Source organism: Xiphias gladius, chromosome 3 (genome assembly GCF_016859285.1).
Source record: "Xiphias gladius isolate SHS-SW01 ecotype Sanya breed wild chromosome 3, ASM1685928v1, whole genome shotgun sequence".
Classification (NCBI taxonomy): Eukaryota; Metazoa; Chordata; class Actinopteri; order Istiophoriformes; family Xiphiidae; genus Xiphias; species Xiphias gladius.
In genome coordinates this window covers 22447865-22732720 of record NC_053402.1, presented here as the reverse complement: position 1 = coordinate 22732720, position 284856 = coordinate 22447865, and the positions used below count along the sequence as shown (strand labels likewise).

Here is a 284856-nt window from a genome sequence, read left to right as displayed (position 1 = left end):
TCATAAGAGTCATGGTAAACAAAAAGTGTTAATGTCAATACAACAATGCTTAATGTCAACATGAAATACTCGCTATTAGAATAATCGTTAGAAATAAAAACACGTATCTTTCAGCGCACATTTCGTGTTAACATAGCAGTGTTTTCTTACGTGAATATGAGCCTGAGCATCAATACAAGTGTCAGACTAGACATAATAGTGCACTTTATCTCTGGTTTGTAGTTCCAAAATAAATCGTTACAATATTCCAGTAGCTGAGCTGCATTTGCCAAGAAGTAAGTTTCTTCTGTAACATACAAGTATAAACATCATGCAGCATACGCTAGCTCTCTATGAATTACACCATGGTAGGAGCTGTTCTGGTTAGAGCAAAAACAGTATTATAGTATTAATCTTTTTCATTAATTTTTTTTTCTAATTTCATGGTGACTAAAGTAAATTTATAAAAGAAGACCTCTCAAGTAAACGCAACAGTAAAATGGGTAATGAATTAATCAACTAAGTAAAAACAGAAAAACATTAACATCATGTAGTATAAGGTAGCTAACTGGACTAAATGTTAGTGGGGAAACTCAGTATGACAGGAATTCTTTCTCTCAGTTTTACTTTACTGCATCTACATGCTTTCTTATTTAAGTATCATCATTTTATTTCCTTATCCGTATACTTGCCAAATCTGTTTACTTAAAGATTATTCAAAAAACAAAACATAAACGGAAAGAAAACAAAAAGTCAATTATGGTTTTATTTTGTAGGTTTTTGACCGGATGTTTTATGGTCATCCTACGTCAGAGTACATGACGATGACGACAGCAGTTAACACCTATGAGCTTTACGTGTGTGTAATTTGAGTATAATTATTTTATTTTCTCATCTGTGTACTTGCTACATCTGTTTAATCAGAGTTTAATTAAAAAGAAAGAAATGCAAAAGGACAGAAAAGGAAAGACAGTCAATAATGGTTTTATTTTGTAGGTTGTTGACCGGATGTTGAATGGTGATCCTACGTCAGAGTGCATGACCATGACGACAGCGGTCATCAGCTGTGAGTTTTACGGTTTTTCTTTTTTTTAAGTATAATTATTTTATTTTTTCATTTGTTTACTTGCTATATCTATGTCATTAAAGTTTTTTTTTTAAGGGGAAAGAAAAAAACATTCAATAAAAAGGTTTTATTTTGTAGGTAGTAACTGTTGAACTCCTATGTCAGCTTGCTGTTTATTTAAAGATTATTATTTTATTTTCTCATCTGTATACTTGCTATATCTGTTTATGGTCATTAAAGTTATTTTTTTATTTTTTTAAAGGAAAGAAAAAAAACAAACCCAAATCAACCAATAATGGTTTTATTTTGTAGGTTGTGGGCGGACGTCGGGTCTTGACGCTGCGTCAGAGCACGTGACCATGACGACCGTCAACAGATCAGTGTTTGACAGATGTTCGTGCGGGAGCCGGACCGCTTCATTCAACCCCGTAGGAGAAGCGGACGGGAGCGGTCTGCGTGTGGATCCTTCTCCGCGGCGTTGGGGTGGGGGGAGGGCTACATGTACTGAAACATGTCTGGGGAAAAGGCGACGAGTCCCTGTAACAAATTTCAAGCCAACATTTTTAATAAAAGTAAGTGCCAGAACTGCTTCAAGTCCCGGGAGCTGCATCTCCTCAACGACCATGACAAGGAGCAGGTAACGTTGAACTACACAGGGATCCAGTTGATGTCACTGGAAATTAATTAATGATTTTTAAAGACTTACGTCTTTAAAAGTCTTTTACGTTTTTGTAACTCAAGTATGAAACGTGAAAATGTTGAATTTAAGTTTTAATCTTCGCAACCTGCTATGTTCACTGTGGTCTAACGGTTGTTTTGTTTGTTTGTTTGTTTGTTTATTTTTTAAATTCATCTGCCGATTATTTTTCCGATTCGTCGATTAATGGTTTCGACTATAAAACGACAGTATAGTGAAATAGTGAACAAGTGGCTGGCGTAAATTTTCCCACGGACCAAGATGACCTCTTCTCATGTCTTGTTGTATCTGACCAACAGTCCAACATCCAGAGATATTCAGTTTTACTTTCTTAAGTGGCAAAGAAAAGTTTCAGATCCTCAAATCGGAGAAGCAAGAAACAGCAAATATTTAACTGTACAAAAGAAAAATGTCTAAAACGGTTGTTCAGTTATCAAAATAACTGCCGATTAATTTTCTGTCGATCGACTAACCGATTAATTGACTAATTGTTGCAGCGCTAATTATTAGCATCCTTGGAGGTTAACTTGCCTTTTCTTTGATCAGCACTTGACTCATTTCTTCAGCTGAAATATCTTATCGTATCGGGAGTCATTTTCTTTTCATATTACCAATCAATCTATTCATTCAACAGATTTGTACATGAATGCGGGTTCTTTAAAATTCCTCCTAACTGTCTGTCCAAAAATTTCTTGTCCGATATGAAACAAAGAAAAAGCAGCAGCAACGAGACAAACAACTAGTACCGGTGCACTCACTGATAAATTCACGGACCGTCGGCAGCGTAGACCAGTGATTTATTTCATTTTATTCCCCCACCACACAGAAAGCGTGTATACCCGGGGTTCGCCGCCTCCGAAAACATTGTTCCTGCAGGTCTGTCATGCTGAGGTGATGTAAGGAGACGATCGTTGCGGCTTCCTACATGCCTCACATTGTTCAAATATGTTGCCCCCCCCCCCCCCTGCCTGGTTTCACTGTGCCCTGTAATTTCAGCAGTGTTGCTCAACCTGCGTACACACTACACATGGTATTACTCCGACACAGTCGGCCGTGCTCACAGAGAAAAGCTGTTTTGTTTCTTTGCTATAAGTGTGGCGCATATTTCCATTGTCTTCAACAGGCTGTATAATGTTGCAGGCTGTGTAGATGCCACTTTCGACAGAAAGGCCATTTGACCTGTGACATCTCTCTCTCTGCTGTGTCTGAATTTCCTCCATCCATCTTAGTTTTTTCCAAATGTCAGAGAGAGTAAGTCACGTCTTTTCCTCCCGCTCAAGTCAAAGTTGAGGGCAGGGCATCAAACACAATCCGGTCCATTTGGGAGCGTCACGGGGCGCAAAGTCAGATTTATTTTCTTTGTTTGAGACGTTGGAATTGTGGGACACATTCACAAAGAGAATCTAAAGATAGCGCATCAGAAGATACAGAATTGGTGCATCTGAACTATGACCTGTTGGTCGATCAATAGAAAATTAATAGTTAACTCCTCTGATAATCGATTATTTAAGTGATTTTTTTTTTAAATAGCAAAAATGCCAAACATCTGAGCTCCCGGCTTCTCAGATGTGAGAATTTGCTGCTTTTCTTTGTCATACGTGACGGTAAAGTTGGATATCTTCGGCCGGACAAGACAAGCGATTTGAACACGTCGCCTTGGGCTTAAGGAAATTTTGATTTTGAGAAGTTGTAATTTTTTTTTTTTTCTGACATTTGATGAACCGAACGAAGATAATCAGCAAATTCATAGATTATGAAAATAGTGATTTTAATCACGGCCCTAATCCGGCCCCTCGTTGCCACACCAAATACTTCATTTTGTCCGTGTGAAGAATTTACTTTGGTTTTACGCTCAAAAAGAAACATTTCTTAGTTATTATTTGTTCTGCTCAAAAGTGCATGTGTGGCGTTAAAGCTGTGGGTTGATGGAAATGTTTTCCCACAATGGTGCTTTCATGTGCAATCTGGAAGGGGCTTTCCTAATCCGAATTTAGCGCTTAAATGCAGAGCTTTTAAGAGTTGAATGCCGGAGCTCGGTGGACCACCACAAATAAAACTTAACTCTAGAGTCTAGCTTGCATGATTGAGTTTCTGTGTACAATATAGGTTACAGTGTGTAATGACAAGGAAGGTTGCTATTGGCTGGGCTGCAGCTGACAGTTGTTTTCATTATATGATTAATCTGAAAGTCTGTGAAATGTCATAAAGAAGTGAAAAAATGCCTGACGCACAATTTCCGGACGCCAAAGGTCACGTCTTCGGATATATTGTTTTTACAGTTGCTGGATTTTTGAGGCCGATACTGATCCATATTTTTTATTTCAAGAACCGTGACGAAGATACGTACTAAAGACATTTTACCTTTTGAAAAATCAACTCGTGAGTGATCTCCGGTGGACACCTCATGTGAGGGTGACACTTTCTGCAGTACGTAAAACCTACTTTGGCTTTTCTGTACTTCAGTTTCTTGTCACTTCCTGTGCAACATTAACACCAAAACCGATATATCTGCTATGAGCTGTACCGGCAGACGTATCGGCCTGGACGGTTTGTCCGACGGACAGTCTAAAACCCCCAGATCCCTCATCTAGTGCCGCGGCGATTAGTCAGTTGCCGGAAGATTAACGTCCGGTTATTTTGATCATTGCTTGGTCCTTTCAGTCAAGCAAAAACTACCACATATTTCAGCTTCTCCAGTCGGAGAATTACCTGCTTTTCTCTTTCTTATACCATTATCAACCGAACCTCTTTTGGTTCGGGGCTGTTGGTCGGACGAAACAAGACATCTGAAGACGTCACCTTGGAGCATGGGAAACTGTGACGGACATTCTGCATTCATTTCTGACCTTTTGTAGACAAAGCGATGAATCCATTCAATTAAAAAAAAATAAATCGACAGGTTCATTGATAATGAACTCGACTAATCAGTGTCTCGGTGAGGTGATGACAACCTTTGCTTTAACTGCTAACTATCCAGCCTCCTCTTTCTCCCGCGACCAACAGGCTAAACCAGTCTACGGGGGCTGGCTGTGTTTGGCTCCTGAGGGGACAGACTTTGACAACCCAATGCAGAGGTCAAGGGTGGGTTATAACGAAACCGAAGTGAAATAAACACAAACATTTGCCACTTCTGCATTGTGACTTATTGCTCAAGAAAAATGAAACTGTACTGTATTTGCTTCCCCTCTCTCTCAGAAATGGCAGCGGCGCTTCTTTATTCTGTACGAACACGGCAGCCTGAGCTTCGCCCTGGACGAACTGGTGAGAAGGCGCTCAGAAAAATTACGAACAAACACAAACATTGAATTGTAACAAAAACATGTAAGCAAGCCCTGCTCAGTGTATGTGTCTGCTTTTGTAGCGTGTTGGGATCAAGCAGGCATCTTTAGGCCAGATGTTGTGAGCAGAACCACAGCAGATGATTTGGGCTTAGCCTGTCCTCTAATGCACACATCCCCCCTCTCTCTGTGATCCCCTCAAATCTCATTCCCGCATCTCTTTCATTCCACACTCAGCACCACGGACTGCTTTCTGTTCAACTCTCACTCATCTGCGTCCTGGTAATCAGTCCTAGCAACGCGGTCTCAGTAACTGGCTCTCCAACCCCTACAAGAGTCATTTGGATTACTGTTGTAATAACACTTAAATAAAAAGATGACTCTGATTCTCCTCCAGCCGAGCACTTTGCCACAGGGGACGGTGAACATGAATCTGTGTACAGACATCACGGACGCTGAGCCCAGGACGGGCCAGAGAAATGCGCTCTGCATCGTCACGCCGGAGCAGGAAATATTCATCCGTGGTGACAATAAAGAGATCATTAATGGGTCGGTAAAACACTGCAGAGAAAAATACGGGAGCGTTTTCTATTGAGGTTTGTCACATCCTGCCTGTGTAATGTCTTGGCTCTGCTGTTTCTGTGTTTCTTCACCAGGTGGAGTGAACAGCTTGCAGTGTATCTACGGACCAATATGCAAAATCAGAAGAAAAAACGCAAAGTGGAACCTGTTGCCACCCAGGTAGCAAAAAAAATGTCCGGTCAGTGATTCAGTGCACACTGGAGCACACAATGTGTTTGTCCTGCCGGCTGTGGGGAGAAACAGTGCTGGAACACCATGATTCAGAGCAAGACTACCAGCTCCCGGTCTGATGGCATGAAAGTCGGTGTAGAAATTCACGGCCCCCAAAGGATGAATCACGTGGTTTTTGGTCGCCCTTGATCTTTCATCTTCTGTCAGTATGAGACCAAAACCACGACCGTGAACGTCATGGTGGCAGTAGAGGGAAAGGGAGAGGATCCCCAAAGTCTGTAGGATTCATCTTCTGGAGACTGTGAATGTTTGTTGAAAATTTCATCTCAATCCATCCAGTGGTTGTTGAAATGTTTCCGTCTGGATCGGATCGGTGGACCGACCGGCTGGCCACTTGCCATACCTAGAGCCAGGCCGCTAGCTTGGCTAAAAATATCAAAATGTACTGGGCAGATTGCCATGAAAGTTTCCGAGCACATTTATGTTATTCAGAGGATGAATCCTCTCAAAAAAAAAAAAAAAAGCTCATGGAAGCAATGTACCTGGCAGAATGCCACGAAATCAGCACATTTTGGATGAACAGTTTTGTTTTCATGCCCCCTTTTTCCTTTAGCTCCTCTGTTGGTAAGGTTTACAAAACCTGGCGAAAGGGCTGAAATAATCAGCAACAAATTAATCAACACCAATACTGGTCATTTAGGTAATTCATCAAGCAAAAATGCCTAATGTTTGCTGCTTTTGTCTCGTTGTAATTGGAATGAGGGCTGAAACATTTATTTTCATTATCGATCAGTCTGACATTTGTTTCCTCAATTAATTGATTAAACATTTAATCTACAAAACATCAGAAAATAGTGTAAAATTCCCATCATCATTTCTTAAAGCCTGAGGTGAAGTCATCAAATCAGCAGTTTCAAACCTAAAAAATATTCAATGTACTGTTGAATAAGAAAAAAAAAAAAAATGCAAAGCTAAAACAAGAGAATGTTTATCGTTTTGCTTAAAAAATGACTTAAATGATCAATGGATCACACGAATAGTTGCAGATTTTTATTTCTGTCGTGACGTCATGACAGTCGTTTCAGCTCCTAATTGAATATTTTGGGATTTTTGGATTATTGCTCGAACAAAACGAGATGTGTCACAGATTTCTGTTTTACAAACCAAATGAATAGGTCCATTGTGAAAATAATCCAGATATTAATCACTGATGAAAATAATCACGTGTTGCAGCCCCTTCGTAGTAGGATGTTATCATTACTTATCATGTGTAAGCAGTGTAGAGAAATGCTTGTCGTAATAAGCAGATGTAAGGACATTTTTGAGTGTTTATTAATGTCCAGCATTTGTTAAGAACTCTAACTCGTCCCGTGAGCAGCCACAGGCGGAGGCTGCTGCGTGAACAGATAATGAATGACAACATGATGAAACACAGCTGTTCAAATATACAATATGTCTTCATAGGACACATTCTAATTGTCGACAAATCCAGTACATTAATAAACACTTAAAATATCCCCTTAGCTGCGTCCTACCACATTATAGTCTGATATAAACCATTTCTTAAATGCTGCTTATAAATACTAAACCGGGGGACTTAAGGTAAAGTGTTATCAATGCAACTTTTTCTATCAAGACATATTTTAGATAATTACATCTATGTTATGTTATAGCCTTCATTATCTGGTCCAGTTCTGGATGCTACAGAGGAGCTGTTAAAGTTGCTGACAAATGCATTTACTAAAAACTTCTAATAAATGCTACGTCGGGTCGGGGGTTAAAGTCAAAAAAAGATAACTGAATTATCTTTTTGTTTTTCCAACAAAACATTAGGAACCCAGTCCAGCAAAGATGGCTGCAACTGACCCGGCAGACTCTAGCTGTGGTCGGTGGCAGGAAGACCAGCAGGGCAGGGGACCGGATGTGACCCCCATCTGGACTGTCACAGACACGGATCACCCGGGCCCGGAGCCGACCCCTGCAGGTGCAGCAGAGGCACAACACACACACACACACACACACAAACACACACCCTTCCTCTTGCACCGTCCTAACGTTGTGCAGATGTTCACACACATACAGCTTTTTATTTAAACAGTTCATTTAACCCTTGTTTAGCCAGGCACGTTGACTGAGTACCGACTTGTATCCGTGGGAACGGGCTGGAGGAGTTTTTGTTTGAACAGGAAGTTACACAGACTGACAGACAGAAACACACAAGCACACTGTGATGTGCAGACAATCTTGTGTCTCTAACCTTCAGGCATCATAAAAGCCCAACACGATCCATAAAAGACCTCTTAAACAGGTCCTAATAGGCTCAGGACAGGTATTTGTCCGTACTGGAGCTCTGTGCTGCGACAGAGTGGACACCAGCACCCAGCTGGCGTCAGGCTTATTGCAGGGTCTGGAGACGTCCCGTAACACAGGCCTGGATTAACCCCCGCTGACAGCGCCTGTACGCTGCTTCATTAAAGGGTCCCGCCGAGAGCCAAACAGGGAGGCTGTCTAATGAATGAGCCTCTGTCAGGACTCTTGTCCATAGCTGGGTTTCCTCTTGTCATTGATCTCCCGGACACTCCTTGAATTCTTTAAGGTGTTCTCCAGACAGGGATAGTCATGTTGATCAGTTCCTTGATCAGTTTTTTCCAGATTGTTTCTGCCATTTGCTGCATCTGATGTTTTCTTAGCAGCACTGCGGTAGAGTAAGGTTGCGACTAATGATTATGTTCATTATCGATTACTCTCCCGATTATTTTTTTGATCCATCGATGAATTGTTTAGTCTATGAAACCCTAGAAAAAGTTCACCAGTAGGCCGACAGGCTCTATGACGACAGGTGTGGTTATCCATCCAACCCGCCCACGGCGATAACATGTCAAAGCAAGTTAAAAATTCAAGAAAGTACATCTCAAAGAGTGGAAGCGCAAAGGTAATACATCAGAAAATCCTTAAAATGGACATATAACCCAATAAAGTCACTTTACAAAATCTGCATGCATGTGCATTGTATTATACTTACACAAATGTGTGATGGTTGAGGCTATGAGGGGATTGGAAGAAGCTACACCTTAAATATATTTGGATTTGAATTTACGACAATATAAAAGCTCTGGAGCTCTGCAGAGAAAGGGGGTGTTCATATCCCCTCCTCTTCTCAGAGATCAACCGATGTATCTCTGACAGGACACTGGAGGATTTGCCAGTCAACGGGTTGTTCTGGTCCAGGGTCCGAATAGAGCTTCTGTGTTCAGCCCTCCTTTTTTTTTTAAAGTGTTTTTCTCACATATGCAGCTGAAATCTCCAAAAAATGTCAAATACCATCTCAAAGCAGCGACTTCACAAACAACGTAATGGATATAAACCAAACTGTGTTAGAGAAATCCACATCCATTCTGAAACCTTTTTTTTTTTTTTGCTTTCTATATCCAGGCAACACCTCCGCCTACCTGTGCCCGGTCTCCAGGGACTCTCCGGCCTTGGACGGCGCCGGCAGTTTCGGGAGCCCAGTATTGGACTTGGGAGCCAATGGAAACACCGACCCTGGCATTAACAGCCAGCTGGCTGAATCAAACAACATCCAAACATCAGCGGACTACAAGAACCAGAGCCAGGACAGAAGGTTAGAAAGGAATCAGGGGAGGATTAGCAGTTTCCAGCCTATTTTGGTGATAACACTGTATGTGTAAATAACTCTTCAGTAGATTTTTCTATGTGTATGTGATGTGTATGTTTGCATGTAATCTGTGGGCAACGCTAACAGCCATTTAAAGTGCCTTGGCAAAGGCAAAGGGGGTAAATGTGCAAGCAATTAGCACAAAGGACATCCAGTGCCTCTCAGCTTCCCCCCAGAATAAAGCCGAACAGCCATCGCACACCGCTAAACACCAGATCAAAGGCTCACGCTCTACCCCTCCATTAGAGATCTGACTGCCGCTTTTTTATATTTAGCTTAAAGAAACCCTCCCAGTTTGTTCCCCGGCAGCATGTAAACTGGTCACGTGAAGAGAATACATCTCAGTTCTTCGCTCATTGCCTTTTTGGGAAACAAAAAACACAAAATACTTACCCCCCCCCCCCCAAATAAGGCCAGAAATTCCAAAACGCTGGTGTAATTAGATATCTGCGGCGTTGTTTCTCAGGACCTTAATGCTGACTGTCTGCGTGCCTGTCAGAGAAAGCAGACTTCAGCTTAAAGCTCAGTTTGAGGGCACGGGGGGCTGCCTGCACCCACCAGAGGCAGAGAGGGAACTGAAACATCCTGCCCAAGAAGAATTTACAGAAATGTCTTATGCATGTGGAAGCAAACCTACATTACCATTAAACATCTACATCTGCTAATATTCTGAAAGTTACAAAGCGGCAGCAAAACAGACACTGTTGCTTGTTATCATGTGATGTTTAAAACAGGGTTTTAAAAAAATAAGTCAGAGTCTTATGTAAATTATGTTTTGGTTACTTTAGATGTCGATAGGCTATAGACTGCAGATTTTAAAAACTAGTCTTTTTGCTAAATCTGACACGTTTAGGTCAAATGTGTGTCGTCCCTGATAAAAACTGCATATGATTAGAGTCAAGTTAGGCTAGAACTCGTATCCTTGTCGTGCAGTTATACTGCTACGTCAGTGTCTCCTTTTTAGCAAAGAAGCTAACCAAAATGCTAGCTAGAATGAGTTGTACGCAGACTGACAATACACAAGCTAACTCAGCTACAATGACATAAATCAATTTGAGTACTTAACATGCACCATTAGTGAATGGTAATATAATACAATATTTTATTCATTTATCTATTTATTTTTTTTGTGAATTTTTTTGTGGATGTTCCAGTGTGAACAGTAGAGAGGTGACAGGAAACGAGAGAGAGAGATTTGCAGTATATGGTCATGATCCCTCACAACTGATCATTTTTAATGTCACTTCCATCTTGCTGGGAGTTTCTGTTCAGAGAGGGTTGTTTAATCTATTGCTTTTTCTCAGTTAAGAGATGAATAATATCTTCACAAGCAAAAATCTGAATACTGGAGCCCTGGTATTTTCAGTAGTTTGTAGTAGTAACAAAGTTTGGTTTTGCCCTGGGCCAGAATCAGGAACATCAATACCAATATCGATACTTTTATTTTGAAAAGCAGCAAATGTAATGATGCCATGTACTGTAGCGGAGTGAAATGGTCATGAGTTATCGAGCTGAATGCATCACTAACAGCCGACTTTCAATATATTTTAATTACCACCAAATATTTTATTTATTTTTTTTTTAAAACTGAACCTTGTGCATTTAATGGTAAATAATAAAATTGTTTAGTGTGTGAATTTTCTGATCGCTACAGGACCTGAAAGTGCAGCGCGAAGAATAGTTTTCGTGCGCCCAGAGCGTGATTTAACATGAGATGGATCATTACTTTGTGCTGACTCTACTTGTGTTGGTAAAATTCATACAAAAAACAAGACATAATATCAGTAGTATTTGATGATTGATCTGCCCTAATATCTCTCAAAGCCCAATCAGTGAAATAATGTAAATGCAGTGTTTCTGCCCCCTGTGGAATCAGCTTCCTAACAGTGCATATCACACTCGTGTCCTAGAAGGCGCTGACTGACCCTAAGCCCAACTTTTAACTGGCAACATTGCTATTCATCATCTTATAGATGCGTATACATTATATCAGGTTACTTTGGGGTGTTTGGCCTGAGTAATACCTGCTCTCCTTCTACACAAAATAACCTCTAACGGCAGTGAGAAGGACTTCAGTTTGTATTTAGTCTCTCGGCAGCAACAGCAGCAGTGGTGACACTCAGAGAACGGTCTTGGCTGCGCTGAGTGTCCTCCGTTCTCTTTTCTACTGCACAGGTGCAGTTTTGGAGTCCCTTACCAAGCTGTCATCCTCAGTGTTATCCTGGTGGAAATGATGTCAGAACCCACCTGTTTGTTAGCGGAGTCGGCGAAGCCACACATACGTTTGGCTCAGGTGAATTTTTTGTTTTGTTTTCTTTCACTAATTAGGTGTTCATTTTTTCCAGCCATGGTAGAACGGCAGAGAGGATTCCGGGATTGGAGGCCACCGAGAAAGAGCAGGGAGGGGGGGCGGCCGTTTCAAGGAAGGGCAGGAGTGAGGCTCGCACCAGCAAGCGAGAGGTAACCACACCAAATACATGTCAAACGCTGCAACATAGCCTGGTCTAGTCATCCGTTTTCTGACACTTGAGCTGCTTCATCAGACCTGCTTGTCCCCCACACACACACACACACAAACACACCTTTTTCAAAGTCATATTAAGGGCGGCCTGTTTCTACTTCAAGCTGTGATGGGCCAGCTGTGCGGCAAGGGTTTGAACTTCTCTCTCAAGATCTCCTTTTAATTTTGTTACGCAAGTATTTCAATCACTGCTCAGACAGGATTTTTCACACATATTAATCATATAATCCAGTGGGATTTTGAAAGGTGTGTTTGGCAATAAGAAGAATAAGAGTTTTCTCAACCCATAAACTCCTTCTTCTCCTTTAGTTAATCTAAAAAAAAAAAGTTTGGAAATAAGTGGTTTTCATCGGACAGTGACAATAGGTAATCCTTGAAGAACCAGCGTGTTCTGGGTCTCGTGCAGGGTCTCCTCCCACTTTGACGTGCCCGAAATACCTCCAAAGTTAGTCATCAAGGAGGGATGTTTTGTTTAACTATGTAAAGTAGCTGAACTCACAAAGCAACATGTTTTACAATTTCTGCAAGTTCATGCATGTTTTAGAATTACTTTCATTACTGTGAAAAAGACCAGTTAGTGTCACGTTTCAGTGTTGATGTTATAGCTCATCCAGCTAGCCTGGCTCAGTCCAAAGGTAAATCTACCTGTCAGCACCTATAAAACTCACTGATGAACATGTTCCGTCTCGTTCGTTTAATCTGTACAGAAACCGATGTGTCATAATGACGTGTTGTGGTTTTACGGGGTTTATGCGTCGGTCTATTTCGTGACTGGGAGCAGTAACTTTGTTTAGTCTCCACATGACGACGACAAAACCTCACAACTTGTTTTTACTCTTCGGTTAACGTATGAATTCAAAAAATGAGCTATAACCTGTCAGTGAGCCTTAGAGTTGCTGGGAGGTGGATCTCGTTAGCTGTTTCCCTGATTCCAGGCTTTGTGCTAAGCTAAGCTAACCAGCTGCTGGCTGTGGCTTCATATTCACTGTCCAGAAGTGAAATTGATACCAGTCTTCTCATCTAAACTCTCAGCAAGAAAGCAAAAAGGAATATTTCCCAAAATGTCCGACTACTGCTTTAACATATACTGACTGTCCTGTAATGTCAACACTGAATGGGTGACATAAATTGTCTTTGGTGATTTAAAAGTGGCTTGAACAACACTGTTATTACACAAACCGCGCCTCCTGGATGATTAACTGGAGGCATGGACACGTCTAACTGGGAGGAGACCCATTGCAAGGCCCAGAAGACGCTGGTGCCATGCCTAGAGCCCCGCACCTAGCTTGGTTAAAAACACTGCATGTACGTTGAGCGTCTATATGAAGCCAACGCAAAGCAGATTGTTAGCTCATATTTACTGAATGGACATGAGAGACAGAAATCGTTATTCTCATCTACAGTAACTTTCAGCAAGACAGCAATTAAGCGCATTTCCCAGTGTTTCAAAACAGTCCTTTAATGCTATATTAGGCCAATATTGACAACATTTCACTAAAAAAATCATCCGCTTACGACAAAATGGATATTATCTAGTTTGCACACACAGTATTGTTGATTGTTCAACACAGTTGTGGCTGTCTAAGGGAAGTCCATCCCTTCAATTCAATTCCATTCAGTCCTTGTCTGACATTTTCCTGTTTCCATATTTCACACAAGGGTGCATGAATTTGCATTAGTTTTATTTTTATCTTGGGTTTTATTTATTTTTTTTAAAGTGTTAAGGTGCCACGATTTAAACACTTCTTCAGACGCTTTTCCACCTTTAGGAGAGTATCATTCAGGGGAAAACTCAAAACAGTTTTTATATAGTTCGACAAGAAGATTCTCAGCAGCCTTCCGCCATGTCTTGTGGCCTTCCTCAGTGGATGGGGCTCCCCACAAAGGTCCATGAAATGTGGTTTTCCATGGTTAAGAAAAGGAACTTAACACCTCATCTTCTTCTATAAGTTTTGGCACATATGTGCTCGGATTTAAAGCTTATTAATATCAGCTACCACCAGCTTCAGTCCTTCATCCTCCATGTACACCCAGCACGGGTAAAGCACAGCCCTTTAAAAAAAAAAATTTAATTAACAAGGCAGGGCAAACAGAAGGAAAATAAAGGACTAACCAAACAAAATAAGACAAAAAAGATTAACCGATGTTAATGATAAACTGCCATGTAATAACAAGGAGACAGACACACACTTATTGTAAACCAATAAACAGAAATGTCCCTTGTAAAACGACTTTTATTGTTGTATTAAATTCAATTGTAAATAGTGCGTCCATGTAGGACACCATAGCTTACTGTAGGAACAAGATGAATAAAAAAGGATATCATGTCCTTCAACGTCAACACCAAACCATTCAAAACCCATTTCCTGACTATGGTCATTTGCTACCACATGACAGTAATAATCATAAATATGAAATGCTGATTAATCTCACCATGGGTTTGGCTACCACAGGGCTGGGCTGTGGACTGGATTGGTTTGACCATGACTCACACAACAAGGTGTAATGCAGAGAAAGACGTCACTTTAATGATGCTCGGACCTGATCAAATTCTTCGAAAGGGTAGAGTCCCCGCTGAGACAGTTTGCATCCATCAGCCAGCGTGTAATCACGAGGGATTCTGTTTCATTCCGTTTTTTTGCACCTTGTTAGTCCACATTCAGTCCACGACGAGCGCCAAAAAGCAGGTGACGAAAGTTTGGCATGAAACGCGTGGAGTCAATGCTGCCGTGTGAAGGCCTGTGCTTCTTCCAGCACGTGTGTCAGCAGGAGGGAGAGAGTCGGTGATTCATTCCGAGCTGCATTTTGTTTGTGAACAGAACTGGTTTTGATGCCCTGAAGGCGTTCAGCGCCTGCTGTTGTGTGTTGTAATCTGGGAGACGGCAGTCCTCTTACAGACTTTTTTCCAGGGATTCCTATCAACTTAAACAGGGTGCAGTGTAATGTTGGGAGCCGTGAGTCTCAGGGACTCTTTATGAGAATTTCTGCAGAGTCACGTGACAGTCTGTATTTGCTGAACCGGATCAACTCTGGGTAAGCTCACAAAGTAGCGCCTCCATTTGCAGCTCCTTTTTCCAGTCCACATCTGTTTGTGACTGTGTGTTGTCGGGCCTAGACCCCAGTGATTAAAGAGGTGAGTAAACCTGAACAAGTGTCTGTCCGTGTGTGACAGAACCAGCAAAACACAAACATGAAGCATGAGCGGTCCACAGGGCTAGATTACAAGTTGAACCAGGCTTACTTCGGTAAGTCAGGTTTATTTTTAATAAATTCTGTTTCATAAAGGAGGTTTAAATAAATCTGACATAAGTTACCATGGAAACTGATACCTCCAGCCATCGGGCCTGCCTGGTCCTGAGGGGTGTTTTACAAATGTGGCTCTGAAAAGCAGGTTCTGTTGTCAAAACTGTTTCGTGTCTTATTTTTATCATCTCAGAAATATTTCCAAAATATGATGTATTTTACCTTTCAAAGACACAGAGACCATTTTACAGGCCTTCTTCTCCTCACGCCCCTTCACCTGCCTCAACCAAAAATCTATTAATCAAATCCAGACTGTACTGAACTCAGCCACCAGGCTTTTAACAAGATCCAAGAGAAGTTACCACAACACGCCTGTTTCAGCCTCCTTGCACCAGCTCCCGGTATGTTTTTTACAATTGATTTTAGGATCTTACTGTCGACCTTTAAGGCTCTTTGTGGCCTCTCTCCGTGCTAATTATCTGACCTCTCAGTCGCATACGAGCAAGTACGTAGTCTGGGGTCCTCGGGGCAGAGGTCTTTTGTCTGTTCGCGAGGCGCGGCTGAAAACTAGCGGCGGCCGAGTGTTCTCAGTCAGAGCCCCGAAGCTTTGGAACGAGCTGCCTGAGGAAATCAGTTCAGAGGAATCGGTGACCTCTTTTAAATCTCCTCTCAGACCATACTTTTATTTGAGAGCTCTTCCTGGTCTTACCAGATTTTTATCGACTCGCCTTTTGCTGGCGACTTTTCAATTGGGTTTTATTTGTTTTATTTTCTTATTACTCAATCGGAAATTGTTTTTATGATCTGCTTTTGAAGTTGTCGCTTTGTGTGAAGCACTTTGTATCGTGTGTTTAGAAAAGTGCCGTATAAATAAAGATTTTTCAAATTTCTTTTGATTTTTTTAAAGACAACTCAGAGCGTATGTAAGCACAGACCGAAGACATACTTCACTGATCACATCACTTGTAAATCTAGAACATGGGCATGTAGAGCAGATATGAAACATCTAATAAGAGAGTACTGTAAATATAGCTTGACCGATACTCATATTTGATACTGATATTTGAGAGTTTAAAGAAATAAGATATGTCAGCTGATAGTCTTTGACAGTATTGACAAAGATTGATCATTGATCATGAGTCTATTTGCAATAAATGTCAAATTAATCTAAATTTAGCATTTAGCGGCTAAAGAGGCATTTTTTCCCTCAGGTTCTGGTAGAGACCAAAAACAGAGCTGAAAGCGAGGGAATCCCGGGCTTAGACTGATCTGTCAAGTCTGCTGCCCCCAAGTGGCCAAAAAAAACTATTATTCAGGTTTAAGGGATCTCAAGGATAACACAACATTGTGTTTATAAATAGATCAAACCTGATGTGAATCCACATATCTCAGACCAAGATCAAAATAAATCCAAGTTATCAAGAGTGAGAGTGTGAAGGGTACAAGCAAGGCGTGTGTGTGTGTGTGTGTGTGTGTGTGTGTGTGTGTGTGTGTGTGTGTGTGTGTGTGTGTTTTATGTTTTGTCCAAGACACCCCCAGGGCTCCATAAGTTTTCTTGCTATGGAATAAGTTACCTGGCTGGGATCCTATTTGATTTACTTTAAAGTTATTTGCCATGTTGCATCTTATACATCTTGATGATAAATAGAAAAATAATATTTCTCATGCATGAGTTGATTTATCAAATGCTCTGCAACAAACTGAGCTCAGAGAAGAGTTGGGCAGGACTGAGTACATTTTTTCGACTCTTGCGTCAGAGTCTGTGCTGCTCTGAATCTACAGAAATCGCAGTTTTGTCTTAACATGCATTTTCTTCACTGCAAATGGATGCGATCATTGCTTGTTTTCTTGGGTCACTGTTTCACACTCATGAAATAAACCACGCTTGACTTAATCTGCTCACAGCAGCTGTGTTTATGAGACAGATTAACCCTGACTCAGTTTCAGGCTCATTCGGTTTTCAGAATAAACTTTTCTGAGCCCCCTTCATCAAACACGCACCAGTCGCCAAAGCCGATGTGGAAAAAGCATTGTGAACGTACGATCACAGTAGTGCAACACAGATGGTCATCAGTGTGGCAGCTGTTAATCTTTGATTAAACAGACAGGTTCACTCCAGATGATTTGCCTTTTAAATACACCAGAAGCACTTCTTGTCCCACGTGACGATTTATGTGTCTTTGGGTGCGTTTGGTTTGATGGCCGGGAAAAGGTCAGAAGAGCCTGTCCGGAGCTCATTCGGGCCTCAGAGCTGAGATTCTCAAGAAAGCCCCCCCCCAAACGCCCGCTCCACGCCCACACAAGCTCTGGGAGGCTTCTTCACTAAACAGAGGACAGGCTCTGTCTGCAGCGGTCAGCGTTTGGGAAGAAAAAAAGATCACTTCATACTGCAACCGGAGCACTGTGTTCCTGCATGTGTTGTGTCCTTGGATAGTTTTCAATGTAAATGCCAAAAAAAAAAAAAAAAAAAAGAAAACACAAAGAATGTTGTGTAACGATTAAAGTGGTCATTTTTTCCCATTAAAGTGGTTATATAAGAGGGAAGAATGAATCTTTTGAATAGCAGTGGCTCAAGTAAACAAGAAACCTTGTTTCATTTAATGCTGTGTAATCCAGACTCTGATACGTGCCGTAAAGGCAGCTCTGTTAGCCACCATGAAAACCTGAACACAAGAAGCACGCGGGAATCTCACTCTCAGGTTTTTTCTGACTTGCAGCATCATTTTTGAAATGTAAGACAAAAAGCTGCAGAGTATCAGGGATTAAAATTGCCTCTAAAACCTTTTCATGCATTCCACAGCCAAATCCAGTCATCCATGTGCAGTTCACTGGCGATGTGAGTAAGAGTTTAACGGGCAGTGGAGAAAAGCCTGTTGGGCTCCCTGCGGTGCTCTACAGCAGGCCTAATCCTTACAGCTGACATCCCTGCCAAGGATCCAGACTATCGGTTACTCCGGTTGAAGGAATGCTGGCTGCAAAACTGCCACCGTCCCAATTCAGAAAACACGTCACGTCTTCGCATCCGTGAAAACCTGCGTCTGATAAAAACTCAACTGCCGGCGATGAAAGGAGTTCTTGTGATTTCAGTATTTTCACAGTCGTTTCATTTTTTTTTTTTTTCCGACTTTTTCCCCTCAACAGAAACTTGAGTCATGCGGAGACAAGGCCCAGCTCAGCGCTCCCCCCCCTCAGAGAAGAGCCAAATCTCTGGACCGCAGGGCGTCAGACACTGTCATGACGGTCAGTAATTAGTAGTACTCTTTCAGAAAATAGACAACGAAATGCTAATTATTTGTGTCTGAAAACCAGGCATCGTTGTACACTTATGCTTCAGCTGACAGTGAGAGTTAACCCTCTGACCTACACGGTAGATAAAATGAATGGAAGTCACAATCCCGCCCCCTAGAGGCCAAACAGCTCCTTGCTCCCCGTGTGACCATGAGTACTGACCAAACTGAGTATTGAGAGTTGGTCAGATTCTTCGCCCTAGTTTCCCATTCTTTGATCAGATATATCCTGACTTAAATCCTAGTTTTGTTGATCTTATGACGTAGGTGTAGTAATAATAATAATAATAATAATAATACTTGAAAATTACTCATAATAAATACTTCTTTGCTTCTCTTGTGTCCTTAAACCCAGTATGTAGTAAAGCGATGCAGTGGTAACCCTTCCCTTAGCTTGCTCATTTGATGATGGTGACAATACACAGAAATGATCATAGAACATTGGTATTAAACCAAACAAGGAAACATCTCCTGTTTTATATGTTACATGGGCTATGCATGAACGATAATATGTTATTTTTCCAGCAGACTTAAATGTCAGTTCAAAATCATGTTTATAGACAATTCTTATAAAATTAGGAAAAGTCATGTCAAGTATCGAGGTGACAAAATTATGTTATGTGTGTTTTTTCAGCTGTTAAAGAGGACCTGGGGTCTCCAGTGCCCCAAACACAAGATGAGGGTTAAATTTTAAAAAAAAAGAAAAAAAAAAGGAGAAAAACGTATTTATATTCAGCAAATTTCAGGAATAAAACATTGCGTTTTTGGGTTGGCACTGAAACTTTGTATTTATTTATCGGCGATAGTCGACTGAGATGAAGTTATTTACATCTGTGACGCTTTGCCAAAACGCTAACGAATCCTCTAACTGCAAAGATAAAAAGCCAGTTATATAATTACAATTACAACACATTATTGTACATGTACATTACTCATTACAAAAGAGACATAATAGGACATATAAAGACCATACCGGCAGATTTTACCAATGTAAATCAGTGTCTACCTGTATTTTTTGGCTTGTGACTCTGCTTTTTCACTAATGAATGAATACAATTTGTTCACAAAAAAACATCAGAAAGATTAAATGAAAGTCTGAAAAAATAAAGTTTTTGCAACAGGGATATGTTTTTTCTGCTTTGTTATCCTGTAAATCATCTCATGACCTCCCACGTTTTTCTCCCCCAGGTTGGGGCTATTTCTCCTGTTCTTTTCTTTGAACCGTTGCATTTGTGTTGACAACAAAAATGTTCACTTTTTATCTTCCTTACAGCCAGATTTATTAAACTTCAAGAAAGGCTGGATGGTGAAATTGGATGAAAATGACCAGGTAACCTATTTTTAGAGTCATAAACTAAATGATTGTCGTGCATTGGGTTTTGTTTAACAGCCTCTCACATTCTGTACTTTTCATTTGTCTTTTGCCTCCCTCTAGTGGAAGAAATACTGGTTTGTGCTGTCGACTGACAGTCTGAGATACTACAAGGACTCAGTAACTGAGGAGGTACTTTGATATTAGTTGTTTTTATAGAGTAAAACATGTAGTTTTTGTGTTTGATTCAACACAGGGATATTTTCTGCTTTCTCCTCTCAGGCTTCAGATCTTGAAGGAGAAATCGACCTAACAAAGTGTTATAATGTGTCTGAGTACCAGGTGCAGAGGAACTACGGCTTTCAGATCCACGTAAGACTTCAGATCAACAGTTCCTACAGTAAAGAGTCTGAATTTGATCTCCTGCTTTACCGAGAAGTTAAACGTAATTTTTATGTGTCACAGACCCCGAAAGCTGTCTACACATTGTCAGCCATGACTGCAGGGATACGCAAGAACTGGATCCAGTCTCTGATGAAAAACGTACATCCAGCTAACGCTCCAGATGTGGCCAGGTAAAGTCAAACTCAAATACTCCTGTGGGATAAAATGGCAATGTCTCAATCCAAGACATTAATCTGGGTGGTGCTTCACACCCAATATCCAACCTTACACATCAGTTTGAGTGAGCCTATATTTGATCTTGTTTTCGGTTCAGGACTAATCCCCCCTGTATGATATCAGTGGAAGAATCACTCAGATCCTTTACCTTTGTAAAAGTATGTAAAAGTACTTCATTACAAGTACAAGCCCTATATTCAGAATCTTACTTAAGTAAAAGTACAGAAATATTATGAGACAAATTCAACTTAAGTATCAACAGGAAAAGTAAAAATGTCCTGTGACTGATATATTATTCTATCTGACATTATTAGATTGTTAATACTGATGCATCGATGCTTCAGTAGCATTTTACTGTTGTAGCTGCTCGAGGCGGTGCTGGTTTTAACTTCTGTATATAAAGTTAGTTTAGTCCAGTGGTTCTTAACTGGGGGGTCAGGCCCCTCCAGAGGGTCACAACATAAAGCTGACGGGTCGTGAGATCATTAATGGGGGAGAAAAGGAGAAAAATAATACTAGGTCAAAACCAAGTACGTGTTTACTTCTCTCCTACTCTCTGTGCTCACATCTACAGTATTTTAATTCAGCCCAATTCCCATTAAAGCTGTCACATTTACATGTCTTTTTTAGTTTAGTTTATATGACAATATGAGAGAGGACCCCAGGTGACACATGTGTCTGTAAAATGTCAAGAATAACAAAACAAAGTCTAAGACTTATTTCCATTGTGGTCCAGGGGCCTCTGTGACATCATACTACCACAAATCCATATAACAAATAACGCATGTATCATTAGCAATAAAGTCAACAATAAAAATCACTCCAAATCATATACACATATACAAGAATTACATACAGATTCACCAATTCATCGTTTAGTCTATAAAATGTTGGAAAATAGTAAAAAATGCACATCACAATTTCCCACAGCCGAAGGTGACGTCTCAGAATAATTTGTTTTGTCTACCAACCATCGGTCCAGAACCCAAAGGTATTCAGTTCACAGTGATAGAAAACAGAGAAAATCAGTAAACCCTCACAATTAGAGAGGAGGAAACCGTAAATGTCAGTGTTTTTCCTTGAAATAAGGACTTAAATGATTAATTGCCTATTTTCTTTCCAATCAGTAATTTCATCCTTACTCTACATTGTGATGTTTTCCCATCTTCCTCCATCTAATCATACCTTCATGTTGTGTTAAGTTTACCTGGCCACCACGTTCCCTGCAGCCCACCTGAAGCCCTCCCCAAACCAGATGTGACTCAGGACTCTTCCTCCACTGACGTCACCACAGAGAGAGAGCCTCGCCCCAAACCCAGGAGTGTGATGGACAGACGGCGACAGGGACGCTACAAAACCTTCGACTGGGCTGAGTTTAGACCTAAGACCGAGCCAACACTGGAGACGGATCCTCAAAGGACTAAATCGCCATGCTCACTGGAGTTGGGCGACCTGGAGAGGAGGAGGAGGCGGGAGGAGAGGAGGAGGAGGTATGAGAGCATGCTGGGCTTCCCTCTGAGTTGGGAAGAGACTGGAGACAAGACAGAGGATGGCGGTGTGAGAGCACTGAGTCCAAAATCTCAGCAAAAAGTGGAAGAAGAGATAGAAGAGTGCTGGAGGCAGGTGGAGAACACTGTGTTCAGACTGGAGAGGACGGTCCCACTGTTTACTGAAGCCAGAGACACTGTTGAGATGGAGACGCTGATTGACAGCTACAGGAAGGGGGTGAGTGCTTCGGATCTGGGGTCAACTCGTACCAACGTATGTAGACCTTTATAGAATTCATGGTTTTTAGTCCAGCTAGCAGCATGGGGGGGCAGTGGTCAGTCAGTCCATCACTTCAGCCTAGACTAAAATATCTCAACAGCTATGTGATGGATTGCCCATGATTTTTGTACAGACAATCATGATCCCCAGAGGATGAATCCTGCTGACTTTGACCTGTCATCTAGCACCACCAACAGGTCATTTTAAATTTTAAGTGTTGAAATATTACAACATTTACTTATTGAATTGGCACAAAATCTTGTACAGACGTTCATGGTTCCCAGATGATGCATCCATAAGCCTTTGGTGATATTCTGACTTCTCCTCTAGCAGCACCATGAGGTTGACATTTGTGGTTGTGAGTGAAATATCTTAATCTCTTGTATTGCCATGAAGTTTGGTGCAGGTACGTTTTGGTTTATGGAACAAACACCTGCATAAACTCAGATTTCATTCACATCAGCGTCAGCTCGACTTTGTGTTCAGTGCTAATTGGAAAATGTTATCATGCTTACACGCTAAACTAAGATGGTGAACATGGTAAACACACCTACCAAACGTCAGCATGTTAGCATTGTCATTGTGAGCATGTTAGCATGCTGACGTTAGCATTTTCCTCAAAGCACCACTATGTCTAAGAACAGCCTCACAGAGCTGCTAGCGTGGCTGTAGACTCTGACACTGTGTCCCACAGATCGAAAACAGAGTTAAATGATGAGTCAACATTGGACTTACATTCATCAGCTGGCCAGAGAACTTATTCTACATAAAAGCCGATCTTTCTCAGTGTCTGCTGGATGTGTAAATAGGCAACAACATTTGCACCATCGAAACTTACTAAGGTTATCACTGTACACGTCAGCAGTTTCTCTTTTTTAGGATGTTGTAGAGATCTTCTGCCCCCAAGTGGCCACAAAATTCAATTAATGCATCCTTAAATTGTACCACTTTCATGCCAGAATTATATATTTTCCTCATATAGGATTTAATGTGGTAGCATCTATTGTATTTGTACCGTCAGGGTTGCTGATGATGTTTATTTCCTTTTTTTATCAGACTCTGATACTGTAGCAACAGGTTTAAGATGTGAGGTTATTATGTTTTAGAGTAGTACGCCTGTAATTTAGTATTGCACTTCCACAAGCTGGGGGAACCTGTAAGGGACAGATATTTTTTGATGAAGATGTCCCAAATTAATGCAGCAGAGGCTGAGATACACCAAGTTAAAGTTCCAGATTTGCTTGTTACACAGGCTTTACGTTTTTACAATTTATAGTCTCAAAAGCCAAATTTGAGTCATTTTCTCCGACTTGACACAGCTCCTACTGTACAACTGTTTTCACAGGCTGAGAAGATCTAACGTTAATGAGTAAACGAGTCAACTTCTCATCTTCAAGTGTAAAATTGATGGAGTACCCCTTTAACTGGTTGTCTTTGTGTTGTTGAAGGTTGAGGATCTGAAGGTTCAGCTGGAAGAGTCGGAGCGTCACAGACTGGAGCTAGAAGCTCAGCTGAGTCCAGTAGGTTATCATCAGCGGCAGGTCCCATCGGTCTAGCAAAATACGATTTTGGCCTCGAGTCTGTTGGTTAATATCTTGTTTCTGCACTTAAACATTCGGGTAGCTAATCTTCCTTTTCCCTTTTCTCTGTTTTCTTGTCTAAGCTGGACCCTCCACTAGGTTCTGAAGCAGATTTTTGCCCATCGGACACAAACGAAAAGCTGTCAAACAGCCAAACCCAGAGCCTGAAACATGTATACGAAGGGACAAGAGAGCTCTTACAGCAGCAGAACATGATCGGAGAGGAAACGCAGGAGCAGCTCGGCCTTGAACCACCTTCGTTAACACTTCCGACACCCAACATCTGGTTGCATGATACAGAGGGCAGTTTCCAAGAATTGGGAGATTTCTTTCCTGAGAGTGAGGCCACACCTTTACTTTCACCTGCATCAGACAGCCAACACATACTGTCTCAGGGCGATGGACAGATTATAGGACTAAACTTTGATGGCACAACAACCGACCACCAGAAGCAGCTGGACATAGAAGGCAGTCAGCCATTTCCCAACTCAGAAACAAAAATAAATAACAGTGACTATAGCTCAAATTCATTAATTTTGGAGAAGCCTGCAGAGGTAGATGACAGCCCACTCAACTGTCTCGTAGAGCAGCACATACCTCCAGACCAGGCGGTGGTGAGGAGGCTTTCCCAAGAGGTGAAGCTGCTTGCCAGCCAGAACGAGGCTCTCAACCAACGCAACCAGGAGATGCTAAACCAACTGACAGAGGCAGACCGTGAGATAGAGAGGCTGAAAGCGGAGCTCAGCAGCAGGTACACTGAGCCTCATCACCTTCCAGAAGTGGAACAACAGGGAAAGATGAGCGCAGAAGATCTGGAGGGGGAGCTGAGCTTGAGGAAGCAAGAGCTCCTGGAGGCCCAGACGTTGATCAGGTCTCTGGAGGAAACTCTGAGGGAGACGGAGGCGCTGCTGCAGCCCAACGTCCCGGTGGAGGAAGAAGAAAAAGGACAGGAGAAAAATGAGCAGAAAGCAGAGGGGTATCTGCTGCGGTGTTTCGAGGCTACTGAGGCTAAGCTGACGCAGCTGGAGAGGCAGCTCGATCAATCAGAAATAAACTGCAGGGAACTGCTGGTGCAAAACGCAGAGCTGAAGGAGGCTGAGAAACTTCACCATCAGAGAGCTACAGAGGCGGAGGCTGACATCAGGAGGCTGAAGCAGGAGTTAGAGAAGGAGAGGTTAAATGAAGAAAAGAGATGTGTTTCTGGTGAAGAAAGGATCCAGCAAGTGATAGAGGGGGCGGTCGTGAGGTTGGAAGCTTTGGCGAAATTACTGGAAGTGATTGACAAGTTTGGTTTTGGAAAAGAAAGTGAGCATGAGGAGAAGATGCCTGCAGTGGTGAGTCAGCTGAAGAGGGAGGAAGGGTTCTGGAGTTTGCTCCTCAACGGACTGCGAGCCAGCTCCTCGCAGTCACATGAGGAGAAATCTGTAGAAGTGCTTCTTAGCGAGGTGACGGAACATATGATTTTAGAGAGAGAAATGCTGCTTCTAGGCCATGGTCTACTTTCTGAGTTAGATTCATGCACAGATGAGGGAAGGGAAGGTTTGAAAGATCTGGATATTATTTGGAGTACTGCAAGTGTGACAGCGACAGAAACCAAAAAGATCGATGAAAGCAAGATATTTGATTCTAATAACCAGCCGTGCAACGTTGAACACTTCAGAGCGATCGCACAGATGAAAATTTCTTTGCTAAACTACGTGGCCACCTCTGTCAGCACCTCTGCCCCCGAAAAACTCCAGCTGGTTGCAGACAGACTTAGCGATTCTCACGTTTCAGAACATCCTTGGTTTGGCTTCCTTCACTCTGCAGCCACTGAAGCACTGTACTGCTATCATCTAAGCTGGCTTCAGTCGAAATGTGAGAAGGAGGTTGAAGAAACCAAACAGAAACTGCTCACTTCTTCTCTTAACTGCAGCAACTGTGTCAAACTGATGGAAGAAAACAGGGAGCTAAAGGCAAGATTGTCGAACCTAGAAGAGCAACAAGCATCCTCATGGGGAGATAGGATGAACATGAGTTGTCAGACAGAAGAGACCTTCCCACAGGACACAGATGCAGAGCATCAGATAACAAAAGAAAGTACTGCAGATGAAATTCGGGAAGAAAATGCAAAACAGAAACCTGAAACACCAGAAGAAGAGATGGTTGAGCCCCCGCTCAACTGTATCGAAATCCCACTGGTGGGAATCCAGGAGGTGTCGGATGAAAACTTAGAGGAGAGCGATGAATCCCAGCAGGAAGCAGGTCCAAACCTGGAGCTGGAGCAAGTTTTAGTGCTGAGAAGAAGAGTGAAGGAGCTGGAGGAGCTGCTGGTTGTCACTGTGGAGGAGATGAAAGAAGAGTTTGATAGGAAAATGAGTTCTGTTCAGATGCAACACGAGAAGGAGATGGAAAAGCTGAAGGTAGGAAGTGTTAAATGTTTGACTTTTAACGATAATTTTGTCTCTTGATTTACCTGTCTTCATGCCAGACTAAAGTAAAGGGGAACTCCACCAATTTCACTCATCAGAATCTGTTTACAGGTGTTGGAGTACTACTGCATATGTGAAAAGGTGGTATAAAGCCTTTTATAGCTCCAAAGGGAGGGAAAAGAATAAAATCTGAGGGAGGCACCAGGTTCGGACAAGGAGGAATGCGTGAAAAAAAACACAATACCTCTCGTTCTGCTGCATCATCTTTGATGGGTTTTTTTCCCAACTTTATCGGATTGTTACACAGTACACTTTTAAGAATTATATTTCCTCCAATGAGGGAACAGCCACTGAAGTATTCGACCTCACTACAGACTATTTTTAAAAGAACAGATTCATGTTTGACCTTCTAGGCAGCCGTTTGTCTCCATTCATTTCCGTATGAAGGGAAGATATGTGTATATCCCTTCTTATTATTACCTTACTATCGATCTATCTTATATAGATAGATAGATAGATATATGATGAATGATAAATAATATATAAGTTTGAAATCCACAGACATTTTTCACTATTTTCTGACCATTTTATAGTCCAGATAATTTATCAGTTAATTGGAAAAATAAGCAGCTGATTAATTGATAAATCATAAAAATCATTAGTCGCAGCCTTTGTCTCCTCACATCAGTCTGTATTTACAACAGCATGACTGTGCAGTGTTAATGTAAATCTGACAAAAAACATACCTGCAGACGTGGCCATAACTCTGACGGTTGACAAATTTACCATCGTGTTGCCCACTGATGCTTCGAATGGTTGTGTTGCAGTAATGTAACGTTAATGCGATTTGAAGTAACTGGGGAAAACACTTTAACTTATATTTTAAACTATGTCACATCCACTGTAGCAGACATGGATGAGACTGGCCGACAACATTAGTCCAACATGATACCAGCAAACCAATATTCTAGCAGTCGAAGTCTGGGCAACACTCAATTTACTTACATTTTTTCACCAGTTAAAGTCACAAAATCGCTCTTAAAATATGAGTTTATTTCACAAGGAAGCATTTGCTATAATACATAGAGGTTACAAGCACAGTATTTGAACCATGTGAGCGTCTGTTGCCCCCCCCCAGGTCACATGTGAGCTTGGGTTTTCCTCCATGGAGGAGTCTCATCTCAAGGTCGTGGAGGAGCTGCAGCGTCGCTACCAACAGGAGTTGGAGCGCCTCCTGGTGGAGAGAGACCAACTGCTGGAGGAGGAGAGTGCTGCAACTGCAACTGGTGAGAGGAGACTCTTATCACTCCTTCCTGCAATTTATTTTAACGCTCTATCCTACTACCATCCAGCTCTTCTTTGACTTGTGTAGAAGGAACTATCTGAGTTTCCTGAAGCTTTAACCCAAAAGTTCCTGCTTTGAACCAAATCCCCAAACATTCTGTTAAAAATTATATACAACAAAGAAAGGAGGCAGTTAACAAAATACTGAACATGTGCATGTGTTTATTTTCAAAACTGTTAGTTGCCTCTTACCCAAATGCAGTGTCACGTCCTCTCGTGTTCCTTGTTTCTCAGCGATCGAAGCCATCAAGAACGCCCACCGTCTGGAGCTGGAGAGGGAGGCGCAGAGGAGATGTCAGTCAGAAAACAGCCGCGGAAACACAGTCCTGGAAGACATATACACACAACACAGGTACGTCTAGTAATGACGGGCCCATTATCCAAACAAACGTTGTCTTTTGGCATCTTGTAGTTTTGGCCAACGCGTTCTTAGGGGAACTTAACTCAAAAAGGGCACGTTTCTGTGTGTAATATCTGTGTTTATTTGTGTGTTTGTGAAGTGAGGAGCTGGCCTCCTACCAGCGGGAGCTGGAGGTTCTGTCCCGGCAGTTCTCTCTGAAGTGTCTGGAGAATGGACATCTTGTCCAGGCTCTGGACGCAGAGAGGAAGGCCTTGTGTCAGTGCCAGCAGGAAAACCAGGACCTGAGGACCAGAAACCAGGTAACGTACCCTCTTAAATCCAACTATTGTGTGTTTTTGTACACAGATAATACCCACAAGAGATCCAGGGATTAAAAACAACAAACAGATCGTCTCCTCTCTTCTCTTCAGTCGTATCATTAATATTCTGCTCCATATGTCAAGATATTGTTGGCTCCTTAGAAAATCTAAAAGCCACATATATGTAGAATTTTTATATGATTGCAGATAGGCTCTTTAATGTTCTTCAAAGCTCTAGATCAGGGGTTTTTCAGAGGCTGACACGGCGGGAGCCCTTCACCCTTAATTACCCCCCCTCCCAGCTACAGCAGTTGATTGTGTTGATAAGGAGCCAAATTTACAAAACCACCTCCGAAAACCTCCGACCTGAAAGTACCAAGTACTGTTTTCATCACACCGTCCCAACAGTTTCATCCGTGTTCCCGAGAGCTGTTTGCTTTCAGTGATATTTGTTTGACCCTAAGAGGCCTGAGTGTTGTGTTGTTCTTGACCGATCCAGGAGTTGAGCGGTCACCTGGCAGCAGAGATCACCAGACTGTGTTCGATGGCCAAACAGGACGACCTGCCGCTCAGTCAGGGAATGTGCGTCTACGAGATGGAGGTGAGTCTCCCCAGTGGAGGAGGAGGAGGAGGAGAGAAGGGTGACGGTTAAAATGTAAATGAGAAGGAGCCGTCTGAACATTTTGAACATGAACAGTTTTTTTTCCAGGGAGAAAGAGTCTTTGATGTTTTCTATAACAGCTGAATATCTAATATTGATGAGTTCAGTTTTCTTTGAACAGAGCTCTGATTCTCTGCAGTTGACACTAAAGATTTAGCTCATTACTGAGGAGAAATTACTTCACCTGCACTAAAATTCAGTGTCCACAAATGTACATGTTATTACTTTGACCAAAATTATCAGCAAAACAGTTTTATCTTAATAATTGGTGGGGTTTAACTCTGCTGAGTCGAAACAAGCTCAGGTTCAGCTGAAATTATGAAAAGGAAACTATCACAGTCATCATCATTTAATCTGCGTTGCAGTGCTGGTACTGGTGTCATTATTATCCGGTTACTGTTCTGCAATGTTTCCACCGTTGTTCACATTTCCACATTGTTGTACGATTAGTCGATACGAGCGCACGATTTAACCACAAGAGATGGTGTGTACGTGATAATTGAGATCCTCCAACAGACACTGATCTGATAAATCAATGTTGTATCGCGGCACATTTTCCCCTTTCAATCAGATCTGTCAAATATACACAAATACAGTAATATTACTGGGTGTTATGTTTGTCAGATCATCCGTCACCCGGTTTCTGTCATCAGAAATGAACTGAACAAGAAGTGACACCTTAACTTGCAGTTACACAATTATATAACTCTGACGCTTGATTAAAGCGGTGCCTTCAAAAGAACACCTTAAAAGATTTGAAATGTTAGAAATTAATACAACGATCTGAGCTGTATGAATCTGTACTTAAACTGAACTTAATGAATTTAACATCAGCTGAGCCGGTTCTGAGGCGGCTTTAAGTGAAACCTCAGTTTTCAGGTTAGTTGATTTCTACAGGCGACAGCAGCTGGTTCGGTTTAAACCACAGCCTGTGAGGACACAGCAGTGGGGTTTAAGTGATCCTGTGACTTTGAACCAGACAGCACAGGTTTAAATTTGTCTTAAACCTTAAACCACAGCCAAGCCAATGACAGAGCAACAGCCCCACTTAGTGCAGCCTCACGTCTCACGTCAGGTGTTGACGGGACCACTAGATGTCACCCATGACACAGGCACTGTACACTATCCTCCCTGAAAAACCTGCACCATTCGAGAGCGCCGAAGATGTTTGATTCTGTACTTAAGCTTTTTCCTGAGATACGAAGCTGATTATCTGAAGTTTTCATTCCAGATCACCCTGCGAGTGAAGGAGTCGGAGGTGCAGTGTCTGAAGCAGGAGATCACGTCTCTCAAGGATGAACTTCAGTCAGCACAGAGGGTGAGAGTCACACATACACGGCAGCTGGAACAAATAATGGTTTGATCGTGTGAAATCAAACAGTTGTAAGTGTGAGCAATAAGACACATTTATCATGTAGCTCTCAACTGATCGCATGGACGTAAGGAAGATCAGAAATACAGATTGACCCTACATCTCCCATATAGAAATCGTCACAGTTTGTTCCGTGATAGGTTATTCTGCAAGAACATACTGTATATAAGTATCGTTATTTGAAAAGTCCATCTTATTTGTATGAAATTTTTAAATCTGCAGCAGGAAGTGGTGTAATTTGCATCCAATAAAATGCTCAAATGCTGAATTATACCACTTCAGCTTATTATTATTTTTATTGTTATTATTGTTACTATTATTATTATTACCGGTTTCTGAGGATCTACTCTTTCTGACAGACCTCTGCAGCTCTCTGGCATTTAAAAGCATTTTTAAGCAAAAGAAGTTTGATGAATATTTTTTATTCTGAAGTTTGGGAGTAAAACTGAAGAATTTTACTTTTATCTTTCACTTAAATCCAACGTTTTACTTTTAGCGGTTGGATTAAAAAAGTAAAAGCTCTGTCACGTTTCAGGACAAGAGGAACGCAACAAAGAAGTACAAGGACATGTACACGGAGCTGAGCATCCTGAGAGCCAAGACGGAGAAAGAGATGGACGACTTGAGAGAAAACCTGAGGCTGGCTCATCAGGCTCTGGACCAGACTTCACCGTGAATCCATTACGTTGTCTTCGCTGTAACATAAAGTACTTTACCCTCAAGAAGTGTATTTAAAACAAAATATATATAATGAATCCAGGAACTCTTATCCACAATCTGACTTCACACTCGTTTTGGTTGTGATCTCTCAGTTTCTCAGTTTTGGAGATAAAGAATTTCATGTCAGTCATTTCAGTCTGCAACAAGCAATTAGATTAATTCCTCCTGTGATGAATGTGTCCAACTTATATTTAAATGTTTGTTCATTAATGTTGTCTTTAAATAAATTGACCAAATACCACCATAAAAATACACGGTTGTTTTGTGTGTTGTATGTACAGTATTTTATCTGTGCAGTCGTGTTGTTATACTTTAATCTGATCTGCACAGTTACATGTTTTATCAGATATGTGAGTTGTTTTCCAGCCTCCCACCCCTGCTGTATGTCTCCTTGTTAAACTGTATTTTTAAGCAATTAAATATGTTAAATTAAACACATTTACAAACATTTCTGGCAGGTGACTTTACTGGCAGGTAGATCTGTCACATACGAACTGTAATTTATATTTGTACACTGCAGCTTTATTAATATAAATTGACTTTTTTTTTTTTGTATTAAATGCAATTGGCAGATTAAACCTACACCGTGTCTCTTATTGTGTGTTGTGTTGTCTTTCATCGTGCCACAGGTAGATGCAAGGTTGCCAGGTTGAAATCTGGGGCCTCGTTTTCATTTTCTGAAATGACAGAAAAATTCAGCAGCAGTTTTAACCATGAAGATTTAAAAATAAAATAAAATAAAATAAAAATAAATCACGTTATTTGGATTCTTTGAAAGGGGCAGTAAAACAAATGCTCAGGCTCTCCTGGACAGTACTGAGCTCTCTTCCTGGAGGAAGAAGACCGTCAAGGTCCCCCTGAAAAATCAAGGTATCATCCGAGGTCATATTTCAGAATAAAAGCCCTCATTGATGTGACGCACAGAGGACTGCAGCAGAGTTGGAGTATTGGCGCTGTCAGTGTTATCTAATGTCACATGTTACAGTGCAATGCACAAAGAAACACAGAGTGAAATAAAAACAGAAATGAACAAAGATTAAGATTAGACTAAGAACAGAATAAGAAATAAATGGAAAGATCTTAACATCTATTGTGGAAAGTCTAGTGTGGAGTAGTGCTGCATAAGGCGCTAACAAAAATGACCAACAGTCAACATCACTCTCTAGGTAAACGTAACACTGGCATGGGGTAGATAAAAAAAAATGGAATTACACAAGGTAATGGTCACAATATCTACAGACATTTCATTAATTGAAAAACCACTGGCCACTAAACACTAAAAATCACTGGGTCAAATACTGGCAGCACTGAGTTAACCTTACCCAGCAGCAATGGGTTGTTCTGACCCAGTGATCGTGTTATTTTTTGAATTACTGTTTGATTATTATTATAAATGCATTAGAGTTAGAATCCCGATCCACACTCCTGACCGGAGAGGGAGACGACGAGCTTTTACTTTGAAGGTACACAGTTCTCTTCCGGTGTCATCCATGTTGTTTTAAGTCTGACTTGACTCAGGAGGAAGAAGGTGTCCATGATGACAACTTTAGAATACCAACAGTAGCCGGGGGCGGGGGGGGGCGGGTTGTGATTACCTGCGACATTACTTCAGCGAAAAATGTTTATCGCTCGTCGTCGCGTCGAGCGTCGTCTCCGTTTGGAAAGTAGCTTAGCCGGACCAGAGCTAGCCGGCCAGCTAGCATGAACTCGGGCCGTCGGCGGTGGTTTTGTTTACATCCAGTCCCGATGACGATGGGCCCGGAGAGGTGCGTGAGCTAACCCTGCTACGAGAGCTGTTTGTGGGGGCAAAGTGACATCCTAAAAGCCCGGGGGGTCGACCATCCAAACCGCTGCCGCCTGAGGGGTAAGCAACCAGCAGGTTTAACTTTGAAATACACTTGTTGTAAGTTCCATCTACAGCTCAGCGTGTTCTTGGTTTTTTTTATTTTTTTATTTATTTGTTTTATTACCTTTAACCTTACTCACGGAATGATAACTGAGCGGGCCTACCGGTTTGAAGTACACCTAATCGATTAGTTGATCGGCGGGAAAATTAATCGCAAAGTATTTTGATAATCAGTTTATGTCTAGGTCGGGATTCTTTTTAGTTTGTTAGCAGCTTTTCTTTTTGCTATTTTAAAGTAAATTCAATAATTTTTAAGGCTTTACGCTGTTTTACACATTTAAAAAAAATAATTTGAAACATCGGCTAATCATCAAATGTTTGGCGTTTCTTTTCAAAAAAATGACTTTAATAATTATTCCATTATCAATAAGGTTTTCTGTCGATCGAATTATGGTTTAATCAACTAATCATCGCAGCTCAAGTCTTTTTATTTAAAATTAGGGCTGGGTGATTGTTAGATGTGATCAACTTTTTGTGGAATCATAATGGTTACAGGAACATTTTGTATTTTCATATTATAAAAATCTCTCACAGTAATGATACTTAATTAAAAGAATATAGTTATTTAAAGTTCTAATCCTTAACATATTCATGCATTTAAACCCAATTTTTGGTCTTATATATGGTCTGCATTTTCTTTTCTACAATTACCATTGAATTTTAGGACAACAGTTAATTGTTAAATGAACAGCAAATTAACCAGCAACTATTTTGATAATTGAATAGTAATTTTTTTTTTTTAAGCAAAAAATTCAAACATGCTGTTTCCAGCTTTTCAAATATGAGGATTTGATGCTTTTCTTGGTCATACGTGATACTAAACTGATTAGCTTTGACTTCCGGACTGTCATTTATGCAAAACAAGACATCTGAAGATGGGGTTTAGGGAATTACAGAATTTTTTTTGGTTTTTTTTTTAATTATTATTACTTTCTGACATTTTATAGACGAGTCAATTTTATTTGGTGAATTGAGGAAAAAAATCAGCAAATTGATCAATAACGGATTTGCCCCAGTTTGAAGGGAAAGTCAGAGCTCAGTTAAAAGTAGGGAACAGGGTCATTTAATTTTGAGTGTCTGCCAACTAAATACAATCCAATATTTGTGTTTGTTTATTTTTACCTTCATGTCACAGCCAAACAGTGCACTGATGCTTCAGTAAAATTTCATTATCGTTAGTATGTTCTTGATTAATCAACTAGTTGTTTTGTCTCCCTAAAGTCTTCAGATATGATAAAAAGCCCAAAACTTGGAGACAGAGAATCTTCACATTTGAGAAGCTGAAACCAGGATATTTTGTATTTTTTGCTTAAAAAATAACTATAAAAATAATAAATAATAATAAATCGATTAATCAATTATCAAAATAGCTGCCGATTAATTTTCTATCAGTCGATTGATTGCCTAAACTTTGCGGCTCAAGGTTCCTGTAATATTTTGTATACAGGGCTGCAGTACTTGATATAAATTATAGCCTGACTGATAATGGATTTCTGAGGTAGATACTAAATTTGATATATAGGAAATTTCGGAAATATACAGTAACAATATACAGTATCAACCGATAGGGATTTTAAACATAGAAGATAAACTATCTTTTTTTTTTTGGCTACTGATCAAGATTGGTACTAACCGTGACATTTTACAGTTGACAAATAAACTTTTGATTGATCTCTGATGGACAAACTCTGTAAGGTTAAAACTAGGGCTGCAGGTACTCATTATTATTCATCCATAGCTGTTGGTGTTGGCAAGCTCACTGTGATGTGAAAAATCAGTGGAGCTTTAGAAACGGCATGAAATGTTACATCACGTTAATGTTAATATTTGTGTTTTGCAGTGATGGACGTGTCCTCACAGGATCCATCTCTCATGGCTATGGACCTGTCAAAGAGCTACAACCCCCTGACGCGCAGCCACACTGAAGCCATGGACCTGGCAAAGAAGCCGGAGTGGTACCACCGACGTCCACCGAGCTGCAGCACAGACATCGCCTCCTCGTACCGATCCAGAGCCTCGTCGTCCTACAACCCTCTCTCCGCGCAGCCAGGAGCACCCGTCCACTGCAGAGACATGGAGCAGGGCCCTGAGGCTTTAGGTAACTATATGAATTCAACACTAGCTCCGGGGCTGGATCTGTACCACGACAGAGTTCACAGCAACCTGTGGCATCCGGGTTTCTACGGGCCCAACCAAAGCGGCGGCCCGGTTCCTGAAAGCAGCGGCGGAGAGGAGAGCGACAGCGGCTCCGACGTTATTTTCCTCGTTTCCTCAGCGAAGGAGCCACTCATATGCGGTTCTTCTTTCATCCCAGACAGCGTGAGGCACATCGTGGAGCCTCTGTCCCCGGCTGTGTCCTCGCTGGACGAAGGGAGAGGTTGCTATCACCTACCTCAGCCTCTGAGCTCGCCCAGTCCTGACAGCTCCTACTCAGACGACTCCTCGGACAGCTCAGTGGACATTCCTGTTCATCACACCAGGCCTGTAGTCCTCCTGTCAGACCTCAGTGCTGTTTATGGCAACCCTGCTGAATCTCCCGTCGATATTTCCAGCGAAGACAGCGACGTTATCGAAGTTTCAGTCACTAATGAAAAGAAGAAAAGCCGCACCTTTCCTTACAAGAAAAATGCTCCTTGTAAGAAAAGTCTGGTGAGAGAAACTCCACCTCAGAGCGAGGAGGAAAAAGCTCTGCCTAGAGAAATACGACGTAGTACCAGAATCAGAAAATCTCTGTCTGAAATGCCTCAGTTTACCTGCAGCGTGTCTCGGCACAGTTTGAGGAGACAGGTCAAAAATGATGCAGTGGGTATCTATAACGAAAGTTGTGATTCTGACGACGTGATGGAGTACGCGGTCAGGTTGTCCAGCCCAGAGGCAGACGAGTCGGTCTCGCAGCCAAATGTGTCACGGAGAGTGAGCAGTGATTCAGAGGAGTCTGATGTGGACGTTCGGACAGAGAGTAAATCACCGGAGAGTTGGCAGCCTAGCCGCAAAGCTTCGCACACAACAAGCCTCAAACGAAAGAAGCCACTCGCCATTCATACGACAAAAAAGTTAAGAAGAACCAAACAGAAACAAAAACACAGAATCCCTCAACAACAGCACCAAAAGGCCTCATCCTGCAGAAGTGTATCAGTAAAGAAAAAAACGGTCACAAGACGAAAGAGAAAACGGCGAACTCAGACTGGACCTTCTGCTCTGTTTTCTCCCAGAGAGCCAGAAATCCAGCTTAAATATGCAAAGATTAAAGAGGACAAAAGGGACAAGAAATCTGACGGTTTTTGCCCATTTGTTCACATGGACCAGAGGATGTGCACTGTTGTCAACTATCAAGAAGAGGAGGCGACAGTACGGAGCAGCAGAGGAGGACATCAGCGGACAGCCACCAGATCTCTGTCTGGATTTGTTCCCAACACGTCCTGCTTCCAGCTGGGTCGGCTCAGCCCGGAGAGCAGGTGTCAGGCCACGCTGTCGTGCTGCCTGTGCAGCCAGACAGCCACCGTCATGGGCCTGGGGGACCTTCACGGCCCGTACTATCCCGTCAGCCCGTCTGCCGACTGCCAGAACTGCAAGACTGAGCAGAAAGAGGAAGTGAACTTACATGGACTCGTTAATAGCCATTCAGTAAATTCCTCAGATGGCGGTTGTGATGGTCGTGACCCCTCTGCTGTCAAAAGTTTGCTCGACAGCGACAGCAACTCTCTCCCAAAGGTGCCTCCTCGTCTGGATGAGTGCTGGATCCACGAGGACTGCGGTATCTGGTCCGCCGGTGTCTTCCTAGTCAGAGGAAAGCTGTATGGGTTGGAGGAGGCGGCCCGGCTCGCACTGGAAACGGTGAGTGACACGATCCAGTGTCTTCGTTAAAGTGATTATTTTCATGATTGATTCATCTGCAGGTTTTTTTCGCGATTAATCGCTCTTTGTATAAAATGTCAAGAAATAGTTTCCCGCATCCCAGTGACGTCTTCAAATGTTTGGTTTTCTCCACCTGACTGTCCAAAACTAAAAGATATTCAGTTTACTTACATGTATGACCAGGAAAAGCATGAAATCTTCCTTTAAGTAGCTGGAATCAGCAAATTTCTGCTTCAAGGAAAATATAACTGAAAATATTATTCGATTATCAGAATAATTTTCTGTCAGTCGACTAATTGAATAATCAACTAATTATTCCAGCTCTAGTCTTTTTCTTCAGAGTTAGGGCTAAATTTTCATGTTAAACCAACTTTTTGTGAAGTCGTAATGATTACAGGAAAATATGTGTTTGTGTACAAAATGTCGAAAGTAAAAAATTAGTTTATACAAAGTTCTTATCCTAAAAATTTCGTTTAAATCAAACCCCATTCTCTGTATTACTAATGGTCTGCATTTATTTCTGCAGTAACCATTCGATGTATTCCGGAGCTGCAATGATTCAATTAATTGATTAGTTGATCAACAGAAAATTAATCAACAACAATTTTGAAAATCGAATAATAATTTGAGTCATATTTTTCATTGATTTCATTGATTTGATGAAAAAAAAAAGGACACCTGAAGATGTCAACTTGGGCTTTGGGGAATTATAACATGGATTTTTCACCATTTTCGGTGAAAAATATTTTATAGACAAAATATTTAATCGATGAGTCGAGAAAATGATCTGCAAATTAATCAATAATGAAAGTTTTAGTTGCTGTCCTGCCGTGTTTATATTCAGTAATTACCTGTCTGTATGCAGTAGAAGCAGGTTTATGGAACTGAAAACATCCTCACTGATCAGAGCTGTAAAGTTACTGACCCAACATTTCCTACAGCTGCTGCTTCACATTAATAACGTCTAACTTTTACAGAAACGCATCCGTGGGCGTCACCAAACCAACCAGGGATGAAGCCCTAAGGATCACGACTTTAATCCATTTTTTTATGATAATAATATATCAAATAACAATGTGGAAGCGGTCGCTTGTAGTGATGAACCGCCGGACAATTTATCACCTGAATAAAGACTCTCAGTGATACTGTGACATTAATAAGACATTAATGTTTGCTGTAACCATTCCTCCCGTCTAAAACTGGCCGTGAAAAGACCCCTTCCAGGGCACTTTCAGTGTAAGTGACTGGAGACACAATCTTGTTCTGTGCACAAAAGCACTACGGAGTTCAGCCAAAGGTAGTAAGAGGCTTCAGTGGATTAGGGCCGCAACTAGCAATTATTTTCCTTATGAATTAATCTGCAAGTTATGTTTTTTGGTTAATAGGTAAGTGGATGAAATGTAAAAAAAAATACTGAAAAATATTAAATAAAAATTGTTTAAAAAAATGACATGGACAACTTCCCATTATTTTTCTTCCAATAAACTTACTGATGAATTGTTTCACCTTTGAAATTATTATTATTATTGGTTTTATTTTTAGCTTGAATTTCCCTCTTTGTGTTACAGTCTTTACGTCGCAGCCCAGCAGGAAAACACAGAGGGAATTCCACACTAGAAGGAAAATAACTTTGGCAGATCATCATGATTTGACTCATTTAGTTCGCTGAAGTCTCCTATTCCTTTCAGCTGGAGTTTAGAGTGTATTTTTACACAAAACGAGGGCTAGAAATGTGTAATAAACTGGAAGCTGAGTGTATATCAGGATAAGAAATATTTCCACAGACCAGCCACTGTTAAAAAAAAAAAAAACAAAACTCATAAAGAACCGATGCCATGTTTGTCTCTCTTTCTCACGTGTTTGCTTCTCCTTCTCAGGTATGTTCAACATGCCAACAAACAGGTGCGATCATGGGCTGTTTCCAGAAGGGCTGTCCCAGAAACTACCACTACAGATGTGCCCTTCAGTCAGGTACAGTAGAAGATGAGTGTCAGGATTAATATAGGGATGAAATGGAAACTGTTATTATCTAGTAGACCTGCTCATATCAATTTGCTCTGCTTGGAAATATTTTCAGACGTTTTACTGTTCTCGTGATTTTATTTCTTTTTTTAAAGTCCTGGTTTTGTGTTCCTAAAATCTTTGCCTGCCCGTGTTAGTTCTGGCTGTGAAAATGTTTAAAGTGACGAATTTGGAGCCTGAGTCACTCGTGCTTTTTCTTGTGTGTGTGTGTGTGTGTGTGTGGGAAGGCTGCCATTCACACTCAGTCTGAAATGTCAAATCTATAAGGTTATTTTTTGTGTGTGTGTGTGTGTGTGTGTGTGTGTGTGTGTGTGTGTGTGTGTGTGTGTGTGTGTGTGTGTGTGTGTGTGTGTGTGTGTGAAAATGTGTGTTTTCAGGCTAAATGAAGACTGTCATTCTCACTCAGCATAAAATGTTGAATTTTAAATGTCTTAAAAGCTCACACTCTGTGTTTGTGTGTGTTTGTGGTTTTTTTTTTGTAGGCTGTGTTCTCAATGAAGAGAACTTCTCAATGAGATGTACAGAGCACAAGGTAAACACAAAAATCAGAGTTTTAACCCTGTTGATGAGAGAGAGGATTTTATGAAGGTGTGAGGAGCTGCGTGGCCTCTGGGGGTCACTAGCGTAGCTTCGAGGCTCTTGTACTTTTCCCACATACTCCATCCTGGATACTAACTGTGTGAGGGGTTTAGTATATGAAATGTGGGCGTGCAGATTCAGCGCTGCGTGTGAAAGGCACAACACAGACGAAAATAAGAAGTGCGCAGACAATGGTGCCCTCATCGTCGAGGCCTCGTTCCCGTAGAGACAAGCGGACAAACAAAGTGAGAGGCAGCCGCACGTTTCAACGAACAATGCTGCTTGTGAAAGAAGTGATGATAAATGATGTTTTTAGCATAGAATAAGTGTCGTATGAGAAAGGGACAAAGTGCTCTGTATGGTCGCGAATATGTGCCAATTTCCAGTCCTCTTGGTCTCAGGTTGTTTTTTCATGGCCTGGCTGCACCATGAAAAACTGTTTGAAACTGAGTCAAGACCTGGATCTGACTTCTTCACGTCTGCTTTATAGAAGATTATCATTCCATACAAAATATATAATTTGTGTAAAAACAGCTTCTTAAATTTGCAGTAGCTAAAAAAGCTAAGGAAGTGCATTTCATTCACAAAAGAAAAAGAGTTTGGTGAACTTATCTCATAATTATGCCATAATTAGAAGACCCGGATCTCATAATTATGATAAAAGGTCCGGCCGGTTAGCGATCATCTCTGTTTGAGAAGGCAGAGGTATCATGGCGCCACCTGATTTCACTGTCTATCCTTTATATCTGTATAATGAATATGGACTTGAATATCAATATAATTAAGGGTTTTTATTTATTTATTTAGATTTTTTTTTTTTTTTTTTTTTTTTTTTGGCAACAAAGCAGAGCTACAATTTCAGCCCACCCTTTTTTATTTTTTCGTTTCCTATATTACGTTACATTTTTGAAAATGAGTTCTGCCAAATTAGCTACTAACGGTTCCTGTTTGTTATGTGCACCTGGATGTGCCGACAACTGTCACTAAATTACCTTGATACTGAAGAAATCTTCAAAACCTGATGATTCTCAGGCGAACTCTGAAGCGTCCCGTTAGTCTGTTGAACATTATCTCGTAATTATGAGACACTTTTGTCATAATCGAGAGCCGGATCTCTTGATCGGAGCTAAAAACCGAAACAAACTGCAGAAACTGAGACAGTCAACTACACAACTGAAACAAGAGAGCTAGTTAAATGAAGTGAATGGTAGCTTGTGAAAACTAAAACTAAAAATGACAAACTGTAAATGATAAGCATACATTTTGATGAACTGACATCGTGGTAATTCTTTGAAATACTCCACATAAGTAACATGAGGCAGGAAACAACCGTTAAATCACATACTTAAATCTATTAAGTATGCAAGTTAATTTATTTTAATATGAACATTAATAGTAGACATACAGTCAGACACCTCATAAAACAGATACACATTTATTTTCCTATAAGCCACGGACTGTAAATAATCAAAAAGAAGTTTATTTTTCCAAACAAAGAAAAAAACCTGCAAGAACACACGGCGTTTGTAGCTGCTGCCTTTTCCCCTTACATTGAAGATTATCCAACAGTAGCGTTCAGTATCTGTTTACTTATGTAAAAGTACTAATATCACACTGTAAAAATGCTACAAGTAAAAGTCATGCACTGACTACCACAGTACATTGTTACGGGTATAATCAGGAAGATGCACTTGTATATACCGATGGGTCTTTACATGTTTTGTATGTGAAATCATAATGTGTAAAGTAACTGTTGCTGTCAGACAAATGTAGTGGAGTAAAAAGTGCAGTATTTCCTTCTGAAACATCCTGAAAAGGCATGAAAAGAGAATACCGGAGTAACGTACAAGTACCTCAAATTTGTATGTAAACACGGCTCTCGAGTAAGTGTACGTAGTTACCTTCCACCGCTGATAATGTAGGTTCCGTGGCGTCTTCTGTCGGGGTAAAGCCACCAGCCTAAAAGGACATGAAATGTAGGCATTTTCCATCTGTTACCCCGTTTGCCAGCCGCTCTGAATCCTCTAAAGCCCTTTGTCTCAGCTTCACTGCGCCTGTAGTTACCGCTCTCTGCCTTTGTGGGGCAGTAGAGCACACGGTGATGTTTCAGACAGCTGTGTGTTTCAACGTGACGCAGCTCCGGTGGCTGCCCGGGACAAAAATCCCTGCAGCAGGTTCAACGTCTGGGGGGGGCAGGTTCAACGTCTGGTGGGGGGAAAGACTGAAACCAGAAGAGTGGAGGCTGTTAGAGCAGCAGATCAGTGCCCGCGGGCTTTGAAAATGACATGTTCAACTTTCACATGTGGTTGTAAAGTTCTGGTGTCCACATACTTTTGGCTGTAGAGTACTTTCTCTAATGTAAAGGGTCACTGCCGCTACATTCCCCTGAGTAGTGTTGTGTGTTCGATCTACTTTATGCTGCTATCTGATAAACTTCCTTGTTATTTATTTCTGGCTGATGTGTTTTTGTATCCAACAGAACAAACCGTTCACAAGTGTAACCAGACAGCACAAGAGATGACGCGAAAGACACGTGGGGGTACTGGAGGTGTGTAATATTTGTCATTTAGACAAGCGTAATTGTAATAGCTCATCTGTAGAGCTGCAACAATCGGTTGATTAATCAATCAGGAGAAAATTCATCAGCAGTTATTTTGATAATTGATTATTTGTTTCATTTTTTTTTCAAGCAAAAATCCTATAAATTTGTGGTTTCCAGCTTCTCAGCTATGTGAATTCTGATGCTTTTCTTGGTCTTAAACTGAATATTGTTTTTTTGGCCGGCTGGTTGGACAAAACAACACGTTTGATGGCGATGGTGTTACCTTGTGCTCTAGGACAGTGATTCCCAACCGGAGGTGGTCGTGCCCCAGGTGGTACTCCTGCATTTGGTACATGGAAAGACTGCGGAGTAGCTCAACTGCTTTTTAAAAAAATATATAGATTTGAACTAAAAAAAAATGTGTATATATATATTGACATATTGAGTCGGCTCTAACACCTGAGCACCACACGTTGAGGGCGCATGAAAACTAGGAAGCAAGCGAGCAGAGAAGTTGAAACACTGAACTAAAAGTGATGGATAAATAGTTGAAGCGGTTGAAATGATTTGAAACTGACGGGAACCACTGCTCTAGGATATTTTAATGCGCACTTTTCACTTTTTTTCTGACATTTTATAGACCAAATTCGGAGTTGTCGACTTAATCGACAATAAAAAATAATTGTTAGTTGCAGCTCCACTTGAGTGTAATTAGAGAATAAAATGAATTTATGTCCAGAAAAACATGTGTTCATCTTCACTGTCATTTGTTTTGTTTGTCCCAGAATGATCCACGGATCTCCTCAGGGTGCGACGGGAGCTGCCTGACTTCACCTCTGCTGTTTTATAACACTAATTAATGTGTGTGCTCAAGCAGAAGGCAAACCTTCTGGTAAGATTTCACTCGTCATGACAGACAGATCAAACCAGGGGCCACTTTAGGATTTTCATAAGAAGTGTCTTTGTTTTGTTCTATTTCTGTTCTTTTGTAGGTCTTTAACACAGCCAGTTACACCAATTGGACTGAGCCAAGATGGGGTGCGTGCGTGCGTGCGTGTTTGTTTGTTTGTTTGTTTGTGTGTTTGTTTGTTTGGTGTGCGTGTGTGCGTGCGTGGAACTGTGTATTTATTCCTCTTCTTGAAGATCCACACTTGGACTAGCCACATCACAAATACAGTTTATTATTTGAACCTAATAATTATATTCGAGCTTAAATGAGCTTTATTAATTTGTTGTTTAGAGTATAATATCTTTATATGAGGCCACTTCTTTTCTTTCTACTGTTTTTGTACTACTTTTCTATTGCTGTTAGTGCTTCGGTCATCACAACATAATTTATTTTCATCGAGATGCATGGACAGTTGATGTTTGCTACAATGCACTTTATAGCATAATTTTAAGATGTTTATTTATATCTGTTTGTAGACTTTGTTCTTCCCTTTCTACTACAGTTATTTAAATTTAATATAAAGCTGCACTAAGCAAGATTTATATATATATATATATATAGATATATATAGAAATACTGAATTTCTGTCTAAATCACAAAGTAGGGCTGCAAAAGAGAATATACCATCCACAGTTACTGAGACCACAAACTGTACATTCACCATATTCAAGTGAATTATTATCTGGTGTCGTGTTTAGATGCTTCTCTCCGGACAGGATGTGGAAACTTGAAACTGACAAACAGAACAAAACGTCTCATAAGCAGCAGCGAGAGTTCAGCACAGCAATAGATGCAAGTGTCAGTGTTCTGTGTTTTGTGGGCTGGTAGATTTTTATTTTTTTTTCTCTTATGTCATATTAGAGTGATTTCAGAAAATGTAAAGTTAAAAGGTCAGTTCAACCAAATCACAAAAAAAGTCGTCCAATTCAGATAGTTTTGGCTTTTAGAGCTGAAACAATAAGTCGATTGACCACAAAAAATTATTTTAATTATTATTTGTTGTTTTATTTTGTTTTATTATTATTTTTTTTTCCAAATAAAATGCTCAGTAAAAATACCGATTCCAGCTGCTCAAATGTGAGGATTTGCTCCTTTTCTCCGTTTTTATAACTTTGTAAATTGAATATTTTCTTAGTTTTGGACTGTTGGTCAGACAAAGCAAACAATTTGAATATGTCACTTTGGGCTCCGGAGAAATTTTAATGTATATTTTTCACAATTTACTTATATTTTATAAACAAAACAGTCAGTAAATTGAGAAAATAATATCTTAGTTGCAGCTTTGTTGTCTTTATTTGCAGAGGTTTTGGGATCTCCAACTTCTCTCCAGCTACAACTTAAAAAAAATTTTTTTTGTCAGGTTTCAGGTTCCCATAATTTGGGAGATGTAAACAGAAAGTACAATGTTGGTATGTTTCAGCGACCTTTGCTGTGGGCTACAACTTGAGCCCAATTCTTTTAGCCCCTATTTTGTTTTAAATTTTGGCAAATTAGCACCATCAACAATACGTCGAATTAGCCATTAGCAGTCCCAGTTTGCAATGTACCCATGGGTTTGCAGACAACTGCCACTGGATCACTTTGACAAGGAGGAAAACGTAAAAATGTGATGATTCTCAGGCAAGTTATGCAATTATAAGGAGCATCTTTTTTCCACGATTTCTGAGCGAATTTATGGACATTTATATGCAGTTGATCTCGCAGACAGCAATATCCTCGGGAAGTGTAAGTCAGACTGAATCCAGAAATAGGTGTACCATGTCTGTGTGTTCAGATTTGACTTGAGTTGTCACTCCCAGAGAGAGAGAGAGAGCAATTTTAAAGTAAACTTTATTTTAAAGTACCTCAACTGCCAGAAAATTCTCAGCGAGCCTGTGGATGATTCTCAGCAAATAAAACTAAGAATAATAACTTAACTTGATAAAGTGAAACTGGAGTAAGTTGGAAAGTATGTTTTTGTGATTTGCATGAATTGGCCGTTTAATACATGTTACCTCTCGATGCCGTGTGGAGCTGAAGTTGCCTAGTGTAGCTTTAACTGTCCATCTTTGTATGATCTCTTGTAATTGTTTTCATGAATCATTACTGGACTGACATGACAGATGACACACGGGCACTAATTGTTTAAAAAGAAACATTCTAAGTAAATTGTCAGAGTTTGCTTTCATGCCTGCATTTCTATTATTTGAGGAATACAAAGATAATTGTTATTTAATAAAAGTCAGTAAAACGAAACCGTCTTTCTCTTGAAGTGGAAAAGGAGATTTTAGAAATGCTAACATTGCCAGTGGACCTTTCTCAGTGTTTGCTTTGCAAAGCTCTCAAAAAGCCCCATGAAGGTTGTCTGTGCAGAATTTGTCATCCACAATCGTTACTGCTCCTACACTGGAACAAAATGTTTTTTCGCTGCGAGGAGAATAGTGTGCCTGGGTTTTTGGCAGATTACCAAACATCTGAGGGGATTTATTCTCAAACTTTCAATCTTTCTGTTCCTAAACAAATGGAAATATCTGGCAGGTTTGTAACAATAATAACAATAACAATATTTGTTTCCAGTGCTGTTTCTAGTATATCTTTAAAATAATAATTGAATCAAACAAAATCTGACAACTTGTGCTGTTTTTCTTTTCCTTTCAAGGTTTTAAGACGCAGAACTGACCGAACAGTGCGGTTTGTTTTTGGTGTTAGAGGAGCAGGTTTGTGATCTTACAAACACCCCAAAAACTGTGCTTTTGTAATACATGCATCTGCCTGTCTCTTATTAGCCTTAAATAGGGATATATTGTACATTTTCTTTACCAGGATAACCAGAGCTGTTTGATTATACAAAAATATTTGATGTGAATAATCACCTTTAAGATTCGTAAAGGATTATGTGGAATTTAGGTTTGCCTTAAAAAAAAAAAAAATCTGCGATAAAGTGCATTTAATTAGATCTGTGAAGGTGTCAAATATAACAACTGATTACCTGACAGTAATTAATCAGTGACATCTGTGAGCTCATTGGTTTAACTGACTTTTAATTAAGTCATCTCTTCCTCTGTAGTGGTTTTAATGGCCCCAACTGGAGGGTTAGTTCCAGCAGCTGTTTATCCTGATGAACCAACTCCTAATATTAACAGAATGTTAGTGGATGGAAATGCGCATTTACACACATTTTCTTTTGCCAGTTTTTTTTTTTTTTTTAAATTCAGTGACGATTTCCACTACAACTGGATTCAACCTTAAAATCCAGGCGACTTCTTGGTCTAATGACATGATATTGGAGAGCAGCGCTCTGTCCGTCGAAGGGTCGGAAGGATCCGTTTCGGTGTTTTCATCCGCAGCATCTCGTTCAGGCGAGTACGGCGTCTGACTCGGGCCTCGCTTTTGTTTGCTTTTTCTTCGCCGTCTTTTTGTGTTTTGTGTCGTTAACTGGTATTTCTGTCCCCTATTTAATATTTTATGCCCGTGAGTGTGTCAGTTAATGAGGAGTTTAATTGTGGAGTATTTGAAACATTAAAACTCTTGGAGCTAATGGGAAACGCATCTCATAGGGCACGCCCCCCGACTTCTTAGGGGTCAACGATGAACAATAAAAGCATCATAACATCATAACAGCAAGAAGTCCACGTAGTTTTTGTTGTCTGGCGGCTCTCCGGTTTAGATAGCTCTCTGAGGCCCACGCCCAGGTCCGGCTGGACTGGGCAAAGTCTGGCCTCGCTGATAGAGTTGGCGCTGCAGTGCTGGTGCACCCCTGAGACATCTGTTGCACCTGAGCGGGTGTTTCCAGCAGCTGTACTAATGTTAGCTACAGCAAACGACGCACAAGTCACCGCTTCACGTATAAAGTGAAACTGGACTCTGCCGTGGGGAGACTGGGGTAACCAGTTTCATGTTTATTCGACAACATTACAGGCCGTTTACTGTTGAAGGCTATGGCCCCTTTTTTTGCGAAGGAAAAATGGCTCAGACTTTGTCCAACAAGTTTAGTCTGATCTAATGTATGTTCTCCAGTGAAGCCTGGAAGTCGTGTGGCATTGTTTGCTTAATTTAATACTTTGGATTTTTTTCTGGCCAATTGTCTGAAAGCGACAAGCTAACGTTACATTAAGTTATGGTTATATAAGTAACCTGGCGTTTACTTCACCTGTTCTTCGAATTCCTAATCTACCACTGATTTTGACGTGGTCTGTCTGTTGGAAATCGCTTAAACATTGCATCGGTAGAGAACGAGATTCTCCACCATGTTCACCAGCTGGTCTTCAACTGCGTCTTTCCGCTGTTTGGTGCGGAGCAGGTAGTGGACGGTGGCTTTTTAGGGCTTTTTCCTCTGCGAACGGTGGAAACAGCTGCCTGCTGGAAATGAGGACGATGGGAGCCGTGAGAGCGAACCAAAACAGTAAAGCTGTGGTCGGAACAGCTAAACAGTGAGCTGAACTCACTTCAAAGCTGCGTTCGCATCGATTTCACATCGTCATCGGATGCATTGTTATTATGAAAATGTTTATTATCGCCATCTTAAGTAGAAGAGACACAAGCGAATGTTTATGCTCACGTGTGTTTCCATACCGACACATAGAGAGTGTTTACAACCAAGTGTGATGGCTCATTTTGATCAGAAGGATCAAAGTTATTGATTTGTTGACTGACAGCGAGTGTGCGTGCGACACCTAAACAGCGGGCGGCCTGTCGCTGGGTCTGGTCTGGTTAAAAGCCAAAGTTTTTTTTTTTTAATCAAAGTAACCAAACAGCTGAACATGTGGGAGGTGTGCTGCTGCATCACTAATGCACAACAGTTAATATCTGAGTATTTTCAGTCAACGCAGACTTTCGCACCGAGCCCTGCTTTTGCGTCACAACCCCCCCCCCCCCCCACGTTGATGGAAAGGGTCTTCGTTCCGACACGTCGTCGTGATAAAGTCTATCTCTGGAAGCGTTTCACAGCTCTGCCGCACCATCAGCAGGCTGACGCGCGTACCTGCGGCGTTTCTCACCTCCCTGTGCCACCTTGCTGAACTCAGATTAGACTCGCTGCTCTCACCTGCTGAAATAACCTGGCAGCCGCAGACGGCGTGAGCATATTGATCCTGTTACCATGGCAGAGAGCATCCTTTTTTTTTCTTTTTTTTTTAAATGCAGTGTTTTTGCGCAGGGCAGGTCACTGCAGCTGAACATGATACCAGTCAGATTCTTATATAAAAGATTAAGATAATCATTAAATTAAAAGGAAGATTAGTATCAACATTTCTTTTGAAAGTCTGTCTTTTCAAGGAATCTTGCTGATCAGAAAATTGATGGAGACCGGGATCGGTACAACAGTTAAAACACAAACAAATAAAAGACAGCGTGATCAGTCTATATAATGGCTATTAAAAGGCTGAAGAAAAGAGATGGGTCTAAAGACGGGGTTTCTAAAGACGTCATTGGAGGAGAAGATCTAAGAGTGAGTGGGGAAACTATTCCGCCATTCAGGAATGTGTCTCTCTGGGATTTTGGATTTTAACTGGGAGCGTGGAATGGCGAGCAGTGATCTCTTGGTCAGCAGATCTCCGGGGGTCCGGAGGTGGAACAAACTATGCCGAACACGCTGCTGTCACAGAGCTGCTAGCTTGGCTGCAGACTCTTGATTCTGTCCCGTTTCTATTGACGCTCAAATGACTGTCCGGGTTTATTTTGCAGCCAAAATGGAAACACGCTCCCGCAACTTCATCTCATTACAGTGTTTACGCCTGCAGCTGCACCTGAAGCCTTGCGGCTCTCATTCTCTTTTATTGTCTCTCTCCCCTCCCCTGTCGTCGTCCTCCTCTCGCCGTTGTCCTTATCTTCCTTATGTCCAATTGTTTACCTCCCCCGTCCCTCGCTCGGGCTGCAGGCTTATCTCTGTTCGTAGGACCGGCGGGCTGTTCCGATCACAGCTCCGCTGCTTTTGCAGGTGGGCTCAGCACAATGTGCTGCTGCTGAAACTGACACCAGTCTCTGAGCTATGTCTCCGTGCGTGGCTTACAAAATAAACCGTACACTACAGAAAGAGCAAGTGGTGAGTGGGGAACATTAAGTACATGCTAAATTAACTTTATATGTTGATGGCTAAGAGAATGTGCGTGTTCTGTTCTTCTCCATCTTTCTTTTCCACGGTCTTCAGTCAGTCAACAGGAGCCACGGATTCTCTCGGTAACATGTCCACACAGGACCTCACTTAAAAATGGAGTCTCTCTAACTCTATTCTTGACCAGCTGACTCTCTGTGATTGCGTGTGCGACCCTTGGAGAAGACTTTTTGATGATGAATTAATGTTAAAAGCAGTATTGCGTCATTTTGTGAAACCAGGATACAGGTAACAGGTTTGGAAACTTATTTGAAGTGACTCTATGTAACTAACTAAAAAATAAAAAATAAAAAGAAGCCTTCCTCTTAAATGAAAAGTTGAATTCATAAACAATAAAACACCACAGGGATTTGGAGCTACAGTCTTACTTTGTCTGGTTCTGGTAGCTCATGGTGGCTAATGTTAGCAAACTTTAGGAGTAAGTGACATTACTGCCTCGGTTTTCTGGTTTTCTGGCTCTTTTCTACTTCTGCTACCGCAAAGCCTCATTTTAGGATTTCAGTTTTAGCGTAGCGTTATCGTGTCGTTGAGACTTGTGGCGAAACAGGCTGCTGCTGATGGCAGATGGGAATGTTGTTAGTTTCGCAGGTACTTAGTCATAAACCAAAGAATTGGACAAATGAAATTTTGACCGGCCGGGGCCAGATGAAAAGTTAAGATATCACCAAAGCCGTTACTGTTCATCCTGAGGGGGGAAAATTTCACGGCAATCAGTCCTAGAAGTCGTTGTGATATTTCACTGAAAACCGCAGAAGTCAACCTCATGGTGGCGCTAGAGTCAGGGATCACCAAAATCTGAAGAATTCGTCATCCGGGGACCATAAATGCCTTTACAAAATTTCACGGCAATCCCTCAAATGATTGTTGACATGCCTCAGTCTGGACCCAAAGCGGTGGGCTTGACCGACCAGCTCATTTTGCTGCTAGCGCGGCTAAAACCTAGTCCTTCAAACGATGTACGAAACGAAGCGCTCTTCAGCTCTGACTTCAAGAGTTGTTCTCGCGAACTGACTGTGCTTTACTAAAAAGCAAAATAAAAAAACAAACAAAAAAAACAGAAGACTTTGAACGGGAGTGACCTCAACCTTTCCATCCTCACGTCTTTTATTTCTGACACACCACGTAGTTCTTGGATAAAACTCATCTGGGTACCCAACTCTCCCCTCTGCCTCTTTGCTGCTGGGGAATATGTAAACATGGCGGTGGCAGAGACACTGAGATCAGTGAATGCAGCTCTCAGCTGTAATTGCTATGCTGAACATGGAGGGTTGCTTGACGATCTGCACTTCACTTCAGCTCAGCTGCACTTCGCCGCCCCCCCCCCCGTTTCCTTTTTATCCAGGCAGGCTGAGTTTGTATTGTTGGACTGACATTGTGAAGATTAATTTCCCCTTTCCCTTCCTTATCAGTCTTTTAAAAAAAAAAATGCTTTGTGATGAGCACATCTGCAGTTGGTGTAAAATCTTTGTTCTGCTGCATAAAAAGAAGTTTTGGGCCGATCTGCTCTTGATGTATGGATCATTTTTAATGTAACATTAAATCGGATTCGGTCCCACCTAGGTGGGAGTGTTACGTAATTCAGCTTCCAGCTAGGTTTTGGAGGCAGACGTTGCTCATTACAGCCGAGCCAGAAACACGCCTCAGTGGTTTTTCAGCTTTGTGGGGCATTGTGAGTTTATTGGGGCATAATTATGTGACCGACATACGGCAAAGCTTGATTTTTAATGCATAAAGCGATCTGGGTTTTTCCTCTGGTCTTTTTTGTGTGTGTGTGTGTGTGTGTGCGTGTGTCTTGTGTTTTGGATAAAAGTGTTTACCTCGATAAGAGTCGATCTCTTTACTTTAAATCTGCAGTTTGATCAAATCAAAGGAGAACTTGGCAGCGAGTCTTTCCACCCCAGAGTCGTTTCACAGGACAGAGTCCGGCTCCACTTCCGATTGCCTCCTTTCATTTTTTATGAACTGAGAGAGAGGTTTGTCGGGGACGCCGTACTGGTGGAATAAAGACACGCAACATTACTTCCTGTAGCGTTTCATCTGCCATCTGAGACTCTAAAACGACGCGGTACACACATCGCATTAAATAAAACACTAAGATTTTTCCACCGGTGTCCGTTAACACAGCGCGTGATGCTTCCTTCATTTTTCCAGAATGAGATGTTGCTTTTTTCCTAAGGTCTTATTAGATTGTGAAAGGAGTAGTTTATTTACTCTTAATCGCTTTCTTGCCGAGTCTTAGGCGCCATCTTCCCAGGTGCACGATAATCATCATGATTCTACCATAATTAGGTCTTTGTACAATGTAGGGTCAATAATTCTAACAGCCCTTAAAATCTACGATAGTTTCCATAAGATTAAAGTGGTATGGAGCTGATTTTAAACCAGCCCTGATTATTTATTGTACGCCAGACATGTCAATAATGTGTGAGGGGAAAACTGCCTCTGGATCCGCGCTTAACGTTCCAGTCACCTCTTCTGACATCTCGTGTGACGGCCACTGTCGCCACTCACAACCTCTCAGAAGAGCTCGGTTACTGTATTTCACAAGTTGTTTGGGTCAAATCATTGTTTGGTTCGTTTTGTGGTGCAGAAAATGTTTAACTGTAACCTGAGCACTTACACGCTGGGACGCATGGTGTGTCCTGTAGCCTGCACAACAAACGCTGGCCTGTTGTCCAAACCGTTGACAGTCAACTTGTGTTTGACAGATTATGACATAAAACGACCACAACCCATGCGGCTGTTTTGTTTGTAGTCTTTTTGAATCTCTTTGTACTTGTTTTGTGTCTCTTTGAAGACATTTTGCATCCGTTTGTGGTGGTTCTGCATCGTTTTGAATCTGTTTGCGGTCATTTTGTGTGTCTCCGAGGTTGTTGTGTCTCTCTGTTGTTTAGAATCTCTTTGTGGACGTTTCTTTTGTCTCTTTTGACCATTTTGCATCTCTTTGTAGCTGTTTCAAGTCCGTAATTGTTTTGCATCTCTTTGTGATAAACCACCACAAAGAAAATTCTGCCGCCTGATACGCTTGATGTGGTGGTTTTGCATTACTTTGTGTCTCTTTGAGGTTTTTTTAATGTCTCTCTCCGGGATATTTTGGGTCCTCCGACCCCCTGGGCCTGTGCCTGGTGTCTGGTACGCAGGTTCAGTAATCCATCCATGTACGAATGTACCGTGAACAAACGGCCCAGAACTCTTTTAAACAGCGTTCCCTCTGATCCATATACGACCCAATTTTTGGTTCTCAGTCTGGTTTCTGAATGTACCTTAGTTTCCCTCGAAATTATGATCATTTTGGAGTCTTTAGATAGTTTTTTCCAGCATCTGGCATCGCTGGTGAGATGAGAAGGCCTGTACCTGTAAATAATAAGTTACAGCTAGCAGCTTGTTAGCTAATCATTAGCTTATTAGGAAGACTGGACACATCTTGTCCAGAGGTAACAAAAGAATCCACCTCTCAGCACCGCTAAAGCTAACAAAGTGACATGTTATATCTAGTTTGTTAAACGTACAAAATCTGACGTGTTTCTTAGCGAGCAGCTGCCACACACTGCCCCTCTTAAAACCACAACTCATCAATAAATTAGTTTTGTTTTATTAGTATTATTAGTTACTGCTGGACAGAGCCAAGGTGGCTGTTTACCTATTAGCAGTTTTTCTGCCAAGCTAAGCTAATGCATGCCGACGGGCTGCTAGTTGTAGCTTCATATTTACCTTCCAGAGACTGGATTCTTATATCGTCTCATCTAATTCCTGGCAAGAAAAGCAATTAAGCGTATTCCCAAAATATTAAATATATCCTTTCATTTAAAAAAAAAAAAAAAAAGGCCACTGCTGTTTTGTTTTTTTTTTTTTTTCAACTCTCGGTGTGTTTATTCAACAAATTTTCACCACAGTAATATTCATGCAATACTACTGAAAAACACAAAAGCAGGAGAGAAATTTCTGAAACATTTTAATCCCCAAATCCAAATGTTTTTTTTTTGTTTTTTTTTTTTGGGTGTGTGTTTTCTACATTCGTCCATCCATCTCACGTCAGCTTTCTAATGAATTACACAGCAAAAAACTGGAATATAAGGTTGAGAGGGCAGTAAAGTGTAAGGTAGTGTTCCCAAGTACAGAATTTTAATTGTATTCTCCTCGTGCTGAAAGACAACTCAGTCATCAAAATGAACTTTAAGGATATTTGCAGGATCTTGCCTGTTTTTCAGAAAAAAAGTCCAAATATCTCACTTGTTAGATAATTGTGTTAACTGCTCGATGAAAAGGTACAATTTCCATTTTCCTTATCATCCATGCAAGTAGAAAAATTGGGATTATTCATCGGAGTTTTGTACGCTTTTCTCCTATTTGTCAGGTTACCAAGCAGATGATTGTGCATGGCCACAAAAGGAAATGTCCTTTTCGGTTAATTCATCACCTGAAGTGGTTATAAAAGAGTTCGACTGTTCACACTGATAGCGGTGCCGCAGCAGTATTCAGTACTGGTCCCAGTTTGACGGGAGAACTGGTTAGAAAAGTAAGAAGATACCCGATTAACACGTACTGCTGACCATGAGGTGTTTTCAGCTGCTTGTTATTGTTGATTGCTACTACACAGTGGGTTTAGGCATCACAGGCAACCGTGAGAAGGACATTTTGGGTGGGAAAATCTCCATACATCTACTTTTATGGGACACCACAACAACAACAACAACAACAACAACAACATGACGACACACATTAAAGAAAAATGTAGCTGTGTGAAAGCCACAATGGCATGCTTCTACAGTTTGTTTGGTTTTAAGAAGTCATTCAAATTTTCATTAATTTTTAATTCTCAGAGAGAAAAAAAAAAACGGCTTCAGAGTTCTGGTGGCACTAAAATAAAACAAATCATAAATATATGCATCTGACATAAATAAATAACTCCCCAAAAAAAAAAAAACAACAACACACACTTCACAGAAACGTATCTACCAAACATGAAAATGGTACAATACAATAAACACACAATAGTGCCATCAGTCTTTTATGCACTGAACCTCTACTAGAAAGCCGATCGCAGCCTCCTTCTTCTTCTTCAGATTGTTTTTGCAGCGATCGAGTTTTTCCAAACATTTGAACATATTGCTTACGGATTATGTTGTTTTGTTTTTTTTGTTTTTATTTACTCTCCGTCCAGTTTTTATTTTTTGTTTAACAGTGAGTCGGGTGAGTCCATGTCCTGTCCCGTTTCAGTATCTGCAGTATAGACCACATTCAGGAGGCTACAGCGCGTGATTGTCTCACTGGGAGTTTGTCTTCATCAGAAACGATGGAATCCGCAGTGAAGCTACAGCGTATGTCAGACTGCTGATAGTTTCCTGACGCCACACTTCCTTCCTCACTTTTCTCCTCTCGTTCCATGCTCGGAGAAAATCTTCCTCTTCAGCTCACACCGGCTTCACGTGTGAGCAGGTCGCCCGTAAAGCAGCAGCAGCAGCATCTACACACAGATCTCAATGGGCGTGGCCACCAGGAGGCGTCCTCTTTCGTTGTTTTCCCGGTTGACCCGCTCGTAGCTGCCGGTGGAGGACGGCGAGCTGTTGGTGGACATGGAGGAGTAGTGAGTGTCCATCATGATGTTTCCCTTCGCCGCCACACAGGCGGCTGACAGGCTCTGCTGCTTCAGTCTGTCCACTAACACATCTTCTTCGGACGAGGACGAGCTGATGTCCAGAGGAGGAGCACTGCTCGCCAAACCGCCGCCGCTGCCGGTGCTGTTCCCGTTCTCCATGTCCAACATCCAGCACTGGTTGAAGTAGCTGAAGACTTCTTTGACGGAGCAGCGGCGCTCCTGCTCGATGGAGAGGAGTCTACGAAACATTCGTAGGGCTTCATCAGTGAAGCGGCGCCACTGCGAAGGCACCGTGCCCGTCCGACGCCGCTGCCAGCGAACAAACTCCTCGTAGAAGGCATCATTCGGCATGGCCTTCTCCCAGGGGAAGTTTCCCGTCAGCATGCAGAAGAGCAGCACGCCAAACGCCCACACGTCCGTGCTGTAGTCCACGCAGAAACCCTCGTGCCGCGAGGTGTCGCACAGCTCGGGCGCCGTGTACGGGATCGTGCCGCTCACACGCTTCACCGGGGAGCCGGCGCGCCGCGTCATGCCGAAGTCTGACAGCTTGACCTTTCTGCACTCTTTGTCAAAGATGAGGATGTTCTCAGGCTTGATGTCCCGGTGGACCAGCTTCTTACAGTGCAGGTAATCCAGGGCGATGGCCACCTGGTGGACGCAGCGCTTGGCCACCGTCTCCGGGAGTCCCACCTGAGCAGAGAGCAGAAATGTGAGGGCACACGTACAGGACACCGACACTGAGCGTACCCGGCTGCGATGGGGTGTGGTCCTGTAGCGCCACGTTGCGCACAGGTCGCGGGAAAAGCGTGCATGGCAAGCATGGCAAAAGCCGGCCAATGTGTAATCACGCAGGAACGCGGCATGCATGCATCTGCATCTTGTGTGGAAATGACAATTTATGGATACCCCCCAATATTTGGGGGATTAAGAATGAATCTGGATTGTGTTACAATGAACTCTGATGTATTTGCAACAACGGCTTGCAGTTTATTTTTTTAATGTGTATATGTAGGTATCCGGGTGGTTGGCGACAGACGAGCCATCGTTACTGCCATCAAATGCCATTACGATGAAGGTTTTTAATCCACAAAATTTAAAAATGTGCAACAGTTTAGTTCAGGTTTAGCAGACGCAGACTTCTTCTCTGCACCTGCCCCTACAACTGTTACTTTTTTGGGGGGGGCCACAAGCCTCTGCTCCGTGAAATGGGTTTTACTTTCCTAAATCTCGAGCGGTCTGCCTACACAGGGTCAACGGTGAGTCTCCACTGTCTCTTTTACGAGCTTCGTACAAAGTAACACTTCCTGGTGGAAATTCGACTTTCACGTGATTGTGTTTCAGATGTTTATTAATTGATCAATTGAAAGTTCCAGGAGACGGTCTGAAACTTTAAAAAGATTTTTCCATCCAAATGTAGGATGAATTTTTTTTTTTTTTTTTTAAATGCCAAAAGAAAAGGCAAATTAATGCACATTTCCATCCGCCACCGTTCTACGAAAACAAGAGACCGCAACAAGATGACCTGACTAAAGAGCTGAAATGGTAAAGTTCTGTTTGTTTCACGTATTAATTTGAGCAACGTTACGATCGGCGCAGATCTGACGTCTTCATCTGCCGCCATTGAAAATTCACACTTAAACAGGTGGTTGGAAACGCACCCCGGGGCCCGTTTGGATCGGGTAATATAAACACCCCTGATTTGCAGATCTGAGTCTCAGCCCGTCTCACCTGCGGGGGGATGATGTCGAACAGATCTCCGGCCAGAGCGTACTCCTGGGCGAAGATGTAGTACTCGTCCGTTTCGAAGGCGATGCCGTACATGTTGATGATGAACGGGCAGGGCGACAGGTAAAGGGAGATGCTGTACTCTCTCAGGAAGCTCTTCAGCTTAGTGGTCTTCTTCCGCAGAAACTTCAGGGCCATTTTTGTGCCTGTGAAACAAGGACAGTTACGTAACTTCCAATCTCATTCCTCACTTCTTGTTCTTTTCCACCCTATTAAAGCGTTTGGAGGATTTATTTCACAGCCGCCCTACTGCATGCGAGAAACTTAATTAAAATCATTTCAAATTTCATGAATAATTAAAGTCTCCAATGTCATTGAATTAAATCCTAATGGGTTTTTATTTTTCCAGCAGATTTATTAAGTATTTCAAAATCCTCTGCCAGAGTAGTCGTGTTCCAACGGAGTAACCGGGATGTTGCTGATCTGCTTTCACGTTGGGGATTTCGCAGCAAAGTGATGTTTACAGCCGCAAACATGTCCTCGCAGAGAGACGGCAACAAGATTAGAAAGCCATAGACGAGAAAAGAGCCTCATTAATGTAAAGGACGCACAAAAACACGTTACGTTGTGTGGAGGGAACACGGAAAGGCAATTTGTGAGAGCGTGGGTCAGAAGCCTTGGCTCACCTCGTCTCCCGTCAGCGGCCACTTACTGCCCAGAACGAGAGCGAAGAGAAAACTAGCGGGGCTAATCGCATTCCCCCCAGACGGTAAACCTGGAGAGCCGCCACTTCTGCCTCCCCCTGCACCAAACAGTCGGTGTGTCGGCGGCGGTGAGAGGGGACACTTGTCCGACGCCACCGGATCAGCTCTGCAAAGTGCTGCGCGCATTTTGCAGTGTGCAGCCACTCTAGGAAAGGTCGAGAGGGTTCCCAAAGCCAAGAGGAACTTCCGCCATGTCGGTGGGACATTACAAAATCAAACAGATCAGAAATGTTCTTAGTGGAACATGAGAAGATTATTCTGTCTTACTTCGATCACGCTCTATGTTTTGCTACAGTCTCATAATAGTTTCAGGGATGTTTAATGTTATCATTTTGGATGAATGTTGCCATGGATTCAGTGGGTTAGCCCAAGGGCTACAGCTTGAGTCCCATCCTTTCAGCCTACATTAGTTTACATTTGCAAACTGGCACCGTTTAAAAAGTACGCTGAACTAGCGCATTAGCAGTTTGCCTGTTTGCAGTTTACCAATGGGCGTCCAGACAGCTGTCGCCGGATTACTCTGCTGGTGGAGGGGGGAAAAAAAAACAAAAACCTAAAAACATGGTGATTCTCAGGCAGGTTTTCCGCACTTACAAGAAACATCTTTTTCAGGCCTCCTGGCAACTGGATTTCTTAAAAGTAACTAATGAAACATGTAGTATCACATGCCTCCATGCAGAGGCAGCAACATTAATGTGTAAATGCTCAAAACATGTGCAAACAAGTCTGATGATCACAGTGTAGCCGCCGCCCCCCAACAGCTGGACTGTAGCACAACGATTAAGTAAATAACTACGTTCCTGGCCGTGCAGCTTGCTGTAAACACATCTGATTCGCACACGTCACGTAGCGGCTTGTGTTACTTGTGCTGCGGCAGTTTCGTGTTCACATGGAGAATTATTTGCTTTGTTGTTAGGTCAGATGTTGGCTAATATGCAAAGATAACCACCATCTGCTCAGGGGAACTCAGCTGACTCTAGTAAAGCTGCAACTCAAAAGTGTTTTAGGGCACAAACTAAAAACCTTTTTTTTCCCGTCCAGTTGTTGCATATTTGGCTGTAACTTGTGCTCAGCACTGGAACGCCCATAACACTCTGTTCTTAGGAAACTAGTAGTTATTTACACATTTTTACATGGAAAAAAAAACAAAACACCCTTGTTTATTTAGTCGGCCCATCCAAATTTGGCTCACAAAATGGACAAAAGCATGGTTCATATAATGGTGAATATGGAGCCAAAACATTTCAAATGACGGTTTGAGATTTTAAGCGGCCAGCTGTTTTACAAACATCTGCCCTGGTAAAGTGCCCTTGAGCAAGAAGCCGTCTGGTAGCTGACCCTGACCTCTGACAAACCAAAAAAAAAATGTTCTCTTAAAGCAGAACTGTTCTGCACTTTGAAATCGCTTTACTAGTCTCACTGTGTTTTCATGAAATGCTTCTGTAGCCTCAGTATGTTCTGTAGCCGTAATGTGAAAGAAGAAATGAACAAAATCATAAAAATATTGAACTGGATTTGGTTGACAGATGCTGAAAATTAAAAGACTGTTGAGGATCAGGACCAACCTACTTCTAACTGAGCTCTGAGACTTTCCAAAGAGAGATATTGACATTTGAGTCGTGGGCCCGTTCAACTATTGCCTCATTCTGCCGATTTAAAATGCATCTGCACACAATTATGCCTCGAAGGTTGGAAATGACTTTGCCTTCCGTCCATGCACATCCACCGTTAACGTGACATTTATCCCGAGCAACATTAGCAATTTGAGGGCAGACGATTAAAGCCACGCCCGTTCTCTGATGGTTCTGAAAGGACGGCGGCGGCACGATAGCAGATAGTGAAACCGCAGGCACACGTGGTTTTTCATACATCCTCCAAGTTGCGCATTTCAGTGGCCAGCGAAGGCCAGAATTAATCTCAGTGAAAGAATGCAGGCTCTCTGAATGGGAAGTGCAACTTCAGCTTTGTGCTCCATAAAAGAGACTTAAGAGACTCGGAGCAGATGGTAAACATTTTGGCTTTTAATATGAAGAGGTTGAACACATTTTCTGTTAGTTAGGCAGCGAATTCAGTCAGTCTGGATCCTGATCTGTGCTGAATCAATTCAAGGAGAGGCATCGTACATTACCTCAGATTTGGTTTTTCTGAATTCATTTCTGAAAGTAAACAATTCACATCTGAATAAAAGCACTTCACCTGTGCGCTGATTAAATGTTTGAGCAAAGGGGAAAGAGAAAACAAAAACACCAGTATTTCCGGTTCTCTTTCCAGAAGCTGCTGCTTTGATACCAATGTGAAATTGAAGTGTTTGCAACCTGAACTCTGAACGGTTGTTATGTAAAATGTCTCGGCCTAACCACGACGAATCTCAGAGCAGGGCCACGGAAGCGCAACAACATCCCATTTTCTCCAACTGCAACCCTGCAGATTTGCTCACTTGCTCACTTTGAAATGCAAACTTTCTGCAGCTCCTTCCAGGGAAAGACGGACTCACCAGTTTTAGATCTTGTGGTTTCCTTTTCCCCGTAGGGTCTTGTGGATTAAAGCATCAAACACCAGTGGTAGAAGAAGGATTTAGATCATTTACTAAAACACTATTAAAACACCCAATTCCAAGTAAAAGGTCCTGGATTCAAAATGTAGAACTAGAAAAATATTATTCCAAAATATTCTAAATTCTTTCGTTTTTTTTTTTGTTTTGTTTTTTTAAGCAAGGGGTCCTTGATTTTGATTAACCGAAAAAATAACTGTTGGTTGCAGCACTAGTTATTACCTCTGATTTTGTGGACGACCAGGTCCACTTTCCCGTAGGTGCCCTTGCCCAGTTCACGGACGACCTCATAGTATTTGTTGATGTCCAGTTTTTCCAGGTTCTGTGCAGCGATCAGCTGAAGTTCCTCCAGGATGTCGATGGAGGCGCGGGAGCCGTGGGGCGAGGAGTTCATTCTCGTGGATGGACGGGCCGGGGCCAGGGGCCGAGGGCTGGTCTGGAGACGGGTGTTCCTGTAGAGCGGGAGGAGCAGGAAGGAAAGCAAGGTTCACCGTGTGGAAAAGTATCCACCCACATCCCCATTCCCACACAACCCCCACTGTATACAGAGCGCACACCTATTGTGCTGTACTGACACATACACAAACGGTTACCGCCATCACGGGGAAATGAGAGCGCTTTGAGTCCAGGCCAAATGAACTGTTGTGTAACCTTTGATTTGTGTTCTTTTGTCAAGACCACAGGGCTCCAGTACAAAGACAGAGACTGTACAAAAATGAAGGACAAGGTTTGGGTAGTGTTTGTTTGTACTGTGATTTTCTTTTTTGTGGCTTTTTCACACCAAACAATCCTAACTAGAATCAGAGCGTACAGCCATGCTAGCGGCTCCGTTGCGCTGCCTTGAACTTTTTGACTTGAACGGTATTTATTTCGGTCTTAAGACGTTCGAATAATGTGGGCAGAGTTAAATTAAAATAAACAAATAAATGAACAACTACAAAATAATGAGTTAATTTCACGAACAGATTTCACCAATGACCGAAATCAGAGTATCTGCAGGCCTTAAAAAGCACTGAATTCAGTTCCCTGAAAAAAAAAAAAAGGCTTTTTTTATTAAAAAGGTCTTGAGGATTTCTTTCTTCTGGTCTACTGCCGCAGACAGTAACATTAGTTATAACTTTTGACTGTCAGGAGACAGCTGCTTGGAAACTCACTGACTCATAATGTATTAATTTTAGCAAAAACTTATGTTTTTTTCTCTTTAATCCCTCAATTTTCTGCAGCTTTTCTCGGTCCAGTCATGGACGGATTATGAGGCACTGGGCCCCTGGGTTTAGACAAGTAAAAAAAGGGCCCCTGTCCCTCTTCTCTAAGACCCCCGGACTGAAAGAGTTGTGTGTGTGTGTCTCTGGGATAGTTTGGCCTCTCTTTTAGAAATATTAACAATCACTTCATAGAGAGGCTCTGGCCCAGGGGCCTGATGGGGTCAGGGGGCCCCTGTTCAGTAACTCATAGACTCACATTAATCCATTAATTATATGACTAGGAATTATTGTTATATACAGCTAGGAAGCACTGACAGAAATGGAATATACATCTCAATAAATTCATGTGCTTAATAAACAGTTGTAGGTCTTATTGTTTGTTTTCTTCGAGCAGTATGACTGAATGTCGAGCAGCGTGGTATTAATAAAACGGTGTTTAAAAAAAAAAATAAATCTTAAGTTTAATTCGGTGAAACTGGAGGCGGAAGGCAGCGTAACACGCCTTCCTTTATCACAAAACAGGAGGCCTCACAGTACACACATGGATGCTGGTACGTTGACTCAAAACGTCCTATCAACAGATCAAACAAACAGGAAGGGATTTGTCATGCACACAGTGTGACGGCATTTTAAACTGTTGTCTTACATTTGTTTATTAAACTTATTTTCAACAATATTGTTCCAGTAGTTGTAGTTTATTACACCCACCCATTCAGTTTTTTAGGTAGGCATGGCCATAAAAAAAAAAAGTGAGAGTTTGACCTGATGGGGGCGCTAGACGAAAAGTCAGAGCAACCTAATTTACTGCATTTCATTTCAGTCAAAACCACAAATGTCCATCTCGTGATCATTCGGATTCATCTCCTGGGGACCACGAGTGTGTGAGCACGATTTCATCGCGCTCCATCCGACATTCGTTGAGATTCTTCAGTCTGGACCAAAGCGGCGGACCGACCGACAGACCGCCATCTGCTCACCGAAGACACGTCGTTCTCGAGTCTCCAAGTTTGAACACCAACTCAGGGAAGACAAACGAAGTCCCTTACGGCTGATAACGGCAAGACCATCGGTCGACACGCGATAGAAATCTGATCTGCAACGATGATCGATGCGTCGATGAATTGTTTTTCAAGCAAGACGGGTGAAAAAATTCTCAGCATTCTCCGATTGTAGCTCCTTTTCTTTACCACACGTCAAGTAACCTGAACATCTCTGGGTTCTGGACTGTTGGTCAGACAAAACAAAACATTTTAAGAAAAATCACCCTCGGACTCTGGAGTTGTGAGGAGCATTTTGTTCACCTTTTTTTTTTTTGATGATTCATCGATCTAAAAAAGTAAAATTGATACAATTAGTTGCAGAGCTAGATGACTCTCACCTGCCGCTCCTGTAGGTGTGAGGGTGAATCGCTTGTAATCCCCAAACCGGGGTGTTGTCTCGCCCTCAAAGCAACGCATGCTGACACAGTCCAAAAATGAAAGTGCGAACGAGTGGAATTGGACGTGAGGAAAAAAAGTCTTGCTATTTGTGGAGCTGACCCTCTGCAGCTGATTATTGATCCTCCTGATCAATGATCCTCCTTCCTTCTGACCCGCTGTGTTTCGACTCTGTCGCGCCTGCTGGTTTCCACTCTCAGCAGATCTGTCTCAACCTTCCTCCTCCTCCTCCTGCTACCGAAAGAAGCCAAACAACACTCGTCTGCTGCTGCATCCTCCGTCGCTCGTCACCCGCGGCGGCCGACGTCTCCGGATGACTGGGGGAGACTTCGCATCCCTGATGGCGCAGCAGAACTGCACCATCTCTCATTAACGGGGGTGAGAAAGTGTTGGATGAGGCAGGACGGTGGCCGCGTCTTGTGCAGGGGGTCCATCTGTGCCTCTGCCTCTGAGACACAGCTCCTGTCTGCCACGTGAGTCCGCGCGACGGGGAAAACGTGTACGCAAACCTCTGGGAAAAGTTGCGAAAACAGTGAAACCGTACGATATGCAGTGAGCAATGTACGGTATGTTTCACTGGAAAGAACAGCATTGACAGGAAAACTGCTTTGTTTTATTCATTAATCTTAAATTGTAGTATGACTTTAATTTTTTTTATTTTATCAGTCCGCTACTCTACAGTACAGTATTAAGATACTGTTAATGCTAACTGAACATTTCCCACTGCTGCTTCACATTAAAAGCCTTCAACTGGCAAAGACGCAGTGTTGCTGTTGTTGCGAAGCCGTCACGAGAAATGTAACGTATCTTTTTTCTCATCGATTTCGAAGTTGCGTTGAGTTGTTTTTAGTCAGCGCCTGAGAAACAAAAAGGAACCTGCAAAGAGACGGCAGCACTTTTGGCGGTTTTGCAGCGCAGACTTTATTCCGTAAGCGGACGCAGCAGCGGTGGTGTGACTTCCTCAGAGACTTAGGAACAGAACTGGTCACGTCACATGTAAATCCCCTGGGGAAGTACGATGCAGTCGGCGTCAAAAGGACAATCACGATAAATATCGTAAACAGTGTAATCTAAGGTAGATTTCCCACAGAAAACATCAGAGCAATGGAAAGCGTCAGCATACCGAGGGAACCATATTAAATTAAACATAAAACCAGCAAAACCCAATAGGTGAAGAGTAGGAATATAGAAGGAATGCTCAAAAGTAGATCAGCACTCTCGAGATGTACAGTTTGACAGCAGCAAATTAAAAATACCCACTCGAAAGAGACTCTCTGACAAGGAAACCGTAGGAGAGGAATAAACGTCAAAGAGACCGTCCCTAGCCCCGATTATATAAACGTATTAAGACAAATCCGAGGGTCGCTAAAGTGCGTTTGACGCTGCACATCCGTCGCAGGCAGGTCTACGGCTATTCTCTGCTTGTTGGCCTGTCGTGTGCGGCTGGGCGCGGCTCCCCACAGTTCTGGGCGTGTTCGCCGCCAAGTTCTAACTGTATCACGTTACTGTCATTCCGACCAGAACGTGTCCGACTGCGGCGGCTGCTCGGCACTAAAAAGGCGCCGAGGCCGGCGAAGCTCTGGCGAGGGGGGGGCGGCTCGCATCGCGAAGCTGCCGCGGGACACGCGCCGTGATTGTCGCCGAGGGTCGGCGCTGACCGCGACGATTCATCGAAAGTGCGATACGGGTGCGCTAGTTGCTCTTCTGACAAAGCAGCCGCTCAACAAGTGTTTCTAGCCGCGAGCGACACCAGTCAATCACAACTGTAGGACCAGTCCCTCGCTTACCCCCTCTGTCGGGAATCTGAGCATACTCCACACACACACACACACACACACACACACACACACACAGAAAAAAAGAAAATTTAAAAACGCCACATTTACAAAAGCTTAAGCTCACAGAGAAAACTGGGTTGATCCCAGTGACAGTGGTGCATGAAAATGGCTCTGGACACAAACAGCTTGTGCTGAGCATAAAAGTAGGACAAGCAGATAAAAAAATGAGGAGTCAGCTGAACCCAAAGGAGCCAACTGGCTGTCTATCACCGGTCCACTCAGCATCCCCCTGACAAGGTCAATAAAACACAGCGGATGAGACAGCCAGGGTGTGTTTGGAGCTGCAAACGCAGAGGAAAGAGTACCTGCTGCTCACGGATGAGCGCACACACACACGGTCTCTTCATTTCGCATTCTGGTTCTGTGATTAGATTTTTTTTTTTAAATTAAAATTCAAGCTCTTTCTGTTTTCCGAACAACATCTGCACAGCCCCGGCATCGCGGTTACAGCGTCCAACATTACCGACACAATGAATGAAAACGGGCTTTGTGTGTCCACGTGCGTAAAGAGTCGCCCGTCGGACACCTCTGATTGGATTTCAAAAGGGCGGGGAGAGGGATGCATCTCACCTCTGTGTTCAGCGTTTTCAAATAGCACAGGTCCGGCGGGGGCACTTGGTGGCTTGTTTCTTTGTTCATGTGTCACGTGCACAGCTCAGTGTTTTCAGGTCTTGCCAGTGCTCACGGGATAACACTCTTTTCAAAAAACAAAAAACAATTTTCACACAAATTTTATGTCCCCGTGCATCCAATTTTTTTTTATATAGTGGAAACGGTAACAAGGCCCACAAGCTACATGTAAAAGCTCAGAAAATCCTCTGATGATGACCAGCACCCGTTTTTGCGTGCATTTTCAATCCGGGCATAGCTAAAATTTTAAAAAGTGCAATGGAAACGTAGTGAATTAATTGTAAAGCTTGGGATTTAAACATCACAAAAAACTTGAGATGTGAGTGGACAGATGGGGAGATGTTCATAAAATGAATACATGAAAACAGACAGGTCATATTTCCATCACTGTCGATGTGTTTTTATTTTTTGTTTGTTTTTTAAAATCGTTTTCCCCATCTCATTGCATTCTCTTCCTCTTGTGCAAAAGTTTAATGGCGTCTGACAGGCCAACGTGCAGTTATTCAGATTTTCTTTTGTCAATTTTCCGTGAGTTCGATTAGAATTTCTGCCAACTTGACTAATGAAAAGAAAATCGTTGAAAAAATATTGAATCTGTGTTTTTAACCTTTTTTTTTTTTAATGACTAAAATCAACAGTGACTCATTTTAACTTTGACTTTTTTGAAATGATTCAGCCTAACGACGATCAGCCCATCGTGTGTAGTATCTCGGACGCTCCTAAAACTTTATCTGAGGCACTTTACTCTGCACGTACGCTGATTTAGACTGACTGCTACAGGGGACGCTACGAGTAAAGGATTAAAAACAAAGACACCATGTTGTTGACTGACTGACTGACTGACTGACTGACTGGAGGCTGCGTCATCTCAGTGGGGAACCATGTTTACTGCTGCGTTGTTTTACTCTTCACTTAACCATGAAAACCTTGACACGTACAGATGCAGCATGTACGGTGTTTCCTTCTCTCAACAATGCAACCTCCTGAGCATTAGTATACGCTCATGTGTGCTCTCACGCTGCCGTCATATCAAAGAGCCTGGAGATGAAAGAAGTCACAACCAGCACTAATTGGAAGCATCTTCTGTTTCGCTGCAGCCCCAGCCCTCCTTCTCGGGGTATCGGTGCCACGGCTGCTCCCTGGAGGGCCTCAAGGAGCGCCAAGCCCCGTTTTTTTTTTTTTTTCCTTGCCTCCCAGACGAGGAGGATGTGACCGCCCCACTGCCTTTGTTTTCAGTGAAATGCTCATCTGTAATCAAAGCACAGCTGGAAGACAGCCCAACTGTCTTGCCTCATTGTCGTTCTCCTTCATGTCTGGAGCCTACCCCGCCACGGTTACCTGCCTATTGCGCCACACAGGAGCGGCGACGAAAAAAGGTACGGTCTGACTGCGGGAACACCAGCTGATGGAAAGCAGCGCCAGCGCAGAGGTGACAAGCTCACCGAGCAACAACAGCAGGCTGGCATGCCTGCCACAAATACTGGTTGGTCCAATTTATGGTTTCAACTGCTCCTTGTAGACTGCACGCTTCCCGTGGATTGTCTAAGCACCAGTTGTACTTAAACTCTTGATTTTTCTATTGTAAAAAAGACCCATTTTGTATGTATTTTGATCACTTAAAAAAAAAAAAAAAAAACTCCAGTGGTTGTCAGGCTATAAAAAATAATAAGCCTCTCAGGTAGAGCTGTTCTCTCTATCAGCTCTCGGCTCCTTGTTTCCATACGGAGTACAGCAAGGCTCAATTCTTGGTCCCCTACATATCAGTCTACAGATTGTTAGCTTCCCTTAACCATAATAACTTTGACAGGTTTGCATGTGGGGCGACTAGTGGGCAAAAAGTTAGAACAGCTCAAGTTGAGACGGTCACTATCAGATTGCGGCTCGTTTCAACAAAAATATCTTCCCATATGCGGCACCACAACGCTCAACCCTAGGTCGACTACTTTTCAGATATTATTTTATTACGACTAAAGGGTCATCATCCGCAAGCACAATATTGATTTTTATTTTGATTTGATGACTTCCGGCTCCGGCTGATCCTGAAGATCAGCAGCCTCATTAAGGCATCTCCTTCCTCCAGATGCATCAGTATAAAGCCGAGGTTATTCGACCAGAAGAGAAAGGATAGAAGCTGTCCATAATTAACAACCCCTCAACACAGAGTCAAAATACAAAATTAAAAAACAAAACTCATTCTTCTTTGAGTAATAACTAAAGTCAAATCTGGACACACAAACATGAGACACATCTTTTTAGATCCAGTGTGATTTCCACTTCCCACGGATATCGTTATCTCATGAATATACATCCATGAATACACTTTAAAAAAAAAAAGATGCTCCTTATACCTGCAAAGATGTGCAGGTACAACACGTGTAGTGCAGCTCACATGCAAGTGATGTCATTTACGAGCAGCCCAACATATTCTGATGATAAACCTACATGTAGTGACTCTGCTACAAGCCTGTAAATAAAGAGAGGAGAAAAAAAAAGTACACTACGGGCAAGATATTTATTTGTGACTGACTGGTCTAATCTTCTATTCACAGAAAGTGAACCTAATTAAAAAAAGGTCAGTACAATTCTTTTTCCCCTTCTCTCTCGCTCACACACACACACACACACACGCCTGTGCAAGCTTTTATTTCAATCAGACTTAAAACAACAGACTTCTGCAATGTATCCCCAAAAAAAAGCCAGTGAATCAGCTGCAGCTTGTACAGAATAAGGCTGAACACAGATCAGATCGTTCCTGTCCTCAAGTCCCTGCCGTTACTTCCACTTAGTTGCGGGATAGATTTTAAGATCATAGCCAGGCTTTTATAAATCTATTCATCTCCGATACGCCGCCGACATACGTCCCGGGTTTCTCTGATCTGTAGACTTTCTGCTGCTCATTAGACCAAAAAAAACAAAAACAAAACTCAAGACAAAAGCTGCAGAGACGCTGCCTTTGTCATGTTTTTAGGAAAGTGGAACACATCAGTGGATGACTGAAGAATGACTACCAGATATACATAATGCTAAATTTGACTTTCAATAAATATGAAAACAAAAAAAACCTGACCAAAGTGCTGAGCAATAGTCTCCATGTTGTTTGGCAAACATCAAACTGCACACGCACACACACACACACACACACACACACACACACACACACACACACACACACACACTGCAGGAAAAACAGCCTCTTGCCACCTCATTTGTGCTCAGGCCAACATCGACTTGTAAAAACACCAGCACCCAATTCATCATTTGCAATGTTAAATCAATACGTCATCCCACTGAAAAATACTTAATGAGCGAGAGCTACCACCTTAGGCCGTACTTGGCCCCCAAACAAAAGGTCTTTCACAAAAGGTCCAAAGGGTTCCAGAAAGAGGAGAAGGCAGACGCGTGGTAAACTTTTACCTCGTTAAATTAGAAGTTTAGGATCAATTTGTGCTTTCGAACATAGAAGAAGGGGGAGAGCCAATTTCTGAATTTAACTAGCTGCATTTTGTTTATACCTATTGCAACGTTTGCAGCGTGGAGCATGTTTTTTCTTTTAGCCGTGCTAGCGGCACGGCTCTGTGGGCGGCCCGCTGGTCGGCCCGCCCGCCGGGCCCAGACTGAAGCGTCTCAACAGCTGCTGAATGGATTGCCAGGAAATTTAGTCCAGACATCCGTGGTCCTCAGGGGACGAACGCTAATGACTTTGGTGATCCCCTGACTTTTGCGCTAGCGCCACCATGGAGGTTCACACCTGCGGTTTTGACTGATTTATTTCAAAAACTATTGGATGGGTTGCCGCAGGATTTGGTGCACATGTTCGTGTTCCCCCTCGGGATGAACTGTAATAACTTTTTCAGATCCGGGTGACCGTAAAGCAGAGTCCAGTACCCATTTCTACGACCAAAAACCCAAAGACCAGCACCTGTACCTGAAGGCTCTTAGTCTTGTTTGAGCCGCCTCTGGATCTAAGTTTGCATCGTAACACCATGCTTTCTGACAAATGTTATTAAACATCTTTTTCGAGATGTCCTGCCGACGCACGAACAAGTCAAATTGAGAAGCGAAAACGTACCATCAATAATCAATAATCGTGTCCAGCAATCGGCATCCATTTTTTTTGACTAGGACTACGTGCCGGTTCTCGGCCTTTTCGTGTCAAAAACGTCACGCGTACCGGAACCTTGACTCACAAGTCTGATCAACAAATTTTTCCCTGTTAATATAAACATAACAGGTCCAGAACTAGCGGCCCGAAGAGCCTAGATCTGATAGAACGGGCTACTGCCGTTCATTCATCGTGGGGTGTGACTGAACGTAGCTCACGCCGTCCTGCAACATCTGCGTCCTCTCCTCCACGATGCTGTCTGAAAACAGCAGAGCTGGATGGACCGCATCCGTCTCCCCGGGCCCACAACCCGACGACAGGACGGAGGAAATGAGACCAGAGCCGTGTGATTCATAAACTCTGACTGCGCACGTCTCGGTTATTAAGTGGAGGACGGGCGGCTCGGTATTAAACGAAGACCTGTCGTCTCCTCTGCTCACGTCCCATCAGTCTTAGCTGCAAAGGAGGATCTAATTTGAAGGGAAATTCAAAACACTGTACCGCATGTTTTTCGACAGAAAAGCAATAACCCGGGATATTTACCAGCCGCAGCAGCGGGGCTGGTATTGTTTTCAGCCCGTGAGTCTGTGTGTGTGTGTGTGTGTGTGTGTGTGTAGTGTGTACTGTAGCAGGAAGTACCGCAGAGGGGGGGGTTTTGACTACTTTGGCAGGCGTCTGTCTGTGGATGGATTTTTGCCGCCGATGTGTAGCATCACACCTGCGCAGGACGCAGTCACGAAAACTTTACGGCGGTGCAGTTGTGGCCGAGGTCAAAACGAAGGTCGAGTTCGCAGACGGGTGCGGTCCGACCCACGAGTGCGACGGGCGCCGCGGCTGGTGTGGTGATCCCATCGCTCTAGTCTCTAGTTACTTTTAAAATGGATTTTAAAAAATGAAGTGGTAGCTAGTTGACGTTGCTCCGGTATCAAATTAGAGGCGAGTAAGAGTCGCCGATTCGACAGAACTGGATTCTGAGTTGTGCCAGTCCGGCAGGATGTTTAATTCCCCTGAACTGGAGACCTGCCAGGCCAAAACGAGTTTTGTTTTCGTGCTTCAAAGAAAGAAACAGCCTCGTAAACACAGCGGAACTTGGAGCTTTTTATGCTTGACTGGAAATTTAAGACTCCACTAGAGCCGAACGATTAATGGATCTACAGAAAAATAAATCAGCAAATATTCTGATCATCATTTCATCACTTTTCAAGCAAAAATAGCAAAAAGGGGCCAAACATTTTCCTTAGTTTCTTAAATGTGAGGATGTGTTTTCTTTGTCATTTTCATTTTGAACTGAGTTTCTTTGGGTTTCAGAACAAAACTAGACATTTTTAAATGGGACCCTGGGAACTTGTGATAGGAGCAGTTTTTTCAGTATTTTTTTTTTTTTCTTTTTAAGCTTAATGACTAATTAGAAAAACTATCTGAGTAATCAGAAGAATAGTTGATAAGAAGAATAGACGATACTAAGAAAGTAATACGCCGGGCTGTTTTCATCATAGTATCTTCAATCAACGCTATCAAAATGCAGCCGAACGTCACGCTGGCATTAACATATTTGGCTGCTATAAAATGGTTCCAAGTTTCATTCTGGCCGTGATGAACTGAAATGTCATCCGGTTCCGTCGGTCATCAGTCACCAGTCAGCGTGTGTCAGCCGAGCCGACTGAACTCAGTGAACTCTCGGTCTCAAAACATAATTCTCATCGCAGAGGAGGCGATGGCTCATCGTGATCCATCTGCAGACCAGATCGGCACAGGCTGAACAAAACTCTCTTTATCGGTCCGATCAAATGAAAAGTGGCCCAGTCTGGGAACTCTATTAAATGCTGATTTTTTTTTTTCCTTTTTGTCTTTAGCTGACAGAAAAGCAGGCAGGCTTCCTCTCCTGTACCAGTCTTTGTGGACCATGTAGCCCCGTCCTTTGTTATTGTTACCTATTCAAGTCGGCGAGCCAGCGAGCTAACGCGTGCGGTGAAATGTCAGTCCGACTCCGCCCGCAGAGACACAACAGGACCGGCGCGACCGGCTCCGTCCTCTGGGAAGACTCCATCCTGGCCGGCCTCCGCGAGGACGCGCCTCCCCGCTCGGTCCTCCGGCCGGGGCTCGGCGGTCGGCCCCCACGGCGCTCACGGGGCCGTGGAGCACATCAAAAGCGGCCAGGCTTTGACTGGCCCGGCCTACAGCATCTTCAAACACTGGGGCTTTGTGCCCGCGCGCTTGGCGGCACATCACTGGGCCGCTGCTTTAACGCCAGCCCATTTCTGCCGCTGTGAACCCCACGCTACAGTAGGTAACGTTACCCCCTTTTGTCTGCTTTAATCTCGGTCTCTCTTTCTTCTTCTGGGACTTTCTTTCCCCTGCCTGCTGGGCTGCTGTGTGTACATGTGCATCAGTGTAATGAGAAAAAAACCAGACAGACATCTCACAGCAGCTGTGGGGCTGTGACTAATGATTGTTTGCATTATCCATTAATCTACTGATGAATCGATTAATCTTGTGAAATGTCCAAATAAATAACTAAATTAAAGGGGGAGAAAGACCAAATGGTTCAGTTTACAGTGAATTATTACCATTAAAACCAGCAAATCCTCTCATCTGAGAAGCTGAAACCAGAGATTAACCGACCGATTGTTTCAGCTCTAACGAGCGAAGAGCCCTGATCGGGACGTCGACTGATTGATTAGTCGATCGACAGCAACTATTTTGACAACCGATGAATAATTTCACTTGTTTTTTTCCTCGTCTTCGGACGGCAAAAGTGAGTGAGTATCTCTGGGCTTTGGGCTGTTGCTGAAGCCGTCACCGTGGGCTCTGAGAAATGGTGAGTCGGCATTTTTTTTTTTTTTTTTTTCCCCCACGGGTTTTCAAAAAACAACCTAAAAAGATTAAATCAATGATGGAAATAATCCTGAGCTGCAGCCTTGGTAGAAGAACCAAGAACCATCGAAACTACCCGGGGGTCAAGGTGACGTCTTCAAACATCTTGCGTTATTCGAACAAAAAAGTCCAAAACCTAAAATTATTCACTTTACAGGGAATTATGGCAGTGAACAGACAAACAAAAGTGACTGAAATGGCCGATTATTGAAAGAGCTGCTGATTATTTGTCTGTCAATCAAACAACAGGCTGATCGCTGCGGTTGTTTTTCCCAACAAAAACGGCAAACATTGGTTTCAGTTTCTCCAACATGAGAATTTGCTGCTGTTCTTCGTCAAAAAAATCATACGGTCTTCGGGCGACGTCTCCAACTGTCTCGCGTTGTTCAAACAAAACCTAAAAAGATATTCGGTTTATAGTGACAATGAAAAACGGAAAAATACTTTCATTTACGAAGCCGAATCAGGAGAATTTTTGGCCATTTTTCCGTTATTTTTGCCCGGAAAATGACTCAAGCTAGCTAGCTGACCAAAACCGTTGCCGACCATTTTTCTGTCAGTCGACTAATTGTTACCGTCACGTTTCAAGCACAAATGCTAAATATACCTCTTGTTCGAGCTTCTCAAACGAGAAAAATGGTCCAAAACAGAAACTTATTCAGTTTAAAACAACAAAGAAAAGCCGCAAATGATCTGTGTTGAGAAACTGAAACCAGGGAGAGTTTGTTTGTTTGGTTTTTTTTGGTTTTTTAAACTACTTTTGCTCAAAAAAAAATGACCGACACAAACAACTGATCATAAAAATATTTTACGATTACTTTTCTGTCCGTGGACAAAATCGATGAATCGACTAATCGTTCCTGCTCCGAACGGCCGAGGGCCCACGACGGCGCGGTCTCTGCAGCCCCAATCTGAGACGAAGGGGAAGGGGGTTCCCATTAAAAACAAAAGCATGTATACGGAACGCTGAATATGAGCGTCCTCCACCCGGAGACTCATCGAGAGCTGAGGTCAGTGTCAGTCACAGTGTTTTAAAGCCCGGGAGCCACAAAATAAAAAGGGAAAAACCTGCCACAAAGACACGAAGTGTGGATCGGCTCTGCAGACACAAAGCAGGCTTTATCCCCATTATAACCGCAGCACCTGTGAGGTCAGGCAGCACTGGAGCGTCTGCACGTGAGCATGTGTACACATGCAGCGCGTGGGATCGATACGATTTTAATTAAATGCCAATTAAAAAATAAATAAATAAATAAAAATAAAGGTTCACTGTTCACACGTGTGCTGCTTCACAATAGCTTCACAGCGGCTCCATTGTCCCGCAAAGTCAGTGTTTTGTCACATGCTGCACATGGTGTAACTTTATTTATCGTGTGTGAGATTTTAACATGTGATACACAGCTTGATTTATTAAAAATAAAAACACAAAAACACAGAATTCTGAATGAGGACAAGTCTCAGTGTAAAGCCCCCAATGAGCCGAACACAACAGTGGACTGGTGTGTGATGCTTTGCAAACACAGCAGCACAAGAAAAAAAAAAAAAGGGCAGTGGACACACATCAGCATCTGTAGGTAAAACACATCTGGAGACCAAAAAAAAAAAAAAGCCCGTTTAATCAGCATTTCAGCGGTTTGGTTCGGTTTGGACATGACGAGACACCGGACCTGATCTTACCTTTCAGGATGAGCTGCCCCACGGAATCAATCCATCCAGCCAACACCTGACTCTTCAGCCGGCAGAGGAAGCGTCGCAGATCCTGGAATTTTGTCTTTTCTTCTTCCCTGGTTTTTTATTTTTTTTTCTTTCTTTCTTTCTTTGTTTTTTTTTTTTTTTTTAAATCCTCCACAGCGCAGAGAGAGAACCTGAGCCCGAAGCCCTGCAGAGACCTCGACCGGGTTCCTCCGCCGTCCGTCACAGTCCGCCCGCTGCCGACTCGCTCCGGAGCCGCTCTCTATTGTCTCCGCACTCGGCCGGCGGACCCGCCCACCGTCCCCCGCCGTCCAATCGGAGCGCAGAGCGGCGGTGCGCTCCGCCGCGACGGCGATGCCTTCGGGGACCGTCGGTGTTCCGGGCTTCGCAGCTGGGGGCCAGGACCGGAGAGCACGTCAGGGACGGTAGGTTGGCGTTGGGCGTGAGGTTATAATGATCTCCGTTTGCTACGCACCTTGAGTTGATTATCGGTAATCGTATCGGCTGGGCATCAGGTTTAAGAGCTGAAAACGGCGATGTTTGGGTCGGAGATTGGAGAGTTGGAAAGCGGGAAGGTTCGTTCACTTTCCCCGCAGACAGTGTTGCGTGACTCACGGCCGGGGCCACCCATGACACGCGCAGCTGTCCCGTTCCCGTCACCGGTCAGAATTACTTAGCAACCGCATCAGAAAAGTCCACGTTGGGGGCCGACTACGACTCCCGAGGTGCACTTCGCCGAGAAAAAAAAAAAAAACATCCGATCACAGAGCTGGAAAAAAAAAAAAAAAAAAAGGACAGCAGACAAGATTGAAAACTGGAACCGGTTCGCTTTTAAATTCCGGTTCGAGTGCGAGTTGAGATGACAAATGTCACAAGATTCAACAGATGTTTGACTGCAGATGTTTCTGGAGTCCGTCCACGCATTGGGGGATACGGTGAACGGGTTTTATTTACACCGGCATAACTTTATTTGTACAGCCACGTAGAGACAAGCTGAGAAACCCAGTTTTTTTTAAAAAATGCTGATGTGGGGCCTTCAAGCATGATCTCGTTTATGTCCGTCGCCAACATTTTGTGAAAGAAAATTTTAAAATAGTGAATTCTTAAGACACACAAGACTTTCAACGACAAAAGTTGGTATAAAATCACTTTACATGTAAATCGATGGTATTATAGCTTTATTTCTCTCATTTTTCAGCTTTTTTTGTAAAAATAGTGAAACAATATATATACATATGTATATTTTACAACCGCAAAATGTTCTTTGACAATAATTTGAGGGGCTGTAACTAAAAGTTGTACATTTTTCCGTGTTATTTTCCTCGTGTTTTTGGGTCCTGGCAGCTTTAAATGTTGTTAAATTGAGGAGGAATCGGACTAACGGCAGAGTTTGTGCAGGGAAAAAAAAAAAAACCAGATACAATGCACGTGGAGTAAGAACAGCTGACTCCATTGTACTAGTTGAATATGTTGCGTGTTCACGCTGGACAACGTCCCCTTAAAGAATGCCGGCACGCAGACTAAAATGTTTGCGCGTAGCCTTGACCGACACTATTTTCCCACAAGGCAAAGTGCAACAGAAACACGGCAACCGCTGGTGTGACAGGTACAGCTCGGAGAGTAAAAACGCAAGTCAATAAATCCCTAGAGAAATATTTTCTACTTGCTATCTGTGATGGTTTTTAGATTTCAAATTAGCGGCGTAGCGTTAACGTTGCAGTCCAGTTGACATGCGTTGAAGCACACCTTGAATTATTTCTCTTAGCTCCCCCCGCCACACACACACACACACCAAAGGTCATGGTGGGAATTTCTTTCTAAACTATTTTTGCATTCCTATGGAACGACTGAGAGGCAGGTGAGACGGACAGTGTGCTTCCTCCAAAACCGACGGTCCGACATTTACACCCACTTTACGCCGTGACTGGTCAGCCGTGTGGCGAAGGGTGAGAAAAGAGCCGAGGTTTGAGCTTCTCCGTCTCGGCTCTCTTGTCATTCTTCTGTCACTTTTACGCTGGACAACTGAGTCCCATCCAGGACAGACTGTCTGAAAAATGTGCCAAACGGCAGTGTCATGTGCTCAAGCTTTTCATTTACATTCATTCGTTTGGCCGACGCTTTTATCCGAAGCAACGTACAAGCGAGGGACGACGCTAAGGCTTCAGAGACCTTGGAATAAGGACTAAATCTGTTCAGTAAGACCAAGTGCAAGGAGATCAGGCAAACAGGTGCACCGAAAGGATAAAGTAAGCGCTAGTTAGCCGTGTTGGGGTGTTGGGGTGTTTGGTAGCTCGTTCCACCATCGGGGAACCGCAAGCGAGAACAGTCTGGACCGTGATTGCCTTGTGTGCAGGGATGGCGACGCCAGACGCCGTTCTTCGGAGGCACCCAGTGGCCGAGGAGGAGCCGAAGCCCGCGTGACTGAGTTGAAGTAGTTGGGTGCGGACCCAGAAGTCCATCTGTCGGAAGGCGTCAGTGACTTGAATTTGATTCGGGCGGCCACGGGGGGGGGGCCAGCGGAGGTCAGTGAGCAGCGGAGCGACGCGTGACCTTTTAGGCTGAAATCGACAAACCGGACGTACAACGACGTTCTTCTGATTGAACGCGACCCAACCCGTGTTGCAGGTAAAACCGCCAACTGGTTGTGAGGCTCTGCGAAGAGAAGAGGAGACGCTTTACAGTGGGAATTTATCGCTCATCGCTCCTTTGGAAAGGGCCGAGCTTCGGCCGGCGCCGTCGAAACGGTGGATATGGTTGTTGCTGTGGGGCTACGTTGCAGCTGTGGCTGTTTCCGTAGCCGTGGGTATGTCTGTGACTGGAGCGTGTTTCCCTTTATGTTTGTGCTTTTACTCTTGTGTATGTGTCGTCCACAGGCCACTAGCTTTCAAGGGGCTCAGTGAAATTCTCAGAAAGAGACAGATGCAAGAAATATAGTTAAGTTTCTCTTCAAGTAGAGTATAAGAGTTTTAAGTTTTCCGCTGTAAGTTACAAGCAGTTTTTAGAATAAAATTAGAGCCAAAATGGATCCGTACCCACAAAGGAAGAACACAAAAAAGCGTGTGAACAAAACGAGGAATCAATTTGGGTTAAAGGTCACGGTTTAGCTGCCTGTGCGGCATGAAACCTCTCCACGAGGTTATCAAAGCATCACCGACCTCTGAGACGATCGCCAGCGGAAGAAAGAGCAGAGCAGCACCATCAATCTTTATTTGATTATTCTGCGAGCGTCCTCACCTGCGATGGCCTGCTCTTTCAGAAAACATGAAGTCGGGGGAACCATTGTAATTCATCGAGTCCTGAGTCATCGGCTGCGTCGCCACAGCAGATTGCTATTGCAGATTGCGAGCGAAGGAATTCGTCTCAGAAGAAGACAAATTGAGAGCCAGGATGGAGGAAAACCAGCAGCAACCGGGAGGGAAAACACAGCGATTTGTTTTTCTCTCTCGTTCTTTCCTTTTTTTACAATGCAATCACTGCCGAATTCATCCCAGAGTTGACTGTTCAGTCTGCACCACCAACATATCTGTCTGAAAGCTTCTTGTCACCACGGTTAAACGTTCGTATTTGAGGCAGACAAAGTGGTTCCACCGTCGGTTTTGCCGCCCGGGGATGAGAGCTCCCTCAAAAATTGACGAGCCGACAACACCTTAAATAAGACGGGGAGTAAAGAAAAATCCCTGAAGAAGAAGAAGCGGAGGGGGAGGAGAGGGAGAGGTGACTCTGGCGTTTGTCTGTTTCTCCAGGGACAGGTGTGTCCTCACAGTTAGTAATTATAGGAGAGCGTTCAGTGTGTGTGAGGAACACAACGACGGACAAAGAGAGGAAATGGTCATGCAGAGTCCACCTGAACAATAAAACTGCAGGAATAATCATCAAAGCATCAGTCGGATATGTGGGGAAATACTGTTTGCATATGATAGTCCCAACATTGGGGGAAATTAACTCGCTCGCTTTCTTCCTGAGAGTTGGATGAAGGAGATCCACCCCACTCTCGTGCCTGTACAGTAAATACGAGGCTACGTCCAGCCGCTGGTTAGCTTAGCTTAGCATAAAGGCTGGAAACGGGGGGAAACAGCTAGCCCGGCTCTGTCCGGGCTAGCTGTAACAAAATCCACCTGCCAGCACCTCTGCAGCCGAGGTGACGTGACAAAGATCTATAGACTATAGAGACTGCATGCGTGAACTGTGTAAATATTTCAGCAAAAGAAGTCAAGTAGTGCAACTCTGGCCCCCGTGATGTGTGAATTATATTGTGGTACAGTAGTATAAGTATATAGGTATGAATAATAGTACAATATACCTTATAATATAATAAAGTATATCATATTGTATATAAAATATGTGCAGTAATTTAATATGGACACAGGATACTGCTTAGAGCCAAGAAATAATGGAAGTAGTTGTTTTTTTTTTTTGTCGTATTGTGAAAGTAAAGACTTTTGACACAGTTTTAGCAAACGAAAAATTTGATCTTTTTTAAGGATTTCTCCGTCCGGTAATTACCGCTGCGACTGCATGAACAGCGAGTCCCCCGCAGCCTGAAGGTTGTAGACGAGAGTCCGTCCTCGTCCGCCGCACAGTGAGACAAGTCGATGCGAGGCTTTCGTTGGCCGACGACGAGACACGCACGGCGCTGGGGGACACTCGGGAGCGGCCCAGGGGAGTTCCAGCGGTGGGCTTTTCCTACGGGAGGTCTAAGAGCAGAGATAATTAGTTGGCTGTTGGCTCGTTATCATAACGACGTGTTCGACTGCATCGTTTGATCAATTCTCCTCGGGCAAGAATAATGAGATCCCAGGGTTGGAGGGGAGCTACTGTAGCTGCTGCTCTACATCACGTGTGACTACATTTCCCTTCCTCAGGTCTGGGAAAAGTCTCGAAAAAGCATTGAAGTCAGTTTACTGAAAGAAAAAAAAAAAAAAAAAACGGGACTGAGAAGGTATTAAAAGGTCTTAGTTCGGGAGCTCATCGGCTGCTAATGGACAAACGTTGATCTTAGCAAAAACCTCAGTTAACAAATTATTTGTTTATTTTTTAAATAGGTTAATCCATCCATCAGTTTTTTTTTTTTACCTGTTATCTGAGTCCAGACACGGACAGCTTATGAGACAATGAGCCGAAAGAGGCCCCCAGACTGAGAGAGACACAGAGAACGACTACAAATGACACTGCAGGCATTCTGAGTCTCTCTGTGGTGGTTCTGAGTCTCTCTGTGGTGGATCTGAGTCTCTGTGGTGGTTCTGAGTCTCTCTGTGGTGGTTCTGCCCGTCTTCGTAGTCTTTCAACTGAACTCTGTGACTTCCAGACAGTAAATATCAACAGTCTCTACATACAGTAGCTCTGCCCACGGGCCCCCAGACCCCTCGGGACCTTGGACCTGTGTCCCGTAGGCCTGTTCATTGATCCCCACACGGGTCCAGGTCGGGTCAACCGACTAATTATATCGCTAGAAAATACAGTTACATTCAGCCTGGCAGTGTTAACGAGAATGTGATATAAACGTAGATTAACTCATGTGCTTAATAGATCATTCTACGTCCTACTGTTTGTTTTCTGTTATTGTTTGACCTGAATTCCACGTGGTATTAAAATGTCTTTAAAAAGTCCTACATTTAATTTGACACAACACTGCAGGTACCTTGTAGACGACACACACACACATACACACATTATCTGTTAGCAGGTAAAACAAACCTGAGGGCACCGGATTATGTTTTTCATGCAGCATTAGTGATCCCAGAGGGATTTGTCCTCACCCGCACTCGCTTTGTTTATCAGCAGAAAAAAAAAAAAAAAAAAAATCACTGAACAGCTGGGATTCCTTCAATCAAGGTTACAGCGGAAATCTCCCAGAACTCTTCCACGCAAGCGCCTCGAACCCCCCCCCCCCCCCCTTCCTCCCGACATCCATTGTTTTCAATCTCGCCAGGAGCAGACTCGGGGGAGCCAGTTACCGCCCCGTCTCTCAGAGCCTCTCTTCAGGTCTCTTCAGATGAGGTGAAAGATTGCTGGTGTCGAGCAATTAGGCTAAAATGTTGCGTTTTGCATAGCGAGGGGAATTAGATTTAGGGCATTGTTGTCGTGTTGGGGGGTTAACTGGGAAACCTTCTGCACCGGAATGCAGTCGTGATTAAGGAAAACACTGTGCATTTAACGCGTGAAGCTGCCTCCAGGCCGTTTATGACTCCAACGTATTAAAACTTCTGATATTCTAATGGGAACTGACCTGCTCTTCTCCCAGTAACACGCCAGTATAACACAACGCATTGACTGGCTTGGTGAAAAACTGTAAAATATACTATAACAATGCTGTGACGCACATTGAATAGCAAGGCAATTTTTATGCGCATTCTGTGCTAACGACGTTCCCATCAGCCTCAGCTGTACTTTGTGTTTACTGCTGGTGAGAATTCAATGCGCATCTATGGCACGCAGTTAATGCTTTTGCTGCATATTTAGTTATTTGCGTTGCAATAATTAGTAACAGCTCAGACAGACTCTCTTGCGGAGGGAAAGGTTTGGAAATAGAGAACAAAGCGCCAGACGAGGCTGTGTGCTTTGAAAAATCAAGATGACTCTTAATTAAGTTACGTAGTGGCTCAGGGGTTAAGCCGCCCACCGTGAACCCCCATCCATTTCCTATCATCTCTCTACCATCACTATCTAATAAAAGCATTTTTAAAAAAGCACGCCAGGTTCAGAATCAGACAGATCCCCGACAGCAAACGCCACGTGTTCTTGTGGGAGATTATTTTTCACCCAGACGGTAACACCGGGGAGAAATCACAGGCCATTAACGTTAAGCCACACGGTGATAGTTTGTACATTTGGGCCACACGTGGCGGTTAACTGGCACAGCTGTTTGACATCTGGCACGGTGGACAATGCTAGAGGGAACAACGGGGATCAACATTTCGGACGTCGCTCCGTCGCCACTGTCGCATTTTTAACCTGTTACCAGACACCCCCATTTTTAAAACAACAAACCTGAACAAAATAAAAAGGTTGCTGTTTTACAGCACTTCTGATTAAAGTCATAACCCTGGTCTCCGCGGAAAGGTTACTCTTTAAATGTTACGACCACAAAGTCGGAATGAGAATAAGAGAAACTAAACCAAAGTTACAGAGGCACAAACACAGTAGAAATGTGTTTCTGCCTCGCCTGTTTATGCATTTATTTATTTATTTTTTTGGCATAAAAACAAGGATACTGAATATAAAAGGCCTGTAGCATGGAAAACACTTTGGAGCCGTAGACACCAGTCTGAACCACTTCACACAACCTTGACAAATTACACTTTGTCTGAAAGCTCTTGAGTCTCCTGATTCTATCTGTGCAGAGCATTTTAAGATCCATATCACTGCAACAGCTGTTGATGTTGTCGAGTCCAGTACACACCAAAACACACCTGAAGTAGCGCCACCAGGTCCCAAAGCGTCCCACGGAGGGGGGGCGGTGTATTTTAAAAGGCTAAAAAGGTTTATGGGAAGCTCCAGGGTATTTTGTTAATAGTGGAAAAGAGCTACAATTAACATGTTACACCTTGTTTGTTTAATCTATACAAAAAACAATTAGCGAGTTTTTAGACGTGCTGGTAAGTGGATTTTGTCACCTTTGGACGGAGCCAGGCTTTATGCTAAGCTAAGCTAACCTGCAGCTGGATGTAGCTTCATATTTACTGTACAGACATGAGACTGGTATCCTACAGAAGACATAAAGGCAATAAGGGTGGGTTTTTCGCTATTGCGACATAGCTAACGTTAGCATTAACAGCTGTTTACTTACCGAGAGCTTCAACCATCGTCGCCTTGACGAGACAAGAGGTTAGAATACGTCCTCTTGGCGGCGCTACGTCTTCATCCTATGATGTTGGACTGAGAGCAGACTGGACGCTACAATGACTCACTGTCACAAAGTGTTATTAAGGGACGGGACAGGACAGGGCTAGTTGGTTAGCATGCTAACTTCAGTAGAAGAAGTGATAGAAATAGAAGCAAAAAAAAAAAAAAACAGTTAGCGTTAGCATTGCTTTCCACCACTGGAGACGACTCCTGACGAGTTAAGGAATGAAGTTTGACGCTGAACTCGCATGTTTTTCTTAGACTGGCAAGTAAACAGCTTTTAATGCTAACGCTGGCCATGTAGCGATAGCAAAAACTTCCATATAGCAGCTTAAAGACAAGAAAGACAAGACAATATATAAGGCCTAGTTTAGATAGGATTTAAAAGAGTAAAATTAAATAGAAGATGAAAAAAATAAGAAAATAAAAAAGGAGAATTAAAGTTACAGTGCTCACAATAATATCTTGAGCATCGATTTAAAATCTTAGGTTCGTTGTAAAATCAAAAATGGACGTGTGACTTTCAGACGTCAAGGTAAAAGTAAAATCAAGGCTTTTGTTTTTAGTATTCTCTCAGCGTAAAGACGATATCATTACAGCTGCAGGGGCTGAATTAACTTTTCTACGTAAGAGTAACATCCTCATCAGTGTCAAACATTTATTAGTGGCTCTAATTCAACCCTGTCTTCTGCTGCGGTCCTGATAGTAGTGTCAGGTAAACTGACACTTGGATTACGCAACAAAGCTGGAGCTGAACTCTCCAAACCGGTCTTTCCTCAGTCTCTCAGCCGCCCGGGTCAAACCATCCAGCCCGGCCCGGGTCAAATCAACCCCCCCCACACACACACACACACACACACACACACACGCACACGCACACACAGTCCTGTTTGCTGTTGCTGATGCACACGCACAGAGGACAGAAACGAAAACAGGTGAAGGGCATTTTTGCATCTGCCACAGTGAACATCTGCCATGTGGCATGTGGCGTTTTCTTTCTTTAACTAGCAGATACAGCGACCCATCCTCCACGCACACACACACACACACACACACACACAGGCCACAGCAGAGCACTCCGACAAATGAGCGCTCCCCGTGTAACCAACGCAACACTGGCAACACTGCGTGGACACATGCACAGAAGGAAAATAAATTGCTCCCTGACACTGCTCCTCTCGCTTTCTTTCTTTTCTTTTTTTTCACATTTTTTTTTTTCTGAGCACTTCCTTGACAACAGCGCTATGGAGACAGTATTTATTTATTTTCATCACCATCCCTTCTGTCCACCGAGGCTCTGCCGTGTTTGTTTGCCGTTAATTGAAGCGAGTGCTTTATAATTATCAATAAATTATCAAAGTACAATAGCAAAAAATATACCCCCTTTGTCCTCATTTTACAGTTACAAGATGAGAACAGTTAAAATGATTAAATCCCTCTCTTGGCTGCAGCCTAAATCGCAAGGACAACAGAGAGCAGATTACCCAGCATCCTCTGGCTGTAAACAGTAAATTAAACCAGTATCACACTTTGAGCTCGCAGCTGTCAAGGGAAGTGAATAATTGAAGTAAATCTGCATGGGAGCGGGGATGTTGGCTCAGGACGCTGCGCCTTTGCCCTCTTTGGCAGAAGCGCGCCTTCGTTTATATGATCAAATTCATAAATATACTGTGTATCAGCAGCTTATTGGAGTTATTAAAAGTACAATTGTTGCTGCAGCTGCAGCCCTGATTTAGGCATATATCAGAAATCAGTCATATAATGCCAGAAAACAATCCCAGCTACGCTAAAAAACCCACCCTACCAGCAAATTTAAATGAAATCTTTCACATTTAAATACTAGTGCTGCTCCGGAAACGAACGAACTAATCTCTTCTACCGGAATTTTTTTGTGAGTTTCGATACAAATCAAGTTTACACTGGTACGTACTGCGACCTCCCGCCTCCCACGTACTCGTCTTTTTACGTTACCAAACTAACTGCCAGCCATAGAGATGGAGGCATGAACCTAAACGGTGTTAAAAACTCGCCTGGTTTAAAGTTTAGCTCTGAGCAGTGAAGGTAGTGACTGACTTACGCGTTTTTTTCCAATCCGGCCTTACCGTAGCCGCGTGAGCTCGCCGCTGACGCCGCTCAGTCTCGGGGTTGGTAAATCACATACTGTTCATATTAAGTGCCGCACATTAGAGTCACCTTTTCAAATAGGTGACAATTAGCAGGTTTCCATCCAAATGTATTGCACATTTTGACCAAATTTTGAGGAAAAATCCGCAAAGCAACAACAACAACAACAAAAAACAAAACAAAAAAAAAAGCGAATTAATGAGCGTTTCGGTCCGCTACCATTACTTGAGTACAACAATTGGTTAGTCGAGATAAACAGTTGGTGGCGCTGATTTTCCAGTTGGGTGCCATTAAACCATTGCAGAAGCATTGAACTCTGTTGCATTTCGATTTTATTTCTCAACTTTTCCAACTCAGCCAAGTGTAAAAACGTTTTTTACAATATTTCAATATTTTTTTTTTTTTTCACGTTGCCAATTCGTTATTTTTATAAATGTGCATAAAAACAGGCAGATGGAAACGCACCTGGAGACAGATGGAGAAATGGGAAGGGAAGTCGTTCTTCGGAAACCTGGTTTCAAAGCAGCAGCAGCAGCAAACAGGTGAATCGTGACTGAAATATCTTACATCCGTCTCTTACAGGTTTTATATTCATTAAATTGTGTTTGTCTCCATATCTTTTGTTTAAGTTGGAAATAGCTATGAATTTATTACATAAGAAATGAATTTTACATTCTCATTCTGTGTGTGTAATATGTGTTTCTTCTTTGCACATACTGTACAAGCATGTATATATGTGTATGTGTGTGTATGTGTGTGTGTTTGTGTGTGTGTGTGTGTGTGTGTGTTTGTGTGTGTGTGTTTTGTGTGTCTGGGCATACAATTTCACATAGTGTGCCAACAGTGGGAGTAGGCATGGTGAAGTGAAATTGAAATGAAACTGAGCCTCCGCTCCTCAAAATATCAAAATGTGCGTCAAAAAAGGTTTTTTTTGCGCCGTCTATGCGTTTGCACGCTCTTAACGAACGAATGGCGTTGCGTGGACGCCGGATGGCAGGAGTCTGGTCGCGCGTGCGGAGCAGGATATTCGGGATGTTCGCCGGCGCTGATCCAGAACATTGACAGCAGTCTGACTAGCAGCAGACTGCAGATGGAAAGAGACAGCGAGAGAAAGACCCACTGTCACCACAGTGTTATTAATGTTTCCCTGTTCAGCTTTGTTTCGTTGTTTACACCTGAAAATCCCACCCAGAATCTCTTTGTGTATCAAACACTGCTTTAAAATGTTCAGGAGTTTACATTGCAGACCTTTATGCACTACTGTGAGAAGTTCGCAGTTGGTTCTTCTCAGATTAGCGTCAACAATTAAAGCGCTGCTTTGGTAAAGTACAAAAATTAAACGTATCCTGCAGAGTTTTTGACCCCTGGCAGTGGATCAGAGCAATATTTTTAACCCCGTTTTTTGTTTATTTCGTGGAAGAGGGACGAACACGCACGAGCGAGCACCTCTCAACTGGCTTTATGTTTTCCCACGGATTGACAGTTGGTGGCGGTAACGACACCAACAAATGCACCGGTGCACTAACGCGGGCAAGGGAGACGAAGACATCGACTGGAGGATTAGCGCCACCAACGGTTGTGATGTTTGCGTAACGGCATTTTCGTTTTGCCGATTTATGTGAAAATTAGGTTAAATTTTATGCGACATTTGGACGGAAACCTTTGTTATTCATTCAGGAGTTTGCCTAATCATTTGTACGTGTAACGGAATCACTATTTTCACTACATTTGCTTTTCAGTTAGGATTGAAAGTTGATAGGTTTTTATCCAGGCTGAAATAAAGCTGAATAAAAGAAGCTCTGTTCGTCTCCCTCAGTAAAGACCTCCCAAACGATTGGAAGCGATTTTCACAGTCCTTTTTTACAAAAATCGAAAATTCAGAGATACTTATCCTCAGGTTAAGTGAAATAAAAATATGTCTGTTTGGATGACACACACACAGCAGTTTCCTCTGCTGAAAAAAAAAAAAAAAAAAAATCACACTTCTGAATCAGTGAGATGAGTCAGACCTTTAGGAATCTGAACACTGACAAAATAAAACTGACATGGATGGTGTTATGATTTTGTTTCCAATAGGACACTGTGCTGTAGCACAACTCGCTGCACGGTGGACGATAACATGACGGTTCACCTCAAAAACTCCAGAAACCGGGACAGATACGTTACATACGCCAAGTCACTGATACTCAGGTTTTGAACCTGTGTCCCCTGGACGTTTCATTTTTGACAATTAATGTGCTTAAATTAACATTGTGCATCAGCTGGATGCTTAAGTTGCACCCATGAATCAAGTGAAACAGAAAGTTTATGTAACAAATTGTTGACACAATACGACAACAAAGAGATGAAAATGATGACAAAGAACCACAACATGACCATAGAGAGAACAACCATAAAGAGACCCAAAATGTCGTGCAGCCGTCCTTCACCCGGGGACCCATTTTCTCATAACGCATACATGCACAAGACCGTCGCTGTGCAATTTTACATCTTGACTCGGAGGTGGCAGGCACCTGAGGTCAGGATGCTCCATTACCATTATCTAAGCTTCACGGCTCACAGTCAGGCGCCGAAACATCTCCTCCATCTCCGGGAATCAAAGCCAAAAGATTAAAAGCCGCCTTCTGCCCTTTCTTCAAATTCTTATTTATATATTTGTATCCACACAGAGATGAAGTCAGTACATGAAATTTCACTTTGAACTAACTTCTGAGGGACCTTTCCGCAGTCACCTTCTTCTCATACGGCTGTCGGCGGAGATAATTTTAAGTTTGTGATTTTCTGTTAACTTCAGGTTCATCTCTGGGGGCTGAAAGAGCAGCTTCACATCCGGATAGAAGAGCTAAAAGAAATGGAAACTTAAAAAAAATGAATAAATAAATACATAAAAAATGGCCGTATTTTTAAAGAGTGGAGAAATGGACACTAAGTGACATTTTCAGCGATTGTGCTAACGTTAACTATAGCCTCCCCTAAGCTGTTGTACACAACGTGTGCTGTTCACAATGACAACAGCGGCAGATTTACCATCAAAAATTCTTATTTTATTTTCAAAACAATGGGTCCTTGATTTTGTACAGAGGCAGACAAAGCAGGTTCTTCATTTCTAGCTGATGACCGTCGATTTCAATAGCTGAAATACGCAACCGTCACTAGCAGATTTCATCAGCTGTAGCTCAACTAGCCAATTAAGCTAACGTTAGCTCCACGATTGGGTTAAAAATACAGGCCTTTCTCAATCTGCGCTCTCAGCACTCGTGTTCCTGCGGACCTGTGAAACGTCAACAGGCAGAGACGAAGTACTGTTCCGATGCGGACTGAGGATTAAGCTAACAGGTCCCAGGCGCGAAGTATATCGTCACCGGTCGTGACCATGGGGAAGACGTGAAAATAAACAGCACTTGTTGCTTGTTGGCCCTGGTGTTAAAAGTATGACACGGAAAAATGTGAGATCAGAGTGGTATTTCCGTCTAACGCGACCCTGCTTAGCTTACACACTCGGACAATTAAGACAGAGGTTAGATTTTTTTTCTACGCGGGAGATGTGCTGGTTATTGAAGGGGCTTTTTTAACGTACCCTTTAATCACACAGAATAAAATAATATTAAAATACCCCTTGAATTTGGAAGTAACTCTCGAATAGGTCATACCGTAGGTCGTAAGCAGGCTAGTTAGCCAGACATCCTACGATAGCATGTCGGTCGACAGAAAATGAATCTGCAACTATTTTAACAATAAGTTCATAGTTTTGAGGCACTTTTTAAGGCAAACTGCCAAAGTTATCTTGTTGCAGCTTCTCAATATGAATATTTCCTGGTTAAAGTAGTTTTTAAGATTTTAAACTAAGATGTCTTTGGGTTTTGTTGTTGGTTGGACAAAACAAGACGTATATATTTAAAGACAGCACCGTGGGCTCTGGGAAACTGGGATGGGACAATTTTTTACCCTTTTGTAACAGTATAGAACAAGTGACAAGAAAATAATCAGTAGAATAACTGATAATGAAAATAATTAATGTTACGTATAGATTTAGTTTGCAGCTTAAATTAAAACAGACAAACGCACAGTTTAATCCAGTCCATGTTTGCTCTTGTATTTTTGGTTTTTAAGATGATAGAAAAAAATCAACCTACATCCGAACTCTGTATTTATTAATTAGTATTTCTCTTATTTCAGACCCATGCACACCACTTAAGGGTGTGAGCAAATGGTCGACTCCTGCACATTTTCACAACACGCATGTTCATGTACTGTATATAACATATGAAACATTTTCATCTTTTGGTTTGTGACAAAAAAGCAAAATCCCATCATTACCTGCACATTTGCCCCGTTTGCACGAATTAAATTTTGGTGTTGACTGTGGACGCAGATGACAAATCTTCCCCGTACAGCGGGTGAAAATAAAAAAGGACAAAATGTCTGCTAGACAACATCAGGTCTGTTCAGACAAAGCTGCACTGGGAGTACAATCTGTAGCCTTTCTTGTCCTCTTGATAAATCCGAGCGTTCCAAGAGCAGTTTTCTGGCATCAAACTAGTGGATGTCTGGGTGGTGAAGGTGAAACTTTCCACACGGTGAACCTCAGTTGCCATTTGAGGCTGCCAACGTGCACAGCTGCCAAGGCCAGCTTTGACATTTTCCCCTCAAGTGAAGTTCAGAGGGAACAGAAACTTAAAAGTCTATATGCTGTGTTATATACTTCACCATTCTGCAGAAGATGCTGCAGCTCAAGCCTCGGTAAACACACAGCTAATCCATCTCTGTAAGTGAAATTTAGTTATACTGGATTTATAAGGCAAGAAAAACACTGTCATTAGTTTCGCTGTCAAGAATAATTCAGCCTTTTGTCTCTGTCCCGCTGCTCTACAGCTGCAGGCGGTAATTTATGCAGAAACATAATGGCCTCATGAAATACACCGGATGCTCCTTGAGTACCTAAACAACACAGGGAGCAAATTTACATCAATTTAATTCACTGGCAAAAAGGGCCAAAGATATTCGGTTATACGGTTTTCTTTTTCTTTTTTTATAGTAGATTATTCTGGAAAGCAACCAAAGAACTGGCTGATTCACCATGCATCATCTGTAACCCACCAAAATAAATAGTTAAATAGAAATATCTCCGGTCAGTTACATCTTTTTGCTGATAACTGATAATGTAATAAAGTGTGATAAATATGTCCCTCTTTGTTCCCATTAACACTGTATGAGTGTATTAACCAAGAGGTGTAGCTTTTGTTGCTTATTTCAATATTAATTTGAAAACTACGATGACTCTTATGACTGTTTTGGCACAGAGAAATCCATTTATTTCCATTCTGAGAAGCACGTCCACCACTTTGCTCCAGGTTGAAATATCTCAACAACTATCTGCCATTCATTTTTGCACGGACATTCATGTTCCCCAGAGGATGAATCCCAGTGACTTTGGTGATCCCCTGACATTTCCTCTGGCGCCACCATGAAGTTGGCATTTGTTGTTTTGAGTGAAGTGTCTCAGCAAATTTTACTTTGTCCAATTCTATGATTTATGAAACTAATGACATTACTGTCAACCTCAGCCTCAGCTGTATTTATCACTAATTAGACAATGTTAGCATGCTAAAAGGCCAAACTAAGATGACGAACATGCTAAACATTAAACCTGCTAAACATGAGCATGTTAGCATTGTCGGTTTGAGCCTGTTAGCACGCTGACTTTACCATTTAGCTCAAAGCAGCATGTGTCCACCTGATGGACACAAAAGTGAATACACAAATGTATTTACTCTCTTTTAGCTCTGTTTTTGGTCTCCACCGGCTCCTGAGGGAAACATCTGGCACTTTAGCTGCTAAATGCTCCACTATGTTCACCAGCTGGTTTCTAGGTGTGGATTTTGGAGATTTTACACTGAAAACGACACCGAGAGCGGTGAGAGTGAACCAAAAGTTGAGGTCCGGACGGCTGAACAACGAGCTGAAACTCACTCTAAGGCTCCGCAGAGCCGAGGGGAGCTGCAGATTCATTACGATGAGCGAATCCTTTCACATTACACAGTGTTTTTGTGTTGTCATTTTCAGTTTTATATCGCCTCACAGCCCAGCGAGATGGTGAGGGATTCGTGCTTGTCGTCCGACTGGAGACAAGGAGTCCGGCTCTGGTCGGCACCGGGAGGCCGGGGGAATGACCGGCCTTGCTCACCAGTCCAGCCACGCGGGGGAAAGGGACCCCCAGCGAAGCCAGACCAGCCAACACGTCACTGGCGCGGCAGCGGGAGGGAAAAACAGAAAACAGATGGAGAATATAACGGAGCTGCAGGACAGAAGCATTTACTGTGAGGAATTAAGATTTCTGAACTGTCTTTAAAAAAAAACATTTCGGTGTTTTTGCAAGTTTTAGACTGTAAAACATCATTTTTTTCAGAATTTTGAAAGCATGTTTTACCACCTTTCTGGAAGCCACTGGTTTCCATTTAATTTCATCAACATGCAAACAGCTTAACTTGCATATTTGAGTAATTCATCAAAGAGTTGAGGAAATTGTGTCATTGCGGCATGAAATTGTAATTAATACCAGAGAAAATGGCATAAGCACAAAACTAGCAAAGTGAGTTATGTAAAAATATGCAAATAACAATTTCAGCATATGTTAAATCCAAATATATTCATGGGAGTTATGAAAAATAAGAAAGTAGACTAATGGATCACAGCTCTTGTTCTGCAATGCTCCTGCAGAACAAGAGCGAGCAAAGAGGAAGCAGTTTCATAATATTATGATCTGCAATCATGCCAGAATATGAGAAAAAACACAGAGTGACGCGACCTACAAATAAAATAACAAACGTACAGATTTAACAACATACTGTACACGACGTATGTGGAGTGAGAGACGTGGGATTTGTGACTTCCCACAACACACTGATGTGTAAATAGGACATACATATCATTAGGCAGTGTTGTGTGAGGCCATCCATACATGAAGATTTTCATTTGCAGCTGCTTCTGAACTCAGAAAGGACAAAATACCGTCGATGAATTTCACAGAGGCACAGAATATCGTTGTTTCTGCTCTGATCCGCACCCTAAATAGAAATCTAATAGAATTCCATTAAGGCATACGTGTTAGGTAACATATTGCTCCACAAAACTCATCTTCAGTGACCAAAACTTCTAGTTGGATCCTTATACGGGCACGGAGCTTGTTTCTCCGTGGAAAAAGCACTGTCCACCATTGGGTTATGGAGAAATCACGTACGATCACGCCGGTGTCACTGCCCTTCAACTACTAGACGCCGTTTCCCACAGCGCCGTTTGTCACTACTGACATCCAGAGGGGATCGGCGTGCCCTGTTTTTTTTTTTTTTTTTTCCATTTGTAAGGCTTTGTTATCTAAGGTCCCGAGATATTTCACGTCGGTTCTTGAGTTGCCTGGCATTGTCCTGTCTCACTCCACTTACCGTCGCGTGTGCACAGAACTTTGGCCGGATGAAACTCTGAGATGAGATCTCATCATTTCTGACTTAGTAGGATAGTTTCAAATCACCACAGTAGCCCATAATTTTGACCAAGGAAATCAAAATTCACCAGTTACGTCTCACTGTCTCATGAATGTTTACCTAAGAAGCTTTAAGAAGAAAATAGAGACAAGGTTCTGAGACATTTGACTTATTGGTGTCTAGTTAGTAGAGTTTATAAGCAGTAAAAAAAACAACTGCACCATTTAAACCAAAGTATTACTGCTTTCCGAATTTTCCTCCGTTATCCGTTTATTATTGAAAACCTTTTTCCATATGTGTTCGATTTCAACAGATGTTTTTTTGCGTATGTTGCTGAGCAAAAGACTTAAAGGTTAAAGCTCGATGTTAAGTGGAATTCACACCTTTGTCTACATTTAGAGGCAATTACGTAGTTTCCAGTAAATTTCGTACAAATTTACAGATACATTTCAGTTCTTTGGTAGGAAATTATAAGAAACTTTGGGACCAGTAAAATAAAGGGTTATCAAATTTTACTATCTCAGAATTTCAACCTACTCGCTTATAATTTTGAATTTTTAATTTTTTTGGAGTATCGTGTAATTTTTACGTATTATCTAATCATTTTTCTACCACATTTTGTCTTGTCTGTATCTTCTATTCTGTGTCTCATAATTTTTTTGTTTTCGTATTCTGACTTTTTCTTTTTAATCCTATATTTGCATCTTTTTTCCAGTTTTTCTGGCCTTAATGAGCTTCCACAGTCTATCGCTTAATTATCACCTACAATCTCTGAATTTTTCATGATCTCATTATGTCTCACAATGTGATAGCTTGACTCAGTATCTCGTGGCTCTGGTATTCACTCAGCGTTCATTCCTCTTTTTTTCACTCCTCCGCGTCTGTTTTTCTCGACGTTAAGTGTCACGTCGGCTTTATGTAAAACGTCGACCTTTCTCTGCTCCTCCGGGCAGGGGGACGGATTCACATCGCCGTGGCTTGGCTCCGATGTAACTGCTCCCCGAGCCTTCATGTGCTGTGCCATCGGGGACGAGTCTGTGCCCTCCTCCTGTGTCGCATCCCGGCAGAGATGAGGGAGGAGAAACCTGAACACAAACCTCCGCGGACGTTAACGACGCAGGTTGTGCTCGGGAAAAAAGCCCCAGAAAATTGTAAAGCCGAGAAATCAAGAATTAGGGCGTGCAGACTTTTTGCATTTTTAATGATGTTTGTGAGTTGTTGACTTGTCAATACTGGGTTATGTAAAGCATATTGGTTTATGACATTTATAATTAAAACGTTGCCACTTATAGGACACAAAAAGAACTCGTTCTGCAGGAAAACATCCCTGTGACTGACTTGATTATTATTCTCTCTGACATTATTAGATGATTAACAGTGATGCATCGGTGCGTCAGCGGCATTTCACTGTTGTGCCTGCTGGAGGTGGAGCTGGTTTTTGACCACTTTATACACAGGTAGTTTATTCCAGCGGTTCCCGACCTCGGGGGCCGGGCCCCTCCGAAGGGTCGCCAGATAAACCTGAGAGGTCGTGAGATGATTAATGAAGGAGAGGAAACAGGAAAGAAATTAAGTTCTGATGCACAGATCCGTTTTCATTTTTTGGACTTTCTCCTCAAATCCTTTTTTTTTTTTTTTGGTGAGATGTTTGATCATTTTACCTGTTTGGGCCTCGAACAGATGATACCTAGATGAAACCCCGTCTCGGTTGGAACTGCTGAAGAACTCACGGACATCTGAGACACGATGAAGGGGGCGTTTCGAAAAGGTAGGGAGCCACCGGTTAAATCTTCGACGGCGCATGTTTTTCTTGATCCGAAAAACAAACTCTCATACAATTGTAGCGCAGTAAAGAGTGAAATACTTCCCTGTGAAATGTAGTGAGCGAAAGACTGAGATTCTCAACTGTCCATTTGTGTCCATAGTGTCTTCACTAAAACGATTAAACTGTCCCTGACTAGCAAAACGCCTATTTTAAAAATTACAAACAAATACATTGTTCAATGTTTCTTGATGGAAACTAAATCTGGGGTGAATGTATTTCAAGTAACTAAGTAAATTTACTCAAGTGCTGTACGCGAGTACAATTTTGGGGAACTTGCACTTTGAGTATTTCCGTTTTCCACCACTTCACGCTGCTACTCCAACGTTCTCGGAGGAACTGATAAATAACCGTTAACGTTTCCAATGCTGCAATGGAAGACAAAAGAAATCCACATAGTCCGGTTAAAATGGAAGGTTTTTCTCGCTGCCGTTTTTTTAAATGTACGTGCACAGCTGTGCCGCGGTCGGCGCCGCCACTGGGCCCCGGGGCGCAGACATGTAAAAGGCCCCCCACCCTCTCCGTGCAGGACCCCCATCCCCTCTGTGGTTGTTTTTTTTTTTCCCTCTCTCTATTGTTGCCTTATGTCTGTCTCTGCAGTTTTTCTGTGTCTCTTCGGAGTCATTCGATGCGTATTCGTAGTCGCTTTGCATCTCTTTGCGGTCGTTTTGCCTCTTTTCGATGTCGCTTTGCATCTCTTTGCGGTTGTTTTGCCTCTTTTCGATGTCGTTTTGCATCTCTTTGCGGTTGTTTTGCGAAGCCCGGGGAGGCCCCCCTGGACCCTTTGGGCCCCGGGAGGCCCCATCAGCAGCCCGTCCGTGGGTGCGCCTGTACCGTGATCGCTCAAGACACGTGCAGGTCATTTTACTAGTACTCTACTAGTAGGGAGCTCTTTATTTTTCCTTGTAGTGCTGGTTTCGAAGCGTCTTTCTTCCCGCTCCTGAGGCGGCAGGTGGTTCTGACGGGTTCGTCCAAGAAAAACCAGGCCAAAAAATGTGAAACCAAATAGTTTGGATATAGTTTTCTCAACCTTTTTTAGCTTTGATCATTCAAATCCAGTAGAACGGAGGGAAGATAATGTTCCAGTGTCTGCACCGTGTGGTTTCTGCATCAGTTTAACTGATCCCGAGTCAGCCTGTGATCACCGACACCTGGTGGACAGACGTGTCCTCTTGCTCTCACCGCAGATCTCGGACCGTGGGAACTGTTTCTGTTGCCACGGCAACCGGTCCACGCAGCGTGGTCCGACCCCAGACCGAACCAGGGAAAGGAGACGGGGACGTTTTCAGAGATTCGATTTGAGATCGAGAGAAAGAAGAAGAAGAGGAGGAGGAGGAAGAGGATGTTGAGGCAGTTGATTGGTTTCACACAGGTCTGCACGGACGTTTAGATTATTCTTTTTATTACTATTATTATTGTTGTTATCATTCATATTATTGGCGTTATTATACTATTGTTGTTATTATTATACAAATACTCCTGCTCCACTTCCTTCCACATCTGCTTTTCACATGTAGTTTGCTGGATCCAACCGCTCGACGCTGCTTGACCGGACGGGGAGACAGTATTTAACGTGCGGTTGCACGTCACCGCCCGGCGACCGTTTTCTGCTCCACCGTCGCGTCGGACGGAGCCTTGGGTTTTCAGATTCTCGCCGGGATTTTGTAAATTCCCTCCGACTTCCTCCGGTGGCTCACCGAGCACTTCGGAGCGGAGCACCGTGCCAGCACCGGGTCGCTCCTCCTTTCGGTTCTCGGGCGGGCCTCGGCCCTTCGTGGCTGTTCGGGGTTCAGCCCAGTCGCACTTTCTATCCGTCTCCATGTGAAGAGTCTAAAGTGAAGCGGGGGTTTGAAACGGAGCGACTCTGCTCTCTAGCGATGAATCCCCGCTGTCGTTGTTTTTTTTTTTTATTTATTATTTGCAAAGAAACCGAACCCTCGTCCCGCCCCCCCTTCGGTTCCTCTTTCAGCCAGCAGAGGGCGCTGGAACCAAACGCATAACGGGCTCAACGGCACCTGTAACCCGAGGGTGTGCAGGACGCCCCAAAGTGTCTGAGAGCTAAAGGGGGGGGGGACCAGCAGCGTCCCTACTCTGACCCCCCCGCAGATTAGGCGGAAACGCCACTGTGGTTGATCTCGGCTGAGTTGAAAACGAGTGTAAGGAAGAATAAAGAGAAGCGACGGGGCAGAACCGGCGTCGCTGGTGATTCTGACACAGTTAAAGGAGCTCGGCGGGAGGCCGCGCTGCACATCTGGCCTTTCGGCCGCGCTGCACATCTGGCCTTTCGGCCGCAGCTGCCGTCAACATGACGGGGATCGTCCGTCACCTCGAGAACGCTTAGAGTCCTCGAGGGCCTTAAAGTACACGAGTATTATCAGACAAAAAGGACTGCGACTGCTAATACTATTACTACGACTACTACGACTACAACCACTGCTACTACTGATACTGCTGCTGCTACAACTACTACTGCTACTAGTACTGCTAATATTGCTACTACTACTGCTGCTACTAATTCTACAACTACTGCTACTACTGCTACTCTACTATTGCTACTACTGATACTGCTACTACTACTGATACTGGTACTACTACTAGTGCTACTACTGATACTGCTACTGCTACTACTACTGCTACTACTACTACTACTGCTATTACTACTACTACTACTACTACTACTACTACGATACTGCTACTGCTACTACTACTGCTACTACTACTACTACTACTACTACTACTACTACTACTACTACTACTGCTATTACTACTACTACTGCTACTACTACTACTATTAACAACGATTACTAATGATTAGCAACAACAACAACTAACAACAACTGATTAGCAACAGCAACAACAACAACAACTGCTGCTACAACAACAACAACAACAGTTAATGATAAACAACAACAACAACAGCAACAACAACAGCAAAACTTAACACTACTAGTTAAACTGCATTTGTTACAACAACTGCTATTACAACTACAACTGGTTAACAACAACAACAACTGCTGACAACTGAACAACAACAACAACTGAACTACTGAAACGATATTGCTACTACTACTACTGCTACTGCTACTACTACTACTACTACTACTGCTGCTACTACTACTACTACTGCTACTACTACTACTACTACTACTACTACTAATGCTAAAACCACTGCTACTACTACTACTACGGCTGCTACTACTGCTACAACTACTACCGCTACTAGTACTGCTAATATTGCTACTACTACTACTACTGCTATTACTACTACTGCTGATACTACTACTACTACTGCTGCTGCTACTGCTACAACTACTACTGCTACTACTGCTTCTAGTACTGCTAATATTGCTACTACTACTACTACTACTACTGCTACTAGTGATACTGCTACTACTGCTGCTACTAACAGTGTGGCATTGCTGCTTTTACTTAAGTGAAGGATCTGAGAACTTCTCTCTCAAGTTTTTTTAAAATACATAAAACTATATACAATTTAAGTCCATCACGAGGGACTGTAGGAAACTGTGTCTTGAATTTCGTCTCGTGGAAGTGGCACTTTGGTCCTCGGAGTAAAAAAAAAAAAAAAAAGAGAGTTAGAAAATGCCAGCACTGTGTTCAACCCCCACCCTGCCCTCCACATACCAGCAGCACACCTGTGGCTCTCCGTTTGCGGAGGAGGAGTGGTTGGTCAAAACCCGAAGTTTACTTTGAAGTGATCTGCCTGTTGTTGAGGCATAAATATGCACGAGTCTCCAGGAATTTTATGACAGCGGAGATGAAAGATTCGCAAAGCGTGTCGGTTTTTTCTTAGAGGAAGCGCGTTGTGTTTTCTGGCAGAAACGCAGAAAATTACAAACTCTCTTTTTATTCATTGTTTCTGAATTTAAACTTTCATCCTCCGAGGACATTTCACCACCTGACAGACTTGTTTATTTGTACTAGTTTTGCGTCTCAGTGTAGTTCTGTGACTTTCATACAAGAAGTATTAAGAGCCACTTCATACAGAGGCTCTGACGGAGTGTTTCAATTTTCTCTTCCCTTATAATTTTACTCCACTACAACGCACTGGCAAATTTTACACTTCACTTCCATTACATTAATTTGAAAAGTGCAGGTGCACATTATGGAAAACAATTAAAAATGTTGCGTGGGAGTTGCGGTTCAAATCGCGGCGCTTTGAGCAGTTGAAGCGTCAGCCGAGGTCGAAGCGCTGCGAGCGTTCGCCGAAGCGTCGACGGCTGAAGGCAGGGAAACGGTCAGCCCGGAGAATAAGGAATCGGAAACCGGCTGAAATGTCAGCGCGGCCGTGAACAGTGAAAGCAAATCAAATTCCGGTCACAGTTCGAGCACCGGAGGTAGTTGAAGCGTGAACACCGCGAGTGGTCGACGTGCAGGTCGGTGCGTCTGGGCCAAAGCGGTTTGATGAATTGATACGAACGTACAACGCAGCTCATACGTTAACGTATAACACACCAGTTCCATGATCATTTAACTCTCTGACTTGGGCCTTTTTTTTTTTCTGTAATTTTATATAAGTAACATTTTGTTTAAGTGAGGTTAAGCAAAAGTGAAAACCTGTAGAATAGCACGGACATTTTTAACTAACACTGTCCTCACCTTTACTGAAGTACAACTTGTTTCAACTTCCGACTACTCAGAACTGTCTGTATTTCCACTGCGGCCCTACTGCTTTCACCTGAGGGCATCGGTTCATCTCTCATCTGGCCCCCCGACTGGCTCCCCGGACAGTCTTTCCCCGAACACCTTCGTCTCCAGACGGGATTTCCTGTCTGAGTCCGAGGGAGGGGCCGGGTCCCGGGAACCGTCCCCAGCTCCCAGCCCTGTGACACGGACTGGGACTGAGGAAGCCGGGGAGAGCGGTGAGCTCACTTGCCCCCGTGGCGTTTGACTGGTCACCGTGCCTTTGTTTCCTGCCTTCATTGTTTAAGATGAGCAGGAAGGATGAGCCATCGCGAAACCATCATGGCCATTCTCTCTGTTTGTCACTCTGTTGCTGTGACGCGGTAACTGCCGGGGTTTAGCAGGATTAATCACTCCACCGAATCGTAAATCAGGGTGTAGATCATGGAAGTTTTTTTTTTTTTTTTTTTTTGTGGTGAATGTCCAGTCATAGATTAGTCACAGAAAAAAATAACAGGTTTAGTAACAAAATACACTTCAGATCTACTGTACAATATACACTGATCAGCCACAACATTAAAACCAGTTAAGGTTAAGGTGTATTTATGTGTCTATATATAGATACACACACATATATATATATATACACACACACATATATATATATATATATACACACACACATATATATACATATATATGTATATATATATCAGTGAATATTTTGGCTCCACCCTCATTTATTTTGTCTGGACCCATATCTTAGTCTAGTGACTCCCAACCAAGGATACATACCCCCCATGTGTTACTTCTGCAGTTTCTTGGGGCTAAATGGACTTTTTTTTTTTTTTTGAAGTAGCTGTTTGAAAATAATAATTAAAAAAAAAAAAAAAATCCATATTTCGAGTCAGTTGTAACACCTGAACGCCACACGTGAAAGAGTGCGTGGAAACTGTTCAGCGAGTGAGCAGAGTAGCTGAAATAGCTAAAAATGATGGATAAACGGTTGAAATATTTAGATAAAGAGATAAACATGTGAAATAGTGTGATAAAGGTAATGGGTAGACGGCTGAATTACTTCGCTACAAGTAGCCAACGGATGAACAGTTTAAACAGGTAGCTAAAGCTCATGGATAAATAGTTGAAATAGTTTGTTTAATGGATAAATTGGTCAAATAAATATCGATAGTTAGCTAAAAGTAAGACCGAAGGGTTTCCTTCCCCGTTTGAAAATATGCAGCTGCAAAACATGTAAAGGAAAAATGATATAACATATTATTATATATTGAAAATGTATCGATATACTTTAAAAAGTCAATATATAGCCAAGCTCCAGGTGAAACTAACCTCACATTGAACCAAGAATTCCTAAATTTGGCTTGTCGAGCCCTCGACAACCTCTGTTACTGATGGCTGACACTTTGAACCGTGGAGGCTGATGGAAAAACGCAGCCCCCAGTGATTTTACTGTACTTTCAGCACAGACAACAGTGTTTCATCTGTTCTTCCACAGCGAATACGGAGCCATCAGCCTCGTATCTCCTGTAGACACAGAGGTGTTTCCCTCCTCGTCCTGGATGAGAGAGCATGCCAGCCAACATGAAAAAGAAAACGCGGCCGCCCCCAAAACCCACCAGAGAGAAGCGAGAGAAGAACGCTAAAGTATGAGTCTGAGAAACAGAAGAAAGCATCCCATTAAATGCTTCAGTTTGCTATGACTTGTTGTGGGGTGTGACGGCGAGGCGAGTCTCTCATTACGTCGTAGTGAGTCCAAACTGGACGTTTCTCACTATTATACAGAGAAGATCCACAAAGTTTAACATCTCTAGACCTAAACACGTGAGAAAAAGAATAAAATTTGCCCGTAGGGAACACGGCAGATTGTAGCAGATGTAGGCACAGCGTTTCGATCACGTGTTATCTCTGTGAAACATGTTTGAAGGTTTCCATGGGCAAAACCTGCGAGGCCTTCGGGTCCAACGGGCCAGAGTTTGAGGGTTGTCTGGACGAGATGATTCGGTGGCTTTCTCAGCACCAGCAGCGGGTCGACCGGCATTTCAGCCTCAGGGACGCAGACCGAAGTGGATCAGTGAACCTGAGGGATTTCGAGCTTGGTAATCCGTTTTCTCTCTACACCGTCATCCCCAAGTCTGAGGGAAATGCCCCCCCCATCATCCTTCGCCCTTCGTCTTGCTCTTTTTCGAAACATTATGGTATTTTCTGGGATTATACACCACAGATCTGTGGGGGCTCAGACTGAAAGCTCTTGTCATTTCTCTTCCAGCCTCATTTGAATGTCAGATAAAGATAACCTTGAATGAAAAAAGAGACTAGAAAGAGATATGTGAGTCAGTATTGACCAAATGCCACAGTGTGGTTGTAACAAGGTATTTATGGAGGGTACTGTGAATCTGACTTTATGATAATGGGAGCAGTGGCTCATTTCCTCTCACCCCCCTCACAGATAAGAGCTGGCTCTGGGAAACCAAACCAGGACAATGTCCCTTTTGTCCCTCAAACTTCGGCCACACTGAGTAAACTACACTTTTGTACCGAGGGACGTTTGAGGAGCTCAGACCTGCAGGATAATACTGTAGCTCTGGGAGGCGGAAGACGGTGATTCACTGGGAATCGACCCTTTTCAAAGAACCAAAAAAAAAAACCCAACAGTATGTGGTACAAATGTCCTCCTGTTACAAACTAAAAAAAAAAAAAGTGTTTTTTTTAGTTTGACCAGGTATTTTCAAGCTACACTGGAATCTTCACACAAAACAACGAACAGACACGAATGGAAAACATAACTTCCTACAATAACAAGTAAAAAAAACATGGACAAAAACATGTCACGTGAAGACAGCAAACAGTTTTGTACCATACAACAAAGAAAATCTGCATCACCTCTGCCTTTCAATTTATCTACAAATCCCCATAACTGAAAATTTAACCAAAAAAATGAACAGGGCCCAAATTATTGTTCTTGTTTCTGATGGTTAAAACTGTGACAGCAAGAGTATTTTTCTACATTTTCTGAGGACGTGGCATTTAGAAGAGACAGGCGAGGACTTAGTGTCTGTCATGGAGTTTGACAAAGCATGTTTTTAAAATGTTGAGACGCCCTGCTTTAAGACTAACGGACCCCACATTTTGTTAATATACGCTTCAGCCGGAGGGGGGGGGGTTTAGATGTCGTTTCAAAGGCATTCCTATCAGGGAGGACTCGTTAAACTTAGACAAAACGTGTACAAATTGACTGTTGTGACATCTCAGACGGTCCAAAACTCCATTTTCATCGACACGTGTGTCTCTTGTCGCAGGTCTGTTGAACCTGGGCGTCCCCTGTCTCCGGTTTCAGCTCCACACGCTGACTGAGCTGCTGAAAACCAACAGCAATACGATCGGTTACCAAGACTTAAGCAGACAAGTACAGAGATTAAGGTAAAAACAAACCATTTACTGTATCTGAGTATAGATGTATTTTTTCGTTTCTGCTTTTATGAATTAACTGTGGTGGTTTTTCCTGTACTTTTGTCATCATTGTCAAGACCGAGTCAGAGCAGCAGGGAGGTTGACGCTCAGATACCGGAGGACGTCACCCGTTTGAAAAGATGTGCTCACGATCAGCCGTCGAACCCGGACGAAGACAGGTATCCAGTGTACATGAGCGCACATGTGAAAAAATGTGAGACAGACAGAGCTCGAGATACACCCAAGTTTACTGAAACTACTAGACTGAAGTACAATATCAAGGTACTTTTATCTGAAAATACTTATCCATTTTAGAGGGAAATATTGTACTTTTTACTCGCTCACATTCATTTGACAGCTGTAATCACTTTTCAGATTAAGATTTTACATAAAAGTCATGTGATAATCTTATAAAAGACAATACGCGGTTAAGCATTAAACCTTTCTGGCCTGTGACCCCGTCCAAAAAAAGCTGCAAAAGCATTTCAATCCACCTGCCGCAGTTCCATTTTTCAACTGGCCAATAAAAACACAGAACGGAAAACGGAGTAACTTCGAAAAGTTGGCGCATCGATATAAGCAAAATGTGACAAAGTGCAATGGAAACGGACTTGGTGAATAAATCGTGACGTACACAAAGCATGAGACTTAAACATCACTGAAGAGATGAAAACACAAGATCTGTGTGGAGCGACGAGGTGATTGTAACCTTCCTCACATTAATGCCTGAAACGAACATAAATGTCAGAGTTCCATCGTGTTTTCCACATTGTTTTCCATCGGTTGAGGTTTGACTGGAGCTCTTTTCAATCACATCCTCTCTCTTCTCCTGCAGTTTCTTAGTGGCACCAGCTGGAGAATTAGCTCCTCCAGCTGTTGACGAACCAACAGCCGGAGGTGCTAAATAGCAGTGGGGGAGGGAATGGATTGGGCGTTTACAGGCAGTGCTGCCGACTCAGCGCCTTTGTCGCTAGATTTACCTGCTTTTCAGCCCCCTTTAGCGACTTTTCTTCGCAAAAGCACCTAGAGGCAAATCTTATTGGATTTTTTGGACAAACCTTAGCTACTGTCCGTAGAATGAGTCGTCAGCTTTCCCTCCACAGGCCCACCTCTCTATGCGTCTCATTCAATTGACACAGACGAGAATGAGCTTCTAACTTTGTCCCCGAATGATCATTATACAAGTGAGTATAGCAGAAATCACAGCACAGCGGTTGTCTTTTAACTTATGTGTCTGGCGATTCTTTCAGACGACGTCGCGGTTATAAAATCAGGATTTCAGCAGTGCAGAGCAGCAGCTTGAGACTGCTGGTTAACATGTTGTCTTAATGGGCTGCGTTTCAGTCACTATTTCCTGCAGAGAGTAGGAGAGAAGCAAACAGATAAAAAGGGCGGTCCAGCCATATACTACGTTTTAACCTAGTCTTGTTTAATCATATGTTGCAGCGCTACAAATTTATGAAGCACAACTTTTTGTTTTTTCCTCTTTTCTCGTCTACCGATCATCTCGCGACCCCTCGGATTTATCTTGTGACCCCTTGTAGGGGCCCGACTCCAAGGTTGGGAACCACTGGACTAAACTCACTGTATCCATATAAAGTAGTTAAAACTAGCTCCACCTCAATCAGCTACACCCATAAAATGCCGCAATGATTGATGCATCAGCATTAACAATATAATGTGGTGCTTTTACTGAAGTAAAGGATCTGAATACTTTTTCCACCACTGGTGAAGGCAGACATCAAGTCACAAAATAAAGCTGTCATTCCTATTTAGAGTATACGGAAGGAAAAGCGGCTTGTTTTTAATATTATGTAAAATTAAATAAAGCGAGCCAGGCCGACAGACATCAAATATCCCAAAGGAAAACCGCTAAGCAAGTCTCTGTGTTGTCGTTTAGCCAAAAAAATGCACCGACCAAACCTCCATGTCTGAGGTTAACCAGTCAGAGTTATTTCTGACCCTCAGCTTTCAGCAGTAAATCTCAGCCCCTGCATTCAGATCTCCGAAATACCGGCTCGAGGACACATGTAGACTCAACAGCTTGGCAAACAAAGGGGACCTCACTGCGACATTTAGACAGGTGTTGTTGCCTTTTTTTGACCTGGCTGCCATAATTGGTTTTTGTTTTTTGTGTGTGTGTGTGTGTGTGTGTGTGTGTGTGTGTGTGTGTGTGTGTGTGTGTGTGTGTGTGTGTGTGTGTGTGTGTTTGTATGTGTGTGCGCACGCGACAGAATTACAGTGTGATTCTGTCACACAATTAGATGAGCGGGTTTTAAATGGCTGGCGTCAGGTTTATACGAAGGCCCTTCTGTGCAAACCAAGACAACAACTGTGTTTCCATCCTCCTTTTATGCAGATTTCAATTCGCTCTTAGAGAAAAAAAGTGGAAATTCAAAGTGATAAAAGCAAAATGCGACAAAGTACAATGGAAGCAGACTTAGTGAATAAATCACGATGTACGTGAGGATCCAACTGTTTCTCCTGACGAACCAACTCCTAATATTCACATAACAGTAGGGGACGAAAACGTGCAGTCGTTCGCATTTGTCTTCTTGATTTCCTGGAAATTCAGTTAAAATTTGTGTTACCTGGCTCATGTGTCAGAAAACAGGTGCTTAAGTGGATAGTAGTATGATATGAGACGACCTCAGCAACACTTTGTAGCCCAGACCGGTCCTGTGAGATCCCACACTTGTTCGGCTCGCCTGTCAGCCACAGACTCTCTTTCCTCCGTCGGGCTCTTGAAGTTTGGCCGGTGATTCGTCCCCCGCTCTGTCTCTGCGGAAGAGACACCGGGAGACTCTTTCGACTCGTTTTATTTATTTCCTCGGTTGGCAGTAGAACACGTTGCACGAGGCGTCGGAACGTCGAAGAGTTAGTTGAGGTGGGTTAGCTCGCTGAATGTGACAGAAAGTCTTACTTTTACTTTTACTCAATTATCTGTTGGTTTGACCGGATCTTATATCCATGAATCCAAATTTACAAACAAGAAGCCAAACTTTTGGTACAATTCATCTACAGGAAAACAGCTGTAAGCTTACAAGGTTTTTTAAAAATTACTATTATTTTAATATTTCTATTTACTTATTTGTTTGTCATCTTGGTCCCTCTGGCACATACACTTGCTGTATACTTGCTATATACTGTGTTTTAATAAACGTATTGGGGGAGAAAGCATTATGACATGATGCGTTCATTGCTGTGAACACATAAATGTCCAGTCTTCACGTACAATGACACAGAATCCTTTTTGTTTTTCCACCAAAAAAACAAACATCAGATTTTTGAAATATTGTGTTTGTGCACACTTATTTATTTATTTTGTACTGTGCTGTTTTGTTTTGCACCTCGGGGCCACGTCAAAGTTCCCTTTGTAAAACAGCACAGACGTGACTTCGCTGAAGTTACCATTAAGTGTTAAGTGAATGCAATGTTCAGACATAAAAAATATGTCTGGGTTCATAAAACATGTCGGGTCAGGTCGATTTGCATAACCCATAATTACAGCTGCACTGTCAAAGAGCTTCACAGGACTCTTATTTAAAAGAATGCCACCTCAAAACCCCCAGACAGCCTCGTAAAACTGATCCTGTTTGACATCAACACACAGGTTCATCCGTCTGAAGGTCAGACTGATCCCCTTCGACTCCTCCGCGGACCATCCGGGGAACTTTGAGGTGGTTTTGTCGACTAGCAGCAGAGTTTTCAGACTGATCGGGATCATCCAGGACCGGGTCGGGATCCAGACCTCCAGGCTGGACGTTTTCCGCAGCAGAGCGACCACTGAGGGGGTGGTGGCCCACCTGCCCCCGGAGAGCTCCCTCGAGGAGTGCGGCTTCGAAGGAGGACGAGAGGAAAGTCCTCCAGAGGAGACTGTGTACTATGATTACAGACTGTTGTTTACAGACTGTCCAGTCCTCAACTGTGACCACTACTTCAGGTCAACACCAGACTCCGCGGCCAGGAGGACTTGACACTGCTGATAAATTACAGGACTGTGTTTTTAGCCTCGCTAGTGGTCGGTCCACCACTTTGGTTCAGACTGAAATATCTCAACAACAACTGGATGTTTGCCATAAACTTTTGTGGAGACATTCGTGTTTCCCAGAGGATGAATCCTATTGACTTTGGGGATCCTTTAACTTTCCCTCTAGCGCCACCATGAGGTGCATATCTATGGTTCTGACGGATTGTCATGAAATTTGATTCAGACATTCATGCTCCCCTCAGGATAAACTGAAATAACTTTGGTGATCCTTTAACTTTTCATGTAGCGCCATACTCGGGTCAAAATTTGTATTCTTCTAGGTTTTACCTACCACCTCACAGCCAGATGCAGTCGTGGTGGCGCGTGTGACACGGCCGCTTCTCGCGGAGCAAAACGCTTCAGTGCTTTCGTTGTTTTACACGTCTTAAACACAGCAACATTCAGGACATGGCCATCCAGCTGAATCTTGGCTGTTCGGTGGGACTCTTGGCGTTGGGACTGTGCGTTTATATCCGTGAGGAAAGTTGCGTGAGTGCTGTGCCGGCCGTACAATCTGCCGGGGGAGTTCAGCATTGTTGCTAGCAGTCGGTAGCAGCCTCCCCTGCGAGAGCTTCACAGCAGCATCGCTGGTCGGCTAACTTTTTCATCATTGCTGGCGATTTCGGTCAGGCGAATTTGAAGACCGTTTTTGTTGAAATTCCAACAAGAGGATCAAATTCACTTGACCTCGTTTGCATCCATGTTGTTGCTGCCAACGTACGGGTGCTCACTCTTAAGCTGTATTCACATACACAATAATGAGGAGGCAGCAATGTGAATGTGCCGTCACCTTAGAGACCGTGCGGTGTTCGTGATTGTTCATTTTCAGTTTGCAGTTTTTAGTTACAGTCTACAGCGATTTTGTTTTTTGTGAGGTGAGTCAGGACTCGGAGGCAGGAATGGAGCTCAAACAAAGGGTTACTTTATTTCTCTCACGGGGAGGGGTTGGTGATGAGGTGGTTCGAAGAAGCCGAAATTCCTCCCGGACCGGGGTACAGTCTCGTGGGTGCTCCTTGGCGATGATGCTCCCTGCAGACAATAGAGAGTAGAGGAGTGGGGGGGTGGGGGGGTTCATGTAGCTTATTAGCAGCCCCCCCCCCAGGCTCCTCAACACAGCCGCAAAAGTAAAAGTGGACTCAAAGCTCACTTAGTGCTGAGATTAGCAGCCCTCACTCCTCAGCCCCCCCCTCCCCTCTGTCTGCTGGGCTGAATCCAAACGTCCGGACTTCATTGCACTCGAAGACTCCTGGATTTAACGGGCGCGTTCCCAGGAAGTCCGTGAGCGCTGAGGTCTGACTAAATCCGAAATTCATCAAGTCCATAAGGGGCCTCAAGTGGATTTCCTGCCGGACTTCCACAGAGTCTTTCTCGGGGTGCAGACTGCACTGGACTTCACTCAGACGGTGATCCGTAATCCATAGTGATGATTCACGTGACGATTTAAAAAAACGAAATCAATAATAATGAGACAATTGGGTTTTTTTAAAAATATCTGCTGTACACGTTTATTGATAGTATCAGTAGGGCTTAATACTGCACATACAGAATATGGACAGGCTGAATAACTTTGATCTGTGGGATTGTTTCCGTCCGTCTGTGGTGTGAGGATCCTCAGATGAGGGTTTAATGTTGATGTAAATTTCATCACTGTCTGTTTTTCAAGCCAGAGGGTCTGTCCCAACACCCACACTTAGGGTCTTGGGTACTTAAGTGCGCATTCATGCGCCTCCAGGCAGTAGGCAGGTGTGCCCCATGCCTGAAAAACACCCAGACCCAAAGTGCACCTATCACTGAGCGGGATTAAGAGCCAAGTGAATCCCACAGTAAAACCACGGTCTGGTTGCACAACACCGGTCTGGTTTTCGGCAGTAGCGAAGTGTCGTTCGCGAATGATTCGTTCAAAAGAACGAATCTTTTTGGTGAACGAACTGAACTGAATCACTTCCCGATAGGATCCGTTCATTTCCCCGTTCAGTTGAGCTCTCGATCAGTTGCGAGCAACTTCCGAACTGTAGGTCATTTCAGAAGACTTGAAAGTCTTTAAAAACCAGCGCTCATCTCCGATATTCAGCGAGGAAACTTTTAAAATATCGAGAATCATAAACAGAGTTTGGTGTGTTTGTCAAAGCGGCAGCGCTTGCGGTTCCGGAGGCCGGGGATCATGAGGAATATGCTCCGTTCAGTTCAGTGAGTGGGACTACGCGGTCGGCGCTCCGGTCAAGCACGGAACGATTCGCTGAATGGATCTTTTGAACTGAACTATCCAATGAACTGGAGACTGGTGATTCGCAACACTGAAAAGAAGTTCTCTGAACTCATCAGTTGGCAGCAGCGCGCCTAATAAGCGCAATAATCCACAGACATGAAGAAGTCGAAAGTTTATGACGTTAGACGCGGGGTGAAAGTGATTAATTCATGTCCAGACACACCTACCAATCTGTTCCTCCCTATGAAACTGATCACATTAATGTTACATATCTGACACCGCCAACATAAATATTAGATGTATCCTTTTATCAAAGACTTTGAGAGATTAAAGTTTTATCAGAGAGAAATCATGTTATGTGTCCTTCATGTACAGTAGCCCTACGAGCTTCTAGATAACTTCATTTAATGTCTATTAATTTTTTTCCTCCCGTCAGCTCCTGAAAGTGGGTGTTGTTTTTTTTTGTTGTTTTTTTTTGAGCTGTCATCTGACTGTACCTGTTAAACTGTTGTTGTTTGATCGGACCCATTCGTCACGACGAATCGTCTGAGCCGGATTGGACCGTTGAACAGTGTTTGTATTTGCAGGAGTTCGGGGGTGCCCTTATTCACCCAGCCTGTCCCAGTGAACGCCGATAAACTTCCGCGTCGCTTTGAGGTCTGAGCGGGCCCCTACTGGAAAGACGTCATACAAGTAGGCACTTTACTCAATCAATCATGAATCATGACGAAAAATGATACGATGTCTTCTGTATTGACAAATAAATATGAGCGATCATCCCCAAAAAAACCTCTCTTGACGTGAGCAGCGATTCCGAACTGAGCACTGAAGCCTGCCGTGTTCACATAGAGCTGAACTCAGAGCAATCAGGAAAGTTTGGTCTTAAAAAGCGGATTTATGTCAGAAAGCTGCAGGGAGCTTCACACTCAGCACCTTGTGGCCTGTTTCCACTTTAATTACACGCTCCGATGTGTCCTCGCAGGGACGTAATTTCAGCCAGAGTGCTCAAATCTTTATACCAACATAAAGCCGTGTTTTTAGTCGTGGCCTCAGGGGGCCACAGAGGCTGAACTGTGCTGTGTTTGGAGTCAGTGGAAAGTGCTTGGCTGGTGGAAACCAGAGAGCAGCTATAAACGGTGGCTGGTGGCGGCCCGCTAAAGCGTGCCATGCAGCCGACACACCCAGCAGCCTCCCCGCTGCTCCACCCAGACGAGCTTTCAGATCCCAGCTGCAGATATAATTCACTGCAAAACCTGCCGCTGCTTCATTTGTTAACAAACACACAGCGCGGGAGAAGGTTTATGCATTAGGACAGAGCAACCAGAGTGTAAAATTAACCAGAGTGCAAGGTTTTCAAAGTGAAAATAATATTTATTCAATAGGTTCAAAAATACTGCGCAATATAAATATTAAAAAACTGAATACTTTTTGTTTTTCAATATACTTGAACTTTACTTTAACACTGTTTACATTTGGGATAAAAACACACAGACTTCAGGGCTGCAGCGGTTTGTTGTTTTACATTGTTAAAAACCTTTTTAAAAAATGTCTGCTGATGTTTTTCGTATAAGCTGAAAAAGGCTGTCAGCTGATTTCAGATTAGTGTCTCTGAACATGTTTTAGGATTTGGGCACAAACTACTTACAGAAAGGCTTTAGAGGAATAGTATCAATATAACTAATGTACATGTTCTCTCTACTAAAAGACCTTCAAACGTGCAGCAGAGGAAGTTCAGCACAATGGCAGCATGCCCCGTTTTTGAAGTGTGCATCTCCTTTTATGAAGAGTATCTTTGATTTCCCAAACTTAAACTTTTCGGAAACTAGGATACAAACTCATGACAGTGCTGTTTTATTTGTATGAGAGCATATTTTTGGCGTAATCGTCCACTTGTTTTCAGTGGAACCCAGTTGTGAACACGGCACTGACATATCATCACCTTTTAAGTTGCCTATTTACACATTCGGCAGTTGTGGAGCAACGCTATCATTCATTTGGCGTCGCGCTTGACTCCACCCGATGAATGAAAGTCCAGTATTCCCTCTTCTTTTAGTTCTGCTTCTTGGTCTCCTCCAACTCCTGAGGAAAATATCTGGCTCATTAGCCGCTGAATGCTCCACTATGTCCGCCAGCTTTTTACAGCCTTTTTGGCAGAAAATAAAGCCGTGAGAGCAGTGAGCGCGAACCAAAACACTAAAGCTGTGATCCGGACAGATGAGCGATAAATGAGCTGAAACTCGCTATAAAACCGAGGGCAGCTGCAGATTCACCTAATAATTCTCTGTAGTTTTCATCACTTACACAGTCATTTAATCATTGTTATGATAAGAATATCGATTATACCCTCTTTTAAATTTAAGCATGAAAAATCACAAAAATTGCAGGTTAAAGATGTTTACCCAACCGTCTAAACATTCCTTCTGTTAAACATGGACATTTGCTGTTACTCGCTGTTGTTAACGAACCAATGCTTTTCGTGTACAGTCTTTCATGCGACATAAAAGTGGAATTTTTACAGCAGAAAGGTCTGAGCGATGCTCTGAAGGCCACAATGTCCAACTGCTACAATGCAAAGAAAACCATATCGATTTACGTCCAGCCTTTCTGAAAACAAGGATAAAACAATTCTGCTTTTTCCTTGTGTGGTTTCCCTTGTGTTGGAAATTTGTGTAGAAGAATATTAATGTCATTATAAATCCAGTAGATTTGTGTTGGGAACAGTTGAAACTATGTCCCCCTGAGGCCCAATGACAGATTATTTGTTTGTACCTCTACCAAGAAATCTGGTTTCCTTTTTGAGTCACTAAAGCCCCATTCGGACTAGATTTATTCCTCTGGGGGGGGTAACATCACCTGGTCAGTTATTTTGAATGTGGGTCATTTTTCACCACCTTTTTTGTGAACTCGCTGGCGCTGCTGTAATTTTAATCCTGTTACTTGTATTTTAAAGTGGATCCGTCTTTTTCCATGTGAAGAGCTGCTTGTCCTTCTATTTTTTTTTTTTTTTAAATCAGGTGGAGTTTGTGCTAATCTGATAGATGGAGACATTGGTTCCTATTTAGGGACCAATATGCTGACAGAAAAAACATAAATCCATCGGGAGGTAAAAGCTGTACTGGTCTTCTCACTTGAGCCCTGTTTTTTTAAGCTCATACTTGTTTGGATGTTGAAAGTACGGCCGAATTAGCTATTAGCAGCTCCTGTTTCCAGTGTACCCATGGATGCACAGACAGCTTTCACTGGTTTTCTCTGATACTGAAGACAAAGTTAAAAATGTGAGGATTTTCAGGCAAGTTCTGAAGTGTGAAGCCTCTTTTTTTCTCTGATTTCTAAGTGGATTTATGGACGTCTATTCTGGATTCACATCTGAGAAAATGTCATCCTTGATTATGACATCCATCCTTGAGATTCAATATTTGACCGAGTTATGAATCTAATTCTTCTCGTCACGTTTCCCCTTCAACTCTCCGGCGCCCCCCCGAGCAGACTTTTGTCTTTCTCTTTTGTTTTTGTCCTGCTGAACGTCCATGTCTATTACAGACCATATCCCGTAACTTCCTGATGGTTTCAAAACCCGTCGCGAACGATCATTTAAATAAACGTCCACCTGTAATGTTGATCCTGTCCGAATGGGGCTTAACAGACTAAATGACTGGGTAGGAGGGAAGGTTTTTATAAATCCCTCTTTCACAGTTTTTAAAGTAGCCACAAAAGCCGTAGTTTCAGAATAAATCCAGTTGATCCCGGACACGAACGATCCTGCAGCAGCTCTTCAGACAGAAAACTGTGTTCTCACAGTCAAATAGATGATTCAGGACTGCAAACTGCCACAGATGGCTATTTTCTTCACCGCCAAACCTTCACTGGTTTATGAGTACGGAGCAGTTTGTTTATAGGCCAGAAAGAAGCTGGGACAGCAAAATGAGCTTTTAAGGACTTGTCCTCACCATCCCATCTGCCAGCAAAATGCCCACAGTCTATGTTTGGTATGAGCAAAGTGAGCCAGTCCTGCTGCAACTGTTGATTGTCTTGATGCTTTTTAGCAACACACACACACACACAACAGCTCTATTTCACAACGAGTCTGAAATGAAAAGCAGCGGGTGTGTTTTCCTTTGGTCAGGGGAATCCATCCTGCGAGAAGTACTGACTTTGGATGCAGCAGGAAGGATGAACCTCGTGTCCTCTGGCCTTCCCAATTGCACTTGGTGGCCCGCCGGCGTTTTTTTTTCCTTCAGCATTTTGTCGAGCCCTTGCTGCTCGTTTTTGAGTCGATCTTGGCGATGAGCAGTCTGAGTGAGTCTCCTGATGATCGAATCAGCTCTCTGCCGCTGAAACGGAAACACAGAGAGGGTCAAAAAGCTGTGAACACACACAGCAGCAGAGAGAGGGGATCAGGCTAATATAATGTAGACCTGGGTTTATTTGAATACTTACACGTTATACTCCATACCAACCAAGCTGACGCCATTAACAGCCAGGATGCGGTCGCCCGTTCTCAGTTTCAGACACTGGGAAGCAGGAGAGTCGGGAACCACTGACTTCACATAAATCCCGCTCATTCTCAGTGGTGTTTTCTATGTGAAGATAAAACGGGGGAAGATAAAAGATTATTGTCGTCGGTGGCGGCAGCGCAGTGACCCACACAGACCATGACAAAGATGAGACGCTGATGAGGCAAAACTGACGTTAAACAACAACTGTGACCAAATGTCCATCGGTATTGTCCACGAAAAAAGAGTTCAGGAATAAAAAATGATACTGAAATGCCTCTATTTTTGTAGTGGTTTGTCAAACAATGACATAGGCCAAGTTGTTGTCAGATCCCCAGAGTTGTCGGAAACTCGTCCCGGTGGGTATTTCCTCAAAGAGCGGAGCCGCCGGGTGAGAAACATCTCTAACAATGTTCAGGGATTTCTGATGAAGCCGAACTTTATAAAGTCAAGAGGGAGATTGGTCGTTCCGTCTCTAAAACTTTAGAAAATACTGTAAAAAGTCTGTTACAATTTCCTAAAGCCTAGGGCGGCATCCAAAGAATTACTTTTTTTGTCCACCTAACACTGTAAAAGCAATCTAAGAAAATCAGCGTAGATGTTTACATTTGAGACACCGGAACGTGTGAGATTTGGTCATTTTACAATATATTATCATAATAATCATTGCTGGCAATTAATTTTCTGTCGATCAACTAATTGTTTCAGCTCTATTATCTATTTTAAAAATACATATTAGGAAGCAAAACATATCTGCACATTTCTATAGCCATAAACTGTCTCATTAAGATTTTGTTAATGACATCCAATGAGCTGGCCTCTCATTAAAATATAGTGTATCACTGTACCATACTGGCTCTTGTCCATGAGATGGGACATACATTCATAGTGTAGTTTCAGTCTGTTGAGTTAAAATCCCAGTTTAATCTGATTAGTCTTTTACGTGAGAGCTGAGCAGCTACACTAGGTCTTTTTTTTTTTTTTTGTTCTACTAGTCCGGATTAAATTGTGTGAAAACGTAAGACTCCTGAAACAATCCGCATAAGAGTCGGCCTTTTCAAATTCATTTTAAACCACTAGTGGCTGAAACTCTGTGCAGTTAAACCGGCGTAACAGAAGAGAGAGGACTGAGTGGGTGGATGATGGACGATATCAAGGAGAAGACGTTGTACCGTTCCATCGACGAGCGCCAGCCCGAGACCATGAGGTCCTCTGTGGAGCTCCACTGTGAACACCTCCTCTCTCTCCTCTTCCTCTTCTTCTTCCTCCTCCACATTTTCTGTCTTTCTCTCAGCACATCCACTGGCTAAAGAAACACAGAGAAACACACGATCACACCAAAACAAAGCAGTGTTAGATAGATATACTGTGTGCGTAGAGCAAAATCTTGGTCCCGTGTGGATTAAAAATTTTGAAAATGGCAGAATTTTGCACGTATTCTCAGCATAAACAATAACTGGCATATATGAACATTCATGAGTCTCAACATCTGTCATTTCGGAGTGAACGGCAGAAACATTTTTTTCCTTTTTTGGAAATAGCTCATACACGTAGTACAACAGGAAAACCTGACGACTTAATGGATCCAGCATGAATACAGTCAATTGTTCACAGGTTAGTGTGGTTAGGATTCAGGCGGGTTTGAAAGACATGAATAAAAGGTGGAACTGATAAATTAAGAAGGTTGTAAATATATAAACTTGCCTGTAAACTTTCTAAGTAAATGTTAATTTTTAGGTTGATCCCATTAAGCATGCATTTTAATTATATACAGACATTTAATAAAACCTCCACACACGGTTTTCACTTAAAGTGGTTCCCGCTGTATGTTGTTCTTCAGCTGATCTAAGATTCAGAGCCTGAGGGTGGACGTGTTGGTGGGCATGACTTATTCCTTAGCCCTTATTTTACATTTTTTAACACTGACTTCTGACCGTCTGACTAATCCCACTTTTGAAACTGAATATTTGGACCCACAACTCAAAGTTTGGGACCATTCTTTTGAAGTTGTTCTTAAGTCTTGTTTTTGAAAGTATTGCACTAGTAATGGCACACTAATCATTCTTCGTAAACCTTGTTGTCCACACACACATTAGATCCAATGTTTGAAGCCTCAAATTACACGACGAGCTGCCTGAAATCAGATCTTGTAGCGCGGCAGTGCAGTGACAGGGACTTCCAGGAACGCAGCAACGGTAGCATTCCCAAACAACCTGCTCCCACCCCTGCAGCTCCTGCTCCCCCCTCCTCCCCAACTCCCCCTCCTCACCCCCGCTTCCCTCCGCCTGTTCCCAACATGCAGCCTGTCTGCCCCCCACGCAGGACCTGACCCGAACAATGCCACCCCCCCCCCCCCTCCCGATTAAGATTCCACGCACCAACCCAACTGTAAATTCCCATGACGGATCGGCCACTGCCCTTTTCTCTCCTGACATCACCAACTCTCTGTAACTCTTGGGGCCAGATTAAAGGATTACCAAACTTTGAAAATAACGTTAGCCAGAGCCACAGAGGTAGATACGCTGCAGGTTGAGGTATAGCAGGGTTCCCATCGGGTTGTAAAAACCCAGGACTTACCTGAACTAGTTCCATGATATAAACAAGGAACAATTTTTAGCCTCTCAAATAAATAACTAGTGGGAAATATTGGAAATCAAACAAAGTACTGGCAAAAAGTAAACAAAGACCGTAGTTGTTTTTGTTTTTATGGTCTTATTTTACAGTGGTTTAATTTCCTTTATTACACTATTACTATTAATAATATTAATAACATTATATAAGTTATAATAGTATAATATGTAACTTACATAAAATATAAGAAACTATCTTAAAATTTACAATTTAATGCAGCTGAGAGATTCCCTACTTCCCCATGAGAATTTATCAAATGTCCAGTAAAACTAGTCTTGAACTAGTGGGGAATATTAGAAATAAACCAAGTGCTGGAGAAAAGTAAAGAGAAGGACCATCATTTTTTCTGTTTTTCTGATCTTATTTTAAAGTGGTTGTATTTCCTTTATTACAGTGTTAAGTTTTCTTGATTGAGCGTCATGTTGCATTCTAAGAAATGATACTGGACATTTTTCATTTTTTGCGGATGTGTAATAGACCAAATGATTATCTCTAGTTTCACCTGTAGCTTTATGCTTGGACCATGGACCTTGGACTATCTTAAAAACGACAATTCAATGCAGTTGAGTCGTACCCTAGATTCTCGTTAGAGTTTCTGTATCTGTATTTACCTAGTGGGGAATATAAGGATTAAAATAGATTAACAAAATAGTTGCAGATTAATTTTCCGTTGATCCAATAATTGGTAATCAACTAATCATTGCTCCTCTACATAATGTGCAGATTGAGAAAGTATTAAACTACTGAATATAGTGTCAATAAGGACAAATACACATATATAGATAGTGCCAGATGGCTTTGTTTCAATGTAATCCTCAAACCCTTTGAGCAAATTACTTTTGATAAAAGCATTAACGCAGAAAACACACAGCAAAATGTGACCAATGAGAGTAAAGATATCTGATTAAGATCAACAAAATCCTTCAACTTAAACCCTCTTTGTAATTGTGCACAACCACACTGGGGGGTCTGTTTGGGAGCACATTAACACAGGTCGAACCTCTTAACATACAAACGCAATCACACGTGACGAAAAGTGGTTTTGAAGGTCTGGTTCAGATCTGAGGGCTTTCGCAGAGCTTCTGGACCGACCAGGCTCGTTAGACACTGCAGAGGCTCCTCCCTCCTGAATCCATCACGCAACGGTTAAACTCAAAATCCCTCATATATCCTTGATGTTTGATGGGACTCCTGTACTCATTACCGAAAAAGAGGAAAATTTGAAGTTTCAGTAATTTTCCTGCAGTGGGAGCGTCGGCCTCGAGCAGCTGATCAAAGTTTACGTTCTCAAACTGACTCCAGCATCATTTCTATGAGTGACTGTAGTTTAGCAATTTCCCTCGCTGCATGTAGCAGGCCCTACAGTTACATATGCGTCGTTCCTTAAAATGTATTCATCTTTCTCACCAGCACCACGGACAGCCGACCTTAAGAAGCTCTTAATGGTGTGCCCGCGCTCAAGGTTCGATCAAATTCGAACTGGCATTCAATTCGTTCGAACTTATTTGAACGCAGTCCGGACCGCATATCTCTGCATATACACATTTTGCTATCTTACCAGCGAATGGCTTTTTCACGAACCTCTGGCAAGAGTCCTGAGGGGGAGCGTGTGGCGAAACGTGTCGGCAGTCAGACGTGGTTGTGCAGTTCATGTTGCTCCACTTGTCCAGTTGGACAGTAAGGCAGCGCTATTTACAAAGTCAGCAAACTCCGGAAAAACCCCAAATACTTCCACACATTCTTCCTGGACGCTTTCGTGTCGTGGTTATCCGATCGGCGAGTTGGTTCATTGAGATAAACGGCTGGCGGCGCTAATACTGAAGCCAGTGCAGCTAAGCCCCCGATGAAGAAGAGGATACAGCAAGATGATGTAATTCAAAGAGCTCCAGTCAAACCTCAAACAAATATAAAGGATGTGTAAAACACCATGGACATATGACATTTATGTTTGTTTCATGTATAAATGAGAGGAAGGTTACGGTCTCGTCTTTGCTCCTCACTGATCTGTTGTTTTTATCTGCCAAAGTACTTTTACCTTTTCAGTGGACGTTTAAGTCACATGCTTCATGTGCATCGTGATTAAATGTCCGTTTCTACTGCACTTTGTCACTTTTTGTTTATGTCAGTGCACCAACCTTTCCACCTCAGTCAAGCGTAAAAACCTGTTTGCAATGTTTACACTTTTTTTTTTTTTTTAAGTGTTGCATGGACACACACTTACTGTCGTGGGAAACAACCCTCCAGAGGCCTGAAGCTTCGACACTCTTAGCAAAAGCTAAGCTTAAATGTTTTAAAAATCGAATATCGTGCACAATAGCTGCAGTATTTTAGTTTATATATTACTTTGAAAGTGAAGTATACGACTCTCACACCGACTCCCTCTGACTCCTACACATGACCTAATGACGGAGGCATCCAAAAACAATGGGAGTGGGAGAGGAAACACTCCTTCCTCTGCACAGCGAACCCACCCTGCACGACCTTCCACTTGAAATTCCTGACCTCCAGAGTCAGTAAAAGATGAAGCATTCTCGCCTCTTTTATGTCGGGGCACCTTTATGTGGACCTGAAAGCGCCGGGGACAAATATGCAGCAGGCCCAAGAGGTCACGTCACTAAATACTTTCCTTAATAGAGTCCGTCAGTCAGAAGAGGGAAATGAGGTTTTGGGAGGAATGAGTGCCAGTGACCTCATTCCAAGACGTTAGAAACGGGGCAGGATGAGGTATGAGCTGAAGTGACAGAGCTGTGCGGTTTTTGAATCAAGACCCGCTGTGTGTCAATGAAGCCGTGAATGGGCTTTTTCAGATGCCGTCGGTTTGTCATCGAGTGTGGTGGCAAAGTGGTTTGCTCTTGCTCCAGGGTTTCTTTGTGCACGTTACGCACACTCTTGCTCTCAGTTATCGTCTGCTGCTGTCACGTTTCAGCTAATGTTTTTCAGCTGTTACTGGGGCCCAAAAGGATCTTCTAAGCCACATCTAATTTAAACACGACAGTTCTTTTATTTTAAATATTTTAAATAGTATGCACTTGGGCTGCAACTGACATTATTTTCATTACTGGTTAATGTGTTGATATTTAGCCATGCTAGCGAGGGGGGGGGGTTCTGTAGGTTGGATCTTTCTGATTCTGTAGAATCAGACGGACCTATTTCATTCATGTCAATCCCCATCCCTCTTTCACACTACAACGGTGGAGTAATATACCTTTGGTCTGCTGGCAACAACTCTTATTCACTATAAAAAGGATATGACACATCACTTTGACTTTCACTACGTCTGCCTGAGGGTGTGTTGTTTCCCCCGAGAGCCGTCTGTGAGCAGCATGTCTCTGCCTGCCTGTCATCATTAAACTTGGATTTCGATCTCGCAGATTTTGTGTGATTGTTTAGTCACAGTGAGGGCTGGATATCGGCACTGATCCCTCGATACCATTTGTTTTCAGTTCACAGAATCGATTTGTTTTGATTCGATTTGATTCCTCATGATTCAGTTACATCAGATAAATGCCAATGTCACATAAAGTACTTCTCAGAATTTATCCTGGGAACTTAAATTTCTTCTACATTCAACAAATGAGAAACACTGTTGTTTTCTTGTACATTATTGGCTAAATTGTAAACACATTTCCTGGTTGTAAGGCTGTGGACCAATGTTTGATGTTTTTGTCTTGGCAAATGCAAAACGGCTAAAATATGATACATCTAAAATTTTCAGGCCTACAATACATGTGCAAAACAGTTGACTTGGAACAATAAAGAACAATAAAAAACAATAAAAAACCTGCACTCACTTACAAGGGTGACATCATTATGCGTACTCTAAAAAATAAATGCTGTCTGACACGGCCACACATGGACCAGAGCAGCACTATGAGTATAGACATCCACTTTAATGATCGCTTTGAGCACAGACAGGACAGAAACTGAAACTCTTCTCACCAATTCAACTGCTCTGTCTGCGTCGACTCTTCAACAAACGCAAACCGAGCTCAGATCAGTCTGCAGAGTCTTTTTTCAGTCTGGCTCTCGTGTAGACCTGATCTCTAGATCCGCTAAGAGACAGCCAGAGTCAGCTAACCATCCCGAGTCGTAACAGTCCTGTAAACTGCATCGGGTCCACGTAGACTGTAATTATTCACGTCACAGTTTACATGACCGTTGTGATTCAGGGGTGGCTCATATACCCAGCTATCATCTGTGTTACTTTTGAACCGAAAATAACCTTTTGGTGCAAGTTGTAATAACTCGAGTTTCACAAAGCAGACGTTTACACATCATGCAGCCCAAACTGAACCACCCACCACAGGTAACCACTGCCTGCATATAGTATTTAGCATAGATGTACATGTTTACTGAGAAAATGCAAAGATTGATCTTTGGGATTTTAAGAATCAATATTGGATCATTCAAATAAAAACTTTGCTGTTGTAGATATTGGTACATGTTTTGGCTAATTTCTTGTTTGATTTTTTTGCAATTTAAACCTTTTATAAAATTATTTTTGTTTTCCATTTTTCTTTATTTATTATTTTTTTCTGCGTAGTATATTTATATCTGTACATGTGTACTGATATTTATATAAATACTGATTGTTCTCAAAAAACACTGTCTTAAATTAAATTTACTGGGAGCTCTCAAGACACAAGCAGTGTGTGGATCTTTTGACGTTTGCCTCATTTACCTTTCCTTTGCTGGCGGGCGCCCTCCTGCAGATCAGCCTCCAGCTCGGCCAGCTCCATACCCTGGGGGGTGTTGGGTGGTGTGAGCAGGCAGGATGGGTCCAGCGCCAGGCTCTTGTGGTAGCCCATGTCGGCCTGTCCCGGGAGGGTGTTCTGCAGCTCCAAGCTCTTTAGCTTCTGGGTCAGGACTGCCTCACAGCTGCTGAGGTCACCGTGAGATCCTCGGGCCTGGGTGGGCTGTGCAGGGGCGATGCAGTCCAGGGCTGCCCCAGGGGAGGGGCAGGTAGCCCGGTCAGAGACCACCTGCCGGGCAGGATCCTGGTAGACTCTCACAGAGGGTGAGGTTGTAGACTGGCTGTCAGTGGTCGTCCCGTTGAGAGCCTGAGTTTGGCGGAATATAAAGTCAATCAACAACAGATGTAGAAACATCAAAGTGTCTGTTGAGCTCTGGGGTCGATGGGCTTTTTACCTGTTCCTCCACATCACGTTCGGCTTGGGTTTCACTGCAGGGGAGCTGGCAAACGAACTCCTGCAGGTGACTGAGCTGTTCGAACAGAGCCGGCTCCACGATGGGTTTACCTAGCTCCAGGTGAAACGTGCTGCTGGGCAGGATGAGTGGCGGGTGGTTGTCGAAGCTCTCCAGGATGTCTCCTACGGGAAGAGAGAACCATGGCCAGCCTGTTATCATCCATCATAAATGACCTGACCTTCATTACAGCTATCTAATGTATTTCAGTCCCCGTGTAAAGCTGCTGTATTTGGGTTAACACCTAATTAAGTGCTGTAAATAAAGCATAGGGCTGGTGCTACTGCTGCTGGATCAGTTACAGGTGTTTCTTTTTTTTTCTGCAGCAGTAGTAGTAGGGTGCAGTCGGTCTGAGCGAAGAGGTGAAAATAGTTGGGAACGAGGTGGTGGCTGTCCTGCTGGGAGAGCTGGATTTGAGAGTTGACTGTGGACTGAAGCCAATTGGTGGAGACAGACTCACGGGAGAGGATTACTCTGGAGGAATACCGGCAGTGCGACCAAACTAAGCCAGTCAAATCTTTTTCCTCTCCGCCCTCCGACGACATTTTCTCCCCCAGAAGCGGAACTTTTTCGAAACGGCCTCCAGAGTCTATAAACTTAAAACGCCAGCTCGTTCTGATAATGTTAGCCGGCCCAGCGAGGGTCAGGGGCTGTGTTCCAATAAACTTAAGACAACCTTCAGTCGCCTCTTACTTTCTCTGCGATCACGCGTTTTAAATGTCAATACAGCCGAACGCACGGTACGGCTGTTGTTTTTTTAACACGTATTCATGCGGACTTTGTCAGACAACGTCGTGATTATAAAATAAGGATTTTATCAGCATCTTAGGAATGACTGCTGGTCAACGCATGGTTATTTATTAGCTGCGATTACATTTTTATTTCATACCTGTTCAGTAAAATAGGTAAATAAGAACTACTACTGTATATTGTGAATTCGGCTGCATTAAAACATAGTATAGGTGACCACAGAGAGCAGAAGGAGACTGAACGGAGGTGTAACCGGCTGAAACCATGTTGGCTTGGTTTCGCTGTTTGCCAACTGAGAAGAGGTGGAATAAGAAGCGATTTAGCTGTTTTCATGTTGTTAAGGCTTTTCGCTGTAAACAGACGTCCTTTCAAAACCAACCTGAAAATGCTAGTGTGGACACAAGACTCAGATGGCTTCCACTTATAAATGCATGTGACTGTTAGTGTGGAAGTGTACCCATCTAATTACAGTTACAAGGTTGATTATAGTGGGGTTTTTTTTAAAAATCAGGTTTTAACTGAAAAAAAGCCCAGGAGTCAATTGGTTTCAAGGGAGTCCTGGACTCTATGGAGTCCCAAAGTGTTACACAAATGAATAAATTAGACAGTGAGACGTTTTCTCTCTAGCGGTTTCGTGTAATGTCCCTGTCGGTGATGCCATTAACCCAACTGGACCTCGAGACATGTCATGTCGCACAATTTAAATTTATAAACTTTATATTTCTGAACCATAACCTTCAGTATTTGGATCAAGAAACTCATAAAAAAAACATGGTCTGTGAGACTCGGTAGTCTACAGCTGTGTAATTTCAATGTGTCAGATACATAGACTATTTGATCAGCATTTAAGTAGCGTTAATTAAGTATAGAATTGGACTCTGTATCGGCAGAAACACAATTCTATATAAAGGACTTGGATTGGGTTAATAATAATATAATTATAAAATGAAAAAATTTCATAATAATGAGTTGAGTTTTAATAATTTCTTCATTTAGTTCAATTTTCTTTTTCTTTTTTTTCTTTTTTTTAAAATATTGAACGCTTTGGGGCTCCATACATCTCACAGTTTGGTCCCAGTCATCAAAAATTTGTAATAGTTCTCACAGAGAACAAAACAGAAATGAAAAACGACTCATGTTCATTTGCCTGCACAACACTTAACGATAAACAACTGAGAATGTAGCAAGTATAATAAGTTGATAGGAAGCAGAGGCACATTAGATGTCATACTTCAGAGCCTCTTTTTTTTTTTTTAATCAAATAATTGTACTTGTTGCCTCCTCTGTTATTTATCATGAAGTCTTGTCACCTAAAAGGTTAGAGGACCTTACTACAAGAAAATTAATGGCAGATTGACTGATAATGAAAACAATAATTAGTTGTAGCCTCAGTGCAGAAACTGTCCAGTGTTTTCCAGAGAGAGAGAGACAGGACGGTCGGTTACTTAATAACTGATTAGCAACCAATTATTTTTTTTGATTAACCAATAAATCATCTGCTCTATGAAATGTCACAATATAGCTAGAAAATCCCCATCAAGATTCACCAAAGCCCCATGTGACGTCTTTTAATGGCTTGTTTTGTCCGACCAAAAGTCCAAAACCCAAAATTTATTTTTATTTTTTAATTATTTTAAATTTACAATGACAGATGAGAAAGAAAAGCTGCAAATCCCTATCTTCGAGAAGAGGGAACAGGAGAACTTTTGGGCATTTTTGTTTGAAAAATGACTAAAACAATGAATTGATTATCAAAATATTTGATTATTTTTTCTGTCGATCAACTAATTGATTGATCAGCTATTCATTTCAGCTCTAAGATGGTCTAATGTCTATGTTAGTCACCTGTCCTGACAGAGTCCCGAGCATCATCCGGCGATGGGGTCCATCCGGTGGGACAGGCTTTACCAGAGTTGTATTCCCTCAGCATGTGGTGTAGCTGGGCAGGGTTCAGGGCAGCGAACTCAGTCCTGAGAGAAGTCCAGGATGCCTGAACGAACATGAAACAACAAAGGAAACTCAACAAAACAACTCTTTCTAAAACCCTTCATGAACTTAAAATGCGGGTTTGTAAAACCGATCCATGGATGGTTTTGTTTTAAGAAGGAGCCACTAAAGCGCTTTGTAGGCATTGTGCGAATGACAGGGTGGGAGAAACAAGTCATTTCCCCACATGATTGTTTCCATATAAGGATAGAAAGTCGTTGCTACTCTCTCATTTGCATTCAAAGCTATTTAAACTAATTATATGATCTAGTAAATAAATAGTCTTTGTCCCCATCACCCCAGGGCCAGATGTGGTAACAAAGCCTCTTGAGAAAATATTTCTCAGTCTGGATCTGATGCTGGCAAATAGAGTCGCACTTCAAATTGTCTCAAGTCACTGAGGCTTTTCTTCAAAGTGTTTATTCTGCACTCCAAAATAAAAGGTGAGCGCTGGATTTCACTTTACTTCTGTTAATTAACACTTTGTCCGTGTTCTGTGCAGCGTGAGAAGTGTAAACTTTATTCATCATCTCTCGTCTCAGCCTCTCGGGTTGCTGTGAAAGACATGAAATAGGACTATTTCCTCACCCCAGCGCTCAGTCTAACAGACCTGAGAAAGACAATATTTGGTCTTTTGATGACTGCGGAAAGTAGCCCAAGGATAAGGAAACAGGTGAGTCACTTGCCAGCCACATTCATGTGATTATTAAAAGTCAAACCTTACAAACATTACACAGTTCATTCACCCTGTTTCCAGTTGAATTGGTGGAAGTAAGGCTTTGCCCAGACATGCTGGTGCCACAACAGAAACCATAAGTTAAATGTTGTCGAGTTGCTGCCCTTCTCTTGTAACACAGACACCACACTCAACAGAAGGTTAAGTTTAAATGCTGCTTATAAACAGCAGAAACTTAAAACTGTCTCTTTTTGTTGTGTCTGAGTGTTAACGTTTGGGAGCTGTATTCTCCTAAAATAACTCCTCATATGACTTGTTCTCCATAACTGCCGGCAAAACAAGCCACGCCACATCCCTCTGGTGTAATTTACAACTGTGCCACTGAGCCACTTCAGTTCTTAAGAGCCCAGAAAACTCCAGATGGAAAACTAAAAATCTGTCGAGGGTGTGTCCTCTACTGTTACAGCCACAAAGTGACCTCATGCCAGGGCAGGGAGACATAAAACCACCAGCTTCCTAGCAACCATCCAATCCCGCTAACAGATGAGACACAGCAATTGGCGTGGGTGGGCTGGTGCTGTGTAACGCTTCACGCTGGAAACACGACCGTGAGTCATACAGTGAAAGCAGGTGTCAACCTCAGAGCGTAAAACTAAGCCTCATACCTTACTCAGTTCTTCCGCATTAAGTGTGTACCGTCACACGGCAGGATCATTTGAACTTAAAGTTGATTCTGCGACACAGCTCAAGCAGCTCAATTATAGAAATTCTAGCTTTCTTTTCTATCATTAATTCCCAACCAGAGGTACCTCTGCAGATAATTCACTGAACTCAAGAAAAATAAATCATCAAAAAAAAATATCCACATATTTCTCTTGAGGAAAATAAAGAGCCAGACAGGTTTACAAATTGGAGTAAATCTTCAGTCAAATTTAAAATATCTAGTGAATTGCCCATCAACCTCAGTCAGTTCTAACACATGAACACCAACTACAACTGGAAGTGCATTAAAACTATAAAGACTAGTTAGCAAGCAGAGTAGTTTAATTAGTTGGCCCAAAGAAAAGGATAGATGTTCGGAAACAATTTAAAGAAATGGATAAAAAGTTGAAATGGTTGGCTAAAACTACGGGTAACAGTTTTGTCATACAGTAGGTAGGTAAAACTAATACAGTTGAAATAGCTAGTAATGAACAACTGAAATAGCTAAAAGTATGGATAAAAGGTTAGATACAAACGACATTAACACCCATTAACACCAGTTGAAAGTGAAAACATCTGAGTAGTGCAGATGAAAGGGCACCAAAGCTCATGAGATGGGACTGTGGGGTACGTCAGGAAAAAACAAACAAAAAAAAAAAAGGTTGGGAAGCACTGATCTATATTATCAAAGACGTTTAAAGACGTCTCTGGAAATTCTTGTGGCCTCAGGCTGCACAAGAAGCATTTCCATGCGTAGTAAACTGTCTTTCTGCCCTTAACTAACGTCCCTTTGGTTTACAGTTTACAATCATCCCTCACTGAGTTGTGCCCCACATCAACATGTTGTTTCAATAATCAATCACATTAAGAAGCAATGAAACCCGAGAAGATATTCGCTCTCGCTGCATTTGTCTTGTGAAAAGGATTAAAAATTACAGGCGAGCTTTGATCTGAAAGGCTTATTTTCAGGATCACACCGTATTTAAGATGATTAGGCAGATTTGGGGTTATATAAAGTATGTATAAGAGGCTTTTTTTATTTATAGCAAGAGCACACAAACAACAGTGGCACATGGCTACTTCACCACAAAAACATTCGGCAGCTTGCACTTCACCAGCTGCCGTAAACCTGTGAGTCAGGAAACGCTTTGCTGTTTTGCAGGGTTTTTTTTAACCACTGTTCCTCATGTGGCATACCTGGGCACGTAAGTTTCTCTTCCTACGATTCTGCATACCTCAGTGTTCAATGACCAGCCAGGTGAGAGGTCGCCTTCCTTTTGTGGTGCAAAGTGTAAACCAATATTGAATGGGTAACGAAGAACGGAGGGTTTAAGTGTGAAGTTGGCAAGCTAACGCTGCACAGCAGAGATTACACACAAGTAAGGGCAAATATAAACCCCTTGTTCTAGTGATGTACAGTATTGTTTGATGTTATTCCTTGACATACACTGAGGGTATGAAAGGCTCTAAGATGCCTTTATGCTAATGTATTTCTGTGTACATTAAAATGCCATTTGAGCTCTTAGCCAAGCATTTCCACGTAGGTTACGTGAGAATAAATAGGATTTGAGCCGATAATACGCTGCTTACATACCCCGGCTAACAGGATATACTCAGGTCCGAATAATTTAAAGTTAGATAAGTGATGGCCAAACCTTTAGCACTTTGACATCATGATCATTTTAGTGTGTTTACCTACTCTGCTCCTGAGGGTTATTTCCTCATATTTGATCAATGAGCATTGTGCTGTGGAAGCTCAAGTGCTCCTGTTTTTAGAGCTGCTATAACCATAAAGTGATAAGCATGCGTCCACAGACTTGTCAGGTTTTATGGCATTACTAGTCAGCATTATGAGTATGTTTGGAAACAACAAGAAGTTACTGGAAAGAGTAGGAATAACATTGTCGCTGTGGAAAGGGTCAAGTGAGGTTTAGATTTCCCAAAGACCGAAGTCTTGTGCACCTAAAACATAAACATATGAAACTAAATTTGCACTGACACCTTGAAGACAATGAAAACACTCAGGGTGGCGCAGACCTGAGTCGACTTGCGAGGCTACACCATCCTGTGGTAAGACAAACGGGGAAGGAGAAACGGATATCCTCTGACCTGCAGGAGGGTTTCTTTGGGTGTGGCCAGCAGATTGACAGCAGCAGAAAGCTTCTGGAAGAACTCGGTGGCCAGATCGCCCAGTCCGATGCTCTGGATCCAGTCCATCAGCAGGTCCAGGTTGGCCCGGATCTGAACGCCTCGGGACCACTGGTAGAACCCAGCAACAGATCCTGAACAACAAAGTGGTCTTAGATTAGTCTTAAATGAGAGAACTGTCTTGCATGGTATCAATGTGCAACCTAAGGCTCGACCGACATATTAGGCAAGATTCAGTTTTTACATTCAGTAATATGCAGGTATGTGATAAAATAAGAAATGATAGCAGTTGCAGTCGTAGTATTTCATGCAATTAGCCTGGGTTACATCGGAGTGCTTAAATGTTTATTGCTCCAAATGCTTTCAGTGAACAGTGCTCATCTGGTAAAAACCCCTGTGGGATACGACATTCGATGTGTTTAGCTGTGTTAGTGGCTGTTGGTCGGTCCTCAACTTTGGTCCAGAATAAAATCTCTACAACTACTGGATGGATTGTCAAACAAAATCTAAAATAGTTCTAACAGGTTTCTTGATACGGGGCAGTGAGCTTACCTCTCTCCATGAGGGCGTTGAACAGCGACGCGTTGATGAAGAAGAACAGGTAGGCACATAGCTGTAATGAGATGTCTGGATGCACCTGGAAAGCCGTGAGCAGCTTCAACGCCTCCTTCAGCACCTCTAGGATGCCGCTGAGTCCATCAGGAACCCGCAGCTGACCGCTCTCTGAGAACGGGTTCCCTTCCAGCAGACCCGGCAGCGCTGAATACATACTCTGCGGAGAAAGATGGCGACATTTCTTCTGATTGTATTAAGTTCAGTGAAATAAAGTTAGTGGGCCAGTAATATACTTTTTTTCTTGTTCAGTGCTGCTATGCAAAGAACATGATAAAATAATGACTCAGAGTGCTGAAGGCACATTAAAGAAACACAAAACATGAATCAACCTTTATTTTGAAGTAGTCACAGGAAATGCAACGTGTTCGTCACTGCGCTTGACACTTACTGCTTTCCGTCACCAAAAATACGTCTACATTTTCGCCATTTTTTGACAGCGGATCAGTTTGAAACACTGCAGGGAGGAATGGAACAGCTGCACACCTTCAACATCTCAGCCAGATAACCGACACCTCTTACTGGTCCCTGCTGTTCGGAGACTCATGCCACCTGCAGCTTAAAATTGGACCTCGGTTGCTCACAAAGTAATGGAAAAAGGCCGATTATTACTTGACTTTTTCATTAAAACAACAGTGGTTTGTTTTGCTGCCTCCAGAATTCTGGGAACTGTATTAAACCGCATTTGCTTGTTACCACCAGTAACATACAAAGTAAATACAGGAGTCACCAAATTAACCAAGAAAGAAATCCTCCAGACAATTTTTCCAGGAGCAATACAGTTCTACAAACACCGCAGAATCACCTCAGATCCGGCTCTTGTCACGACTCCTTCTTCTGACACAGTTCTGCCATTGTTTGACACGCATGACATCATCCTGACAGGCGCGCACACACACACACATACGTAAACACACATCGCTCACACACCTTGACTAAGATAGTGACCTAAGACTAACTGAAGGAGGCCATAAATACGATTATCACCCTGCACGCCGGAGACAGGAGGTCTGCTGATCTACAGGTGCTGTTGTGCCTCGCTATCGTGGAGAGCAGGGAGACGGTCGATGGCTGAGGATTTTTTTTTAGACAGAGAGACTGTCAATAGGCCCAGTTTTATTCATGTTCTAATTTTAAAAACTACATCAGAAGAAAAAGAAGAAGTGTAAAAACAGTATGTGTTCAGTCATAGTTAAGAAATTTATGGTAAGACCTTACACCTCCCCCGTTGGGTGGTTCTCTGATGACAGTTTGTCTTCCTCTACAGGAAACAGGCAGCTGCTCATAGCTGCTAATCTTTCTCCTGTTTTTTCTATCAAACAGAAAGATATTTACCACCAAACACACACATATACTCTATAGTACGTTGTTGTAATTAAGGGAGAAGTTACTACATATGTTACTCCTGCAGCGGAGCTGGAGCTGAGTGATTAACAAGTTTTTAAAGTGACAAACATGATTTGTTAAACCGCCTCTGAAAAAGGCCGCATAAAGGAAACCCTTCACTGGACTAGAGAGCACATACTGTACAGTAAAATACCTCTTTTTTCTGTATAAGCTGTTTTGCACCACCAGCAAAAGAAATATGAGTACTCAAAACAACAGCACAGACTGTTCCTGCTTCCTTCCCCCCCTTCCTCGAGCAGTCACTGTGCAGGGTGGTGGCGTTTCTACAGACTCTGCTATTATGTGTCTGTGCTGTGTCGTCAGCTGGATTCTACATAAACCAGGCAGCCTTAAAATGAACCACGTTAACATGGGAAAGCTGCATTAAGCTAGCCTGGAAGTTTCCTGTTGGGCGTTAAAACAGGAGAGTTGACTGTTGTCATTCAATCCAGACACACTAAGATGCAGTTCAAGACTTTGAAAAGTCTACATCAGAGTGTGCTTCCAGATAGAAGAGTGGCCTTTGAGTGGCTGAGACTGAGATCAGTATCAGTTAAGATGGATTATTTTTCAGTATATTTTTCTCCTGTGGTGTATCCCAAGGGTCCATCTTAAGTCCTAATTCCTAATTTCACTACATGTGCTTCCACTGGGGTCTGATTTTAAAGAATACAAGATACCTTTCCATTACTAGACTAACGACACACAGTTGTAATTGCCCCTGAAACCGGGTGAAACACAAAATCCTTGTTCCTTGTTATCGCCGTTATTTCAGAACAATCAATGTCAATCATTAGTCAACATTTCTTCAACACATCTTCCGCTGCTCTTCTCATTTTCAGGTTGGAGCTACAGGTTTTGAAAATTATAATGCTAGCTTAATTAATGCTAATGTTAATTAACTAAGTAGTTGTGAATAAAAACTGTAGTATTGTTGGCTCCGCCCAACAACAGCTGATCGATGATCTAAACTGAATCTTTGAGTTCTTGTTATTTATAACTTTGGTTACTCACAAATGATGAAAGCTGAACTTCCTGAAATTCAAGAAGACACATAAAAGAATTCAGATTCGATACGAGGATTTGATACCAGATTGGGATTTGATAAAATGCTATCAAAAGCCTTTGTCGCATGAGGTCAATAGCAAAAACCAAATCTTTTCTTTCTTTTGGAAATCTGCAGACTGTCTCAAATGCCTTCATTACTTCACGCCTTAACGACTGCGACTCTCTGTATGTGGGAGTCAGTCTTCCCTAGCTCGCCTGAAACAAAGCTTAGATACAAAATTTGCTGACTTCAAAAAACTAAAATTGAGTAACCATTTGATTGTTTCTTCATCAGTGCTCCGGTTCACACAGCTCACACAACCGGTCCTCCTCCTATACGTTTCTAAACCTACCAGCTCACAGGGCCAGTGGGAGGGTACCTGTCCTCAACTGGGCAGCTGAAGATCTTTACTTCTTGATATATGTGATTTAACATGAGGTCCAGCACCATAGAGGTTCTTAATTTGAATAATCTGTAATTTTGACTTTAATAGAATTTCTTTTAACCATTTCATTTAGTGAGTAGCTGCATCTTAATTGTATTAATGTTGCACCTTAGATTATTTCTGTAGATTTACAGTATTGTAGCCCAGTTTCCTCCATGAGTTGACATCTCTGGTCTCCTCAGTACATATTCTATATCCAGACCCCTTCATTTCTTTCAAATCCATTGACACTGGCTAAAGACCCACCTCTATACAGTTTGGTTACAGTCAGGTTAATCATTAACATACTGTGACAATAAAATTGTTCAGATTTTGTTTTTTACATTTACTTACCTATTTATTATGGTTTGAATTATTTAATTGCATTTTAAATTTCTTTTAAAAATCCCTTTGGTCAACACCTGTTGTTTTTAAGACAAGGGCCTTCAGATGTTCATGTAGTGGTTCTCGCCAAATCAGGTTTTATTATTCAATAAACCAGCGTAACCTTGAGAGACAAGATCTTGTCTGTTTATATTTCAGTCAGTGGAAAAGAAACCCTGCTCACTATCTCACAGGCTTTTTCTGACTGAGAGTCTCTGTTTCCATTCTGTTATTGTGTTTTCTGTCTGGAATACGCTCAATGAAAACAGAATACAGTGTTTACACAGTCCCACTTCCTGCTTCACATGTGACCGAGACTCAGGTTTTACAGGTCAAATGGATGTGAACTGTGTTGATGTCATTATATGCGTGGACTTCGTGCTGTGCAGTACATGTATACATTTGGCTTATTTGCCCAAATAAAGGACAACCGCGATTACAAGACAACCCCCCCCTTTTTTCTGTTTTGAGAATAACACTTTCTGAGGATAGGAAACACTTCTACAGGTTTCCCTGAGAGCCCATTAATCCATGGAAACACTCTCTCCCGTCAGGCTCTTGGTTAAATAATTTCCTTTGACATTTTTCAGAATTCCTTCTTTTTGAGCTCATCATCTGAGGCAGACGTAATTCTTGGCAGAATTTCTCCCTGGTTCACCTCTTCAATAAAGACATCGGAGGACATCGCTCGTCACGAACTTACTCCCCCCGTGAAGCAAAACGTGTTACAACAGCCATCGGAAGCTCCTGCAGGTTAAACTGGACTAACCAAAAACTCCAAGTCTTGGCTGACTCTAAAAAAAAATCACCATAAATGTACTGAAAACACTCGTTAGCCTCGCTACAAACAACCCACAACTCAACATAATTCTCTCTGTAGAAGAGACAGTCACTGGTGCCTTCTCCATTCAAAACGAATCTGATGTTATACACACACAGCTGTCTCGTCATTAAAAATATGACAGCCCCCACTTTTTCAAACCTAATTTCCTGTCTTATACTGTCCTATATTCGGCTTATATTAATGTATGGCAGCCAACCTTTGTTAGATAGTAGACAGACTGCTGAAAGGTGAACATGATGACTTCCTCCAGGACTGTCATGGCTTCCTCACAGGCCGTCTGAGTGGATGACATTTCAGAGTCCAACAGACCTGACAAAACATATAAAGAAGTCTTAATAAAGAGACGCACACTCTGCAGGTCCAACAGCTGTTAGCATTACAGATGTAACAGCCACCTTTGTCCTCCCGGTCCTGCCTCCAGGGCAGCAGCTGAGGGACTTCGTGCTGGATGAAGTGCAGCAGTTCAATGGAGTTTGCCATCCACAGCACCAGCGGCTGCAGACCTGGGATCAGCTCCTCCATGCTTAGCAACCGAAGATGATCGGCCTGCCCGTCACTGGAGCTCCTGATGTAAAAAGACAGCAAAGTGTGAGATTAGTGCTGAAACAAAGACTCATCGTTGGACTGAATGCTGATTAATGTTATTTGATAGTTAAAATAATTGATAGTTACAGTTAGAGCCCTTACACTTGTATCTTTCTATAGGCACAGTCACATTACACTTACACCGTCTCACTTCTACTGAAACCCACACAACGGATTCAGGTTCTGAGTTCATTCAGCTTTCCTCAAACAGACAAAATGTCATCCAGTGATTTTTGATGATGAACCACGTATCAATGAGCTCATGAGAAAACTCTCAGCTGGAAATTGTCATTTGTAAAAACTGTGTTATTTTGTTTAGAGCTGCAATGCTTTATCGGTTAGTCGACTGACAGAAAATTAATCTGCAATGATCTTGATAGTTGACCGATTGGTTTTTAAATTAATTTTTTTTTAGCAAAAATGGCCAACATTTGCTATGAAAATGAATTGGATGAAAGTAATCTTTAGTTGCAGCCTTAATGTTGTTTTACTGAACCAGTCAAACAGTGAAGACACAGTTTCAAAAACAAACTTTTTAGGTCTAAATAGCAACCAAAAGGCTTTCAGTTCCTCTTGCATAACCACTTACATTAAAGCCCACACAGTGGGATCTAAGTCAGACTTTGTTAGCCTCTGATAACTTTGCTCACTCGCTGAGATAGACAAAATGTATTTCGGTGACCCTTACAACCACCCGACTTTCTAAGAAAAGACACTGTGAGAAACTTCTTTATAAATCAAGAGTCTAATTCCTCTTTTATTCAGATGCTAAAACTCGAAGTGTCAGGTTTCATTTACAGTATCATCGCAGGCAGTGGCTAATCATGGTCACGTATTTCTGGGGCACTCTGAATACACTTGTAGTTTGTCTACTCACGTTTCTGGCTGGATTGCTGCAAGTTCCTTTGTCTTCTCCTGAAAACAAGAACACATAAAGAAAATTCATGCAAGCATTACCAACAATCATCAACCATACATTCAACTCTGATGACACATTTGATTTCTTTTACATTCTTCGTCCCCCTCGGGGGAATACAGTGCTGAAAACACACAGACACAAACACACAGACTTGAGATTCACTTGCACAAAACGTCAATTGTCTGATGGCAGAAAGAAGGACCAGAGATTCATCCTTACCCACATGTTGAGTTGGATCTGGCTGGCTATCCGGAGCAGCAGCTGTCTGAAGTGTGTCAGCTCGAACGTGGAGGCCGAGTGCTGGATGCAGAGGCTCAGCAGGAAAGCAGGCGTCAGCTTTGGTTCGTTCCCACTGGGGTCCAACATGTCCAAAATCTCCTGGAGGACTCTTTCCTCCTGCTCCAGCTCATAGCTTAGCAAAGCCTCTGTGCCTTCCAGGTCCCTCCAACGGGGAGGTAAAGGCTTCCTCTGCAGCCTTTTCATGGCGATAGAGGAGCCACATGATAAACAAGAGGATGACACTTTTGTATCGGAGTTTGGGCAGAGTCTCGTCATCCACGGAGGGTTCTGGAGGGATCCTGATGTGCTGGTAGGATCCTTAAACAAGAACAGGTAGTGTTTCCCCAAACCCACCAAGTCCCCGGGGTTCAGTTCCACCTCCTCTTTCAGGAGAAAACCATTTCTGGTCACGGGAGCACCATGGAGGGGCTTCAGCATTGTCAGTGTCTTTTTGTGCTCCCCCGTGGAGGTTTGGTTGTGAGAGTCCAAGCGTCTGACGCAGCAGTGTTGAGGCAACACATCGGGCGCGAAGAGAAGGATGTCGACCTTTAACCTCTCCTCATCCTCACCGTTACAGTGCTCCCTGCAGCAGCCAAAGATGGTGTTCGTCCCGCTCATCAGGTAGATGACAAAATCCTGCAAAAAGATCGTTTTTAATGAATAATTTTCCTTTAAAATACGTTTTAAAAAATGAGGGCTGAAACTATCCATTATCATCATTATCGATTAATCTGCCCATTATTTTCTAAATTAGTCAATTAGCTTAGCGTTTGTATAAAACATTAAAAAAAATGTGATGAATGCACATCACAATATCCTACCGCACCAGGTGACGCTATTACGTTTCTTGTTTTGTCCGACCAGCATATCAAAACCTAAAAATATTCAATTTACTGTAATGTAAAAAATAGGGAAAACGGCTAATTCTTGCACACGAGGAACTTGAACCATCAAATTTAGGGCTTTTTTGCTTGAATAATGACTTAAATAATTAAATGATTATCAAAATAGTTGTTAACTTTCTTTTTTTTGACTGACTAATCAATTAATCGACTTGCAGTTCTGCCGCAAATAATCATTACTTTTTATTATTGATTGATGTGGCATTTATTTTTCTCTGAAACGTTTAATTATCTTTTCTACAAAATGCCATAAATTGGTGAAAAATGCCTCTCACAGTTTCCTATTTTCCCCCTTGGAAAGTTTAATTTTGACCGATCAATAATCCAAACCCCAAAGCTATTCAGTTTACTATCACATAAGAGAAAGAAAAACAGCAAATCTTCAAACTGAGAAGCGAAAACAAAGTCATTTTTAGCACTTGAGAAATAACTTAAACAATTAATCATTTAAAATATGAGAAAATGCTAATTTCCCTGAGCCCAAACGACATCTTCCAGTTGCTTGTTTTGTCCAGCCAACAGTCCATAAGCCAGAGTTTTGTTTTAATATAATATAAGAATAGAAAAAGCAACAATTCTCACACTGGAGAAGCTGGAACCATCACATTTTACCACTGTTGCTTGAAAAATAAATGATTAATCGATATAAAAAAATATTTGCAATGAATTTTCTTTTCGACTAATCTTTTCAGCTCCTCTTTAACCCCGCATTCATGATGCAAAACCTGTTTCCAAATGCCAGCCAGCGTGTAGGATGGGATTGATTTTCTTGCGCAACATTTTGGCAGTGAACCAGCATGGAGCGTGTGACCGTTGACGGGATCAGCTGGTGGTAAGTACAGCCTGCTCCAGCAGCGTGGGACAAGACAGGAATGGAAAGGCTTATGAGTGAGACGTCTGTGATGTCAGTGACCTCAGGGTCATTGCATTAAGACTATTAGTCAGGCGATGATATCATATCAGCCGTGCCGGTCAGAGCCAAGCGGCCTGAGAGGCCTAATACAACAGCAGCCATCATGTGAAGGTAATGCTACTGCATTGTGTGTTATCTCCAACATACAAAGGTGGGTTAGAGAAATCCCTTTGCACTCAAGTACATACAGTTTGCTACTTACACAAAAGTCCAGTTTATCCCCTTAGTGTCCACTTTATTACACGTGAAACAATCTGATGGCGTCCAACGCAACTGTTCTGCCATACAGTCTACTTTTATGGTGCCTGTAGTGCTTGGTTTTTGTACACGAGGTCATAGAGGTGTTAATTAAATTATACGTTTTAGCACTGAGGTTGTAAATAGTGACGGTATTGTGCTGGAATGCATTACATTCATTGGTGTTTTAATGTGCTGCCCTCCTCATGTAATTAGAAACAACTCAATTCACGTAACTGAATTTATACATTTCTGAAAATGTCACAGAAAATCGAACATTACTGTCTTTGTTACGGCACGGCTGTTGTACTGGGTTAAAATAGACTGTACAAGGCCTAATAAAATGGCCAAAGTGTACATTCAGTGAATGTGTCTAATGCTCGTTATTGCTTTTACTGTTTCACTCCAAGAAACTTAACTTTTACAAAATAAAGACTATTAAAAGATTCTTATTGCTTTAAATTCAAAGCATGGAGTTTTCAGAAATCGTCTCGAATATAATCTTAAATCTTGGACAGTGTAACATGCCTTATTTGTCTTGTTCCACTAGTTGATCAGTAAAGACAGTTTCAGCAACACGAGGAGTCTACGGCCACACTAGGAGCTCTGTGAGGAAGCACTTAGAGACAGTGGTGCTGTGAGATAAATGCTGAAGACAGTAGAGCTGGGACTATTAGTCACAAACAGAAAAACAGTTAGCAGCGATTTTGATATTTGATTAATCATCAATTAATCCAAGTAACTTCTGAAGCAAAAATATTGAAACAATGCCAAATATTCTCCCATTCATGCTTTTCTTTGTTGTTAGTATTTTTGGATTTTGTGATTGAACAAAACAAAACAAAACATCATGTTCATCAACAATTAATCAAGGAAAAACTGGCATATTCATTTATAAGAAAAACAATAGTTGCGTACCTAACTTTATTCTGTTCCACTGGTCAATCTGTTATGACACAGTCTCTAAAACAAACTTTTTAGGTCTGGATACACGAACAGTTTCATTTCCCGTTATATGACCTCTGATATACCACAAGCCCAGCTCTTTCCTTTGCCTTCGCTCTGGGTTGGCCTATTATTGCAGAGCAAGACTGCACTTGCTGCGGTGCTACCAGTATCCTGCACAGTCAGCAATCTCCATAAACAACATAGCGAGAAAGCACTTCCTGTTCCTGGGAATGGGCCGGGCTAAAGCCACAGCCTGACTCTCTCCGGTTTTGAAAAAAAAAGAGTGGTTCAAACTGCATATCACACCAACAGGGACGTGTGTTGGAGGTGATATTTTTGGGACTGTTTTCAAATGATGCATAGTTTAATGTAGATTGTACTTAGATTACAACGCACCGGTTAAAGTGCCACTCCTCCCACACCCCCACCCCAGCTGTGTTCATACAGTAAACTCTAAGAGTAGCTGTAGTTTATCCTCCTGCAGCATGTGTGTTTAACCAGGGTATCCCTTTGTTTTAAACGTCCTGAGCAGGCTTCCCTCTGACTGAATGGTGAACGCTCTGTTCATTGTCCTTTCATTGGGACATGATGACAGACGTTTCGTCCACTGTGGACGTCAGCCTCGTGTAAAGAGTCATGACTTTTTTCACTTTTGGGTGTGTGCAGGACTTACAGGATAAACTCTGTAGTCCACTCCACGAGTCCATTCTGAGAAATCCAAAGCCAATTTCTGAGTGTTTACCTGTCACAACACAAGTGACCAAAGCTCTCCTCTCTTAACCTAAGACGTTCAACCCAACACCCTCAGGTACCTGTTTACACCCTGTTGTCTCTTACACAGCCTGTGTTTGCCTCCGCTGATCTACACACTGCCAGGAGACTCTCAAGGACCTTGTGAGGTCTCCAATGAAGTAACTACAACAGCTGTTTAAACAAGGAGTCCTCTCTTCTTCTGGGCAAACTTTACGCTTTACACCAGGAACTTAATCTGTGATAAATAAGAGGGACCATTTATTTCATGTCATTCATTACCAGGCAACCTATTTTAATTACTACAATAATTATCAAGGATGTCCTTCATTTAAGTTCATTTAAATCGTTTCCCCAGTAATGTTGTTGTACTGATAGATGCAATAATTCAGAAGGATCTATTAAATTCTCTTGCCTTTTTACAAAGGCAATAGTCACACTAACGTGATTACAGTGATCATGTTTATTATCTTCCAGTAACAACTACTTATTAACACCTTATTTTCCATTAAAAAAATACTATTTATACTTCTACTTTTTATATGGCTGCAACAAACAATTATTTTTGATTAATTTGTTGATTATTTTATCAGTTAATGAATGTGTTTATTACAAAACTGTTACTGTCTTGGACCAAAAGTCAGGATAACTCCATCTCTGTTACTTCAGTTTTGACCATTCTTTATTTAATGTGTGTCAAGTCTCCCGACCTTGTGGAAGTGAAATACTAAATTAGCTAAATAGTAATTTGGCAAGAATATTCTTTCTCTGTCTCTTACCTGTCTGTGGCTGTAGCCCTGCAGCAGGAGGAAGTACGGGAAGTCGAAGGGTGGGTGAATGGAGTACTGGGTGGTGTTGTCGTCGCTGCTCTCCGTCTCCTCCTTCTCCATGCCGAGTCGCATCACCTCCTTGTCAGCCTCGGCCTCGGGATCCTCTCTGAGCGCGCTCTGTTGGGCCCTGCTGGCCTCCTTCCCCATCACAGACAGATCCATCTCGCTCAAACTCCTCCAGATCCCGAGTCCGTCCACATCGTCCCCGCTGCCGTCCACGAACAGAGAGGTAACTCTGGAGCGGCTCTTCTGCAGCTTACGAGCCTGAGCATTGATGCCTGGATTGACAAGAAGACGGTGTGTTATGACCATGCTCTAACTAAGTGCTCTCTATTAGAAATCTATACTATACATGCCACTGTTTATAACGTGAAAAATTAACTGTTGCATGTTCATGATAACACAGAGTCTAGTACAGTGGTTTTCAAACCGAGGCACCTCCCCGGGGGGGCACAAGAGAGTTGATTAGAACAGGTGCATGCAGGTGTTCTAAAAATTACAGGAAGTTAACTGTTGTAGTTTGGACCACTGATGCAACCTGTTCATCAATACAGTCAGCAGCTGGAGAAGCAGCAGTGGCTGTGACACGCAGCTCCTTTTAACTCCAGAACTTGTCATCATGTGCTTAAGTTTTCTTCAGTATCAAAATAATCCAGTGATAGTTGACTGTACATCCATGGGTACACTGCAAAAACTGCTAATAGCTAATCCGGTGTATTTAGTGGTGTCCATTTACCAAAGTGGAAACAAATATCAATAATCTAAAATAACAGTGGGGCTCAAGATCTAGCCCACTGCATAACTCACTGAATCCATGGCCACATTATACTTTGTGTTAACATCTTCCAGATTATGGGAACTGCAAATCCAAAAATAGGAGCATGATTATTAACCAAATTGAAGAAAGACAAAAGATTATAATACTATTGACCAAATCCATTTACAAACTTTTTTATGTTGCACTATATTTTTTTTTACCTTACTAATCAACATGGTTCTTATCTTATCTTCTTATTCCTGAAACACCTACACGCTCCTCTGTCCCTTCTTATACAGATGTTTTGAAAACTTACATACATACAGACAAAAATATTTGAAATTGTGTTTGAAAATCACTGTTCTACGCTGCCTGTGGTTATGTTTGGCTACTGATGTCTGAAAGGAAAAGAGCAAAAAAAACACCAGAGAAAGGGGCACTTAAGACCAAAGATGCAGACAGAAAAGAAAAATAAAGATTTGTGCAGATTACCACTTTAATGAAGGGTGAGATTATGTTTTTTTAAGTAAAAAATACCTTGCTAAATGCATAAGCTAAAAATTAACAATGACCAAAACTCCCCCTGAAGTCTCAAACAAAAGTGACTCCAAGATTAACAGTTCACTGCGCTGGCACCAGCTCAAATGAAATATAACCAGAGGAAAGAGAGGAAATGTGCAGGGAAAGTGAGATGTGGCCACCTCTATCTGATACCCACAGCCAATCTGTCGGCCCTGACGTAACACAAACACTATTCAGCTCATTTGGAGCCATTAAGCACCGTGGAATGTCCACAGAGCCTGGCTTCACACCCGCAGCTCTGCCGCTCTTATCAGCTGTGGAAATGGGTGTTTTCCACATTGTTAAGCACCAGTGTGACACAACGGGCTCTGTGCCTAAAAAACCCATGGAGGTAAAGGGCAGTTTCCCCCCTTTCAGTGACAGGAGGAGGTGGGTGGGCGGAGGCTTTTGAAGACTGATATTTTCAGGCTGCAGTCACTGATTGCTGATATTCCTCAAATCTGACCATTTTTGCATCTTTTTATTTTTGAGCTGTCAATATTTGTCTTACAATTTTATTCTTCTGATGGTGGGGAACCCTTTGAAACAGCGTTAAGAGTGGTGTCGGTCTCCTCCTCTAACTCTCAACAGGAAGGTGAATAAGTGAATTTCACAAAATGTCAAACTATTGCTTTAAAACTCTGACTAATAAAATACCTGCCAAAGCACCTATTTAAAAAAACAAAAAACAAAAAAACACTGGTATAGATCAGGTTCTTAAGTCTACAGAATATGGTATTTACAATATCAAAACAAATAATCAGAATTAAATTTCACACTGTGTCTTCCAAAGCTCACTGTCACGTCTGCTTCTCTGTCATTTCTTAGAAAAATATTTTAAAATGTATTTAATAAAGAAAATTTGCTTCAAGAAAAAGAAGCACCCTTCCTACGAATTATTGTAGTTTTGGGAACATGAATGCCACCAACTTTAACATGAGAAAAGTGATCTTCCAGTGTGTCCTGGATCAAACGTGTTCATGGTGCGCGTTGTCAGCAGGTAAATCACAGATACTGATTGTTTGGTATTAATACAAACATCTGTTTAGGTGAACCAATAACCACTATACTCCTGGTTTAAATGTAGAATTATCTCTCAAAAAATCATGCTTAGAAATGTGGAACAGAACTCAAATTTTAATTACACTGTTTTCATGCAGCTGCAATCAGGAGGAAGCTCCAATGTATCAGCAATATCAAGAAAAATATTTATTAGAAGCCAGTATCAGCAAAGCAGTAGATTGGTCCAGTGCAGAGGAGAACCGCAACAAGCTTGTGCCAAAGTCAACAGGGCTGCACAGTCCCCAGTGTGCAGGAAGTGAGCTCTGACAGAAAGAATAACACAACAGTGAGCGTTCACTTTCTGGCAGCTACAGGCTCGGCGGGAAGAGCTGCCCGGTGCCTCGATGCTTAATGGGGCCACGATGGGCCCTTGCAATAAAACAAAGATAAGAGCGGGGCCACACTGACCTCCTCTTTACCTCAGTGCAGCTTTTGTTTCCTCCTGACCTCTCTCACATGCCTGCCATCTACCCTGTTCTAACTGGTGATAAGCTGGACAATGAGGGCTGATAGCCTGCAATAAGAAACAAGGATAAAGGCTCCCCATGCCACCACAACACAGACTGAGTGATTGATTAGCCAAGCGTAAGGATGTTAGGGTTACTGACTCGTATCTGTGTCACCGAAAATGGTCAGATGTGTACTTTTAAAAGAGAGAGGGTCCCCGTAAAAGACCATTCCGAGGGACGAAAGCTGGACCAACAGTACGAAGGTGTGAGCCCACGTGTACCTGCTGTGACGGTGTCTCTGTCCTTTAAGCTTTGCTCTTCGACGCTCGCTCTCAGCTGGATTTCAAAACGTCTGGAGAAGCCTTCCTTGGGTTTCCAAAGCGACTGCAGCATCAGGGGCTTTTCATTGTCTCCCACCACCCGAAAACACTCCCTCTTCCACTGGTTATCTGCACCCGTCTGGCCAATAACGTCGCACAGCACGTAGTCGTTGGGGTCCTCTTTTTCCAGACAGTACCTGAACAACAAAAGTAGAAATTCAGTCAGAGGATTATGGGGATTAAATGGAAGGTAAACGCTCTGGAACTGAGTTAACCCCCTGTTTTATCATTCTTTACCTCCAAGTTGTCTTACTATTTCACTGAAATATCTCAACAGCTGATGGATGGATCGCCATTAAAATTTGTACAGACTTTCATGGTCCCAAGAAAATAAATAACAGCTTACAAACATGTCGTTTTCTATCATAAAAGACAAAGAACACCATCAAATCCTCACATTTGAGAAGCTGGAACCAGCAAATGTTTTGGTCTTTTAAAAAAGACTGAAAGGATTAATCAACCATCGATTGACTGATAAATTGAATTGTCGTTGCAGCTGTAGTATTTCTGTGTGATAAATGGCTAAAACTTCTTCTCCTATTAAAACTTCAGTACCGTTTGTGTTACCACTACACCAATGGTAAATATCTCTTGAGGAGTAACACGAAAAAATCCAAAATAGTCAAATCGTCTCAAAAATCCACTTCTGAATACATTTGAGATGAGAAACAGGCTCTGCAGCTGCAGAATTATGCTTCATTTTATGTCTAAAACTTAAATTGTTTACACGGTTTAAGATATTTAGGATGCTCCAGTAAATAACTGTTCAGGTTCAACTCATCCTCAGTAGAGTTTTTCCAGACTGAAATTTTGTTTCTAAAACTGCGGCTGCAAGATGTAGTCTGGCTAACTAATCTATAATATGACAATAATGAAACCCGTCACCTCTCCAAGGCCTCCTTCACAAGTTCCTTTGCGCTGGACTGAGTGGTGGCCAGCACGCTCTTATAGTTGGTCCCCTGACAGATGTCGCTGCCGAATATCTTCAGGATGCCGGGGACAGAAATTTGGCTGGACAGCTCGGCCGGGTCATCTGCAGCCTGGAGGTCTCCGGCCAGGCTCCCGCTGCCCTGCGCCTGGCCCCGGCGTCCAATGTCCCGCAGGTTGGGGCTGTGGTTGAAAACAGTTGAAAGCCTGTTGTTGTGGCGGCGGATTTTGCTCTTGGCTGGCTGCCGGACACCCGCGCTCTCTGTGGAGCGCACGGTGCTGTCCGAGGGGTTGGACCTGAGAGGGAACAGAGCAGAGGATAATGTATACTGTTAAGTTGCAAACTTCAGTGGACACGATCAAATAATCGGCCATCCTGCACATTCATCACATGTGTGGCTTCTGTACAACAAGAAAGGTCCTACTCTTTCACAAATAGTCAAGCATCTGACTGTAGAAGGTGATTTAAGGCTGCAACTAACGATTATTTTTGTTATAGATTATTTTCCTGATTAATAAATCAATTTTTTGGTCTGTAAAACATCACAAAACAGTGACAAATGCCTGTGAATGCCAGTGAAAAACTTACTAGAGCCCAAACAGACGTCATCAAATGTCCTTTTTTGCCTGAGCAACAGTCCATGACGCAAACATAAACAGTTTACTATAATGTCAGACAAGGAAAAGCAGCCATTTCTCCCATGAGAGAACCTGGAACCATCAAAACGTTGAAAACCGACTCAAACAACGAATGATCTAAATAGTTGCCGATTAATTTTCGGATTCGATCGGTTGATTAATGCCAAACCTTTGCTGGCTGCAGCTTCTCAAATGTGAGGGTCTGATGCTTTTCTTTGTCACACGTGACACTAAACTGAACATCTTTGGGTTTTTAGACTACCGGTCAGACAAAAACAAGACATCTGAAGACGTCACCTTGAGCTGTGGGAAATTATAATTTTTCAGCACTTTCTAACGTTTTATAAAATTAATAACTGATTGATCGAGGAAATTAATCCGCAGAATAATCAATAATGTTCCTAAGTGAAGTAATCTATGACTTCTAATTTGATCAGCATAAGGCATCACAGCTAACGACAGACAGAGATATAACTTTTCCCCCAATATCTAGTTTAAATCCAAACATATTCAGTTTATTGTCATATGCATATATATCAACAAATCCTCACATTTGAGAAACTGAAACTAGAATATGTTCAGTCTTGAAAACTGCCCGAAACGATTAATCGCAAAATTAGCAGAACAGTTGCAGATTGATTTTTTTTTTCCCCAGTTGACTAATCGATTGATCGACTCCTGGTTGCAGCTTTGCTTTGTATATACAGTCAGTGTATATATAAAGCAAATACTGACTGTATATACAAAATACACAGTGCGGTGATTTTGAAGAAATGTGATGCATCGTATTTTGAAAGATCATATGCTTTTAATGTAAAGTCTAAAGCTGTAAAGTTACTTTGCAGTGTAAAAAAGTACAGTGTGTTATGTGGTGCTTATAATTACTAAACACGGGGATTTAAAATAGAGTTAAATACAAAGACTTACTGGACAGATCCATTGCTGGGTTTCCTCCCCAGTTTGGCCAGTCGCCTCTTTGGGGAGCGGATCAGTAAACCCACGGGGAAGTTCAGGGCTTGTTTATTTACGTGGCTGCTTCTCTCCTCTGAAATCATTGTTGTTTTGTAAATTCACATAAAAGCAACGAAACTACCGAAACAGCTGAGACGAGCGGAAAATGGCATTCTTCGCCGCTAGCTAGCTTTCAGGTGATGCGAACGTTTCGGGATGAGGATGGTCCCCCTCGGATTTCAGGAAAAAACAAAACAGACAAAAAAGCTGTCAAAAATCACGAAAAAGTGCGTCAATACTCCAACGGCGTCTTTATATCCATTTAAAAGCAAGAGGCGTGAAAGTAGCTGAAAACGGTCCGAGAGCCCGAGATGAACTGACCGCACTGGCGTTACGTTCCCACACAAGTGAGCGGCGGGTCGGTGGGATTAAACTCCCGAATCCGTTTTCCCGGAGGTGAAATCCAATCTGAGACCAGTGTCCTGCGGAAAAGGAAGAAAGGGAGACGCGTTCACACGCCGCGAGTCCATCCCTGGCGGGCAGGAGTTGGTTTTAGGAAGATTTAAAAAAAAAAAAAAAAAAAAAAAAAAAAAAGGAAAGAAAAAAAAAACGCGCTGGAGTCCGTTATGTCTGCCGGGGGGAGCCGCGAGCGGACTGAATGAAAGAGAACCTGCTCGCGAGCTACTACGGCTGACGTCACTACGGCTTCACGCGCGTGGTCGGCGGGGAGGCGGGACAAGCCGCGCACAGTCTCTCACACTCACACACACGCACGCACGCACGCACACACGCACACACACACACACACACACACAGACAAAAAAAAAACCAAAAAACCCAGACGACCCAGGGCCGAGCCAAGACTTCATGGGGTCCCTGGGGCAGCCGCCTACAACAGCCTCCATAGACGTCAAAAAAAATTGCATTTAAAGGAGGCTAAGCAGTGAAGGGAGCGGCGAACCAGGATGAGCCGCCGCCTCTGAAACTGTTTTTCCGCATTCCCGTTTAAACTGTTGATCAAGTAAGTCTCCGGGATAATGCCACAACCCTACAGGCTTTTGCTATGGCCTCCATTTTCTCTCTCTCTCTCTCTCTCTCTATATATATATATATATATATATATATTAAAAGATGATGATGCACAAAAAACAAACAACAACATTAATCTCAAACTGAGAGGAGATTATTTAGGACAGATTTAGCTATTAGCTCATTTTTCCAAGCGCAGGCACACACGGAGCCTTCCTCAGACACTAAAAACATTCCTTTACACGCAACACCATCGCACAGTCCCTGACACGCTAACAGTTATGCCGACAAACCCCTACGCACACATCACCCTATAAATACCAGCGCGTCCGCCCAGTACAACTATAAAAGTCGCAGTTCATTGCGATTGAAAATCCGAATTGGCGGTCAAATCAGCGTCGACGTGACCGGTTGCTCGGCATCCGCGGGGCCTGTGCAGGTTTTAAGCTCAGCTGGAAGCATATTCCGAGGGTCTGATGGGCATAAATGAGTTGTTTTCGTCTGGGTTTGGGGCAGATCGGGAGGTTGAGGGAGGCTGGAGAAAGCGAATCGAGCTTCTGAGAACAGAATGAGATTTTCACAACTTAAGAGGCTGTTATTAGACGATATGTATCAATAAATGGGGATTGACTGATTTCCTATCGAAAAACTTTCAAGGCGTGTTTAAAAAGAGTCTCAATTGGTTATCAGCCATAAGTGAAACGGGTCACCGTTTATCCCGTGCGGATCCCCTATCAATTACATTTTAAGTCTCGTAGTGCAACGCCAAACATACATTTGCCTGTGTGGTTCATTTTTTTTTTGCCAAAACGATCACTAATATAAATTGCTGTCTTTGGAGGGGAAAACAATGACACCTGCCTTTGGGTAAAGTCTGCAGCCAGTTTCATAAATCTGTTTTATTCTTTAAAGAAGTAGAAGTGCTCAAAAACAAAATACTCTTGGAAAATAAAATGAAACATGTAGGGCTGCATCTCTACCCCAACATCTTTACTAGGATTTTAAATGCGGGACTTTTACTTGTAACAGAGTATTTTTACCTTGTTGTATTTCTATATATATACGTTCTGAATGCTTCTTCTACCACTGTATTTAGCTGAGCATTTAGCTCTATTTTCGTCTCCAGTGGCACACAGAAGGACATTAAGGCAAGACGGCGGAGAGCATCCAGGGTGCATCCAAGTCCAAGATATATGGCCTGAAAACAGAGGTCTAGTTCTACCTAATGTATGGTTCCGACAGCTGCCAGAAAACCAAAGCTGACATGATGAATGCTGAGGCGTTCCACAGTGGATGCCCGAGATGGCTATGTGGCATCCACTGGCCTCACAAGATTACAACCTTGCTATTTTACAGAAAAATCCAAAGGCAAGAATATTGCTGAAACAAGGTAGAGGAGACTGTGAGAGCTGGGCCTTGCGCTTCCAGTGGACGCAGATTGCATCCCCGAAGGTTTGAGCTGAGATGGACTCCCCCGAGCAAAAGAAACCCTGGCCTGAAGCTGAACTGTGACATGCGAGCCAAGATTGTTTATATATAGTTTAAAATGTTTGTGTTTTGTTTTGTGCATCAATCTGTTAATATTTAAAAAAAAAAAAACACACCTACAAGACTCTGTACAAGCCTGTAACAGATAACAAGCCTTGAGCCTTCAGTCCCTGAGCTGAAGTTAATTTGTGCAGGTGTGCATCAAAGGCTCCATCTAGTGGCGGTCATACTGAATTACCACCCATTGGCAACACACACACACACACACACACACACACACACACACACACACACACACACACACACACACACACACACACACACATCAGCTCAGCTGATGGACGGATGCAGGGATGGATGGATATCAAAGGGAAACGTCGCAGTTTTTGATTCAGAACATTTCTCCAAAGTTGTCATTATCAATAATGTTGGAGATTTTATTCGATTTCAACGATTTTCTCGCAAAACAAAAAGTATATTGACTCAAGCAATGTACAAATTGAGGTGCCTGTACTTTACGTGTGTATTTCCATTTCGTGCTACTTTATTACTTCTACTTCACAACAATTCAGGGGGAAATATTGTAACTTTTAGTTTGCACTTTGACAGTTTTAGTCAACAGTTACTTTGCAGATGAAGATTTTACAAACAAAACATACAACGTCGATATAAACCATGATGCACCGTTCAAGATTAAGCTGCCCAACAGTACATAAGATCATTAAAATTTGCTCCAACTGCACCAACCACGACAGCAAAATGCTACGTAAGCCTTAATGCATCAGTTATAACAGCACGACAATACAAAATGTAACCGTATAACACTCACAGGGGCCGTCTTTCTACCTTATGAGTACTTTTACTTTTGATATTGTCAGTGAGACCACTCATTCCGAAACCAAAACAAAAAAACACATGAACACGGTTCGTCAGACATAGGTTTGTATCTGACTACCTCAATTGCAAGCGCTAGGGTACCAATTTTTAACTGAGCACACAGGCGCCTCTGCCTTCTCTGTACATTAAGTTTTGCGCGTGGTTCTTTGCCGTAATCTCGGATTTGAACGTAGTTTCTGCGCTTTGGCTTATTTCCTTACTCTCCTTACTCCGTTGCTCCCTGCTGATATTTATGTGTTACGCCGCCAATTGCTCCTGAAAATGGAATGTAAATCAGAGAGAGAACACGTTGCAGCGACCTGGCTTGAGCAAGAAGAACCGTGCGCTCTGTCCCAGTTAAAGATCTTTGGGGTCACCTTTGCATCCGGCCACTGGACACGGTCTAACTATTCCACATCTCTGCTTTGCAAGACGTGACTCCCATCCCTTGTGCCCTACCACAGCTGTGTTTTATTGTCATCCATTATCTGTTTATACACCAGGCTGCAGGTGTGGGTGCTCGCAGGAGGAGTGTTTGTTGTTGACAAATGAAATATAATCTCTTATATCTGATTACCACTACATTATAGTGTGTTGTAAACCCTTCATTGCATGTTTACTGCTTATAAATGCTAAAGAGGAGGACTTACAGTAAAGTGTTTCCAGATAAATATTTTAAATAAAGGGCACTGCTTAAATAAAAGGTTTCAGTATGCTGCTTTCACAGTAGATTATAATACAGGTCAGTTAATACATTAACACCTGCAGTACTGCTTTACAAACCCAAGTCTACTCTCCGTTATATATATATATATATATATATATATATACACATTGTGTAGTTTTTTTTGTTTTTTTTTGTATTGAGTGACAGGGCGGAAGTGGGTGAGCGCCACATGCAGCTGCTGTGCACAGCGAGTGGTTTGGAGGCGGCAAGATTCAGGTCAGACGCGCATCTTGGAGCTACTCTGCAAACGGCCTGTCTCTGCTGTTTGACTCTGACACGCTGAGTGCACCTCGGCATCCTTTTAGTCTAGTTAGTTATCTGTACCTGGCATCTACAGACCGTCTTCCCTGCTAAAGACTTTTCTTTTCGGAAGGAATGGATCTTCCAGTAGAGAACTGAGTAAATGAGGTTTGGCGTGGCTTGGTTTTGTAAAAAAAAAAAAACGACCTACACATGACACACTTGTGCAAATACTCATCACAAACGAACAAAAACAAAAAAATACAGATTTAACCAAACATGAAACATGGATGTGCAGAAAACAAATAGGACAAAATGTTACGCATAAAATTAAAGCATTACACAGTATGAAATTACTTACAGTTAAGATAACTTACTCTACTATATAGTGGTTCTTATGGTGGTCTTTATGTATGTATGATTATATGCGTACTATGGCAAGATACTGCATAGTTGTCATCTTTCATAGATGCAGTGACATTATCACTATAGTGTTAGAGAATTTGCACCGTACCTGAGTAAATATACTTTTGGTCTGGCAAGAAAATCTCTGAAATGAAACACAATCATCGAGATAACTAGTGACAACGGCCGTTAGTTGAATGTTAGGCAGCGAAAAAAGTGATAGATATATGAAGCCTGCCTATTTTCATCTTCATCCTCATCATTTATAGGCGCAATGTCATTGATACCACTATGTTACCGAATTTAACAGAAGCACAAAAATCCACCACACATTTTTCATCGGGATGTTAAAGCATTTTGGTGAGTTTATCGGTGGGAAAATAACATGAGACCAGATATGCGGGACATACTTAAATGCTTTAAGTGTTTTTAAATTCATTGTTGGCTGCATCTTGTTTCTTAAATTCAATGATTAAGTTCTGAAATTTGCTACATGCACTTGAGTAATCTGGTCCTGCTCAGACCAGAAAACACGTGCAATTAACGCTATTCATTGAACGGTTCTCCGTTTATTTGCAGCATGGTGAAAAACATCTCTATAAACCTCGAAGTTGAAACTCACACGATCAACATGGTAATCTGGCTGGTAATACGGATAAATACAAACAGATGACATTTATTTTCTAGAGCATCTCTATTGAAAAATAATTAAAAGCTGATTTAGAAAACACAATATAAAAGCTAGTAAATGACAAAGAAGACTAATGTCTGTTTAGCAAATACCTGAAGGATGTCGTGTTTTTTAAACCACATTTCCAGATTTTAACCGGCAACCATGATGATGCTGAGTGATGCGATATGCAGCGCCTTAAAGGATCTGAATGAAAAGGTCAGTAAATTGTGACCCCCCCCCACAGTTGGCGAACCACAAAAGTTTCAAAATCTTTTTTTCTCATATAAAAAAAATATATATATATCATTTGATAACTTACCTGTAACATCACTCAGGTTTTAACCCACTCAACAAGCTTTGGCCCCTATCATTCACCCAACAGCCAAGTGGGTGTGAGATCATTTGACTGCATGATAGTTTATTTAAGAATATGCACCATGGAAGCATAATTTCAACCGATATGTTAAAGGTATTAAAACCAGGTTTTGACACAGGATCGTTCTACAAGACATTACAGCAGGTTGAAGTGCTGAAGCCCTTTTACGAGCCGCCGCAGCGGGGCTGGTGCCGTCTTCGGCTTGTGAGTCTGCGCGTGCCATCGTGTGGTCCTAGAGACACCTACCGTAGCGGGAACTACCACGGAGGCGGTCTTGGGGCCTTTGGCGGGAGTCCGCCAAACCAGTCAGTAGCTGTCCGCCTGGCCGTCCGTCTGTGGGCAGATTTTGTCACCGCGACAGCGTCTCGCAACTGTGCCAGATGCGGGGACAAAACTTCACAGGTGTGTGGTCGAGATCAAAAAGGAAGGGCGGGTCTGGTAGATGGTTGTGGTCCGACCCATGATTACTCAGAGGTCATCACTACATTATTACATGAGTAGTCAGTACTCATGGGTTGGAACGTCAACATGTTGACGGGCGTCGTGGCTGGTGTGATCCCGTCGCAACATGGACTCTTGTTTATTTTTATACTTTATTTAGTCTATTTAGTTATTGTATGTAATTTAGCCTTTAATTGTATTGTTTGTTACCTACATCATTGCTATGTTACTTGCCTGCTTAATCAAATACTCGCTACCCATCCACAGGTCCTTGTCATTTTAGTTTATGCATCACTTTATCCAGACAGCCTCTGCTTTTCCATTAATTTAAAACTGAATGAATGGTAAAACCGTGCAGATGTTTCAAAACAACCAGTAATCGATTATCAGAAAACAATAACGTTCTTTCGATGAAATAGAAAAGGGAAGGGGGAACTTTTCTGCCTTTTTTTTTCCCTACATAAAAGGCTTTACTTCTCTGACCTTGCTGGTATTTTTACCAAATGATGCCACGACATCCTCTCAACATGCAGCAGAGACAGATGAGAGACAGACGTTGGATATGGAGACATATACACACATATACACACACCCACTTTACACTCTTCGAGGGTCGGAGGGGGGGGGAATCAGCTGGCGCCTGGCGAGCTGGCCGAGGCGCCGCACGGCACAGCGGGGTTCGGTCTTATCACCACCACCGCCTAGACACAACCACGTCACATCACCGGTCACATGCAGGGGCGATGATTCAGGGTCACCAACCCCTCCTCATTTGATGGATGGGAGGAAAAGGCGCGTACCCGGAGAAAAAAAGCCACGCAGACGCCTCCAGATTCTGCATCCCGCACAGAAAGGCCCAAGAACCTTCCTGCTGTGAGGCAAGGGTGCTAACCCCTGCACCACCATGCCACCCGCATGTTCACCTATAATTACCAAAACGAAGGTAAACCTGCGTGCTGATATTCCCCCGAGCAAACAATGTGGCTTTTTTTTTGTCTGGTCTTCGTATGAAATTGTTATTGTACAGTTGTGGAGATTCGGAAACACGAACAAGCGAATTCAGGCAGCGGTCATTCCCTGATTGGTGGTGCCCTGGGAGGTCAACGCAGCTCAGGTTAACGTTCAGCAACGGCAGACGCCGGCGCAGAGCCGTCGCAACACACCACGTGCATGATAACGAGGAGACGCAAAGGCTTCTTCTTTAATGTGCGGACGCGCCAGACCAAGCATCCCTGAACGAACATAGCACAAATGCCTGATCTTCGTTGGACCAGAAGACCTGCTTACATGATCAACAAGGTACCATATCTGAACAGCATGAGAGGACTTAGATCGACTTAGTGCGCATCAACATAAAACTTGCGATTGCACATCAAGTTACCTCATCGTTTTAACTTTTTTATCATTGCTGGTGTTGACATATTTACACGGAGTTGTTTCTTTCATTTCTTTGATCAAACACGGGACATCTGCGTCACCAGTGTCGTGTCAAGGACTGTTTCCCCGTCCATGCGTGTTTCCTCTTGCCTAAATCCGAACCGAACCTTATCGCTGACCCCGACCAGTTATCTCTGTTACGCCTAACCCTGACCTAGCCTAAGCCCTAGCCCGCAACCACGGAGGGGGGCGCTACAGCAGACACCAATTTTACTGGGGGGCTATCTTGAAGGGGGGAACAGACTTCGACGCAAGACCGGCTCCGCCGTCACTCAGCAAGCGCAGCGCAGACTGCCAAACAGCCCCGACCGAAACCGAAGTAAATCTTCAAATAATTCGCAAAAGCATACGTACGAACAACATAGCCTACCTAAAGGAATACACGCTACGCAAATAACGTTTTCTAAATGTGTCACATATCCTGATAACTGTAATTTTTGGAAGTTACGCCAACTGAGAGGAAGCTGCGAAACAGGTTTACAAAAAAAGTGTTTTATTGTTGCAGTGGACTGAATAGTTTGTTTTTTTATTTTTTTATTCAGACGCTAGAGTCTTTTATGGTCAGAGCAGCAGTAACCAAAGTGTTTTTAAATGACCTTCTGGGTTCTTTTAGAGAAACCGACGGTCACCTCCGTGTGCAGGAGGCTAACACACGAGGCACAACCTGGGGCTATAACAAGAGCTGCTTTTTTATGCTAAGCTAAGCTAACTAGCTCTTGGTTGCAGCTTCGCGTCGAACAAATGATTTGACAGTGGTGTCAATCTTCTCCAAACTCTCGCTAAGAAAAGAGAATAAATGTCGAACTATTGCTTTAAATATACAGACTTGGAATCTGCAAGACAAAAAAACAAACAAAAAAGAAAAAACCCCACTGCAACCCTTTGTTGCTTGGTTTTATTTTGAAAACACGGAGGGAAGTGACATGTCATACTTTCCGTGGCCGATGCTTTGAAGAGAGGCGGTTCTCCACGGGCATCAACATCAGAGCGGGGGACTCGGGGCTCGTACGTTTCCCGTCTTCTCGCTGCTTCATCCAGTCAACAGAGGAGCAGAAACGTCGTGGTTGTTTTTTTGTTTTTTCCTGCGCCCAAAACCCGGACTTTTATTTGTTCGTAAAGAAAAAAAAAAAATACATATATATATTTTTGGGACTCACAAATATGCCGCTGTGTTCAGGCTTCGGAGGGAGAAGAGGTCCGGCCTTAGAATAAACTTCACCCGAGTTCAGCCCCGCTCCGTGGAGGAGGAACGGTGAGCCGAGGGACGCTTTAATATCGATATCAGGAAACTTGATAGAAATCTGACGCCGAACTTCACTGTGGAAAAGAATCGTTTGTCTTCCTCTTTCCAGCTATTTCTCACTTCTCCATCGCTCAAACTCGTGACAGATTTACTGTAATTTCTTACAAAATGGGATTTCTGATAATAATAATTGTTTGTTTGTTTGTTTTTTTAAATGTAATTCTTCTAAAAAGTCTCAGCTGCTTTTTGCAACAGCCAGCGACACATCTAACGTGTTATTTTTGGCCTTTTGAATGAATTAAAACCGCTTAACTGAGGCTGCTCTCCAACCTGAGTGTTGCTGTCTCGTAGTTGTCCTCAAATACAGGCGCAGCCACGTGAAATCTTAATTTCTGAAGCGGTCGTTGTTGTTGTTGTTGTTGTTGTTGTTGTGTATATTTACCGGCAGCTTGCTGCTGAACTCGTCTTGTTTGATCCTCAGTTGGATGCTTTTACTTGGCCTCGCTTTGGGGAAGCGGTTTTTAAAGTGGCCGTCGTCGGCGTGGGGGGGGGGCAGAGGGGTCGGCGGAGGTCACAGCTGCTGAGAATCCCCTTCGGAGCCTCGCGTGGTCAGAGATACGTTACGGTTTTTTCGTGCGAGGCAGTTGGGATCCCTCTGCACGCCGGGGCGCGAGGGAGGTCGGTGCCCCGTCCGATCCTCCGGCGCCCCGGGGTCGCAGGGAAACGCCGGGGTTCCGCCGGGGTTCGGCCGGCACCAGTCGCACGGTCGCGGTTTGGGGCCGCGACCGGCCCCGAAATCCCTGTTCGGATTGTGATCCGTGTTTTATTCAGCCACCTGTACTTGTCCAGGGAGCCGCTTAAACCCGGTGCACGCATCACAAAAAACAAAACACATCAAATGCTGACATTTGAGAGGCTGTAACCAGAGAGTGCGTAAAACTGAATGAAACGATTCAGTGACTGAGCAAAACCAGTTGCCACTTAACTATCTGCCATATCGATTAACTCAATAATCATTGCAGTGGCTTAATGTGGCATTTAAGACTGAGTCCGACCCAGTGGTGGAAAGTAAATACCTACATTTATTCAACTACTGTACTGGACTTATGTTACTTTCTACTTCAGCTCCACTACAATTCAGAGGGGAATATTCTACTTTTTTTCTGCACTGCATCTATTTGATAACTGTAGCTACTTTTCAGATTAAGATGTGTACATCGTAAAACATGAAATAAACTTTCAAAAATAAATATTCAACCTTTTCGGCTTGTGACACATTACAAGCCAGACTCGGTGGAATCGCAGACCTCTGCCAAGGCCAGAGACGAACAACGTACACCGGACTTCAGAGAAAAAAAAGATTATCTGCACCAAAATTGGGTGGGTTCCTCTTCCCCGGCCCATGGCCCCATCCCTCCACCAGGTCCGGTGCAAAATCGGCTCAGTACAAACGCACAGACAGACACGGGTGAAAACCTCGTTGGCGTAGGTAGTAATGTGGTTATTACCTGGTTAACAAGAGCAGTGGCTGAAGAAGGGGCCGAGGGTCTTTTACTCAAAAGTAGTAATACCGCAGTGTAAAGGTACTCTGGTACAAGTAAAAGTCCTGCATTCAAAAACCCTATTGAAGTAAAAGTAACAGTTTCTATCAAAATGTACCTAAAATGTCGAAAGTAAAAGCGCTCATTATGCAGAATAGCCCCTTTCAGACTGTTAAATCATGGAGCCCCTGAGTTCCTGAAGGATTATATGAGATTTTATTATTTAATGCGCAGAAAACACAGATTAAGATAAGAAATTATCATAATTGTAATTATTCTTTTTAGGAAAGTTCCTGTTAGCATTTATGGTTCTTCACAAGTAAATGGTGATCTCAAATAAATCCCAAATAAATCAATATTTCCTCCTGAGATGTGCAAAAATTGTACAGTACTTGAGTAAAAGTACTTAATGTGCTTAGTTACCTTCCACCATGTGAGGACGTCACCTTGGGCCCCGAGAAGCTGATGAGCATTTATTTTCAGCATGTACTTCTTTGACATTTCATAAGCTAAACCGAAACATAGCCTGCAAATGAATCAATGAAAATAATCCTTAGTCGTAGCCGTACAAAACAAATGGTGTCTCATTCCGGCCCCTGGTCACGTTTCAGGTGTGTATGAGCTGTGTTAGCAGTTTCACCAAAGAGACGACTGTTTCCGGCACCGAGAGGTAAAATTATTCCGTACTTCACATATAAAACAGAGAGATTCTTATGCAAAATACCGACATTAGAGAAAACCCCAAAGAATGAGAACAGATATTGTTGAATCAGAACTTACTTTTTCTTCCCCTTTCCTCTCCTCATTACTCATCTCAGGGCCCCTCAGATTTCCCTGGTGACCCTTCGGAGGGGCCCGACCCCAGCATTAAGCTGGCTGTGTATAAAGTGGTCAAAAACCAGCTCCACCTCGAGCAGCCACAACAGTGAAATGCTGCTGACGCACTGATGCATCGCTGTTAATCTTCTGTTAATGTCAGATAGAGTGAGATATCAGTCGCGGGGACGTTTCGCTGCAGGACGAGTACTTTTACTGCTGATACTTTAAGCACATTCAGCCCTTAATACTTCCGTACTTGTACTTGTAGGGGCTTAATGTCAGGACTTTTACTCGCGATGGTGCGTTTTTACAGTGTTGCATTGGCACTTTCAGTTGCTTCTTCCTCCACTGTTCTGATTGTCCAGCAGTTTGTCAGCGTGAGTCCCGAAATGCAAATGTTTTTGAAGAGAAATTTGCCTCTTCTGCTGTAATGAGAGTGTTTTATTTGCATGTATGTTGACGTGTTTTGCTTACTCTTACGTAACACCTGATCAGCTGTCTACTCTAACTGTTAACAATGGCAAAAACTACCTTTAGTAGTCGTATACTGTGGTGGAAAGTAACTGAGTACATTTATTCAATTGCTGGACTCAAGTACGATTTTGAGGTACTTGATTACTTACGTTTTATGCTGCTTTATACTTCTACTCCACTGCATTTCAGCGGGACAATCAGATTTTACATTACAAAGATTTGATAATCGTATAAAATATGATGCTCTAACTGCATATAAAGTAGTTAAAAGTAGCTCCACCTTGACCAGCTACTACAGTAAAATACTGCTTTCACATTAATACATCAGTATCAACAGTCTAATAACATAATATGTAACAGTGTAACACTTACACGGGCCATTTTTCTGGATTCCGAGAACTTTAACTTTTGGTTTTTCGGTTAAATTTATGACATTTTCAATGCAGGTCCTTTACTCGTAATGGAGTGTTTTTATTTTGCAGTATTGATACTTTACTTAAGTTAAGGATCTAAGTGCTTCCTCGACTTCCGGTGAAAACTAGCAAGCTTCAAAGGTGGAGAACGACAGTCTGATTTGTTCCAGAAGAAGGAATCAAATGAACACCTCTGGCTGCTTTTACATGCTTCTGCATGGCAGCCTGCACGCAGTCAGTTTATGATGCAGGTGCAAAATGAGAAAACCCGTGTAGTTTAGACAGCACAAATGCAACAATCCAAGCAACACCTCCTACAGCTGAAACTATTAATTGCAGTCAGTTGTCATCACCATTGAAAAAATACTGCGTGCTGATATGAACTTCCCCTACATCCCCTCAGATCGTGTGAGCAGAAATATCTTCAGAATCAATTGAACACCTTTCGTACATCCTCAGGCTACAGCACACATTCATCTGAAACCATTTTCACGGTCAGTTCACGTTTGAGATTGTTATTTTTAAGCAAAAATGCTAAAAATTAACTGGTTTCAGCTTGTCAAGTGTGAGCATTTGGTGATTTCTGTATGTCGTCTGTGACAGTGAACGTGCTGCATCTTTGGGTGTCGGACTGTTGTTCATACAAAATAAAAAAAACAAGACATTTGCAGACTACGTCAGACATTTGATACCAAAAGTGGCACACATAACTGCCGCATTAATCAATAATGAAAATAATCGTTAGCTGCAGCCTTAGACAAATGATCAGCAACAATTTTTATAATCGAATAATCATGTAAATTGTCATTTTTAAGCAAAACCGCCAAACAAATCCACTGGTTCCAGCTTCTCAGGTGTGAATACATTGCTGCTTTTCTTTTTTTACGTATCTTTGGACCGTTGGTCAGACTTGGGCTATTTTCAGACATTTTTTAGTCAAATCATTTTTACATCTTTGGAGGAAATCATTCATCAGATGAGTCAATAATGAAAATAGTTATTAGTTGCAGTCCTCTTCTGCAATATATTGACAATATGTGACGATATGTCCTAATTGTCTATAAAGTAAATAACATTTATGAGTCACGAACAATAAGGCTGAGGCTTTTAAGTAGTCTACAAGCTCAGGAAAACGACTCGTGTGTCACGCTGCTGAAATCCTCACCGGCTTGCTGTCAGCACTATTGTGGTTATTGTCCTACATCGTCACATCTGTAACTTCGCATTTACCCAGTCTTTTTTTTTTTTTTTTTCTCAATCCGGCTCTTTAGCCATTTCTTGAAGATCTATTGCCTAATAAAGATAAAACGGGAGTCAGAGCGATTGCTGAAACAAGCCGAGCCGCCCACGACTTCCACTTTGACTGGGAGTGGTTTTGGTAATGCGGTGGACTAATTATGAAACAGTTTGGCTAATTACTGTCCATGAATGCACAATGGCATCCCGTCCTGCTTTTCCCCTCCTCAGAGAGTCCTCTTGTTGTTGTTATCATGTAGAGGCTGGTGTAAGAATGTGTAACATCAATTATTAAGTGTTGACTTAAGTAGAGGAGGAGTTATATATTAAAGATCAGATAAGATTAAAAAAAAAAAAAAAAAAAAAATCCCGTACATCACACAAGAGCAACTTGTTGTACTAAAATTGTCCTTGATTTCCCCTGTATTTTATTTCCTCACTCAAACTCATAGTCAGCAGTTGAGACCAGAATGAGAATGAGGGAGTTTCTTACGGTTATGAAAGTTCAAAGACAAACTGAGGCGCTTGGTTTTTAAAGCTTGATACCCCATTAAACTTTGCATTTCAAGAAAAGTGTTGCAGCAAAGGGCAAAAACAACCAACTCGGAAACTGAAAAGGATCAAAAATCACTCACTTTATTTGCAACGTTTTGGTCCTTATACTTCCATCAGGTTAATTTGGGTGTTTTATAGTCAGAGTTGATGAACTTCAAACTTTGTAGTAATTGTTATATAATTACTAGACCAAATATTGCAGTAAACTTAAATCTACTCTGCTCCTACATGAGCATACCGACCTTTTTTTGTCTGATGTACCCCTTAAACCTTCATGTTCCTAATGTACCCACTTAATTGGTTTTAAACTGGATGACATTTAACACCATCAGATCAGTTATTTTTATACAGTTGAGCTGCCAGAGTTTAGGTCAAGCTTGCCTTTGTATAGGTGCTACCACGTGGAGTCGCAGAACTTGGATGTTTCAACCGTTCAACCACTACTTTTTAGCTTATTTTCAGTTTATCCATTACCTTTATCTGTAACTTTTAGCTAACTGCTTCAACCTTTTATCAATTACTAACAGTTTTAACTGTTTATTCTAACTTTTAACTATTTCAACTGTTTATCTGTAACCTATATAGTCAAAATGGAAATTGAAAGGACGCTAGGTCGCTACGTCAACGTCGTCTCGTGCATGCAACATGCATTTTATATTTATATATATATATATATATATATATATATATATATACTGAAAATGTGACTATATATCAATTAATTAAAAAGACCATCTCATAGAAAGTCCGTCATTCATGTCGAGAGCTTGCAGTCTGCTAGTTGCGTCCCCTGCAACCACATACTGTATAATTACGAGGATCTGAAGTGTTAATGGTTGATTGGAATAACCTACTGTACATTATTGGTGTTGGTGTCTCATGTGGATATGCTGTTATGTCTTGTTCCCTTTCATCGTGTCCCCTAAAACCCAAACAGACGTCTGAAAAATCGAAACTAATATGTAAGAAATGTCTCAAATCTATGTCATAAAAAAGTACCTTGCAGGAGTACGTTGAGTCACGTGCAGGTGTAGTTTGTTAACCATCATTCAGATTTAAATTGGTCAATGAGCTCCTTGGTGTCTAAGGTCTGCACTACCGGTGTACTGGAATATTTCGATCTTGAATGCTGCGTCATTCCTGCTCTGATTTGCACCCTGGACTAAGTCCAAGAATAAACCGGGAAAAAAAGGATGAAATTAAATCAATAAGGGCAATAAATAAAAAGAAAGTTCAAGTGCAAAACAATTATTCAGTCATATGGCCTGGTTTGATAGGACAATGACAGAACCATCACAACCATAAAGAGTAATTGCTATAGATTCTATTCAAAAGCAGAGGCTGGAGGTGATGAGTACAACTTAAAAGGGGCAGTTTTTTTACATAAACCTTTCATGAACTGTTTTAATGCTTTAAAATTGTATTTGTAACCACATAAGGTGTCCATGATATTTGGAAATATTTTACTGGAATTCAACTTGTGCATTTTTCGAACACCGCGCAAACTAAATGCCACTTTTATATAGATTGAAATCAGTGCTTCAATTATTCTGCGTAACTTTATATCGCTAACTATGCGAACATAACTTTAAGGCTGCATATAAAAGTCCTCTATAACACCGTTAGGGTATGACTTTATACTCAATGACATTTAAATTTTTGATAAGTCTGGTTGTTTTGTGGTTTAGGTGCAACCTGCACGTCATTTCAACCCGTTTCACGCGAGAGGTTGTGCCATAGACCTGCCGTCAACCCATGGGTCGATGAAATGTTTGCGGAGTTTAAGCTGTTTAAACTGTTTATACGTTACCTTTAGCTTACTAGTTCAACAGTTTATCGGTTACTTAGCTATTTCAACTGTTTATCAATTATTTTTGGATAACTGTTTCAACTGTTAATACGTTACTTTTAGCTAACAATTTCAACCTTTAATCCGTTACCTTTAGCTAAGAATTTCAACTGTTTATCCGTTACTTTTAGCTAACAATTTCAACTGTTAATCCGTTACTTTTAGCTAACAATTTCAACCTTTAATCCGTTACCTTTAGCTAAGAATTTCAACTGTTTATCCGTTACTTTTAGCTAACAATTTCAGCTGTTTACCCATTGCTTTTAACTAACTGTTTAAACTCTTTAGTCTTTACTTAGCTATTTCAAACATTTATCCATTACTTTTAGCTATTTCGACTGTTTTCTCAATGGCTTTTACCTAACTAATTTATTTTACCAAACCATCCCACATGTTTATCCATTACTTTTAAATAGCTATTTTAACTGTGTATTCATTGTTTCTAGCAAGCTTGACTTTTTCTTCTTCTTCTTTTAATTGTAATTTCTGTTTTTCCAAATAAGCTGAGCTAGTCCAAAACTGCAAAAGGAGCTACTATACAAACAACCCTGGTGAACGATTAAAGGTTTTAACCCCTTAATGAATTTGAGGCATGTTTAAGAGATCTATCTTCTAACCTCAAAAAGATAAAATTGAGGCATTACAGGAATCTAAGTTTTAAGTGTGTGTATAGATAAAAAGATGATGAATCTTTTTATTAAGGTATGTTTATTTGCCCCGTGGGGGAAAGGGATTATAGTGGGTATTTTACATCTCCTCAGTTACTTGAGTTCAAAGAAAAAATTGTAATCTTGCAAAGCGCTAACAGCTGCAGGAGTGAAGCGAAGGTAGAGTCTTTTTTTTTTTCAAGATAACTCACCACATCCTTCACTCTATAACCACAAACAGAGTCAAGGTTTTATTCACATCTGTGGGAAAATAACCAAAATTAACAACCTAGGTACAGTAACTGCTAGCATGGGATTTGGATCCTGACTGTAGCTTTAATTCGACATTTGATCCATGTTTCAGAAGTTTTATCTAACTAACGACATGTTGACCTCTTGTATTCCCATCCTGTTTGTGTTTCTGTAGATAAACGGTAGCAGAAGGGGGAAGTGGCTTGTGTCATTTGTCTCTTCCTAATTTTAAAAATTAGGAAGAGACAAATGATTTTTTTCCAGTTCCTTTACTCCCCGCATGTCATGTCCATGTCCTTCATTCATGTCGAGAGCTTGCAGTCTGCTAGTTGCGTCCCCTGCAACCACATACTGTATAATTACGAGGAGCTGAAGTATTCATGGTTGATTGGAATAACCTACTGTACATTATTGATGTTGGTGTCTCATGTGGATATGCTGTTTTGTCTTGTTCCCTTTCATCGTGTCCCCTAAAACCCAAACAAACGTCTGAAAAATCAAAACTAATATGTAAGAAATGTCTCAAATCTATGTCATAAAAAAGTACCTTGCAGGAGTACGTTGAGTCACGTGCAGGTGTACTTTGTTAACCATCATTCAGATTTAAATTGGTCAATGAGCTCCTTGGTGTCTACGGTCTGCACTACCAGTGTACTGGAATATTTTGATCTTGAATGCTGCGTCATTCCTGCTCTGATTTGCACCCTGGACTAGGTCCAAGAATAAACTGAAAAAAAAGGATGACATTAAATCAATAAGGTCAATCGTTTGTTAACTTTGTTAACTATCGTTCAGATTAAATGAGTCAGTGAGCCCCTTGTTTTCTTTTTTTATTGTTTTAATGTACTTTACTTCACTTTTACCTTATTCGTACTTTGATCTTATGTCTCTATATTTATGTTTTTGATATGCTCCTGTTTCTGTGTCTTATAATATTTAGGGGTGAAACTAATTTTATGCAACTAATTTTGCCACCAAAGTTAATTATTGATTAATCTGCTGATTATTTCCTTGATTAATCAGTTCATTGCTTGGTCTATAAAAGAAAATAGTCCGAAAAATGCTCATGTCTACATTCCAGTGCCCAAGGTGACAATTTCAAATGTCTTATTTTGTTTAGAGCTGAAAGGATAAGTTGATTGACCTATAGGCCAATCAAACAAAAGTGAACTGGGAGCTATTTTTTACAATCGATTAATCATTTCAGTCATTTTTTAATGCGAAAATGCTCAACATTTGCTGGTTCCAGCGTCTCACAAATGTGAATTTGCTGCTTGTCTTTATCATATATGATTGTGAATGAAATTCGGGTTTGGACGGTAAGTTTCACAAACTAAGCAGTTTAAGGACGTCACTCTTGGGTGGTGACGGGTGTTTTTCACAATGTCTTTACATCATGAACTTAACGATTAATCTGCCAGAACCACAGACTGAAACCCAAATATGTTAAGTTTACTTTCAAAGAAGACAGGATATATTCACACTTGAAAGACTTTAACCGGTTTTTGCAATATTTGCTTAAATGACTCCATCGATCATCAAAATAGTTGCCAGCTAATTTTTCTGAGGAATCAATTAATCAACTGATCATCAGCTCTAATTTTCTGAAAAGTTTGTCAGTTGCATTTTATCACTCTGAGCTGCATTAATCTGCATAAAAGATTATATATTCTATATATAAAGTTTTGATTTGTTTGAGTGATAAAGCTTGAGAGTTTGGGAGATCAATTCCTGTTTTGTTAAGAGCTCAGTACATCGCGTCATCACTCTGAAGGCAGAATGATCGATATTCTTAAATGTTCTTCTTTAAACACGCCCTTTCATTGATTTTTTTAGGGAGATTTTTTTCTCTAAAGGTAACGTTATCCGTGTTAAAAGTACATTTTGAACAGTTTTGAGATGATCTTGTGACTTCTTGTGAGCCTCCCCAAACCACAACTGGTAAACATCATTCTAAAAACAGTGCCGCTATCTCATCAGCATCTTGACACCACAGAGAGAGAGAGAGAGAAATGTCTCTGCTCCTCTAGATCAGATTTTAGTCTGACATTTGCTCGGAAGCAACAAGCTGCTTGAGCTTGTGCTGAATTAAAGTGTTCCTATATTTTTCTTTCTCCCTGCACAGAAACACTTGCTGTGGACCCTCTGATCATCGCTGTAGTCCTCGTTTTTATTTATTTTCTAAACCTTTCTGACACTTCAGCCGGTCCCAATGGAAGCCAGAGGAAAGTATGACTTTACTGCAACGGCAGACGACGAGCTCAGCTTCAGAAAGGGCGATATACTTAAGGTCGGTGTATGTCGATTAAATTATGATTTCCTCACTGTGGTTCTTAAAATACTTCATTACCGTTGCGCAACATCTTGTCGTTTTCTTTTTCTGATCAGATTTTAAGCCCACAAGATGACTGGTATAAGGCAGAGATGAACGGACAGGAAGGATTCGTACCACAAAACTACCTAGAAATGCAGACTCCAAGGTAAGAGACAGTCCTGCTAACTAACAAACAGTGGACCTGAAGTGGATTTGTCACCTTATTTAGGGTGATTGTTGAATATAGTTGAATCCTCACTCAACTTTGACAAAATATACATCACTGAAACCGAGATCCTTGTGATTCTGTCTGTGCAGACCGATTTAAAATCCCAATATCAAGGTGACAGCAGTTGTGAATTGTGCAACAAGAATGCATACAAAAGAAAATCAAATTTTTGTTAAAAGGTCAGAAAAAAACTTTAATTTTTACTATGTTTTATCCCTCTGTCAATGTGGTTTAGTCTCACTTAGACTAATTCTGAGTTTTTGATAAGAAGAGAGACCAGATCCTGTGTCTTAGATTTATGTAATTTTTGGACCAAAAAAGCCGAACTTTTATAATACGACTCTGGCTGTAGGTGTGTGTGTGGTTAACATCCGATAATTAGGATGGCCTCTCGGTGTTCCCAGATGGTTTCAGGAGAACGCCAGTCGCAGCGCTGCAGAGGAGCTCCTGAGGCACAAAGATGTTGGAGACTTTGTGATTCGAGGGTCCCAGAGCTCCCCGGGGGACTTCTCCATCTCTGTCAAGTGAGTAAAAGAGTCACTCGAAAACCATTTTACATCCTCGACTGTGGCGGAAACAAAGACGATGCCTCTGTACCATGGCCACTATCATAGTTTTGCATGTCAGCACTAACACAAAGTGTTTCCAACATCCGAAAAGGAGTGCTTTTTGGATGCTTGAAAAACTTCGGAAGCCCCCTCCCTCGACACCAATCTGACGTCGACTGTGGTGTGGCAGCGTCCGCCAATTTATGCAGCTTTGCAAAAAACTGGCGATCAAGCTTAAACGGTTTCAATGTCTGCCCCCTCTCTATGACGGCAGGGGAAAACAATTTTGCCTTCTGCTGTGGTCGGAAAAAACACCGGTGTTGCCAGATTGGGTGGGTGAAAAAAATTGATTCGGGTGGGTCGTCGCACCATTAGGGTGGTTTCCATCTGCGAAAAGTTCAGCTATATTCCAGAGGTTTGAACAGTAAGGGAGGCGTGCTGGGAGACGGGTGGGGCAAAGACAGGCTGCTATGTGCGGTGGACGCGACAGGTGCATGCAGGTGTTCTAAATACAACAGGAAGTTACTCCTTGTAGATTGGCTGCTTATCAACGCCATCAAGAGCCGCTGCAGCGGCGGCAGTGACGAACAGCTCACAGGGGCAAATAGGGTACTATAAAACCCTTAGTGCCTGCTTGCCGCAAATTGTGTCGAGTCACAACTCTGTCAAATCTAAACACACAGACACGACACACATATTTTTAGATTCAGTGTGACTCAGACTTTTGGAGGATATCATTATGATGACCATTTAAAATAAACATCCATTAAAATGATCTTCCACAACTTGCCCGAGTATCATCACATTTTTAGTTTTCGAACTTTCAAAACTGTTTGAAGCAGTTTGAAAGCGAATGACAAGATTTCTTGACTTGACACGATCAGCAGCAAAAGAAAAAAAATAGCCTCTCTGGTGTCTCTGGTTGATCAGCTTTACGTGTCACTAAACAGGAACAAAGGAGAGGGGGAGGAAAAAAAAGTTTTAATTATATTACATTTCGATCCACACATCAGCTCATCGTACAATTTGGAGATCGCATGACAAAGCACACTTCGTTGCATTTGCTAACTAATCAACCTGAAAGAAGAATCACTTTGTGTTAATATATAACTACCCGGCTCTGCCTTTTAGCCACTTGATGGTTTTGAGCAGATCAGTTGTGTTCACAGCAAGACAGTCAAGTCCCTGACCAGATACTGAGAGTTGATGTAAAAACTTGACGAATAAACACAAAATCAGTCAGAGTTATTAGTGAGGAGATGATCGGCTCGCGATCTGAAACAGCTCGAACTGACAGAGCTGATTTCAGAGAGATTTATGGTTGTTTCTTAATCATATCTAATTTAGAGTATTATCTAATCTAGTTGCCGATTTGGTGGTTTTAGTGCAAAATCTGTTAATAGATCCGTTACATTAAGTAGCCTTATTTATCCAGAAACAGTAAACCAATTTTTTTCCCCTCTATGCACATCAGTGTATATGTAAAAAGCGAAGTCTGACTCATCATCTCGCCGTCTCTTTAGCTTCCCTTAAGTGCTGCAAACTCTGCAAGACTTCACATATTTACAACCAGGAGACAGCTGCAAAGCTGTGGCAGAGTAAACAAGACAGAGGAAGAGAGTAGCAGTATCTTAGAGGTCGTGGCAGCCTTCCAACATGAGGCGCAGTTTACTCTTAAAGTGTCTGCAGTCATTCAGACCATCAGGACATACTGTTCTCACTGTACAGTTCAGTGGGCCAAGCACCTTTTCTTTAACTCTGTTCTCTGCTTTTCAGTAGTTGTTGCTCAAGGCCCATTTAACAAAAAAAAGTTTTTTTTCCCAAAAGACATGTAGACGTTTCACAGAGGGGCAAGCACAAGAGGCCAAATGTTAAACATGAGGGTGGAAATACTCCGGTTTGGGGGTGTGTGGCAGCCAGTGGTGCAGGAAACAGTGTGCGGACAGAGGGAAGAACGGACGCCACTAAATACCAGCAAATTCTGGGTGCAAACGTCCTGCAGTCAGTCAAGAAAGGGAAACTGAAATGGGGTTTGGCTCCTGCAACAGGAAAATGATCCTAAGCAGAACTCAAAAATCTACCATGAACTGCTTCAAGAAACACGAGCTGAGGCCCTCGCTGCCCCTCTGACTTGACCCTGAAAATCTGCTATAGGCAGATCTTAAACAGGCTGTGTTGTGCAGGAAAGCCACGAAATATCTCGAAACTTGAAGTGATCTTCAGGAAGAGTGACCGAAACTTCATCAGAACAGAAAGTCTCTCAGCTGCTACAAAAAATGTTTGCAAGCTGTGGGGGGGGGGTTACTAAGCACTGGTTTTTGCACATGCAGCAATTGCCATTAACTTTTTTTTCCTATTCTATAAATTAATTAAATAGAAAGAAATGGTGCATGAAAATTTGAATAAAGGCTCATTTTTATTGTATTTTTTGCTACAGGGGGAACTATTTAATTCCTTTGACTTCAAAATAGTCTACTTATCGCTACGAATCGCACAAATTAGCATGTCTGTGTCTGTTTTTCAATCTTGAGTTAGCGTAAGCTGATTGCTGGTTCAGGCTAATTGCTAGCTCATGTTAAATGCAGAGCACATGATATACAGTGTATTATAAAGCCATGCACAAACTGAAATATCTCGACTACTATTGGACTGATTGCCATAAAATTCTTTTCAGACATTCATGGTCCCCAGAGGATGAAATGTAATAACTTTGCCAATCCTCTGACTTTTCCTCTAACACGCTGTCCTCTCGTGATAACGTTAGCATTTAGCTCAAAGCTCCACCGTGCATTAGTACAGACTCACAGAGACGCTAGCAAGGCTGTAGACTTGTTGTTTTGCAGTCTCACAGTGTTTTATTTCGTTTTTTTGTTGTTGTTTTTTTTCAGTTGGCTAAACATCCTAAACTTGAGCTTCCACGACACTAGCAAGAGCAGAATATAGGCTTGCAACTTCATGAATATTTTCATTATCGGTTAATCTGACGATTATTTTTTCAATGAATCATTTTGTCAGCAAAATGCCAGAAATATATAATTATTATACATCATATCTCGTATCGTTATAATATCTCAGAGACCGAAGGTGACGTATTCAGACCTGTTGTTTTGTCTGACGAGTATCCAAAGATATTTATATTACTATCATTTGACAAAAAAAAGCATCAAACCCTCATATTTGAGAAGTTATAAACAGCAAATATCTGCCTTTTTTGCTTAAAAAAAAGACTAAAATGATTATTCAATTATCAGAATAGTTGCCGCTTAATTCTCTGTCAATTGACTAATCTATTAATTGACCACTAGACTAAATTTAAGTACAAATTGAGTTTATTTTACTTATTTCTTTAAGTATTTTGAGTTTTTTCTAGTATTACCATTTTATGCTGCTTTATATACATCTAACCTGCTACATTTACAGATATTGTCACTTCTTTACTCTACATTTATCCGACAGATATATTGACTACATACTTTGCAGATATACACAGAAAACATATTAACAGTTAAATAAAACACGATGCGATGCGCCTGAAAACAGCCAACAGCTGTTGCTCCGCTATGACCAGCTACATTCAAATGTTGCTAAGATGTTAATCCATCTACTACTAGTGTTTTGAGGGCATTTTGTATGTTATTGCTGAGTAAAGGTAGATACATGCAAGACAGAAAAGGAGCATAATTTTTCTACAGTATGTATTATATCCAAACGTCGCAGTAAATCTGTATCCGTTTAGGGCCCTAGTAGGTGCTGAGGCCCTCTGATATGACCACCAAGATGGGAGTTACTGCTTTCTAGTAAACCGATGTAGTTTTCTGCATTGACCAGTAGAGGACAAACCAGCTCAGGAAAAAGTCCAGGAATCCAGGAATGAGGGAACCAGGGAGTCAGTAGTTGTTCAGCTGATTTTTCTCTTTACCTGCATGCTTTGAACCCCTGGAGTTAAGAAGTGGTTGAGCAGGTGGTCCTTTTCTGAGCCCCACAGTGACTCTGTGGAACAGGTAAGGTTGAGGGAAACTCAAGGGATTGAAATCGAGGAGGGACATTTTAACACCTGACCACTGTCACGCGAGGAGTCAGTCCTCAGCTTTCTCGTTGCTAAAGAGCAGATCAAAACTTTCTCAGATCATCAACCATTTAAGTAGAATCACAGGCAACACCCGGTCGTCACTCTCAGGTCTCTTCACCCAGGCAGTTAGATCCTTCACCCCCCCCCCCTCCATAACTCAATCCAACTCGTCCAATCAGGGCACCGTTAGAGGTTAAATACCTGAAGAAGCCTCTTGGACGTTAGGTGAAACGTCTTCAAGTATCTAAACTCAAAATATCGTTGCTTCTGTGGGAGCTCAGGTCTCTTTTCGGGGAGCTAACCCCCCCTGTAATTCATACGCTGATATTTATATATTTTTTCTTTTAGTGCTATGTGTACATTTTTGCCACTTGCATGTCTTTATGTGTGCCCGCGTGAGCCACCTCAAAATTTCCATAAGCCTTGTGGTGAACAATAGGCAGGTTTCCATCCAAATTAAGTGCAAATATCAATGTAATGGTCTCCTCATCAGTCCACACAGATCTGACACGCGCACATGCTTCATATACGTCATCATTTATTCTGTTTACATTGCACTTTGCCACATTGCTTTAATCAGTACGTCAACATTTCCAGTGTATCCATTCTTTATTTTTTTTTAATTCGCAGATTGACAATTTGCAGACAATTCAGGTGGTTGGCAAACGGTCTAATAAAGTTTTTCTGATTCTGATTCTTCATCTTTTCCCTCAGACATGAGAGCGACGTTCAGCACTTTAAAGTGTTGAGGGACAACAAAGGCCAGTACTTCCTGTGGTCCGAGAAGTTCACCTCCCTAAACAAGCTGGTGGAGTTCTACAAGACCACCTCTATCTCAAAGACCAGGGAGATCTACCTCAACGACGGCAGCTCAAGTAGGAGTCCCTCCATGGCCCCGTCGGTACGAGACCTTTCTGCTGTCTGTAGCTTCGATTTGCTATCTAACGGCACACTACGCTTGCTCAAACTAGATTTCTTAATGTCACCAAAAAACCAGACCACAGTAACCTACTTAAGTGGGTAGTTTGTTAAATATGTATCTGCTTGGCAGGACAAGATCAAATCTTTAAGGTAGCAAATAAATAAACAACATGTAGTTATGCAAACAGAAAGTCACTGTAGCATCACAAGCTTCAACATAACTTTAAGTTCCCCTATTTAGAATTTATAAGCAGAACACGAACATTAAATAAAAGATTGATAACACACTATAATGTTATTATAAGCAGATATAAAGTATTTGAAGCGTTATTGTTAACCATGATATCTTCTATGAAGACATATTTAATATTATTACAGCTGTATTTTACTGTATTGTCATTCATCACCTGTTTACACAGCAGCCTCCAGTTATGGATGCCCAGGGGAGCTACAAAAAAATCCATAAATAAACACCTAGATCAGCTTACAACTATTTTATAGGCTTTTATAAGCATTTATTATGTTTATATACGGCCTATAAATGCTAGATAGGGGGACTTAAAATGAACTGTTAGCAAACATAATTTCCAACAATTACAGTTTTAGGAGGACTAATTATATTAACCTTAGCTGCAAATCATATGTAAATGTACATATATATAATTCAAATTTACATACAGGGAGAAATATTTGTTTCAGAAGTATTATTAATACAGTTTAGCGTGAGTTGGGAAATATCTGATTAAGCTAACGTAACTGTGGCTAGTCAAACTACCGTCATCAGCACGTTTGGTAAATTTTAAGTTATGTTTTGTTGTTTTTGTGAGATGTATTTAAGTCTATTTTATGTATTTGGGTCACATATTAGCAAGCTAACGTTACGTTTGTCAGTTATTTCGGCTAGCTACTGTACGTAACGGTTACACCCGGCGGGTATCGGTTGGTACTGACCGCTAATCTCTACAGAAGAACTAGTTGGTGTGGTGCAATCCAATTTTTTTATTTACTTACTGATGAAACTCACACTAAGGGAGTGCGTGAGGGTGGGGTAACTGTTGCCCACAGATTGTTTGCTGGGAAGTAACTTCAGTTAGAACTGGGCTAAGTTTGAACTAACAAACACCAGGTGCAACCGGCTACAGTTTCCTCAGTTTCAACATATCTTCAACTAAAGGAATCCTCACATTGGTAAAATATGTTGTTGTTTACTGTCATATGGGAAGGTAGATGAGAAATTATAGCTAACTTCTCATGGAATTCTTGGTTTAAAAAAAGAAAAAAAAAAAGAATAAATGCAGGAGTATTCACTTAAAGTTAAATTATTTTGGTTATGTTCAGGCAAATGTTTTGGATTTGTTTTCACTTACTTCCCTGCCCAGGTTTGTACACATCATGAAAAACATTTGATTCATGAGAATATAAATAGAAGTGAGAGCTGTGTCGTTTATTATTTTACACTAGTTACTGACACACCTATTTTGAATTTGCAGTGCGATGTTATCTACTTCCTGTCTGTTTCTGTCCTATAGGTGAAGAGGGGAAGTTTGCCGGAACAACATCACTCCGCTGCAGCGATTGCTGCTACGCCACGCAGAGCTTCAGACCAGCCTCACAGCCAGCTGGTACACTCTCTTTATATAAAATATATACCGTATAACACTGCTTCCCAGCATTTGTTAGTCTGGTCTCCCACCTCTCTCATAGAAACCATCTGCCATGCTCCTAATTTGTTAATTTTATTGATTTTACACTGGATTACATTTAACATTATCAATTAAATTACTATCAGAAAATATGAAAGTGCATGTTGCTACAGTATTTTTTTGCATAAAATTGAACTGCCAGTGTTTAGATTGGTTTGGTTAAGTTTGCATTCTTAGTACTAGCACTTGGAGTGGCAGGGACTGGACGTTAATAACTTCAACTGCTTATACATTACTTTTAGCTAACTATTCCAAATGTTTATTCATTACTTTTAGCTAACTATGTCATCAGTTTATACATTACTCTTAGCTAAACGTAACGGATAAATAGCTAACTATTTCAGCTGTTTATCAATCACTTTTAGCTAACTATTTAACCACTACTTCTGGCTAACTATTTAACCATTACTTGTAGCTAACTATTTCAACTGTTTCTGTAACTGTTATCTAACCATTTCAATCGCTTATCCATTACTTTTAGCTAATAACTTCAAGTGCTTATACATTACTTTTAGATTACTTTTAGCTAAAAATTCAACTATTACTTTTAGCTAACTATTCCAACCGTTTATCCATTACTTTTAGCTAACTATGTCATCAGTTTATACATTACTCTTAGCTATTTATCCGTTACGGTTAGCTAACTATTTCAGCTGTTTATCAATCACTTTTAGCTAACTATTTAACCATTACTTTTAGCTAACTATTTCAACTGTTTCTGTAACTGTTATCTAACCATTTCAATCGCTTATCCATTAGTTTTAGCTAATAACTTCAACTGCTTATACATTACTTTTAGCTTACTATTTAACCATTACTTTTAGCCATTTCAACCATTTATCCATTACTTTTAGCTAACTGTTTAAACTGTTTATCCATTACTTTTATCATTACATTTATCTATTACACCATAACTTCTCCGCTCACTAGCTAACTAGTTTTCACGCGCTCGCGATCACATCAGGTGGTGTTAAGATGCTACAACTGATTCAATATGTGGATTTTTTTTTTAAATTTTAATCATAATATCTGTTTTTGAGCTACTCCACAATCTTTCCACATAACCCTTGGCAACTCCAGAAGTAACTCCCGGGGTCACTGGTGTATACCATCATATTGATTATATAATATTTGTTTATCGGTTTTAGTTAAAAGTCATTGAAAGCAAAAACAAAGTGGAGTGTTTGTCCCTCTTTTCCAGGCTAAGAGGGTGGGTCTAGAGGAGCGAGCTCACACCATCGGTCACACAGGAAGAAACAGTCCCATCAGCTCTGCTTATCCTCCCCGTCGCACATCTGAAACCATGCCTCTGCCTCAGGTCAGCCCGTCCTTTCTCTTCTCCTGAGGGAAAAACAAAGTCTGCTCTGGGATTTTGGTTGAAGTAGTCCAGAGCAGGGCTGCAACTGTCTGCTAAATCTCAATCTCGATCTGTAAAATGTCAAAAAACTGCGTGAACTGTGAAAAATACCTGCCACAAGTTCCCAGAACCCCGAGTGGCATCATCAAATTGCTTAATTTGAGTGTTGGAGTATTAGTCAGACAAAGATATTCAGTGTATAAAGATATGAAACAGAGAGAAAAAAAAATTCCTGTCATTTGAAACTGGAACCAGCAATTTATTCTTGGTGACTGACTTGAATGATTCATCGATTATAAAACTAATAACTGATTAATTTTCTATCTATTGACTCGTTCAATCATTTAAGCAGTAGTCCAGATTTTTTGAATAATTTGGAGGCATTTCAGGTCCTCAAACTCATTAAATCATGCCTCCTTCCTCCTCCTTGTTTTTACTCTAATTAATAAATTATGCTCTCAAATGACCAGTTTTCTCTTAATATACTCGTTTTGCATTTCCATGCTCCTCTGATTTTTCCTTTTCCCTCAACTCCGTTACTATAAAGAGCTTGGATTTAATACAGTTTTTACTGTATAACAGTTACAGCAGCCACTTTACATAAAATCAAAAAAAACAATGACGTAGGTAAAAAAACAAATACAATTAAAGGCTTAATTATATACAATAGCTAAATAGACAGATAAAATATAAAAATAAATAGAATAACAAAGAAATACATGATGAAAACAATGTGTTAATATATACTGTACAATGATAGTAATAATACACTGTACAGTAGTGCAAGTCAGATGGATATTAAGATGCAGGATTGTCTGTGGATGTTAAACATAATTAACTGCACATTGAATACATATGTATTGTCTGAATAATTCACGCAATGTATACGTGGTAACAGTATCTACAGAGGATACTTGAAATATAATCAAAAGATGAATCTAAAATATGACAGATGTGATGGATCATGTAGTAAATAAAAGTCCAGGTGAGCAGTACACTTGTTTTGATCTTAGACTGAGATATGTACTTAAGCTATATACACTTCATCTTTTTGGACTGTTGTGTTACCTTGATAAAAGCATGTCATTACCCTCTGCATAAGCAAATTAAACAAATTGAGAGCATGTTTTAGTATTTTCAGTGCACAAGTTAATAATTAGAGGAAAAAAAATAAGTAAATTAAGAACTCTAATTAGTAATTTGAGAAATGTATGTGTAATTTGATGTTTGGATGTTTTTATCCGCTAAAATGATTTTATCATCATAAATGAGGATGCAGCGCTCGGCTGTCAGGTATTACTCAGTGTTTGGTTTGCCTCATCTGTCCCACAGAGGCCGTGCGCGGTGCAGGTGAAGGCGCTGTACGACTTCAACGCCGAGGAAGACGACGAACTCGGTTTCTGCGCCGGAGACATCATCGAAGTGCTGGATCGCTCAGACGCGTCGTGGTGGAAAGGGAGGCTGCGGGGCAAAAGCGGGCTGTTTCCTGCCAACTACACAATACAGCTGTGAGAAAACACCCCGGGCGACACACTTACTATGCCTACACACACATTCACAGACTCGCTCTGCAGGTGCAGCGCCCCGAGTATGCGTTGTTGAACATAAACACTGGGCAGTCAGGGAGTCATCTAATCTCTGCACCACACGTCGGGACTTCATCAGTATGCCGGGGCCCAAATGACTGTGGGGCAGTTAGTGTTTTCAGATCATATTCATATATGTATATATATATATATATATATATATATATGGTGCTCTTTCAGGTTTTATTGGACACGTTTTGCTTCAGTCAGTCAACGAAGCGAAGGCGCATCCTAAATCCTGGCACTTGTTTAACAGGCGCACAGGAACTGCTTCAGATGGCACTGCGGAATGTTTTATCATCTGTATTATGACGTGTCTGTCGGCAGGTATTTATTTGCCAGATGCTCGTTGGCCAGTCCGCTGATGAATCGACTGTTTCTGTTCATGCTGTAAGTGTAGTCACATTTTCTTCCACAAAAAAAAAAAAAAAAAAAAAGAAATTTTGTATGAAAAAATAATCAGCTGATTTCTCAAGAAGTCTGAATGCTTCACATAGACATGTACCTTCCTCAGGACACACTGACTTGGAAATAAAATGATTTTTATCACCAATTTGATGTTTAAATCTACTGCTAACTCTGAATGTCGATGGCTCTCTGGGGAGGTTTATAGGGACTTTTATCCTCCCTCATGAAAGTTTTGTTTCCTATAACCTGCAGTAGATTCTTTTATCATGACATTTCTCTGGAACCCTGGATTTTATTTATGAAGGGATTACTGTAGCAACGGTTGCACGATGGTGGCTAAAATAAAAGCGGGAGTAAGGAGAGGTGGCCTTCAAAATAAAAGCTGCACTGGCGCCTGGGCCAGATTAAGCTGTATCCTATGGGCTGGATGCTCCAAATGACGCCGCTGCGGTTGAGCTCTTGTAGCCTCACAGAAACCAGAAATAATGGTGCATTTGTCGCCAAATCGTATAATAAACATTTGCAAGATTATTAACCAAAAACTGAAAGAAAAAAAAAACTCTGCACACCTGAATATGCAGCAGGTGTCGTTGAAGGAAAGCGCAACCCAAATTAGACTGACAAAACTCCCGCGAACACTGTGTCGTTCTCACTGCTGGTACATTTATTTATGCACACTTCCCATCTTTTCCAGCTCATTTCCTGGAAACTTTCCTCATAATTTACGAGAAATTAGCAGGTGTTTAGCCGTTAATTAGTTGGATATTTCCAAGAAAGGCCCACATAGTTTGGTACTAATTATAAGGCAAATGTAGAAAGTGTTAATTGCTACAATCATTAAGTACCTGCCTGTTTTTAAGAAAAAAAGTAAATTACGTCGTAGGTACAGACATAAATATCCATCAGTTTCCTAGAAAAACTAGTCTTTCCCATGGGGGGGGTATTAAACACCTCTGTTTTTAATGCACTCAACTGTCACCCTTTAAGACAGTGTCAACATAAACTGAACATTAAAGGCATCATGAAAGTAGACTTTAATGCAGAGCAGATGTATTGCATTGCATTAGCCTGCACACTTGTGCCTGATAAAGTGGTCGCTGAGTTTACATCCTGTGCATAGCGGATGCCAGATAAATTTGGAGGACCACAGAAACTGACACCTTTGTCGATTTCTAATCCTCTTCTAATGTTTTGACGACGCAGCTGAATCAACAAGTAAACACGTGCGTCCGTCGTAGGCATTAGTTATTAGAGTAATCAGTGATGACGTGTTTAGGAAAGTCTGGAAAAATCTGCAGCATAGTTCGGCGTCGTTATTCTGCACACAGTCGCTACACTGTGTGAAGCTTTCACAATGAGGTACACTGCATTCCTTAGATCTCGGGGCATAAGACAAAGGTGAAAAGACATCTTACTCTGGTACCTTCACTGAGAAAGGATTTCATAATTGAAAGACTTTTTCCTCAATTTTTATAACATTTTTTAATGACATGGAAGTTCTTAACATTCACCTGAAGTCCTTTGCATCGGCGCAGTTACCGTGTTTGGAGACCAGCTAAGTTTGTCCACCCAACAGCAATCATTTACTGACTATTCTAGTAAGATCAAATTTTAAAAATTGCAAACTTTTGTCCATGTTAGGGTCCTGGCTGTTTAGTTCCACTATTCCTCTCAGTTCTACGCTGCTGCTCGTAGGCCAAGAAAAGTGTAGTTGGCAGCAGGAGCCTTGGACACGTTTCCTGCGTTTAAAAAATGCAAGTTGCAGTGATTCACTTAATCACATGTTGGACAACAGGAAAATAACCGGTTGATGAGAGATGTTTCCGTGTAACTTCTATGTATTGGTAAAACCTGTCTTAGCTACATACCAGGCGTTTTGCTCGAGGACACTTCGACACGTGGACAGGAGGAGCCGGAGGTCAAACCACCGACGATTGATACCTCCTCAACCACAACCACCCTGTGAATATCATGTGGTCATAGGACAGTTTTAAATTTTACATGTCGGGGCAATGTTCACATTACCACACCAGCTTTATTCTTTAGCTACTGACTGGTAATACTGTTTTCCTTTTTCTCTGCCTCGACCGCATTGTTGATGGTAAGAAGGCGTTATACAGTAAGTTCTGTTCCGCTTTGATTAGGCGGCTTACTTCTTAAACTCTCACCTTTCCTTTTTTCATGTGCAGCTGACCACACACCTTCTTTGGTTACTGGACTCACGGTCTGCAGTCTGTAAGCCACTCATGACAAAAATCCGGTTTTTACGTGACATTTTCTAAATCCGGTTTATTGCATGTGTGCGAGGCATCCTGTCACCTGGCCAGTTTCACTTTGCCCCCCCCCCCCTGTCCCTTTTTTGGCATCTCCTGCATTACCTTTTTGCGCCTAATGTGTTCTTAAAAAGTAACAGTGAGTCAATTTGAATTTGTAGGATACCATTTAACATCTGACCTGGGTCAGATTGAAATCGGCCCTCTGTTCAGACTGGCTCATTTGTGCTTATCTGTGGATCCTTTACTGCAGTAAAAGTAACAATACAATAATGTCAAAATCCCCCATTACAAGTCATACTCTTAATTAATTACTAATTATTAATTAATTATTACTACACAGAAGTATTATCAGCAACATGTAGTTAAAAGTATCAAAGTAAAATGTTCCTGTGACTGATTTATTATTATGTCTGACATCATTTGATTGTTAATACCGATGCATCAGTGATTCAGTAGCATTTTACCGTGGTAGCTGCCTGACGTGGAGCTGGTTTTAACTTTAACTGTATATAAAGTTTGTTCAGTCTAGTGAATCCCAACCTAGAGGTCGGGGCCCTCCAAAAGGGTCACAGGATAAATCTGAGGGGTCGTGAGATGATGAACGGGAGAGGAAAAAAGAAGAAAAACATAGGTTCCGATGCACAAGTTCCCATTTGTTCTGGGTGATTTCTGTCTAGTATTTTATGTTTTTGTTAAAACGTGATAATTAAACCCCTCTGGGCCTCGAACAAGGGGAAGTTTTAGAGGGGAACTGCTACTGACTCACAGACAACTGAGACATTAGCCGCTTACTAGACGCTGAGATTTCGGTCCGGGGTTGTGCAGTCTCTCAACAACGTGTTAGAGGTTACACAACCCCCGAGAAACTAAATCATTCAGATAAAATGTAGTGGAGTAAAAAGTACAATATTTCCCTCTGAAATGCAGTTGACAGTGATTATAAAGAAGCAGAAAAGTACCTCAGAACTGTACTTAAGTGTAGTGCTTGAGTAAATACACTGGCACTTTGTTCATCAATATAATCAGCTGCCAGTGGCCTGTTTTTCTCCTCATGCCACAGTTCAGAGGGAAATATTGCACTTTTTACTGCACTGAATTTACTCAACAGCTCTAGTTCGCTTACAAATGGAGATTTTTCATGCAAAACAGAGGAAGAGTTTATAAAAATATAATAAATCAAGCGAGCCACTATAAAAGAGTGAAGCTGACGCCATTAGTGAATTGATCAATCAGCTGTCAAATCGGACTCTCGATGGTTTTACGTCTTCACGAACCAAACGATCGATCGATCGATCGGAAAAATAATCGGCGGATGACTGGAAAGCCTTATATACAATAGTTAGGAATTAGCTCCACTTTGACCAGCTACAACAGTAGAATGATGTTTACCCATGAATTAATCGGTAATAATAATCTAATGATAATAATATATAATAGTATAACACTAATATTGGGACATTTGTCTGCTTTGAGTAGTTTTATTTGAGTATATTTTACTGATTACACTTTAATTCTTTCACATAAGTAACGTTTCCAATGCAGGACTTTTACTTGTAACGGAGTATTTCCCCACCGTGGCATTAGTACCTTTACTCAAATAAAGGATCCGGGCACATCTTCATCATTTTGAAAGCTGAAAGTCGACCAGCTTCCGAAAGCCAACAACTTTATTCTGAAAGTTTTACTACAGGAAGTTCTCTACCAATGTGAGCGGCTTGATGCCGACACGTTGAGTCCGAAAGAGCGGTCGACTCCGCCCCCCCCCGCCCCCACCTGGGACGCGCGACGTCACCTGAGCACCGGGGCACCGGAGCGTACCTGTCCCCACAGGTAGCGCGCCGCCTGAGAGCAGCGGTCCGGTGAACCAGGAGCGGCCGCGGGTAGGGGGGCGGGGAGGCTTCTTTTACCTGCCATGGCGGAGTCTCAGCTGGTCTGCATGGACGACGACCACGTCAACGAGAAGATCCCGGAGTCCAGACCCGAGTTCTACTACAGCGAGGAGCAGCGGGCGGCGCTGGAGCAGCTGCTGCGGAGCGGGGACGGCGCCTTCAAGATGCGGCTCAAGGAGGACAACACCAGGGACTTCCTCTCCGCCAGGGAGGTGAAATCCATCCGCAAAACCTTTCACGAGTACGACACCGACAGCGACTACGAGTCCGGAGAGCACGAGAAGTCCAAGGGGTCCCCCAGCGCGGACTCCGGCGTCCACTCCACCTACTGGCCCCAGATGTCCGACACCGAGGTCCCGTCTCTGGACATCGGCTGGCCCGGCAGCAGCGGCCTCTACAAGGGGGTGACCCGGGTGTCCGTGTACACCCATCCGCCCAAAGAGCCCGGGCCGCACATCAGGGAGGTGGCGAGGCGACTGATCCAGGAGTCACACAAGGTAGGTTCTGCTTTTTCTCTACAGCCGCAACTGACGACCAGGTCCCATCGCCGATGAATCCACTCTGCCCGATAAATGTCAGAGGGTGGGGGGAGAGGTGCGGGTCAAAAAGTCTGCGATGTTACCATCAGGCACGACAAGGAAAAGCCCCCAATCATCCCCCGCGAGAAGCTTTACACAATTTAACTGTTAATCGATTAGCAAAGTCCTCGTCGATTCATTTTTTGCTGTTAATCGACTAGTTGTTGCAGCTCTTCTTTATTCAAACGTAAAGAGGAGAGTGGTTGACTACACACACACACACACACACACACACACACACACACACACACACACACCAAAGCTGTTGTCCTACATTTATTACCGCCACTGTGTTGGGGAAAACCACCAACTGCACAATAAAACAATAAAACAGATCAGTGGTTTATTGTACTAAAAAAAAAAAAAAAGTCCCTGACCTACTTGGCCCGCAGCTGAATAATAGATCTGAAATATTCGAAACTGATTGGCCACAGGTGTTCATGTGACTCTAGCTCACCTGTATACCAGTGAAAGAGACAACCCCCCCCCCCCAGGCTGAAAGCAATTAGTGTCACTCTACATGTTTTTCGTGGATTCATGAGACGGCCTGTAGCAAACGACGGTCCCACTTAACGCTCTCAGGCGTAAAGGGTTTACTCTGATCCAAAGAGGACAGTTTGAAACATGCATGTTATCATGGACGGATTATGAGACAGTGGGACATGTAAAAGCCCCCCCCAGCAAGAGACCCGGACAGAAAGAGACACAAAACGACATTTCTAGTCAGGCGAAGCAGAACTCTCAGACTCTCAGATGCATGACAACGACTCAGTGGCTTCATTTGTTGATTTGGTTTGCTTCCCTTGGTGGAAGCACCTCGCGTCTCTTTGTTGTCGTTTTTTCACGTTTCTTAGGTCATTTTTGTCTCTTTGCGGCCATTTCGACTGACTTCCCGACAAGAAACGATAAATTTCACTTCGTAAAAGAGGCTCTGGCCCAAGGGCCCCCCCTGACCCTTGGGGGCCTGTGCCCCGTAGACCCGTTCAGTAATCCATCCCTGCGTGTTATGGATTAGATTTATTTCCAAGCCACAAACGAGGGCCATATTGAAGTAATGCTGTTACTTTTTTTTTGTTTTTTTTGTTACAGTACTATTGAATTTGGACTTGGAGTTTGGATCCGTGTCATTCACAGCAGTGGAACGCGGTTCTGGGCACGTTTGCCATATAGTGATACATTCTCGATACAGGACAGATATTCTTTGTGTGGATCGCGATGTCGATTTGAAAACCCAGATAGCTGCGGGGGCCCTGCTAGACTCATCTGTCGGGGGGGCCAAGGGGCACGAGCCTCAGGCAGGTTTCAACGAATTCGGTTTAACCCAGTCATCTCCCCCATACAATGTGGAAGTGAAAATAAAAGTTATGTGTTGTTACCCAAAAATTTCCACTATCACGGTCCACTGCATTGAAGAGGTCTACAGAGAGAGGTTTTTCTGTTGGCCAACCTGCTCTCACTGATGGACAAAATATTACAAAACACCTGTCTGCATAAGTCAGTGCAGCTCAACAGCATCACAAACCACATCCTCCATAACGATCACACAGTTGAATCTACGCCTCCTTAACACAGTTTCAACAAAAAAAAAACCCCCTGAATATTACAACCTTTGTGAGGGTACGAGTTATTACAGGACTGGTGCACTAGACTGCATTGTTTTGAGCTAGGCGTGCCTAATAAACTGGTGACTGAGGGTAAATCTTGAAAACCTACTGATCTTCATCTCGAAATATGTCTTTGCTCACATCAAAAAAAAAAAAAAAATTTAAAAAATCAATGTATCTTCTATGGGATTAATATACGAAAAACACAAAACATTATTGCCCCTGGTCCCAAAGTCAAAATGTGATGGTGATGTGTCTTTTTAATTGCTTATTATTTACTGTACATTATAATTCGGTAAAAAAAAGATACAGGCAAAGTACAGGCACAGAAATAAATATGTGGGCAAATACCTATAAAACCTGTTATGTGTATACTGCAGCGTATTTTGCACAGGCAGAATATTTCAGGGAAGGGCTAACCGAGCCCACGGCATCCACGATAAAATCCAAGTCGATGGGAGAGTTGGTGTACAGGTTGTAACAAGCTGAGTCACACGGCATGTGGTGCAGATGTTGAAGGTCGAGCTGCTCTAAATGTCAGCTGCGCATCAGGGCTTGCAGCAGGGAGAGAGAGAGACTTGTTCGGCCTCCCCCACCGGTCCCGCAGCCCGGTGACTTAGGGGGTTGGGCAGCGAACCTTTATTTTTCTCCCACACCCACGCAGAGATTCCCACTACCTCCCTCTGAGCGGTTGACCTGCCGGGTGTGCCCGATGTACCGCACCAGAGGCTGCGGTTGCAGGGTAAGGAGACTGGGTCTGTTCTAGCCGGTACAAAAGGCCCGGCTTCTCTTTGTGAGGTGAGGAAGGAGGGTTAAACGTATCCGGACTGGGTGGCGCGACTGAGACTATGGCCAGGTTCATATCTGTCCTAATGTAATAATATTGTTAGGGGTCACTGTACTGGGGGGATTTTAGAGTAATGTGCACTGTCAGTAGCTAGGTTTCCATCCAATTGTAGCCCGAAGAGTGACGGAATTTTGAGAAAATCGGCAAAATGAGATGTGAATTAATGCGCGTTTCACGCTCACTGACGTTTCGTGGCCATTTGGAGTTGTTTCAGATAACAGCCGGAGGCGCTAATCCTCCAGTCGGTTGCCATTAAACTGTCGCAGAAGGAGAGGGAGGGGTGCGAGTTTAACGGAAAAAATTAAAAACCTGACAGAAATATTGTTCTTTTTGGCTGGCAAACAACAAAAACTGCATCACAGCCAACATCTGGTAAGGTGTGGGACAGCTGTCAGCAGCTGTGCTGTACCATCAGCTACATCGACGCTGAAAATGCGTGATTACAGAAAACGAGGCGACAGAAAGTTGACCTCTTAACTTTGCTGCCACAAAGTCAACTGTGACCGCGTGGCTACAGACGGACCGTTAACTCTGCTGGATTTCAGCCCGTCGCACCTCCGTTCAGTCTCCTCCTGCTCCCTGTGGTCATCCGTACTGTGTTTTAACGCAGCTGAAATCACGATGTAGTTGTTCTCATTTACACATTTTTTTTCTGTTCTTAGTCGCCGGACAACTGAACGAGTTTGAAATACTGATTTGAACCCGGCCAGTGTTGCCGACTGTTTTCGACCAATAGTAGCGACCGCCTGCATGAAAAGTCCAAAAATATTGGTTACCCTCCTCGAGGGAAAGGAGATAAAGTTGGTTTTGATTTCTTGTGGATCACCTAAAATCCACAACAAACGGGACAAAAAAAATCTCTAATCTACCACTGATCACGGCCTATAAACACCCCACGTTAACCAGCAGTCATTCCCCAGCTGATAACGTCCTTATTTGATAAACACGTCATTATCTGACAAAACCATCATAAATCCAGGTTGATGACAACAGATCTGCATTTGCGTCCGGCCGCGTTGTCGCTTCAGGTGAACGATCACAGCGGAGGTAAGAGACGACTGAATGCTGTCCAAACTTTACCGCCGCACGGCCCCCGACCCTCACTGAGGGGGCTCGGGTCCGTGTGTTGGAAGAGCGCCGCTTGCCCCGCACACAGCGACACGCGCCGCGGAGAATCTGCGTTTAGGGGGAAGAAAAACGCTGTTTTAGTCTGAATGGAGAGGTGAAGTGGAAAAAGATGCACAGGGACACAAGGTACAAATTTAACTGGTTTATTGTTGGCGTACTGTGACTGTGAGACTTAGTCAGAGCTCTCTGAGAGTGACCTTGCTGCAGAGCTCTCATGGGGGAATAATTGAACGTACTCGAAGACATAAGTTAATCCTCTTTATCATCTGATAACAGCGGCCCCGCCGAGGGCTTTGACGGCTTAATTAGCTGCTCGCACGCTGAGATTGGGCCCCTCGAGGTGAAGTAAATCATACACTCCTGAGAGCCTGCCAAATGCTTGAGACAATACTTCTGCATCTCAGCATCCCGCAGTTCAAATTGTCGCTCAGAAAGGCGCGCACAGACACACACACACACACTCACGTATGCAAATTCTCGAAGGCAGAAGATGACTTTATAGGAGATTGTCATCTCCAGAGACAGAGCCCAGCTGCGTAATTTCTGTTCAAATGAGCTTTGGATTGCGAGCAGAGATGGTTTGCGGGCCGGTTGGATCTCCATGTGGCAGGTGAAGGATTATGTTTTCTGGTTCAATTACATTCAAGAGCGGCACTGCAGAAAGTGTCTTTTTTTTTTTTAACAAGTCTTTCAAATCCGCATGCAGTCTTAGAGGCTTGCTGTGTATCTGCAGTGAAAAAAAACAGTGCGCTACAGCAGTATGCTAACAAGGCTAAGAGCCGGGGTATGGGTTTGTGTGACGTGTTGTCTGACTGAAGCGTTCATAGTTGAAGACACGTAAATAGGATAATATAGATTATCGTTTAAAATATGGAGATAACTGTGCTGCACATCTTGGAGACATCCGTCGTGTTGTTCTCAGTTCACATACGAAAAGTGCCACAAACAGTTTTCTGAAAATTAAAGAAAAAAAAAGAGAGACTCTGAGTTTATGCCATATCATTAGGGTCCACATAATTTGATTAATTGCATATTTGTCTGAAATTTGTACCACTGACATACAGTAACAGGTCCTCCATCCTCCATCTTTGTAGTGCCACAAAATGGAGGATGGAGAGGGAAGAGGGACCCTGTGTCATAATCCAGTTTTAAATTGTTTCAGTTTATATTGAGCCTAGGAGGTTAATCCGGCCACGATTATAACGACACAGCTGAGGCTGATGAGAATGTCATTAATTTTGCAGGAATTTGGTCGTAAGTTAAATTTTGACCTGATGACGGCGCTAGATGTGAAGCTAAAGGAAAAGCTAGCCTCGAACTATCCAGTGGTTACAAAGTCTGTCATCTATGTATATATAGAGAAATGTATCTGTGTAGCTGTATCTCGTTTGTTTAACCAATATTAAAACTGAAGTATTATACTGCCCAGTCGTTTTCGAGTCTTTATGCTAAGCTAGGCTAAATGTCTGGCAGTAGCTTCATATTTACCAAACAGATACGGTATGGGAGTGATCATCAATATTCTCAGCTAACTGATAATAAGTGCAAATAAGTGCATTTCCCCAAAAAATGTTGAACTATTCCTTTAAGGGATCGCCAACGGTGTTACAATTCATCCTGAGGGGGACACGAATATCTGAACTGAAGCTCATGGGAGTCCAATCTAAATCAGTCAAAAGTGCAAATGTCGACCTCGTGGTGCTGGAGGAACGAGTCAAAGGGATCCCCAAAGTCATTAGGATTCATCCTCTGGCGACAATGAATGTCTCAAAATTGAATGAGAATCCACCAAACGGTTTTTAATATAAGCGGTGGACTTACATAAAAATAACACTTTTATTCCTGAAGTCCTCCTTAGTTGGGTTTACACTGAGAGAAGTGAAACTGTCTCCGTGCCTGGACAGATGTTTTTCCTCAGTACACGATCTAACAACCAGTTAAGACGAGTAATTGTTGACGTACAAGTCGTTTAGGCTGACGCGCGGTTTACTTTTCATGATCGATGTCACTTTAAAGTTGCACCGGCCTGCTGTCCCACGTGAAGCTGTCTCCCAGGAAAACTCATTTGGACGCTGTTGGGTGAGGCGCGAGCGTGTGTTCACCAGAGAGCTGCAATAAGGAAATGGAAAAATCCCTTACATCACCACACTAAGTTGAACTCGAGGATATAAAAAACAAAGTGTGGCTGTAAAACGCTCCACTTTGTTTAATAAAATCAGTGGTAGTTAAAGGTGCTATGAAAATAGGGATGTATCAAAATGTACTGTAGGCTGATACGTGTACTGTACTGTATGTGCTGTATCTTGTGTCCTGTGACAGGGGGATTTCTTTCTTAGCTCCAATCCTGTAGTTAGTAGTGTAATGGTCCCGAACACAGACACTGCTGTTTAAATAATTAGCGGTGTGCGTGTTAATCGTAGCCGTTGTTGGACTGTGCTCCGTCTTGCGTAACTTTTTTTTTAATCACCTGGAAAAACAGGTCCCACTGAAGTGTCAACTGGTAAATGATGTTACATTTCACAACTGCACCACGTTGGTGTCTGTGAGTCATTGTGTAGTAAAAACGGCGGGAGCGGGGGGAAAAAAAAAAAAAATGTTGCAGCAGCAGGTGGGTTTGCTTTGTGGCTGCTCAGGGCGGTAAATTCGAACTCAGCCATCCAGAAATCGTTAGACGTGACGTCGGTAACGTGCCCACAGCTCAGTTATCTTCGCCAACCAGGACAACAAACCAATAACAGTCAAAAGAACCTGAATGAACCGAGCTTTCACTTTCACTTTCTGGTATTTCTGCTACTTATGAGGGCCGACCCGGACGCCTCGAAGCTTCGAACGTTGCCATGGTAATCGGCGTCCAAATCAGTATTCGAATGCCGCGTTTTGTTTCGTTTTTTTAAATTACATACGCACTACCACAAAAATCTCAAATAGCCAATGAAATAACAAATAGTAATCCAACAGTATCCGTTACGCATCAACATTAATTATTATTATTTATTCTCAGACAAGGACATTTAATCTTAGTGATGGTTTCGTGAGTCACAGCGCTCATCTAAGGTTTACCAGCAGTGACGCCGGGACGGTGACGGGCGGCCGGCTTACAATTTATTACAATGCTAACAAGACGTAGAAAGAGTCAAGCGTCGGGAATAATTTCCAAATTTGATAAAATGACCCCCAAAAGAGTCGAGTTCCAGATTTGCCGAAGGAAACTGGCAGATCACAGATCCACAACGCGTTTGGCAAATCAACACTTTCTCTAACGGCCTTGAAACATAGCAAATCACATCTCGACATGCATAATGACGGAGCTGTCAGGACAACAAAATGACAAGAGAGCTAGACTGACGGCTTCGAGACGTCGCTTGAGACGGAACCGCACTTTTTTTAAGTGCTGCTGTCGGTTGACGCAACAGATCGGTAGACCTACGGACAGATTGCTACTGGACTATGCAAAATATTATAGGAAAACCACACCTAAAACTCACAATAAGAAAAACAAAGGATCGGCCTGTTGTGGATGACAGGGGACCAGGAGAGTGGGGTGTAATACGACAGTAAAAAAAAAAAGAAAAATAATAATGCGTGGGTCCGGTAACACCACATGAAAACTAGTTAAGGAGCGAGCGGAGAAGTTGAAAAACTTCAGTAAAAGTGATAGATGGTTAAAATAGTTAGCTAAAAGTAATGGGCAAATGGTTGAAACTGAAACCACTGGATACAGCTGAAGTTAGTCAAAAGGATAAACAGTTGAAATCGGTAGGTAAATGAATGTCAGTGTCTGTGAAGGGGTAATAACATTCATCTGACTGGGTTCTGGACGTACAGTTTGTCTCACAAAATAAGGTTGAGAAAAACTGGTTTAATAACAATTCATCCTGTTTTATAAAATCATCATACTGTATATTGTGGATGTTAAATCTTAACTTGTAAAGTAACTACAGCTGTTGATAAAAAAAAGTACAGTAGTTCCCTCTGAACTGCAGTGAGTGGAAGTGTAAAGTAGCATGAACACGAATTACTGGAGTTAAGTGCAAGCATAAATGTGTCTGTCACTGCTGGTGTCTCTCTGCTTGGTTGCATATAAATCCCCCCCCCGCTCTGTGTTTCCCAGGTGGTGGCCATAGTCATGGACCTCCTGACGGACCTGCAGATCCTCCAGGACCTGCTGGAGGCCTCGTCGCGGCGCGGAGTGGCCGTCTACGCTGTGCTGGAGGCCGGGGGGGTGCCCCACTTCCTGGATATGTGTGCTCGGCTGCAGATCGGCGCGGCACACCTGCGGGTAGGCAGGACGGAGCTGGGCAGCGGTGGAGGGCATGACAGAGAGCTAGAGAAAGGGAGGAGGCTCGATCACGCAAGACACAAAGAGCGAGTTAACGTGCGGAGTTTGAAGGAAAGCGGCTCAGCGGGTCCCTGCTCTAACTCCTGTAGTAGACAGTGGCAGTGACTGCAATAATTATCATGGATTAAAACATGTTATGTACCATCTGACATTATCAGAGATTTTTTGAATACCTGGAATATGAAATGCTGAAATATTTAGGGGGGGGGGGGCACTTGGCTCCATTGGGATTTAACATTTAACGCTGTCCTATGACTTGCAGAACTTGAGAAAGGAAGGTAAGTGCCGAGCTAGATTAAGAGCAAACAGCGGCTCACTGGGCCAGGCTGTCATCCTATCTCCTCAGGGACACAATGCCCATCCTTATCTGCTGTATGCAGAGTTATGTAGCTCCAGTCTAGTTTAACCGGAGCGCTGGAACACCCGGCTACAGTGGTGTCAGTTGATAAGGCGCTGAAAGGCCTTTTCAGAGCACTGGGCTCTGTTACTCTTACTTCTCACAAATGAACATTCATAGATTCTCAGAACGGCTCCATGGACCGCAACTCGATACCTCGGCTCCGCGGCAGAGGAAAGCCTCCTCCCAGTGTGTCTACTCCGTATTGACATCTCCTTTTCTTTCTGTTTCCTTTCTCTTCCCTTTAAGTAAACGTACGCGGCTAAAGGGTTTAGATTTTGCCCTCTATTTATTGAGAAAGTTGACTTTACGTTGCAAAGGTGTGACGGCACAGTTTGACTTGGCATCGCCTCCTGTCTGCCGGTCGTGCATGATGAAGCAGGGGATCCTTGATAGTTGTGGCAGAGGGCGTTTACTCGGGCTCACCTGTGTGATGCTAAGCCAAGTGAAATGTTTAATCAGGCGGGTGTTTCTTTACAGAACCTCCGTGTGCGGATGGTGAGAGGTGCAGGACTGGCCCTGTCCTTTGGCAAACTGCCCGGCTCCTTGTCTTCCAAGTACATGCTGGTGGATGGAGAGAAAGTCATGTTTGGGTCTTACAGGTGAGCATGTGACTCTGTGAACGTCCAGCAGTGACTTCAACTCACACATTCAGCCATTCACAGGTGCAACACTAGTGACTTATAAGAATATAAAAATATTTTTGTCATACTTAACCTGTGCACTTAGAAAGTAATTCTACGTACCAAGCGCATGCATTTAATACCGTCTGGGCTGTTAGTAGATTACTGGAAATGCTCCTCAGTGCCCCCAGCTGTTATTTGAGACTCTGCCCTTATTTGCATATTGGCTTTCAAATGATAATTTACGTTATTTTGTGTGTTTTAATCTGTATGAAAACTAAAATGTAAAAAAACGACTATCACCATTTTAGACGGGGTTATGTACCTGACCATTTCTTGGCAGGGGCCAGTAACTTCCTGCCGGTACTGTGGCACATAACTTTTTCTACCCTACCATTTTGACTGTGGAGTTTTTGTACAGATGAAACTAATGGAGGTTTAACATGTTAATGAATGAGGTTTAGAGCTGGTACAGAGGCTAGCTCTAGAGAGGCTAGCAGTACAATGTTTTCCCCTGTTTCCAGTATTTACGCTAAGCTAAGCTGGCTGGCAGAAGCTCCATATTTATGTGTGTCAGTCTTCTCGTCAAACTCTCGGCAAATTTCCCAAAATGTCGAACTATTCCTTCAAATATTTTTTCGGTTTTTCGCTCTTCTCTTCTCCTCCAGCTTCACCTGGAGTTCGTCTCGACTGGACAGGAACACGATCACGGTGATGTCGGGACAAATCGTGGACTTCTTCGACAACGACTTCAGGGAGCTGTACGCCGTGTCTGAACAGGTGGACCTCTACAGGGAGTTCAACATCACCAGGCCGCCCGTTGCCACGCCCATCACGAAGCCAGTGGTGGAGCAAAACTTGCCTTTGCCCGTCTCCACGTCTCGCTTTCAAATATCGGTCGGGGCATCCAGACAGATCGACCTGAAGGTGCCAGCTCATAAATACCACAATCCCAAGTACTCTCTGGTTTTTGGGAACAGCACGGGCCTTACGGGTTCCCTGCAAGACCTGTCGACTCCGAGGGACCCGCTGGTTGGTGGGCTGACCCAGAGGAATGGCCTGCAGAGCAACTTCAGGGAAAAGGTGGGCCGAGTGTCCCCGAAGAGTCCTGGTTCACCTGCAGAGGAGGAGGATGAGGATGGAAAGGGAGGCCCGAAGAAAAACCCGCCGCTCGGAGCGAAGAAACAGCGCAGCTCCTTCAGGCACTTCTTAAAAGGCAGAGGAGCCGCTCAGAGCGTAGAGACTATAGAGGAAGGTGTGGTCTCTCCTCAGAGCCCTACGCCCACCTGGAAAGTGGCAGACACCAATGGCGTTGCGGGAAATGAGCTGGACGACTCGTTTGAGATCATCGAGAAACCAGGTCCACTGAAATCCAAAAACAAGAAGCCCTCAAAGCTCATTCAGAGGAGTATGTCTCTGCAGACCATCAACACAGGAGATGACGACGGTACTTGATCAATAACTGTACCATTTCACTTTGTCTTCGTTTTATCCTGGTCTGGATCAGGGCTGCAACTAACAATTATTCTCATTATTGGATTAATGGGCAGAATATTTTCTTAATTATTCAGTTAATTATTTGGTCTATAATATGGTGGAAATTGATGTTACAATCGTCCAAAACCCCAAAAATGTTTAGTTTACTACGACTTACACCAGGGAAAAATCCTCACTTTTTAGACGCCCAAACGAGAATTTTGACTCAGAATAGTTGGCGATCAATTTTCAGCCGATCGACGAATTGGTGAACCAACTAATCGTTTCAGCTCTAGTCCCTTTACAATCTGAGTTTTACTTCCAACACCAAAATGAGCGACTGTGGGGCAGCGGCTAAAATTTATAATGATAAAGTATAAAACCTTTGGAAATCTTCTCAGTTGAGAAGCTGAAACAAGAGAATATTTGGCATTTTTGCTTGAAAATGACAAGTGATTATTAAATTAATAAAATATCAATTTTCTACCAGTTGATAAATTAATTGAACATTTCTGGTCTAGTCCAAAGAGAATATGTGAGCTTTAGTACCAATACCACAAGGATTGACTGACGACTTTTTTAATACCTTTTTAGAAGCATATTTTTAAACTCCTCAAAATGCCCATGTTTAGTATAAAATTTATGTTGTAACAAAAAGTTACAAAAGAACTTCATGCCTGAATAAGATAAAGTATAAAATTCGTGAGCACTCAGATTGAATAATTCTGTCAAGGCTTTACAATCCTCCAAAATTTGTTGTTTTGCTATCAATATTCAAGATTCGATTTATTCATCCATAAAAATATTGACGTTATAGTGCCAGGCTACGCTGAACAGCTGCTGGCTGTGGTCTCATATTTACCGTTCAGACGGGAGCGGTATCAATCCTGTGCAATAGCTCCTCCCCAGAAATCTAATGAGAGTATTTCCCAAAATGTCTTAAGTATTCCTTTTAGACATCCTTTTAAAAAAAAAAAGTCTATATCTGCACCGTCCAGAGCCGCACCAAAAGCTCATCCTGCTAAAAAGGCCAAAAATGTAACCTCCTGCTGGAGGTGATTTTAACACCCGCGATATAAATCGGGACATATCAAATCATACAATAAGAAAGTGTAAGAATCTGGGAAAGAATTGGAAATTTTGGATACTCAGGCTGCGGAAAGATTTCAGTCAGTGTTAAAAATGGCTATAATCAATATTTCTATAAGGATTAATCAAATGAAAACGTGAAAACAATGCGACAATCTCACCGCTCTCACGGCGTCCTTTCCTGCAGCAGCGGGCAGCCGTTTTCAGAGGAAAAACCTCTAAAAAGCCTCTGTCCACTACCTGCTCAGCAGCAAACAGCTGAAGTTAGAGCCCAGCTGGTGAACATAGTGGAGCTTTTGGCAGCTAAAGAGCCAGATGTTTCCCTCGGGAGCTGGTGGAGACCAAAAACAGAGCTAAAAGAGAGGGAATACTGGACTTAGAGTCATCAGGGTGACACAAACATGACTCAAACCGAATGATAATGTTGCTTTGTAACTACTGGATGTGTAAATAAGACACTGTTTGCCAACAAGCTAGTGATGATATAGAGTATCGATGCTCACAACCGCGTTTCCAATGCCGTCAAGTGGCCAAAAGGGAAAAAAAAGTTACTGTAGGTTTAAATGATATTGAAATGCTATATTGGCCCTAATTGTGATTTTAATTTCTTCACCTTACTATTTAAGGTTGTTATTTCTGAATGAGTCTGTCTTTTTTTGTTTTTTTTTGTTTTGTTTGTCTGTTTATTAACAGGACTCAAAAGCCGGCGGCGGCATCAGAAGAAGAACTGCATCCAGTCATGAGATGGAAAACTACAGCCCTGTCATTAGGGTTGTAAAGAGCAGCCGGAGGAACTGATGGTTAAGCATTATGCAACGGCTGAGTCACCGTGTCAACTTACCGTAACCAGGTGATGTGACTTTACGAGAGAGACGAGTGCAGCCAGTGTCTCCGGCCTGTTCCACCGCTTGAGTTTGGGTGAAAGTCCTTTTCTGTGCCTCATGGGATTCACCACCGAAGAGATGTCGTTTAACTAATCATGTGAGGGGAAAAACCCTCTCACCTTGTAGCCACAGGGCGGATGGATCTCATTGCCAAGGGTTGTTTTTATATTTTACAGTTGTACGCTTGAACCTTGACAAACACAGAGTAGCCGTGGCGTGACCCAGGGAGCGTGGGGGGGAGGGGTTACGTCACGCCTCTTGGTTGCCCTGGAGACAGGAAAAGTGATCACTTGTGGTGTTGTCTCACCTTACGGGGGACCCTCGGTAACTGAATAAGTGTGTCGCGCAGGCTGTGAATAATGTAGTGTCGACACAGTCCTGCTTTATCAGAGGATGTTGTTTCTAAGCCTGTTCGTGCCCGCGGCACCTGTACGTCTGCACTTAGGGATTTTGGTTTTAATCCAGGTGAAACTGAAAGACATTAAAATGAGAATCCTTGAGAACCACTTGAGACGCAAATAATCGCGTTTTTCTTTTTTTTTTGTAAAAAATAAAATAAAAATAGGAGGGTTTTTTTTATTCAATAATAAATTTTTAAAAAAAAAGGGTTTGTGTGATTAATTGTCCAGTAAATTTCAGTGTAAATAAAAATGTGACATTGTGCAAAAAAAAAAAAAAACACCTTTTCCATCAAGACAAACATCTTATCCAAAAGCTACAGTGAGCGCCTTACTTTTATGATGCTCAGCAGAACTTGTTCCTGGTCTGCTGACGTTTAGTAGAAACCTCAATTACAGACTTAAGACTGTCTGACACAGAGGTCCACTCGTCCACTTGAGCCTTAGAAGGTTTTAAAAAGTCTTGGATGTGATTATGCATTAGTAGTTGAAAATGCTGACCCACTGCCCAGTCAGTCTGTTCGGTTTTTATTAACTCACATTTTCTCTAAACAGATTTCACTTTTGCAAAACCTTGCCAACTTCTCTGCCAACTTGCAGCTCCGGTAACCAGGACGAGAAAAACCGTCCACCCCGTACGCACCGACCTAAAACAAGGCCGACAGGCAGCGCCACAGCTGGGCTCACTGCTGTCTTTGTGTTTGGCACAGAGTGAGACTCCTCACATGAAGAAGGAAGGGTACCTCTTCATTGCATGGATTGTGCTTCCTCACGGAACGTGTCACAGAAGTGAATCAGTTATTCTACTGATGCAATTCACAGAAACCATCTTCACTGTACATGCGTATATAGGTAAGCTACAGATACTGAAATACAACAGCACTAGTCAGCACCGTCTTCTGCGTTCGGCCACAAGTTCCCATCCACATCACACCTTCTGTCCTCTCTTCAATCCACCTGGGAAAGGATCTGTTTGATCCGTCCGAACCTCCAGGTGAGGACAAGTTACAGGGATCCAGCCTCGCCTGTAACTTCTCCTCACCTGGCGCAGGTCTGTCATGGAGGCCGACGAGGAGTAAAAACAGGAACAGCTGAGTGGTGTACGGCCCGATCAGGAGTTTGTACATTGTTATTTTTATTTCGTTTAAGATGTAGCAGGATGTAGCACACTGCAGTGTGGTGAGAGTAATCGTGTTATGTTTCGAATGTAAACGTACCAGTTTTTACAACAGCGTGTAAACACGACTGTAAATGCACAGAGGTCCAGAGAACAGCTCACGACGCGGCCGTGTGATGCCTTTTGTGTCAAGGCAGTGAAAATCGATCCGCAGTCTTGTCCACGCTGACTGCTGCTGTGCTGACTGTGTCTCAGTATAGAGAAGTGTGAGTTAGTGAACGTAAAGAAAACCAGTTTTCTATTCATCCTGCTGGTGGCGTGATATGAAGTTTTTCCGACGGCTCAGTTTTGTGGCTCTTACCCCTGCACACCGAGGCTTCACTTCACTATGAGCGACCGTTGGGTTCCTGTCCCCTTCACCCCTCGCCCAGATACTCGGTCTGGCCCGGACCTGGTCCTGGTGCTTCCAGACGTCTTCCATTCAGCTTCCTGGAAATGCTCAAAGATCGAGGCCTCGCCATAATCTAATCTCAGAGGTCAACTGAGAATTCCCGGGAGTTTTTGTCCCGACATGCAGTGGTGGATTACGGGGCCTTTTATACACAGGTGTGTGTCTTTCCAGACTGCGTCCAGTCAATTGAATTTGCCACGGGTCGACTCCGGTCGAGTTCCTAGACACATTTCTAAGATGATTAAAGCAAACAGGAGGCACCCGACCGCAGTTTGGACCCACAGCAGAGGCTCTGAATAGTTGTGTAAATCAGACATTCAGATTTTTGATTTTTCCTACATTTGAAAAAATAAAAATAAAAATCTAAAAACATGTTTGTAAATTTGATCCATTTTTAAATCAAATCTACAACATTAGGAAGTGTGAATACTTTCTGAAGCCGCTGCAGACAAGCACATACTTTGCTGCTCCGTTCAAAACATAAAACACTAAACGTGCCTTTATCTGGAGTAATGACACTAATTCACTGTCATTTCTGCATTTAGTCACCTTCATGACTACATGTGGGTCCAGCTCATGGCAACAGGGAGGGACAGTACTTTTCCACATATTGGGTTTTAATTAGGTCAGAAGAAAGGAAATGTGTTGTTATTATTATTTTTACTTATGCAGCCGTGAGTCTGTGGGACACCGGACAATGAAGAGGTGAATCCGAAGTTAACAAACCGCAGGGGTTACATGGCCTGTTTGAAAAAAAAAAGCCTGGAGGAGTTTACTTTTCACAGGTGAGTCAATACATCGTGCAAAAAACAAAGAAAACATTTTTTTTCTTTTCTGGTGTGTATCTGCTCCCAGGAAACCACAACTCTGCACACACACACACACACACACACACACACACACACAAGACAGCAACTGCACAGGAAAAGCCTTGACGCTCTCAAATCCGTAATGCTCTTAATCTGATCGTCTCGAAACCGGAAAGAACGAGATAACACGGGGCTTCTCAGTACCTCGTATCGTCCTCGCCGCGTTAACGTGATAAAGACGTTCGGCGTGTCACACGGCTATGGAGGAAACCTCTTCCCCGGTGAAGGAGGCGACACGCAGTGATGGTCTAGCGCCACCTGCTGGACAAACAGCCACACAGGCGGATTCAGAATAAACCGCTTTATTGTACAGCCGATGGTTCGAGTCCCCCTGAGCAGGGAGTCATTCGATTATACACACAAGTACGAAAACACCGGAATTACAAAATACGTGTTCAAAAAATACATCCAAGTAAAATATAGTGTGAAATTTCTACTTTTTCATTAGTTAACTCAAGAACTGAAGAGATCTTTTTCTGCTTTTTCACTATTTACATCAGTTTAACAGTTATAAAGCTCTATTCTGTAAATTGAATTGACGTTTACAGGAAAGAAAGAAAAGTTACATTTTATCTAAAGTTCAAGTGAGAATAGTGTAAAACCCTAAGCTTTCTATTTTCTCTAAAAGTCTCAAATAAAAACAGCCGGAGCTGGTTTAACAAAGTGCTACATACTCTTCTGCTACTGATCCAGCTGGTTCAGCAAGACCTGAACTCTGGGGATCAGGTTTAGAGACGTGAATTCATCTTATTCTTAAATTCAATAATATCAGTAGTTAGCTGCTGTTTGTAATTTCAAAAACCACCATGGACAGATTATGAGACATCGGTTCTGGGGATACAGACATGGAGAAGCCCCCCCGACCCCTCCTACAGCAAGACAGCATTTTGTGTCTCTCTGGTCATTTTGTGTCGTTCTGCGTCTGTTTTGCATCTTTTTGTTCCTCATGTTGAGTTTATTTGTGGTTCCTTGTCGTTTTGTGTGTCTTTGGTGTCGTTTTTTGCTTATTTTGACTTGATTTGCGTCTCTTCGTGGTCATTTGACTTTCGAGCGATAAATGGCAACGGTGGCTTCGTACAGACTTTCCGCCCTATCACCTTCTGACTCTGGGGGGGGGGCACCGCGGGGCCTCTGCCGCCCCTCGCCACCCCTCAGGCTCTGCCTCTGCAGCAGATGTGCGTCAGTAGGAGTTGTCACCCCCCGATGTCGAAGCGGTGGTGCATGCAGTTTGCAGAAGTAAGTCCCAAACGTGCCACTGCCCTGTGAAATGCTGTGAGATTCAAGTTCTCCTTTTCCTGAAGGGTCTCCGTCTTAAAAGCACAGAATGAGTCATTCATAGGGACACGTCCAGGAACCGAACTCAGATGTTATTCTCGCGGGCGTTTCTGTCCTATGAGGAAGTGTTGCTAATGACTTTCCTCTTGCGTAGAGACACCAAGTCATAAAAAGGGTCCTTGGTGATGCTCACCCTGAGAAAAAGAAGATTAAGATGAAGTTTGAAACCGATAGATCATCAAGAATAGACGTCTTTAGAAGAAGTAGATTTTAGTCATTTTTTTCCTTTCTGTAAACCCAGTGAACATTTCCCATAGAGTCGCTGTGCCTCCTGGAGTCCTGCAACTAATGATCATTTTCATTATTGATTCATTCAGTGGTTATTTTTTGAATTATTCAATTAATGGCTGAATCTATAAAATGTCAGAAAATACTGAAAAATACCGTGTTACATGTTTCACATTTGAACAACTCATTGATTCAACACTGCTAACTCCACAGATAGCCCTTAAGATTCATACTATCTCTCCTAAATCCACTCAGACCAGCAGGAATCACTAGTGCAGCTGCACGGACACGATCCCTCACCAGCTTCCCACCCACAAACACAGTCATGGTTGTTTAAACACACAACAAAGCCAAAGGTGGAGATCTTAAAAACGGAGCCACGGAAAACCTACTTGAATTTGCATAGACTAGAGCATGAGAGTCAGATGAGGAGATGGACACCACTCTCATGTCTGTTTGTCCAATGTGAGGCTGCAGCCAGCGGCTGGTCGGCTTAGTTTAGCACCGGAAGCGGTCTTAATGCAGCCAGCCTGGCTCTGTCCGAAGGTAAACAAATCCGACTACCAGCACATGTGACACTCGCTAATTAGCACTTTATGTGTCGTTTCTTTAAATCTGTACGAAAAGCCAATCTGCCATTGGACTATTTGTTGCTGGTTTTAACGCTTTCTGATCATGTGTTGCAGCTTAGGCCTTGACAAGTAGCCGACTCACTGAGGCACATGTCGCCCCATGTGTTCTCCACGGCATCAGCGGCTCTCACCTGATCGCTTCTACCCAGGCGTCCCGTTCTTCCGCGCTGGCGGCGCTGAGCTTATAGGACTGGTGTTTACCCTGCACCACGCCGCCTTTGTTCTCCATCTTGCAGGCCTTGATCTTTTGTCCTCTGGGGTTATATAACTCCAGACAGTACTGTTCAAACACAAATGAAGCCCCATCACTGTGTGTGCGTACGCTTTTCTGTTTATTTCAATAGTCTTCTGATAGCCCCGTGACTCACTGTTTTGGGCATTTGTGTTGGAAATCTGGCAGCTGCTTTGTGATTCATTAAGTTCTGTGGCAGCAGGAAATGTGTGTGTGTGTGTGTGTGTGTGTGTGTGTGTGTGGAAGCTCGACACGCCTCCATACACTGTGATAGAAAAAAAAGAAACGAGAGCCTACCGGTTTGCTTGTGTCTCGTAGCTCCCTGACACACAGGTTCTCCAGAGGAATGATCCCGATCGGATCTTTATCCTGGAGGAGGAGACGGATGTTAAACACAGACTCAACCTTTCAAACACAGGAAGGAAGTTTGGAATTTGCATATTTTGTTGATGTGTTTTTTTGTTTTTTTTTCCCCAGCAGCAGAGAGACAGATACTCACTGTGGTGTATTCAAAGTAGTACAGGCAGCTGTCTGTCAATATAAACCACCTCCTCTTCCAGGTTTTAACACGGCCACCTTCAACAAAGAAAAACAGGGACTTAAACTCTGCTGTAGTCTCATTTTAAGAGCCTTCGATCAACTCAGACTTTTCTTTGTGGTACAGACGTAATGATCTCACCCATTTTAAGGAGCCAGCCTTCTCTGTCTGGATTAAAAAATGTCAGCGTGAGGTCGTTCCCGTCGTCCTGTGGGATTTTAAACGGCTCGCTGCGGATGCTCGCATACAGTTTCTGGAAAAAGTGTTAGAAGCAGGAGAGAATATCAGTTTCAACATCAAATGTTGATTTTCCTGATTCAGACAGTGGTGGGACAAGCATTTAGGTCATTTGGTTCATTAAATACGACAAGACTGGGTCGAAACCTAGTGTATGACTGGACCGTTCTTTATCAGTTTGCTTCCCTCCTACTGTCTGTGCTCACACATTCAGTAATTTAATACAACTGGATTTCCAATGACGCTGTTCTCATTTACATGTTTTTTCATTTTCTGTTGTCAGACAATGGAACAATTATTAAAATAGTGACTGAAACGAGGCCCATTAAGACAACATGTTAACCAGCAGTCACTTCCAAGACATTTCTTAGCTGCTGCTCTGCTAAAATCCTGATTTTATAACTGCGACGTCGTCTGACAAAATCACCAAAGACATAAGTTAAAGACAAGGGCTGTGCTTTAATTTTCTCCTATATTTACAAAATGTAAATATATGTAAAATGATCACTCATAGAGAAAGTTAGAAGCTCATTCACGTCTGTGTCAGCTGCCGTGCGGTCGATTGAATGAGACGCATAGAGAGGTGGGCCTGTGCAGGGAAAGCCCATCCTCATGCTCGCGGAGCAAGACTGGCGAAACTCTTCCTCGGAAAGTAGCTAAGGTTTTGTCCAAAAAGCCACTGGATTTGTCTCTAGGTGCTTTTGTGAGGAGAAGTTGGTAAAGGGGTCTGAAAAGTTGGTAAATCTAGCGACAAAGCCGATAAGTAAATGCCCCCATGATGACACAATAGAAACTGTTTCGCCTATTCATTTTGAAAGAGCAGCGATCAATGGTGTCGCTTCAACACTCAGTCACGCAGCATTAAGCTGACCAGTGGTGTAAGTTCAACAGTCAGTCAGTCATGGAACATTCACGTTTATAGCACTGGCCCCGCTGTTGCAGTCCAGCCAATGGGAAAGCCCTAAATTTTCATTTTTAGTCAAGAATTAACAGATTGCAGCAGTAAAAGTGTCAAAAATAAATGCAGTCATTGTAAAGAGTGGCCTCTGTCAGAGTGAAAAATTAAAATCCAGAAGATTGGAGATATTGAAATAATTTTTTTTTTTTAAATCCCCAAATCTGGAGATAAATGAACTGAAATTGCCCCAAATTTGGGGAACGTACAGCAGTTCTTTTATGTAAACAATTCATTTGACATTTTATATTATTAGAAAGAACATAAAAGTACATTATAATGTTGTAACTTTTTGTCCCTCTCTTTTGGTTTTGTATATGTGTGACCGAGATGCATGTTTTGTAAAATAACGGTGTCTTGTGGCCCACGTGGGATAGGCCAGATGTTCGGCATGACACAGAAATCAGGGTCAAAGCCCGCTGACCGTGAGCAGCTCGGTGGGCAGGTCTTCCCCGTTGTTGATGCCTCTGTTCATGGAAAAAAATCGATGTAGACTGGGTTTGTCTTTCACGTTGGGGTTGTGGAGACTTGTGTTGAGCATGATGATGGCGAAAGACAAGATGTAGCAGGTATCTATTGCACACACACATACAGAGTACAGAAAACCACAGTGAGTTTTCTTCAGCAGTGCGTTGTCATTACTAAGTCAGCCGCTTAAATTGCACCTGTTAAAAATAACAGGTTTCTGGGAATCCTGCCTGAGCAAAAACACTCACAACCGAACAATCGGTGAATGATAAGATGCTACTGTGAAAAGAGTCGAAAGTGATTCTTCTGAACAGCAGGTAACTTGTCTCCTATTATCATCAATCACGCATGACAAAGCCTATCGTGTTCTCGTACCTGTGGACTGGAAGACCCCTGGGTTGCAGTCACAGTAACGAGTCGCAAACGCCTCCATCATCCTGTCAATCTTCTGAGCTTCTCCTGGGAGACGAAAGCTCCACAGAAACTGCCTGCAAGACAGCAGAGGTGTTAAAATAACACAAAAAAACACACACACACACACACACACACACAATGTCAAGCACATGCTGGTGAGGGGAAGGATGATTTCCACAGCATCAGAGAAACAAGACTAAAACTACAAAACTGCTGCGACCTTTCATGCAGACTTTCTTGCTTGCTAGTTTGCAAAAGTTATGTTGTGTTACAAACCTTAGTGCCTGCACCAGATTCAGGTCTGAGAATTCATGTAAGCCCGCAAAGGCTTTTAGTATCTCCAGATGCATTTCCTCCCTGTGTGAAAATCAAGAGAAATGGAGATAAAGAAAACACTAACAAAAATCACTCAATTAGAAATTCAAGGTTGGTCATGAAAATAAAAGCAAATAGGTATATTCTCTCAGAACAGAAGTGTTGTTGACAAAGCCTGGAAACATTCCTACTTATTGTTCTGCAATGGGGGCAGCAGGCTTTCAGAAAAAGCGACGGGAGAAAAGGGACAAAAATCTGGATCCATTTTCGACCGACAGATGTGACAGATCCGGTTTCACTGCACCAATAGACGTCACCGCATCCACTGTTGATGGATGTGTTTACAAAGGGTTAATAAGCTGTGTTAATGGCTTTATTAATGGTTAATAAATCATTTACTAATTTTCTGTGTATATAGATCAGTTACCAGCCATTAATAAAAAAACAACTTTTGAGTTGCAATGCTGAAAAAAAATCATCCTCCAGCACGGCGCTTATCTTGTCCTTTTATCGCTTGAATTCATTAGAGAGACCTATCAGATGGAACGTTTGACCTCTCATCTTTTGGACAAGGGCTGCAGGACGTCTGAACCAGAATCCCTTCATAAACTGCTTAGTACTATCAGAAAAATGTACTAAGTATCAAAAGTAAAACTACTAATTATGCGCGGAAAAAAGCCCCCTGTGAGTGGTATGGTACGATTTATTTTATTATTTGGGAATGATTACTGATGAACTCATGTGTAAGCAGCATTTTAATGCTGTAGTGGCTCCAGTTAGAGCTAATTTTAACCACTTTGTTTATTGCCAAGTGGTTCAATCTTCAACAACTCGTCAAATTGAATTGGCAGCCGGTGTGTTTATCCTTTTGAAATGTAGTGAAGCAGAAGCATAAAGTGGTGTAAAATGAAAATAGCCAAGTAAAGCGCGAGCACCTCAATATTGTACCATACCTTTGTACTTGAGAATTAGTACTTAATGTTCCTACATGTTACTTTGCAGATCAGTCGTGTGACTATCGTACCTCTCTCCCAGAACATTTCCGATGGCGGTCTTGTTCAGTCCCTCCTCCTTGTAGAGAAACTCGGCCACTGACTGCGCCCGCCATTCCAGCAGGTCATTCTCAACCAGGTAATGGAAACCCTGCAGGAAGGGAGGATGGGAAGTCAGATTTGTATGAAAAGTATTTAGAAACCAGGAGTGTGCAAATCAGGAAGCGTCCACGCTTACAGTCGGAAACTTGTATTTTATGTCATGTGGAACGGTTGTTCAGACTATAAAGGAGGGAGCAATCTGACACTTTTGGCTTGAAATACAGAAGAATCTTTAAATTGAACTGTCCCGTTGTTTAATCTGAGCTTTTATTTGTGTGTTTCAACTTCCAGCTGGAAATAAGAGCCACAGCAACGGTTTTCTTGTTGAACTCTGTTAGAATTCTTATCAGCGCTGCCAACCCTCAACCAGCCATATGACACATCAAGAAAGTTTTTCTTCCTCTCATTTTTTGTCACTGTTTTCTTTACACACCAGAGCAGAAGATGAGAAAGGAATGATTTGAATGAATGTTGCATGTTGTTATCTCTTAATCTCAATGGCTGTTCAGAGCCAAAACTTCAAAATACGACCTTTCATTCTGAGGGCGTACTCCTGACAATTGGTTCTTCAGCTCAATTCCAGTTAAAGACACCCTTAACCCCAAGAAGCCTTAAAGCTTCTTGTCCGCACACTCGCACACATCCTCAGGCCTGAGCACAGACTGGTCACGGACCGAGGGACTGTCTTTTTACCGAGGATGCAGACAGGGAGGATCGAAAAGATGGAGGTTGCTGTGGTGAAGTGTCACTGCTGCCACACTTCAGGGAACAGGATGTGGCTTTTCTCGCTCTTGCTCATCCTCTGTGCCTGTGCAGTGTTTGCACTTCTGCACAGCGCGCGCACACACACACACACACACTCACACACACACACACACACACACACACACACACACACACACACACACACACACACACACACACACACACGCACGCACCGCTCAAATCCACATCCGCTGTGTGTGGAGTTATCTTTGCAGTCTTCTTGCTGTTGACCGTTAGATCAACCACTAAAGTTTTAAGACACCCCCCACAAGATGCAAGACTTTCACAGAGGGAATTCAGCTGATGCTGTAACATTTGAATCTTCTTTTCTTGTTTATCAACACAACATATATGTGTGTGCAGCCGTGTGTGAGTGTGTGTGTGTGTGTGTGTGTGTGTGTGTGTGTGTGTGTGTGTGTATATCTATATCTATCTATAGATATAGATATAAATAAACGCACCGTTTTGGGGTCCATGTTGAATTTCTTTTTCCCGCGTAAGAATCTTCTGTTCCTCACAACATTTTTACTGCAACAAAAGACAAAAAAAAGTCAACAATTTTCATCATATACTAATGTACAGACTTTTTTTTAATGTTTTAATAATTTTGTCGATAACAAATAAAATGACAAATAGAGATGATCGAAATTAAATCTTGTTTCCTTGCTTGTATCAAAAACCTGATTGAAGTATATTCTTGGACTGGATGTCCTCTTATGTTTACTACATATATAAATTGTGCATTAAGTTTTGTATCGTGTGAAACTCGTATTCTTTACATATGTTTGGACTCTGTAATATCATTTTTGTAAATGTTTACACTACACTCTGGATCTAGTTAATACAATACAAGCTTATACAACTTGTTGTGTCTTGCAGGTTGGGTATATTTATGTGCATGACATGCAATAATGAAGAAATGTCAAACTCGAAACTTTCCCAAGTTAACCAATAATTCAATCATCATCAAATTAATTATATTACCTGGCAAAAGCCTAAAAAACAAATTACTCAATTACTGATGTTATGATATGAAGAAAAAAGCAAATTCTCACATTTAAGAAGCGTAAACCAGAAATTATTTGGTATTTTGACTTCATAAAGATGCCTTAATTCATGATTAATCGACTATCAACATGATCAATTAATTTTCTGTTAATCAGTTAATTACTAAAATGAACCAAAATAAAAAAGAACATTTAAGAACATAATTATCACTGCATGCACATGTTCCCAAAATGTCACAAGACAATTTGAAATTTGGTCTGTCACAGGGCTCAGTGACCGTGTTTCATTACACCAGAGTTTCAATACCTGTCAGCATGACCACACTTCCTCCTCCATAACCTGGACACACTGAACATCAACAATAAACAGCCCAGCTGTATTTTTATCCTGTGTACTTCTGCTGTTGCTTAGTGGCTCAACTAATATGAAAACATTCAAATTTATACTTCCAGTATAAATTAAATCCACAATTTGAGTGAGCTGTAACGCCTGAAAAAATACGTGTTGAAAGTGTTGAAACTTAGCAGTTAGCAAGCCAGCAGAAAAGTTGAAAAAAGTTACCTAAAAGTAACTGTTAAACAATTGAAATAGTTAGCTAAATACTTAGCTAATAGTTAGCTAAAAGTAACTGACAAACAGTTGAAATAGTTAGCTAAATAGTTAGCTAATAGTTAGCTAAAAGTATATGATGAAAAGTTGAAATAGTTTGCTAAATAGTTAGCTAATAGTTAGCTAAAAGTAATGGATATATAGTTAAAATACATAGATAAAAGTAATGTATTAGCAGTTGAAATTGTTAGCTATAAGTAGCAGTTGAAACAGTTAGATAAAATTAATATGAATAATAATATTAGTAGGAGAAAAAGTAAGATAAAACTAATATATTAATAACAGTTCAAATTGTTACCTACAAGTTATGGTTCAATAATTAGCTAGAAGTAATGACAGTTGAATGGGTGAAACAGTTAGCTAAAAGTAATGGATAACAGTTAAAAGTAACGGCTTAGCAGCTGAAATAGTTAGCTAAAATTTATGTATTAAGAGTATTACAGGCACACAGAGAGGGCAGGTAAAGAGACAGACAGGGCCAGTAAATACATTCTGGATTTTTTGACGGTTCAGCAGCTCAGCGATAGTTAAGATAGATAGGTTCAGCTTCAGAGAGTTGAAGGTAATGGATGAATGGTTGAAATAAATGGCCGCAGAGTAACTTGAATTCATCTGACAGGGCTTTGGAGACATGTCTGACATAAGGTCGACAACTACTCCTGTATATCGAGCGTTTTCATGCAAAAAAGGTTTAAAAATGTCAGGTTTAAAACGTTGGAGGTTGAGTAGCAGGTTCAAATAGGATGTAAACTGCAAAGGCGTCAAGTATTGGAAACTTTTCTGACCTTCTGACTCAAGAGAATAAAAATTGCACCACAGCCAATTGCTTGTCAAATTGAGCATTACATACGGTGTGGGAGGCTAAACTTCATCTAAATGCCACTTAAGTAAGAGGAAGAGGCCGTGCTGACTCATAGAGGAGCTGCTGTAAAAATTTTCTCTCATACTCACTTCTGCTCCCTCAGCTCAGGGCTGTGGATTTCTGGCGCGTCGCGATTCATCTCCAGCCTCAGCTTCTGAGAGAGAGGGAGTGCAGAATGAGAGCAGGGATGTTAGCTCGGGACCAAGGTTTGCTCTTACATGACAGACACCCGCGCGCTCAACTGACAGGCTGTATGACCGTGGCAATTTGTCCCACACTGTTGTGAAATAACCTTCGAATCATTCACATCTCTATTAAAAGTTAGGCAATGAAACCCCTTTGTGTGCTGTGAAAAGCGCCGCCGAGGCTGCCGGGAGTGGGTGCGTGGAAAGGAATAATGAGGGATTTTAATGGAAGACCTTGTGGGGATATATTCACCGCGGTACCTGAATGTCCTCCAGCAGCTCAAACTTGTGAATCTGGATGGTTTCACTCGTCCTCTTCTCTGCCAGGGGGAGTTTTGGTGGACCTGTGGGGCGACGAAAGGCAATCGACAGTGGGACAGTTACAGTTCAGGATGGTGGGATATTTGATGGAAGCAGTCAGTAGACGTTCGAGCACTATGGACGCTCTTAACCTCCCTCATGTCTACACTCACTCTCACGGGCCAGAATGCATCACAGCTTTACTCTTCATTGGTTAGAGAAGTAGTCAATGAATAAGAGAAGGAAAGGGGCTGAAAATAGCTGCTTCTCTTCCTCCTTTTAATGAATGAGGTTGATTTTTTTTTTTTTAGTGTATTGAAGCCGTTAAAGGACAATTTTATCTGAATTTGTGGTTGATTTTTGTCATGGAAGAATATTTGCAGCATAAAAATAGTGACATTTTAGTTTCGTTGTTTGTTGTTCAATTATTACATATTAAGACAGTTCTTGAAAAAAAAATTTTTTACACGATGACACTTTAGTCGAGATCACTAAACATTTTGTTACCAACAAAATCTAAAATAGCAGCATTTTAAACGAGTTCTACAGACTAAACCAGACAAATGATTTGACTCAAAATACTCTAAGTCATCCCACAACAACCTCGGTATTTGTGTTTGTCCCGCAACTCTCCATAAGAATGTAAAGCAAAGTAATAATAATAACAATAATAATACTAACAAAAGCGTACCTTTCCCCCATAGGAAGCTGTCTTTTCTGCGTATGGCCATGTTGTTGATGGTGCAGAGCGACTGAACGGCTGTACAGGAAACAAAGCGAGTGTCAGAGTGAAAAAAAGGGCCGGCGCTGCCATCCTGAGAGCTGTGACACTGAGGGAACTCTGAGTTTACTAAACAGCCCCTCTTACAACATTTCAGATGAGATGCATGGAAAAATCTCGAGGTGTAGACTGTGTGTGAGGAAATTTCTTTGTGAAACAGAAATCTCATTCATGCCCTGCGCTGCTACTACTATTATTACACCACATTACGTCTCTTATTACAAATACTGGTTCGACAAAAAAAGCAGCAACTGCTACTGCTACGAAGGACATAGTAACATCGCAAAGGGCCTTACAGACAAACAATTAAATAAAAATAAATAAATAAATAAACATGCACAGAAAAATGAAACCTGAGAGGAGCCATGCCAACGGCACCGCATCCTAAACTACAGTGGCTTGGTAATTTGGTCATTGCAATGATGGTGCAGTACACAGTACACTTAAAATAGACCTGGTATCAGCGGTGGAAGAGGTATTCAGATCCTTTACTTTTGCAGAAGTAGCATACTTCAACATAAAAATACTGCTACAAGTAAAAGCAACAAAACCTACTTAGAGTATTGACAGTAAAAGTACTCGATGCACGAGAATGTCCCCTGTGACTACTATATATTGTATGATTACATTATTATTAATGATGTGTTAATGTGTAAGCAGCATCTTACTGTTGTAGGGGGTTTAGGTGCACCTAATTTCTAAACTATTTTGTATGTGACTGCAACTAATGATTATTTTCATTATGGATTAATCTGTTGATTGTTTTCTGGATTGGTTTGTAAAAAATTCAGGAAAATACTGAGAAATGCTGCTACAGTTACCCAGAGTTCAAAGCGGCACCTTCACAATGCTTACATAGTCCTAACAACAAAATGATTAAAATGATTAAAAAGTAATAGCAGCAAATTTTTACACATTTGAAAAACTGGAAATGTGGAAAAAGGTTTTCATAATAATTGCCGATTCGTTTCCTGTCAATCGACTAATCGTTTCAGCTCTACCCGGACATACTGTTGGGTAGTTTACACTGTAAAAAAGCATCATATTTTATAAGCACTCCATTTATTTCATATGCAAAGTGTTCATAGTTACATTCTCTCACCGATTATTGCAGATGCACTACATGTAAGCAGCATTTTAATGTTGTAGTTTGTGGAGGTGGAGCTAGTTTTAACTACTTCATATAGCGTTGGGCAGTTTAACTTATAACACTTAACCATATTTTACAAACTGATCATGTGTCTGTGTACAGTACAGTCCTAATCTGTAATGTAACCAGTAACTATAAATAAATCTAGTGAAGTAAAAATGAGCGAAACTTGCCTTTGAAAAGCAGTGGAGTATAAAGAGTAAAATGGAAATACTCGAGTGCAGCACAAGTGACACAAAAATTGTACTTGAGTAAAATTTACTTTTCACAGCTGCCTGGTACCGTACCATCCATATAGGCACTAAATGACCATGTCGTTCGGTTTTTAAAGAAGTGATGTCAGACATCTCCTCTTCAACAGGAAGAAAACAAAACCTGAACAGAACAGTGTTTCTCTCATTTCTAAATATGAGGCCCCCTCTAGTGGGGTTTTACATTTTTTTTAAACACCCAAGACAATGTTTTTATTAAGAACAAATAATGCCATGGTATTTGTATATATTTGTAGAAATGAAACACAAGAATTGTAAGCTGTCAATCAGCATGAGGCATAGCTACCTTAAAGGAAAAGGTTGGTCATATTCAGTATTTCTGTTACTGTCAGCTCGGCCCCAACCCCAGCTGTTCTTACTGAAGATGTAAACATTTTTTATTATTCAAATTATGATTTGAATTAAAAAATATATCCACTTATTGAGTCAGCTGTAATTACACAAAACCACGTGTTAAGAGTGCGGGAAAGCTTGTTAGAAAGGGAGCAGAGAAGTTAGCTAAAACAGTTGAAGTTAAAAGGTTGAAATAGCTACTTACAGTCAATGGATAACTAGTTAAAATAGTAAGATAAATGTCATGGATAAATGGTTAAAACAGCTAACTTAAAAGTATTGGATAAACAGTTAAAATAGTTGCCTTAAAGTAATGAATAAATGGTGAAACCGCTAAAAGTAAATGGTTGAAATAGTTAGCTAGAAGTAATGTATAAGCAGTTGAAATAGTCAGCTACAAGTAACAGTTGAAATAGTTATCTGAAGTAATGGAATAGCTTAATGTAATGGACAACCAGTTAAACTAGTTAGCTAGATGTAAAGGATAAAAAGCTGAAATAGTCAGCTACAAGTAACCATTGAAACCCTTAGCTTAAAGTAATGGACTACCAGTTGAAATAGTTAGCTAAGAGTGATGCATAAAAGGTTGAAATAGTCAGCTGCACGTTCAATCTGGGTGTCTTGCTCCTAGGAGGGTGAGGGTCCTTCAACATCTCTGTGCCAAGGGGGCTCATTGTCTAATAATCCGTCCATGCCATCACCATCCACATGAAGCCAATCTATCTCTCCTGAGTCTGGTGGAAGAGTTGGGAGCACTCAAAGGAGACCTTTAAGACTCTTAAATTGATTAGTATGCTGCTCTACTCTCTATGAGCCTTACATCGGTCATAGCAGATGTAATTGCCTCCAAAGTGGGCTTCACTAGCTGTTGTTGACGGTCCCGCACAGCAGCAGGAAGTCACAAGGAGTGAGCATTAACTCTGGGCCCGCTGCACCAACCACAGGTACGCAAAGTGAGACGGAGGGGAAGTAAAATGGTCCTGGATATTGGTCATTATTAAGGTGCCATCCATTCCAATTTATGCCATTTACACACTCTCCGCTTGCAAAAAAACAGGTGCATTAAGTGTTTTTATTTGTCATTAGGCTTCAACAATAGCAACCCTCCTCCCCCTTCTCGGCCCCACAAGCCAACGCCTGACGCATTTCCTCTTGTGAAACTTCGTAGCGCTCCTCTTTCACGGTCCTGGTGTTTTACTCAGTTGCCATAGTAACCTCATATCCATAATGCAAATGCTGCCTTGTCAGATTAGAAACCTCGTGACACCAAATGCAGATCTATTTACAGCAGGGGGATGTGGGCAGTGTGCAGACAGTGAAGAGGTGACAGGATTTTCATGTTTAAATGTGTCTTGCCGCGCGCAGTGTTGGCAAGAACAGATAGTCACACAAAACATGTCACTAAAGAGTTTTATCAGTGTATCCAGAGACCTTCGCCGGGACTTTCCAATTTTACCAGCTGGTCCTGCCACTAAAGACCTCCCTGCTGTATTTCTAATAGAGTTCTTTTTGAATATTAAAAATTAAATAAATAAAAAAAACACGTAAATTTTAGCCATGCCAGCCGGTTGGCTGTGGGGATTAGAGAGCTGTGGGGAAATTAGATTTATTAATAAAGAAAGACCCAATCCGAGGATAATTAGACCAGATCCAGAACGCAGCCGACCCAGACAGACCCTAAAAGAGAGGGAGCAAAAACGCCAGCAGCAGCATGATGTGCTATCAATTAATTCTTCAATTCACAAGCAGATGCGTTGGCAATGAACAGTAATATAATAAGAATGTCCAAAGAACGAATGCAAGGTCATACTAACTAAAATATTTTTGTTCAAATTTATTTAAACAATGCAAAGTCCTATTTCCACCTCCTGAACCAAAAAAAAAAACCAAAAAACTGAAATTTAAAAGATTAAATCTTGTAGGCTACTGATGTTCCTAAAATAACCTCAGCTTCGGGTCCGTCGTGAAACAATGCCCCGGTGAGTTAAAAAAAGGAGAAAAGTCCAAGGTAGTCTGCTGGCAAATAAAAAAACCTTTATTCAGATGGCTATTTCATACAGACATTCTTAAAAACATAGACCACACATGATAAAAAAGAGCTGAATAATAACCCACGTGTAGCGGCGCAAAACAGCCTTGTTCAGGCTGCAGGGTGCAAATTGATTTCAGTTCGTTTTTGAAGGCCTAATTTCTGCGATCCATGGGGTCTGGTGCCTAAAGTGTTGGATATGGATATTTATTGTTATTGTTTTTTGTTCTATTGTTTGTATACCCACTTTCTTCTCATTTTCTTCTTTCTATACATGTTGCATGGCCATCCAGTGGCCGCACTTCGTATTTTTCACCTGTGAGTTCATTTGCTTTCTGCTCACGTTTTTGCAATGATCCTGTATCTACTATGGGGAAAACGGTGTGCTGTGAGCTGCCCTCTGAAGAAGGCTGTTTCGTGCTGCTACGCGTGGGTTGTTACTCAGCTCTTTTTTTGCCATGTTCGGTCTAAGTTTTGAAGAATTGGACCTTTCTTCTTTTTTTTGGCCTTTAGTGTTCACTACCAGAGAGCACCTTCATCATGCTTTGTTTGAACCTCTGAGCACTCCAGACTCTCTCTTTCTAAAGCTCTGGTGAATTCTCATTCTCCCTCTCACCTCAAAACACCGGTTTTCTCCCGCGTTGATTGTGACGGACCATGTGATCGGACCTGATACTGCGTATGCTCGGGTCCATTTGGTTTGGGTATTGACACAGACACACGGACCCCAGACCGGCAGCAGTAAAACGAGACTTTACCGGACCTGATTAGTCTGAGTAAAACGTGGGCCCAATCTGACTTGCGTCACAGGTCGGGTCTCAGTTCCTCAGAACTGAGTGGACCCGTGAAGTAGGGATGTCACTCTGTTAGTTGGTCAGTTGTTCAGTCCACAATATTGGTCCAGACTTAAATATCTCAAAAACTATTGCGCAGCTTGCCATGAAATCTGGAGTTTCACGGCCCCCAGATCATACGTCCTCATGACATTGGTGATCCTCTGACTTTTCTTTTAGTGCCACCACGAGGTCGTATTTGAGTTTGAGATTCATTCGCTTCAGTAGTTCAGACAACTTCTAAATGGATTGCCGAAACATTTTGTGTTTTCTGTCTTTCTTTTCTTCATTGACTCAGGACCATGGGTTACATGGTACGGAGTACAAACAAAACATACGATACGATCAGATCAGAGCGAAACAATGGCACAAGACAGGGGTAAAATACAAAATAAATTACTTATACAAAGGTAGAACATTCTTCAGAAAGTCACCTAACCCATCAGTAACTTTTGGCCCATCTGACTGTAATAGCAAAATGAATTTAAACGTAGAAGGGTGATTTAAATAGAACTTTGGCAAGTACTTTTCTCTATAATTCCTTAAGCTTTTTGCATTCAAAGCAAAAATTATCTTCATCTCCAAGGCTCCTGTCATTATAGAGGTTTCAGATCCTCTACTTTCTATGCAGCCCTTTATTTCTTCCAGCGACCTTGGGGATTCTGGTGTAATTCACCCTGAAGCTGTAAATAGCCTGTCTGTACTTTTGGTTTTTATACAATAAATACATTTCCAGCTTCCTTCAAGCAATTCTTGTTTGAAAGAAACACACAGATCGCAGGCTGACATGTTTTTTAGCTCGCTTTGCACACACTTTCACATCCCCTTCAGAATAACTTTTTTCACAAAGCTACGTGGCCGTGAACTCACACACTCACTGGTATGTTGGAGTGTAACAACGGAGAAGACGAACCCAAGTGCAAACTTTCAGAAACACGGACAAGTCCTAAGCCTTTAAATCAATTGTAAAGCAAGCAGGATTTGAGACAGGAAATTCTTGTCAAATTCAATCAACAACCTAATAACTTTAATCTGACTTCATACACATAGTACACTGTTGTTTCAAAGGTAGGTTCTCTGTCCAATACACTGCTAAGGGTCTTTGAACAGGGATTATCAAAACGAAGCAGCCTGTAGGGAGAGGACAGATTAGGTGAAGACAGGTGAATGGGATGCTGATAGCTTGAGTTTGTCTGCTGATTGGTTGAGCTGATACCTGGTTACCTGCTGATGGGAATACCAGTAACGACACCAGTTCAACTCCCGGGGGAGTGCTTGTGTTTGCTCCACAGTGCACAGTGTGATCAGTGGGCTACAATTTCTAAGGCTTGTGAGAGGAAAATATTGCCCTTAAATGTACCCCGTGTTGTGAAAATTACATTTTGCCGCATAATTTTCGCACCGTATATATTTCTGAAAGTATGCAACTGAAATAGATATAATTGGATAATAGTTAAGGTAAGTTACTGTCGTACAAAAGGTACGGAAACACTCAAAAAGCAGGAACAGAGCAGTTACACGGCATCTGGCAAATCACCAAATAGTTTCTAAAGAGACATTTTAGACAAATCCCTTGCTGCTCCCTCCTTCCTGTGGCAGTAAAATTTAAATTCTGACAAGGGGAAGGAAACCTGGTTGGTGCTGAGGTGGTACAAACAGGCTGCAGCCACCACGGCTGATTACAGAGACCCTGACACACCAGGCCGACCGTGAGCCGTCATTGGGCCAATCAATGACCTCTGTCAGCCATTGTTATCTCTAATCTGCGCTAATCAGTCACTATTCAGCAGACTGATCGTGTTGAATTGGTGACGGAGACAGACAGTGAGATTGCTCCCTGATTGGCTGTTTAGCTTAAAAACCATGAAAACCCTGGTTTCAAATCTTAATTATTTCTCTAAAACCATGGACGGATTATAAGAACAAGGACCCCTGGACACAGACAGGTAAAAAGCCCCATGCTCCTTCTCTATAGGACCCCAATCTGAAAGGGACACAAACGACTACAAAACTACATGGTTTTATTGTTTATAATTATTTTTCATCTCTTTATGGTCATTTTGTGTCTCTTTATGGTCATTTTTCATCTCTTTATGTTTGTTTTGTGTCTTTGAACTAATTTCAAACATTAAATATTAACAGTCACTTCATAAGGACGCTCTGACCCATGTCTATTTAAATTAAATATTCACGACTAGACAAGCAACACTCGAAGTTAAAGTTCGAAGCAAAAATATGTAGGTTACACCAGTGAGAAGAGCACAAGCAAAATCGCAAATACGGAAATCTTTTATGTGAAATAACCAATTCTGCTCTAACTTTGGCAGAAAATCCTGCGCTCATGTAAGACCCCATTAATCGTAGTAAAGGAGTTTGAACATCAACTGAAACTGTCTGAATAATCTAAAAATATTTCTGCAGCTAGACAGACGCTACATATGCAGCTAACTAATACCATTAGTGATTGTGGTTACATGAACAAGCTTCAGAAATATTAATGTTATTAATGTCACCAAAGCGATTACAATCCATCCTGAGGGGAACATGAATGTCTGGGCCAAGTGTCCAGGCATCCCATCCAATAGTCGTTGAGAAATTTATTCAAAAATGCAAAACATCAACATCATGGTGGCACTAGAGACTCACCAAAATCTTTAGGATTCATTGTCTGGGGTCCATGAAAGTTTGCTAGTGCCAATCCTTGAAGTAGATGTTGAGATATTTCACTGGTGAACACTTTTACCTCATGGTGGCGCTAGAAGAAAAGTCAGGGGATCACCAAAGTCGGTAGGATTCATCCCCTGGGGACCATGAATGTCTGTACTAAAGTCCATGACAATACATCCAGTAGTGGTCTAGACATTTCACTGAAACCCCAAAATATCAACCGCATAGTGGTGCAAGAGGAAACGCAAGGGGGGCCACCAAAGTCAGTAGGATTCATTCTCTGGGGAACATGAATCTACTTGTTGTTTAGATATTTCAGTCTGGACCAAAGTGGTGGACTGACCAACACTGCCATCCCTGTATTTATTTAATATCTTGACGCCAGTTCCTTTTTTTGTCATTCCATCTCCACAGTTAGTAAAATGAAAATGTAAGTAACAGCAACATAAAAATCAGATTCTGTGGCCCCACCTACTTATATTTCAGTATTTGATGGTCATTCAGTGACCAAGGCTGCAATGATAGTGTCAACCAAAACAACCAATGTAACCTTGTGACGGTTGTGAACACATCTCAGAAAGCAGCATGATGACTCACTGCCTTTTATTCATCAGCTCCCTAAACAAAGACGAGCCCTAAACCATGAGCCATATGTTGTTTAGCTGACAGAGGTTTTCATTAACTCAAGGTTTCACTGAACATAGAAATAAACATTTGTGCTGTCTGGTTTTCATGGGCCGAACGCCATCACAGTGCAGCTTCTGCTCTGTTATATACGGTGGCCCTGGGGGTCAAAACACGACGACTTACACAAAACGCCACGACATTTCAGACTACGGAAAGTGTGGGACAACACCTCTTGCTTGTGATTGGACAGAACCAAAATCAATACAGAGTTTATTCACCGGATGTGTCCTGGTGGGTTGGTGCTAGATTCGACTATGCGCTGCTGTGATTGGTTGCCGGCAGTTGCCTGACAGTGAAGCAAGAAGTGTTGTCCCACCCTTTCTGTCATCTGAAATCTCGTCATGTTTTTGTGAAATGTTGTTGTGTTTTGACCCTCAGGGCCACCGTAGTTAGAGGCTATAAAACATTGTTTTCCAGAAAATTGATTTTCAGGGGTGATCATTAATGTTCCATATTACAATGATGCTTCCTAATATGGCTTTAATTGAATTGCCAGCAGTCTGATTCTCCATCCTGGGTGGAGATCTCACAGTGTCTCTTCTGCAAATTGTTGACAGGAAACAGCAGGCATTTTTCTTCAACGTGTCTTTGTTTCACCATTAACATCCGAGAGAGACAGTTACCTCTGTATATTACCTTTGCCTTCGGGTGTGGATGTGACTGAGTTCATATTCATTTCAGTAATAAAACAGCGAGTGCTTTGAAGAGTCCCAGCGACACAACTGTGGCTGAGCGAAAAGACTGGAGGACTAAGTTCAACGGGTTTGTGCACTTAAACATACTCCCTCTCTGCTCTCAGCTCTCTCTCTCTCTCTCTAACACACACACACACACACACACACACACACACACACACACACACACACACACACATCAAAGCCATAACACTCTTAAACATCATTAGATTAATTTATTCGTTTTTCATTCGCCACCGAGATGTCATTGTGGTATTGCTCTGAAGATAAGAGAGAAGACAAGGACCCTTGAGTGTGTTGATCCACTATCAAAGTGCTGCAGCTATGAGAGAAAAATAAAACCTTTTATTTTCTGGAAATACATTCAGTACCTGCTTAGGGTCAGTATGTGAGCTCCTCACTGGGACGCTGGTCCTCTGTCATGTTACAGACACTGAATTAAAGTCATTATTATTTCAGTGATAGCAGATATTGGGGGCTGATATTCATTACTACCTCACAAAAGGAGCAGTAACAACATAAACTGTGGAGCTGAGAAAAAAGGTTTGAAGTTTGAAGGCTACTCAGTGAATATCGAAAAGAAAAAAATTTATATTGTCAAATAAAATCAGTGGTGGAAGAAGTACTCAGACCTTTTACTTTAGTAAAGGCAGCCATAATACTCTGTTACAAGTAAAAGTCCTGCATATACGAATACTCAGTTGCTGGTTTTAATGTTGTGGCTGATCGGCGTATGGTTAATTAATCAAATAAATATTGAAATATCAAAATAAATAATAATAATATCAAAAGGAAAAGCAGCAAATCCTAACATCTCAGAAGCTGGAACCATGAAATGTTTGGTATTTTTACATGAAAAATGACTTAAACAAGAATCAAGATAGTCACCAATTAATATTCCGTCAGTTGACTTATCTTTTAATATAACTAATCTAATAATAATATAACAAATTAATTAATATAACTAAGATAACTAATTGTTTCAGCTCCACTTGTAAATACTGTTGGGTTGTTTAATTCATAACTAAGCATCATATTCTATAAAGTAACTCGTAACTAAAAGCGACAGATGAATGTAGTGGAATAAAAAGTACAATGTTTTCCTGTGAACTGTAGCGGAGCAGAAGTATTAAGTAGCATGAAAAGCAAATACTCAAGTAACGTACAAATACCTTAAAAAGAAGTGTACTATATACTTAGTATTCCAACACCGCAGACAGTGCGACCTTTTCACTTTATGTCGCTTTTCATGGGGTAAACATGCACAGCAAAGTGCTGCTGCTTGGTCTGATTACTCGTAGGTCAGAGAAGGGTAATTATTCCATCTTTTGCATTGCTAATCCCGCCATGACAACCAGCCGCGCAACAGCAGGAGCATAAAAAGAAGAATATATCCCTCGACACTTTTCTCAAGACGAGCGACAGTTTAGGTCGAGAAGGCGGTGACGCAATCCCTCATGGTCCCTCACGGAACGAGAAACAACCACACATGATCATCTCTGCATCAAAGGGGTAGGAAGAGCTAATTTCGGCCGCAACTGGACATAATTAATGCACGCGCCCGGCTGTAAACACGCTCCGAGATTGAACAAAAAGGGTCCGCAGAGAGTTTCCCGCTGCTTCACTGCTGGCGGCAAATGAGAGAGCGCTTCATATCTGAGCAAGAAATGCAACCAAATACAGCGCACCTCATCTGCAGAGCAATTCACAAGCTAATATGTGGAGAAACACCGCGACTCTTAACATGTTGCAGGAATGTCTCAGTTACTAATGAGTCCAACAGTGTCTGTCTTTTCACGGCTTTACACATGTGGACATATTGAGTCTATGAAAACATCTGATCACAAGGGAAAATGTAAACAAAAAGGAAAAAAAAAAAGTAGTGAAGTGCGATTTGGAGCATGCATATCCGCTTTCATGCTCTAAATCAACAGACAGAAAAGAAGCCGATAGATACGAAGATACAAGGTGGGGCTCAATTACCAGATACAGAATAACTGCTATCTACTCGATCTTCCTTTTTCTCTGCTGAGCTCTGATGGTTCAGTCCAAAGAAAAACCAACATGCAGGCAGGAATTAAATGAAGCTGAGAAGCGGCGCCGTGAAGGTGACAGGCTGAAAAGAGAGCACGTATCTAATCGCAGTGGCAGCTGGTTCCCGTCAAAGCGGATAAAAGGAGCATGGGAAACTGCTTTACTTTTTGATTTAGGGGAGCGAGTGATAAGCACTCAGCTTAAGTAGCTGCCACACCTGTACACACAAACGCAGGAGATGCAGCTTCGCCTTTGTTTTCGTGTGTGAGAACGAGGCAAGAGCTGTGACTTGTGATATGACTGACAGACTAATGGGGAAAAATAATGTGACTAATATTAATTACGATGTTATATATATAACTGCATCGAACTAGACCGCATGAATCGGTCAATTAGAAAGGTGCAGGGATTATTCGCTTAATGATGGATTCCCGACCAGCTCATCGTCTTCCGGACACGACTGCGAATACACAGCCAAGCTAGCGGCTCTGTGAGGCTGTATTTAGCCAGTGAGACCTGTGAGCTAAATGCTAATATTAGCACACTGATATGCGCACAATAACAATGTTTTTAAAGGACAAAATAAATGAAACGCTTTGAGAGCAGTATAAACAGTATAAATGTTGCTTTATTTACTATTGCTTTAAAGACACACTTCTACCTGATATTGGAATAAAAATTTATCGACAGGAATTTTAAAAATACAAAAATTTGCTGTTCAAAATTCAGTAAATATGTTTTCAATTAAACAAGACCTAAGAGTGGAGTCATGCTAACAACTCTGTTCACACATTATTCCAAAATGGTTAGCCACAGTGTTAACTTTGTATTCACAGCAGATAAACAACCAAAATTAGCTTGGTTTGTTATGTTACATATTTGTAGCAGTTTGTTACCAAGTGAAATCAGATACATACAAACGGTGTATTGCTCCTTTAAAATTAGCCGATTAGTCAACTGGTGTTGATATTGGATTTTATTTTGATGTAGCTGCCGGCGGTGGGGCATTTGCCGCTACTCTGTCAACAGTTTGTTGACCTATGTGTTATTGTTCTTTTCAGTGAGAGATACTGTGTCTTTGGTGTCAGAAATTACACGATATCTCTGACTCTCTGACTGACGAGGTTGGTTTTTTTCCCCACTCGGCTGCTCGTAATTACGGTTTAAACAATACGACTCGACCGCGGCATTAGACACAGTGCTAACGTCAGCATGCTAGCATGCTCACAATGACAATGCTAACATGCTTACCATCTTAGTTTTAACGTGTTAGCATGCTAACGTTTGCCAATTAGCACTAAAGGTCATAAAGTGTGGTGAATGTTTGTGCAGAATTTCACGGCAAACTGTCGGAACATTTCACTAAAAAGAAAAAACAAAATCAACCTCATATTTCTCCAGTTTAAACTACTTAATGGCTGCAGTATAAAGAACAGTCCACAGTGCATGACATAGTTAGGTATAACAGTTCTTCATTACATGTACTATGATACAACTGTCTGATTAATGTCTGTTACAGGAGACATCAAACTTTTATCATGACGCCAGACCGAGTGATTGATTGTCTTCCCTGTTGATTTTGCAGTTGCAGAACCATCTGTTTTCATAATTGTGATTTTTTTTTTGTTTTTTTTTAAAACCTGCACTAAGCGAGATGGTCGTATAATCAATCCAAGTCACTAAGTCTGTCTGCAAGAAAGATGAGAGCCTAAGAGACACCTTCCACTGAGCAGCTCAGCCAAATGAAACGTTGGAGTGAGGTCTGGTCAGTTACACACACACGAGATTAAATTTGAATGAAATCCTGCCGGAGACTCAGAGTTAGATCTTTCATTAAAATCGAACTGAAACGAAAATCAGCAAATTAAGTTTCATTAATTTTTCTACTGTGATGGTGTTCTACATAACACAAAGCAACTCACTGACAATCTTGGATCCGATTTACGGAATCAATGCTTGTAATTTGTGTAATTCAATTCAACATCTAAAAATAGTCCGTCATACTTAATCGCTAGACACACAGGCTATTAACCAGCTCAAGGACCACAGTTATTCATGCTTTGCTGTCGCTGTTAGTCTCATCTGTGCTTTGAGCTCTCCATACTTTACACCGTGACTCTGGACGCTGGCTATCGGCTTCCACTTCCACCGAATGAAGGGCAAACTTAACAGCATAATGCACCCCATCCCAAATGTTTAATATCTAAAGGGGACATACCATGCACTTTTCCAGGTCTTCATTCTGGGGCTCTACTGGCATATAATTAATCAACATATCTGACTTAAAATTTGACAAATGCAATTTAATAGTGAAGCACATCTCGAAGATATTAAATTGCATTTTACAATAATGACACAACATACCTCAAATGACGAAACATTGCGCCAATAAAATGTGACTAAATGACATGAGTTAGGTTAGCATAATCAGATATTTCCCACTCAGTATAACAATACTACTAACTAACTGAAACCCATTCGCTGATCGGCCATTTTTAAACTGTAACTGGTTTTAATGCTGTTGCTGATTGGTCATCAGTGTTATTCACTCCCCCTAACACTGGTTTTAAAGTTGTGGCTGATCTGTGTACATCTCCTTACTCAGAAAAGTGAGGGGAGTTCAGTTTCCAGTGCCTCTAGTCCATTTAGTCTCATCAGTATCATTTATTGCGGTGGCTGTCATCCTTTGAATTGAGGGAGAAATCCATTAAATGCCCAAATGGAAAAGGGCAGTCAAACAAAAACGGACTTCACCTCCACTATATTAACAAAAGAACCATCTTTTCCCCCATGTCTCTGTTATTTTTCTCTGCCAAACATCAAATGTGTCCATCCAATTCTCTACATGAGTCACTGAGTCTGTGCTGAAGGTAAACACACGGTTAACACAAACTATACAGATTACATCCCATACATACAAACTAATTCCGCATGTGTCAGTTTTGATTGGTTGATTGATTGATTTTTTTGTCTCGTACAACAGTGCGAGAGCTTTTCAGTTTTGCCCTGAGATCCAAAATTATTGACTTATGGGATCTCACGAGTCTCACAAATCTCATCATCACAAATCTCAGGGTTCATTGATTGGAACCCACTGTGAGAAGACAACCTGCAGATTTGAATGTCACATCAGGCCTATTCTCTGTCAGCCCCCCCACCCCTTACAGAGAGGTCAGAGGTCCGGGTACACCGTCCTGAAGCTGATGGGGGTGTTAAATGTCTGAGCCAAGCAGACCTCAGCCGGTTGAACTGACGTTGAACCGTAAACCTAAGAAATCTCCGCCCTACTTCAGTTCATTGCCTCTTTCTGCTCGGTCAAAGCAGTAGCGGTGGAAGAAGTATTGAGATCCTTTACTCGAGTAAACGTACCAGTAAAACGATGTTAAAATAATCAACTACAACTGCAGAAGACCTGCGTTTAAAAATCCTACTTGAGTAAAAGTACAGAAGAATTATCCGTTAAATATACTTAAAGTATAACAAAAATGTGCCTGTGAGTGATACATTATCATTATATATAATATTGGATTGTTATTACTGATGTATCATTGTAGAAGTCGTATTCTACTGCTGTAGCTGCTCAAGGCGGAGCTAGTTTTAACTACTTTATCTCCAGTGGCGCATTTTAGTCCAGTGGTTCCCAACCTAGGGGCCGGGCCCCTCTAAAGGGCCACACCAGCAGCCAGAGGTGTTGGGTTAAATTCTTTTCCACTCGCCCTCACCTTCACTTTAATTTGACCTTTTTCACAGACTTAGGTTCATAACTTACCGGCAACTTTCGTATTACAACGCCATTTGATTTTACATTTGTTTTTTTGACATACGTGATTAACAAATGAAGCACGGACATTTAGTTAATTCTGTATTGTTAACACTTAAGTTCTGTTATTTTTGAAGGTGTATTAATATACTTGCCTTTTTCCTGAGCTAGCGTCCCGCTGGTGTCCGGGGGATAGTTAATATTAGGTTGTTAGCAAACTGTCCGTCTAGTGTTTGTAGTTAAGTTAGTTAAACCCTTCGTCATCAATGGGAGAGGAAAGGGAAAACAAAGTTCTCTAATCTTTGCTTTTCATGTGAAATATTGGATAATTCAATGCCTTCGTGCCTCAAACAGTTATCTAAATCAAACCATATGAGAAGAAAAATGAACTCACAGACGTCTGAAACCATAAAGGACAATTGGCCCTAAATTTGCTAGAATTTTTAGTGAGCGGGCACAAGCCAAAAACACTGGGAAACACTGGTTTAATCTTCAACAGTGCGTTGTATTTTATAAATTTATCAAATGTCTTTTAATGTAAAATCTTAATCTGAAAAGTAACTGGTAACTAAGCTGTCAGATAAATGTAGTGGAGTGAAAAGTACAACATTTCCCTCATGAATGTGATGGAACATGAGTACAAAGCATAAAAACATACTTTTCCACCACTGTGAAGCGGCAAACTGTTGAACCTTTTACATTTGTGCTTGTGTCTGTTCTTTTACTTTGCAGAAAAGCCACACAAAAAAAAAAAAATTGCCTAAAGATTTCCAAGGCCTCAAACCCCATTAGACAGCTAACGGGCGCAGAGGAGGGATCTCATTAAGAAGATCCTCTTTGTTTTGGCGCTGCGTTCGCCCCCACACCTTGTCATTCGCGACTGACTCATCGAAGTCTTGCAGCGCGACAAGAAATGGTTAAATAGCTTAAAGTCAAATGGCCTCCTCCACCCTGAGACATGATGCTTTATTTGTCCCGTGGATGCTCGCTGGGATCGTGTGAGTCCTCCTCAACCCGCTGGTATTGAATTTAATAATCTTCCACGTACAACAAAAATGCCAATCTCTCTCTTTGTTTTTAAAGCATGACAATTTAATAACACAAAACATTACATCTAGTAATGAAACCAAGGTGGAAACAAAGAATCTGACATCGCCATTAGCAGGCTGAAAAGACATTCAGAGGATGTTTTAATTTGACAGTTTCATTGACTTTTTTTTTTTTTGGCGGAGCCACCGTCATTTTTCATCCTTGTCCTGTAGGGAACCAGCTTGCGATTTACAGTGATGTTATTTGGAACAATGAAGGCAGACAGGAAGGATGTGGGCGCTGCTCATGACCTTTCAGACTCTGTAGGAGCCCGTTCCCCGAGGCACTGCGCCGCACCCACTCTACACATGGATGGTGATTTATATGATAAAGAGAGTGTAATACTACGGCTATAGCAACGTTATCTACAGCTGGCTCCGGGCTGGATAATAGGATGGATAACTTTGATTTTACCTGATAGGGCCAGATGACGGATGAGGTCTGTTTCTCTGCGAATTCCTGTAAATAGGATTCTTGCACATACGTGAACTATAAAAACCTTCAGGATCCACATTATACAGACAGGCACTTTGCTAAGACATGGAAATACTCTATGGCTAAAAGGCCATACCAGGGAACACATGGATGTTAATGTTGTGTCATAATGCAACTGTTATTAAGAATCTGTCTTTTCTCACCATTTAACTACATTTTATGTCTTTAAAAAAAAAAAACATCTTTTTTTTAACCTTTCTAATATATTTTCTTTTTCTTTTTTCTTTTACCTATATTGTCTTTTGTTTTATTTCCCCCACTGCATTTTTAAGTTCATCCAGCAGTTAAAACTAAATAATAAGTCTGGGGAGAAAAAGGGTCATACCTGTGGTTCTTAAGAATCAACACTCACTTGAGGTCACTTTTTTTATGCAGCCCCGTCTCCTAGTTATATTTCTATACAACTAAACTGCAATAGCAAATGAGTTTTGTGTGAAATTGATGGCGGGCGTACAAAGTGAACGAAAGTCACACCAGAGACCAGAGTTTGCATCCACAGTACTGCCTGTGGTTAGGTTTGGTTAAGGTTAGGGAACGATGGTGGTTTAACTGTGCTGTGTCTCACTGTGAACTTTTTCTGTATTAAACCAGACCACAGTCCTTCCCAAACCTTGACCAAGTGCTGTGAGAGTCTAAACCTAAACATAAAAAGGTTTAGTAATGCAGCAGTCACCACAAATGGATGTTGTACTGCAAGATTGGATATTTTGGCGGAAAACAAACAGGTTGTCTGTGCAGATTTTACTGATACTTTCAGTATCAACGTATTTGTGACTTGCCAAATACATGAAATTAACAACATATTCCCATTACGCTAATAAAAAAACGTAAACCGGTCGCCATTATGTTTCGTACCGAACATATTTGCTGTTGCAGTTTAGTTGTATAGAAATGTAATTTTTAGACAGGGTTATATTAAGACGACGCCGACGACCGAATGAAGGTCTGAGGACCAAAACCTCATCTTAATAAACTGCTGTGACAAGTCAAAATGTCTGCTGTGAAAAAGGTCTATTTACACATTCAGCAGACGCAGAGCAACATAATCATTCATTTGTTGTCGTGTTTGTTTCACCTGATGAATGAAAGTCCTATATTCCCTCTCTTCCCGCTCTGTTTTTGGTCTCCACCAGCTCCCGAGGGAAATAAATGGCTCTTTAGCTGCTAAATGCTCCACTATGTTCACCAGCTGTCTGTCTGCTTTTTGCTGCTGAGCAGGTAGTGGGCAGTGGGGGTGGTTTTTTTTGTTTTTTTTTACAGCTTTTTCCCTGGAAAACAGCTTTTTGGGGTCAAATAAATAAGAAATATTATTTGCAAAACTGTATCTAAATCTCTATGTGTGTTCTCTATGTGTGAAAATACATATTCAGATTATTAGGCGTGACCCTTTGCTATACACCCCTGCCGTGCCTGAGATTTGTACATGCGTGAGGTGATCTGTCTGTAGCTCAGGGTTTTTCTTTGCCCTTGCAGAATGACAGCCAATTGAGAGACATACCTGAGGTGGAAATGAGGAATTATCGGTTTTTCCAGCAATTGAAACGAAAATGTTTACGGTTTTCACTCATGCTAAAAGGATATTTACATTCAGTTTCTCTGAGTGCATTTTACACATGTACAAATCTTATTTGCATTTACATATTCGCGTACACTTTACGGTTTCTTTCACACATTCACAAATCTCAGCACACTTGCAAACCTGAATACACTCTTGCAGGTTCCTTTATACATTTAAAAATCATTTACAGACTCCTACACACACACATACAGGTTGAGATACAGTTTCACAACTCTCCATACACACTTCCAAATGCTATTGATGCAATAACAGCCCCCTACAGCCGCCTTCTGAGGTTGAAAAAAAAAACTATGAGAGCAGTGAGAGTGAACTAAAACCGTGAAGTTGCGGTGAATGAACTAAAACTCCCTATAAATCTCCGTAAAAGCCGAGGGGAGCTGCGGGTTTCTGGCGATAATTCTCCGTAGGTTAAATCGCTATAAGTGAGTCCTTTCACATTTAAGTCACGTGACCCACTGTTAATATAAAAATATTGATCGCAGCCAATTCAAAGGAGACGTGCAATTAATTTCAATTCTGAGCTGTTCATTATAAGGAGGGGGACAAAAGCTGAAATCCATTTCTTTAAAAAGTCGTCACTGCTTCTTGTTTTGCGTACATTAAATCCATGCAGATTACAAAAAGACACGTTTTACAAACTCTGTGACAAGACGTGGGACATAATGAGGACTCAGCTCAACATGAACTGGCCCCAAATATCACATTCATCCGGTTTATTGAGTGTTGACTGTCCTAATTCAGGATTCACACATGGAATATTCCATGTGTGAATCCATGTGATTCAAGATTTAATTTCAGGGACACACTTGTGTAATGTGTTTTTCACGTCAAATTTTATCTTCACCAGATAGGCCATGCGTGCGTGTGACACACACACACACACACACACACACACACACACACACACACACACACACACACAGAGAAACTGTTGCAACAACAGATGGACTGATCATCCACGTTGTCATGGCCATTTTAACGACAGTGAAGGCCTCCTTGGTGGGAGAAGAATCCTTTATGGCAGAGAACGGTTTGGTTTGTGAAAGCATGGCAGAAGTGGTAATAGGGTGTCAGGGTGGGGGCAACTTTGGCAACATAACAGTCTATTGATCTTTTGCACCACTGTTGCTCAATCCATACACCCGAAAGAAAAATGCTGATGGCACATCTGCTTTACGGGACCCGTGGCACCAATCAGCCAGAGCTTCAGAAACAAAGCTGCAGTCTCCGTGTATGTTGGGGGTATTTTACAGACATGAAGCCGTCTAAAATAAAACATGTCTTCTCTTATTTATCAACTAAAAAAAATTTAACCTCGAATTTCAGCAACCTGATGAACCTTTGATGCACATATGATATCTTCATTGCTGTTTTATTGCTTTTTCAAGATCCAAATTATAAAACATCATTTGTGAGAACACAGAGTAGACATCAAATATTGCATGAGGACATTATGTAACAACAACCTGAAGTAATCTGATTTTGTTTAGACTTATCCTAATGGCAGCTTGTACATTAAACATGTTTTACTGCGTTCCTCTCAAAGCTTCTATATGTAAGTTTTTGCTATCGCTGCACAGCTAACGTTAGCATCAACGGCTGTTTACTTACCAGTCTAGAAGAAACGTTGCGAGTTCGGCATCAAACTTCATTCCTTTACTCGCCACGAGCCGTCTCCAGAGGTGGAAAGAAACACAAACGTTAACGCTCGTTTTGCTTCTGTTTCTATCACTTCTTTTCTTCTACTGAAGTTAGCATGCTAACCAGCTAGACCTGTCCCTTGATAACACTTTGTGGCAGTGAGTCATTGTAGCGTCCAGTCTGCCCTCAGTCCAACATGAGAGGAAGCAACTTTAATTGCAGAATTAAGTAAGCCAGAAACAGTCTCTTTTCCTAAAGGGATTTGTCGAAGAGAAGAGTTTTAAAATGATAGCAAAATCTGGGTCAAACTGTTTAATAACATAAAAACTGTTATCTTTCTGTTAACACAAAACTCCCTGCAGGTACAAGAAATGGTTTGCCGCTTGCGGTGACTTGTCTTCTGAGAGATTTCAACTGTCTGGTGTGAAATCTTCTTCACATAATCCCCTGCTTTCTATCTCTCTGGAGATCGGGAGCTGGCCACAGTCCACCTCCTCACCCTCTGCAGGGGGGACTGGTTTTGATGCAGTCAAAACCAGTCCCCCCTGCAGAGGGTACCGGTACAAACAGGCGGGATTCGAACCGGACACTGCACCAACTAGCGCCTTACGGTCGTAAACAAACCCGGCGCGCTACCAAGTCCCTTTCACACTGGGTGCTTCTCTCTGAGCGCTTTTCAGTCTTCGCTTTGGGTTTTGGACTTAAAATTCATCGAGTCTCATCAGGATCAAACCCCTATCCTCAAAACTTTGTGGGATTCCTCAGTTGTAAAAAGACACGGCCAATGTTTGTTACAGCCTCTGAGTGTTAACTTTAGATGTCGGATTTAAGTTAAAATTAAGTGCTGCATCTGAGGATTGAACCCATGCCTTAATAACTCAAGAAGGGTCCGCACTTGTGCTTAGTTTCTTGGAGCCTCCCTTTTGGACTACAAAATTTAGTGAACATCACAATAATCCAATCCCTGATTTCAAAACTTCTCCTTGAGCCATCTGATCAGGACTACTGAGCAGTTTTTCTTAGACCTTTTGTGTCTGTCCTTTAAGAGTAGGGCTTCGAAATCCACAAAGTTAACTGGGGATTGAACCCAGAACCTTATAAAAAAAACAAAAAACCCTGAGTGTTTGGTCAGACAGTTATGAGCTGTATTTCTTGGAGCCTTTGAGTCTTCCCTTTGGGTGTTGGAACCTCAAAATTCACTGAGCCTCGTAAATTCTGAGCTTCAGATCTTCGGAGCGGTCCTCTAACATGCTGCAACTAATGATTTCCTTCATTATTGATTAACTTGCTAGTGATTTTTCTCGATTAATCAATTTAATTATTAGGTCCGTAAAAAAAAAAAAGAATACGGCGAAAAATACCCATCACAATATTCTCCACTTGAACAAGACGACATCTCCAGTGTTTTGCCTGATCAACAGTCCGAACCCCAAAAATATTAAAATTTATTTATTTATTTAAATCTGTATCCTGTTCCTATGTACCATCTCTTCCTCTTGTGACGTTGTGATGCTACATTTATTAGTCAGACCTCAGAGCTTCCCAGAAGTCCTCTAACACACTGAGGGACCGCTTCGCTCTTATTCTAGGAGCTTTTTCCTTCGGCCGCCGTCCAATGTAAAAGTTGGGACCACCTTTGGGACCACCTTGGGGACCATCAGGTCATGGCGGCCAAATGGCTGCAAGCCCCCTCCTTACAAAAATCGGTTTTTGAACTCATGAAAAAGGACCTTGAATTTAAAAATAAATAAATAAATAAAATTGTATTTCTTTTTTGTTTTTTGGTTTGTTTGTTTTTTCGAAATGACTAGAAATAGTGGTCCAACCAGTCCGCTACTGTTGGTGAGGTAGGATGTGTGTGTGTGTGTGTGTTTACTTCTGTCTCACACACACACACACACACACACACACACACACACACACACAGCAAACACACACCATAGGATTTCAACACCTCCTACTTGACTCGGTGCAGCAGGCAGAGCTGTTACCTAGTTACAAGCTAGAGACTGCGCGACCTGCGCCACTGTTATAATGCGGATCCGGTGACTTTCGGCGCATCAGTCCAGTTCGGGAACAGACGGGAGGCAAAACTCGCCGAGCAGCACCCGGCGGAGGACCGGAGGCGGTCTGTCTTACGAGGACGAGGAGGAAAACGCATCCCGGCGGGGAATAGCCCAAGTGCAGCGGCTCTTCTCGCGTTGTTTCGCCAGTAGATCCTGAATCGCCGGACGGGGACGGGCTCGGGGGGGACAGCGGTGTGAAAAACTCTCATCATTCAGGTAAGTTGTGAGACCACATTTGCGCGTTTTCGGCTCGTGTTTGTGGACCATGGGACCGGCTGGACTTGTGCCGACAGTGGCTGGGAAACAGCAGGTTGTCAGCGTGTCTGTCCCCGCATCTGTGCACACAGAGTGTGTGTGTGTGTGTGTGTGTGGATGTTTTTTTTATTTTTATTTTTTCCTAACAACAACAAAAAACCAACAGAGTGGACACAGTTTCCTCTCAAATGCTAAGTACCACTGCCAGGGGCGGTCTTAGGAACTTTTGACTCGGGGGGGGGGGGTCGAGGCATTCAAAAGGGGGGGGGGCGTGTTTGAAAAATGAGTAAAAATGCGTCAGGACTCATTTAAAGCTTTGACTTAATGGTTACATTATTTATCCAGTGTAGTAAACGAAGGTAGTTTTGTGTGTCTGTGGGGTTTTGATTTATTTATTTATTTTGCATGTCTGTCCTCATTCTGCATCTCCGTTCAGTCGTTTTGTGTCTCTTTACAGTCGTTTAGTGCCTCAGGGATATTTTTCAGAGAGTACGTAGCCAGAGAAATTGCACTGATTAAAGATAGATGGATGGAAGTACTTTATTAATCCCAAAGGGGAAATTTACGGATCACAGCGGTTGTAAGAGCGAAGGTAGAATTTATTCTCCCTTAATAAGCACCTGAAAGCGTTTTAAGGGGGTTTGGCATCGTGAAAAAAGGAGAAAAAGAAAAATCTGCCTTTCTGTTTCAATGAAGCCTAAATACCCAAAGGAACATGGGCTTCATTGAGAGAGACAGACTAACGCCCTACACTCGTTTCCACACCAGTAAAATTCACCTCGCTACTGAACATAATTAAGAAAATTGGCACAGTAACCTAATCTGTGTGTGTGTGTGTGTGTGTGTGTGTGTGTGTGTGTGTGTGTGTGTGTGTGTGTAGGCATGCATACATTATAATAAATTGAGACTTTAAATAATTATTTATAGTTAAACTCGTGTAGATGATTTATAACGAGCAGATAAGGTTGTAGTATCTGTCTCTTTTTTTCTTTTTGCAACTCTATTTTATTATTTGGCATGGCCCTCATAATACTTTTAGAGGAGTAGGATTTTATAATGGGCCGTGTAGTGGGTTTCATCTTAAATATGAACATATATTTCGTCCATTGTTTTTTTTTTTGCAGTACTTTACATGTACTTATGCCTGCAACTAAGATTTTTGTGTGTATCGATCAACCTGTTACTTATATTTTCAATCAATGGATTAATTGTTAACAGTGAAAAATACCTTATCACTATATTCTGCACTTGGAACAAGGCGACATCTTAAAATGTCTTGTTTTGCCTGATCAACAGTCCAAGAGCCCAAAAATATCCAAATTTCTATAACGCAAGACCAGGAAAAGCAGCAAGTTTTCACATTTAAGAACCTGGAACCATCGGTTGTCAAAACAGTTGCTGACCAATTTTCTATCGATCGACTAATCGACCAATCCTTGCAGCTCTAGTGTTTTTTGTCATCCTACCCTGTTCCTATCTGCCCCTCTGGTCTTCATCTTGCAATACCGTGACGGAAATTTAACTTCTGGAATTAATAAAGTTTGAACTTAAAGCATAAAATAACAATTATGACAAAATAAACAAACTATAGCAATAACCATCAACCCCTAGACATTAGACATCTGGCCGAAATTAAGACCAGGATCTGAATGTGAACTCCGTTTTACTCCAATATCTGAGCAACTGAGTTTGCTATAACACAGAAGGCCGTAGATAACTCTTATCACACTGGATAAAAAAGTAACACCAAATAAACTGGAGCTGCTGAAAGCGAACTCCCCCCGGCTTGAACACCCTTTAGGTTGTCCTGAATGATTTTTTTTTTTTTCCTCTGTTGGGCCTCGTCGGCAGTTGTTTTGATCCTGGAAGCCCATAATCGCTACGATACAACTTCTCAGTTTGTTCAAGCTGTTAAGGGCCAAAACGTAAAGTTGCTCGTTTTGGCTCCGCCGTCCCATCAGTCTCGGTAATTTTTTTATTTGTATAATGACGGTGGATGTTTCGGCGCTGATGGCCGGAACTTCTCAGTCACTAAAAGTAAACAGGTTTAACCGTTTCATGTTCTTAAAATATTTCAGCGCCATTTTGAGGATAATGGACCTAAATTTGTCCCTTAAGCTGAAATCAGTATTTTAGGACACATGTCAATGAGTACTAACATCTGTGTTTCAGTTTTGTTAGGATTCATTTGTCATCATTCATTTTCATATGTGGACTGTGAGCCACCATGTCTCGTTCGGAGAATTGAATCCTGATTTTTTTGTTGGTTTTTTTTCTTGTTACAGTCATTTCTGTTTGTGGGAGAAAACACTTTTTTTTTCTGGTTTCATGTTTCCCACTGTGTTTATGGCGGTGCGAGTGTGATTACCATCTGACAACGATTTGTTCTGCCCGGCTCAGAGGAGCAAAACAACATCTTGTCTCCTCAATGTGAAGCCACTTCTGCTGCGTTTTTATGCTGCATTTTATTTTCATTTTTACATTTGACATCCAGAAATTAAAAAAAAAAAAAAAAAAGGCTATGAAGCCAAACGACTCAGATATGATTCAATGTGGGATCCTGGTTATAATGCGTTCACACACTAATGGCAGCATTATGCCGTCATCTCTCCATCCACAAAGTGAAGCAGACACAAATTTAAACTTATCAACACACACACACACACACACACACACACACACACACACACACACACACACACACATACAGATACACAGTCGCCATAGATGGAAAGTTAATCAGCTCAAACTAAGGCATAATTTCAGGCTAAATTGCCTTTTACAAGGTCAAAAAGACAATGAACCAGCAAATCTCATGATCTGGTGCCCTGTTAAAGTGAAAACAAAAAAAAGCAGTGTCTAGTAAAAACAGTGTTACCATGTGTAGCTACACTCAAACAGACTGAGGTGTTTTTTTTCCCTTTATCCCTTTTCAGACCTGAAATATGTAACATTTCTGGCTTCACCAACCTGTTAAAGTGATGGCTTTTTCTGTCGTTTACCTAAAATTTTCTTACGGCTTCTTTCGCCCCCTGTTTCCTGATAACGATGGTACAACTTAAGATAGTTTTATTCGAGCGCTTTTACGAACGCTCTTAAATTTCCACGCGGGTTTTTCCCGAGGCGGTGCGTTTGCGCTTCGCCGTTGAGTATGAAAACGACGCTAAATGTGCAGCAAACGGCCTTTCAGCTTGCTGCTCTCTAGAATCCACGCTGCTGGGTGGAGGTTTAAGAAAGCGGACTCGGATTTATTCAGCTGCTGCTCGAGGGCAGACGTAACTCACATTAAACCTAAAATAAAACAGTGGTGGTTCCTTTGAGTTTCGTGAATTTGCACGTCATCTGTTGTGTATGTCCTTCTGTCATCGCTTCGGCATCAGACCTGCGGGTTCTACTGTCAGTGTGGGGCCAACGTACACACCACAAATAAAAAGAAAATATACCCTGGCAACTTCAAAATGGCACGAAAACAATTCAAAACGTAAAACAAATCATGTAGTTTTTGGTTCCTCCGGCCGGTTCTGGAGCTTCGTAAGATGTGGGTAGGAGACATCCAGCCAGGCCACGTCGAAAGGCAACGATATATGACAGCGCCTCTAGAGCTCACTAATTAACATGTTGTATCTTGTTTGTTAAATCCGTACAAAAATCTGCTTTGTATTTATTGTTCATAAGCCAATAAACTGAAGTGTAAAAACGTCTATCTGCTGTTTCACGGGGATTCATGAGCGCAGTTTTTCTTGAGCACGCTTTAGACTCCATCCGAGCTGCTTGTCACATGAAGGGATAGCTTCAGAAACCCCCCTCCCCAAAGACCTTCCCGATGTTGGATGGGCTGGGGGTCTGTGTCCGACCCGTACTATAACTTTCCGTAACCGATGATCCGACATTCACCCCTGCTTCGCCCCAGAAGGGGCAGTCACGGCATGAGGTCGTCGTGAACGTGGCCTCTGTTGACACGATTGATTGATTGATTGATTGATTGGCTCAACCTGGGAGTAACACACGCTGAACGTCAACTGATGGAAGACGTAGAGACGAAATGTCGTTTTTGTATTCAGTAAATCTACCTTTTTTTTTTTTTTTTTTGAGAACATTCATTCAGAAAGCAATGAAAAATTCCCTTTAGAATTTCCTCCAGCCCAAGGTCACATTTTCAGACCTCACAGCATCAAATCGTCACAGTTCAGAAGCATGAAACCAACCAATGTTTGGCTTTTCTGCTTAAAAAAAAAAAAAAATCACTGAAACAATTACTTGATTATCAAAATAGTTGCCAGTTCATTTGCTTTTGATCGTCTAATCGATTAATGGACTAATCTCTTAAAGCTCTAAATCTACAGTACGTAGGGAGAAAGCTGGTCTGTTGTTCCAGGCTACGAACGGACAAATTATTTCTATCTAACATCTCCCCGACCACATAAACTTGGCTCATTCAAAGTGTCTCAGTTTGTTGGACTGATTTTTATTTTCTTTTAGAGTAGACGTTCGTGCGTAGGTGATAAATTTAGTGCTCTGTCCCTCTTAATTAGGCGAACAGACGTGCAATTAACATCTCTCTGTTCGTGTTTAACGCCGTGTCGCAGCCTTTACATCAATCTGACGGCTTTCAACTCAGACTGGTGACACTGGTGGGCACTTATGGAGACATGAGATTGGCATATTAAATAGCCTTCATATTTATGTAAAGAGGCTCGTGCCCGAAAGGGGCTTTTGTTGTCCACCTCCTCTTGAAAATTCACTTGGAGAAAGGATAAACAGTGATAGTTGCACAGGGTTCTTCCATCTTGCTCTGATGTTTTGTTTTGTTTTTTTTTCCTTCAGCCCTTGAGATTGGCATCTACCTCGTATAGAGAACCTGGACGAGACTGAAAAGGATCAGCGGAGCTTAAAACTGGAGCCAGAATTGGATGCCAGGCTTTGTGTGTGAATTCACTGGGTTTATTGCCTCGCCCTCGCTCAGCGAGGCCCCGAGGAGAAGCCGTCTTCGCTCCTCGTAGGCCTCATAATAGGCAACTGCCCCCCCAGGGCGACAGGCTGGACAGGCTGAGTTTGGAGGTCAAAAAAATTAACAGCGTCGTCGTTCAGTATTCCCGCGCCGAGCCACGAGTCCCTGATTTATTCAACGACCTGCTGACTCATTCGGAAAAAGAGGCCGCAACAGGTTCGGGAGCGCCTGCGATCCTCAGCAACCTGCCCACACACCCACACACACACACACACACACACACACTGCACTGCACAAACCCTCCAAAAGTTTGTGTACGACTTTTTAAGGGTTTGGGACAAGAATTTCTCACACGGCTATAAAATGAGGGGTGGCACGTGCAGACGCACACAAAAACGCAGGTTGTTGTGGGAACAACTGGAGGTGGCTTGACTAGGAAACCACCGTTACAATTAATCGATTAATCAATTAGTCGATTGGCAGGAAATTCACCAGCACCTATATTGATAATCGGTTAATTGTATAAGTCATTTTTCAAGCAAAAAATGCCTTTTCTCTGGTTTGTATCATTTTAAACTGAATATCTTTGGAGTGGGACTGTTGGTTGGACAAAATAAGACATAGACAACGTCATAGATACATCATCATCTTAGGCTTTAGCAAACTGTGATCACTATTTTATGACATTTTTATGGACCAAATAATTATCAATTAACTGAGGAAATCATTGGCATCTTAATCGATAATAAAAAAAACAGTTAGTTTCAGCCCTAATCTACCAAAGTAAAACCAATATGATGTATCCAAACTGCTGAATCCTTAAAATTTTCTACCCTAGGGCCGAAACTAAGGATCATTTGCCCGGTTCTCGATTAATCATCTGGTCAATAACAAGTTTGAAATTGTGAAAGATGACGCATGGTGTGAAATGCGTTGGCGGTGCAGACTTTGCCAGCCAGGACGGGTGCAGCCTGATTACCTGATAATCACATCAAGGGTCAAGGGATTGAACAGTGCGAAGGGATACAGGTACAGCAAAGAGGACAGATAGGATCTCCGGCTACAGCAGATGTGTTTGCGTCGTATGATATAGATTAATATACCAACAATATGTTTTTGTACTAGCGTTAAATTAATAATTAAGCGGCAAAAAAATTCCATAAATAAAACTAAACAGAAATCTGACAAAGAAAATAAGCTTTCATGCCAGGGGATCCAGAGTCTCAACAACAGTTTGACATTTTGGGAAATACTTCTTTGCTTTCTTGCTCAGACTTGGATGAAAAGATCGATACCACTCAGGGTACATTTGTGTTTTTCTCACTGCTGCTTTTCTGAAAGCAACGCCTTACTTTTGTTAAAAAAACAAACAAAAAACCAAACAGAAAATAAATGATGGAAATCATTTCTGACATGACTTTCTTTGAAATGGTGCTCATGAGGCTTTTACTTTGATATGCGATTGAACCCCGTATGGTACAGCTGTGTAGTTAATGACGAGTGAGGTCAAATGAAACTTCTGGAAGATTTTTTCCATCTCCACACGGGACCTCTGGAGCTCAGCCAGAGTGACCATCGGGTTCTTGATCACCTCTCTTACCAAGGCCCTTCTCCCCCGTTTGCTCAGTTTGTTCGGGCAGCCAGCTCTGGAAAGAGTCCTGGTTGTTCCGAACTTCTTCCATTGAAGAATTATGGAGGCGACTCTTCTTTTGGGAACCTTTAATGCAGCAGAATTTTTTTTTTTTTTTTTTTTTTTGTAGCCTTCCCCGGATGTGTGCCTTGACCCAATCCTGTCTCTGAGCCCTGCAGGCAGTTCCTTCGACCTCGTGGCTTGTTTCTTGCTCTGATATGCGCCGTCAGCTGTGAGACCTTTATATAGACAGGTGTGTGCCTTTCCACGTCCAGTCAGTTGATTTTACCACAGTTGGACTCCAGTCAAGGCGTAGAAACACCTCAAAGATGATCTGGCGAAATGGGAAGTCTTCTAAATTTCAAGTAAAGGGTCTGAATACTCACGTCCATGTGATATTTCAGTTTTTCCTCTTTAATAAATTGGCAAAAATTTCCTAAATTCTGTTTTCGCCTTGTCATCATGGGGTATTTTTAAAAAAAAAAAAAAAAATTATTTTAGCATAAGGCTAAACGTAAAAAAATGTGAAAAAGTTGAAGGGGGGTCTGAAAACTTTCCAAATGCGCCGCAAATCCAGCTCCCAGATCCGTCTATGGTCAGGGAGGAACAACACAAAAGGACCGGTCAGTGTTCCTGTGATGACGCACAACGGGGTGTCCCAGTCCAAGAAGACGAAGGGCAGGGTGGAGGCACAGTGGTGTTTCCTGTTTGAAGCCCAGTTCTCTGTATCTCAGGACACCACAGAGAAAAAAAAACCGGCTCTAATCACCGTTGTTTTAAAGTGAGAGCTAAAGGTTAGTGCGGTGCGAAACATCTGTATTGTTGCTACGGTTACCTCCATATTAATTTGCTTTGACACAGATTAACGCTGTAATTAACCTGCTGACTCATATAGTGCTTGAGGTGCACTGATATACAAGTGAGGGCCACCTGCCAGCCAGTAGGGAGCATTTTCCATGACCGTGACCCGACATTAGTCCAGTGGAAAAACACCGAGCATTTTATAGAATTCTAAATAAACTGATTTTAACCTCAAGGCTAACATAAAGGCTGTTAATAGCTTGTTTATTGCACTATCTACGTTTGCTTATAACCTTCATTCTTTTGTTGTAAACCATCATAATGACTTTCCATTCTCCTGCACTCACATCTGCCCAGCACTGACTGTTTAGTTAACAGCTTGGCAAGCTGCTTAACAGTCACTCTCGGCTTTCAAGAGGAGAAAATACAAAAGAAAGCAAAGCAAATACACTATTCAAACAGCTCTGCCAAATGTCCTTAACCGTGACCCTGACTTGCGCTCTCACTGCTGAGTCCTGTCGGTAAGGAGCACTCAGCCAGCCCAGTTTGCCTGGCTTTGTGAAGGAGGAGCTTATTTTGACCTTTCGTGTCATAGTCGGCGTCCACTCTGCACTTCTTTCGGCTCACGGCAAACATAAAAGCATGATAAAGGGTGTAAATCAACGGCGTCATTTCAACATGCTCCCATCACTTTTTAAAATCCTGTTTTTGTCCATCCCACATTTTTACAATTTCAGTTTTACTAATTCACTACAGTCTGTGAAACTCTCTTCTTAATGGACGGCCACTATAAGTTAGAGTTAAGTTTTTTCTCTGCAAACTGAGCAATTAAACCTGCGGTAACTGATGTTTTTGGCCTCTTGGGGGCAGCGACATGTCATCACCTTTTAAGTTGCTTCATTCAAGCATCCGTCAGTTACCAGAGCAACATTATTATTCATTTGTAGTCATGTTTGGTAGTGATGGGAATCGCGGCTCTTCATTTAGCACCGCTTCTGGCTTTCAAACTTCAGCCAAGTTTAGCAATATTTAGAGCTATGATTGGCATGTGTGCACGTACATCACTTAAATTATTCAACGTAATTATAATATACCTTGTAATTTCCAGAATACTATTATTCTACATTATGTTTGGTATAAAAACATTAATATAAAAACATTAAACACTATTACACACGTTTATTGAACCTTTTATTTATATTAATATGTTTTAAATTAGCGTTTTGCTACAAACACTAAACATAGTGCATATGGTCCCTGTGCATAAATGTATGTGATGACCATATCTAATAAAATAAAAATAATAAAGTAAATAATAAACTATCCGAAACACAACCCCCCCCCCTTTAACCTGCAGCTTTCAGAGCTGCTGAAGGTGAAAGCAGCCTTACTTGAAACGTGAAGGCGTGGCGATTATTTATCGTCTGTCATCACACATGACTGGTCACACCGCAGGCACATCAACACAAGGTTCAGTCAGTGCATGGCGTGCCCGAGGCTGAACAGTGTCGCATAAAGAACATCCTATTATTCCGTCTTGTACAAAGATTTTTTTTTTTTTTAAAAAGAAAAAAGAAATCCGCTCTCTGACGTGAGGATTGAAAGTCGAGTCGTTCGCGACCGACAGATGTTTGATTGTGTCACCTGATGAATCTAAGTCCAGTACCCCCTCTCTTTAAGCTCTTTTTTTGGTCTCCACCGGCTCCTGAGGGAAACATCTGGCTCTCCAGCTGCTAAATGCTCCACTATGTTCACCAGCTGGTCTCTGACTGTGTCTGTCAGAGGTTTAGTGCTGATCAGGTAGTGGGACAGTGGGTTTTGTAGAGTTTTTTTTTTTTTTTTCTTTTCCCAAGTACAGTAAGTAAGTTCTACAGTAAAAAGTAAATCTACTTAGTTACGTTTCACCACTGCCCCACACACACTCCCGACACCAAACCTGTGCTCTCTGTGTAAACTCCCTGTACCCGAATGCATCGGTCGATCTGCGTCGGGATGACGAAGCTCCTCCCTGAAATACTCTGAACCTTTCGAGCTGTCGCAGACTGACCTTTGTGATGGATGCTCAGCTCGGCGGTGCAGCAGCGCTCGACAGCTAAGATGTTGGCATTTCGGATCCTGCAGTGAGCAGCAGCTTCAACCTGTGTGAGAGACAGACTTTACATTTCAGCTTATCAACAACATCAGGTTGCTGCTGACTGGTGTAATATTATGTGAATATATTTAGTTTCCTGCCAAGAACGTAAATGTACTGACAAAGGAGCAATTACACTGGCACTGGCAGTAATAAGAAACCTTACTCGTAACGCCCCCCTTTATATTTATAAGCAGTCTATACATCATTCGGTAACACTTGTAATGATACAGCCTTCGCTTTACAGTGTTATTTTGTAGTATGAGTCAGGTACTAATATATCACCTACTGGTTCCTGTGGACGAAAACAGCTCTATGAGGAACAAGAAAAATTACAAATAAATCATACTCTAAATACTTTTTGTAAATACTCGATACTTGCGTGGTACAGTCGAGGCAAACAAAACTGAAATTTGGGGGTTAAATGGTGTTGACAATCTTTTTCTAACCGCGTAATTGAAGACTCACACACTGTATCTGAATGTTGCATCATTACATTACTTTATCACGATCTTCCATGGATGACAATAGAAGCCTGTCATAGATGTGCATTTGACAGAGGTACGTTTGTTTTCTATGTCAGCGTGTTGCCTGTCGGCTGGACAAACATGCCCTGCTAGGAGCTAATTCTATAAACTATAAACCCATTTCTTGTCCTTATTTCAGATCATTCAACGAGGTAAAAGACATTGTAATAAATCCACGTCCACGATTAACTTCTCAGAGGGGCCCGGGACCTCTATTGACCCCCACCATACACGTCAGTTTCTTTATTTCTCCTCGCCAATCAGAAACCAACCAGTACTATAGAGCGGAAATGATTAATTGATTAATCAATAGTTCAACTGACAGAAAATGAATTGGCAACAATTTCGATAATAATCGTTTCACGTAATTTCGTTAAGCAGAAACCTCAAAAATTCACTTGTACCTGTGTATTTCTTAGTTTCCTTGTTTCCCTGTTCCTCAGACAAAAAAAAGGCAATAAGAATATTTTAACAGGGAACAATGATGAGCATTTTTCAGTATATTCTGACATTTTGTAGACTGAACAATCATTTTATTATTAGAAAAAAATAATCACCAGACCTATTGATGATGAAAGTAACTGTTGGTTGCAGTTACAGTTCTCCTGTGACTGAGTAGTACAACCTTACACAAGGTTGTTGTTTTGTCTGTTAAATACATGACACACAGAAAAAAATTGAAGTAATTTGATAAAACACAACTTTACAACAAACAATCAAAATATAAACTAAAACAGTGAATGTCTTATAACTAAATTTTAACACAAGACAGGGCTACAAGATGGAGGAAGGAGGAGCCGACGTAGTCGATACTGTACTTCAGAGGTGCAAATTTAAATGATATGGAGAAAACTTGGGGCTTTTGGCTATATTGTCATTCCTTAAGTTTTTTTTAACTTTGAGTTTATTTATTTGCACAGGTTAAAATGAAACAAATGGCAAAAAGTAACAGTGAAAATGAATGTGCAGGGAGAGGAAAAATTTTCCCATTGTTTCTTATTGATTACCTCTCTAAAACAAATTCACAGACAAATATATGTGATAATGAAATGAAAATGAGATATATTCAGAAATATGTGGGGATAGACCGATTCAGTTTACCCATATTCAACTTCTGTCGATTCATTAGTATCAACAGTTTCCCAGCCTATTACTCCCAGTATGAACGCGATTGATCCAGGAGACGGTGCCTGGTTTTTGGGATATTTGCCTGGACATTTTCGTGGCTCGTGGAGACTGTGCGCTCCGCCGCGGAGTTACAGGCAGGGGGTTTGGTTGGGTGGTTGGGCGTACGTGGAGTCGGACGTCAACAGCGGAGACCAGGATTCGCATCTTGTCTCCTACCAACAGTCAGCGTTGGTTTCCTCTACCCATTAAGGCAAACTTATCCTACACTTTACCAAGTTTTCTTAAACCTTAAAGAAGCTATAATCAGCATTTTAATAATAGCAATGCATCAAATGACATGTGGGAGGACTCTGCAGCTTCCCCACGGCTTTATAATGACTTGCAGCTGGCAGGCAGCTGCTCAAAAAAAAGAAAAGCTCTTAAATACCAACTGTCCACTACCTGCAAAGTTAGTCAGTTTGATACCAATTGGTGAACATGATGGAGCATTTAGCAACTAGAGAGCCAAATATTTTTCCTCAAGAAAATATTTGGTGTGGACCAAACTAAAGGAGAGTGAATATTGGACTTACATTCATCGGGACACAAACACGACTCTAAATGAATGATAGTGTAGCTCCGAAAATGCTGGATGTGCAAACGAACAACTGTAACTGCAACATATCGACTTAAAAGTTGATGATATGTCAGTGTAGTGTTTCACAACTTGTTTCCACTGCCCCCAAGTGGCCAAACAACTCAGTAATTGCAGGTTTAATTGCTCATAGCGCAGAGTTAAAACTAAACTTCTCTCATCTTACTTATTTGACAGAGACTTTGATGAGTAAATAAAAGTGAAATTGTAAAAGGGCAGAATGGAAAAAAAATTGAATTTTAAAAAGTGATGGGAACAGTAAGATTCCAATATCATTTAAATTATGAGTAATTGTGTCGGTATCAGAAACAGTTTGTATACTAATATATAAGGAAAAAAATATATAACAAAATACAAACTACATATTATACAATTGTATAATACTGGTTATATATTGTATTATATTATTATTCATTTCTTATCATTTCAAGATAGAGGTGACTCCAGTCTTCACAGGTAATTCAAAAACCCCTCATTCAAAAACTTTTATTACCATGACAGAATATAGCAGCTTACTACTGGAGTAGTTGCAAACAGTTTTGTTGAAACAGTGAGGATGTTTGCATAAGTAAAATCAGAACTCAGTGTGAAAAAATGTTCTCCCCACTCATAATAGTCGTAATTTGTGTGTCGTCACTTCTCAGGAACCAGAAATAATCGTAATGCCCTCACGTTTGAGATAAGGCGGCTTTCACCTTCAGCAGCTCTGATAGCTCCGGGTTTGTTCTGTCACATGGCAGCAGTTCTGCTCAGAGTTTGTTTGATCAGTCCAAGATTGTTTGAGTGACCAAAGTGGCACCTACTCTGACAACATTTTGCCGTCCATTATAATTTAGAGTACGGGCCTTTACTTCAGAGTTTACAGATATCACAGATGTCTGTAAATCATTTAAAGCTTAAAACCTCCTTTTAACAGCCAATGGTGTACCACAAGGTTCTTTGCTTGGTCCGGTATTGTTTACAATCTACACAAACAGTATTATTACTCCAGCACCAACTTAATATATCAATTTGTATGCAGATGATACAGGTTTTTCATGCACACGTCTCTTGTTCAACTCAAGCCGTGTCTGCCCCAATGATCCTTGGACAGTTCTTCTTAGCCTCAAACTTGTGCTGAATGCTGATAAGACAGAATGTGTCATATTCTCATTAATTCATGATTCTATCTTACATCTTCCAGCCATCCATGCACATAATAGTACTGAAATTTAAGTCGTTGAATCCTAAATCTAAATATCTTTTAAAGATACCTGTCTCACCTTTAAACCTCGTGTGGACCAACTGGAACAAAACGTTTTTCTTTTACCAACAGCAAAACCATTGTCCAATCGACCTTCATGTCTCTGCTATACTATGGCAACATCCTTTATTCTCAGGCTGCTCATTCTGCCTTAAAACTACTTGCTTTTAAATGTGTTTTTGGGGAAAAATTTGTATTGACCAGGCTGTAACAAAACTACAAAACCAATATGGAACCAATAACCACTAATGCAAACTGTGCAGCCCGGTCAGAATTAACGTTAATGTTCCTTTCATCTTATATGGGTAAGTGCGAGTTCAACGAGATCTGGCTCAAGAACAGCACATTCGGTGCTCGGATGAAGCCTGTGGAAAATAATGAATTTGAAGCCCTTGTACAAGTAAACCCTCAAATTAGGAACTTTGGGTATAAAGGCATTAGAGTTGCATGGGAAGTCAGAAAAACATAAAGCCGCCGGAAGAAGCCTCTAACAAACTTCTGCCATTACCCAGTGTTGTTCTGTATTCAGATAGGGAGCATCACCAAATTCCAGTCACAGCGCAGCCCACAGCACACTAACAACGTTAACTCCAGAAAATCCGATAAGCAAACCTCTGGACAGCGTTTGGATCTACGCCAACATTAAGGTGGAGGTGCTCTGGACTTTACACACGGTAGCGAAACATCAGTCAGAGAAAAGCAATGAAGACACATGTGAGCTGTTTCAAACCATGTTCCCTGATTCTGACATTGCTAAAACCTTCATGTGAGGAAAGGGACAGGACGTCTTTTTCATTACGCAATTTGGATCGACAGATTTCATTAAGAGAGACGTCATCTCAAAAGTCAAGGGCCCGTTCGTGCCAGTGTTTGACAAAACTCTAAATCAAACAAACAAAACCAAGCAGTTGGTCTTGCGCGTATGTTTCTGAGAAGGCGAGGGGGATGCAGTCAAAGTACCTGGGATCCCATCTCATGGGGCATGCGACAGCCCTTACTGAAACATATGAAAGTAAATTTTTTATTTTTTAAACAGGCCTTAAATTGCAGTCACGATGGTCTTAAAAAGTCTTAAAGTTAACTTACTGAAACCTGCAGTAACCCAGTGGGAGTCTTTTTTTTTTTTTTTTTTTTACAGGTTTTACAGTTGGAGCAGACAACTGCAGATATTCAGATGTGAGATTATGTGGCTGCGTCTCTTGTTGTTCTGTGCAGAAACACGCCGCTTCCCCTCGTTTCACTTAAAGAAAGGAGAAAGACAGATGACGAGACGCTTGGATCACAGGATGTCTCGCTCCCGTGTGACGCCAGCAGCGGTCGACAACCTCAATTTACGAAACGAATGGATTTCCCCTTTCAGAGAGGTCTGAAAGGGCTAAGAAAGAAATGGGAGAAAACAATGCAGATATTAGAAAGACTTTAAGGCGTTGGGACGAGAGCTGTAGACAGGGAGCTTGATGAATTGATTTCTCTGAGGCATCACAGTTGAAAGAAATGTGAATTGATGTCACAGCCGCACTACAGTCAGGGTCTGGCTTAAAGAGATTTATTTTAAGATGAGGCTGCTAATCTTTTAAGATAGTATGTCTTTTCTGCTTTTTACTAGGGCTGCAATGGTTATCAATTCATCTCGTTTTCTCAGTAAATCAATTTATCGTTTTCTTTGTGAAATGTCAAACAAAAGTTATCAAAGACTGTCCGTCACAAGTCCTCAGAGCCCAAGGTGATGTTTTCAGATGGCTTGTTTTGTCCGAACAACAGCCCAAAACCCAAATATATTCAATTTGTTGTCATATATGACAAAGAGAAGCAGCAAATCCTCACATTTGAGAAGCAAATCTTGTTTTTTTGCATGAAAAATGACTGAAATTACTAACTGAGTATCAAAATACTTGCAGATAATTTTGTTTAATTGATACATATAGTATATATCTATAAGGCAATTCAAAGTGCTTTACATAAGACATAAAAAGATGTTAAGACAAGATATGAAAGGTAATATATTAAAAGCCACATATAAAGGGTATAAAATTTGTGAAAACAGAAGAATAGTGGATAAGATAGATAAGTCTCTACCAAATGGAAATTAAAAAATGTACCACTTCTCTGACGATCCGGCTGCTTTTCGTCTGAAGCTGTTTGGTATTTGCCAAAAAAAACGGCAGGAGAACTTCTGCACTTTCACAGTTTAGCTACAGCAATAACGGTTCAGCTATCTAGCCAACAACTGTATAAACTAACAGAAGCACATGAACGAATCGCATTTATAAGCTGAGAAAGAGACAACAGTGCTTTATGACCGTATGGGCTGACATTGCTGCAGCTGCCTTTTCCATTTTCATTTTAACAGCAGGCAGACCCTGTAGAGGCGACTTACACAAGCCGCTCCCGACGCAGTCACACGACGGGAGGAGGAAAGATTACGTCTGCGTCTCGGAGAGACGGATGCATTGTCACCTTTCAACATCTGGCCAGAATGAGTCTCAAAAGTCCTTGTATTTTTTCACTTTTATGCAAGTTTCATTTTTTTCCTTTTCCTTTGTTCAGTAACCTTGGACATCTTATGAAAATATTTCATTGCACAAAATTGGTTAATTTGCATTTATTTCTGAAGATATTCTAAATTCCGTACATGAAAAACAGGGATGCCAATAACTTCAGCCAATAATTGTCTATATCTCATCTGGCCCGGGAACGCCTCAGGGTCTCCCAGGCGGAGCTGGTAAAACATTGCTGGACTAACTTGCTGAACATGCCGCCATCGCAACCTGACTCCGGGTGAGCGGCAGAAAATGGACGGACGCATGTGTTTTTCAATATTTGCCTGCTAACTGATATGCCCGAGATGCATAAAGTGACTCAGCGTGAGTGAGGTCACTCTCTGGCTGAAAACGATAAAATATCTCTGTTCTTTTTGTCTCTTAAGTAGATGATTTAAATAGACAGACTTTAATAATGGCCAAAACTGACCTTTCTCTGTTAAGACAGTATGAATATGGAGGCGAAACAGTTTATCAATATTAAAAAAAGGTTTAACTTCATACATGGATAACGATAATCAGTTACGATCTAACCAGATATAACATTTTCATGCACACTGCCAGAGCTGTTGTGGCAAACATCCTGACAGGTAAAGGAGACGAGGGAAAATTGTCAGAAATAACCGCGTAGTCCTGTAAGGCAGGGTGACTCACAGCACCTAACGATGGGCAAAAATTGTATTTGAACCGCTGATAAATGCAAACGAGCATCCCAAGTAACACAGCCAGTTTTATAGGCTGGAGCTGTGATGAAAAGAGAAACTTCTGCTATTTCCAGTTGCCATCTGGTCAGTAACTGGTATTTGATTAGGAAAGAATTTCAGTTCAGTGTTCCCTGACGATCCATTATACGGATCTAATCCTGGTTACGGTAAAGTAGTCCTTCACCGGCAGCATGAAGCACCAACGCCCATGCTCGACCGGAGCTGCGTTTGATGCTATTTTATCGTGTGTGTTGGCCACCACCGAGGACCAGGAGAGCAGTCTGTATTTCTTCTTCTTCTCTTACAGACACTTTTTTTAATCGAGAAGAGAAGAAAAAGAAATCTGCTGTTGTTTTCCTGCCATTTATTTGGTTCTGTTTGATTTACGACACAGATCTCCGGCTTTTCTCTCTCTCTGGTTTCCGCGGTGCTGGTAATTGGCAAATGCGATGTGAAATGTCCGTAATAACGAGCAAGATATTGAAAAATGATGAATGTGACAATGTGCTGAAATCAAAGAAACTACTCGGGTCTCATAACCCCCCCCCCCCCAAAAAAAAAACACACTACACATGTTGGTTTTTCTTGTTTTGCTGTTCCAGTTTTTTTTTTTCCCCCAACGTGTGTCTTTTAAATTAACCTCCAGGAAGACAGAGACTGAATGCCTTTTCTGATAGACTGTGCAGCTGTCACAATTTAGGTGACAATAACCTTTCATTCAGCTTGTTTGATGAATTCTATCATTGAGCTCAGGGCACATCTGCGCTGTTCTCACTGTTGATTTTCTGAAAACAACATCAGGCATTTTGTGAAGTCCAATTTTAAAGACGGAGATTGTCAGTATTTTTCTGACATGACTTACTGATGGTGCTCGTGATGCTTTTTTTCTTTTCACATGAGCTTGAATACTATATAGTACAGCTGTGCAGTTAATGAAGAGTAAAATCTTCATGGTTGTGTTATATGCATCACCGTACACTTCAAATATAATTATACTAAATGTTTCATGGATATTTCTCCACAGTTTTAATGTAGCGCCCTGGAAATGTTGTGTGAAAATGTGAAAATAACCCCGTCTGCACCATGAGTGGAAAAAAAAAGGCAAAGGAACAGTTTGACATTTTTGGGAAATAGAAATAGAATAGAAACACAAATAGAGGAAAAAAAAACAAAAAACGATTAAACGCAAAATTTTACAAAACACAAAAGACAGGACGACAATTTTTGTTTGTGATTGGACAGAACCCGAGTCAACTCAAGAGTTTCATCAGGACTGGTCAGCAATACCGGGTTTTGTTGTGGTGCTTTATAACCCAGCACAACCCCCCCAATTAAAAAAAACACAATGTTAAAGTTTGACATTCACGCCTACACTTTTCACAACAAACGATACATAATATAATTAGTGAGCTTTAGAGCCGCTGTTGGGCGGATTGTGTCGCCGTCATACGGAGCCAGGCCAGCTGTTTCCAGTCGTTATGCTAAGCTAAGCTAACTGGCAGGAAGAATGTTCAGATCACATGACAGTTTCTCGCAAATTTTTTAGGTCTTGATTCCATAGATTTCTATGTAAAAGCGCTAAAACAGACAACCATTGCCCACAACTACGCTAAATTCACCATCTTTCATACATATACATGTTTAATTAGACATATATACATATATAAATATATATATGTCTGTATAATTAAATGTAATTAAATGTTAAAAGTCTTTGCTTAGGTGCCTGATACTAGCCTGAACAAAGGCCCATTCTTTTGTCTTCCGGTTGATTTCTGAATAAAAGTGAGTATGAATGCGTGGGTGAGCGTACCAGCTGTTACTTTGCTTCAGTAGTCGGTCACTTTAGATCCTAACTAAGCGCAAGATTCTGGAAACCACACACAGCCTCACCTCCAGTTTCCCACAACCGACTCTCCGACACACACACACACACACACACACACACACACACACACACACACACACACCTGTTGTGGGAACGCAGTCTGTTTAATTTGTCTGCCGTATCAATAAAGAACCCAATGTAGCTGCTGTGGTCAAATCAATCTACCTGCAAACATCCATCTTCACACCAGCTTCCTGTCTGACTCATCATTTCATATCCACCTCTATTCTATCTGCTTTTCTTATCTGTATCCTGTGTTTTTTTTGCTTTTTTTTTGTCATCACGTGTCCTCAGGGTGTTATCTTTGCCAGCTCACTGTGTTTTCACATTGCAAACATGTTGATGGTCCGCTACCCGGATTAGACATCACAGTATTTCACGAGTGCTTTGGATCAGTTATCACGACTCTTCGTACTCTTAATACAAAGAGCCAGAAGGATCTGGATAGATTTTTATCCCTTTACAATGAAACCGATTGCTAAATTTTAATGCAAATGTATAAATTACACAGGGTTTCTTCTCATTCAAAAATCGTTGCCCTCATGAGCAGCACGGCTACATAAATGCCAAGTACTTGACCACCAGTGTCTTACATTTCAGGTGTACGTGAAAAAGGGAAAAGGAAATGTAAATTCTTGCTTAAAGGCGTTTTGATTGTTATCAAAATGTTTGATAACCATTTTTGTCATACAGTTATTTGTTATTTGCTAGACATATTTAAATGCATAGGCAGTTATACCTGTTAGTACAATGCAGTACAGTGCAACAGCATCAGAGACTACATCGTCCATATAATGACCATACAGTTGAATCAACACCTCTGCAAAAACAGTCTCAACACAAACGGAACATTATAACCTTCATGAGGGGAGGATTTATTGCGGGACTGTTGTATTGGACTGCATTAGTTTTAGCTGGGTGTACCTAATAAACCTCCTGTGTATAAATACTGTATCTCTCTCGCTCTAATATGTGTGTGTGTGTGTGTGTGTGTGTGTGTGTGTGTGTGTGTATGTATGTATATATACACATACATAATATGAAAGCGAGCCTAGTGACCCAGTGGCTGAGCATATTGAATAAAAACAAACTGTGTGGTCGATACAGATCAGAAAACACTGTCAGTGACGCACTGTCACAATCGCCATTTTGTAAGACTGTAGAATTTACTGCAGGAAAAAGTCAGACTCTGGACTACATCAGCGGGACTTACAGTAAAGCAGTGTAGTTGATACATAAAATTAACGTTTTAAAAGTTAACACTTGTACATTGCAAAGTACATTTCAGATACTGACATCTGCATAAATTGCATGTTTTGTTGTCTGTGCGATTCGTGTAATCTTGAAGAAACGAGCGTTGCACAATCTGTGTTGATGAGTTACTTATTGTTTGACAGACATTTTTTTATTCTAAAATGCAACCATGACTGAAATCAAATGATAAACATACAGTGTTGTGACGCTCTGATAAACAATGTCCCACGTTCTACATGTACTACATGTTCTACGTGTTCTACATGTTTTAAAAGTCATTGCCTTGTGCTAGTGTGTGTCTCCTCAGAGGTGGAAAAAAAAAATGCAGAAAATGTCAGCTATTCAGTTAGATAACGGACTTTTTTCTTCCACCAGAACAGATGGGTGGGAGCTGAGACGGCAGAAGGACGACGCGACAGGAAGAGCACATCCATGGGTGACGTCTCGATTCCCGGGATGGAGATGACAGATGAGATGTGGGAGAACAGCAGCTTCGCCGGCCCCTCGCCTGGGCTCCCCCTGTTTCTGCAAATGTTCAACGGCAGCGATCTGAATGAGACGCTGTCCAACTCCACCAACTCCACCATCCAAGGTGGCTCCTCAGGTCCCAGCGTGGCGGGGGTCCTCATCCCGCTCCTATACTTCATTGTTTGTATCATCGGCCTGGGTGGAAACACTTTGGTGATTCACATTGTGCTGCACTACTCGAAGATAGAGTCAGTCACCAACATCTACATCCTGAACTTGGCCATCGCTGACGAGCTCTTCATGTTCAGCCTGCCTTTCCTGGCGGTGCAGAACACCCTGCAGTCGTGGCCCTTTGGCTCCTTCATGTGCCGCCTGGTCATGACCGTCGACTCCATCAACCAGTTCACCAGCATCTTCTGCCTGACCGTGATGAGCATCGACCGCTACCTCGCCGTGGTTCACCCCATTCGGTCCTCAAAGTGGCGGCGCCCTCAGGTGGCCAAAATGGTGAATGGCACCGTGTGGGCGCTGTCGTTCCTTGTCGTTCTGCCCGTGGTCATCTTTGCCAACATCCAGAAGGCGGGAGGCACCTGTAACATCGCCTGGCCTCAGCCGGCTAACATCTGGAGGGCGGCCTTCATCATCTACACCTCCACTGTTGGATTCTTCTGCCCTCTTCTCATCATCTGCCTCTGTTACCTGCTTATCGTTTTCAAGATCCGCAGCTCGGGTAAAAAAGTCCACGCCACCTCCACCAAGCGCAGGAAATCGGAGCGGAAAGTGACGCGCATGGTTGTGATTGTTGTTGCCGTGTTTGTCTTCTGCTGGCTCCCTTTCTACGCCCTCAACATCATCAACCTGCTGGTGTCCCTGCCCCCAGAGTACCAGGGCCTTTACTATTTTGTCGTAGTGCTCGGTTACGCCAACAGCTGCGCCAACCCCATCGTCTACGGCTTCCTGTCAGACAACTTCAAGCGAGGTTTCCGGAAAGCGCTCTGCCGCTCCACGAGGAAGGTGGAGAACCACGAGCCCATGGAGCGCCAGCAGCAGCAGGAGGAAGGGAGGAGGGCGCTCATGCCCAGGGAGAGCCTGCGACGGGCGATCAGGGACGAGGAGGATGACGACGAGGAAGACGTCTCAGAAATGACTGAGATCTACAGGATCGCCCAGAATGGAAACAGCAGCCTCCAGCCGCAGAGCTCGCAGCCGCTGTTCTTGGAGAAAGGAGCGACTCCAGGAGCAACGGAGCCGTCGTCCCCAGACAAGAGGGACAAAGCCGGGGACGCGAAAGGGAAACATCCAGTCAATGGGTCCACGCTGACGGTCCCATTGCTTCTCAACGGAGCCAAAAATGGGAGCATCAAAACCCTGCCAGAGGAAACCTTGGAACAGAGCACCTCCTTGGAGATAAGTTATTTGTAGTATAAAATATTGACTGTAAGCTTATGTTACTTGAAGTGAACTCAGTATTACGACACCAGGCGGCCCGCGTCTATTCCACAACACAGAGCTGTTTGTAATGGAGCAAAAATCCCATTAATGAACATTAAAAAACTCTGACAGGGTTAAGAATTGCTTTGTTCGATCAAAGGACTCAAAGGAGTTGGTAAAGTTCTACCAACACACAGAAAGGACGACTGTTTATAATGTGTGCTGACTGTATAATGGGTATTTGTATCATTTGTTTTGCCGGTTCCCTTTCAAGGGAAATGTCAGGTTCACATACCGAGTCCCATGTGTGGTTAGGTTTAGGCAACGAAAGCCCTTTGGTGGAGGTTGGTGAAAGATGGCGGTTTCGGTTAAATGTTAATGAACGCGTCGTTTCTTGCGCTTCAAGTGGCGTTTGACTTTTCCTGCGTTAAGCCAGAACCACGATCTTTCCCCTAAAGTTCTGTGAGTGCCTAAACAGGACCATAAAAACCGTTAATCACGATGCAGTCGCTACAGGCAGATATTGTAGGAACATTTTGCGACTTTGCTGGTACTTTCAGTAATGTCTCCTCATTATGTTGATTCAAAAACACCTAATCAGGGCAGCAATATGTTTCCTTGAAAACATACTGTATTTGCTGTTGCAGATTAATAGTATAGAAACATCATTTCTAAGAGGGGGTTGCATGCCTACACATTCTCACTGATTATTTACAGACACTGTATATGAATATTAACTAACTGTATATAGCTCACATTCAGTCCCTGACCTTGGGCTGTTGATCTAAGCTTTGTTGTAGCTGAAATTGTGACTTTGTGAAGGAGTTGTTGTTTTTTTCTTTTACGTCCTGGTTGGAAAATGCACTGTTTCCTGTGAAAGCCTAAAGCTGTGCCTGATAATGTTGCACTCTGGACGGAAGCTCAAATTTAAAAAAACATTTTTCGTTTAACTGCACATTTTATGACGTTAGATAATTAAACTGACAAGTGCTGCCTGATGCTTCCACGTCCGGATAGGATCAAGAAATACCTTTCTGTGGGATGGCAGCAATTGCTTTTTCTTTTTCTTTTTCTTTTTTTTTGTCTTTATGGTACACTAAAAGAAAACATCATTATAGTTTTTAATCAGTACAACATTGATTGAACATGTAGTTCTGGAGGCTCTTGAGCTAAATTCTTTCATGAAGCTTGCGCAACACTGACAAATATTAAAAGTTGATAATTTACTATTTTGTTATCAGAGCGCACTTGTGGGCGGCGTACTGCACATGGGTGACTTAATATTTCAAGAATGTGCGTTATCATGTACAACAAACTCGGACTATAAATTACACTCAGTGTTCTAATCACAGTGGCCTTGTGGTGGTGTGCAAATATAGCGCTGTGTGTTTTAATCGTCACACGGCTCTAAACTGACACATATCCCCGAAACGATAACACGTACAGTGCATCGTCGAGGACTCCGCTGCGCCTTTTTCAGCGTGCGTTTGAGACTGCGGCTGCTCCGCACGAGAAACGTGCACGTGCACCGGCTGACAGCAGAACTCACGGATGAAGTCAAGCACCCGAATGACTGAGTGAACTGCCGGCAGTCGAGTAGCACCGTGGGTAGCGTAGTCCCCAGGTTTTGACGAGGAGGGAGAACGCGTGGGATAAAAAAGACGATATCTCTTTGATCCCCTTCTTTCTTTCTTTTTTTTTAAAACTGTCCATAGTGAGTGTAAAGCTACATCGGTGGAGTGCTCTTTATAAATTAATGGTAATAGTATACAGCAGTGCTTGTCAAGCTTTTCCTGTCATGTCCCTGGCTTTAAGAAGCCAAAAAAAAAAAAAAAAAATCAGTTTCCAAATCTGAACTGATTTCATTTTTATCAGCTATTCGCTCGAGCCCTGTGTCTCCTTTACATGTTTGTCTTCCGCGACGTCTTCGTACGTTGGATGTGAGCGGGAATCGCGTGGGAAAATAATAAAGTCTCGATCGCCCCCACTTACTAACAGTCAGACAGGAAGTACAAATCCGCGAGCGAACGACGTGTTTCGCGCTGGCTCGCTCGACACACGGTGAGCAACGTGTGTGTTTGCTCTTAAACATCCTGGTGGCTCTAGACAGCCAGTGGCGAGCTTAAGATCACAGATTTGTAAGTATGTACGACTATTAGTGAATGAAGATGATCTAGACATCCCTCGTGCGCCCTGGAGTTCTTACTGTGTGACTATTGGTATCATCATCGAGCTTTCTCTGTGTCTCCGGTGCAACTCAGCGAAACACCAGTTCTCGAGAGGATGGCCGCCGGACGACCCCGCAGATTTACTCCGTGACTCAGTGCGATCTCTCACTTAGCTTATCTTTCATTGGTCATTTCTGAAAAATTCAAGCGTGTTCCTGGGATTTACTTGTCATGTTCTGAGACGCATCGCCGTCCACTACAGCAGCTGCTATAAGACACCGAAACCTCCGGGATTTTAACAAAGTTAAAGCGACCCCTTGTGAGCTCGTCCGAATCCCCAAAACTCAAAAACGCACTCTTCTAAAAGTCATTCTCCAGCTTCCTAGTTGGCAGTTGGCACCACTGCTGTCTAAAGACCTGTATACCTCTCTGTCCTGTTACCACACACACGTCTGAACGAACCGCGACCCCTGGACTTGCTCGTGGATTCGTCTCTTCTGTCCGCCGTGACGCTTGTGCCATGTTCACGTCAACATCCGTATCGGAATTACCACTCGCAAATTTGAGTCTTTCTGAAAGCTCCTATCAATCTAGATGTAAAAAGTACATAAGCGGCGACGAAGCCGGTTGTTAAAAGGTAATTAAACCTTGAACATGAGATTTGATAGATATAGTGCTATACTGAACAAGCACAGTATTTTTAAGCCTCACACGTCCAACTCACTCAACAATATTACTTTGTTGAAATTACACTCCTGTATATTTTGCCATTAATAGTTATTCTGCAAACAGTTCGCTTGCCAGGGGGCGTGGCATTCTTTGAAGACATGTATTTAACATTTGTGTCGTTCCGTTTTGTTTCATTACTGTCGATTGGTTAAAAACAGCTGGAATCGCCAGTAACGAGGGAGGGGCACATGCACAGGACGACTGGCAGCCGCCATCTTGAGCTTTTCGACGTCCTGAACTCCCGCAACGCCGCGACCGTGGGAAATCTTTCCCATCACTACCTTCCCTCCCACATGATATGAGCGTGGCATTAGCCCACAAACGTCTTGGGCTTATGGGAAATGTTGTTTGTTGAAGCGGGCTACATGATCTGCTGTTGAGAAAGGCCCGGTTCTGAGGCTGCAGTTTTAGCTGTTGTAAACGTCTCCCTGGGATTTTGAATGAGGTTTTTTTTTAACTGCTAGCGCTCCATAAGGCCAGCTCAGTCCACTCTGCTCTTTGCTTGTGTTGATGCAGGATTTAAAGGCAGCTTAAAAAAGGTACACTCGAGGTTGACCTTGTTTGTCAGAGGTCCCAGTAGACGTACGACGTCCGGCTACAGGGGCCACTGATCAAAATATCATTGGATACGGATAATGGGCTTCCCCCCGACCTTTGGCGTCGATAGCTTCGGTGCGGTACTTGGGTAAAGGCGCTTTCCCACCACAGATGAGCACCTTTGAGATAAATGTACAGGTAAATGTTGGGACAACCCTCCGCCATTCACCAAAAACTCACCTTCCTGCCGTTCATTCACGAGCGCCAACGCACCACACGCTTTGTTGTCGTTTAGCTGGCTGTAAATACAGAGAAACGGTGCCCATGCTGGGTATTGCTGTGCTGCTGCTCTCGGCTGGTCTTCAGCCCGCACGCCCACACGAACCCTTCCGCAGAGATCCACCGAGGAGCATAAAACCGTCATTAAAGGGACATTAAAAGGGAATTTGCCTGGCTGATACTTTCTTTGCCAGGCCCCTGGGGCCTGCAGCCTGATGAGAGCAATGATTTGTTCAGGGCGAGTGGAGCTGGGAAGGGCTGCATGTGCGTTTGCCTCTCTGTTTACTAGCTTGTTCGTGTGTGTGTTTGGCTATAAATATTGTCGGTCTGGGCTGCCTGCGTGAGCCCCGGCTCCCCGCAGTGATAACGCACCTGTGCTTACTGTACGCGGAGAGGTGATAGTCAGCTGAGGGGTCTGTTGGTGGCATCGCTATGACTCACGGTGATTCTCTGCCTACGGGCTCCCACCCACATACAATGCGGACGAGGCTCAAGTTAGCTCTAATAGCCTATTATTCCCTTTTCTTTCTTTTTTTTTTGGCAGGAGCAGCTATGGAAACCCAGAGCAAACACTGTCATCAGCTCAAGAGGATTAACACAACAAGGTCCACACATGATCCTAATAAACGTTAACGCTTCCCCTTCGGGTCGGTTTTAATATCTCAGCCGAAAGCTGCTTATTCTGTTGCACTTTCGACAGACCCAAAATGACCATGCCTGGAGAATAATGCACGCGTATTTCCATGGTGTAATCGGGATGGGAAGCATGAAGAGCTGAAAAATGATCCCGGTGGTAATGCTAATTGAGTGGGAGTATACACAAACAAAAAAATCCTTCACTTCGGCTGAAGTGTTGCTGTTGATTTAGGCGCAGGAACAGTTTCCGGATGGGACGTAAACCCTCATCGAAGTGTCTGCAGCAGAGAGTGCACTGTAAAACTGTCATGTTTCACACCCATTTTCACGAAAAAATGGTTTGGGAAAAAATTCAAAGCATCATGGGAAAATCTGCGACATAATTCCACTTGTTGTTGGTCGGTGTAGATTTTGTATATTACACACACTGGATTGTTGTTGTTTGTTTTTTTTATTTTTGTTTGTTTTTTGTTTCATTTAGTGCTGCTGCAGTTTCAATAATGGCAAACCTGTCATTGAATGTATTAAGGTATGACAGAAGTATGAAGAAATAAAAGATATATTTCCGTGAAACGTTGGACTTTTGTCTTGTCTTCAGTACTGTAGGTAAGCAATCTACAAATACAAATGTCATAGAGGAAAAGTTTGTACGTTTTGGGAAATACACTCATTCGCTTTCTTGCCATCGGTAATGGTAAATATTAAGCTAAAGCCAGCAGCCAGTTAGCTTAGCTTAGCATAAAGACTGGAAACAGGGGGAAACAGCTAGCCTGCCAGCACTCCAGCACCTCCAAAGCTCACTAATATATTTATATCTTGTTCCTTAAATCCACACAAAACCGCAACGTGTCATCATTATGTCGCGTTTTTTGTGTTGATTAAACGAGAGAGGTCTGACGTGTCGGCGGAGCTGCCTGTAGCTTCATGTCTACCACGATGACATGAGAGTTTTATCAGTCTCTCTGAAAGAAAGCGATCAAATGTGTCTTTCCAAACATGTTTAATTATTTCTTTCGGGTTTATCAAATGCATCATTTGACAAGTATCTGGCGTAGTTGAAATACTTTGACCATCAAGGACTAATCATGCTACAGAACTGCTGCAACAAAGTTTTCACCGTATCAAACATCTGTAAGCATAAAGAAAGTAGACAAAATGGTTTTAGGCTCTGTACAATGACACGTCTTCCACGTCTTGAGTAACTCAGATCTCTAGTATACAGCTGCAACCCCCCCCCGTCTCCGGGTATTAATGAAGGTAACAGAGTTGGGGCTGGAGCTCCCTGATTGAACGCAGGTGTCAGCAATTTTCTACTGATTTCTGATTAACTCTCAGATGCATGTGTTAAAGAAACACAAAAGCCCTATGAAAAGTAGAGCGGAACACATACAGTACATAAATAACGATTCATATTAAATGAATAAATCATTGATGGGTTTTTAACAGCACTTTGAAAGTGTAAAACATGAACAGAACAGTACATATACTGGTCGCCATGGAAGGCTCAGACCTGGCACATCATCAAAGATCAACAGGTTATTTTAGGACGAGGGTTTTCAGCTCCTTGTATTGTTCTACTGCTATTTTGGGGAAAATCTTGTGTTGGAAAGTGTTAGAAGTGTATTTCCCCTAATTTGGGGGCTTTGGGTGATGTAAACAGAACGTAGCTATAATGTTGCCATGGACTAATTCTTGCCTATATTTGTTTTTATTATGGCAGATTGGCACCATTAAAAGTATGCCGAATTAGCTGTTAGTGTCTCCTGTTTGCAATGTACTCCTGGATGTACGGTCAAGTATCATTTAATTACTTTGATACTGAAGAAAACTTAAAAATGTGATGATTCTCAGGCAAGTTCTGGAGTTGTATGGAATGCCTTTACTTTCTATGATTTCTAAGCAGATTTGTGGTCATTTATACACAATGGACATTGGATAGTGTTGCCCTCAGGAAGTGTAAGTCACAGTCAATCTAAAAATATGTGTATTGTGTTTGTGGGTTCAAATCTGACTGAATCGTGACTCTACGGGTCCTAATGTGAAGAAAGTATTGTGTTTTAAGGGGACAGACTCAAAAATTGCTGTAGCTGACAGGTCTAAACCATCCTTAACGAGCTTCGGGAATTCTCATCCTCGTCCAAAGTGTTCGGTTAGTTCGAGACTCTAGTTTTGTTACTGAAAGTGCTATGCCTCATCTGTTTTTTTTTTTATTTTTATCTGTTTACATTTGTTAGCCTAGTTATCAATTAAACCTTCCCAGGTGCTGTCAGTCCTGCACTAAACACAAAGTACAGCTGAAGCTGATGGGGGTGTCATTAGTTTTGCAAAACCGATATTTGGTCACAAAGTGAAGTATTGGACAAAAAAAATTTCGGAGAAATCTTTGACCTGATGGTGGCGCTGCATGAAAAGTAGGAGGATCACCAAAGCCATTACAATTCATCCTGACAGGGACATGAATGTCCGCAGGAAATTTAATAGCAATAAGTCCAATGAGACATTTCACTCAAAACCACAAATGTAGACCTCATGGCGGCGCTTGAGGAGAAGTCAGAGGATCGCCCAAGTCCGTGGGACTCATCCTCTGGGGACCATGAACGCCTGCTCAAAATTTCATGGCAATCGATCCGACAGTTGTTGCGATATTTCAGTCTGGGCCAAAGCGGTGGAACCACTGACCAAGCGTCACTGCCATCCATAGAGCCACGTTACCAACATGGCGTCTCACAAGATGAAAATACACGAGTAATAGTAAGTAAAAGTATAACAGAGTTGTACCGGATTAATCTTGCTACTATTTTACTCAGTGCGAGGATGTAACCCACATTCGGTCCAGTCGACAGAAGTCACAGTCTTATCCCCATTAAGATGCCTAATGAATATGACTAATGCAGACGCTGTGTTTACCATCTGTTGTCAGCGCTGAGGGACGACAGCGGGCATGTTTGATATGACTCACAGCCCGGCTGCCATGTGATGATGCAACACAGAAAACACGTGAAATGGCAGAATACGTCGCAGAGCTCACGGCTGTTATACAAAGTTAGGATTAAAGGTTCGTTATCGCTCACGAGGTGTCAACGCAGACGCCGAAAAAGACCAGATGTGCTAAGGTGGTGTATTCCCCTTGGGATTCAAGGCCACAGCATTAAAACACGGTCGCCGGTTTCCTCTACGTGTAATCAACATCCGTCATACAGGCAGCCACATTTATGTGTATTAATCAGATTCCCCGACCCTTGCAGTGCATGAATAACACCTTAATTGGATCCAGGGATTAGTTTAGAAAACACACTCATGGCCTGATGAGGGGCAGCAGAGAGGATCGGTGTGTTTGTCCCGATCGAGCTCAAACGAGTTGCTGATCTGTCTGGAAAAGTACAGGATCACACACACACACACACACGCAAACACACACACACACACACACGGAGTGGATGTGTGTCTGATTTACACTTCTAAAGCTCTTTTGACAGCACTGTGAGTCTGTGTATGAGTAATGTATGTACATTGTTTAATGATCTGTTTAACACAGTATTCAAAAGGCAAATTATAACGCACTGATAATGAACGGAGCTTGAATTGTGTGGGTTTTTTTTTTTTTGTGACTTGATATGTTCTGTGTAAAATAAGTAGAAGGAAAAGAAAAGAGAGGATGCAGACACCAAATGCATTTAAGGTAGACTCAGGAAGCACTTATTCATCGAAAGGCTGCACAGTCCAGCAGAGCATTTTGCATGCCATGTTTATCAGGTTAAATTAGGGGGGTCACACCCTAACACACACACTCGCCGGCAATCTCCGCTTGCAGACGAGTGAAAAACGAGGGGAAAAGTTGTAAAGGTTTGTTGATCAGTCCTCGGCCTGTCTCTCTGGGCTCTTACCTCCATTCACCTTGGACAATATGTGTGTGGTCCTGCCATCTGGTGGTCACCGTGAGTAGTCCCCACTGCTTCTGCTCCCGAGCTGATGCCTCCACTTCAAACTGTGAAAAATAAAAAGCATGTTCATGTATATGCTCGTGACAACATCAGCCTTTTTTGGTTTGCTTTTCTAAAAACATTATTTAGATCCAGGTTCAACATACGGCTTACAAATGTGAGGTTCTTTGGGTGATGCACCATGCTGTACTAACAATCTAACTTTTTTGTTCTTTGTCTTAGTTCTTTTTTCTAAAACTTCAGCAACATTTTTCCTTTTTGTTTGTTAACTTTATTTAAATACTCATCTCTGGTTAAGTTTTAATCTTTATTTGAAAGAATAAAAGTTTACTTTTTTCACTTGTTTTCAAGATTCTGACAGAATTGTCAATCAGCTAGTTTACTGTCTGTGCTGTGAGTTACGTTAGTATTCAACTATTCACCACCAACGACCAACCACATGAGATCTTGCACCACATAACTTAAACAATTTCTAATGGCCAATTACTCGGTTTTAGTCTGAAGCTCGATTACTTGAAATCCAAAAAATATATATTAAAAAAAAATAGTAAAAGTACCGTTTATTAGACCGAAGCTCAACATGTGGTGAATTATTTTCAATTCATAAGTGATTGTTGATCATGTAAATCCAAAACCATGAACAAAGAACACAAAGTATATTAACGGGAGAGTCTATTTATAGTTGTCAAAATAGCACATTATTATTTTTATTATTATCATCATTATGAATAATAATCATATATATATATTATAATACTATATCATTATTATATTATAATACTATATTATTATTATTATTATATTATAATACTATATTATTATTATTATTATTATTATTATTATTATAACAACATACTATCTCTTTTAATACAACCATTGATGAACTGTACCTTTAACATTGCGGCAGCTACACTTGTAATACGGCAGGACCCACATTCCTCTTGCTTTACGGCAACCGTCCACTTCCTTTGACTCCGGCGCTGAGTCGAGGCTTCGTACTCTGTGGGGACCGGCGGGATTAAACAGCTCGGCACGGTGTCCTAGCATTCACGGTGAGACTACGGTAGGACACGCACGGACGTATAAAAAGCTGCCGTTTTCGGTCGTGTGTGCGGAGCCAAACCTCAGAGTCCCGGGACGTTGTTAGCAGCACGCCGCTCAGTTAGCTTAGCCATGCTAGGGCGGCCACCTGGCAGGATGACTAGCGTTAGCTGTAGCCACCGTTAGCTAAACCGAGCGACACCTGGAAAAAACAGAAAAAGACAAGTGAAAAATTGGAAAAAAAAAAAAAATCCGTAACCCAGAGGCTGATCCAGAAAACGTCTCAGTTCTCCCTCCTTGACATGATCTAATGAGCGCAGTTCGTCGTTTTTGTGCCCCAGTCGAGGGTCTTTTGATGCTGACGTTAGCCATGACGCCGACCAAGATGCACAAATACAATAATTTCTCTTCCGAGCTCCATGAAAGACTCACATACTCAGTGTCTACTGTTTGAAAGGCGTCACCTGAATAAATTCAGTGTGATCGTGAAGGAGTGGCGTCTCCTCTAACGGGAGGGTTTCTTTTTTTTCTTCTTTTTTTTTTTAAGGTCATAAACAAGAATTAAAACAACTGGGAATCTGTCCCCAATCCACGAAGTTTCAGTTTTTACTAAGTCTTTTCATTTTGCCAACAATTTCTGCTGTTGGTCACCGTGGCTGAGGACGGACAGAGACGCACGAACCTTGAGAAATGAGAACAGTCCGACGTTTGTCAGACGGGATACGAAAATGCAGTTGAGCTGCTTGTCCCCCCTCCCGACACAGGAGGAGACTCACTGCACCGAGTGATACCGGTAGTGGTAGAAAGCGATGCGAGCCAGTGCTTAGATGATTGGTTGATTCACTGGTTTGTCAGTCAACAACAATTCTGATGAGAAGGTTCAAGTGTTAATTGTTTATTTGGATTTTTAAAAAATGAATTAAAAAACCCAACATTTTTCGCTTTCCGGTCTGTCAGATGCCAGGCTTTTCTGCCTTTCTCTGTTTTATATTAATGTACAATTACACATGTAGACCTTTCCTTAAACGGCTTTTTCTTATTTGTCCAACCAACAGTTCAAAACTCAAGATATTCAGTCTACTATCATGTACAACAAAAAAAATAGCATCTAATCCTCCCACCTGAGATGCTGGGACCAGCCAATGTTTGGCTTTTGGGCTTGAAAAGGGTGATTCGATTATCGAAATAGTTGGCGATTAATTTTCTGTAGCTCGACTAATTGTTGAAGCTCTAATTTGCCGATATATTCCAGGCTACAATAATCAGTAAAAGGTAATTAACAGCTAAGTGAAAAAGATTGCAGCCCCAAATCCGATTTCCAAAAGCTGAACTCTCCTGTGGAGATTTAAAAGCTTGTTGATTGATGTTCACGGGTCAGTGATGACTAGCCCACTGCGCAAGCTGATCAGTGCCTTTTTGTTTTAGGGCATTGCTGGAGAGATCAGTGCTGTTCATTGCCTGAGACCCTGTGCATGTGCGAGATAGGTCCATCCCGGACAGTTTAAGGTTATCTTGATGTCTGGAAATGCTTTCGGTTCTTCTGTTCGGTCACAGAAGTGTTGTCTTTTTCACTCTGACCTCAGGCCATGGCGAAGTTCAACGCCCCTGTGATCCAGGACAATCCGTCCGGATGGGGTCCATGTGCGGTCCCAGAGAAGTTTAAGGACATGCCCTACCAGCCTTTCAGCAAAGGGGACCGTCTGGGAAAGGTTTGTTCTCTCACAAGAACCAAGTTATACTGAGTTTGTTTTCCACAGTTTTCCTTACGTTGTGGGTTGTCTCTTGTCAGGTTGCTGACTGGACCGGAGCAACTTATCAAGACAAGAGATACACAAGTGAGTGAGACGGCTGTTCAAAATGTGCCTGGTGTAAATTTTATTAGATATAATTTCATTAATTTATTAGTGAGGACGGCGCACATTGGTCAACATTTCTGTAAATGTGCCCGTGTTAGTCAGCTGGCAAATTTTCAGCTGCAGTCCTTTGGAGAGATGTTCTGAAACCAATGAAGTGATGGTTAAAAAATTACAGACTGAAGCAACAAAACAAGCGTTCTCGAAACGGTGCGAGCGAAATTCATCTAGGCACTACTGATCAAAACCATTTGTCGACACGTGCAGAGCAGCAATAAGACATAAATAAAATTTCCCAGATTTGCCTCCACCTACAGTAAATTTAGTATTAGAGCTAGACCCATATTTTGGACAGGATGAGAAGTAAGCAAAGAAAGAAGGATGTTTGAGGGATATGTCCAGGATGTCAAACTGACTCAGCAGCAAAAACACATTTAAAAGATAAAGATAGAAGCTAAAGCATCAGGATCACAATGTAAAAGTGAACCACCACATCACCTGGCAACTGAGACAGAAGGCTGTGAAATTAAGGAGCAACACTGTTCGTGTCAACCAGGGTAGGTTCACTGTTAAAATCACTAAAAAGCAGAGGCAACATGTGTATACATTCAGTAAACTTTCAGTAGCTAGCATAGCATAGAAGTGCTAGTTACGTGCTAACGACTGATGTGCTGTACTTTCATTGATCAGTATCACTGTTACGCGTTACACAACATTAACCACGACTAGCTCGAAATCCACGAAACCAGCCTGAAAATGACGAAAATCCGAAAAAAGATCGCATGAGAGTCTAAGGAGCACAGGGGTATGGTCGTCAGACCCTGGTCGGAGCGGGCCGCTGCTACGCTACGATTGGCCGGTCTGCTCACGAGGGGTGGGACTTGGCGAAGGGTCAGTGGGAGGCTTGGGAATGCAATACTTTAATGCAGCTGATTGTCAAGTCTTCACAAATAAATTCTCAATGCTGGAATTTTCTATATCAACACATCAAATTTTACTAAAACAAAATGTCTGTCAGGCTGAAGCAATAGACCATAAAATAACAGCTGATGCAAAACTGTTTTATTTACATGTGATTCAATGTATTTTAACACCAAATCGAAGCATATATGCTTTTCACTGACGTTTATGGAAGAGTTGCAGTCTTTTAAACATCATTAGTTGGTTGAATAAAAGAAACACTGATCCCTGCATTGATTCATGTTGATTTCTTATGCAGTCCTGTTTGTATTTTGTCTTCAGATAAGTATTCCTCTCAGTTCGGGGGCGGCAGTCAGTACGCCTACTTTCACGAGGAGGACGAGACGAGCTTCCAGCTGGTGGACACCGCCAAGACCCAGAAGACGGCCTACCAGAGGAACCGCATGAGGTTTGCTCAGGTACAACGGATTAAAGCCCCAGAAACACACAACACTGAACGTCACGGGGTTTCTGCATGTCTTAAAAAGCACTGAATTTAGTTCCTTCGGTAAACGAAAAGTCGTAAATTTAATTTACAGAATTCCTCCAATATTTTTTCGCGCCTGCCGTAGGAATTTACACGTAATGTTTTTTTGTATGTGGTTGCTTGGTTAATCCACTTCCTCACAGTTAATAGGAGTTGTTGTCATATACTGCTGGCAAGTACTGAAAATATGACATTAATGTCAATAAAACATATTTTATAATATTATAATTAGTAATAAACATAGTCACATACAACCTTATCGTCCCTACTGGCTTTCCGTCATTCTTTGACTGGTTTGACTGTGAAACGGGTATTAAATTGTATTTTCAGTGCTGCAGCATTAAAAGGGGCTTATATAAGAAATTGAATTCGGTGAACATCACAGAAACCCCGGGTGTCACCGCTGCTGGCTCCAGTAGCTGTGAAGATCATCAGAAATACGGACAAAAACGTGAAATAAATCTCAATGAATTCATGTAATTAATAAGTAATTTGAGGCCTTATTGTCCCCGCTGGTTTTCTGTCATTCTCTGGCAGGTATGAACATGAAACACGTATTAAATTGAATTCTCTGCGGTCTTAAAAAGTCTTAAATTTAAATTGCAGAAACCCTGAAATATGTCGTTCGATTTGCAACAGAAGTGTCGCGTATTATATTTTGACTAGTCCCATAACAGGATGATGATTGTTTCAACAGAGGAATCTGCGCAGGGATAAGGACCGGAGGAACCTGACCCAGTTCAACATGCAGACGCTCCCGAAGAGCGCCAAGCAGAAGGAGAGGTGGGATTCCGTCAAAGCTCTGCCTGAGGGAAATGTCCCGCTTTAGCTCGTTTTCTGCCAAGTGTTTCTCCTTTTTTGGGCTCAGCGCAAGAAAAGAAGATTACATTTTGTGGCCACAGCTGGTCAGATTGCGAAGACTTCAGTTTATCCTCAAGCGTTTTTGTGTTTTTTCAGGGATCGTATGCGGCTGCAGAAGAAGTTCCAGAAGCAGTTTGGTGTCCGTCAGAAGTGGGACCAGAAATCCCAGGTAATTATCAGTCACATGATTTTGTTACTGGATTAGAGCTGCAACGATGAGTCGTTGGACAGAAAATGAAGATTTTCTGGTTGCAGCTTCTCCAATGTGAAGATTTACTGCTTTTCTTTGTGATATCTGATTGGCAGATGAATCAGTAATGGATATAATAAGTTACACCCCTATACTGGCCACATAAGACAAACGCCAATCTTCAGGGATAATATTGTGTGTTAGATGAGTCGTTTCTTATCCCAGGATTACAAAATGTTAATAAAAAGTTGTCAAAAACATGTATTTAGTCGTTGAGTAAATGCTCTTTCAACGCTTGTATCATGGTGTATAGTTGCTTCTCTAACGTGGATCTTTATGTTCCTCCCACCAATACGACTCCTCCCTCCCTCCACATCCATTTTCGTCAAGGCCCAGCTGAAGCCCAGAGATTCATCAGTGGAGGTGAGGAGCGACTGGGAGGTGAAGGAGGAGATGGACTTCCCCAGACTGATGAAGATGAGGTACATGGAGGTGGCCGACCCTGTCGACATGTAAGTGAAAACCCCGTTTAAACTTGTTTTTAAACTTGTTAGAAGATGCTGAGCTGCTGTTTTTCCCCGTTTTCCTCCAGCGAGTGCTGCGGCGCCTTGGAGCACTATGATAAAGCTTTTGACCGCATCACCACCCGCAATGAAAAGCAGCTGAAGAGCATCAAGAGGATCTTCCACACTGTTACTACCACCGACGATCCCGTCATCCGCAAGGTTTCAAGTTTTTTATTGAACGAGCTGTTACAGTAAACACAGGAACACAACACGAGCCCTTTTCAGACACGGAATACGTTCCATTGCTGCCATTAAAGTGACGGCTTTGTGCATGTCTGAAAGAGGCTCTGAACTTTCCATTCAGGCGTCTAATGTTTGGCCGCTTTTCCTTTCAGCATTCAGTAATCTTTTTATCTTTCTTTCTCCAGCTGGCTAAGACTCAGGGTAATGTGTTTGCCACCGACGCCATCTTGGCCACCCTGATGTGCTGCACACGCTCGGTCAACTCCTGGGACATCATCGTGCAGAGAGTGGGCAACAAGCTGTTCTTCGACAAGAGGGACAACTCTGACTTCGGTGAGGCTTCGTGAGAGCTGCTGACACCCGATTACATCCTGAAATCCCTGGTGGTCGTAGCATAAATTCTCATATTAAAGCCTGTATGAGGGGGGCTGAAATTACCTGCAGCCCTACTTCAACAGCTCACATGGTAAATTAAGCATGACGTACATTTTCCCCTCAGATTTGCTTACCGTGAGCGAGACCGCCAATGAGCCACCGCAGGATGAGGGCAACTCCTTCAACTCTCCTCGTAACCTGGCGATGGAGGCGACGTACATCAACCACAACTTCAGCCAGCAGTGTTTACGGATGGTAAGAAACCCACTATTCAAACTATAAATCTGATTTATAGCATCTCTCTCCTTTTTAAAGTTACTCTGAAAGCAGAAATGAGAGTCTTGGTGAAGTTTGGTGCAGTTAACGTGCTGCTTTTAGCTCATTAATTGATATAATATTGCAAACTTGAGTCACCAATGTGAATCAAGACCTGCAGGGACTTTAACAGGTGCCTTCAGAAGAATGTGATTTTACTTAGTCACAAGTTAGACATTAGTTATTTTCCTTTTGAGGGGTCTCAGACATAACTGGATCCCTAAAACTTCCCAACTTGAATTTTTTCCCGAGGATATTGCGTGGATCTTGACGTATGTTGGTTTCTTTTACTCAGGGTGGAGAGCGGCACAAGTTTCCCAACCCCAACCCATTTGTGGAGGAGGACATGGACAAGAGCGAGGTGGCATCTGTAGCCTACAGGTAGGCGCTGAACCATGCTCTTTAGTTTACTGACGGTTGATGCTTTTACATTCGAGGTTCTCAACCAGTCTCGCCTTGGGGTCCAAGTGCTACCATAGGCATCACATTTTTCTTTTTCAAATGAGGAAAAGGAATGATTTCTGGGGAATTTTAACATTATCAATGCAGTGCATGCTGGGAAGTATACGTGAATAAGCTAACAATGTTTCTAAATAACTTAATTTGATGAGTTAATAATTCATTTAGAAACTGACTCACTGAACCGCTGCGCGAGGCTGTCGTAGCGTGAAGAAAACTCTGCTGAACGCACGCCGGCACGCATCAAGTGTCGTTGTTTCCCGTCCGGCTGATGTGTTTCCTTTGTGTTTCAGGTACCGTCACTGGAAGCTTGGGGACGACATCGATCTGATCGTCCGCTGTGAGCACGATGGAGTGATGACCGGCGCCAACGGAGAGGTGTCCTTCGTCAACATCAAGACCCTCAACGAGTGGGACTCCAGGGTAAGAGGAGAAAAGAGGGGGAGCGGGTTTAGTGATTGTAATAGTGGGCGAGGTTCATATTCATAGTTTTATATGTCGTCCTCAGCTGCTTTTCGTACTATTACGAGGCCTGGAAAACACAATCTCAAATGTGGAATTTGTTCAAATGTCATTTCTATATCTTTCAATCGTGCGTGAAGTAGTTTTCTTGAATTAACTTAAAATTTCATATTAAGTGAAAAGTGTCTAGTTTCAAAGCTTTAAATAACCATAGGACCATATTCTTGTTTGTTGTTGTTTGTTTCCACGAGAGGGATTCATGAGTTCAGCAAAAGACTCAATGTCAGGTTCAAACAACCTAAAACAGATATGAACACAGTAATGAGGCAGGACACAGAGTGGTGAGGTTAAATACTTGCAAGGGGAACGGACAGAGAGTGCTCAGTTACAATCTCCAACCCGCCCTGAGTTTCTCAGCCGTCTACCTCGCTCTTTTATTTCAATAGGGTGGTTCATATGTCGGCATAGCTGCACAATCTCATCTAAGAAGCAGAGTGCCTCCTGCCTGTCTCAGGGACAGGACAAGAGACAAAAACAAGGAAAAGGGCAATCTATCTTATCTTTATTTGGGGGGGTAACTGCTTCGCAGCTGCAGTACCTCCTTGCGCATAGCTTTCAAGGGTGCTGATAACAACAGAGAAATAGCGAAGCATGGGATAATTTATGTACATTCTTCTAACACTCAAACTTGAATTTTTGACCCTTAACACACAAACATTGTAGCAGCAAATCTCTAAACACAGACACCGTAAAAGGCAAGAGGACAGTAACCTGCCAAACCGAGACATTTAAATATGCATAATTTACTACACCATAAAAATTTACCATATATGTGAAATGAAAATTCAGTGTGGAACTTGGAAAAAAGCGTTCGGACGTTGACTGAGTGTTTGTAATAAGCGGGGAAGTCCAACACAGACGCTTTACCTCCGGCTGCAGTTGGACGGTTACTGTTACGTTAAAGAGCTTGTGTTCCTCCGTTTTCATCATCAGTATTGCAACGGGGTGGACTGGCGTCAGAAGCTGGACTCTCAGAGAGGAGCCGTCCTGGCCACTGAGCTGAAGAACAACAGCTACAAACTGGCCCGCTGGACCTGCTGCGCCATGTTGGCTGGATCAGAGTACCTCAAACTGGGGTGAGGAGCACGCACAATGATTTTGTTTGACCAATCCTAACCCTGAACATCCAAGGTTTAACTCCTCGGTTGTCAAAATAAACTGATATACAAACTAATGTCAGACTGTTGTAAGGAAGGATTCAGTTCCCTGTGTGGTGCCGATGACCACAAAGCAGTAGCTTGTCTAACAGGCGTCGCCTGGACCGACCGCGTTCCCTCTATTCCCCCGTGTGTTCTGCAGGTACGTGTCTCGGTACCACGTGAAGGACTCGGCCCGCCACGTCATCCTGGGCACCCAGCAGTTCAAACCCAACGAGTTCGCCAGCCAGATCAACCTGAGCATGGAGAACGCCTGGGGAATCCTCCGCTGTGTCATCGACATCTGCCGCAAGCTGGACGAGGGCAAGTACCTCATCCTCAAGGACCCCAACAAGGTGAGCCGTCGGTTTCTGTTCACGCTCGGTGCTTCAGGATCACACAAGAAGCGGAGGCAGCGCTAAACTGTAGGAGCTGATGTGGTAGTAATCTAGGGTTTTTGTTTTTTTTTTTGTCAACAGCAAGTGATCCGGGTGTACAGCCTGCCCGACGGGACCTTCAGCTCTGATGAAGAGGAGGAGGAAGAGGAGGATGAAGAGGAGGACGAGGAAGAAGGTGAGATTCAGTAGTTACTGCAACTTTTTGAAAAATGTCTGCATCGTGAAAATCGAGTTGTTTTTTGTTTAGTTTTGTAAACAGGCACAGAAACAGTTTATTTTCAGGCTAAAAGTAACTTGACCCCGGGCGTCAGTGAACAAGGCTCCTCTCAGTCTCTATCTAATTACAAACACAGAAAACCAGTTTTGCTGTGTATGCACTTAGATAAAGTCAGTAACTAATGAAATGTGCTGTTTACGTAAAAGTTCGTTTTAAGTCAGCTGGCGTGCAGAGCAAAGCTTTGGTGAGGAGGCGTCTGGAGAATGAAGCCGCGGGGTTTTGTCAGATGGAAAAGGGATCGTAAACGGGTCTCTTTAAATCACACGGCAGGGACTCCAGTGCTGATAAACAGGGATCAAAGTCACCGTTCCTTAATATCGGCGGTGGAGGGATTAAAGAAAAACAAAAACCAATCAGCGATAGTTTCTCCAGTCATCAGTAGGCGACCCGATCGCAAGCCTGCTGCAGACTGACGGGAGCCCGAGCTCTCATCTCTGGTCACGGGAGTCGACTGCGTGCAGAGTCTACGCCGTTCAGCCTGCCCCCGTGTGCTCGGTAGCTAACTGCTATCCTAAGATGTCCGGCTGAGGTCCTGTCAACAAACACAAAATGCAGAAGATGAGCTGATGATTTGTGCTGAAGCGCTTTGCACTGACGGTCCACAGCTGTGTTTTTTTAAACGAGATTAACAATGATTATTGATGTTCAACTGTCCCATGTTTTAATTTCTAGTCTTGTTGCATTTTGTAGAAAAAACCTGAGATTTTTTTTTTCTGGCCTCAGCACCCAACGTGCCTGCATCCTTGAAATTATTGTTCTGTCTGAGTATAACTTCCGGGAGGGGTCTGTTCCTAGAAGCAGGTTTACTCAGTCGCCATTTGGTCCCGTTTCGTTTACTGACGACTGTTTCTTTTCTCTCCGCCTCTCGTTCCAGATGAAGAGAATTGAAGTGTGGCATCGGCTCCGGTGACCAACGCTGCCTGAACCATACGAATAGAAACACAATTGAATTCCTTTTCACGTCAATAAAGACAACAGATTGGCCAACTGCTTCTCTTTCTTGTTTTGTCATTTTTTTCCCATACATCTGTCCAGAAAAGGCTCAGAAATCACTTCAATGGGGAAATAGCCATGACGCACATCAACAGCAAACTCATTAGCAGCTACTGTAAATGTTGTATGTGTGAATGAATCTGGGGATCTTGGCGTTTCTAGCAATCAGAACATAAACATCTTAAGGCTGCTGTGGCTTCTCTGCTTATTCCCAGATGAACTTCACAGACAGATCGGCGAGTTTCTCCTGAAGCGGTCGATCAACTCTCTCACTCTGAGCGTCAGTAAAAATATTCTTCCAGTCATCGATCTGACCTGCCGTTGGGGGAGGGGGTTAAAAACCAAAAGCTAGACCCGATGTCTGTTCACACGTTTACGCACGGGAGCTGCAGCCACGTTACCTTTGAGCATGAAGTCGCCGCTGAGCCTCTCCTGTGGCAGAATCTCCCAGTTGGCGTTTGAGTCTGTCTTCACGGTCTTGAACGTAGACTTTTCTGCAACTTGCTCGATGGCGCCATCACCGAGGTTTTTCCCCAAGAACCTGCACATCCTGGTTACTGCTCCCGTCAGGTCCTAAAAGAGGAAAAGAACAAGTCAAAGAATTCATGAAATTATCTCTTTAATTCATAGGATCAAGAGGACTTTAAATGTGCCCCCCACACACACACACACACACCTTTTAACTGTCCAACAGCTTTAACACCTGAGCAGCCCAAGGGGGGGGGGGGGGAACCCACATCTTACCAAAATCAAGTCCTCATAGCTCAGGATGAGGATGTTGTACTGGTCTGTCTTTGAATGCCGCTGCCTGATGTGGTCAAACCTGGACGATCCTCCAACCGTACAACGTATGTTGAACACCTACCGTATTTATCCCAACAGTCCAGAGTACGCGAATACAACCAGCGTGGCAGAAGAAGAATGAAAGCTGGAGTTTAAGGTGAATCCTACTGACTTTGAAGAGCCCCCCCTGAGTTTTCCTCTGGCGCCGCCATGTGGTTGACATTTGGGGTTTAGCCACTTGCCGGGTAAATTATGAGATTATAATAGAATATGGTAAGATTATTTTTAAGATTAAACCAGTGGTTCCCAACCTTTTGGTGTGTGACCTCTTATTTATTTTATTTATTTATTTTTTTTACAAAACTGTCCAGTTGTGGCTCCTGGTCACGTTTCAGACGTCTGTGAGTTGTCACAACAGTTTCACCTGAGAAACATTTCCTCTCTAAACTTCTCTCATGGTTTCGTTTAAATAAACGTATTCAATATTTCACAAAATTAGAGAAGAGTACAAAAACAATGTAAATTTGTGAATTTCCTCTCCCATGAATCATCTGACGACCCCCTCAGAGATATCTGGTGTCCCTCTGGAGGGGCCCAACCCCCAGGTTAAGAACCACTGGACTAAACTAGCTTGTGTGTAAAATGGTTAAAACCAGCTCCACCTGCTGAAGCACGGATGCGTCACTATAAACCATCTAATAATGTGATGTACATTAATATCAGTCAGAACTGGAGCTTTCACTCTGATACTAGGCAAACTGCTAATAACACTGATGTACTTTTGCTTAAGTAGGGTTTTTTCATGCAGGACTTCTACTTGTAGCTGGGTATTTCTACATGGATGTAATAGTACTTTCACTTAAGTAAAGGATCTGAATACTTCTTCCCCCACTGACTATACCGATATAACGTTTACTTAGGATACTCACCTTACATGGAACTGGTAAAAAGTCTGGGAAACATTCATTGTATTTTAAAATCTTACTTTGTGTTTTTTATGTAAAATCTTATGAAGCCTTGTAAAGTGACTAGTAGCTTTATCTGTCAAGCACATGTTACGGAGTAAAAAGTACAATATTCCCCTCTGAACTGTAGTCGAGGAGAAGCAAAAAGTAACTTAAAATGGATATACTGGTGTACAGGTACCTCCAAATTGCAATGTAGTTACATATTAGTGCAGTACTTGAATGAATGTACTTGTTATTTTCCACCACTGTGTCAAACATAACATGAAAATTTCTCTCTAATCTCTCGGTCCCTTGTTACTGATCAGATGACACTGAACTCTGGTTGTCATCATCATCATCACCATCAACATCAGACTCTGGAGTGGGGGGGGGTCTCTTACCGTTGCCCGCTGAAAGCTCTCGAGAGTCTCCAGGTCGGCAACGGCGCTGCTGAGGTGGAAATAGGAGGTGACGTTGCCCTTTGGATTCCGCATCACACACTAGATATAAATTAGGTCAGGTCAGGTTAGGTTAGGTTAGCTCAGGTTATGTTAGCTCAGGTCAGGTCAGGTCAAGTTAGGTTAGGTCAGGTCAGGTTATGTCAGGTCAGGTCACGTCAAGTTAGGTTAGCTCAGGTCAGGTCAGGTTAGGTTAGGTTAGCTCAGGTTAGGTCAGGTTAGGTTAGCTCAGGTTAGGTTAGGTCAGGTCAGGTTAGGTTAGGTTAGCTCAGGTTAGGTCAGGTTAGGTTAGCTCAGGTTAGGTCAGGTTAGGTTAGCTCAGGTTAGCTCAGGTTATGTTAGCTCAGGTCAGGTCAAGTTAGGTTAGGTCAGGTCAGGTTATGTCAGGTCAGGTCACGTCAAGTTAGGTTAGGTGAGGTCAGGTTAGGTTAGGTTAGGTTAGGTTAGCTCAGGTCAGGTTAGCTCAGGTTAGGTTAGGTTAGCTCAGGTTAGGTTAGGTTAGCTCAGGTTAGGTCAGGTTAGGTTAGCTCAGGTTAGGTTAGGTTAATTAGCCTACCTCAGGCTAGGTTAGTTTAGCCTGAGTTTAGGATGAATTCGGTTAGGTGACGTTAGGTGAGGACAGTGCTATTCGACCATTTAATCGAACTCAATGTCAATGTCTAAATTCAACATCTAGGGTGCTATCAAGTTAGTTACAAGCGTATTTCTGCGTGGTTGCTAGGATTTTTTTTAGATTTGATTTCTCTTTACCTCAGTTTTGTCACATCCAAAATGTTTCTCCCAGTTCTCTCTTGTGTATATTTAGCTCCCTGCATGTTTTTATCTCCTTCTGTTGATAAGTTTCATCCTGAAACCTGAAAGCAGAAGAAGAAGAAGAAGAAGAAGAAGAAGAAGAAACTGCACACAGGAATCCAAAAAAAAAAAAAAACTGCAGTCATATTTAGGAAGATACCTATTAAATAATCTTTCATTTTCATGTTATCTATTAAAGAAACTGCAGAAGGTCAGAAATGCAACCAATGTCAAGTCTCTCCTTCTGCAAAGAAAAGCGGCACATTTAATCGCACTTTGCAGAAGGCAGCTTAGTCTGTTATTCTGCTATTTTTCTTTCACCGAATCATAAACTGACCACAATGGTTGCAACACATCCTGTAACTTAGTTTCACTTTCGCTTAGTCTGGGGTCAGAAGTGTTACCGTATTGAGGTACCGTATCTATTTAAACGTGTGTTTTTTTTCTCTCTTTCTCTTGGTCTGTCCTTTTTCTTTTCTTCTATTTTTCCCGGCACTCTGGACGGCCTCACTCTCCTTTCCGCTTTGCTGCACCAGTCGAACGCGACACCAAATGATCAGTGTTGAACATCCCGTCTTAACAAGCCACGTGTGTGGGATTCCTAAACCAGCAGTGGTGGAAGAAGTATTCGGATCCTTAATTAAAAGTACTCCATTAAAGGCAAAGGTCCTGCATGAAAAATCCCCACTTAACTAAAAGTACACACGTGTTACCAGCAAAATGTAGTTAAAGTATTAGAGTAAAAGAACTGGTTTGGTCTCTCTGACTTACATCTTATTATATAAGACATCATTAGATGATTAATACTGAAGCATCAGTGTTTCAGCAGCATGTTACTGTTGTAGCTGCTGCAGGTGGAGCTGGTTTGAACTACTTATATACACTTTTATGAACAGGGACACCAGATAAATCTGAGGGGTCTTCACATGATTGATGGGAGAGAAAAGAAGAAAAAACAAAGTTCTGAGACACACATCTGTTTTTGGGGTTTTTTTTACTTTTTCCTCTAATCTTTGATTTTTGATGAGATATTGGATTATTTGATCATTTATTGATATGAAACCATCTGAGACGTTTAGAGGGAATAATCACGATTCGGTGGAGCTGTCGACAACTCATCGACATGTGAAACGTGACCCCGACTACACGCTGGTGTTCGTAAGACGTCAGAAGCCAAAGAGGATGGAAGCCACGGGTTTAGTCTTTAACAACGTGTTGCACAATGACCAAAACCAAAAAAGGTTAGATCAGGTTAGGTCAGGTCGGGTCAGGTTCTTTTTGCCCGCTGCTGCGGCCCTGACACCAAACATTGACAGCTGGAAGGTCAGGTCAGTGACGTGCCACGCGACTCCAGAGCACCCCTGTGGTTAAAATACGGAAGGGTCTTTGGGTGGCCTAGACTTCGTTGTAAAGACTTTTAAATGAGATTAGGATTCACCGTCTACCTGATACTTTGAATTCTTTCATTTATGTCTGAGTCCACCAAATGACGCAAAATGAAATGTGTTAAGAGTCTGAAATGGTGGTTTACCCCCTGCCTCTCCAGGTAATAGGAGACTTCACTTGTACAAAGGAGTGGTTAAATGAAAGCTACTTGGGTGCAACAAGTATCAGCTATGTGACCTCAGACACAATTTAACGCATTCCAACTGCGATGTCGATCATTACCAGTAGACTAAGCGCTTCGTCAAACCCGAGATCCAGAGCACTGATATATCCTAACCAGGAAATTGTTCTCTTTTTGATAACATGCAGCACTCCCCTTGACTCCGGGCAAAAAATAGGTTTTATTGTGAAATGAAGGCATTACCAAAAAAGAAGGGTAAAGCAGGTGCCTCCATGGACACCTCAACGTCGGAAAACTGATTATAATGTCTGAAGCAAAAGTCCACATTGAATGAAACAAAACAAACAAGTTCTTATACAACACACTGAATCATGTATTTTTTATAGGACAGTTAATTTTATCACATGGTAAAACAAATGCTGACTAATCTTCTCTTAACTCGTAATAAAATGAATCACTGAATGACGAATATAATCCATTATGTATGAGACAAGCTTCGTATTACAAACGGTATAAATTCAGCCAAGGAAAAAGCATAGTGCACATGTAAGTGTTAACTGCCTCAAAAAATCCGTCCTGAGAAAACAAACGTTAAGAATTCCTTGAAGAGAGACTTAAATTATGTTTGATCAGTGATTTACAGTTTATCAGCATGATTGGATTTTCATTCGTGATTCATTGACTTTAATCAGAGTTATCAAGAAGGCACATTGTGAGACTTGCCGTGGATGCAGTGCTGTCTGTGTGTTTACTAAACACGGACGTGTTTTCCTTTTCATTTTCCACCCACACGATCGGATTACGTTTTTACATCCGTTTCTCTGTGTCTGGATCTGGATCTACTTCACGGATAAAACGGTGTCTCCAGGACACCCCGTTTTGCCTCTAATGTTAACAGGCTTTCACACAAAGAGTCGCGGATCTTCTCCCATGAATCTATCTCTGAGCTCCAAAGTGCAGCTCTAGCTCTGATGATCTTTGACATATCAGTCTCGCTGCCTTTGGCCAGACTGATGCTGTCTTTACAGATGAAGAAGATATCCAGGCCAAGGAAAAGAGCATTGACTGTGATGAAACCTGCCCTGGCAGTCTTAGAGAAGGCGAGAGGCCCTTTGACTGCTGCCTGACCAATATCTGGGATATCTGAGGCCACCCTGGGCACATTACGTAAAGCTTTACCTTCCTCGGCCACCACCTTACCAACACTTCCAATCAGCTCTTCACTTTGCAATAACTTAACACCAGATGTGAAATCAGCCAATGAATCAATGCTTTTTCCAAGACCACCAACTTTACCAAGAATCTTGCCCACTCCCACAGCCACATCAATCTTACTTGCTTCCATTTTGGTGACTGTTTGACTGGTCACCTCCTCCAGATAATTCTGGAGACTCTGCACATCCTCCATGAAGTTCTGGAAGACTTCACTGGCTTTCTTTTGTTGTGTAACGTTTACTCCGATCTCTGTGGCTGTGGTGACGGCGCTGTTGACTCCGCTGGTGATTCCCAGCCCTACCCCTGTCATTGTCAGAGCTAGAGACACCCCTGCTGTTACAGGAATTAACGCCAAACCCACAATGGAAAGCACACCACCAACCGCCCCTACTGAGCTGCCTGCCACACTGGAGATCTTTGCCCCTTTACTCATTTTGTCGAGTTGTTCAGCAATCTCCTCCAGGTCTTTTAGGAACTGCTGCATCCTGGGCTGTCGCTGGTTGAACTCACTGATGAAGCCAGAACACGTTTCCTTTGGAAACAAGAACGCTATCCGGAAGCACTGGTCCATCCTGATAAAGATTAAAGAGGAAATTAGCGTGTTACCTGAATGGAAAGAAAAAACAGTGGATTTGGGATCTTTTTGGGGGTTTTAGAACACAGATTAGGAGGCTACAAAAAGCAGTAAAGTCAGTATAGAACAGATTTAAGCAGAAATGGCAAATCAAATGACAAACTAGAATGGCACTTAGCAGAGCCCATACCTCCAGCAATGCCAAACAATCCTACACATGTCCGTCCAGCTCTTATAATAGAAAAATAGTGATTTATTTGTCATAAAACATAGTAAGTACAACTCTGTGTGTAATGCGGATTCAGCATGTTCCTCCACCAGATCTGGATTATTCTCTGGATCCGCACCAGATTGTACAAACTCATAGATCTCAACACCATCAATATGTCGGCTTTTTTACATTAAGATCCACACTTCGTTTCCTGAGAAACTGACTGAAATGAACTAAGAGCTCATTTCCATTTGTAGTCCCCGGGCAGGTGAACAGAAACAATAAAACAAAGAGCTAGACCCATTATCTCCACCACAAATGGACCAATATTCTACCAACCTCTCTCTCTCTCTGATAACACCTTGCACAACTGTGTCGACATGATGTTTGGGGCCAAAAAGAAAACAAAAAAAACCATTGGTACATGAGGTAGGACTTACCTGATTCCATCAAGCTGATTAATGTGATAAAGCATCCTCTCTATGTCATCTTCAGACAAATCCACATCAAGGTCAACCAGAGTTTCCATCGGCATCTTCAGGCAAAAGTCACAGACGGAGCTGTAAAAGACAGTTACACTTAGTGACTGTAGTAGATGTTTCTCTTGCAAAATGCGCATATTATGTTGTTCGTGAAATGTCAAGGTTTACCTTTTCTCTAACTTTCTGCAAATTTGCTGGGTGGTGTTTATGTATTTTTCCAACTGATACAGCAGCACTTCCAGATTCTGAAGTCTGGGAAGGAAGAAGGCCTTTGCATCTCTTTTAAACTCGAGGAGGAGGGGGCAGACCAGACGTGCAGCAGTGATGACAACCCGAACGTGCTCCAGGCTGATCCCCTCGGGCAGACGTAAAAAGCGGTTCTCCGTGAACACTTGAGGTGAGGTGACTGCCAGCTTCTCCACCGCATCCAGGAAGCAGTCGAGCTTCTCCAGGCCTTCCAGAGTGTCCTTCAACACAGCGTCCAGCTCCTTCCCCAGCTCTGCACACGTCCTGTCTTTGGTCACTATGTTTCTCAGATATTCCCACAAGGCCTTACCACTGTTCTCGGACTGGGTGACGTGGCTGATCGTCAGGTGGGTTTTGTCAGCCCTCGCTTTGATGTCCATCATGTTCAACCTCTCCGTCTCCCTCCTGAGCCCCCATTTTGAGTTATTCTCACAGAAGCCTCTCACTGTGTCGATGTAGGTGAGGGTATCTCTGATGTAGCGGCACAAAGCCTCCTGCAGTTCCTTTCTGCAAGAAAAAAACATCAACCGCTCTGTGAGGTTTCTGAACCAATTCAATCCCCAATCCACTGAGCTTTTATTGTGCAGTAAATCTCACTGGAAGACCCAATGTACGGTATATCCATCCGAGTTCTGTGTCTCTTTGTGGTTATTTTGCACCTTTTTGTAGTTGTTTTTTGTTTGAATTTTCGTCATTACAGCCTTCGTTTGAAGTGATTGTTAACATGTCTTGATGGAAAGTCACAGAGCTCCGTAAAAAGTAGGGATGTCCCGATTGTCTTTTGTTTGGTTTTTTTTACCCCAGGGCTAAACTTTATCAGTCTCAAAGCAACACTATCCAACTATTCTACCTTAAAACAACAGTTTTCAACATCATTTTGATGGTACACTGACTCCCAAGGTACATCGTGCCCCAAACGCCGGTTTTTGCACGATGTACCTTGGGTTGAGCGGTTACGATCTGCCAGCGAGAAGTGCGTGACGCTGTGCGGGCGCTACGTCCAAAAACCACCAGCTGCGGGTCTTCAGCTAGCCGTGAGAAGAGGCTAGCTCGGTATTCCCAGCACGGACATCACGGCAGAGGCGAAGAGACCCGAGGAGGGCGCTGACCGAGGAGGCCGAGGAGAGAAAAGAGGAGAGAAAAGAGACCGAGCAAAAGGCCGGAGCGTCCTGTAATTACCACGTAGATTACCGCACAGACGCTGCGGCGGCTGTAGCACAAGTTGCGTAGTAGTCTTGTTTTAATACTGACTTCTTTTAGAGACAGTTCATTATGACAATGATTCACGCCCACACATTCTCCACACCCATACTCTACAGAAGAGTCTGATAAGAAAGTGTCCCAGTGTTGGCCTGGGTCCATTTTATGCACCTGGTCCAGGCTCTGCGTTCGCTTTTAACTGATTCTAGACCAGACATGATCATTTTTGCTACCTGGTAACAGACGATAGACATTTTTGTGTATGAGTCTAAAAGATAAGATAAATCAATTGTCACACAAGCTTTATTTATACAATGTTTATGATTAAAAACCCACAAGATGAACCTGAAGCGTTGTATGAGAAGTAACAAGATGAGCAAAAATACAAAAAAAAACAAAAACGTATACTAGGCAAAACTAAATATATTTTTTACTTCTAATTTTTGCTTTTTTTTACTTGTAAAATAATGGATAACCTCACCTCTTCAGGCCTCAATAAAAATGTCCAGATAAAACTGCGTTAGTGGTCACAAGCCAAAAAAGTACGTGAGCCATCGTAAGTGTTGTCAGTAACGCCTCCGACTGAAAAACTGCAAGTCACAATGTCAGGTGCGAAAACGGCCTGTTTGTGTCCTATTCAGAAGGTCTACACTGTTTTTTACGGTTTTTCGGCTGCATCTGCGCAGTCCGACCAGCCGGTGGGTGTACTTGAGTAAATGTACTTAGTTACTTTCCATAACTGAACTTCTACATTTATTTAATACTAAAAAACAAAAAAACAAAAGGGAAAAATAAAACTGACTCTGCACTCAGAGTTGAATAAAAAGAGCTGTGATGCTGGGAATATTCTTCCTTGTGTGCTGGGGTCACATTCCTGCCTACTGCACTCCTCTTTCTGGGGTTTTTCTCTTTCCTGTACAAAAGTTGCTCCGGTTCCAACTTTACCTCTGTGCGGACATTTTTCCTCCCCTCGGCGCTCGGTTGCTCACTGGGACGTCCTGCTCGCACCGATGTTAAAAAAAGCAGAAAAACATTAAGAAACAAAAACTAAAACTGAGAGACAAAACAAAAACTGGACTTGACGTGCTGGTAACAACGCAACGGCCACCTCCACCGTGGACACACTGGTGTTTTTGCTTTCGTTTTCCCTCCACATACGCAAAATTGAACCACACCCATTCCTGCACTTCACCCATCCCAGGCTCAGCGGTTTTTTGTTTTGCTTTTTTGGCACAGGAGGCTGAAACTAAGTTTGGTGGCGACATTAAAGAGTCCAGGGTCCAGGGTCCAGGATCTGCCCGGCAGCGCCTATTTCCCGATGCCGCCTTCAGGCGCCGTCGTTCCTCCTCGGCCGCTGCACAACCTGGGGTCACGGCGTCACGTTTAAAAACACGTTTACAAGAATCTTTACGAGAACGACCCGGATCCGAAGACTTCGGGTTGGAGTCTCAACTCGTCACACGCTGCGCGACTTTGTCCGCCCGACCGCCGACACCGGCTGGCCCGGACCGGAGCAAGACCCGGTCCGGGATCGTTAGGGTCGATGGGCATGTACGCGCTTCCCAAGAGCGGTGGGAATGCGCAGGAAACGGACAAATAAAAGAAGCTAAAAATGAAGACAGGGGAGACCTGTTGAATTCATTAACGCCGAGATTCTCACCTGTACTTTGTCATTACAGACAACAGGACGGTCGCGATTCGCTGGGTTGCGTCCACCCGGAGTGGGCCAAACAAAGGGGCATTGATAGAAGACACGACGGAGAGTTTCGTCTGCCTCGGGACAAAAACCACACTGAGCGGGATCCAAAGAAAAGCCTCCCTTCAAGAGATCAGCGACAGGGTTTATATTTGTGGTCATTTTAAAGTGAGTCTCTTTGACTCCGGAAAGAACAGGACAAGTTCTATGGAAAGCAAAGGCTTTTCAGAGTGGAGCTTTATCCATACTAGAGACTCCTTCATTACTGTCCCTGAGCTCAGCTAGTCTAGGATTTAGATTCAAGCTCTCTCTGTTTGACAAGTGTTTTGAGCAAAAAGGGTTGTGTGGTGTGAACGTACACTGGACAATGAAAATGGAGAATCACACCAGAACTCTGCAGGGTTTTCTGTTTTGTTTTGGTTTGGTTTTTCTGCTTATTTTGGTCTTTTCGGTGCAACTTGGCTGCATATATTGCAAGGCGTTGGTTGAAGTTCTTCCCTCGGAGTCTGTTCTGTTCCCCCTTCGGACAGCGCTTCCATTCCCACTGCTAACTTACCGCTAGAAAAAGCGAATAACCGTATTTCTAGAAATCTTTAAGCTACTCCTCTAAGTATCTTATCTTAGTTTAGTTGCACCTTGATTCATTTGGAAATCTGGAAATGGTACCTGGGGAATTCTCAGCTTTGCTGTGCATCAGCTAATTACACCTTAAAAGAGGTGCCATTGATCAAAAAGTGTGAGAAAGCAAAAGAGGGAAGAATGTAAATTAAAAAAAATAATAATATGAAGACAAGAAAGTATAGGTAAAGAAGGAAGGAGGGAAGGAAGGAGGAGCAAGGAGAAAGAATGAAAATGGGGGGAGCAAAGGAAGAAAGTAGAGAAAAAAGAGTAACATTACAAGGGTTAAATGGAGACAGATAAGAAAGAAAGAAAAAAGGTAAGAAGAAAGATGGTCATAAAGAAAGGACGGAAGTGTTAGCAAAAAGAGAGAGTGAAAGGAAGAGAGAACAAAGGAAGAAATTAAAGTGAAAAGAAAGTAAAAGGGTTCCATGAGGACAGTAAAGAAAGAGAGAAAGAAAGGAAGAGGGAGCAATGGAAGCAGGAAAAAATAAAAGAAGGTAACATGAACGCAGTAAGGAAATAAAGATAGAAAGTATTGGGAAGTAAAGAATGGATGATGGGAAACGGGAAAAGCCGTGTGACTGAGATGTTTCCAATGACCTCTCTCGACATGTTTTGCTGTTCGAAGCAGAGTAAAACACAAAAAGGTCAGTCAGAGGTCGGCGTCGGTCAGTTTGAGTCACACACATGCGGCACACCGTACCTGTAGTAACGGCAACACGCCACCGCGGCACACTGGCATTGCAACACACACAAAGCTCACACGCTGAGACTGGAACTAACATGCTGACTCGACCCATTCGCTCAGCTGATAACCCTGTGACTGTCACCGACACTGACACTGAGGACCAAACCCAAAAAAAAAACCCCTTAAAGCAAGACTGCGAACCTTCTGAGAGAAGAGATAGTCGATTATTTCTCTCCACTAATGAAAAGCTGGATTCATAAGCAACAGTGCACAGCAAGATTTTACTTAAGTAGAAGTATAAAAGTGTATTCAGCGAAATGTAACGTTTGAAACATAAAAGCGTTGGCTGGTCAACATGATCCCCTTAAGTGTTAAATTGTTCTATATAAATGATGTTATTGGAATAGTAGTATTGACGCATTAACATGCACAGCCGGTCAACGCTGCAGCTATTCCAGCCGACGTTTAGCCGCTTCATACACCGTCTGATAGTTTAATCTGTGTAGATGCGTCGTGACCAAGGGGGTTGATCGTATGCTTCGTACGTGAAGTTTTTCCATCTGCATGGTAAAAAGTAACAATCTTCTACCACTGCTCTACCACAGGATGGTATGACCGGTGGCTAGCGGTGGCTAATGGCGGCTAACAGTGGCTAATGGCGGCTAACAGTGGCTAATGGCGGCTAACGGTGGCTAACGGTGTTTAATGGTGGCTAACAGTGGCTAATGGCGGTTAACGGTGGCTAGCGGTGGGAAATGGTGGCTAACGGTGACTAACAGTGGCTAACGGTGGCAAATGGCGGCTAACGGTGACTAACAGTGGCTAACGGTGGCAAATGGCGGTTAACGGTGGCTAACGGTGGGAAATGGTGGCTAACGGTGACTAACAGTGGCTAACGGTGGCAAATGGCGGCTAACGGTGGCTAAACGGTGGCTCACTTCAGATGCTGAGAGTTTCTAACCTCTTTCCGACTGCAGAAATCCTTGAAGTGTGAGAGGACGCCTGCGTGGGGGCAGGGGCGCCGTGGAGGCACAAAACTACAAAGGCAGTTCTGCGCTTTTATTACGATAAGAAACCTCAAATAAAACGTTCCGTATTGCTTTTTTCTTTTGTTTTTTTCCAAGGGACTAGAAAAAAAAATGGCACCACCTGATAGTCCACCGTTGGCACGGTAGAAATGGGTGTGTGTGTGTGTGTGTGTGTGTGTGTGTGAGAGAGGGGGCTGGCAGTGCAGGGACATTCATGACAAAGCGCTCACTCAGCTGCACGCGGCTCAGCGCAGGCACGCGGGAACCGGGGCGGAAACGCTGCTGACACGGCGGTCTCCTCGACACACACGCGAGACAGCAGCAAAACACGGGGCAGAGCACACGGCAACACGGCGGCACTGCTGGGAAGTAACTAAGTACATTTACTCAAGCACTGCACTTGGGTGCAACTTTAAGGAACTTGCACTGGAGTATTTTTATTTTCTACTACTTTATACTTGTACTCCACTACATTTTGGAGGCAAATACTCTACTTTTTACTACATTTGTTTGATAACTTCAGTTTTTATTACAATGGATTAAACCGATTTCTCGATACTGAGTTTCCCTTTCTAAATACGTTCCGACATGCAGCTCAGCGCAACAGTTACCCGGAAATGAAGATAGGAGCTCAGTGTCGAACGGACCAATGAGGAGTTCGGACATTATTATTTTATTTCTATTTCTTTTAAGACGCAGCGGAACGAAACAAAACTGCTCGTGTCTGGGGCTTAACGGTTCCCGACGACGGCGCTGGAGGGTAAACGCACGGCTTCGGTGGCGGTCGAGGTCGAGGGATTCGCGGATTTTTTTCGAGAGGCGCGGCGAGCGAACGCCGCTCGGTTCCGCGCCGGCCGCCGTTGCGCCGACCGTGCGACCGACAAGCGCCTGTTAGCGGTTGTGAAAGCCGGACCGTGACAAATGGTTTCGTGGAAACGGTCCGACTCAGGGACCACGTGGAGCGCGAAGACCTGTCGGCTGCCAGGTTAAAAAAAAAACTAAAACATCAATGTTATGCATTCTCAGACCCAGCCCCTTCCAACCACTGAGCAATCTAGTTGCTTTCCTGGAGGAAAAACGAAATGTTTATAACCCTGGAGACCAGAAGGCCCGTGGGTGCACCCCCCCCCCCCGGAGATTCCACCTAATCAGGTTCGGTTACCGAGGATAGAAACACGCGTTCAAAGTGCGACCGTCTTTTTAGAGAGCCCCGGTTTCTTCCGGTTCTTCCTCTCCAGAGCACAATTTAGTAGAAAGCCCTCCCCGAGCCAATGCTCGAGGGGCGCTCTAACAAGGCCCCGATTAGGGCTGGATTTGCAGCTCGCCGAGTTTAATGTCAGATCGGCATAAAGAGTCCACGTGGGACCGGTGTGGGTTGCGGGCCCCGGACCTGATTTGCACAGCCCCCCCCCTGTCGGGGATAATTGTTTAATGGAAGCGAAGGGCGTCCCGGATCCCGGCGGAGAGGCAGAATCGGAGAGGTCTCTAGTCCGAGCTCAAGGTCTCTCCTCGGGGAAAAGTGTTTGATCTGCAGGAGAGTCGATTTCCTGTAGAGCGAGTAATGCAGACGTCAGCCATGAAAAGTAACTAAGTAAAGACCTGTACTTGAATACCATTCTTAGGTACTCGTACTTTACGTGAGCACTTCTACTTTATGTCGCTTTATACTTCCAGACATTTTTAGTTTATACTCTCTCTCTCTCTCCTTTCAAGATCAAGATTTTAAGTAGTATGAGGAGTATGTAGTTTATTAGATGGTGTTGATGATGTGAAGAGGATGAAGGAGACTCCGCTGACACTGTCTTGATTACATATAAAGGTTTATTATAAAGAAGAACGGCGTCAAGTCAAGCATCCGCAGATCTGCTTGTGAGAGGGTGTGAAGCCGATGAACCACTCTGAAATTCAGCCTTGGTCACCGACTCTTAAGTAGGACAGTTGTTTTCCTAAAAACTGTCAGGCACATATGGTTTTAGTTACAAAGCATTACCTGCCTTTGGGGACTGCAAGACCCCTTCTGAGGACCTTTGACCTATGGCCTCTGAGCCATATCTCTCTTTTCACACATGGTTTATATTCTACATATACGACCATACACCTCAAGTATAAAATGTAGTTTGGCAGGAGTTGGAAGAGACTGAACAAGCGGAGCTAAGAGAGAGTGTTTATCGGACATGCGCTCGTCCGGTGGACGCAAACACTCTGTAACTGCGGGCTGTGTGGACAAGCAACCGTTTGCCCACAAGTTGGAAGTTCACAACTCGTTTCTGCTCCAAAAAAAAAAAAAAATCAGTTGTTATTCATTTGACAGATCCAGCTGCTACTTACTTTACGGATGAAGGATTTTATAGTCGAACATGAGCTGTAATGCACCGTGACATGGAAAATCTCACCCGAGAGAAGTAAAAAATAAAAAGGAGTTTGCTCCACCTCAAGTAGCTGGAGCCTTAAAATGCTCCTTACACGTTATGTTGAATTACTAAACATTATAATGTAAAATAATATGACACTGATGGAAGGCATCGCGTTGCATAATGAGGACTTATTGAGTGCTTTGCTGTTGATAACTGATATTTTTACACAATTTTTCACAATATTGGACACATATTTAACATTTTCTACAGAAGTTAAAAATATTTTACATCGAAAAAAAAGAAAAAACCACAAACATTCCACGTAATAAAAACCAAAAAAACAACTAAAACAAACAAACAAACAAACTAACAAAACAACACGTGCTTCAGCGTGCGGCTACTCGGAGGCTCAGAGACGACAAACGCTGAACTCGGAGCAGCAGAAATCATCGTGTCCAAACGCGTCTGAGTGTCTGACCTGCGGCCCCTGGGGGCCTGAGAGAGACATGGTGATGACTTTCTTCACCAGGAGACGTCGAGCAACCCGCGCGGGCACTAACCCAACGCTGCCGGTTGCACGAGCAGAGCGAGAGAAATCGGGACGAGACGACAAAAAAACGCGATCTCGAACCTGGGCCGTCGCCCGGTTGGTCGATCCGGCCTCAGACACGCTGAGCTCCCGGATGTGTCACGTCAAGCGGCCACCTCAGCGGTTTGCAGTGAAGTGAGACATCAGGTTAAAAACCCGCTTTACACCGTGGGGAGGACACGATACTGTGCAGTAACAGACCTTCAGCAGCATCAGAACGATTCAGCAACTCGGTCGTTATTTGACCTGACTCCCCGTATTAAGCCCAGTCACTCAGTTTGTCCACGTTTTACTTCATCATTTTTTATGATGTTATTTATGTTTCTACTCCGCTGCGGTTGAGAGGGACACAATTTCCGCATATGACACGTGGAGACCTTCCGAAAACAGGACGCTCTGTCAGAGATCAAACTAAACGAATCCACGATTGGTCCCTTAATCAATCAGCTGACTGACAGGAAATTAATCAGCAGCTATCTCGGTGACCGTCGAATTTCAAGGTTTTTATTCAAAAATGCCCAACATGCCTTGGACCAGCTCCTTCTCATTTTAAGCGCTTTGCCAGTTTCAATGTTGTTTTGAAGAATCGAGAAATCGATGAGGTAAATTAATCCATGTTGGCGGGGGGGGGGGGAAAAATAAGCTCCACCTTAACCAACAACATGTTAGACTCTAACACACACACACACACACACACACACACACACACACACACACACACACACACACCACATTGTTCTGCATTGAGTACTTTTACTTTTAATACTTTAAGTATATTCCTTCGGGCCTGGATGATCTTTACAGCCTATCATTGGCGCTTTTGCTTTACTTTTACTTAAAGGACGGGTTCACCGTTTTTTTTTTCCAAGTCTGTCTCGAAACAGTGGTCGCGGGGGGGCCACCGAGACCGTTTTTCTCTGCTGCTGTAGTCGTTGCTCTTCCTCATGCAGGTCATCGTTGATGCACTCCCAGCGTGAGGGACGGGGGGAAGCGACATCCGCAGAGCAGTGGTTGTCTGCAGCTGACGTGAGGCGTCCGCAGTCTGACCTCGTGAAACACACCGTCTCAACACGGGGGACGCTTTTGGCCTTGGTGGCGCTACGTCGGGTTTGGTTTTTCTGTCTTTTTGTCTGTACGACCTGGACAAATTCAACATTGTCCGGAAGCTCTGGGTCTCCCGTCTCTATCCGTGCAAAGCACTTTAAGATCCGTATCACTGCAGCAGCTGCTGACGCGGAAGTGGTCCGGGCTCGTGGCTTTTGTGTTTTCCACACAGTAGGGTCCCACTAACAGGCCTCATGTTCCCCTTTCTTTTAAAAGCCAGGAAAAAAAAAAAGAAAGACAAGCTGAGAAAAAATGGTGCCTCCTGAACTCTGGTTCAGTTTCTCTTCTACTCATTCTGACCCCTTTGGTTTTAAAATTGAAACGAGGGCCTTTTTAAAGGAGACCAGGGTCACGTCTGTGATCAAGAGGGCTGAACAACAGGGACAATAACGGGGGAGGGGGGGTGTCTGGTGACAGGCGAAGTGAACATTCTTCCAAAGTTTCTGTCTTCTTAGCACAACATTCCTTCCCCGTGTTTACAGATAGTAACAAAAAGACTAAAAAAAAGAAAATAAAAAGTCATGTAAGTTTCGTGAGACGGGCTGCTACACACCTCTCATTTCGCCAAGATGCCAAATCAGGTCGGTGAACATCTCCCTGCAGTGGAGGTACAGGAGGGGGAGCCAGGAAATAAGGTGGCGACGGATCAGCTCTTTAAGGGGAAGACAGGAGTCCTCTTTGCTGCACCTGGAGCTTTTACCCCTGGTTGTTCCAAGACTCACCTCCCAGGTTTTGAGCAGCAGGCTGAGGACCTGAATTGGTCCATTTTACTGCTAAAGCGTCAGGTAAACTTTGGAGAGTATTTTTTATTTTTTTATTTTTTTTGCACTTGACGGGGCCTCCGTGTTTTGTCCCCCCATCACTTGCATCGAAGGCGCGGCGCGAAGGGATCCCATGGGCGTGTGTCAGCGTCTGATGTGGGCACCCGAGAGCTGTTCTAGGACAGACTTGGAGAAAAATCGTGAACCCGCCCTTTAAGAAAAGGATCTGACTGCTACCTGCCCCATTGACTGACTGGTTGTTTGTTTGTTTGTTTGTTTGTTTTTGACATTTTATTGGTTGTGATGACGACGTTTGAACTGCAGGGGGCGACAAACTCCGCAGAGCAGAGCTGGAGGGAGCTGTCCTTTCAGCACCACACACACACGCGCACACACACGCACGAACGCACCACACACGCGCACGCACCGCACACGCGCCGTGTTTATACTGCACACTAAATACAAAGCAGCCTTTTTTCTTTTCGTTACATGACGAATGATCAGCGTTGACTTCTGAAATTCAACCTCGACCAAAATCCAGAACCGGAGCCCGCGCAGCCTCGTCCTCGCTGCCGATTGTCACTCATGCATCCGACGGCGGGAGCAGTGACGCCCGGTCCGCCTGTAAAGCCGTGAGCCGCAGCCTAAAAAAAAGGGGGGGGGGATAAAACAAAAATCCCGGTCATTGGCGGCCGGAGCGGGAGAGGTGAAGCCGCAGGTCGGACGTTTAGTGAGATTACTTGGGGGGGGGGGAGAGAGAGAGAGCCGGTGGGGGGGGGGCGCTGCAACAATTGGATCGGACAACAGTGAGGCGTGAAGGCATAAATCTCAGCCCGTGTGCGCACATGCGATCCAGCGATCCTCCACCTATGAAGAGCCAGTAGTGAGACCGAGAGAGGGAGAGACCGAGTCCACCAGCGCGACCCCCCCCCCCCCCAATCCACCCACAGAAACGGAATTTAAAAAAAAAAAAATCTTTAATATCTTTCCAGCAACGAGCCTCCATTGCTGCGGCACGCGCATGCACGCACGCACAAGCGCACACACACACGCACACACACACACAAACAGGCACACGCACACGCACTGTGGGCCTTTTAAAGCGTCGCCAGGAAGAAGAAGAAAAACTTGCCTGCAGAATTAAGAGCAGCTTCTTTACACTGACACAAAAAAGGGGGGAGAGGGGGAGAGAGAGGGAGGGAGGGGGAGGGAGGGAGGGAGGGAGGCCAACCTGGACGTCTCGGCTGTAAACCGCCGCTGACACTGACATCGTGACAGCACCAGCTCTGTCTGTCTGTGGATCTGTGCAAGTCCTGGTTGTGTAATATCTTTTCTTGTTCTTCTTCTTCTCCTTCTCCTTCCTGCACAGCGGCCAAACCTGCAGCCGGAGAGCGCGAAGGAGAGAGAGGAGCCGAGGAAGAAGAGGAAGAGGAAGAGGGGGAGGAGGAGGAGGAGGAGGGCCTTTCTTGTTCTTCTTCTCCTTTCCTTCCTGCACAGCGGCCAAAACCTGCAGCCGGAGAGCGCGAAGGAGAGAGAGGAGCTGAGGAAGAAGAGGAAGAGGGAAGAGGGGAGGAGGAGGAGGAGGAGGAGAGGAGGAGGAGGAGGAGGAGTAAAAAAAAAAAAAAAAAAAAAAAAAAAAAAAAAAAAAAAATCTTTAATATCTTTCCAGCAACGAGCCTCCATTGCTGCGGCACGCGCATGCACGCACGCACAAGCGCACACACACACGCACACACACACACAAACAGGCACACGCACACGCACTGTGGGCCTTTTAAAGCGTCGCCAGGAAGAAGAAGAAAAACTTGCCTGCAGAATTAAGAGCAGCTTCTTTACACTGACACAAAAAAGGGGGGAGAGGGGGAGAGAGAGGGAGGGAGGGAGGCCAACCTGGACGTCTCGGCTGTAAACCGCCGCTGACACTGACATCGTGACAGCACCAGCTCTGTCTGTCTGTGGATCTGTGCAAGTCCTGGTTGTGTAATATCTTTTCTTGTTCTTCTTCTTCTCCTTCTCCTTCCTGCACAGCGGCCAAACCTGCAGCCGGAGAGCGCGAAGGAGAGAGAGGAGCCGAGGAAGAAGAGGAAGAGGAAGAGGGGGAGGAGGAGGAGGAGGAGGAGGAGGCCAACCTGGACGTCTCGGCTGTAAACCGCCGCTGACACTGACATCGTGACAGCACCAGCTCTGTCTGTCTGTGGATCTGTGCAAGTCCTGGTTGTGTAATATCTTTTCTTGTTCTTCTTCTTCTCCTTCTCCTTCCTGCACAGCGGCCAAACCTGCAGCCGGAGAGCGCGAAGGAGAGAGAGGAGCTGAGGAAGAAGAGGAAGAGGAAGAGGGGAGGAGGAGGAGGAGGAGGAGGAGGCCAACCTGGACGTCTCGGCTGTAAACCGCCGCTGACACTGACATCGTGACAGCACCAGCTCTGTCTGTCTGTGGATCTGTGCAAGTCCTGGTTGTGTAATATCTTTTCTTGTTCTTCTTCTTCTCCTTCTCCTTCCTGCACAGCGGCCAAACCTGCAGCCGGAGAGCGCGAAGGAGAGAGAGGAGCCGAGGAAGAAGAGGAAGAGGAAGAGGGGGAGGAGGAGGAGGAGGAGGAGGAGGCCAACCTGGACGTCTCGGCTGTAAACCGCCGCTGACACTGACATCGTGACAGCA

General features: G+C 42.4%; 11 protein-coding genes and 1 long non-coding RNA gene across 27 annotated transcripts; 6 read left to right on the top strand and 6 right to left on the bottom strand.

The window, feature by feature from the left end:
- Window positions 1–1440: 1440 nt before the first annotated feature.
- On the top strand, window positions 1441–31504 carry LOC120788356 (myosin phosphatase Rho-interacting protein-like). The gene is made up of 22 exons (XM_040124118.1): window positions 1441–1682; window positions 4746–4823; window positions 4938–5003; window positions 5418–5569; window positions 5677–5761; window positions 7607–7757; window positions 9206–9395; window positions 11795–11909; window positions 18355–18453; window positions 19774–19830; window positions 19936–20004; window positions 20095–20184; window positions 20278–20387; window positions 21636–22158; window positions 23649–23750; window positions 23864–26182; window positions 27330–27477; window positions 27770–27887; window positions 28036–28195; window positions 28695–28796; window positions 30088–30174; window positions 30764–31504. Exons 1-22 carry the CDS (start codon window positions 1557–1559, stop codon window positions 30902–30904), a joined length of 5088 nt encoding a protein of 1695 aa, XP_039980052.1. The 5' UTR covers window positions 1441–1556; the 3' UTR covers window positions 30905–31504.
- LOC120788359 lies at window positions 27734–32647 on the bottom strand. The gene is made up of 3 exons (XR_005707228.1): window positions 32544–32647; window positions 28055–28177; window positions 27734–27861 (listed from the first exon to the last, which is right to left on the bottom strand). It is a non-coding gene; the product is annotated as an uncharacterized LOC120788359 (long non-coding RNA).
- On the top strand, window positions 32517–59930 carry LOC120788357 (transcription factor 20-like). Of its 5 annotated transcripts, none has more exons than XR_005707226.1 (7): window positions 32517–32812; window positions 34695–36688; window positions 38587–38680; window positions 39214–39263; window positions 41790–41858; window positions 42638–42744; window positions 59836–59930. XR_005707226.1 is itself a non-coding variant. In XM_040124120.1 (7 exons), exons 2-6 carry the CDS (start codon window positions 34697–34699, stop codon window positions 41829–41831), a joined length of 1962 nt encoding a protein of 653 aa, XP_039980054.1. In that variant the 5' UTR covers window positions 32517–32812; window positions 34695–34696; the 3' UTR covers window positions 41832–41858; window positions 42638–43969. The 5 variants fall into 5 exon arrangements, 2 of the variants coding, with proteins under 2 accessions (XP_039980054.1, XP_039980053.1); XR_005707225.1 differs by lacking the exon at window positions 59836–59930 and adding an exon at window positions 42845–43969; XR_005707227.1 differs by lacking the exon at window positions 59836–59930 and adding an exon at window positions 43500–43968.
- LOC120788358 (serine/threonine-protein kinase SBK1-like) lies at window positions 53807–73559 on the bottom strand. Its single transcript, XM_040124122.1, has 4 exons — window positions 73288–73559; window positions 59748–59977; window positions 56214–56416; window positions 53807–55175 (listed from the first exon to the last, which is right to left on the bottom strand). Exons 2-4 carry the CDS (start codon window positions 59917–59919, stop codon window positions 54354–54356), a joined length of 1197 nt encoding a protein of 398 aa, XP_039980056.1. The 5' UTR covers window positions 59920–59977; window positions 73288–73559; the 3' UTR covers window positions 53807–54353.
- Window positions 73560–108298: 34739 nt separating this feature from the next.
- On the bottom strand, window positions 108299–153700 carry si:ch73-281f12.4 (RA_Radil_like and Myo5p-like_CBD_Rasip1 domain-containing protein). Of its 2 annotated transcripts, XM_040116225.1 has the most exons (17): window positions 153545–153700; window positions 142265–142770; window positions 140657–140995; window positions 139673–139908; window positions 136512–136840; window positions 131923–132618; window positions 131662–131699; window positions 130595–130764; window positions 130396–130508; window positions 126054–126273; window positions 125463–125635; window positions 121835–121979; window positions 119183–119364; window positions 118716–119094; window positions 112576–112709; window positions 111348–111487; window positions 108299–111241 (listed from the first exon to the last, which is right to left on the bottom strand). In XM_040116225.1, exons 2-17 carry the CDS (start codon window positions 142390–142392, stop codon window positions 111145–111147), a joined length of 3519 nt encoding a protein of 1172 aa, XP_039972159.1. In that variant the 5' UTR covers window positions 142393–142770; window positions 153545–153700; the 3' UTR covers window positions 108299–111144. The 2 variants fall into 2 exon arrangements, with proteins under 2 accessions (XP_039972159.1, XP_039972151.1); XM_040116217.1 differs by lacking the exon at window positions 153545–153700 and having other exon boundaries at window positions 142265–142829.
- On the top strand, window positions 149344–172173 carry grap2a (GRB2 related adaptor protein 2a). Of its 4 annotated transcripts, XM_040116267.1 has the most exons (9): window positions 150976–151232; window positions 154874–154964; window positions 161135–161299; window positions 161398–161489; window positions 161957–162076; window positions 166884–167070; window positions 168620–168712; window positions 169995–170111; window positions 171483–172173. In XM_040116267.1, the coding sequence occupies exons 3-9, from the start codon at window positions 161222–161224 to the stop codon at window positions 171660–171662; spliced, it is 867 nt and encodes a 288-aa protein (XP_039972201.1). In that variant the 5' UTR covers window positions 150976–151232; window positions 154874–154964; window positions 161135–161221; the 3' UTR covers window positions 171663–172173. The 4 variants fall into 4 exon arrangements, with proteins under 4 accessions (XP_039972191.1, XP_039972182.1, XP_039972201.1 ...); XM_040116257.1 differs by lacking the exons at window positions 150976–151232; window positions 154874–154964 and adding an exon at window positions 149344–149486; XM_040116248.1 differs by lacking the exons at window positions 150976–151232; window positions 154874–154964 and adding an exon at window positions 149552–149842.
- A 4012-nt stretch (window positions 172174–176185) lies between these two features.
- Window positions 176186–189836, top strand: fam83fa (family with sequence similarity 83 member Fa). The gene is made up of 5 exons (XM_040123823.1): window positions 176186–176806; window positions 184578–184745; window positions 185683–185804; window positions 186494–187272; window positions 189084–189836. The coding sequence occupies exons 1-5, from the start codon at window positions 176333–176335 to the stop codon at window positions 189131–189133; spliced, it is 1593 nt and encodes a 530-aa protein (XP_039979757.1). The 5' UTR covers window positions 176186–176332; the 3' UTR covers window positions 189134–189836.
- Window positions 189837–192395: 2559 nt separating this feature from the next.
- On the bottom strand, window positions 192396–255261 carry cyth4a (cytohesin 4a). 4 transcript variants are annotated; one of them, XM_040123825.1, is made up of 16 exons: window positions 255160–255261; window positions 254213–254313; window positions 234079–234169; window positions 202978–203046; window positions 202248–202330; window positions 201891–201955; window positions 199784–199850; window positions 198488–198606; window positions 197425–197505; window positions 197110–197222; window positions 196691–196839; window positions 195216–195327; window positions 195036–195112; window positions 194834–194905; window positions 194436–194584; window positions 192396–193578 (listed from the first exon to the last, which is right to left on the bottom strand). In XM_040123825.1, the coding sequence occupies exons 2-16, from the start codon at window positions 254216–254218 to the stop codon at window positions 193500–193502; spliced, it is 1332 nt and encodes a 443-aa protein (XP_039979759.1). In that variant the 5' UTR covers window positions 254219–254313; window positions 255160–255261; the 3' UTR covers window positions 192396–193499. The 4 variants fall into 4 exon arrangements, with proteins under 4 accessions (XP_039979759.1, XP_039979760.1, XP_039979762.1 ...); XM_040123826.1 differs by lacking the exons at window positions 254213–254313; window positions 255160–255261 and adding an exon at window positions 238203–238305; XM_040123828.1 differs by lacking the exons at window positions 234079–234169; window positions 254213–254313; window positions 255160–255261 and adding an exon at window positions 220187–220207.
- On the top strand, window positions 244513–247380 carry sstr3 (somatostatin receptor 3). Its single transcript, XM_040123824.1, has one exon. The coding sequence runs from the start codon at window positions 244513–244515 to the stop codon at window positions 245968–245970; it is 1458 nt and encodes a 485-aa protein (XP_039979758.1). The 3' UTR covers window positions 245971–247380.
- eif3d (eukaryotic translation initiation factor 3, subunit D) lies at window positions 255209–264883 on the top strand. Of its 3 annotated transcripts, none has more exons than XM_040123821.1 (16): window positions 255209–255321; window positions 256894–257019; window positions 257100–257145; window positions 258406–258542; window positions 259308–259393; window positions 259568–259640; window positions 260058–260173; window positions 260254–260386; window positions 260596–260743; window positions 260910–261040; window positions 261396–261481; window positions 261853–261982; window positions 263015–263157; window positions 263381–263573; window positions 263697–263790; window positions 264767–264883. In XM_040123821.1, exons 2-16 carry the CDS (start codon window positions 256897–256899, stop codon window positions 264778–264780), a joined length of 1653 nt encoding a protein of 550 aa, XP_039979755.1. In that variant the 5' UTR covers window positions 255209–255321; window positions 256894–256896; the 3' UTR covers window positions 264781–264883. The 3 variants fall into 3 exon arrangements, with proteins under 3 accessions (XP_039979755.1, XP_039979753.1, XP_039979754.1); XM_040123819.1 differs by having other exon boundaries at window positions 260052–260173; XM_040123820.1 differs by having other exon boundaries at window positions 255226–255332; window positions 260052–260173.
- A 207-nt stretch (window positions 264884–265090) lies between these two features.
- sult3st1 (sulfotransferase family 3, cytosolic sulfotransferase 1) lies at window positions 265091–267169 on the bottom strand. The gene is made up of 4 exons (XM_040117686.1): window positions 266915–267169; window positions 265630–265746; window positions 265287–265458; window positions 265091–265200 (listed from the first exon to the last, which is right to left on the bottom strand). The coding sequence occupies exons 1-4, from the start codon at window positions 267107–267109 to the stop codon at window positions 265091–265093; spliced, it is 594 nt and encodes a 197-aa protein (XP_039973620.1). The 5' UTR covers window positions 267110–267169.
- Window positions 267170–269244: 2075 nt separating this feature from the next.
- Window positions 269245–275231, bottom strand: apol (apolipoprotein L). 3 transcript variants are annotated; one of them, XM_040124334.1, is made up of 4 exons: window positions 275021–275231; window positions 272083–272667; window positions 271873–271992; window positions 269245–271219 (listed from the first exon to the last, which is right to left on the bottom strand). In XM_040124334.1, the coding sequence occupies exons 1-4, from the start codon at window positions 275032–275034 to the stop codon at window positions 270277–270279; spliced, it is 1662 nt and encodes a 553-aa protein (XP_039980268.1). In that variant the 5' UTR covers window positions 275035–275231; the 3' UTR covers window positions 269245–270276. The 3 variants fall into 3 exon arrangements, with proteins under 3 accessions (XP_039980268.1, XP_039980269.1, XP_039980267.1); XM_040124335.1 differs by lacking the exon at window positions 275021–275231 and adding an exon at window positions 273842–274091 and having other exon boundaries at window positions 269246–271219; XM_040124333.1 differs by lacking the exon at window positions 275021–275231 and adding an exon at window positions 274306–274933 and having other exon boundaries at window positions 269247–271219.
- Window positions 275232–284856: the final 9625 nt, after the last annotated feature.

Bases quoted from the DNA above. Each gene is read 5' to 3' on its own strand.
- LOC120788356 (XM_040124118.1), top strand. From the start codon at position 1,557: ATGTCTGGGGAAAAGGCGACGAGTCCCTGTAACAAATTTCAAGCCAAC. The intron at 4,824-4,937 runs GTGGGTTATAAC...CCTCTCTCTCAG, and splicing joins ACCCAATGCAGAGGTCAAGG to AAATGGCAGCGGCGCTTCTT. The intron at 28,797-30,087 runs GTGAGTCTCCCC...TTTTCATTCCAG, and splicing joins TGTGCGTCTACGAGATGGAG to ATCACCCTGCGAGTGAAGGA.
- LOC120788357 (XM_040124119.1), top strand. From the start codon at position 34,697: ATGGACGTGTCCTCACAGGATCCATCTCTCATGGCTATGGACCTGTCA. The intron at 36,689-38,586 runs GTGAGTGACACG...TCTCCTTCTCAG, and splicing joins CCCGGCTCGCACTGGAAACG to GTATGTTCAACATGCCAACA. The intron at 38,681-39,213 runs GTACAGTAGAAG...TTTTTTTTGTAG, and splicing joins CAGATGTGCCCTTCAGTCAG to GCTGTGTTCTCAATGAAGAG.
- LOC120788358 (XM_040124122.1), bottom strand. From the start codon at position 59,919: ATGAACTCCTCGCCCCACGGCTCCCGCGCCTCCATCGACATCCTGGAG. The intron at 56,417-59,747 runs GTAATAACTAGT...CTTGTTTCACAG, and splicing joins GGTCGTCCACAAAATCAGAG to GCACAAAAATGGCCCTGAAG. The intron at 55,176-56,213 runs GTGAGACGGGCT...CTCTCTGCTCAG, and splicing joins TCGACATCATCCCCCCGCAG to GTGGGACTCCCGGAGACGGT.
- si:ch73-281f12.4 (XM_040116225.1), bottom strand. From the start codon at position 142,392: ATGATTTCAGAGGAGAGAAGCAGCCACGTAAATAAACAAGCCCTGAAC. The intron at 136,841-139,672 runs GTACACGTGGGC...TTGTCAATCCAG, and splicing joins CAGAGACACCGTCACAGCAG to GCATCAATGCTCAGGCTCGT. The intron at 132,619-136,511 runs GTAAGAGACAGA...ATCTTTTTGCAG, and splicing joins AGGGCTACAGCCACAGACAG to GATTTTGTCATCTACCTGAT.
- grap2a (XM_040116257.1), top strand. From the start codon at position 161,222: ATGGAAGCCAGAGGAAAGTATGACTTTACTGCAACGGCAGACGACGAG. The intron at 161,490-161,956 runs GTAAGAGACAGT...CGGTGTTCCCAG, and splicing joins CTAGAAATGCAGACTCCAAG to ATGGTTTCAGGAGAACGCCA. The intron at 167,071-168,619 runs GTACGAGACCTT...TCTGTCCTATAG, and splicing joins GTCCCTCCATGGCCCCGTCG to GTGAAGAGGGGAAGTTTGCC.
- fam83fa (XM_040123823.1), top strand. From the start codon at position 176,333: ATGGCGGAGTCTCAGCTGGTCTGCATGGACGACGACCACGTCAACGAG. The intron at 176,807-184,577 runs GTAGGTTCTGCT...TGTGTTTCCCAG, and splicing joins TGATCCAGGAGTCACACAAG to GTGGTGGCCATAGTCATGGA. The intron at 187,273-189,083 runs GTACTTGATCAA...GTTTATTAACAG, and splicing joins CAACACAGGAGATGACGACG to GACTCAAAAGCCGGCGGCGG.
- sstr3 (XM_040123824.1), top strand. From the start codon at position 244,513: ATGGGTGACGTCTCGATTCCCGGGATGGAGATGACAGATGAGATGTGG.
- cyth4a (XM_040123825.1), bottom strand. The intron at 197,223-197,424 runs GTTTGTAACACA...GCTGTCTTGCAG, and splicing joins AATCTGGTGCAGGCACTAAG to GCAGTTTCTGTGGAGCTTTC. The intron at 193,579-194,435 runs GTGAGAGCCGCT...TCTTTTTCTCAG, and splicing joins GCCTGGGTAGAAGCGATCAG to GGTGAGCATCACCAAGGACC.
- eif3d (XM_040123819.1), top strand. From the start codon at position 256,897: ATGGCGAAGTTCAACGCCCCTGTGATCCAGGACAATCCGTCCGGATGG. The intron at 257,020-257,099 runs GTTTGTTCTCTC...GTCTCTTGTCAG, and splicing joins AAGGGGACCGTCTGGGAAAG to GTTGCTGACTGGACCGGAGC. The intron at 261,983-263,014 runs GTAAGAGGAGAA...TTTCATCATCAG, and splicing joins TCAACGAGTGGGACTCCAGG to TATTGCAACGGGGTGGACTG.
- sult3st1 (XM_040117686.1), bottom strand. From the start codon at position 267,109: ATGCGGAATCCAAAGGGCAACGTCACCTCCTATTTCCACCTCAGCAGC. The intron at 265,747-266,914 runs TAGAGAGAAATT...TAAATACGGTAG, and splicing joins GTAACAAGGGACCGAGAGAT to GTGTTCAACATACGTTGTAC. The intron at 265,201-265,286 runs GTAACGTGGCTG...CCCCAACGGCAG, and splicing joins CGGCGACTTCATGCTCAAAG to GTCAGATCGATGACTGGAAG.
- apol (XM_040124334.1), bottom strand. The intron at 271,993-272,082 runs GTAAACCTTGAC...TGTCTTTTACAG, and splicing joins TGCAGAAAGTTAGAGAAAAG to CTCCGTCTGTGACTTTTGCC. The intron at 271,220-271,872 runs GTAAGTCCTACC...AATCTTTATCAG, and splicing joins AATCAGCTTGATGGAATCAG to GATGGACCAGTGCTTCCGGA.